Source organism: Bubalus bubalis, chromosome 6 (assembly GCF_019923935.1).
Source record: "Bubalus bubalis isolate 160015118507 breed Murrah chromosome 6, NDDB_SH_1, whole genome shotgun sequence".
Taxonomy (NCBI): Eukaryota; Metazoa; Chordata; class Mammalia; order Artiodactyla; family Bovidae; genus Bubalus; species Bubalus bubalis.
Genome location: NC_059162.1, coordinates 103,140,921 through 103,397,996, shown reverse-complemented (window position 1 = coordinate 103,397,996; position 257,076 = coordinate 103,140,921). Strand labels below are relative to the sequence as shown.

At 41.5% G+C, this 257,076-nt stretch overlaps 5 protein-coding genes and 1 long non-coding RNA gene across 19 annotated transcripts; 4 read left to right on the top strand and 2 right to left on the bottom strand.

Annotated features, from left to right (window-relative positions):
- Nucleotides 1-18,047: 18,047 nt before the first annotated feature.
- On the bottom strand, nt 18,048-52,415 carry ZMYND12 (zinc finger MYND-type containing 12). Of its 4 annotated transcripts, none has more exons than XM_025288955.3 (8): nt 51,948-52,415; nt 40,211-40,352; nt 38,592-38,763; nt 27,975-28,144; nt 24,921-25,043; nt 22,188-22,299; nt 20,516-20,661; nt 18,048-18,460 (listed from the first exon to the last, which is right to left on the bottom strand). In XM_025288955.3, the coding sequence occupies exons 1-8, from the start codon at nt 52,055-52,057 to the stop codon at nt 18,335-18,337; spliced, it is 1,101 nt and encodes a 366-aa protein (XP_025144740.1). In that variant the 5' UTR covers nt 52,058-52,415; the 3' UTR covers nt 18,048-18,334. The 4 variants fall into 4 exon arrangements, with proteins under 4 accessions (XP_025144740.1, XP_025144741.1, XP_025144743.2 ...); XM_025288956.3 differs by having other exon boundaries at nt 52,004-52,136; XM_025288957.3 differs by lacking the exon at nt 18,048-18,460 and having other exon boundaries at nt 20,524-20,803.
- Nucleotides 52,416-52,452: 37 nt separating this feature from the next.
- On the top strand, nt 52,453-56,358 carry PPCS (phosphopantothenoylcysteine synthetase). Of its 3 annotated transcripts, none has more exons than XM_025288961.3 (3): nt 52,453-52,583; nt 53,329-53,432; nt 55,408-56,358. In XM_025288961.3, the coding sequence occupies exons 2-3, from the start codon at nt 53,340-53,342 to the stop codon at nt 55,729-55,731; spliced, it is 417 nt and encodes a 138-aa protein (XP_025144746.1). In that variant the 5' UTR covers nt 52,453-52,583; nt 53,329-53,339; the 3' UTR covers nt 55,732-56,358. The 3 variants fall into 3 exon arrangements, with proteins under 3 accessions (XP_025144746.1, XP_006051015.1, XP_025144747.1); XM_006050953.4 differs by lacking the exon at nt 52,453-52,583 and adding an exon at nt 52,608-53,160; XM_025288962.3 differs by lacking the exons at nt 52,453-52,583; nt 53,329-53,432 and adding an exon at nt 53,459-53,650.
- A 138-nt stretch (nt 56,359-56,496) lies between these two features.
- On the top strand, nt 56,497-198,029 carry CCDC30 (coiled-coil domain containing 30). Of its 6 annotated transcripts, none has more exons than XM_044945156.2 (20): nt 56,497-59,132; nt 68,977-69,155; nt 72,520-72,640; nt 79,461-79,648; nt 82,430-82,525; nt 88,290-88,379; nt 89,675-89,828; nt 96,392-96,463; nt 100,742-100,857; nt 103,199-103,297; nt 153,298-153,477; nt 156,798-157,007; nt 158,883-159,037; nt 163,939-164,101; nt 173,642-173,754; nt 184,577-184,718; nt 189,258-189,394; nt 190,607-190,721; nt 197,009-197,076; nt 197,324-198,029. In XM_044945156.2, the coding sequence occupies exons 2-20, from the start codon at nt 69,096-69,098 to the stop codon at nt 197,496-197,498; spliced, it is 2,454 nt and encodes an 817-aa protein (XP_044801091.1). In that variant the 5' UTR covers nt 56,497-59,132; nt 68,977-69,095; the 3' UTR covers nt 197,499-198,029. The 6 variants fall into 6 exon arrangements, with proteins under 6 accessions (XP_044801091.1, XP_044801090.1, XP_044801092.1 ...); XM_044945155.2 differs by having other exon boundaries at nt 56,497-59,297; XM_044945157.2 differs by having other exon boundaries at nt 56,497-59,297; nt 103,199-103,273; nt 197,324-198,025.
- A 929-nt stretch (nt 198,030-198,958) lies between these two features.
- LOC123334148 lies at nt 198,959-200,707 on the bottom strand. The gene is made up of 2 exons (XR_006551953.2): nt 200,498-200,707; nt 198,959-199,245 (listed from the first exon to the last, which is right to left on the bottom strand). It is a non-coding gene; the product is annotated as an uncharacterized LOC123334148 (long non-coding RNA).
- Nucleotides 200,704-225,054, top strand: PPIH (peptidylprolyl isomerase H). 3 transcript variants are annotated; one of them, XM_006068325.4, is made up of 10 exons: nt 200,704-200,864; nt 201,200-201,264; nt 201,557-201,580; nt 201,853-201,897; nt 202,159-202,201; nt 205,447-205,539; nt 208,739-208,826; nt 209,317-209,357; nt 209,989-210,078; nt 224,884-225,054. In XM_006068325.4, exons 1-9 carry the CDS (start codon nt 200,799-200,801, stop codon nt 210,055-210,057), a joined length of 534 nt encoding a protein of 177 aa, XP_006068387.1. In that variant the 5' UTR covers nt 200,704-200,798; the 3' UTR covers nt 210,058-210,078; nt 224,884-225,054. The 3 variants fall into 3 exon arrangements, with proteins under 3 accessions (XP_006068387.1, XP_044801097.1, XP_006068386.1); XM_006068324.4 differs by lacking the exon at nt 224,884-225,054 and adding an exon at nt 219,232-219,428 and having other exon boundaries at nt 200,705-200,864; XM_044945162.2 differs by lacking the exons at nt 201,557-201,580; nt 224,884-225,054 and adding an exon at nt 219,232-219,428.
- A 748-nt stretch (nt 225,055-225,802) lies between these two features.
- On the top strand, nt 225,803-245,247 carry YBX1 (Y-box binding protein 1). 2 transcript variants are annotated; one of them, XM_025288959.3, is made up of 8 exons: nt 225,804-226,118; nt 226,807-226,870; nt 236,675-236,708; nt 239,429-239,518; nt 239,816-240,118; nt 240,234-240,316; nt 243,740-244,005; nt 244,858-245,247. In XM_025288959.3, exons 1-7 carry the CDS (start codon nt 225,953-225,955, stop codon nt 243,972-243,974), a joined length of 975 nt encoding a protein of 324 aa, XP_025144744.1. In that variant the 5' UTR covers nt 225,804-225,952; the 3' UTR covers nt 243,975-244,005; nt 244,858-245,247. The 2 variants fall into 2 exon arrangements, with proteins under 2 accessions (XP_025144745.1, XP_025144744.1); XM_025288960.3 differs by lacking the exon at nt 239,429-239,518 and having other exon boundaries at nt 225,803-226,118.
- The last annotated feature ends 11,829 nt before the right edge of the window (nt 245,248-257,076 follow it).

Genomic DNA, 257,076 nt, shown 5'->3' with positions numbered 1-257,076 from the left:
TAAAGGACAAAGACCAACAACATTAGGGAAGCTTACAGGTGGATGGCTCCAAGGAGGGTTCTAGAAATGTTCTGAGTAAGGCCAGCTTCCCTCGACTAACCACACATCTTCCCAAGGTGACTAGTTTGAAGGCAGCAACACCCATTTGGGTGTATGAATTCCTGAACTTCTTCTGTAATGTAAAATGTGTGTCAAGTCAAACTAGTCCATTTTCTTTCACAACACATTTAAATAGAAACTGGCTTTGAAAATAACTGTGGCTAAAATCAGATCTCACTAAGTAACAGTTGCACAACTGAAAACTGGAGATGTCGCCCTGCACAGTAGTAGTTTAAATACAGTCAAATAAGGTGCATGCCACTGAGCTGTGACTCCAGTCATGTGTCCGCACAGTTGAAAAATGATAATCCTTCACCTTTAGTATAGGTTAAGGCATGTACCTTATCTTTACCACTCAGGGTGGGTTTAGCAGAATGGTTCTAGGTCTGTTCTCGTTGGAATTGGCCAGATGCTTTCTATGTAAACCTTTGAACCAAGTGATGACCTTCTGGAAGCTGCATCCACCCCTTCCCACAGTTTAGTGTAAGCTCAGTCTCTCCATTTTAACTAAGGGGATGATAGTGGGCCCCATCCTGAGCAGAGCAGCTAGAGGATGCTTCCAGAGTTGTCAAGAGGGGCCTGTTTTCCAGCTGCCAGTGACATCTGTAGTCATTGGCATCATTGCTCGGAACCCAGCCCTGTCTAGAAGCAGAGAAAGCTGGGGCACAGCTGGGTCATAGCCTTGCTCCAGGATTTCCCACTCTGGCTGTGGGCCCTGTGAGCCTCAGCCAGATGGCTGGGTCGACCTCGTCACAGCTGCCCACAGGGCCTGCTGGAGGGAACATGGGGCACAGAGCCAACTCCTCATTCTGATTCTTCCCTTCAACAGCTGATAACCCTATACAATCAAGTTGACTCTGACCTCGATTTTTCCATTCTTCTGATAGGGGATATGCCTATTTTATTTACCTCTTGAGGGCGGTGTGCTTTGAGGTTGAAGTGAGTTAATTAATGAGACTGCATTATGTGGGTGGTGGTAGAGAGATGCCTATAGCAACTGGTTTTTAACAGTTTCCTATCACCCCTCCTCTGAGAGGAGTTAAGGAAAGAGACCATAAATTCTTGGCTTTAGCACACTAAACAGTGGTGGGGGGGCCTGAAAATGGATGCAGCTTCTCAGAGGTCTTATGACCTGAAAGGAGTAATGTATTCAGCCTTCTGGATGTATCGTATATAACCTGAAACTCTTGACTGCTATATCAACCAACAGTCTTCCTTATGTAACATAAATTGCGGTGTCTGTATGCAGTTTTCCCATTATCTGGTAGTAGCATCTTGAAACTGGTCAAAACTTGAATGCCAATAGCTCAGTCACTCAGAATATATATGATTCTGCACTTGGGAAAAATGTCTTCATGCTGTTTGTCTGATTGCTGAGGGGTATGGGTATCCCCCCTCGAAGGTGGATTTGGGGCTTTAGGTCTTGAGGGTCTGGTCAACAATGTAAGTGGATTATAAGCCACATCAGTGTCACAATTGCAGACTCAGTGCCCGCAACTCAAGGGGATCCATGACCGCTGGGGAAGGGATGAGGAAGAAAGAGAAGGAGAAAGGTCTGGAATAGTTTTGTGACATTTTGGTGGAAGTGGTAAGTTGGGATCATCTGAAATTCTAGTGGGAAAAGGAAGAAATGGCTCTTTGGTGAGTTTGAATGAAAGAATCATGAATATGCGTTGATTAGAGGTAGGGATCTAACCTACTTGTTAGATTAGAAACTATTCTGTGTAAAGAAAATGAGATACATGGATTCCCATCTACCTTGGCAGAAGTAGGAGAGACACATCCCTTTTTTAAGTCCTGATGAAGGCTGGTCTTGAGAACACTCTTAATGTAAATCAGAGGAAGATTGAAGCAGCTAGCTTCAATCACTCAGGTAAGAGCTGACCCTCCTGGAAGTGAATGACCAAGAAAGCCATGTGCAGGCGATCATAGAACCATGTCAGAGGGTGAGTTCAAAGTCAGCAAAATGGTCTAATACTTCTTATGCACCTGAAGGTGAGCAGGCTTCTATCTGCTGTTATTTTATGCTGATGTTTTGGAAAGAGCCCTAACAGCAGCCCTCTTGTCACTCTCCCTGCAGTTAGCGTTCCTAGACCTGCTGCTGTAGCCTAATATTAATAGAAAACCTGGGGCTGGTTATGGCTGCTTCTGAAACTCCAGCTCAGACTGTGGCTTAAAATGTTGTCACCCAGAAGACCACCCAGTTCAGGAATATGTTGTCTTAATCCTTTCTTAAAACTGTACTGCATTTTCTTTCCAAGTCTGTGGCTAGACTGCAGCCTGCCCTTCTGAAACACACAGCTGAGTTTGAAAACCTTGTCCCTTCAAGCGTTTCCACTTCCTTCTCCAGGTGCAGTTCCCACACTGACCGGTGGCATGGTCCCAAACGTTGTGCTGGCATCCCAACCTTGTTGGGAAGCCTTGCTCTGCCATTTCATATTCACTGGGGCTCGGAGGTGAAACTAAGGTCACCCACCGAGCCAGATTTGAGGCCACAGAAGAGCAGGACTTTGGAACCAGTTCAGTCTTATTCTATAGATGGAAATCCGAATCCTAGAAACCATGTTCACTTAGCTGGACAGCAGCAAGGCTGGGACCCAGGCAGTCTGGCATACTGCCAGGGGTGTCTCTGTTCTTCCATGGCACTCAATATTTGCTGCCATCCTGGATCCAACCTGTACCCATCCCCCTTCTGCTGAGCCTCTGCTCTGGATCAACATGGTGTGAAGGATTCAGCTCCTGGATGTGACTTTCAGGTAAGAGCTACAGAGGTGTATATGAGATTTCCAGGTGCATGCTGGCTTATCACCTGTGCTTTCGACCAGCCAAGAGCATATAGGGCCATCTTACCCCATCAGTGGTGGGATGTGAGAGAAGGCCCCTGCCAAGCTGACTGAAGGCTTCCTTGGCCCCAGTTTGATTCATGTTCCCTCACTGCAGAATGTCTTGGATTTCCAGAGGCCTTAGTGCCACCCCCCATGGATGCCAAGGGCATAAAGGCCCCAAGCTTCTCCCATCAGGCATACCTGAGGGGGAATCCTGATCGATAAACATGTTAGTTGCAACCAGCTGCAAAGTCAAAGGTTTCCTTGCACTCACAGGTCCACAGACATCCCCCTTACAGCCAGCCACTAGGAGAGATTCTTGCCTGCTGTAGCCCGTGTGTCAGCTGAGGACACCCTGCTCCTTGAGATCCAGAGAAGTCTGCTGACTGGGCCTTTGGAACTCCGTGATTTCTAAGGGACTTACATCTTGGGCAGTCACTGCTGACTCCAGACTTCTGCTTCCTCATTTTAAGTGGCACTGGTGTCTCATCTCTGCACTGCCTCAGCTGAGACGTGCTCAGTTCTCACCCCTACTTCCATGCACCCCAAAATTCAAATGAGTCAGCGTGGGCGTGGGTTCCTGTGTGTGTTTCGGTGATGTGGGAGGAAATGGGAGCCTTTACAGCAATGCAGACATGGAGCCCCCATTCATAAAACACTCATTTGATTCCTGCAGAAGAATCCACTCACCTTCCACCCCACATAATATCTGTCTCCTTTCTAGGTCGCTTCAGTCGTGTCCAACTCTTTGTGATGCTATGGACCATAGCCCATTAGGCTCCCCCATCCATGAGATTCTCCAGGCAAGAATACTGGAGTGGGTTGCCATTCCTTCTTCCAGGGAATCTTCCCAACCCAGGGATAGAACCCACATCTCTTACATCTTCTGCATTGGCAGGAAGGTTCTTTACAACTAGCGCCACCTGGGAAGCCCTTCTTGGGACAAACCAAATCCATTTATGTTCTCATGGATGGCAGCACAGTCATTCCTTTTTTTATTTGATTTTTTAAAATTTGATTCCTGCCAACACCCCAACCTTCAAGATTTCACTTTCAACCATGGGTGGCTTATTAGAGGCATCTTCCTGAACAAAGATCACTCCCTCCTCAAGAGGAACTCAAATGCTGTCCCTTAGGGTGATACACTGATCATTCCCACTACCCTAGCCAGGCATGGCAACCACCATAATCACCATTAGCTGTCAGGGTCATCATGCTTTATGGAAGCCAACACGGATGGATGTAAATGGTGCTGGTTTGAGTTACCCAGGTTCAAATCCTGGCTTGATAACTTATGGCTTATGTGACCTCAGGAAAGCCACTTAATCTTGCTTAACCTTCGCATCGTCACCTGTAAATGTGGTAGATAAACAGTCTTGAAGGTGAAGCTCTTAACCACAGATCTGGCTTTCAGCAGTTTTCCTCTTCTTGCTTCCTTCACTGTCAGCAATCACAAACAGCTCCCGCTTGTGATCATGGCTCAGTGCCAAGGGATAAAAGCTGGCAGACAGCAGCTTTACAGCTGGGAAAAGAGATGCAGGGGAGGGAGGGCACAGGGCTGGTGGCTGCTCAAGCGTGCTGTGGTTCAGGCTTAATGACTGAAAGGTCCCATCTATCCCTGAGATTCTGTGATGCTCTAGTGTGAGATATAGAGGGTGTATCTGGCTTAGAAAAATCCTAGAGGAAAGGCTGCCACAGACAATTGGGAGGCTGGAGAGCAGAGAAGCAGTGTGACCTTGGATGATTTAGCACCTGGCTTCTTTGGCCCTTCCTGTATACGGTTTACTGGCTTTGCATCAAATGGAAGGAGGAGATGCCAGGGATTTGAATTAAATCTGTCAAACAGAGGCTGAGGGGAGTCAGAAGGCTGGGGGAGGGGGGTGAGCTGTGTAGGGAACTCTGATAGTCCGACAGCACCATCTGGACTTGGCAGGGATGACAGCCTTGAGAGCAGATGGAACTAGCCAGTAAAGCAGCTAAAGTTCTTCTGCCCTAGGCCTGGCCCCCATCGGACCCCCAGGATTGCCTGTTTAGAAGGAACACTCGTTCTACTATCTGGAGAGAGCATGGTCTCTTAGTCTAGAACTAAGAAAGGTCTTCATGGTGGCAGGACCAGGCAGGTGGCTGATTTGTTTAGTTCCACCCAGGCGTCCCCAGAGTACCTGTGGTGTGCTGTACCAGATTGGACCAGCCCATGAGAGCGGATTGTTACCTTTTCAGGAATTTTGTGAGCTGGTTGTTAAAGGCAGCCATCATGCAAGCCTGCCAGGCTCCTCTGTCCATGGGATTCTTCAGGCAAGAATACTGGAGTGGGTTGCAATGCCCTTCTCCAGGGAATCTTCCCAACCCAGGGATCGAACCCAGGTCTCCCACATTGCTGGTGGATTCTTTACCAGCTAAACTACCAGGGAAGCCCAAATTAAATATATATTATACAAACCTACAATTAAAGTATATTTAAAACATAGGTAAAAAATAATCAAAACTCATCACTGCCTAATTATTTTACTACCTTTTACTATTGTCTGTGCTCCTGAGGTTATTGACATCTATTGTGTTTGTATAGTGGAAACGCCACAGAATGGTGTGCAGCTGAGCATCTATACCCAACTGCACTGTTCAGTGACATCACATTGGTAATCTGAAATCAACCACGGTGGGGATATCCGCCCGCACAGAGATGGGCAAACACAATATATCGTTTCCCCCCCTGGGGAGATAAAACTGGTGTTTTATCAGCATACCAGAGCCAGTGGGTAACCAAGAAAGAAACTGATATACTGAAGAATTGAAACATCTTGGTTCCAGGGAGGTAGCATGTGCGATGGATTCCTCAGCAGCCAGTGTCATAATGTGCAGAACTGACTTGCATAAAAACACTTGAAAACACAGCTTCTCTGCTTGTTCTATTTTTCTGTGTTTTTTCACACATGAGAAATCTGTTTGGTTTGCTCCTGAACTTAGGAGTTTTTGAGGCTCTGTCTCACCTGTGGGCTACACTTCAGCTAAGTTCCCCCCAGAAAAGTGAATGTCGTTTTTCTTGCCTAACTAGCAAATGGAAGATGTACCATAAAGAATATATCTCCAGATTTCCCTGGTGGTCCAGAGGTTAAGGATCCGCTTTCCAAGGCAGGGGATGGACGAGTTTTGATGCCTTGTCAGGGAGCTTAGATCCCACATGCCATGGAGCAACTAAGCCTATGCATCACCGCAACTGCTGAGCCGCGTGCTGCGACCAGACTCCATGTGCCACAATGAAAAATCCTGAACAATGCAATGAAGATCCTGCGGGCTGCAACTAAGACCCAATGCAGCCAAATAAATAAAAATAAATACATTAAAAAAAAAGAATATATCTTAACTAGTCACCCCATGAGCTTGTTTCCAAGTGGTTTGAACAGTAATAACAATGTTAACTTCTCCCACAGGGAAGAAATCATTTCTAAATGACTGTTTTGCCGGTTTTGGTTTTGATTAAAATTATTGCCATGGAACAGAATGCTTTGTTTGCCTTTGTCCCCAAATCTCTGTCCCTTTTGGTGGTTCTTTTTCAGTAAAAGTCACATGCTGAATCTACATTTTACTATTTTCATATCATAAAATGAGGAAAAGTCTTCATAGAGACTTTGTCCTATTCACTTGCACGCCAGCTGCATTCTGAAAAACCGTAATTTTCCTTTCAAACACAGAGTGCTGTCTGAATTGTAATGTTGCCAACTCTCAACTGTCAAGATGATGGAGGAAAATACTAATGCAGATGGTATGAGCTTGTCGTGAGCCTGCTCAGAATACTCTCCTGGACTGACTTTAGAATGAAGATGCAAATAACAAGTGAGAGCTGAAAGCCATTGGGAATGGCTGTGTGGTGCAGGAGGGGTCCCAGGGCACTGGAAGTATCTGGGTATCCGCCGCAAGAGCCTTTAGAACTTGTTTGCATGACATTTCCAAAGACTTCCTGGGAGAAACAGTGATCAGAGCTTCAGGAATTAACTCCAGGCAGCCCCAGGCCTGAGGACCTTGAACCAAGACTGTTCCCCAACTGGTGAGGGTCAGGGAGCCCCACCCCACACTGCCTAGGAAGAGAGGCACAGGGATAACGCTTCGCTGTTGCAGCCAGGCTGCTGCTCTGTTGCGCCACCCACATTGTCCTTCAACCAAACACTGGGGAATGTGACCCGAACTTCTTTTTTATTTTATATGAAATTCTTCAAACGACATAAAAGTAGAGAGGCTGGTTTAATGAATCCCTCTAGTTTTAAATTATCAAAATTTTCTATTTTTACTGTATCTACCTATTTCTTTCCTTAAGCATTTAAAAACAGTTCCCACGCACCATATCTTTTCTCCCCTGCATACTTCAGCAAGCATCTCATTTTTAAGACAGATTTCTGGCACTTCCCTGATGGTCCAGTGGTTAAGAATCTTCCTTGCGATGCAGGGGACACGGGATAGGGCCACTAAGCCCACTCACTGCACCTACCAAGCCCACGCACAGTTACTAGAGAGCCCATGCGCCGAGTCAACAAAAATTTCCTCAGGATGCAACGAAGATCTCATGTGCAGCAACTAAGACCCAACGCAGCCAAATGAATATATTTTTTTAAAGTCTATTCCACTATTCCACTGGCTATCTATTTTACATATGGTAACATATATGTTTCCATGCTACTCTCTCAATAGCCAGTTGGAATTTGCTACATGTCACAGGGAGCTCAAACCAGTGCTCTGTGACAACCTAGAGGGGTGGGATGGGGTGGAACCTGGGAGGGGGATTTAAGAGGGAGGGAACACAGGTATACCTATGGCTGATTCATGCTGATGTATGGCAGAAATCAGCACATATTGCAAAGCAATTATCCTCCAATTAAAAATAAATACATTTTTAAAAATGTCTATTCCACTTTTAAAAAAAAAAGAGAGATTCCCTTATGCCTATACCACATACAACAAAATTAACAGTAATTCCTTGATTCTGTCTAATACCCAGTGCATAGAAACTTCCCCCAGTTGTCTCAGAAGAACTGGATTTACTGCATTGTGGACCAGTGTACTCCATGGGGCCTGAGGTCCCCGGGAAGGGTGGCACCTGCTTTCCCACCATCCCTTCTGTGGCTCTGGCAGAAACCACGCTGAAAAGGCCCCAGCAGAGAGGTCTTTAGGCTGGCTGCAGACACCTGCCCCTGGTGTTTTAGCTTGGGATTTCCTCTCCCCGAGGAAAAGAACCAGCGGGACTTCCCCTCCTGGTGTCCGATGGTCCATGGTCATCCCCTGAGACTGTTCCCGCTTTGTGCTGCTGACACCCACCTGGCTGTCAGGCTGGTTCCCATTTCACTGCTTTCCCTGCAGCTGTGTTTTTCACTGCAGGAGTTTCCTCAATCAGGGAACAGGCTTCCCCCAAGGATTACCGCTCTTCCCCTGGCCTCAGATCTACAGTACTGTCAGTGAATCACGGTTCTTCAGAGCTCCCAAGAGGCCTTGGCTTCTTCATTTGTTAGAAATTTTGGCTGAATCCCTTCTAAGTCAGACAAGATTTGAGTAGCAGGACCTTGTGTCACATCTAAAGGCCTAAAGAGACAGCAACCGGATGCACTGCTTGCTCAGGGATGTTCTTTTGCTCTAAAGTGAGGGTCCTAAACTCTGAGATCTAATGCCTGATGGTCTGAGGTGGAGCTGATATAATAATGATAGAAATAAAGTGCACAATTAATGTAACGCACTTGAATCATCTCAAAGCCCACTCCACCCCCTCTTGTCTATGGAAAAATTGCTATCCGTGAAAATGGTCCCTAGTGCCAGAAAGGCTGGGGATCACAGCTCTAAAGAGCATCATTATGACAATGGGTGATATCGGAATTAAAGTCTGTATTTCATTCTTTGACAGTATTCTACTAATGATTAATTTCCCAATTTCAATGATTGTACTAATGAGAATATGTAAGAGAGTGTCCTGGTGTTTAGAAGATCCATATTAAATATTGAGGGATAAAGGAGCATCATGTCTGCAACTCACTTTCAAACAATTCAGAAAATAATGTGTATTTATGGAGAAAAATGATAAGGCAAATATGGTAAAATGTTAATGTCTGGGGAATCTGAGTGAAAGACATATGGGAATCCTTTGAATGAATACTCTGGATAAATCCGAAATTATGTCAGCCTCTTCTCCGTTGAACATTCTGTTTCAGGGCATTTCCTGAGGCTCTTGTCCTTCTTTCTCTTCTCTTCCCTAGGTTGTCTCCTTCATTTTCAGAGTATTAATTACCGTCTACATGATGCTCTTGATCTCTCAAACCCAGGCTTCTCTTCCTAATGTCAGATGGCATGTCCAGTTTCCTGCCTTTTCATAGCCCCTCAAATGTTTCATAAGTATCTTTAAACTCACCATGACCCAGTCTGAATTTACATTCTTCTCTCCCTCCCACAAACCTGCTCCTTTTCCAGGCCTCCTCAAGTGAGGGCACAATGCTGACCACATGTTCAGACCAGAGGAAAGGGAAACACCCCAGCAGTCATTTACGGCTGCTCTCCTGCCCAACATCCAGTGTTTGTTTCTTGTGTAAAATTTTACTTTCAAGGCCTGAATAGTCTTTGCTCGTTGAAAACTTTTCTTCCTTATTCTTGAAGATGTTCTAGGATTGTTTCTTGTTTGCAAGCAAGGGACAACATTTATAATATATAATCTAGGTTTTGTATCCTGATCTCAATAGTAAGATTGCTTACATGCTTTTCAAATCTGCTGTTTATTTAAATATTTATTAATTATTGAAACTGTCTGTATACACATATATATTAAATAAAATATTTATCTCCATCTCATCATCATCCATCTGATGAATATCAGGAAAGATGTACTTTTTCTAGCAAACAAAATGATGACATTGTCATTCAAGTAATGCTTCATTATCTTTTCTGAAGCACCTACTTTGCCAGATGTGTGTTTTGTGTGACCTCTTGTTCCTGAGATATATTATGCTTCATAGAGCAGTTGTGAATACAGAAACCTCACTTGCATGGCGTACATCTATAGTAGGACCTACTGGTGGCAGAGCACTGTGGTGTGCTAAAGTTGTGCAATGATAAAATATTGGTGAGTGGGTACTCAGAGCAACTACTCAATGTCAATCTTTGTTAAAGTTTCGTAGACAAAATGACATAATTTGTAACAGTGCATATGTACTTGCTAGTAGAGAACATTTATCCAGCCCTTTCAGAAATGATCCCTCAGCTCCACACCTGCAAATTCTATTGAAGAGGCTTAGGGAAGGTTACCTGGTGGCAAGATAAGAGATACTCTTATTTCCCAAGAACTCCTGGTTCTCTTAAACCTGTGTATACCTTTTTGGGTCAAGTAAATCACATTTTAGTTTCCCAAGTGGTGCAGTGGTAAAGAATCTGCCTGCTAATGCAGGAGATGCAGGAGACGTGGGTTCAATCCCTGGGTTGGGAACATCTTTTTGAGTAGGAACTGGGAACTCACTCCAGTATTCCTGCCTGGAGAATCCCATGGATAGAGGAACCTGGTGGGCTACAGTCTATGGGATCGCAAAGAATCGAACACAGCTGATCATTTATGCATGCACACAAATCACATTTCATAGAGAGCTTCAGAATTGAGACTATGTCCTGCATCACTGTATCATGTATGAAAGTGAAATACATTTTCATTAAAGAGTCAAAAAAGAGGGCAAAATAAAACACTTTTGAATCAGTGAAAGAAACAAAATTTAAGAGTTTTCCATCACCAAGCTCTTTATTATTTATAAAATAATAATAATAATTGTGATTTGTGGGTTCAAGATACACATGAAATAAATAAAAGTAGCGATACATAAGTTGGGGAAAGAAAATGCAGTTTAAAGGTTTTAAAGTTCTTGTATGGTTCAGGATGAAGATAAACAACCTGAATAACTTTAGACTTTGATAAGTTAGGGATAAACATTTGAATTTCTGGAGTAATCACTTAAAGAATAGAAACACAGTGTATAACCTGCAAACTAGCAGATGGAGATGGGGGAAGGTAGAAAATGGAATGAGAAAAAATACATCATCAGTCTAAAAGAAAGAAGAAGGAAAATAGAACATGCAATACAAATAGAAGACACAGAATAATAAATTTAAATCCAAAAACTTTAGCACAGAAATAAAATGTAAATTGACTAAATTATTGTTTTTAAAACTACAGATATAAAAATACCTAACCATACTATTTGTATGAGAGGTACATACAGAACGTAAGGTTACAGATTGCTTGAAAGTAAAAGGTTGTAAGAAGAAATAGTGTTAGTCAGGGTTTAGTTGGGAAAACGGTAGTTTCCTTAAGCATTTTGAGTAAAGAGACTAATTTTATGTAGGGAATTAGAATCTTACACGATCTTTGAAATGGTTGGATAATCAGGAAGCCAAGGTCAGAAAGGTTCTTTTATAGGAAATCTGCTTTCAGGAAAGCAACAGTGGGTGATTCTCAGGAAGATTAAGGGCTACTCCTTCTCATCTTGCTTCCAAATATTGTGCAAATTGCCCCTCATTGGCTGAATTTATTCTAGAATCATCAAAGGAAAGAGATAATGGGAACTGTAGTTCCATGCTTCCCCTCTGAAGCAGAGGTAAATGCTTAAGCAGAGGTAAATGATAACACCTAGTTGATAACAAGCTATCCAGCCCCAAAGGAAATAGGCATAGTTATGTCAGTATCTGGAGAAGGAAATGGCAACCCACTCCAGTGTTCTTGCCTGGAGAATCCCAGGGACGGGAAGCCTGGTGGGCTGCCGTCTATGGGGTCGCAGAGTCGGACACGACTGAAGCAACTTAGCAGCAGCAGCAGCATGTCAGTATCAGACTAAAGTATTCTGAAAGAGGCACTCCCCAGGTCAGTAGGTGCCCAATATGATACTGGAGATCAATGGAGAAATAACTCCGGAAAGAATGAAGAAACGGAGGCAAAGCAAAAACAACACCCAGTTGTGGATGTGACTGGTGATAGAAGCAAGGTCCAATGTTATAAAGAGCATTATTACATAGGAACCTGGAATGTTAGGGCCATGAATCTAGGCAAATTGAAAGTGGTCAAACAGGAGATGGCAAGAGTAAACGTCGACATTTTAGGAATCGGTGAACAAAATGGACTGGAATGAGTGAATTTAACTCAGATGACCATCATATCTACTACTGTGGGCAAGAATCCCTTAGAAGAAATGGAGTAGCCATCGCAGAAAACAAAAGAGTCTGAAATGCAGTACTTGGATGCAATCTCAAAAATGACAGAATGATCTCTGTTCGGTTCCAAGGCAAACCATTCAATATCATAGACTTGGTAATCCAAGTCTATGCCCCAACCAGTTATGCTGAAGAAGCCAAAGCTGAACGGTTCTATGAAGACCTTCAAGACCTTTTAGAACTAACACCCCAAAAAGATGTCCTTTTCATTATAGGGGACTGGAATGCAAAAGTAGGAAGTCAAGAAACACCTGGAGTAACAGGCACATTTGGCCTTGGAGTACAGAATGAAGCAGAGCAAAGGCTAATAGAGTTTTGCCAAGAGAATGCACTGGTCATAGCAAACATCCTCTTCCAACAACACAAGAGAAGACTCTACACATGGACATCACCAGATGGCCAACACCGAAATCATATTGATTATATTCTTTGCAGCCAAAGATGGAGAAGCTCCATACAGTCAGCAGAAACAAGACGGGGAGCTGACTGTGGCTCAGATCATGAACTCCTTATTGCCAAATTCAGATTTAAATTCAAGAAAGTGGGGAAAAACACTGGACCATTCAGGTATGACCTAAATCAAATCCCTTACCATTATACAGTGGAAATGAGAAATAGATTTAAGGGACTAGATCTGATAGACAGAGTGCCTTATGAACTATGGATGGAGGTTCATGACATTGTACAGGAGGCAGTGATCAAGACCATCCCCATGGAAAAGAAATGCAAAAAAGCAAAATGGCTGTCTGGGGAGGCCTTATAAATGGCTGTGAAAAGAAGAAAAGCGAAAAGCATAGGATAAAAGGAAAGATATACCCATTTGAATGCAGAGTTCCAAAGAAAAGCAAGGAGAGATAAGAAAGCCTTCCTCAGCGATCAATACAAAGAAATAGAGGAAAACAACAGAATGGGAAAGACTAGAGATCTCTTCAAAAAAATTAGAGATACAAAGGGAAAATTTCATGCAAACATGGGCTCGATAAAGGACAGAAATGGTATGGACCTAACAGAAGCAGAAGATATTAAGAAGAGGTGGCAAGAATACACAGAAGAACTGTACAAAAAAGAGCTTCACGACCAAGATAATCATGATGCTGTGATCACTCACCTAGAGCCAGACATCCTGGAATGTGAATGGAGAAATTTGGAGAACTCAGCAGTGGCCACAGGACTGGAAAATGTCAGTTTTCATTCCAATCCCAAAGAAAGGCAATGCCAAAGAATGCTCAAACTACTGCATAATTGCACTCACTTCAAATGCTAATAAAGTAATGCTCAAAATACTCCAAGCCAGGCTTCAGCAATATGTGAACTGTGAACTTCCAGATGTTCAATCTGGTTTTAGAAAAGGCAGAGGAACCAGAGATCAAATTGCCAACATTTCCTGGATCATCAAAAAAGCAAAAGAGTTCCAGAAAAACATCTATTTCCGCTTTATTGACTATGCCAAAGCTTTTGACTGTGTGGATCACAATAAATTGTGGAAAATTCTGAAAGAGATGGGAATACCAGACCACCTGAACTGCCTCTTGAGAAATCTGTATGCAGGTCAGGAAGCAACAGTTAGAACTGGACATGGAACAACAGACTGGTTCCAAATAGGAAAAGGAGTACATCAAGGCTGTATATTGTCACACTGCTTATTTAACTTATATGCAGAGTACATCATGAGAAATGCTGGGCTGGATGAAGTACAAGCTGGGATCAAGATTGCTAGGAGAAATATCAATAATCTCAGATATGTAGATGACATCACCTTTATGGCAGAAAGTGAAGAACTAAGCCTCTTGATGAAAGTGAAAGAGGAGAGTGAAAAGATTGGCTTAAAGCTCAGCATTCAGAACACTAAGATCATGGCATTGGTCCCATCACTTCATGGCAAATAGATGGGGAAACAATAGAAACAGTGGCTGACTTTATATTTTTGGGCTCCAGAATCACTGCAGATGGTGACTGCAGCCATGAAATTAAAAGACGCTTACTCCTTGGAAGGAAACTTATGACCAACCTAGACAGCATATTAAAAAACAGAGACATTACCTTGCCAACAAAGGTCTGGATAGTCATGGCTATGGTTTTCCCAGTAGTCGTGTATGGATGCGAGAGTTGGACTATAAAGAAAGCTGAGTGCTGAAGAATTGATGCTTTTGAACTGTGGTGTTGGAGAAGACTCTTGAGAGTTCCTTGGACTGCAAGGAGATCCAACCAGTCCATCCTAAAGGAGATCAGTCCTGAGTGTTCATTGGAAGGACTGATGTTGAAGTCAAAACTCCAATACTTTGGCCACCTGATGTGAAGAACGGACTCATTTGAAAAGACCCTGATGTTGGGAAAGATTGAAGGCAGGGGAAGGGGACGACAGAGGATGAGATGGTTGGATGGTATCACCGACTCAATGGACATGAGTTTGAGTAAACTCTGGGTGTTGGTGATGGACAGGGAGGCCTGGTGTGCTGCAGTCTATGGGTCGCAAGAGTTGGACACAACTGAGCAACTGAACTGAAAGTCAAAAACATTCCTGGAGATAAAGAGAATCACTTCAAAATACAAAAAATAAGGATTCAATTCACCAGGAAAATATTTGAATTTGTATTTGCCTAATAATCAAGTCCAAAAATATGTAATGCAAAAATTGATAGAACTGCAGGAAAATCATATTGGAGGGATTTTATATACCTCTCTGAGAAATAAATTAAAAATTCATCAATAAGATACAGAGTTTGAAAATGTGGGGAAAAAAATTGATTTAATGGACATATATAGGGCCCAATAACTCCATTCTTTACCAGCACACACAAAACAATTACAAATACATATTAACTATACCCTGGGCCATGAAAGACAGCTTCAAATAATTTCTTAAAGTCAAAATTGTACACAGACTATTTTATGATCTCAATAAAATTAAGCTGGAAAACAACAAAGAGGTAATTAAAGTCACCATCTTTTAGAAATTAAGAATCATACTTCTAAATGGCTCATGAGTCATAAAAAATTAAGATCTATTTAGAGCAAATGATAGTAAAAATACTTTTAATAATATGTGGGATCAATGAAAGCAGTATTTAGAGATAAAATTATAGCTTTAAATGCAAATCTTAGAAAAGCAAAAAGACTGAAAATAAATTACTAGACATGATGCAAAAAAGCAGAACATTATGGGCCATAACCAAAAGGAAAATCAGTCAAAGGAACAGTAAATTGAAGCAATAATTTTATTAATATACGCAGTGGAGAAGAATTCTTGAAGAAGAATTTAGGTGTGGAAAGAACAGAAAACAGGGAGGAGGGGAAAGAGGTCAGTGACTATCGTAAAGAAGAGAGCTCAAGTTTAACGAAAGGGATGTTGAAGGACTTCTTTAGAATAAGGACTTTCTAATATTTTCCTTTAAATTATCTGCTGAAGAGCTGTTCATCCTTCTCCTCACTCCCCCAAACTTCATTAAAGATCTCTTTGGAAGCGCTGGCTCATATTTGAGGTGAGAATCAAGAAGGAGTTGCATCCCTAAAGAGATGAAAAGAGCTACAAGACAAGATGTGGGAGGTGTGAAGGTAACTGAAGGTAAAAATGAAAGCAAGAGACAGGTAGAGAAGTAAGGCCTCTGGGACTTCGCAGTCTTTGAGAAGCCTAAGTACACCCCAAGGGGATTTTACAGATCCGAAGGGGCAAGGTAGCCAGCTGACTTATTTTTATTAATATTACATGTGTCTGGGTGAATTAATTTCAGTGAGGAATATAAAACTCTCTGATAGGTCCTTTTTTGAGGGGGGGATAGTTAAATTTTTACTGAAGTATCATTGATTTATAATATTGTGTTAATTTCAGACATACAGCAAAGTGATTCATTTACACAACCATATGTGAGGGAAAATGAGCCATTTCAGCTTGTGTTTATCACCTGGGGAGATGATACAATATACATTTAAAAATTAGGAAACAGAGTGTACGTAAGACTGATCTCTAGTAGATATATTTTTATGTCTAGAAAAAATATCCAAAATGTTAGCTATGGCATCTCTCTCTGAGGCGTTCTGAGTGGTTTCTATTTCTTCTTTATATATAACTGTCCGTCATAAGTATGAACACTCCGTAAGTATGTATTTTTTAAAAGTTATGTTGAGGTAACATTTTTTTTTTAATTGGAGGATAATTTCTTTACAACATCGTGTTGGATTGATTCTGCCATACAGCAACTCGAATCAGCCATAGGTACACATATGTCCCCTCTCTCTTAAGCCTCCCTCGCATCTCCCACCCCCATTGCACCCATCAGAGCACCTGTGACATCCAGCAAATCCCCACTATTTTACGTATGGTAATGTATATGTTTCCATGCTACTCTCTCAATTTGTCCCACCCTCTCCTTCCACCGCTGTGTCCATAAGTCTGTTCTCTGTATCTGCATCTCTATTGCTGCCCTACAAATAGGTTCATTGGTACCATTATTTTAGATTCCATAAATATGCATTAATACATGATATCTGTTTTTCTGACCTACTTCACTCTGTGTAACAAGCCCTAGGTTCTTTCACCTCATTAGGACAGACTCAAATGTGTTCTTTTCTTATGGCTGAGTAATATTCCATTGTATATATGTACCACAGCTTCTTTATTCACGCATCTTCAAGTGGACATCTAGGTTGCTTCCATGTCCTAACTATTGTAAATAGTGCAGCAGCGAACACTGGGGTACATGCATCTCTTTCAGTCATGGTTTTCTCAGAGTACATGACCAGTAGTGGGATTGTCGAGTCACATGGTAGTTCTATTCCTAATTTTTAAAGGAATCTCCATATTGTTCTCCATAGTGGCCATATTGGTCCTTCTTTTTCTAATTTATTTTATTTTTGGCTGCCCTGAGTCTTCATTGCTGCGCATGGGCTTTCTCTAATTGCAGCGAGTGGGGGCTACTCTCTGGCTGCAGTGCGCAGTCTTATTGAAGTGGCATCTCTTGTTGCGGAACGTAGTCTCTAAGGTGGACGGGCTCAGCGGTTGCAGCGCGAAAGCTCTAGAGTGCAGGCTCAGTAATTGTAACACACGGGCCTAGTTGCCCTGTAGCATGGGGAATCCTCCCAGACTAGAGATCAAGCCACTGTCCGCTGCATTGCAAGGTGGATTCCTAACCACTGGGCCACCAGGTAAGTCCTTTGACAGGTCCTTGATTTGCATGTCCTCTCCGTGGTTTAGATCTATCCAGAAAGCCAAGAGCTAATGGGCAGGCTGCTTGGTGAGTCTGGAGCAAAAATGTCTGTGCTAAATGACCGGAGTCCTCAATAGGACAAGCTGATACAGTCAGGGCCATACCTGGGCCATCTTAGAATGTAAGGATGAGGTTGAGCGTGTGGGGGCAGTGAGTGTGTGGAAGCTAGGATTTGAACCAGGCATGTCTGCTCCAGTGCCTGCACTCTGTCCCCGACATCACAGGAGACCTTCCAGAGTACTTCTTCCCTAGACAGTAGAGATGACTCGCATCCACTTCAAATAACTCTCTGAGGAAAGAGACACCAGCTTGAAAGGGTAATTTAACCCATCTATACTAGAGCTCCTTGAAAGGCCCCAGGGGCCTTTTCTGCCCAAGACCTACAATTTAGGCCTGCATTTTGTAATTTGCTTTCTATGTGTCACAAATTCTTTTTGTTCCTCCATTCCTCCTTTACTGCCTGCTTTTCCATTAAGTGGATCTTTTCTAATGTGCCATTTTAATTTCTTTGTTGATTTTAACTGTTTTTAGAGTAATTTTCTTAGTGATTGTTCTAGGAATCATAATGGGCATTTTAATCACAATCTACCTCAAATTAATGCTAACTTAATTACAGCAGAATCGAGGAACTTATCTCCAATATAGCTCTAATCCCTACCCCTTTCTTTGGCAAAGAGCTATGAAGCATGAATCACTGGGAGACCTCTGAGAAATAGGATAAACTATTTGCAGTTTAATTACGAATACCTTGTTAGTGAACTGACAGCACATTATTCAAAGTCGTACAAAGTCATAATAAACAAGAGTTTTACTGATCTCTGTGCCAAAGCTCTACATTTCCCCAACATATGCTGTGTAACAATAAAAACACAGCTACGAGTGCAGTCCCAGGGGAACGGGGTGGGTACTTCAGCAATTCATAGCGCCTCACTGCCCCTATGTAAGGCTGAAATACATGAGATGCTCAATCATCCCTGATGCAGAGCTCATGGGTCACTAAGTCATGGGTTGGGTTTCCTCAACTGAGATGAGATTTAGTAAGTCTTGAATGGTGTTTTGTTCCTGGACACTCAGCTTCTGTTTTTTGGCTAGATGGAGGGCTCTCAAGGCATATTCCTCTGCCTGAAAGAGAATTGCACAGACAAAAGGAAATTGTCACAGAAAAGCATTATATTGGAAGTCCCATCTCTGCTCAGCCCCAGAAACACGGGCAAGGATCCTTCAACTTCTCACACCACCCACTGAGCTCTTTGTGAAAACTTGTGAACATATGAACTAGGTCTTCATAGCTAGCCTCATGTGTGGGATGAGGGTGAGAGAGGTCAGGGAACAGGAAAACCTGGATGCTGAATTTCTGAGTTTATAGTGGACAAAGTCTCTCTTCTCCATTTCAGGGCTCTTTGAACCAACATTGAGAGGCATAGAGGTGAGAGGTGCCACCAGTAAATTGCCATCTGGGGAGTCCGGGTGGCCCAGAGTCTTGATTTGGACAGAAGTTTCACAGGACATCTTGAGACAGACTCTGGCTCATCTTTCCTTCCTTGCTACCTTCCCTTCTTTCCTCCCTCTCTGCCTTCCTTTCCCCTTTCCCTCCTTTCTTTCAATAAACATTTATTGAATGGCTACTGTGTTTCAGAGACTGTGACTATAGGCAGAAATTCCCAACCTTGTGAAATTTACTATATAGTAGGAGAGAGAGGCAATAAACAAGACAAATAAGTAGAAATATGATGGTATCTTAAATAGTGATTCATGCTAAGAGAAAAAAACTAACGCAGGCAGGAGGACAGAAAGCATTAGCGATGGCAATGCTGCTGCTGCTAAGTCGCTTCAGTCGTGTCCGATGGGGGGTTGTCATTTCAGACAGAGGACAGGGAAAGCCTTATTCAAGAGCAGATAGCTGATTCCAGACCTGAAGGAAGCAAGGTACCAATCTGAGTAGACAGGGGTGGCCCTTTCTTCTAAGAACCTCTTGCAGACCTAACATCCTTAAAATACCTTGGAGGAATGACTTCCTTGAGTAGAAAGGAATGGCTTCTTTGAGTAGAAAATGGGACCCTGAAATGCAGAGGTTTTGTCCACAGTAAACCTGGAAATGCAGTGAAAATGCTTCTCTGTGCCCTGACCCTTCTCACCTCCATCCCACACAGGGTGGCTGTCCCTCCTTCATGCTCCCGCAGCACCCCAGGCCTTGTTATCACACTGTTGTAACCCACTGATCCGGAACTCCTCCAGGCCCTGGTATACAGTAGGTGCTTAGTAGAAGTTTGCAGACAATTGGAAAGAATGAAGGAAGGAAGGGAGGAAGGGAACAGGGGAAGGACATCTTAACTTTTCCCATGTCACCTGCACAAAATTGCCTCCTCCAACCAACCCTCTCTCCTCTTTCCTCTTGCCTGCTTTGTTTTTCTTTGTAGAGCTTTTCTCTCTGAAACTATATTACACATTTATGTGTTTGTTTATTGTGACTTCCCCTCCTCCAGAAGAGCATAAGTTCCATGGAAATAGGCAACTTGGCTGGTGGTTCAGCACTGTACCCTCAGTCTCCAGAACCGTCCTTTGCAAATGGCAGAAGTTCAATAAATTGTTGAATGAGTGGATCCATCAATAAATCAAGAAACCTGAGATTTGCCACTTACTCTATAAGAAATTTGGCAAATAATGGACCCATTCTGTGCCTCAGTTCCTTACCTGTAAAGTGGGGATGATAAAAGACTTACTTTGTAAGGTTGATATGAGAATTACATGTGATACTTCATGTAAAGTACTTAGGCTAGTGACTGGCTTGTAATAAGCACTCAAAAATGACTACCTTTGGAATTGTTTCTGCCTGGATCCCTCCAGCAACAGGGAACTCACTATCACTGTGTAGTTAGAGTGACTGCTCCATTTCCCCAAGAACTCCCCAGAGCCCTTCTTCCCTGCAGGCCTCCCAGCACTGCCCAGCCTCAGTTTACCTCTGTGACCCTAGGGTGGTCCCCTTGAGGGAAGAAGGCAATCCTGTTTTCATTGTGCAGTTGGACTTAACGCAGGGGAAATGTCATGAGTGTCCGAACTTTTTTGGAGTAAGGGCTTACTCTGAGGACAAAAGCTAGTGCAGCTGGACAAAACAGCTGAATCCAACCAGAGGAATTTCTCCCTCTGTTTTAGACTTGCTGCTTTTCTAGGGGAACTTGCCTTTGAAGAATTCATCATCAGGAAGTAAAGCATGAACAGAATTTTGAGAACAAAGATCGTTTTTTGGGGGGCTTTGTTAGATGTAGATTCTCGAATGTTCAAGATTGAAGTCAGGATCTGAATAGCTTCTGCTTCCTGGGCTTCATCTGCAATGGAAAGAAAGGGAGAAAAGAGGAAACAGGCCCTGGGGCAGCTGTGTCTACCCTCAGGGATAAGCACCGAGCAGTTAGGGCACTCGGCCTTCAGGCAGTTCACCAGCTTTGTCCACGGTGCCATCATCAGAGTAAACTGAAAGAAAAAAAAAAAAGTTCATTCCTACAGGTCCCTGAGTTGCTTAGCTTGCTTTCTTTCAGAGTCCTAGATTTCTCAGGCCCCCAATACAGGGAATTTGTCCTGGTGTGATTCCTTGGGTTCAATTCAGTTTCCACTCTACAGCAAGAGGAGGGAGACAGGCTTCTGGCAGCCACAGAATCTTAATTCTTCTTCCCCAAATCCAAAGATGCTTAAGCAACAACCTTTCCGCTTTCCCCATGTGAGGCTAAGCTAAGAGAAAAAGACAGAAAAGACATACACTATAATGTTAAAGTTGACACTCTTTGGATAGCTATGATTTTCAAGTTTTATGCTTTAACATGAACCACTTTTATAATGAGAGAAAAGTCAATAAAGTTATGAATTTTTCGAAGCTTAGCTCAAAACTTCTCCTCCAAGAAGTCTTCCTTTTTCAAAACCATCCAACTGTCCTCATTTCTTCATTCTGGGACTCACCTTGTAATATAATTTGTACTTGTTGAAGTTATCTTTTCTTTCACATAGTTTCTGTCTCACTCACTACACTGTTTGTCTCTTTTGAGCAGAAACTAGATCCTGCATCAATTTTTATGATCTCAGAAGGAACGGTGCTGTACTCAGTCCTCAGCTCTTTGCTGAGCTGAGGATACAGAGATGACTCAGAATCCACCATGCCACTGAGAAGCTCACAGTCCAGTAAAGGAAGAGGATGAGGCTCCAGAACAAATGAGCAATTGGACTTCTGTGTGGACACTCATGTGTCCTGGGAGGATAACACATAAAAAAATGGATGCTGTGCAAAAACCTCAGGGGGTTCTAGCAGGGTTTTCTTTCCTTCCAAATCTGTCCCTCAGTAACCCCACTGGAAAGACTGTGTGTGATGCTGTGGTGCTGTGCTGTGCTAAGTCACTCCAGTTGTATCTTACTCTGTGTGACCCTATGGACTGTAGCCCACCAGGCTCCTCTGTCCATGGGATTCTCCAGGCAAGAATACTGGAGTGGGTTGCCATGCCTTCCTCCAGGGGATCTTCCTGACTCAGGAATCAAACCCACATCCCCTGAATTGGCAGGCAGGTCCTTTACCACTAATGCCACCTGGGAAGCCCATGGGTGCTGCTGCTGCTAAGTCGCTTCAGTCGTGTCCAACTCTGTACGACCCCATAGACGGCAGCCCACCGGGTAATGCTAGGGACCTGAATTTTTCACAACATTGGCCAAATCCCTTTGATTCCTCTGTCTCAGTTTGCCCATCTGCAAAATAGGGAGGATGGCACGGACGCGCCCCATGACAGGGACAGCTGCTCTCCCTCTGAGGGGCAAAGTCTATGGATCAGAAGAAATGAAGTCACTGCTCTGTTTCCCAGGAAGAATTGCCACTTACCCAAGCCAGTGTCAGTCTCAAATCGTTTGCCCAGTAGATCTATTTGTTGGATGCGAGCCTGTGAGAGGACTTCATAGTGATCGTTCAAATATTTGTTCCAGATCTCAGAGACCTGTTGGGAAAGGAGATGGTAATCAGACAAGCAGGCTGGACTTTAGCCATTGAACCAGCCATTTGAGAGGGCAGAACCTCTGGCCAGGCTTTCTGACCATCTACAGACTCCCCATTTCATTGTGCCTGGAGGCAGGGGGAGCCCTAGGAGCCCGAAGGTGCTTGCCCAAGGTAAGTGTGACAAATGCTGGGCTGCGAAGGGCACGTGGCAGGTTGATCTGGGGACAGCCCTGGTGGGGTCTAATTATAACCGCTGCCATGTATGTATGAATACCAAGAGGAGAAAGAGGATGGGATGAACTGGGAGATTAGGGTTGACATATATACACTACTATGGTGGTTCCCCTGAGCATGCACTCACACATGTTTAAAATAGATAACTAAAGAGAACCTACTATACAGCAGAGGCAACTCTACTCAGTGCTCTGTGGTGACCTAAATGGGAAGTGGCAGCTCTTCCTAGGAAGCAGAGCAGCGACTTCACCTCTTCTGATCCATAGACTTTGCCCCTCAGAGGGAGAGCAGCTGTCCCTGTCATGGGGCGCATCCATGCCATCTTCCCTATTTTGCAGATGTGCAAACTGAGACAAAGAAATCAAAGAGATTTGGCCAGTGTTGTGAAAAATTCAGGTCCCTAGCATCACCCATGAAGGCGATGGCATCCCACTCCAGTACTCTTGCCTGGAAAATCCCATGGACAGAGGAGTCTGGTAGGCTGCAGTCCATGGGGTCGCACAAAGTTGGACACGACTGAAGCGACTTAGCAGCAGCAGCATCGCCCATGGGCTTCCCAGGTGGCACTAATGGTAAAGAACCCGCCTGCCAATTCAGGAGACATGGTTTTGATTTCTGAGTCAGGAAGATCCCCTGGAGGATGGTGGTTTAGGTGGTGAAGAAATCCTCCTGCCAATGCAGGAGCTGGAGGAGACCCGGGTTCAATCCTTGGGTTGCGAAGATACCCTGGAGGAGGAAAGGGCAACCCACCCCAGTATTCTTGCTGGGATAATCCCATGGATAGAGAAGACTGGTGGGCTATAGTTCATGGCGTTGCAAAGAGTCGGACATGACTCAGCACCTGAGCACCCACTCACACATGTGTAAAATAGAAAACTAATGAGAACCTACTGCATAGCAGAAGGAACTCTACTCAATGCACTGTGGTGACCTAAATGGGCAGGAAATCCAAAAGAAGGGGATATATGTATACATATAGCTGATTCACTCTGCTGTACAGCAGAAACGAACATAATATTGTAAACCAACTATACTCCAATAAAAATTAATTTACAAAATAAGGTTTAAATATATTCTTTAAAAAAATGACTGCCATATGTTGAGCACATACAACTTCCTTTACATCCTCCCAACATCCCAACTGAAGTCTTATTCTTATTACTCCCAATTCATAGATAATTAAACTGAGGCTCAGAAAAGTTAAGATCACACTTGACTCTTGGTAAGAGCTGTTATGTGGCACAGCCAAGGTTTAAATTCAAGTCTGCCTGATTCCAGGGCTCTTTTTTTTCCAGCTACATCACAATGCCTCGTCCTCAGAAGTGGGTCTAAAATATGAATAAACAGTCACTGCATGAGAGCCTCGGAGAAGGCGATGGCACTCCACTCCAGTACTCTTGCCTGGAAAATCCCATGGGTGGAGGAGCCTGGTAGGCTGCAGTCCATGAGGTCGCGAAGAGTCGGACACGACTGAGCGACTTCACTTTCACTTTTCACTTTCACTTTTCACTTTCATGCATTGGAGAAGGAAATGGCAACCCACTCCAGTGTTCTTGCCTGGAGTATCCCAGGGACGGGGGAGCCTGGTGGGCTGCCGTCTATGGGGTCGCACAGAGTCGGACATGACTGAAGCGACTTAGCAGCAGCAGCATGAGAGCCTATACCACATGCAAAAACGGTTATTTGCTAAGTAAGGTGTATATGAATATAATCAACATTTTAATATATTGGAAACAGTTTAAAATCTTTCACAGGTAAAGATGGACATTTTAAAGTGCTTTCATGTTCTTTGATCCCTTCACAGGACCTCCCCACAATCAATTTTGCTTAAAAACCTAATCTCCTCTATCCCACACTTCAACATGACCACCTTAGCTTGCTGCTAGGGATATGACAGAGTATGTGTGTGTGTGTGTTAGTTGCTCAGTCGTGTTTGACTCTTTGCGACCCCACGGACTGTAGCCTGCCAGGCTTCTCTATCCATGGGATTCTCCAGGAATACTGGAGTGGATTGCCATTCCCTTCTCCAGAGGATCTTCCCGACCCAGGGATCAAGCCCTGGTCTCCTGCATTGCAGGCAGATTCTTTACCATTTGAGCTACAGGGAAATCCTATGACAGAGTATATGGCAGTCTGTTTGGAGGGGTTTGGTTCTTATTGACCCATAATTTGTTATTTGCTCACTGCTCGATGAATGCTAAGGACTAAACTATTCTGGTAGAGGAGAAACAAAGAAAGAGAAGTGGAATATATCATGTATTAAGCTATGTGACCTTGGGCCAGTCACTTCATTCTGTCTGTGTCTCGAATTTATCATGAATGGTCTGACACCAGGTTCAAGATATAAGGCCTAAGTATCAAGGCTCAGCTCCCGTATTCCCAACTCACCTTGGTGTACAATGTGTCTGCCAGGTCCAACTTTTTAAGGCCATTGAAGATATTAGCCAGGTGGAAGTAGCCACCGGAGGCCCTGATGTGCTCTGTTCCAAATGCACAACTGGCAAAATAAATCTATAGCAGAAGGAAGAAAGAGAGTGCTTGAGTTTTCTTTGTAAATCATATGTCTGATAAAGGACGTGTATCCAGAGTCTATAAAGAATTTTTACAACGCCTCATTTAAAAATGGGCAAAGGATCTGAACAGACATGTCACCAAAAAGATACACCGATGACTAATAAGTACGTGAAATAATGCTCAGTGTGATTAGTCACTGAGGAAATGCAAAATAAAATCCACGATGAGCTACATCTTTACACACACAATAACGGCTCTAATTAAAAAGACAGAAAAGAACATATACTGGCACAGATATGGCAAAAATGGAATCCTCTTGTCCATTGCTGGCGGGAATATAAAATGATGCGGCCTCTGTGGAGGACAGTTTGCCAGTCCTCAAAAAATTAAACAGAGTTTAATCACATGACCAGCAATTCTATTCTTAGGCATATATCCAAGAGAAACAAAAACATTCCCTGATAGCTCAGTTGGTAAAGAATTCTCCTGCAATGCAGGAGACCCCAGTTTGATTCCTGGGTCGAGAGATCCACTGGAGAAGGGATAGGCTACCCACTCCAGTATTCTTGGGCTTCCCTTGTGGCTCAGCTGGTAAAGAATCCATCTGCAATGTGGGAGACCTGGGCTTGATCCCTGGGTTGGGAAGATCCCCTGGAGCAGGGAAAGGCTACCCACTCCAGTATTTTGGCCTGGAGAATTCCAGGGACTGTATAGTCCATGGGGTTGCAAAGAGTCAGACACAATTGAGCGACTTTCACTTTCTTCACACAAAGACTTATATACAAATGCTCATAATCAGTATTATTTATAATAGGCAAAAGATGGAAACAATCCCAATGTCCATCAACTGGTGAAGGGTAATTGTGGTATATCTACAATGAGAGTCAACTATAGGATAAATGAAGTATTGATATATACACAATAACATGGGTGAAGCTCAAAATAATTATGCTAAGTGAAAGAAGTTAGATGCAAAAGATCACATATCATTGTTTATATTAAATGTGTATATTAAAAGGTAAATCTAGAGGGATAGGAAGGGGCATGAGAAATGGTTGCAAATGGACATGAGGGCTCTCTTTAGGGTGAACACTGGATTATGTTGATGGTTACACAACTTTGTAAGTTTACTAAGAAATCATTGAATTGTACACTTAATTGTATATACCATTGAATTTTATGGTATGTATCAATAATTTGGATTTTTTTTTTAAAACTTAGGCTGAGGAATCTGAGCTTGATCTAATGCTAGCTGTGTGGTCCAGCTCAAGACAGAATGTGCTTCTGCTTGATTTGTTGGAGGTTGTAGAGTATAGAGAGGAAACACAAATGAAGAAGTGCATGAGTCAAGCTCCTAGGTGGAAGTAGATGGTACCCTTACAAGTATTCCCTGAGGACGCTTTAATAAAAGGTTTACCTCCAGAGACGTGGAAGGGGTGAGGGACCAATGAGAGTTAGTCAAGCACTGGGGACTGTGCTATTGAGACTGTTACAGTAAGAGACTGGTACAGTCCAAACTCCTGAGAAAACCAGGGGAGAAACCAGGGCTACCAGGGCCAGAAAGAGAGCTGCAGATGAAGGCTACCTGACGGGAGTTGTGGCTATGAGGAGCACTTCCCTTGCCAGAAGTGCGCTGGTGCAGAAAGGCAGCAGAGAGTAAATACCTCACCCTCTGTCTCCTCAGAACCTCCTCTGCCATGCCTCTCACTCCCCAGACGCAACTGAGGCCAGAGAGCAGTGAAGTCCAGGTTCTACAGTCCATAAAGGTCAGCCTTCCAGGGCGGAGTAGAGCAAAGAATGGATCTGGGGTAAGGGGATATGGAGAATAACCAACATAGCAAGCTTTCCAGCAAATTTAGGGACATCGTGCAGTGGCAGGCAACCAGAGGGAAGGCTGCCCAATGGAGAGGCTCAAGAAAGACTCAGCCTTCATTGAGACTGCAGTCTCACCCCAACCTCATCCAGATTTCAGGCTCAGGAACTCCTCTCTGGTAATATTGTCCAGTGTGCTGTGCTGTGCTGTGCTAAGTTGCTTCAGTCATGTCCAACTCTTTGTGACCCTATGGACTGTAGTTCACCACACTCCTGTGTCTATGGGATTCTCCAGGCAAGAATACTAGAATGGCTTGCCATGCCCTCCTCCAGGGGATCTTCCTGACCCAGGGATTGAATTCGTGTCTCTTATGTCTCCTGCATTGGCAGGTGGGTTCTTTACCACTAGTGCCACCTGGGCAGTCCCAATATGGTCCAATATTGAAATCCTAATAGAAACCTTTGGAAGAACAGCTCAATCATCACCCTCATCATCCTGTCTAAACTGTACAGAGTTCTATAGTTTACAAATCACTTTCACACAACATCGGGTCATTTAAATGTAATTACCACACTCTGAAGAAAAGATGTTGATGTTACTTACAAAAATAATAGCCAAAGTATTGCACAAAGTACTGCAAAAATAATAGCCAAAAATAATAAGACAGCCAAATGCCCTGCTGTCTTAATCATCTCTGCAATTTCTTTGTGTTTGAACCCAATGAGGCAGAGACTAGTTTATGGTTTCTGTCTTACAGGTGATGAATGACGTGAAATAATTTATCCAAGTCTACGTGCCTGGTGAAAAGACAGCAGTAGAACGAGAAGGAAAGCCCATAAAGCATCTTAATCTGGATGCTTTTCTGCCTCCCTTTATCATCCTCAGGGCAACTGAGGGTTGGGAAGTGATGTGATGTGGGCAAGGATGTACAGACAAAAAGTGGAAAGTTCTGAACTCAGGTTGTTAGAATTGTGTTCTTGCTAATAGTCCACCAAACAAATAGTTCTAAACAGAAAGTTTCAGAGAAACGCTCAGTAAAAAGAAAACAGCAATAAACAACAACCAAACAGAGGTGTTCTCAGATACATTCAGGTGTCGGAATTTAGCTTGTTTACATCATTGGCCAGATGATAACGGGCTTCCTCATAGTTTTCCTTAGCCATGTAGAGAAGTCCCAGGTTCCGATGCAGTAAGGAGTGGATGGCATAACTACATTCGGTTGATTTGAGGACTGTCCACTGAGCTTGGGATAGATATTCCTCAGCCTGGACGACCCGGCCCAGACCTGCCCAAAAGAAATAAAGATTGTAATTCATATCCTGGCCAGAGAACACATGTTGAAAGATGAGTCATCACCCATTCACTCATTTACTCATTGACTTAAAATACTGATTGACACAAAAAAACCTGTACATGAATGTTTTTAGCAGCCGATTCATAATAGCCAAAATATAGAATTTAAATGTTCACCAACTGGTGCGTAAATATACAAAATATGGTCTTTCCATATTCGTGAGTGGTATATCATTCAGGCACAAAAAGAATGAAGTACTGATACATACTACAACACAGATGAACCTTGAAAATACTGTACTGAGTGAAAGAAGTCAGAGACAAAAAGCCACATATTTTACGATTCCATTAATGTGAAATTTCTAGAATAGGTAAATCCATAGAGACAGAAAGTGGATTAGTAATTGGCCAACTGTACTCCAATATTTTGGCCACCAGATGTGAAGAGCTGCCTCATTGGAAAAGACCCTAATGCTGGGAAAGATTGAAGGCAGGAGGAGAAGGGGACAACAGAGGATGATTGGATGGCATCACCCACTCAATGGATGTGAGTGTGAGAAAACTCCAGGAGATAGTGAAGGACAGGGAAGCCTGGCATGCTGCAGTCCATGGGGTCGCAGAGGGCAGGACATGACTGAGCAACTGAACAGCAAAAACAGGGACTGTAGGCATGGGGACTGAGGTGTGACTACCGATGGTATTGGGTTTCATTTTGGGGTAACAAAAATGTTCCCACATTAGATGTGATCATGGTTGCACAATCTTGTGAATATACTAAAGCTACAGAATGGTACTTTAGAAGGGTGAATTTTATGGTACATGGACTATATCTCAATTTTAAAATATATGTATATTCATATTCAGTACCTTCCATGTGCCTTGTGTGAAGTGATAGGAATTCAAGGATGAAATTTTACAGGGAATGAATGAGTGACATGGAAACAAGAATATTCATTGTTGTTGTTGTTCACTCGCTCAGTCGTGTCCAACTCTTTGTGACCCCATGGACTGCAGCATGCAAGGCTTCCCTGTCCTTTACCATCTTTCAGAGTTTGCTCAAACTCATGTCCAGTGAGTCAGTGATGCCATGCAACCATCTTCTCCTCTGTCGTCCCCTTCTCCTCCTGCCTTCAGTCTTTCCCAGCATCAGGGTCTTTTCTAATGAGTCAGCTCTTCACATCAGGTGGCCAAAGTTTTGGAGCTTCAGCTTCAGCATCAGTCCTTCCAATGAATATTCAGGACTGATTTCCTTTAGGATTGACTGGTTTGATCTCCTTGCAGTCCAAGGGACTCTCGAGAGTCTTCTCCAACACCACACACAGTTCAAAAGCAAAAATTCTTCAATGCTCAGCCTTCTTTATGGTCCAACTCTCACATTCATACATGACTACTGGAAAAACCATAGCTTTGACCAAGCAGACCTTTGTTGGCAAGGCAATGCCTCTGCTTTTTAATATGCTGTCTAGGTTGGTCACAGCTTTTCTTCCAAGGAGCAAGCATCTTCTAATTTCATGGCTGCAGTCACCATCTGAAGTGATTTTGAAGCCCAGGAAAGTAAAGTCTGCCACTGTTTCCATTGTTCCCCTATGTATTTGCCATGAAGAGATGGGACCAGATGCCATGATCTTAGTGTTTTAAATGTTGAGTTTTAAGCCAGCTTTTTCACTCTCTTCTTTCACCTTTATCAAGAGGCTCTTTAGTTCTTCACTTTCTGCCATAAGGGTGGTGTTATCTGCATATATGAGGTTATTTCTCCCAGCAATCTTGATTCTAGCTTGTGTTTCATCTAGCCTGGCATTTCACATGATGTACTCTGCTTGTAAGTTAAATAAGCAGGGTGCCATAATCTAGCCTTGACATACTATTTTCCCAATTTGGAATCAGTCCATTGTTCTATGACCAGTTCTATCTGTTGCTTCTTGACCTGCATACAGGTTTCTTAGGAGGCAGGTAAGGTGGTCTGGTATTCCCATCTGTTTTAAGAATTTTGCACAGTTCTTTCTGATCCACACAGTCAAATGCTTTAGCATAATGAAGCAGAAATAGATGTTTTTCTGGAATTGTCTTGGTTTTTCTATGATCCAGTGGGTGTTGGCAGTTTGATTTCTGGTTCTTCTGCCTTTTCTAAATCCAGCTTGAACTTCTGGAAGTTCTTGTTCACATACTGTTGAAGCCTGGCTTGGAGAATTTTGAGCATTACTTTGTTAGTTGTGAGATGAGTGAAATTTTGTGGTAGTTTGAACATTCTTTGGCACTGCCTTTCTTTGGGGTTAGAATGAAAACTGACCTTTTCCAGTCCTGTGGCCACTGATGAGTTTTCCAAATGTGCTGACATATTGAGTGCAGCACTTTAACAGCATCATCTTTTAGGATTTGAAATAGCTCAGCTGGAATTTCATCACCACTACTAGCTTTGCTCATAGTGTAAATAAGTACACTAGTATATTTGTAATATATACTAGTATATTCATAATATCTGTAGTATATTCCTAATATAGTATAAATGCAATCATAGTAACATTATAAGGTTTTCAAGTAGAACAAAATTGTTTAGTCACTAAGTTGTGTCTGACTCTTTTTTGACCCCATGGACTATAGCCCACCAGTGTCCTAGGTCCATGAAATTTCCCAGGCAAGAATACCGTAGTGGGTTGCCATTTCCTTCTCCAGAGGATCTTCCCAACCCAGGGATCAAACACGCATCTCTTGCATCCCCTGCATTGGCAGATGGATTCTTTACCACTGAGCCACCAGGGAAGTGTTTAATTCTACAGATAGGGTAGAGGGGGACAATGGAGTGGAGAGAGGCATGGTCAGTGCTTTGGACTGAATGTTTGTGTCTCCTCAAAATTCATATATTGGAGCTCTAATCCCCAGTGACATGGTAATTGGAAGTTGAGCCTCTGGGAGTTAATTTGATTATGAGGGTAGAGCCCTCATAAATGGGATTAGTGCCCTTACAAGAAGAGACATGAGAGAGATGATCTCGCTTTTGGCCTTGTGAGGATACACCAAGAGAAGGCAGCTGTCAGCAACTTAGGAATTGGATTCTTACCAGATGCCAGCTTTGTTGGCACCTTGATCTTGAGCTTGTAGCCTCTAGAACCGTGAGAAATAAATGTTTGTTTAAGCCACCCAGTCTATGGTATTTTTTATACCAACCAAGCTAAGATAGAAAAGTCTAAGCTAGGCTTGGAAGATGATTATGTTTTCCAGATAAAGAAAAGAGGGCATCCCAGGCAGAATGAACACATACGCAAAGCCTAGAGATATGAAGTAGTATACTGTGTTTAGAGAATTATACATTTTTCTGTGAAGCCAGAGCACAGAGTATAAGGAATCGAGTGGCAGGGAATGAGAGTAAAGAGGCAGGGCACAGATCATGGAGGGCTTAGTAAGTCATGCCAAGGAGCTTGCTGCATGTGGATAAAAATTAGAGAAATTTCAGAAAGGGAGAAAGAACTGGATTTAGATTTAGAAGAATCCTCTGGAACTATGTGGAGGAGAGACCAGAGGGGAAGAGGAAGAGTAAAACACTCATCCAAAGACTTTTGAAATAGTTCCAGCAAGTACTTGAAGCCAGAACTAAGGCAGTGAATAAGGATGGAGAAAATAAAAAAAAACATTTAGGAGCTAGAATGATTTTGGTGGTTAACCATGTCACATGGTTAAGTGAAAGTCACCTTTATTTCTGATAGTCAGATATTCTCAACACCTAAACCTTTTGATATATAACAGTTTACTGCCTACTTGCTTGCCTCCTAGGGAGATTGTGAGAACCGAACAGAAAACTACTCTGAGGGCATCTGCAGAGCAGGAGGCACGACCTCACATGGAATGAAGTATTCCATATGCTGAAAGCTGCAGGAGAAATGGTATCAGTAAAGGGTCGGAAGATGAGGACCCAGACCCCTCCAAAGTCAACCTTCTGTTCTTGGCACCTCTCCCCAGGCATACTTCATATGTAAGCACTGCTTTATTCTAGTCGTAACCATATGGCACTAAATTACTGGAGGAGAGGTGAGGAAGAAGCAGTCAACAAGAAGCAGCAAGTAATTTTGCCTGAGTGATGCTCACGCTGAAATTGGAAAACATTAGAATCAAGAAGCCTTGGCCCAGGATCCTGGCTCATGTTAATTAAATAGGCATGTCACATTTTCCAACTGGATTTTGTCTAGAAATTAAGAGCTTTAGACTGAGGCCTTCTCAAATTTAAAGAAGCAAATGACTCTTAGCTAAGATGTTTGTATACATAAGTACTCAGTCATTAAGTCATGTCTGACTCTTTGGGACCCCATGGACTATAGCTCGCCAGGCTCCTCTGTCCATGGGACTTTCCAGGCAAGAATACTGGAGTGGCTTGCCATTGCCTCCTCCAGGGGATCTTCTCAGCCCAGGGATCGAACCTGTGTCTCCTGCAGTGGCAGGCAGATTCTTCACTGAGCCACCTGGGAAATCTAGCTAAGATGTTTAAGCTCAGGAAAAAAATGGTAGAGAGTATTGATATCTATTGAAAATTAAAATTTTTCACGTCCACTTCTCATTTACGCAGATATTGCTGGAAAAGGAAGGCCCCTAGGCCAAGCTGAACCACATCTAAACAAGGATCAGTACCAAAGGAAAAAGGGTATGTGCGAGAAAAAAAAAAGGACAAGGCTGCAAATTCAGAGAGCAGGATATAATGAGGTGAGCAGATCAAGCTGTGACAAGCAGGTCGGAATTAAGACTGTGACCCATGAGTGGGTGAGCTCAGGCATGCCCTCCTCCATACAGCGCTTACCTAGAGAGGTGCAGGGATAGAGTGGAGGTAACAGAGACATCAGGAAGGGAGACTATCCTACAGGGCAATTTGCAGAGTATACGCAGTAGAGAGAGAAAGGACGGCCAGTTAAGGAAAAGTGGTACTTAACTGGGGGAGTTAAGGAGGAGACAGCAGGCTTATGTTGGGTTGTGGCAGATCCAAGAGATATTATAGTGGAAGATTTTGCAGGACTTGGTGCTGAAAGTAAAGAAGCCCGGAATAAAAGTCACGGATGATTCAAAGGTGTGGCTGGGAAGCGCCCAGGGGAAGAAAAAGGAATCAGCGTTTACTGAGGGCCTGCTTTACGCTATGCCTTCCACTGGCCTTCCACCAGGCGAGGCCACCTGCATCTGTGATTACATCCGCAAACAACCCTGCAAAAGAAATATCAGAGAAGGAAACTGCATGCCTTCAGTTAATCTAAGTTCATCAGATCTGTCCAGTGGCTACCAGTCTGCCAGATGCTCAGTGCATGCTGCAGTCCTGACCTTAAGGAGTTTACCGTCCAGTGAAATCATTACACAATAAAGAAACAAAAAGTGAAGCGCTAGGAAGGAAATGAACAGCTGCTGCTGCTGCTGCTAAGTCGCTTCAGTAGTGTACGGTTATCAAAAAAGGCAGGGAGAAACCTGCCTTTTGGATGATTATGGGAGACATCTCTGAGAAGGTGGTGTTTAAGCAGATGCCTGAAGGTTGAACGGAATCAGCCATGTAAGAGGGAGAAACAAGCATTCCAGGCAATGTGTAAGAGAGCCCTAAGGTAAGAAAAAGCTTATGACTGGGATCCCACAACTAGTGAGGAGATGAAATTTAAACCTAGGTTCTCCCAGTTCCAAAGTGCTGACTAGAGTGAGGGAAGATGAATAAAGTGGCTCCTCTTTGAAGTGTTACTGAAAATGTCATTTTCCAGTGGGTTAAAATTCCAAAGTTTTACTTAAAAAAAGAAAAGATGAATGCCTATAATTTTTCCACTCCAGTCTGGAGGAATCTCTAAGATGGGAGAGGAATGTAGGGGGGGTGGGGGGCACATGATTTATTTAGACTTCCAAAAAGGTTGGCAAGGTTATAAAGCAGTGATGGTGGGAGTTATAATGAAACCTTCCATCTAGACAGCACTTTCCTGCTTGCAAAGCACTTTCATGTTCATGACACACAAATTCATTTAATCCTCAAAACAGTCCTGCGAAGACAACTCAGGTTCAACAAATGCTTACATAGTTCCCATTTAGGTGTCAGGTCCTGTGAGAGGGTTTCTGAGTGCCTTCTCTACACTAAGTACTGTTCTGGATGTAAAGACACTATGATGAGTAAGAATATACACAGCCCCAGTTCTCCCTGAACTTATGGTCGATCGCAGGAGAGGGACTTGAATTAAATAAGCTCATCAACAATGTTGCTCTTGTTTAATTGCTAAGTCATGTCAGACTCTCTTGCAACCCCATACGCTGTAGCCCGCCAGGTTTCTCTGTCCATGGGATTTTCCAGGCAAGAAAAATGGGATGGGCCGCCATTTCCTTCTCCAGGGGATCTTTCCAACCCAGGGATCAACCTCGCATCTCCTGCATTGGCAGGCAGATTCTTTACCGCTGAGCCACCACGGAAGCCCCATCAACAAATGTATAATTATTATCAAGGTAAGTGCCCAGAAAAAAGAAAGATGTTTCTAACTGCATACACACACAAAAAAAGAATCGATTCAGTCTAGGAGCTTGGGAAAGGGTTCTAAACGGGAGTGGTGACTCAAGCTGATTCTGAAGGATGAATAGGAGTTAGTCAGGTGAGGGGGAGGGGAGGAGAAGTGGGGAGAGTAGCTAGAGAAGAACCTTCCAGAACAAGGAAGCATTGCAGTGCCAATGAGAGAAGGCCAACACAGCTGAAAGGGAGAGAGAAGATGAGAGGTGAGGTGAGAGAATTCATAAAGGCTGGACCAAGCATGGGCTCATAGGTTGCTTTAGGAACTTGGTCTTTATTTATTGGAGTGAGTCAGTCACGTTTTGTTTAGAGACCAGATTAGAGGGAGGCCAGGAAAGATTGCAGAGGTCAGTTGGCAGGGAGTAATTCAGATGAGAGATGATAGGATTTACGCTAGGGTGACTTTTCCAATACTCCATAGCTAGTCAGTATCAGAGATAAACAGAGCCTAGGCTGTATGTTCTTGTCCAGCAGTCTTCCACTACTTATGGAGGAGGGACAGGCCAGAATGGGGATGGACCAAAGCAGGGTAAAAAGGGTATTTTTGCAGCTAAGTGGCCTGGGATGAAGAGTCAGAGTGCAAACCAGTGAGGAGGGGGTCCATGCAGAAGAGGCATCCCAGAATAAGGAGTCAGAGCCCACAAAAGGAGAGGAGGGCATCTGAAGGGGATAGAATAGGATTAGAGATGGGAGGTTAACTCATACAGGGTAACAGATTAAATATATAGATACATCAGTGAAAATGGAAGCCAACATTCTCACCGTCAGAGAAGAGAACTACAAATATAAAATGGGAGAAAATGAGATTGAACCCTGTGGATTTAAATGTAGTCCTAGGGGCCCAAGATCATGTATAGAAACAGATGTAGAGAGAGAGAGATAAAGAGATTTAGAAATAATGTGTATATACATATACACATTCAGTTCAGTTCAGTCGCTCAATCGTGTCCAACTCTTTGCAACCGCATGAACCACAGCATGCCAGGCCTCCCTGTCTATCACCAGCTCCCGGAGTTTACCCAAACTCATATGCATCAAGTCAGTGATGCCATCCAGCCATCTCATCCTCTGTCATCCCCTTCTCCTCCTACCCCCAATCCCTCCCAGCATCAGGGTCTTTTCTAATGAGTCAACTCTTAGCATGAGGTGGTCAAATTACCGGAGTTTCAGCTTCAGCATCAGTCCTTCTAGTGAACACCCAGGACTGATCTCCTTTAGGATGGACTGGTTGGATCTCCTTGCAGTCCAGGGGACTTGCAAGAGTCCTCTCCAACACCACAGTTCAAAAGCATCAATTCATATACACATTATCATACATATATTTCCTAATACTGTCCACTGAGAAGCCTGGGAATAGCCATACCTCACTAGCAATGAGTATGTCTAGTGCACAATTCATGGCTTCTAAATTCCATTTTCCACTAAAAGAAATCAAGGCTCTTTGCAGATAGGTTCCAGAAAGCAGGAAAAGTGATCAAAGAACAATGGGGAGGGAATTCCCTGGCAGTTCAGTGCTAATGGGGGACTTCTCTGATGGCTCAGATAGTAAAGAATCTGCCGGCAATGCAGGAGACCCTGATTCAGTTCCTGGGTCAGGAAGATCCCCTGGAGAAAGGCATGGCAACCCACTCCAATACTCTTGCCTGAAAAACCCTATGGATAAAAGAGCCGGGTGAGCTACAGTCCATGGGTTGCAAAGAATCGGACACTGCTGAGCAACTAACACTTTCACTTTCACTTTGCAGGGCTATGGATTCCATGCTTTCTCTGCTGAGGGCACAGGTTCTATCTCTAGTCAGGGAACTAAGATCCTGCAAGCCTCACAGCCACACACACGCACACATACAACTTCCCAAAAAACAAACAAGAAAGAAAGAAAGAGAACAATGGGGATGTGTCAAGGAAACACAGAAGCCAGTGTGATGGGCTGCCACTTGCCAAATCAAGGACAGTTTGAACATCAAAAGATACTAATGGATTGTAACCCATTAAATACAATAGGAAAACTAAGGTCTATGGTGATATAAATAAATATATTCACTGAAAGTTTGTTGAGGAATGGGATATTTATATAGTTTCAAATACCTCTCTATAACTTATCGATTGCAAAGAGAGGAAAAAGTAACTTTACAGAGAAGAAGCCTGACAGATACCACCTTAATAAAGTAACTTGAACATCATCAATAATGGAACAAACTAAAAATACGTGCCAACTTCTAGGATGGGATGAGAAGAATACAGCATCATTTCTGTGATATTCTTGCCAAAGACATCACTGAGTCCAGTCATGAAGAAACATCAGAAAAACTCAAATTGAAGGACATTTTATAAAACAATTGGCCTTTAATCGTTAAAAGTGTCAACATGGTAAACATCAAGGAAAGCTTGAGAAACTATTCCAGCATGAAGGAGACTAAAGAGCCGAGGCAACAAAATGAGACTGTGATTCTGAGCTCTGTCGTTTTGCTATAAAAATGTGATTGAGACAATTGGAAAAAGCTGAATGGGGTCTGCTTAGTAGACAATCGTCGATAATGACTGTGCTGTGGTTATGAAGGAGACATCTTTGTAGGAAATGCACACTGAAGTAGTCAAGGCATAGGGCGTCAGGTAAGCAGCTTACTCTCAGATAGCTTAGGGGGAAAGTCCTTTATAGTATTTCCAACAGTTTTACTTTTTTAAAAGTTTAAAAAAAAAAAAATAATGGCTGCTGAGATATACAAAGCAGTAGTACAGTATTGAAGGCAAAAGGAGAAGAGGGCAGCAGAGGATAAAATGGTTAGATAGCATCACCAACTCAGTGGACATGAATCTGAGCAAACTCGGGGAGATAGTGGAGGACAGAGGAGCCCGGCATGCCACAGTCCATGAGGTCACAAAGAGTCGGAAATGAGACTTATTGACTGAACAACCAAACAGTACCTAAAATGCTGTAGACGCTCAAAAATGTTCATCCCCCTCGAAAATGCTAATTCCCCTCTTGTAGTAACCACCCTGGGTGCTGTCTGCTAAGTCTGTGCTCGCTGCTCTCAGAATCGCCTCTCCCGTCAGTAGGAGCAGGTTCCTAATTTTGTCTGAACTGTGTGACTCCAACACAAAGGTAGATACAGATGGATACCACACTCGAGCTGAGTCAACACGATTATTTTTTTCAGGAATTTAACACTGGAAATTATATGCTAATTAGTTTCTGTTACCCACCTTGAACCTGGAGGATGTGTAAATTCAATGTAAATTCAGCTACATATGATATTTTGAGGTAGCTGTCTTCTGCAGTAAGCAGAGGGTAGAAAAAGCTTGTCTGTAGAGATGGAAAATAAAGCAGAATGCAGAGAGAAACAGAGACAAGACCCAAGAGAGAGAAACAGCACTAGCCTTGGCTTCTTATAGCATTCAGAGTCTAGTATCTCACAAAGCCTCCCTTTCTTTAGGACACTCCAGCGTCCTAATAAATTTCCTCCTTTCGCTAAGGCCAGCTAGCATGGATTTGAGTCAGTTATAACCAAAAGTCCATGACATCTCCTTCCCCACCTTGTACCAAACTTTACAGCAATCCCATTCTTCCACAAAATGTGTCTTGGTGCCATTGCCAGAGCTGGACATTTTGGCCATTAATATGACCTAATATGGACTTACCTGGTGGCTCAGCAGTAAAGAATCTGCCTACAATGCAGGAGATTGCCTGCAATGCAGAAGATGTGGATTTGATCCCTGGGTTGGGAAGATCCTCTGGAAAAGGAAATGGCAACCAACTCCAGTATTCTTGCCTGGAAAATCCCATGGACACAGGAGACTACAATTCTGTAGTCTCTCTGTAGCCCACAGGTGGGCTACAGTTCATGGGGTCGCAAAAGTTGGGCAGGACTTAGTTACTAAACCACCACCATCATGACTCAATATAGCACTTCTTACTGGTTCCAGGGGGTCTCTAGTCAGCTTCACTTACCAAGGCTGGCTTCAGCCAACAGCAAGTAAGCAGGCACTAGCTCAACTGAACTCAGGCCGTGCACATTCATGCGAAAGCGAAGAGAGTGCAAAGCTGCCGGGACAGCATCTTCATGTTTTCCTTCAAAGATATATTTCTGGGCAACGGTGTAGCAGAGTTCAATCAAATGCTTCTGTGGAAGAAAAAATGAGGCTATCTGAGACATCTAAGGGTAAAAGGTAATGGTGGTTGTAGGTACCCCTGGAGATAAGGGCAACACCTAACAACCTGGTCAAGATGCCATAGTGAGCCTGCCCACATTGAGGTGGACTTGAGACCCAAAATAGGTGATTAGAAAGGAATACTCTGGACTGTGAGTTCCTGTGACGATCAAAGGTCCAGGGACAAGGATCTTTTCATCATAGGTCAGTACTTAGTATAAATGAGTGCTCAATATAAAATTATTAAATGAATATTATTATGTTCTTAATAAAATTTTAGTTTAGCAAAACTGTAATGTTTCAGGACAGTTAAAAACTTTCTGCCTTTCTGAGTTAATCTTGAGACAAACATATTTTTCCTTCTGGAATTATCCTGCTTAGCTAATATTAGAAATAACTGACTCGTCATCATTCTAAGGCCGCTCTCAAAGTGTCACTATACTAAAATCAATGAATCTTTTGAGATTTATGGCTTATAAAGCATTATTTTTTCAGAATAAATGAGGTGCTCTCAATGCCATAATAATAATTTTCTCAATCTCCTTTATTTATTAACTAGTATATTCATACATCATTTCTTGACCTTCTACTATGTGCCTAGGCTCTTATCACAATACTTAGCATGTTAGGGAGCTATGGCTGAATTTTGTAACCCCAAAATTCATAAGGTTTTTAAAGATTTTTTTTTTGATGTGGACCATTTTTATAGCCTTTATTGAATTTGTTACAATATTGCTTCTGTTTTACATTTTTTTTTTTTTTTGGCCATGAGGCATGCAGGAACTTAATTCCCTGACCAGGGATCAAACATGTACCTCCTGTATTGAGAGGCAAAGTCTTAACAAATGGACCACCAGAGAAGTCCCCAAAATTCATATGATGGAGCCAACCTCTAGTACCTCAGAATGGGACTGCATTTGGAGATAGGGCTTTTTAAAGAGGCAATCAAATTAAAATGAGGTAATGGGGTATCTCCTAATCCAATCTAGTGGTGGCTTTATTAGGGGAGGAAATTTGGACACGAGGGACGTGTGCACACAGAGGAAAGACCACAGGAGGACACAGCCAGAAGGCGGCCGTCTGCAAGCCAAGGGGAGAGGCCTCAGAAGAAATCAACCCTGCTGACAACCTACTGTCGATCTTGGCCTTCCAGCCTCCAGAACTGTGAGAAAATAAATTTCTGTTGTTCAAGCCCCCCATCTGTGGTACTTGGTAACGGCAGCAGCTCTAGGAAACTAATATTGCAGTGATTCAGCAAATTTGCGGAGAACTGACTGAATGGAATTGAGGGCATAAAGACGTAAAACCACACCTCTGCCTTCGGAGGTTGCAGTTCAGTGGCCTTGCACAGTCCGCCCTTTCGCTGGGGCCGCTGTGCTGCACCCCTGACTTAAACCTGCAGCGTCCCACAGGCCCTACCTGCCGCTGCTGCAGCTGCTGCAGGCCATGCTGCCGTTCTTCCTCCGAGTTGTAGAAGGGCATGGAGGTGCGCAGGGGAATCAGGAGCTGGCATATCTTCTCGTGGATGCTGCCCCAATCAGCTCTTTGATGAACCACACCACTGACAATGGAAACATGACTTCGTTATCTCTACCTAGGGCTTGACCGCAGATTCTCCTGGCCCTACTGCTGGCCGGGCCCTAGGGACTAGAAGAGTAAGCTCAACACAGACCAGGCAGGGAGCCCAAAGCCATTTCTGACACAACTTGCTCTTCCTTCACATGGTGACTGGGTGGTGTAAAGACCAGGGGTGTGTGGGAGGAGTGGTGGGAGGATATTTCTGCAGGCCCTTAGGTGGTGATGCTGTAGCTATTCCGCTTTTCTTCTTCATTAATAACAACAAAGACAACGTTAACACTGTATTGGTCTAAGGTCATTTTCAAAATATCTGAACACTGAAGCTGATGAATTAAAGGATCTTTTTCTTAGGGAAAGGAGCGAGCCTCTCATGAGGCTCTTGGAGACACTTTCCTTACAGCTGGGGCGTGGCTGGGAAGAGCACCATTTGCGTCTTCTGTGCTGGGGAGGGGGGGTGGTGGCATTCGCATGGAACACACTGTGAATCTCCTCCAATCCTAGTGGCGCAACAGGTGGTCTCACAAGTAACTGTTCAACTTTTTGCAAACAAACAAACAAAATTTATATTTTTAAAGGTAAGGAAGAATGGGTATGGAGAGTAAGTAGCTACTCTAGGCCTGTATTCCAAAGCCAGTATATTTTAGCTCTCCAGAGAACAGCCTTGTGGCAGTTTAGTTTACGGCTTTTCTGACTGTTTTATGTGCATATTTAATATTTTTTAAACACTTAATTGGACAGCACAAATATAGAACGTTTGCATCACTACAGAAACATTCTATTGGACAGGACTTCGACAGAGAGTCCACTCCCCTTCCTTTTATTTTTTTAAATGGCCACACCATGCAGCCTGCAGGATCTAAATTCCCCAACCAAGGAAAGCGCCACTGGGCCACCAGAGCCCAGGGAAGGGACAGGGAAAGTAACAAACCACTGGACCACTAGGAAATTCCCTCCCATTCCTTACACAATTTCCTCTATGAATGACTCCTGTTTCAGTGAAAAGGAAAAAGAGGAATGAGTTTTTCTTTCATTTTCCTGAGAATGAAGAAGAAAAAGAGAACAGTGAGCAGGCCTGAACATTCCTAGTTTTTATTGCAATTGTTCCTAATCTGTAATCTGTAACTGTTTGCTTTTCTGGCCCCTAACTCTGCAGGTGACTGCAGCTATGAAATCCATGAAATTAAGATGCTTGCTCCTTGGAAGAAAAGCAATGACAAATGTAGACAGCATGTTAAAAATAGACAGTCCTTGCCATCACTTTGCTGACAAAGGTCTTACATCGTCAAAGCTATGGTTTTTCCAGTAGTCACATGTACAGATGTGAGAGAGTTGTGTGAGGACCATAAAGAAAGCTAAGCACTGAAGAACTGATGTCGTTGAAGTATGGTGTTGGAGAAGACTCCTGAGAGTCCCTTGGGCTGCAAGGAGATCAAACCAGTCAATCCTAAAGGAAATTTACCCTGAATATTCATTGGAAGGACTGATGCTGAAGCTGAAGCTCCAATACTTTGGGCACCTGATGCAAAGAGTTGACTCATTAGAAATGACCCTGATGCTGGGAAAGACTGAGGGCAGGAGAAGAGGGTAACAGAGGATGAGATGATTCGATGGCATCACCAACTCAATAGCCTTGAGTGTGAGAAAACTCCGGGAGATAGTGAAGGACAGGGAAACCTGGCATGCCACAGTCCGTGGGGTCAGAGTCAGACATGACTGAGCAGCTGAACACCACCACCACCACCATATACAAAATAGACTCAAAATGGATGTAAGATCAGAAACCAAAAAGGTCCTAGAGGAAAACAGGCAGAATACTCTCTAACATAAATTGTAGCAATATTTTTCTTTGGATCTCTTTCCTAAAGCAAAGGAAATAAAAGCAAAAATAAACAAATGAGACCTAATGATACTTACAAGCTTTTGCACAGTAAAGGAAACCATTGACTAAATTAAAATACAACCTAATGAAGAGAAGAAAATATTTGCAAATTATGTGACCAATAGGGGATCCCAACCCAGGGATCGAACCCAGGTCTCCCGCATTGCACGCAGACACTTTACCATCTGAGCCACCAGGGAAGCCCAATAAGGGGTTAATATCCATCATATATAAATAACTTAAACAATTTAACATCAAAAAACAACCCAATTTAAAAATAGGCAGAAGGACTGAGTAAATATATTTCCAAAGAGGACATCAGTTCAGTTCATTTCAGTTCAGTCGCTCAGTCGTGTCCAACTCTTTGCGACCCCATGAATTGCAGCATGCCAGGCCTCCCTGTCCATTACCAACTCCCAGAGTTCACTCAAACTCATGTCCATCGAGTCGGTGATGTCATCCAGCCATCTCATCCTCTGTCATCCCCTTCTCCTCCTGCCCCCAATCCCTCCCAGCATCAGAGTCTTTTCCAATGAGTCAACTCTTCGCATCAGGTGGCCAAAGGACTGGAGTTTCAGCTTTAGCATCATTCCTTCCAAAGAACACCCAGGGCTGATCTCCTTCAGAATGGACTGGTTGGATCTCCTTGCAGTCCAAGGGACTCTCAAGAGTCTTCTCCAACACCACAGTTCAAAAGCATCAATTCCTCGGCGCTCAGGTTTCTTCACAGTCCAACTCTCACATCCATACATGACTACTGGAAAAACCATAGCCTTGACTAGACGGACCTTTGTTGGCAAAGTAATGTCTCTGCTTTTGAATATACTATCTAGGTTGGTCATAACTTTCCTTCCAAGGAGTAAGCATCTTTTAATTTCATGGCTGGAATCACCATCTGCAGTGATTTTGGAGCCCCCAAAAATAAAGTCTGACACTGTTTCCACTGTTTCCCCATCTATTTGCCATGAAGTGATGGGACCAGATGCCATGATCTTAGTTTTCTGAATGTTGAGCTTTAAGTCTAGTCAAAGCTATGGTTAAAGAGGACATGCAGATGGCCAATAGGCAGATGAAAAGATACTCAATATTGTTCATCATTCAGTTCAGTTCAGTCGCTCAGTCATGTCCAACTCTTTGCAACCCCATGGACTGTAGCACGCCAGGCCTCCCTGTCCATCACCAACTCCCGGACTTTACTCAAAATCATGTCCATTGAGTTGGTGATGCCATCCAACCACCTTACCCTCTGTCACCCCCTTCTCCTGCCTTCAATCTTTCCCAGCATCAGGGTCTTTTCCTAGGAGTCAGTTCTTCACATTAGGTAGCCAAAGTATCAGAGTTTCAGCTTCAGCATCAGTCCTTCCAATGAATATTCAGGACTGATTTCCTTTAGGATGGACTGGTTGGATCTCCTTGCAAGCCAAGGGACTCTCAAGAGTCTTCTCCAACACCACAGCTCAAAAGCATCACTTTTTCAGCACTCAGCTTTCTTTATAGTCCAACTCTTACATCCATACATGACTACTGGAAAAACCATAGCTTTGACTAGACAGACCTTAGTTAAATGTAAATCAAAACAGCAGTGAGATAGCACCTCACACCTGTTCTAATGGCTATCATCAAAAAAGAACACAAATAACTAATGTTGGCAAGTATGTGTAGAAAGGGAAACTTACACACTGTTAGTAGAAATGTAAATTGGTATAGCCACTGTGGAAAATGGTACGGAAAATTCAAAAAACTAAAAAGTAGAGTTACTATATTATCCAGCAATTCCACTGCTGGGTATATACCCAAGAACATTCATTTGAAAAGATACATGCATACACACACACACACACACACACACTTCCCAGGTGGTGATAGTGGTAAAGAACCTACTTGCTAATCAATGCAGGATACGTAAAGAGACATGGGTTTGATCCTTGGGTTGAGAAGAGCCCCTGGAGGAGGTCATGGTCACCCACTCCAGTATTCCTGCCTGGAGAATCCCATGGACAGGAGCCTAGCAGGTATACACAGACACAGACACAGACACACACAGACACACACACACACACACAGACACACACGCACACACTGGAATACTGCTTAGTTAAAAAGAATGATATTTTGCCAATTGTAGCAATATGGATGGATTTGGAAGGTATTATACTAAGTGAAATAAGTCAGAAAAAGACAAATACTGTAAAATGTCAATTATATGTGGAATCTAAAAAATACAAAACTAGTGAATATAACAAAAAGAAGCAGAGTCACAGATACAGAGAACAAACTAGTGGTTGCCGTTAGGGAGAGGGGAGGGGGAACAATACAGGAGTATGTAGTTAAGACGAACAAACTATTATGTATAAAATATGGTGCAAGGATATATTGTACAGCACAGGGAATATAGCCAATATTTTATAGAACTATAAATGGAGTATAACCTTTAACAATTGTGAAACACCGTATTATACACCTGGAACATACGTACTATTGTATATCAACTGTATTTTGATTAAAAAAAACTGAAAAAAAAAAAAGAAAATCTATCGACCATAGATGTATGTGGGCTTCCCAGGTGGCGCTAGTGGTAAAGAATCTGCCTCCCAATTCAGGAGACATAAGAGACCCAGGTTCTTTTCTAGGGTTGGGAAGATCCCCTGCAGGAGGGCATGGCAAGCCACTCCAGTATTCTTGCCTGGATAATTCTGTGGACAGAGGAGCCTGGTGGGCTACAATCCATAGGGTCACAAGGAGTTGGACATGACTGAAGTGACTTAACATGCATAGATGTATGTGCTTATTTCTGGACTCTCAATTATATTCCATCAATCTATATGTCTATCCTTATGCCAGTATCATACTGTATTTCTGTAGCTTTGCAGTAAATATTGAAATTTAGAAGTATGAGTTTTCCAACTTTGCTCTTTTTTGAGATTGTTTTAGCTATTTTAGGTCCCTTTCGTTTTCATATACATTTTAGGATCAGAGTGTCCATTAATGCAAAAATGATGGTTAGAAATTTTACAGGGATTGCATTGAATCTGTGGTGGTGGTGGTGGGGGTGGTGGTGGTTTAGTCACTAAGCTGTGTCTGATCTTGCAACGCCACAGACTGTAGCTCACCAGGCTCCTTTGTCCATGGGATTTCCCAGGCAAGAATGCTGGAGAGGGTTGCCAGGTCCTTCTCCAGGGGATAATTCCCACCCAGGGATGGAAGCTGGGTGTCCTGCATTGCAGGTGGATTCTTTATCGTCTGAGTCACCTGGGAAACTATTTCATATTAAGTCTTCCTGTCTGTGAAATATCTTTCCATTTATTTAGGTTTTGTTTAGTTTTATTCAACAATATTTTGTATTTTTCCAGTGTATGTCTTGTACTTCTATGATTAAATTTATTCCTTTATTTAAAGTGATATTGTAAGTGGAACCATTGTCTTAATGTCATTTTCAGATTGTGCCTTGCTAGTGTACAGAAATATAGCTGATTTTTGCACATTGATTTTATATCCTATAATCTTGCTTTTTTGTGTGAGGGGTTTCTCTATATAAAGATCATACTTTTACTCCTTTGTTTCCAAGCTGGATACTTTTTATTTCATTGTCTTCCCCAACTGCCCCAGCTAGAACCTCTAGTTCAATGTGGAAAAAAAGTAATGAAAGTGACATCTTGCCTCATTTCTGATTTTAGAGGGGAAAACTTACTGTCTTTGACTATTAAGTATGATGTTACTGTTGTGTTTCACTACGGTTCTTTTATGGATACTCTTTACCAAGTTACGAAAGTTCATTTCTATTCCCATTTTTTTAGTGAAAGTCACTCAGTCATGTCCAACTCTTTGCGACCCCATGGACTATACAGTCCATGGAATTTGCCAGGCCATAATACCAGAGTGGATAGCCTTTCCCCTCTCCAGGGGATCTTCCCAACCCAGGGATTAAACCCAGGTCTCCCACATTGCAGGCAAATTCTTCACCAGCTGAGCCACATGGGAAGCCCAAGAATACTGCAGTGGGTAGCCTATCCCGTCTCCAGCAGATCTTCCCAACCCAGGAATTTTGTTAAGTGTTTTTATCATAAAGGAATTGGATTTTGCCAAATGTTTTTTCTGTATCTATTGGGATGATTATGTGATTTTTGTCCTTTATTCGGTTAAGATGATGTTGTATATTGATTGATACTTTTATGTTGAACAAACTTTGAATTCCCAGGAGAAATTCTGCTTGGTCATGATATATAATTCTTTTTATATTCTGCTGGATTTGGTCTGCTAGTATTTTGGAAAGGATTTCTGTATTTGTATCATAAGAGGTATTGGTCTGTGGTTTTGATGTTTTTCTCTGGTTTTGGTGTTAGGATAACACTGGCCTCATAAAACTAGTTGGAAACTATTCCCTCCTCTTCTAATTTTTTCAGAAGGGTTTGTGAAGAATTGTTAACACTTCTTTAAATATTTGATAGAATTCACCAGTGAAATTGTTCTGGGCTTACTTTGTGAAAAGCTTTTCTTTTTAATTACTTAGCTAAATTTCTTTAATTATAGATCTACTCAGATATTCTATTTCTTCTTGAGTCAGTTTCAATAGTTTGTGTCTTATTAGGAATATATTTCATCTAGGTTTTCAAATTTGTTGGCATACAATTGTATGTAGTATTCTCTTATAACTCCTTTTATTTCTGCAAAGTTAGTAGCAACGTCTCCACTTTAATTTTCCGATTTTAGTAATTTGATTCTTCTTTTCTTGGTCAGTCTAGCTAAAGTTTTGTCAATTTCAACCATTTTAAACAACTTTTGGTTTTGTTAATTCTGTTTATTGTTTTCCTATTTTCTATTTCGCTCAGACGGTAAAGAGTCAGCCTACAGTGTGGGAGACCCAGGTTCGAACCCTGGGTTGGGAAGATCCCCTGGAGAAGGAAATAGCAACCCACTCCAGTATTCTTGCCTGGAAAATCCCATGGATGGAGGAGCCTGGCAGGCTACAATGCAAAGAGTTGGACACGACTGAGTGATTTCACTTCACTATTTTCTATTTCATTTATCTTTGCTGTAATCTGCACTATTTCCCTCCTTCTGCTAGTTTTGGGTTGATTTTGCTCTTCTTTCTCTTAGTTCTTAAAATGTAAGACTAGGTTATTGATTTGCGATCTTCCTTCTTTTTTAGAGTATTTGTTTACAGCTATGAATTTCCTTCTAGGTACTGCTTTTACTGCATCCCATCAGTTTTAGCATGTTGTGTTTTTGTTCTCATTTCATTTCAAAGCATTTTTTAATTTCTCATGTGGTTTCTTCTTTGACCCACTGGTTGTTTGAGTGTATTATTTCTATGTATTCAAATATTTCCCAAATTTCCTTCTGTTATTGACTAATTTCATTCCATTGTGGTTGAAGAACATATTTTGCATATTTTCAATCCTTATAAATTTACTGAGATTCTTGTATGTATTTGGTCTACCCTGGAGAATGTTCCACATGCATTTGAGAAGAATATATATTCTGTATTCTGTAAATGTCTGTTAGGTCTAGTTGGTTTATATTGTTGTTCAAGTCATATTTCTTTGCTGATGTTTTGTTTAGTTTTTCTATTCATTATTAAAAGGGGAGTTTTCCACTTCTATTGCCTATTATATACTTTTATTTAAAGGTGAGAAAGTTGGCTGTTTGATTCCATTTACACATACTCCAAAATAGGTAACAATAACTGAGGACAGGGATTAGCAAAGCTTTTCTTGGGGCTAGATAGTCAATTTTGGGCTTTGAGAGCCATGTGGTCTCTGTTGCAACTACTCAACTCATTGTTGCATAAAAGCAGTCACAGACAATAATTGCTGCGCTCAAACACTCTCTTGCCTTCCTTTCTTCTGGGACAAAGAAATGAATAAAGTATTTGCTTTATAAACTGTGACGGCTCTCATAGAAGTGACAAAAAGCATTTTAAAGGGTTTTTTGATAGAGAATTACTGTAAACAAATTAATAAAAGCACATAACAGTCAGAATAAAGAAATAGGTGAGTTCCACAGGGTATTTACTAAATAGGGGCTTAGTGAGTAATTGTGTGAGCAATGAAAATATTAACTTACTTAACGGCCTGAACTTTTGTTCCACTGAGCGCATTTGCATATCTTGCCTTTCTAAAGAAAGGGAGCATATTTTATATATTTATGAGCTCTCTGCTTATTCATCTGTATCATCCCTAACAGTTGTCACAGGGCCATGCATAAAGAAGGATTGGAAAAGTATGCATTCAAATCAGGGATCACAAGCAAATTGCTTGTGGGTTAGACGTGTTTTGTTTGGCCATTACCGTGTTTTTTAAACTGAAGTGGAAGACTGTTAGGCAGGGCCTGAATTCTCCAGTTCACCACAGATCCTACTATTGAATACCACTTGACTGTTATCTCTTCCTACACAGTGAGAGCATTTTTATTTGTGCCCCATTTGTTAAATGAAAGGAAAAATTATTGCAAATTACTCTTATCTCTACTCTACAACTTACTAACCTATACTACTAAAGCCTCTTTTACCTGTAATGTTGCTGTATACTTTATAAAATTGCCTTCTCTTAAAAACGCCTGTTTCCTGGGAACATTCTCACAGTCCAACACAGAATGATATGCATAAGATTACACAGAATGTAATAAATAAATGAATTTATAGGAAAAGAACATAAGAAAATTCACCAAAATGTGAAGCTATTAATTATCTGGATTGTGAGGTTATGAATTATTTTTCATGTTTATATTTTGTATTGTATTATATATTGTATTCAGTAATTTCAAGTTTTCTGCACTGAGCATGAATTACATCTGCAATCAAAAAATTCTTTTGCAAAAAAATTAACTTTCAGAAATTCAAGTTGACTTCCCTTCCTGATCTTTAAATTTGGAGTGAGGAAAAACAATTATCTATTGACTGCCAACTTGATCTCAGGCATGGCGCTAGATGCTTTACATTCAATCGTAAAAACCCTATAAGGGTGAACTAAAGGCCCTCATTTTTGAGATAGAGAATGACTATCACAGTTTTATTTTCTGGAAAAATCATGACCTCTCTAGGACACAAGGATATAGATATCTGGAGAAAAGTTAGGGGGAGAGGAGAAGACCTTAAAAATAATTAAAGGGAGTGAAAGCAGAGAAAGAAAATAATGGAGGATAAGGGCATAGGAAATAATAATTTATTCATGGATTCATCAAATATTTAGTTTCAACCATTTCAAGATACTTTGCTGGAGACCATAGGGTATACACAGATGGGTCTGAAACAGATCAAAGATAACATATGACAGTCCATCTACATATTAAACATAACACTCTTCTGCATTAATGGCACAGCATCCTGTATTAATGGAGCATGATAAAATTGAGCTAACAGGCTTGCCAACAACTAAAACAAGTCAGGGAAATAAGAGTCATCTGAAAGATTACAGAGTAACTACAAAGTGAGTTGAGAGGAAGGAGGAATTATTTCTGGGCTTGAGGGATGAAGAAGACAAGGGAAGAGGTGGATGCTTGTATCAGGCAAAGGAGTCTTCTCTCTCTCCAGAATGCCAGCCCTGCACTTAGAAGTGTTTACTCAGGACTTCCCTGGAGGTCCAGTGGTTAAGACTCCATGCTTCCAGTGCAGGGTACAAGGGTTCAAAGCCTGGTTGGGGAACTAAGATCCCATAAACCACACAGCAAAAACAAAAACATTAAACAAGTGAGACAAAAATATAAAAGTACTGAAAAAGTGAAGGAAAAATGTGAGAGAGAAAATGAGATAGAATTTAGTTTGGGTTTAGCAGAAATACCTCTTTGAAGAAATAACATTTCTGAGAAGAGAAAGATGAAAGAGAGTTAGGAAGAGCTGTGACTGTAGAGAAAAATTCCCAACAGAGGCAAAGAAACTGAGGGAGGAAAGGAGTTGGCAAATTGGAACTGAAAGAAAGCCTCTGTAACTGCATCCAGGAAAAGAAGGGTGAGTGTGGTGGGAAATGAAAGTAGAGAGGCAGCCAGGGCTTTGTAGTTTCTGCTACAAATTCTGAATTGTATTCTGTATGCAATAAAGAAACAACAGTGGAGACAGAGATGCCGCCCCTGCGCTCAGGGACCATACAGCTCAGTTAGGGGCACAGGCCACTAAACAAATGATTTAAATCTGTCATAAATGTGAGGATAGGGGACATGACGAGTGCTGTGGAAGCACTGAGGAGGGACACTGGATTCAGTCCAAGAGGTATGTGCGCTCTCCACCGGGACCACTGCAATTGATGAAGCTATGTAGCCTTTAGCATCTACTTTCCAGTCTAGCTTCACATTGACACCTGTCATCTTTCCGTAATGCAAATGAGAGCATGTGAAAACCATCCATGACCCCCCCGAGGATAAATTCCAAACTCCTTGGTCTCATATCACTGTTTGGCCCTAACTTTTATCTTCTTGGTATAAACTTCTACTACTACCTATCACAATGATTTTCAAACTTTTGAAAAATCAACCTATAGTAGGAAATACATTTCACTAGTACAAACACATATCCACATAAAACACTAAAACACAAGTCTGACGAAACAATTCAAGTAGGATTACTCTGATACTTTCTAGGTGTGTTTCCCCTTAAAACGCTGGTTGTGATTTATTCATGACCTGCTAATGGGGCCTGGACAGCAAGGTGACAGATGTGACTGGTCTCTCCACCACTACCTTCTCAACCCACCTCTGAGCAAAGTCTGTTCTCTCACTCTTTACCAAAGCAGTTCTGGATGCAAGAAGTGCCTTTCCTTTCCTTCTCCACTCCTCATTCACCTAGCAACTTCCTTCTGATCTTTCAAGACTTTGCCCAAATATTACTTCTTCAGAGGAGCCTTTGCAGATACCACCCCAGTCTTCATGCTTCCATCCTTAGAGGTCCCAGGGAATAGTCCTCCCGGAGTGACAGCACTTGTCATATAGGGTTATGTTATAACTTACTTTTTTAAACAGGTTAGCCTGCTCTGGACCAGGTTTCTGAACGTCAGCAACCTCACTGTCTTATCTCAGGCCCCAAATAGGGTCCGATATGAAGCAAAGGTCAGGGGATGTTATGCTGAAGTAAATGAAAACTAATATCATACCCTTCCATACCGTCGCGATCCTGGCTGTGCACCGACAAACTAGCTTTCTATCTGTTCTTCAAACACAGCAAGGTCATCCCTCCCTCGGAGCCTCACTGCGCCACTGTTCCCCGAGCGTTTCTCCGGCGGGCCGTTCCTACTCAATCATATTCAGGTCCATAGTCTACCCTCAGAGAGGCTGTCTGCCCAACCTCCCATCACACTTCCTTTGTCTTTAAGGCATTTTGTTGTTGTTATGGCCGACTCTTTTACGACCACATGGACTGTAGCTCGCCAGGCTCCTCTCTCCGTAGAATTTCCTAGGCAAGAATACTGGACTACTCTTTGGAATTATTTTGTTTGATCTGTTGGTTTATTTATCTAGCTTTCTCATGACAATATTACTTTTTTGGGAGACGTGGTCTCTCGACTTTCTCCCCAGACTTCAGCACCTAGAACAGTGCAAGGCGCACAGCAGGCGCTCCACAAAACATCTGGTGACGAACGAGCGAGTGGAAGAGGAAGCAAACGCAGACACTGAAGTCTTAGGGACCTGTCTTGAAGCCTCCTAGACTCTAGAACCTAGAGGGTTCCCTGAGAGGGAGAGGATTGAGGCGCCCAGGGGCCATGTTTCAGGGCCTACCAGTAATAAGTGACTGTGCAGGCCCCGCACACCCGCTCGGCCGGGGCTTCGCACACCTCACAGCAGAGCCGGCGCCCCTTGGGCACTGCCAGAGGGTAGATCACGTTCATGCCGCGGCAGACGGTGTTGTCAGTCTCTAGGACGGTTGCCCGGCGAAGACACACTGGACAGCGGCGTCACGTGACCGACACGGCGCAGCCTCATCCCCCGCATTTGGAGGGTAAGGGGAGGGACGTGTGGCTCAACTGACAACTTGGGAATGCGTTTGTAGGTTGTTTTTTTGTTTTAATGAAGGAGGAAAAAAAAAAAAAAAACAAGCTATCCCTCCACCTCTCCCCCTCCCGCACCGCTCTAAACCCAAAGGTTAAACAACCGGGCAATCATATTTTTAGCTGCGGTCCTAGTCTAGCAGGGTCTGTACGGTAGCCGATAAGGATCAAACACGGCCGGCCGGACCGTCACTCAGGCTAGGAAACTAAACAAGGGGGTGTGCCTCTCAGCCGAGAACTCAAGTGTCAGACTCGCAGGGTGCAGGGCGGAACCAGCACGTATTTCCAGATAAGCGGAAACCCTGCGCTGACGTCCAGCGCACCGTAGCCAACCGGCCAGTTACTATTGCGGCTGCGCGCGGGCCAGGTAAGGGGCCAGGGGGCGTGGCGCCGAAGGGCCTAGAGTTTGCGCAGACGCGGAGGCGCTCCGGGACTGATGGCGGCCGTGGACCTGGTTGCCGAGTTTCCCCAGCCCGCCGGTGCTGCGCGCTGGGCAGAGGTTATGGCTCGCTTCGCCGCCCGGTTGGGCGCGCAGGGCCGACGGGTGGTGTTGGTCACTTCCGGCGGCACCAAGGTTCCTCTGGAAGCCCGGCCTGTGCGCTTCTTGGACAACTTCAGCAGTGGGCGGCGCGGTGCTAGCTCGGCCGAAGCTTTCTTGGCCGCGGGCTACGGGGTCCTGTTCCTGTACCGCGCGCGCTCTGCCTTCCCCTTTGCCCACCGCTTCCCGCCCCAGACCTGGCTGTCTGTTCTGCGGCCCTCCAGCCAAGCGCCTTCGGGCTTGCTGAGCCTGGAGGCGGAGGAAAAAGCACTCCCGGGCTTCGCCGCAGCTCTGCGGAGCTACCAGGAAGCTGAGGCTGCCGGCACCTTTCTGGCCATAGAGTTCACCACTTTGGCAGACTATTTGCATTTGCTGCAGGCTGCAGCCCAGGCTCTCAACCCACTAGGTGCGTGCCTTTAGGAGTTCATCGGATGCCAGGAGGCAGAGTCTTTCCCCCTAGACACATAGCCCCTTACTATATACCCAGGGCTCTCACAACGGAGGACCCTGAGTTGAAACGGAGCTGACTCCATACCCTTTTCTGATTTATTACACTCTGTGCTTCTTTTTTCAGGTTCTTCTGCGATGTTTTACCTGGCTGCGGCCGTGTCAGATTTCTATGTTCCTGCCTCTGAAATGCCTGAACACAAGATCCAGTCATCTGGGGGCCCACTGCAGGTGATGGGCGCTTCTCTTCCAGAGATCTGATTCCCTATAACCAATCTTGGGTTAATTTCCTTTTGATCTGGAGATGGCCTTTCTGCATTCCGTATGTGCTAGGCACTAGGGATACAGAGATGAATAAGACACCGCCCTCCCTCAAGAACCTCACAATCTGTTGAGGTTGCTGGACACAGACATAATTACAGTACAGAGTGATAAATGCTCTAGTAGAGGTACGTACAAAGTGAAGTCAGAGCATGGGGTGAGTGAATCTTGGGGAAGGTCAAGGCTTTCTGGAGGAAATGGCTTGAACTGGGTTTTAAAAGATGAGCAGAAGGTGTACCAAACCAAGGGAAGATCATTCCAGATAGAGTACACAATTGGAGCTTAAAGACGGGCATTGTGTTGTGAACTGACATTGTCTGGTAAAGCTGGAGAGTGGTGAGGGTGGAGGGCAGACTGAAGGGACAGCTTCCTTCATAGAAAATTTTGTGTTCCTTGAGGAGCTTGAACTTAATTCTGTGGAGCCAAGAGAAACCTAAGAGAATGAGATAAAGTTTTTGTGAAGAACATTCTGGCATCATTGTGAAAGGTGAATTAGCGTGGTGGGGGCAGATTAGATGGTTATTGTTGCAGTTTAAGGAGAAGGTATGGGGAGGGTAGTGGTGTGGTGAAGATGCTGAAATCATCTGGCTTCTTGGAACCTGAGGGAACTCTAGTCTTTTATTGGGTAATACAAGTAGGATTTAAATAGGAGAAACTACCTGTGGAGCATTTGCTGATTCTGTGGGACAGTTCATTTTTTCATTTCTTCAGTAAATGTTTATTGAGTACCTACTATATGCCAGGCACTATTGTAGGAGATAAGGCAGTGAAAAGAAACATATTGTGCCCTGGCTTTGCTTATACTCTGCAGAGGAAACAGTCAGATGCATACTATATTGCTGCTAAGTCGCTTCAGTCATGTCCGACTCTGTGCAACCCCATAGACGGCAGCCCACCAGGCTCCCCCGTCCCTGGGATTCTCCAGGCAAGAACACTGGAGTGGGTTGCCATTTCCTTCTCCGATGCAGGAGAGTGAAAAGTCAAAGTGAAGTCGCTCAGTCGTGTCTGACTCTTAGCGACCCCATGGACTGCAGCCCACCAGGCTCCTCTGTCCATGGGATTTTCCAGGCAAGAGTACTGGAGTGGGGTGCCATTGCCTTCTCTGGCATAGTATATTAGGTAGTGATAAATTCTAAGGAGAAAAGTAAAATGGGGAATGGGTATGTGATCCCTGTCACTCTTGCTAACTCTTTGAGGGAAAATTCTGATTATTAGCTTAGTGATTTCACACTTTTTAAATTCTGGGAACCTTACTTTAGTAAGATAGAATTAGTTCTGTCTTGTACTTGAAAGTACACAAAACAACTCAGCATTCCCCTTAGAAGGGATTGAGAATGATATTATGGTGTTGATGAATAAAAATAAAATCAATTCTGTTTCCTCAGTGCTAAGATGTTACAAATGACAGTTTTTTAATAGAATCAAATAGCCAGTCCACCAGTGGAAGAAATATTTTAGGCTGAGAGATTTAAAAACTCAACCTTGAGCTTCTGCCAGAGTAACATTTGTATAAACAGATTATTTGTATTTGTTTATTTGAGGGTTTGGTTTAAAAAATATAAGGGAATGTTTGAGAAAATGTAATGCTATTTTTTCAGAGTTTTATTTATGGTAATGAGGGTTGCAAGGCAGGGCTAATTCATAAGATGTGCTTTGCCCCAGAATATGCATGAAGCTTTGAAATCAGGCATCCTTATGAACCCTACAAAGGGAGGACTTTTAAGTAAGCATTTAATACGCTTTAAAAAGTTTGGCAGTGAGAAATCCTACTTAAATTGACATGGCCAAACATCTGAGCCCCTGCTTCCTTAATTTCCTTTGAGATTGACCTGGCTGGTAGGTAGTAACCTTGTTTGCTTATTAAGATTCTCTTTTTCCAATACAGATAACAATGAAGATGGTGCCAAAAATGCTTTCTCCTTTGGTTAAAGACTGGGCTCCCAAAGCATTTATAATTTCCTTTAAGTTGGAGACTGATCCCTCCATCATAATTGATCGTGCACGGAATGCTTTAGAAGTTTATCGACATCAAGTGGTGGTGGCTAATATCCTTGATTCACGACGATCTTCTGTGGTTATTATAACCAAAGACTCAGAAACCAAGTTACTGTTATCAGAGGAAGAAGTAGAAAAAGGCATAGAGATAGAAGAGAAGATAGTGGATGATCTTCAGTCTCGACATACTGCTTTTATACATGACAAAAACTGAGGTAAAAAGCCTTTATTTATAGGATCAAAAATTGTTCAGTGGACCAGGGCTCTTATAGGTGGTGAGAAGTAGAATAAATCCTTTGCTTTCATAAAGACAGAAAATGAAGGGGAAAAGCAGTGAGTGGTGGGCAGACTAATGTTGCTCGGTGTCTGTCTTTTAAAGGCCTTTCAGTACTCTTTAAAAATGAAAGCAAAGGCAAATCTGTTATGACCGAACCACCTGACACACTCACCTGAATGTTGTCTTGATTTTGAGAACGACTCTAGCTGTTTCTCAGCTTAAAAAAAAAAGCTTATTGGGTATCATATTCCTCAAAATACACATGTGGGGCCTGAATATCCACCTTCTTCACATTATAAAAAGGATGGTGGATGCCTGAATGGCCATGCTTATTTTGTTGATACCTACTGTGTGGTAGGCCCTCAGGATTTTGTAGCTTCAAAGGTGAATTGTTGTTCAGTCGCTAAGTCGTGTCCAGCTCTGTGACCCCATGGACTACAGCACGCCAGGCTCCCCTGTTCTTCACTATCTTCCAGAGTTAGCTCAAAAAGATGAATAAACATGTCTAGTCCGGGAAATGGGTATATAAAAATTAGTACAATAAATAAAGTGCCCCAAAGTCAATACAATGATGTTGTTTTTTTTTTTGAAATTTGGTAAAAACGGGTGTAGGAGAGAAGGATACCTCCCCAAAGATTAGCTGTAGATGGATGATAATCCCCCAACATTTACTTCTTGCTGCTTGTCCTAGACTCACTTCATATTTGAGTTAAGAATTTACCTTTCAAATATTTTATAACTGCTATTGTGGGAAAGTTAAGCTGGAGGCCAGGCAGGACCCAGTTGGTGACCACTGCCCTGAAGGAGGTAAAGAGTATGGGTTTTGGAGTTGTCTTAACCAGATTTCACCCTTCTAGCTGTGCCACCTATTCACTTTGTAAACTTAGATACCTGACTAAATCTCAAGTTTCCTCATCTATAAAATGGTGATAATTTCTCTGCAAAGTAACACCATTTGTTGTGGGGATTAAATAAATGGTGAAGGTAAAGCATGAGTCTGGCACTTGACACATAATTTGCACAATAAATGGCAGTGTTACTGCTGGTGCCTTGCTTGATTCCTGAATCCTTGAGAAGTTTTCAAAGCTCTCACTGTCCTGGGCTTTGGGTTGGGAGTGCAAAATAAGTAGACCAGAGAAGTACCCTCAGTGATCCATAGGATGGTCCAGAATGCAGTGTGAAAAACTGTCATTAAGAACTAGGTATAAAAAAGTACTTGACATAAATGAGTTAAAATGCAGTTCATGGAGTGTGTTGGGAAGAGCAGTCCAGTGTATCTGTCTGATAATAGAAGTATAATAAACTTTGAGATTTGCACATAAATGCCAAGATATACCTAAATATGTCATCAAATCAGGAAATGTGACTTCATTAAATCAGGAAACAGGAAAAGTAACTGCAGCAATCAGGACTTCTCTGGAAGCAGCAATCCCATTGAACAAAAATTTTAAATTAATTTCTGATCCAAATAACAAAATCTAAAAAGCAACATACTGTAGCCAGTGGCTGCAGTACTAAAGGAGCATGAAGTAAAAGATTGACTTCTTCCCTTCTCTACATCTGTAGGTTCATGTAGATAATGGCTGTCATTATCTTTGAATGTATAATGAGTATAAAGGGAGCTAGAACTAATTGTAATGTTTGTTTTTACTAATATCATAATTATTACTCCCCTTGGGAACCATTTTCTATTGTGTTTTGTTAATGCTTAAAAACAATCTCCATTACCCTAAATGGAATTTAGAATGTTTTCCAATTCAGTTTCATTTGCATTCAGAGCATGTAAAAATTCCAAGAGGTGGTTTTTTTAGTCAGCAAATGGAAGTGTGTGAAGAAAGCAAGAAAACTAAGAAATGAGGGAGTTCCCTGGTGGTTCAGTGGTTACGATTTGGTGTTTTCACTGCCGTGGCCCAAGTTCGGGCACAGCCCCAAACAAAAAAAACAGAATAAAAAGGAACATAAGTCAATTAGAGCAAATAAGAACGATCCTGAGTCTAAATTGGAGGACTAAACGATGTATCCCTAAGGAGAAAAGGACGCTTGAACTGTTAGGAGTGGGTTGGGGGAGATGGTGGTGAGCATTTTAGATCAGAGGGATAAAAAAAACACTTGCAAGGGCTCTGGTACCAGAGGGAGAGTTTAGGAAGTGTAAGGGATAAGATCTGTCCAGATAATGCATGTAGAACTGGCAAAGCTTTGGAAACGAGCCTTTGAGAAACTAGAATAAGGTTAAGAAATGTTAAGCGTATCTTTGGGATACCAGAAAAGCATGGGCCCCAAAACACGAGTAAAATCGGGTTTAGGTAAACTAGAATCTTGCGATAAGAGCATTTAAATGAAGAGCATATAAACTGGTCCTTTATTAAATGTGTCTTTTAGATATTTTTATTTTGCCTTACATAGGTGGAGAATACGGTTCGCGAAAACCGAATTTTCAGTGCTTAGGACTTACAAAGTTGTAGTCAAGTTCGGCTTCGTCATTTTTACAATAATAAGCGGGTTCCAAAAGTGTTGTGATTTGTCTTAGGTGCCCCACCCAGGTAATGAGTGACAAGTCCTGACCTAAAATTCTGAACCCCTGACCTAGCTCCCCTCCACCCCCCGTCTTTTAAGAATGAAATTACTTCTAGAAAATTTAATCCAAGTTTGTTAGACTGGGGCTCTAGATAAAGTTTGGCAGGAAGCTGAGAACTATTAATGCCCTGTGACAGAACTTGAAGTTGCAAATAGGCGCCACGATGTTACCATGGTTACTGCAGAGCCGTTGGGAAGAGCCGTGCCTTCGTTACCGTGGGCCTAACCCAGAGGCCAGTGGTCTGCGCCATATCAATGGTCTCCGGCAGGAAGCGCAGCTCCTGAGCCAATGACGCGCGTCGTTTCTATGGTTGCCGCCGGAAGGACGGCTAGGCGTCTCCGCGGCGAGCGCGGTTGCTATGACGCCCGGGACTGAGCAGGCACCTGCAGCTCGCACCCTGGCGGCCCCCGAACCCTCGCCGCGCTTTCCAAGAGACAATTTCCGGCTTGGTTCCTGAGGTTCCCGCCGCAGCCCCAAGGAAGAAAGCAGCTACTCGCTCTTTTTCAGCATTCCAGGCCTTTCCTGGCAGGGCCCAAAACGACAGAAGAGCCTCACCTGGCTTGGCCTTTCTAGCCGCGGGCTGGAGGGATTCGGCCTGAGAATAGATTGGTCGGTTTCCCGGGACCCACCCGTCACAGGCCCTTAGAATTAGGCTGCTGCTTTTCTTTAAAGAGAGTTTAGAGCACTCAAGCTGTTTAAGTGGGCGTTCCTTTGCTCACTTTCCAGGCGAAGACTCAGCCCTACTCAGAGACTGCGCGTGAAGGTAGGGGCCATGACAAAGTCCACCGAGCTACGGCATCCTCTGAGTGTCGGCCTGTGAACAAAGAACTGCTGTTTCCTCCTTTTTGCCGTTTGTTCGCCATGCAGAACTTTAATTCCTGATGAAGCTCTGGAGGCCCTTTGTATCCTCAACATCAGACGTCATCAAGTCAGTTACCTTCTGCCTTTCGAGCTACAACCTCATCCACTTCTCTCATTACCCTGAGCGCCAGTTTTCTCATCCTGATCATTGTACCGCCATTCTCACCCTTTCTTGTCCACACTGCACATTCCTGAATGTTCATTCGTCTCCATCACCTCTGTTATCTCTACACCCCCTCCTTTTTTCCTGCTACAATGCTTTGGGTAACTAAGCATTTCACATTCTCCAGCCCTGGAATCATTTGGAAGATTTTCTTTGTGTCTCTGTACTACGGCAATCTTTCTGTCTTGAGTAAACTCGAGACGAAAACAGAAAAGCGTACATTGGTAAATACAAACAGTAAATGTCTACAAGTCTGGTGTGTTTTGAAAATGGAGAAGAAAAATATCCAAATGTACTTTTGGACTTATCTCAGTCTTATTTAGAGAAAGAAGATGTTTCTTGTTAAGTGTATACTGTTTTAGGCATTCATTTTAGTGACGCATTCACTATGTGAAAAGATCATTCAGAATGATCATCTAACAACTTCAAGTCCGTATGAACTCAACACCATGACAGGATAGAATTTTCAGGAAAGGAGATGCTTGAAACAATTCTTGTGCCTGCTCTTCATGATGGTGCTTAATCAGAAAACAATCCTTGTGATATAAGAAACAAAAACAGGAGGAATGATTGAAAATAAATATTTTTGGCAAGGGGGCATGCTTAAAAGCCCACAAAAGCTTGGAAGAGAGGCTGTAAAAGTAGAATATGATTTCTTTAGATCCAGGGCAATTGTAATTGAGCTTGGAAAACTTTAATTTGTCTTAAAGTATGTGTTTCTTATTGAGTTTTACTATTTTATATATATAAAGTTATTTTGAAGATATGCAAAGTGTACATTTTAAATGGGTATTTGTGGGGATAGAGTGCTTTAGATATTTTTATTTCCCAGACAGAGTTCATCAGTTATTTGTGATAGTCATGCTCAAAGCCAAGTCAAGTGTCCACATACTCAGAAATTCAGTTTTCTCTTCTATAATAGATTGGAGAAGAAAAATGAGTTCTGTGGCTTTTTAAAATTTTTCGTATTAATGAGAGCTGAATAAATTTTAACTCTTGGTAGTAAGGGTTGTTAGATGCTATATATTAAGGAGTTTTCCCCTTCCAGTATATATTTATTAAACAAACATCATTATGGCAATGTTAACATAAAATTCAAAAAAACTTTCCTCTTACCCCTAGCCTAGTGCTACTAAACCTTGGATGGGGCAGCAGGGGGAGGATTTTGCTGCCTAAGAAACATGGCAATGGATGGAGACATTTTTAGTTGTCACAACTGGTGATATGTAACTGGCATCTAGTTAGTAGAAGCCAGAGATTCTGCTCTCCATTCTTGTGTCCACAGAACAAGAAAGGATTTCTGTCTTCTGTCCACAAGAAAGAGTTAGCCAGCCCTGAATGGCTGGCTGAGTCTGACAGCAGTGCTAAGGTTGACGTATTGATAGTTCATTGTTCTGTTCTGTGTCAATCCTTGCTCATGTGCATATGTTTTTTACATAGTTACAGTGGACATTTGCTTCTTTATTTCACTTAATTTTGTATTTTAAGTGTTTAAACATTGCTATATTGTTCTTAACTTTTTAAAAAGTGTTTTTCTCCTTATTTTATTTGCAAATTGAAAAGAAAAAAACCTGTATAATGGATACTGTATTTAAGACATATTTGTATGTTTTAAATGATATTTGTGTAGGAGGAAGAAAGAAGGGCTATAGGATGAATAACCTAAGTGGATTTCTCAGTTTTCATGGCCATACTCTTTACTGTGTTCCCTTATGTCACTCAAAGACTCATCCTTTGTCACTCAGGCTCATCCTTTGTTCAGCGCCAGGAGATATGCGGTAGCGCGAGGTATGGTTCTGGACCCTGCCCTGTAGTTGGAGGCACCTACTGCAGCTCTGAGAACAAGTCGAAATGACTGCACGCACTCTTTTGTCCTCTTCCCATTTAAAATTCTTGGCCTCTGTCTCAGTTTGCTCTTACCACCTCATTCTTTACACCTAGAAGTTTTTAGAAGCTCCCAAAACGCCACAGGATGTGCTTCTTTCCAGACCGTGACTTTTTAAGATACTGAATGAGCATGTGTTCAGTATCTCCTTTTAAAGAATAGCATGCTTATATACTTTGTTATGCAGGCAAGTTTAGGCACGGTTTAGATGTCAGAGCATTTAGAATTCAAAGAATGAATGTATATTACCTCAAGATCTGCTTTTTTATAAGTTTCAAATTACTCAACCATTGGGGCTCAGTAAATCCATCGGGAACTTGTTAGTTCTGGGATGTCAGAGCAGAACAGGCAAAAGGACCCAGGATTCCAGACAGAGGGACCCAAATATTCAGAGTCATGGAATAAGCAGCATGATGGGGATCAGTCCATACACTGGCATGAAGGGCTGTCAAGGTGTGGCAGAAGATAAGAGAGAGACATGCAGGGCTCATGTTGTGAAGACCCCCGAGCCAAGCTGAGGATTCAAGACTCTTCCTGAAAGCAATGGGAATGTTAAGCAGCAAGTGATTTGCATTTACAAGGGTCAGTCTGAGAGCTTTATAGAGTACAGACTAGATGGGGGCCAGCCGGGCAGCAAGAAAATCAGTTAAGGACACTGTTACACTAAGTTGGGCAAATGATGAGGTGAGGCTAAACTAAGAGAAGATTGATTAGAAAATGATTGATGAGATGGAATCCACAAATGCAGGGACTGGTTGTGGGATGAATAAGGATAGGCCAAAGATGACTCCCAGATTTCTGACTTGGGAAACTATATTGATAGTGATTTTATTAACTGGGATACATACAGATGGAAGACCAAGTGTTAAGAAAGATGAGTAGATTTTTCAAACTGAGTTGTACACTAGAGAGTTGGATATGCATTTGGTCTTAACTAGTAGATTCATTTTGTATTGCCGCTTTGCCTACATCCTCTGCCCTGGAACTTGTACTTTTCTGCCAATCCTTGCTTAAAGGATAGGCTTGGTGGCTGTATTTTTATCCCTACTTCCCACCTGTCCTAGCCACAGCTGACTGAACAAGGAATATTGTGTAACTAACTTAAGCGAGAGGGGAGCAGTTCATGGGGTGAGCAAAAAATAATTGTCTCTCTTTCATAAATTTGAACTAAAAGGGATAGATAAAAGAAATGACTTAATCTGAAAAATTACATAGGTTTAGGACTCAGATAACTGTTTTTAGCTTTGCTGTTGAGAACACAGAGAAAGTCCATCCATGTGGAAAAGCAAGTAAATGGGAGCAGGTTCATAGGGAAACACAGGCGAAAGACCTTATGGGTCAGGATAGACTAGCAATGACTATCTAGTTCCATGTCCATTTTCCATGTAACTAGGTTAATGGCAACCCACTCCAGTATTCTTGCCTGGAGAATCCCATGGACAGAGGAGCCTGGAAGGCTACAGTCCAGGGGGTCGCAAGAGTCGGACACGACTTAGCGACTAAACCACCAACCAAACCAGGTTTCAGTTCAGTTCAGTTGCTCAGTCGTGTCTGACTCTTTGCCACCCCATAGACTGCAGCATGCCAGGCTTTCCTGTCCATCACCAGCTCCCAGAGCTTGCTCAAACTCACGTTCATTGAGTCGGTGATGCCATCCAACCATCTCATCCTTGGTCGTTCCCTTCTGCTGCCTTTAATCTTTCCCAGCCTTAGAGTCTTTTCCAATGAGTCAGTTCTTCACATCAGGTAGCCAAAGCATTGGAGCTTCAGCTTCAGCATCAGTCCTTCCAATGAATATTCAGGACTGATTTCCTTTAGGATTGACTGGTTTGATCTCCTTGTTTGTAGCATATGCCCTTGTATCTTATTCTTCCAACAACCCTCCTGAGTAGTTAGGATTGGTTAGCTGTAAAGGCCAGAAAACTCACAATAATAATGGCTTGAAAAATAAATGTCAAGAAGCAAGCACCCCAGAACTGATAGGGCAGCATTTTGAAATTGCCAAAGGTTCAGATTTCTTCTCTCATAATAGTATATCATCCGTGGCCTGTGGCTTCCACATCATGGTGTCCAGGATGGATGCTCAAGCTTCAAACTATCTTTGTCTGCACTCCAGCCAGTAGAAAGGAAGAGGATGAGGCCTTCCTTTTCCTTTAAGGACATTTCCTAAACTAGGTGGCACACAATTCCATTTACATCCTATTGGTCAGAACTTAGTCACATGGGTGTACCTAGCAGAAGGCAGGCATCCTTGTGACCAGTCCAAAAAAAAAATCTTATTTCTGCAGGAAAAAAGAATACACAATCATCAATCAATTAAAAATAAATAGATATTTTAAATATATGTATATATATAGAAGGAAAACTGGCAATTTCTGCTACATTTACTTATTTATATTTGTTCTAACTTCAGTTTTTTGTTTCTTGCCAATTTTTCTAGATAGACCTGGAGCTTAGCAGAGATGGATTATTGTTTAATTTTCCTAATAACCCAATGAGATTGGTATTACTATTATATCCATTCTCTTTGGGGGCAATCAAAGTTTAAAGAAGTTAGATGACTTGTGTTAGTCACACAATTAGAAAGTGATGGAGCCAGGATTTGAACCAAGTCATGTCAGACTCCCCTGCCCGAGCTGTTCATCACCATGATAGTAAGAAGGGCGGAGAGCCAAAGGCAGGGTCCTTAGGAATGGTGGCGTTTGACGTGTCTGTTGAAGAGCCCAGGAAGAACACAGGAAAGGAAAGGCCAGGGAGGTAAGAGTGAAAACAGGAAAAAGGGACATCACAGAACAGAAAGGAGTGGACAGATACCACTCCTAAAAAGGGCAGAGGCATTTTGAGGGTTGTTGCTGAATGAGAGTATGAGTACAGTAGTGAGAGCAGAAGCCAAATTCTGTGACTTGAGGAGGGTAAGATAGATTAGAAATAGGACAGTAACTCGAGATGGGGATATGGTAGGATCAAAGGAGAGTTATTTTGTATCTTTATTTTTACCATCAAAGACATCTTAACCTTAAGGACATGACATCAGTTGAGAGGGAGATAGTGAGCCAACAGAAAAGAAAAAAGAAGCAATCCGAGATGGGATCTGGAACATGGGTAAACACTGGAACTCTTCCTCTGAGAAGGGAAAGGGAGCAGGATCTCTAAAAATGGTGGTTAGTGTCTTGGTGGTCATAGAAGAAGCTGACAGTCTTATGATGGCCTTAGTTTTTACTAGTGCTGTGGGAGACATGGTCATCTGCCAACAGAGGGGAGAGGTGGAAGTTCTGAATATTTACTGAGTGAAATGGTAGCAGAAACTAGCCAAGTGCATGGGATGACCTGTGCAAGCAGAGAAGCTTGGCCCAGGCGGCAGACCATGGGTTTGTCGTGGCTCCAGTTTGCATACTTGTTCATTTTTCTCTCCCAGCACTCAGCAAACTAAAATAGGTAGAGACAAGACAAATGGTCAAACTTTCCCACCAGTTTGGATTTGCAGGGAAGATGGGACAGGGGGTTAGATAACTGGAAACATTGATGAGAGATTGATTGAGATGAACCACAGTAGGGTCCAGGCTCCGGAGAAGGCAATGGCAAGCCACTCCAGTACCCTTGCCTAGAAAATCTCATGGACGGAGGAGCAGTCCATGGGGTCGCAAAGAGTCGGACACAACTGAAGCGACTTAGCAGCAGCAGTAGGGTCCAGGCTTGAGGGGGAAATAAGTGAAGCCAGAGAGTATCTGGTAGTTTGAGACAGGATGTAATGCTCCAGGGACTGGAGGTTTCAACTGTCATTGTAGAATAGTTTAAGAGAGCAACAACTTCACACCCATTTCTATGGCTATTTTTTTATATATTTATGGCAGTTCCCCCAAAAGTTAATATACATAGATTTATCCAAAAATTTATCCAAAAATCTAATATACATAGATATATCCAAAAATTCCATTCCTAGGAAGATGCCCAAAAGTTAATATACATAGATTTATCCAAAAATTTATCCAAAAATCTAATATACATAGATATATCCAAAAATTCCATTCCTAGGAAGATGCCCAAAACGACTAGAGCAGGGACTTAGATACTTGATACACCAGTGTTTCACAGCAGTGTTATTCACAATAGTCAACAGGTGGAAACAACTCAAGTGCCCATCAACAGATGAGTGGATAACCAAAATACATACAGGGAAATGTTATTCAGCCTTAAAAAGGAAGGAAATTCTGATCCATGATACGAAGAGGGTGAAACCTGAAGACATGCTAAGTGAAATAAAGCCAGAAACAAAAGGACAAATGTGTGATTCCACTCATATGAGGTACCTGGAATAGGCACATTTATAGAGACAGAAATTAGAGAGTAGGAAATGGGGTCTCGTTGTTTAATGGATACAGAGCGTATGTTTGGGATAATGAAAATGTTCTGAAAATGGATAGCAGTGACGATTGCACAGCACTGTGAATGTTCTTAGTGCCACTGAGTTCTACACTTAAGTATGATTAAAATGGTAAATTTTAAGTTTCGTATATTTACTATACACACACAAAAGAGTGGAAGGTGGTAGAGTAGGACATTTGGAATTTAGGATTGTGGAATTTCAACAGTAGTTTAGGTTATGACAAGAGCTCAGTGGAAGCCAAGGGCTTAGATGACTAAGTAGAATGGAGCTTAAAGGTCTTTGGCTTTGGAAGGGTGTTCAGTCTAGGAGCTTGGATGAGTCATACATTTGGCTATTGACTTGCATCCTATACCTCCCTCCTGACCAGACACGCTTCCTTTTCCTATATCACTGCTTACCCTCCGATACCCCAAATTTCCCAGAAGCCAGGAATGCAAAGGTATCCCCATCCACTTCTCCTTTCAAGTTCCTCCAGCTTAAGACTGCCCCACTCTACCCCACAACATGGTAGGGTGACGGGGCGTGCGCTCTTCTCTGGGGGCAAGCAACTCACAGTGTAGGACATGTAAGAATTCAAACATTTGTTTTCTTATTATTCATAATCTCACCAATTTATCACAGTTATGTTTTAACATTTTGATGTATTTGCTTCCATTCTTATGTCTTGAATTTTACATAGTTGTAATAATACCTTTATGTTCTACTTTTTATTATAACAGAAGCATTTTTCTATATTGCCAAATGTATTTCTAGTGTCTTAGGTCCTCTAATACTCAGAACTAAAACCACAAGGAACTGAATAGTGCTCAGACGCCTTGTAGGGAGCAGGATATGAATGGGGACCAGATGATGGGAGAAGGGTGAGGAGGAGCACAAGAAGACTTTTAGCTATAAGTCATGGGGAAGATGTGTGGGGGCACTGAAATTCAGATCTGGATCCTTTTTTTTCTCTAATGTATCAGATGATAATTAACATTTTATATATCATCCACAAAAGCTGTTGATGTGAAAAGAATGAAACTCTGGAATCTGGAAGACTTATCAAGAAAAGATAAAAATAATCAAAATATAGTTTGGCTGTTAAAAAAGCAAAACTGATCATGATTATGTAGACTAACTTCAGTTCAATAACAATTATGCTTATCCCCATAATCTGGGTCACATTAACTTAGTTAAAAGTTATTAATATATTTGATTATACCAGCAAGTCTTATTCACAATTGTTTAGTCTCTTAGTCGTGTCCAACTTTTTGCAACCCCATAGACTGTAGCACACCAGGCTTCCCTGTCCTTCACCATGTCCTGGAGCTTGCTTAAACTCATGTCCATTGAGTTGGTGATGCCATCCAACCATCTCATCCTCTGTGGTCCCCTTCTTTCCTGCCTTCAGTCTTTCCCAGCATCAGGGTCTTTTCTAACCAGTCAGCTCTTCTCATCAGGTGGCCGAAGTATTGGAGCTACAGCTTCAGCATCAGTCCTTCCAGTGAATATTCAGGATTGATTTCCTTTAGGACTGACTGGTTTGATCTTCTTGTAGTCCAAGGACTCTCAAGAGTCTTCTCCAACACCACAGTTCAGAAGCATCAATTTTTTGACGCTCATTCTTTATGGTCCAACTCTCACATTCATACATGATTACTGGAAAAACTATAGCTTTGACTATATGGACCTTTGTTGGCAAAGTAGTGTCTCTTCTTTTCAATACGCTATCTAGGTTTGTCATAGTTTTTCTTCCAAGGAGCAAGTGTCTTTTAATTTCATAGCTGTTGTCACCGTCCACAGTGATTTTGGAGCCCATGAAAATAAAGTCTGTCACTGTTTCCATTGTTTCTCTGTCTATTTGCCATGAAGTGATGGGACCGGATGCCATGATCTTAGTTTTTTGAATGTTGAGTTTTAAGCTAGCTTTTTCTCCTCTTTCACCTTCATCAAGAGGCTCTTTAGTTCCTCTTTACTTTGTCTGCCATAAAGGTGGTATCATCTGCATATCTATTATTCGTATTTCTCCTGTCAATCTTGATTCTAGCTTACGCTTTATCCAGCCCAGCATTTCACATGATGTACTCTAATATAACTTAAATAAGCAGGGTAAGAATATACAGCCTTGATGTACTCCTTTCCCAATTTGGAACCTATCCATTGTTCCATGTCCAGTTCTAACTGTTGCTTCTTGACCTGCATACAGGTTTCTCAGAAGCAGGTAAGGTGATCTGGTATTCCCATCTCTTTAAGAATTTTCCACAGTTTGTTTTGATCCATACAGCCAAAGTCTTTAGCATAGTCAATGAAGCAGGAGTAGATGTTTACCTGGAATTCTCTTGCTTTTTCTATGATTCAGCGGATGTTGGGACTTTGATCTCTGTTTTTTCTGCCTTTTCTAAATCCAGCTTGAACATCTGGAAGTTCTTGGTTCACGTATTGTTGAAGCCTAGCTTGAAGAATTTTGAGCATTACTTTGCTAGCATGTGAGATGAGTACAGTTGTGCAGTAGTTTGAACATTGTTTGGCACTGCCTTTCTTTGGGTTTGGAATGAAAACTGACTTTTTCCAGTCCGTAGCCACTGCTGAGTTTTCCAAATTTGCTGGCATATTGAATGCAGCACTTTCACAGCATCATTTTTTAGGATTTGAGATAGCTCACCTGGAATTCCATCACCTCCTCGGCCTTTGTTCATAGTGATGCTTTAGTGATTCTCATAACACATATATCATTCCATCGATCAGCAGACATTTATCTCTTCCACACCATGTAGTGCAAGCTGTTATGTAGCATGACTACTTTCAAGTTAAAAAAATTAAAGACAGTATCAATGGCAGGCTTAGATCAAGTTTTAGAAGCAAGCTAAATGACTTAGAAGTCAACAGAAGTTATAAGACACTTTCTAGGAGCAAAATAATTCCTTGATAGTAGAGAATTAATGGCTTTCTAGCTCCCAGAGGCATCCTTTTATTTCTAAATACTTAATAGACAAAAACTACTTTGGGATTTATAACATTGCGAGGGGCCTTGGGGAGATTTTCAGATTATTAAATTACAAACTTCAGAACTGGGTGGGCAGAAAGCTTGTATTTTTTTAACACATGCTTTTCTTATTTTAGAGGATATAATAGAACTCTTCAAAGCTTTAATTTTTTGTACTTCAGCTATTTCATGTACGTGCACATTATAACTTGATAACATAACCGTTAATTAGTAGGGAAACTAAGCTATACTTTGTAAGGAATCTAACTCTAGGCATATAAACATAACAGATTTCTTGCATGCTCAGTTGTATGTTTGTACATACATACATATGCTTATGTCTTTTATCAAGGGAAAATTTCAGTTAGAAGATTTGCTTCACCATCCTGAGAAAGAAGGAATTGAACCGCTTGCCTTAACAAAAGAACAAGTCTTGTTTTGTCTGGTGCTTGTTACAGCAAAGACAGGCTGATGACTGCTTCCAGAAATCTAGAAGAGCTGTCAGTGAAGCACATGGAAGAAATTAAAGACGTAAGAACTAATATCATAATTTTGAGAGAGCCATGGTTTTGGGACGTCCCTGGTGGTTCAGTGATGAACACTCTGTTGCTCCACTGTAGGAGGCAAGGGTTCTGTCCCTGGTTGGGGAAGTTCCATGCAATGTGGCCAAAAAGGAAAAAAGAAACTGTGGTTTTGTTCATCATCCTTCCATTATGTTAACATATTAAGAAGTGATATTTGAACATCACTGTGTAGTTTGCAAAGCATTCATGTGTACACTTTTTTTTTTCATGAAATATATCAGCAATCTGTATTAGTTTCCAATGGAATACCTGTACAGGACATTGCCCAGAGAGGACTAGTTGAATATCCAAATAGGTCTGCTGAAGGTGGCTTTCATTATCTTAGGAAATTCATCCTTATCTCAATAACCAACCCTCTAGCTGACTCTCTGGCTAGTAGGCTTAGAGACCTGACTAGTCAGCCTAGAGGGAATGGATCTGCTTCTCAAAGGTGGCCTTGTATTGACCAAACTCACAGAAAAGTTTGTAGAAAAATCGAACCAGTTTTTTAAATAGAAGTAAGAAATATAACTACCAAAGGAACCAGACTCATATATTGTGTGGCTGATGCATTTTTCCTCTATAGACACACTACATAGGAAGCCAAATTTTAATCAAATGTTTACTTGCTGAACAAATGAAATGATTCTGATTTTTTAGAGCACCAGCTTAGATAACCATATTTCTACAATGAGACTATCCGCATCAGTTCAGTTCAGTTCAGTCACTCAGTTGTGTCCGACTCTTTGCGACCCCATGAATTGCAGCATGCCAGGCCTCCCTGTCCATCACCAACTCCCGCAGTTCACCCAAACTCATGTCTGTCGAGTCGGTGATGCCGTCCAGCCATCTCATCCTCTGTCGTCCCCTTCTCCTCCTGCCCCCAATCCCTCCAAGCATCAGAGTCTTTTCCAATGAGTCAACTCTTCGCATGAGGTGGCCAAAGTACTGGAGTTTCATCTTCAGTATCAGTCCTTCCAAAGAACACCCAGGACTGATCTCCTTTACAATGGACTGGTTGGATCTCCTTGCAGTCCAAGGGACTCTCAAGAGTCTTCTCCAACACCACAGTTCAAAAGCATCAATTCTTCGGTGCTCAGCTTTCTTCACAGCCCAACCCTCCCATTCATACATGACCACTGGAAAAACCATAGCCTTGACTAGACGGACCTTTGTTGGCAAAGTAACGTCTCTGCTTTTGAATATGCTATCTAGGTTGGTCATAACTTTCCTTCCAAGGGGTAAGCATCTTTTAATTTCATGGCTGGAATCACCATCTGCAGTGATTTTGGAGCCCCAAAAAATAAAGTCTGACACTATTTCCACTGTTTCCCCATCTATCATACCTGCCCTTATTTCTGGACCTGTTATATCCTAGAACCTCAGTACCAAGCCAGTAGAGGAGCATATAATGACACCTTTTGACACTTTAATCACTCTTTTTGATGTGTCCAGTACTGATAAACCTACATTCTTACATATAAGATACTTTATTTTTTTTACTCCAGATACTTACATTTCCTTTAATTAAGTTGTTTCCAACTTCTCAAAATATAAAGTAAAAACTCCAGTATAAGAACAAAATTGTATTTCTCTTCCTGGAAATACAAAGGTAATAAAAAATAAGTAAAACAACTATATTTAATGCTTTGCTGATCCAACATTTTCTTGCCTTGAAGGAATGGCTATTTACAGTGTATCTTTAAGTATTAAGTTCAATAGCAGTTAAACATCACTGTGATTTGATTAACAAGGGACATTTCATTGCTTGCCTAATGTTTGGCTTTATATCCCGTTTGCTACCTAGACAGACATCTTCTTTAGTTTTATAAAGTGCCATTTAGCTGTTTGATATTTCTTGAAAACCGCACAAAAGAAAGAAAGGGAAAAAGAAAAAACTTTACTAAAGCAAATGAGCCACCTCAAGAAGCATTTTTGACAAAGTCCTTGAGTGTACAACCAGCCTCTTCTGTTTGCCCAGTTAAGCTACTTTCTTTAAATGAGCTAATAAATTCTCTCAGGTCACTTGCAAATCACTCTGTTGTGTTCTGACAGCTCAGCTCAGCTAACCTGTTGATTTTTAAAGTTAACTCTTAGAGGGCAGTCTGATTCCCAAACTCTTAAAGAAGAGTGCCATTAGCATAGTAGACCATAAACTTTAACATTAGGCAGATGAGGGTGAAAAATTGCCTCTGGCACTGCCTCTGTTGTGTTACCTTGAGCAAGTTACTTTTTTGAGCGTAAAATTTCTCATCTGTAGTTTGGAGCTGATAATAGCTCCTTAAAAAGGATTTGTGAGGTTTATACACAATGTGTATCAAACATTTCACATATGTTCTTGGCACCCACCAAGTATTTGATAAGATTGTTATTACTAGAAATAGATAGTATTGTTCCTGCCATTTTAAAGAGAAGGAAACTGAATCTTAGCAGGAAGTGATAAAGTTGGGCTGCAGTTCTGTGTTCTTTCTACTGTACCACTCAGCTTTTTGTTCATATTCTGAGTAGTTGTCCCCAGAAGGCTTCAACACAATTCAGCAAAATGCAGTTACTTTGGTAGTCTGCTTCTCAGCAATTTGGCCTAGTAGGAGTGTGAAGTCTGGCTCCTGCCTTTCTGTCTTGCTTGACAATGCAACTCCCTCAGCCTCTCTCAGCCTCCTTGCTCACCTATAAAGGAGAAGATAACAGTGTCATAGGATTGTGGTAAAAACTCGGTATTTGATGTCTTTAACAGAGCACCTGGAGCATGTAGTTTGCTTTCAATCTGTTATTATTAGCCACACAGAAGTACCTTTTGTGAAGCTGCCCTTTTAATCAGAAACTATTTTTAAAGAATACCCAATGGTTTATTTTAATAAAGCTCCTATTAACATTTCATCATTTTTTAACCCAATTTTAATTTAAATTAATAGTTAATTAAAATAAGCAATTATTATGAATGAAAAAAATTTCAGACATCATAATCATGAGTTTTGCTTACGAGTATAAATAATTATTGTGTAGCTATTTCTCTGTTCCTGAGTATCATGACAGTATTTCCTAAACCATAGATAAGGAGACTTGATTTGAAACCTGAGTTGTTCATGGAAAAAAAATCAGAAATTGTGATTTTCCCAGAAATTTGTAGTGATGTGTCATCCTATCTGTGGGGAAACAGCGTCTGATAACGTGACAACAGGAAGTTTAGGGAGAGACATCAAATACTGAGGCCACGCTTAAGCAAAGTTGAGTTTTCTTTTATTTCTCAGATTATAAACATTGATAGTATGGTGATCTCTTAATGACTCTTTCACTTAATAGTCTGGTAAGAAAATGTATTATTTTCTTCTTAGGTGGAAAACTATGCAAACCATGTCTGTGACTTACCAGAGGAAAAAGAAGCATTTTCTCATAGTTATGAAAAGGAAAACAAACAGCCTAGACATGAGTTTAAAGAGCTCCAACTCAAACCAGGTAATTTTTCCTTTGTAAAAAATGTAAATTTTTTCTCTAATTCTAAAAAGTAGAGTTTGACAATTGTAGAAAATTTGGGAAATGTATAAAAACAGAAGGAAGGAAAAAAATTACTACATACCCTCCACCTCAAGAAAAGTATTTGTAATATTTTAGGTTGATTTTCTGCCTATCTTTTTAAGTTATGTATTCTGAAATATTCTGAAATGTGTGTGAGAGAGTGCAGAATGCTTATTTTCTTTAATGTCAGTTACAGCACTTACCGCACTAGCTCATCATTACCTGTGTCAGCTCTTCCGGGGCAGAGGTCACGTCCTAGTCTCCCTGGTTTCTGTGTTCTCAACGGCTCCAGCCTTGTAAAGTACCTAGCATGTTAAGGGCTCAGGAAATGTTTATTAAGTACTCCAAAGCTACAAAGGAAGATATAGACAGGACCCCTTTAAAATATTGTATTTTTTTTAACTCCATAAATTAGCTTTTATTATGATAGTCAGTGTTTATTTAAATTTCATTTCAGTTCAGTCACTAAGTCGTGTCCGATTCTTTGTGACCCCATGGACTGCAGCACGCCATGGGGTCATTTTACTCCAGTAAATATTTATATTTACCACACATTTATTATTTTCTTTGCTTAGCATTTTTCTTTCATTTCAGATATCCTATTTGGAATCATTTCCCATTTTTTCATTTTAGAACTTTATTTCACAAGGGTCTGTGATGGACAGTTTTCTGTATTTTAAATCTCAGGTGCAGAGTGAATTGAGCTAATCATAAGATGTAATTCATTTGTGCTTCACTCTAGTTTCAATTTTTCCCCCCTTTTTTGTTTTCCACTGGATAACTGAGTTTTCTTCTGCTGGCCCAAAAGCTTGCATTCTAGTTGTGTTCATATTCTGATTGCATTTTAGGAATTTTAAATTTTTCCTGGCATTTTTAGTTTTTCTCAGCTTCAAGGTCGTTAAGGGCTCTAATCTGCCTTGCTGTAAGAAGCAAAAGCTCCTCTGTGGCCTGTTACTAGCATAAATTAATTAGCTCATGAAGGATTGGGAAATAGGGGAGTAGTATCACTACAATGGGAGTGATATGTGGAAGTTCACGTATCATTTTCCCCAGCATATGAATGATTTGTATTCCCCAGCATATTAATGATTTGGGTTCACCAACAAGCCACGGAGTTTATACCTAAAGCCTATTCATCCCACTTTCCTCTTCTGGGCTCTTTGGCCACATATTTTGCCTTGAAAGTGCTTATTGCAAAGATATTCCTAATCCTTTGCATTTTGCCTTTATTTTACCCTGCAGGTTCAGCTCCTTCTTTATGTCATCTTTACAGCAAACCTGATTTTTAAAAAGAAAACAGAGTCCTGTATTTGCTCTGTATATGTGTATGTGTGCTCAGTCGTAGTCTGACTCTTTGCAATTCCACAGACTGCAGCTGCCAGGCTCCTCCATCCATGAAATTTTCCAGGCAAGAATACTAAAGTGGGAAGCCATTTCCTACTCTAGGGGATCTTCCCGACCCAGGGGTAGAACCCCATGACTCCTGCATTGGCAGGCGGATTCTTTACCACTAGTGCCACCTGGGAATTCCCTATACTTGCTGTGTGGTTCAGTTGTTCAGTCATGTCCAACTCTTTACTACCCCATGGACTGCAGCCCACCAGACTTCCCTGTCCTTCACTTTCTCCTGGAGTTTGCCCAGACTCATAGCCACTGAGTCAATGATGCCATCCAACCATTTCATCCTCTGTCACCCTCTTCTCCTCCTGCCCTCAATCTTTCCTAGCATCAGGGTCTTTTCCATTGAATTGACTCTTCACATCAAGTGGCTAAAGCACTGGAACTTCAGCTTCAGCATCAGTCCTTCCAATGAATATTCAGGATTGATTTCCTTTAGGATTAACTGGTTTGATCTCCTTGCTGTCCAAGGGACTCTCAAGAGTCTTCTCTGGAACCACAGTTCAAAAAAATCAGTTCTTTGGCTCTCAGCCTTGTTTATGGTCCAACTTTCACATCTGTACATGGCTACTGGAAAAACCATAGCTTTGGCTATGCCTTTGTTGACAAACTGATGTGTCTGCTTTTTAATATGCTGTCTAGATTTGTCATAGTTTTTCTTCCAAGGAGCAAGTGTCTTTTAATTTCATGGCTACAATCACCATCTGCAGTGATTTTGGAGCCCAGAAAAATAAAGTCTGCCACTGTTTCCGTTGTTTCCCCATCAATCTGCTATGAAGTGATGGGACCAGGTGCCATGATCTTAGTCTTCTGAATGTTGAGTTTTAAGCCAGCTTTTCCACTCTCCTCTTTCACCTTCATCAAGAGGCTCTTTAGTTCCTCTTCACTTTTGCCATTAGGGTGGTATCATCTGCATATGTGAGATTATTGATATTTCTCCTGACAATCTTGATTCCAGCTTGTGCTTCATCCAGCCCAGCATTTCACATTAGGTACTCTGCATATAAGTTAAATAAGCAGGGTGCCAATATACATCTTTGACGTGCTCTTTTCCCAATTTGGAACCAGTCCATTGTTCTATGTCCAATTCTAACTGTTGCTTCTTGACCTGCATACAGGTTTTTCAGAGACAGGTAAGGTGGTTTGGTATTCTCATCTGTTTAAGAATTTTCCACAGTTTGTTGTGATCCACACAGTCAGAGGCTTTAGCATAGTCAATGAAGCAGAAGTAGATGTTTTTCTGGAATTCTCTTGCTTTTTCTATGATCCAACAGATGTTGGCAATTTGGTTCCTCTGCCTTTCCTCAATCCAGATTGTATATCTGGAAGTTCTTGGTTCATGTACTGTTGAAGCCTAGCTTGAAGGATTTTGAGCATTACCTTGCTAGCATGTGAAATGAGTGCAATTGTGCGGTAGTTTGAACATTCTTTGACATTGCCTTTCTTTGGGATTGGAATGAAAACTGACCTTTTCCATTCCTATGGCCACTGCTGAGTTTTCCAAATTTGCTGGCATATTGAGTGCAGCACCCTAACAGCATCGTTTTTTAGGATTGGAAACAGCTCGTTTGGCGTTCTATCACCACCGCTGGCTTTGTTTGTAGTAGTGCTTCCTAAGGCCCCTTGACTTCAGATTCCAGAATGTCTGGCTCTAGGTGAATGATCACACCATCGTGGTTATTTGGGTCATTAAGACCTTTTTGTATAGTTCTTTTGTGTATTCTTGCCACCTCCTCTTAATATCTTCTGTTTCTGTTAGGTCCATACCATTTCTGTCCTTTATTGTGCCTATCTTTGCATGAAATGTTCCCTAGGTATCTCTAATTTTCTTGAAGAGGTCTCTTCCATTCTATTTTCCTCTATTTCTTTACATTGTTTACTTATATTTGCTATAGTATTCCCTTAATTTTTTTAGGAATTTGACACATCTCTTTAATGAACCAATATAATTAGGATTCTCAGTGTTTTTTATAGCATTAATTATGTAATGATAAAGGTTTTGAGTGCTCCAAGCCAACATTTTTCCATAAGCTACATTATTTTTAGTGAGAATTTTTGTGAAATACAGATCCACTTGTTTATTTTAGGAACACATATGTCAATCACATCAGAAATGCATCTGTAATTAAAGGATGTCTTTTGAAGGTGGAGCAAACATGATTTGATAATGGGTTTTTTGGAGCCCTATACCAAGGTCTTCCCTTGGGGTTTCCCTTGTAGCTCAGTTGGTAAAGAATCTGCCTGCAATGCAGGAGACCTGGGTTCGATCCCTGGGTTGGGAAGATCCCTTGGAGAAGGAAATGGCAACCCTCTCCAGTATTCTTGCCAGGAGAATCCCCATGAACAGAGAAGCCTGACAGGCAACTAAGCACAGCACAGCACATACCAAGGTCACAGATTTCATGTTAGGTGGGAGAAAAAGAGAGAAATTACTGGTGACCCCAAGCTCTTTGGCCTGAGCAGTTGCAATACTAGAGATCCTAACTACTCAGATGGGGTAGATGTGGGTGGTCCTATTTAGGGAAGACGGTAAAGAGTTTGCTCTTGGACATCTGCATTTGGATGTGAATATTAAACATCTGAGTGGAAAGGTCAAACAGGCAATTTTGTTTATGTCTGGAATGCATTGTGAACTAGAGATGTAAATTTGGGAGTCATCAGGTATAGCAAATACTTAAAGCCTTAGGATGGTAGGAGATACCCTAGGGAGTAAAAAGAAGTTTCAGAGCTGGGCCCTGGTGTGTTCCAGTGTTTAGAGGTTAGAAAGGTAAGAAGTCAGCAAAGGAGTCTGAGAAGGAATGGCATGAAAGCTAAGAGGAAACTAGCAGAGTGTGGTGCCCAAGGAGAGAAATGAGGAGGGTGTTTTCAGAAAAGGAAATGAGCAATTGGGCCAAATACCATTAATAGGATATATGGAATGAGGACAGGAGATTGACCATTGGATCTGGTCACATGGAGCTCATTGTGATTTTGAGGAGAGCTGTTTCTGTGGAGCAGTGGATACAAAAGCCAATGAGTGAATTCAGGAAAGAATGCTAGGAGAGGGAGGGGACATGGCTATGGTCGATCCTTTCTTGAAGTTGTGCAGCAAAGAGGAATGAAGAAATGGTGGAGGAGCTGGAGGGCGACATGAGTGTGAAGCAAAGTTTTTGTGGTTTTCATCTCCTTGTTTTTTTTTTTTTTAACTTTTTGTTTTTTAATTTTTTGGCCATGCTGTGTGCAGCATGCAGGATCTCCATCTCCCACCCAAGGATCGAACCCATGCCCCCTGCATGGAAGCATGGAGTCCTAACCACTGGACCATTAGGGAAGTCCCTATCACTGCTGTTTTTAATGGGAGATGTTATACCATGTCTCTAAGGTGAAAGCTCCATGAGACAGCAGAGATAAGAGTCAACCTCAGGAGCTTTTTTTTTGAGAGGAGAAGGAATGAGATCCAGTGCACAAGGGGAGGGGCTGGCCTTAGGAACAAGGGTGGCTTGTTTAATCTCACAAGAAGGAAGAGTACCAGAGAGCTAGCAGCTTTGGTAAGGGGAGCTCGTGGAAGTTCTTTTCGGAGTACTTCTCTTTTCTCAGTGAAATAAGAAGTCAGTTATTCAGCTGAGAGTGAGGATAGGAAGGAGGTATTAGAGATTTGATGAGAGAGAAAGATGAAATAATTGTCTAGGTCTCTAAAAAATGAGAGAGAAAGACAAGCAGGGGGATGCAGGAGGACTGCTGAGCAGCAGTAGGGGCCCAGTCGAGGTTGGTTGATAGTCGTTAGTCTGAAATGAAACCAATCAGCACTGTCTGTGCAGTTTTTTTCACCTACATTCAGCTTCTGGAGTGCACTGGTGAAGTACTGGCTTTGAACAGGTTGAAGTTTTGTCACCAAGTATAATGGAAGGAAAGGAAGCAAGAGAATTGTGAATGTTCTCAGGGGAGTGATTGTAATGATGGGTTGTAGAATCTAAAGCTGGGTAAGAAAGGAAATGAGAATAGGGATGGAATAAGGAATGCTGAAAAGTCTTTATATATAGTCAATGGATGCTAGTTTCCAGTATGGTCAAAAATTGTTGAAATTGAGCTGCTAGTACAAAGGGTTGGGAGGGATGATTGGAGAATAGGATGTTTGAAACTGAGGCTATGGAAACTACACAGGCTAATGTCAGGGTCTAGGGGATTACTACGGAGTAGGTGACTGAGATGGGATAGAGGACTAGATTTTTGGAAGTTAGCTGGTAAAGGAACTGAAAGGACAGGCTCCTGGAATATAATCATTTACCTGAAAATTGAAATCATCAAAAATTTTGGCAGGATTAGCTGAGTGAGTATGGACAAGTTTCTTAGTGCCTGAGCCCTCATCTCTTAAAAGTGATAATATGACTCCTACCTCACTGGATTAAATAAGATAAATTTATCTCAAATGCTTAGTATAATACCTGCCACGTTAGCAAACACTAACTGAAACAACAGTACACTTTAAAAGTTCAGTTCAGTTCAGTCGCTCAGTCGTGTCTGACTCTGCAACCCCATGAACCACAGCACGCCAGGCCTCCCTGTCCCTCACCAACTCCCTCAGTTCACCCAAAGCCATGTCCATTGAGTCAGTGATGCCATCCAACCATCTCATCCTCTGTTGTCCCCTTCTCCTCCTGCCCTTAATTTTTCCCAGCATCAGGGTCTTTTCCAATGATTCAGCTCTTTGTATCATGTGGCCAAAGTATTGGAGTTTCAGCTTCAACATCAGTCCTTCCAATGAACACACAGGACTGATCTCCTTTAGGATGATGCAAGGACAATTTTAAATTTACACAGGTAGTAAGAATATCTAGAATACCAACTTAGACAGCATTTTAAAAGGCAGAGACATTAGTAGTCATGTATGGATGTGAGAAAGCTATAAAGAAAGCTGAGTGCTGAAGAATTGATGCTTTTGAATTGTGGTAGAGTCCCTTGTACTGCAAGGAGATCCAACCAGTCAATCCTAAAGGAAATCAGTCCTGAATATTCATTGGAAGGACTGATGTTGAAGCTGAAACTCCAACACTTTGGCTACCTGATGCGAAGAACTGATTCACTGAAAAAGACCCTGATTCTGGGAAAGATTGAAGGCAAGAGGAGAAGGGGACAACAGAGGATGAGATGGTTGGATGTTATCACCGACTCAATGGACATGAGTTTGAGCAAGCTCTGGGAGTTGGTGATGGACAGGGAAGCCTGGCCTGCTGCAGTCCATGGGGTTGCAAAGAGTCTGAAACAACTGAGTGACTGAACTGAATTGAAAAATATCTACTGCTTTTGAGAACCTTTTCCCACTACTTTTTAGTTATTTGCCTGCATTTTTTGTAACAGTATTGTTTCTGTTATTTCTTTCTAATAGAAATGCAAACAAAGGAGGTTGAAATGTATCAAGAAGGCTTGTCTACAGTGGCTCTGAGCAGCCCCTGTGAACAGATCACACACTTAATCATGGAAAGAAGTATACTCTTGAGGAAATTGGAACTTGGGAACCCCAAGCCAGAACCACAAAGATGTCTGAGCCATAACCTTCAGAAAGACTTTCCCCAGGTATTCCAAAATTGACTACAGAATTGAATAAGAAGCAGGCCAGTTGAAAAAGTATGTGTTTATTTAACCTTTCATACATTAAAATATCAGGAAGCCAATTTTGATAGTACTTAAGAATATAGACTTTAGGTTTGAATGGACCTGCTCTGCCCCTTGTGAGCAGTATTTCCTTGAATAAATTACTTAATTTTTGTGAGCCTCCATGTCATAGTCTGTAAAATCTGGAAGCAACTCACCTACTCCACAAGATGATCATGAAAATGAAATGAAATTGCTTAATATATGTATAGCTCTAGAATGAAACCCGACATGTTAATTAGCATTATTATTGTTGAGAACCAACTGTGTGCCAGGCTTTATGTTAGTAAATGTAGGAACAAAGTCAAATTAAACATCATCTGGACTTGCAAGGAAAGAAAAATGAAATAAATAAATGAAGCTAATGAAGGAAAGAAATAAACTAGTGGTTATAATTCAGTGTGGAAAGTTCTTTAGTAAAGTGAGGCACAGAAGGCTAGGAGAACCTTCAGGAGAGGCTCAGTCAGGATGGATAGAAAAGGCTTCCAAAAGAGGTGGTATTGAGTAGCATTTTGAAAGCTGAGTAGGTGTGAGCTGGATAAAGAAGAAGGGAAAGGCATTTCTGGCAGAGGAGACAGTGTATAACACATACTGGTTCATGTGAGGCAATGCTGAGAAACGCACCCGGAGATATTTTCAGAAACCACTTCATGGTGAGACTCATATAGAGAGTTTGGACTCAGCACCCAGCAGTGTTCCTGGAGCATACTAGAGGCATAAAAATATTTCAAATTGACTAATAACTGACTGCTGTAAAAGGTCTGGAGAGTCACTAAATGATTTTAAGAGAAGAGTAACATGCCCGCACGCACAGCATGATCTGATTTGTGTTTTAGAAAAATCACTCTGGCCATCGTGGAGAGATGGATTGGAAAGGGGCCAGATTGGAAGCTGGGGTTTCAGGGGACGTTAAATAATAATTAATTAAAGAATGAGAACCAAAAACAAGACTCAAAGTGTAAATGGAGAAGGGAAGATGAACTAAGGAGTTATGAAGGAGATGGAATCTCTAAAACAAATTGGTGTTTTGAGGGTGAAGTCTTAGATTTTAAGGCTAAGATCATAGTTTACTTAGATCACTACTAAGTCATAGTTTTACAACTCATGGACAGGAAGAATTAAAACAGATACTATAAAGGATTTTGTTATTATAAAATGTAATTCGTAACATTTCTGTCACATTCCCATTTATATTTTGTTTAAGCTAATGTTGTCATTTGCCTGAGCATAAAGTAATCAGTAGAGTCACTTTTTTGTAGAAATTGACAAGCTGATTCTAAAATGGATAAGGAAGGCAAAGGAACTAGGATAGCCCAAACAACTTTGAAAAAGAAGAACAAGTTGGAAGATACACTCTTCCTGCTTTCAAGCTACCATAAAGCTGCAGTAATCAAGAATGTGTGGTATTGGTGTAAAGGTAGATATATAGATCAATGGAACAAAATAAAGACCCTCACCTGTATGGTAAATTGATTTTCAAAACAAATGGGAAGGTAATTTAATGGGGAAAAGATGTGCTTTTCCACAAATAGTGCTGGAACAGTTGGATAGGCATATGCAAAAAACAAACAGAAAAAACTCCCTCAACTCTATTGAGTTCCCTTCCCCACTGGTAAAGGAGGGAGTCCCTACCCTAAATACTATGAGATAGTCAAACACATGATACCCCGCTTTGGACAGAGATGTGGTTCATAGTTAATCACAAAGACTTACAGCCCAGGGGAGGACACTGCCTGTCAGGTCAGGCAGGGCCACAGGGGGTTGTATTCAGGAACGGAGTGAACTCACAGGACCCATGGGAGACAGACTTTGTGGTAACAATAGGAGAGGTGCCCCTTTGTTCCTGTGGGAGGATATGACTGGCTTGTTTAAAAAATTTCATGGGTTGGCAGTGAAATGACAGTCGTTAAATGGCTGAGGACCAGGTAGACTATAGCTGTTCGGGCTGATGGGGGAACTAACTGGGTAGGGAATCTTTCCTGTCAGATGGGGGTATATCTGGCAAAAGCAGGGGAGTTCATGGATAGGCTTTTTGTGCACTGTGAGGTACAAGGGTGTGAAGGTAACACATGACATTTAAGGCTTTATAATACCTTTATCCTATCCATATACAAAAATTAAAACGGTTCATAGATCACATAGGAGATAAAATCTACAGAAGAAAATTTTAGTGACCTTGGGTTTGGAAAGATTTTTATCAGACAGGAAGAGCACAGAGTATGAAATTGGATTTTATCAAAATTCAGAATGTCGCTCTTCAAAAGACAGAAATAAAAGAGGAAGGCACAGACTGGGAGATAATATTTTTTTTTTAATGTGTCCAACAAAATCTTTCTATCTAAATATATAAATAACTCTTATAACTCAATAATAATAACACATACAACCCAACTAAAAAATGGGCAAAAAATTTAAAAGCAACTGCACCAGAGAAGATATACAAATAGTAAATAAGCACATGAAATAATGCTTAAATTCATTTACTATTAGGAAAACACAAAAATCACAGTGACTCACCACTATCAATTTATCAATATCAACGAATGCCCAGAATTAAAGACTAACCATATCAAGTATTGTTGACAATGTGAAGCAACTGTAATCCTCATATTCTACTGATGGGAATATAAAATGATACTACCACTTTGAAAATTAACATTGCCTTAAAAAATTAAACATGCAACTGTTACATTCCACTTCCAGGAATACACCAAGAGAAATGAAAGCGTGTGGCCGTGTAAAGGCTACACATGTCACAGCAACCTTCATTGTATAACCAACTCAAATGCTCATCAGCAGGTAAATGTGTAGACCTATAGAATGGAATATTACTTTATAATAAAAAAGAAAAAATACAAAACAGATATATCTCAATTATCTGAGTGAACTAAGCCAGACCAAAAAGAGTACATAGTCTATGGTTCCATTTGTTTAAAGCAGTAGGAAATGCAAACTGGTATATAATAACAGAAACAGATCAGTGGTTGTCTGAGGACAGTGTTGGGAAAGAATAAAGTTAAGGAAGCATATGAAACTTTTGCCTGTGGTGGATATTTTCATTATCTTGATTGTGGTGTTGGTTTCATGAAATGTATACATGTAACAAAAAGTTGTACACTGTAAATATGTTCAGTTTGTTGTATATTGATTATACCTTTAAAAAACTTACAAAATTTTTTTTGCAAAGATCTTATTATGAACTGTAGCCTGTAAAAATGTCATTGCCTCCCTAGTTATATTTTACATACACTAATGTTGGAGAAGGAACTGGCAACCCACTCCAGTACTCTTGCGGGGAAAATCCCATGGATGGAGGAGCCTGGTAGGCTACAGTTCATGGGGTCACAAAGAGTTGGACACGACTGAGCAACTTCACTTTCAATGTTGAACTAACCTGTGCATAAAGTAGATGAGAGAATCATACCTACCAAAATGGGACCACATATGATGACTTGAAACCCCAAGAAGTTTTGCAAGGCCTGATCTACATATGAACTACATTTTATTTAACACTAGTTTTTATTTTTTTATTGGCTTTTTAACTTAATATAGGCACATAGTAAAAAACGATTCAAGCAGTATAAAATAGAATGAAAAATGAGTTATCTTCTCACCTCAAATCCTCAGTTCTATACTGCTAAGCAACCATTGCCAACAATTTTTTAATCTATCTTTCCAAAAAAATTTCCATTCTCTTAAAATTCAAATTATATTCCATTATGCCTATTGTTTTCAGTTTCTGTAATAGCATGTAGAGATTTTCCTTTGTCTTTTTGATAACGTATATCCTTTAAATGGCTTAAAGCTCAACATTCAGAAAACTAAGATCATGGCATCTGGTCCCATCACTTCATGGCAAATAGATGGGGAAACAGTGGAAACAGTGTCAGACTTTTTTTTTGGGGCTCCAAAATCACTGCAGATGGTGATTGCAGCCATGAAATTAAAAGTTGCTTACTCCTTGAAAGGAAAGTCATCACCAACCTAGATGGCATATTCAAAAGCAGAGACATTACTTTGCCAACAAAGGTCTGTCTAGTCAAGGCTATGGTTTTTCCAGTGGTCATGTATGGATGGGAGAGTTGGACTGTGAAGAAAGCTGAGCACCAAAGAATTGATGCTTTTGAACTGTGGTATTGGAGAAGACTCTTGAGAGTCCCATGGACTGCAAGGAGATCCAACCAGTCCATTCTGAAGGAGATCAGTCCTGGGTGTTCTTTGAAGGACTGATGCTGAAAATGAAACTCCAGTACTTTGGCCACCTCATGCGAAGAGTTGACTCATTGGAAAAGACCCTGATGCTGGAAGGGATTGGGGACAGGAGGAGAAGGGGACAACAAAGGATGAGATGGCTGGATGGGATCACTGACTTGCTGGACATGAGTTTGAGTGAACTCCGTGAGTTGGTGATGGATAGGGAGGCCTGGTACGCTGCAATTCATGGGGTCACAGAGTCGGACACGACTGAGTGACTGAACTGATCCTTTAAATGGATGTATCAGAATTTATTTAATCACTTTATTGTTGCATGGGGCAGAGGACAAAGAGATGACTTTTAATGCCAGGAATAATCAGAGTTTTTTTTTTAATATTTTACTGTGGAGTATGACAGAATATGTGCAGAAAAATGATAACACTTTAAAAATACAGTTTGACAAATAGTTACTGGATTAACACCTATGTAACCACTGGTCCTGTTAGGAATACAACATTGCCAACTGCCTCAGTTCAGTTCAGTTCAGTCGCTCAGTCGTGTCCGACTCTTGGCGACCCCATGAATCGCAGCATGCCAGGCCTCCCTGTCCATCACCAACTCCCGCAGTTCACCCAAACTCATGTCCATTGAGTCGGTGATGCCGTCCAACCACCTCATCCTCAATCGTCCCCTTCTCCTCCTGCCCCCAATCCCTCCCAGCATCAGGGTCTTTTCCAATGAGTCAGCTCTTTGCATCAGGTGGCCAAAGTATTGGAGTTTCATCTTTAGCATCAGTCCTTCCAAAGAACACCCAGGACTGATCTCCTTTAGGATGGACTGATTGGATCTCCTTGAAGTCCAAGGGACTCTCAAGAGTCTTCTCCAACACCACAGTTCAAAAGCATCAATTCTTCGGCGCTCGGCTTTCTTCACAGTCCAACTCTCCCATCCATACATGACCACTGGAAAAACCATAGCCTTGACTAGACGGACCTTTGTTAGCAAAGTAATATCTGCTTTTGAATATGCTATCTAGGTTGGTCATAACTTTCCTTCCAAGGAGTAAGTGTCTTTTAATTTCATGGCTGCAATCACCATCTGCAGTGATCTTGGAGCCCAAAAAAAGAAAGTCTGACACTGTTTCCACTGTTTCCCCATCTATTTGCCATGAAGTGATGGGACCAGATGCCATGATCTTTGTTTTCTGAATGTTGAGCTTTAAGCCAACTTTTTCACTCTCCTCTTTCACTTTCTTCAAGAGGCTTTTTAGTTCCTCTTCACTTTCTGCCATTGGAGAAGGTGATGGCACCCCACTCCAGTACTCTTGCCTGGAAAATCCCATGGACAGAGGAGCCTTGTAGGCTGCAGTCCATGGGGTCACACTGAGCGACTTCCCTTTCACTTTTCACTTTCATGCATTGGAGAAGGAAATGGCAACCCACTCCAGTGTTCTTGCCTGGAGAATCCCAGGGACGGGGGAGCCTGGTGGGCTGCTGTCTATGGGGTCACACAGAGTCGGACATGACTGATGTGACTTAGCAGCAGCAGCACTTTCTGCCATAAGGGTGGTGTCATCTGCATATCTGAACATCTGGAAGTTCACGGTTCACGTATTGCTGGCCAACTGCCTAGAACCTTTCTTATCTGATCACAACCTCTTTCTCTCCACAAAGATGTGCATCCCTAAATAATATATATAGTAGTATAGTTTTGTCTATTTTTGAACATGACATACAGGGAATCAACTTCGGGAAGTGCTTTTTTGTAAAACGTTATATTTGTATTATTTATTTTTAGTCAGCTTGTCACTACTATATATTATTCCATCATGTGAATATACAGCATGAGACTATCCATTCTATGCTAATTTGGGTTATTTCCAATTTATTATCTATTTTGAATGTATTTTAATTTTATCAGTTATGCTGCTGTAAATATTCTTCTGTGTGTGCATTCATTTGTATAGGGTATATAGCTAAGAGTAGATTTAGGAAATTATAGAGTATGTGGATCTTCTGCTTTACTGCTGCTACTGCTGCTAAGTCGCTTCAGTCATGTCCGACTCTGTGCGACCCCATAGACGGCAGCCCACCAGGCTCCGCCGTCCCTGGGATTCTCCAGGCAAAAACACTGGAGTGGGTTGCCATTGTCAAACTTTCTTCTTAAAGTAATGGTACCAGTTTATTCTGGCACTAGTATTGTATGAGAATGCCTTTGCTTCTCATCAACCCCTAATGTCTTCAGACTTTTAAATTTTTGCTAAACTACTGGGTGCATAATGGTATCCCATATTGGTTTTAATTAGCATTTCCCTGATTACAAATGAATTTAGTGTAATTATTTGTCACTTGAATTTCCTATTTTGTTAGTGTTTATTCAGGTCTCTTGTCCATTAAAAAATTGAGTTGTCTGTCTTGTTATTTACATGTATTATCTATGTTCTGGTTTCAAGTCTTTTTATTGATTGTGTATGTCACAAATACTTTTTCCCTACTCTGTGACTTGTCCTTTTAATATTCTTAAAAGTGTCTTTTAATGAACAGAAGTTCTTAAATTTAAGATTGTTCAATTTATCAATCATCTGTTTTATAGTTAGTGTTTTTCTGTCCTGTTTAAGAAATTCTTTCCTTCTGGGGTTTTGATTTTTGGTTGTATTGACTCTGTAAGTCTATTGGAGAGGAATTGGCTATCGTAAAATACTGATGTTATCTGTGATCATAGACTATCTCTCCATTTACTTTTTAATGTATATAAGTAAAGTTTTATCACTTTTTTCACAAAATCTTGCACATTTTTTGTTACATTTATTGCTAGTTACTTCATATTTTTGGATGCTGTTAGTAGTGAATGCTGTATGTTTTTTGAGAATTTAATTTTCTAATTATCTATTGCTAGTATTAAAAGTATAATTATTTTTATATATTGACTATATTTAGGCAATATTGCTGAAATTTCCCATTCGTTTTAATAATTTATTTGAAGATTTTGTACTTTTTCCCCCTTAAAGTCATATCTGAGAATAATGATGATACTTTTGTTTCTTCCTTTCCCATCTTTATTCCTTTAAATTTCTTTACTTACCTTACTATACTGACTTGGATCTTTAGTATTATCTTGAATAGCAGAGATACTTGTCTTGTTAATAATATCAGAGAGAAAGTATTCAGCTATTCACTAGTATGATGTTTGATTAAGAGTTGCTGTTTTTTCAAAAAGTTGTCTGATTTTTGCAAAAGAGAGAGGTTAGATTTGTATTATTCATATTTTCTTTTACAGTTCTACAATTCCATCACAGTATTTTTTTAAAATAAGTCAGGAATTTGAGGTATATTAGAAAAGAAAATAAGTTATGTGGACTGTAAATGTTTTAAATTTGTAAGATTCTATAAATAAACCTATATTCTGTAAAAAAAAAAAAAAAAGAGAGTTGCTGTTTTTTAAAGATAGACTTTATTGAGTTAAGAAAGTTCTCTTTTATTCCTGATTTGTTCAGAGCTTATATTAGGAATTAATGTTGAGTTTAGAAAATGTTGAGTTTTTTCTATAGCTATTGAAATGATGAAGTCATTTAGAACTTTTACCTGTTAATGTGAGAATTTCATTGATTAAATTTTATAATGTTAAACCTATCTTGTATTCCTGGGATAAATCCAACTCCTTCATGATATGTTATCCTTTCTAAATGGTATAGATTCAGTTTGATAAACTTTTCTTTAAATTTTTGCATCTATGTTTATGAGTGAGGTGGCCCTGTGATTTTTCTTTTTCTGTTACCTTTGTCAGGTTTTAATATCAAGATCCATCTAGGCAGTGTTAGCCAGCCTATTTTTTCATTATTGCTTCTATAATGAGACTTTTTAAATAATTTTTTCTATCACTCTCCCATGAAATCTTGATGGTACTGATATAAAGTAATTCTATATATGTACCATAGACGTCTGTACTTTGTACTTAAAAGGGTAAGATTTCCCCGCTTAGGAATCAGTTTGAACTCCCCTGGGGGCAGTATCTCATTGAGAATGCATGGTCTAGCCTCATAAAATTGACTGGATTGTGCTCCCTCTTTCTCTACTTGATTATATTTTTTTAAATTTAAATGACATTTTAAGACTTCCCTGGTGGTTCAGATGGTAAAGCATCTGCCTACAATGCAGGAGACCTGGGTTTGATCCCTGGGTCGGGAAGATCCTCTGGAGAAGGAAATGGCAACCCACTCCCGTACTCTTGCCTGGAAAATCCCATGGATGGAAGAGCCTGGTAGGCTACAGTCCGTGGGTCGCAAAGAGCTGGACATGACTGAGCAACTTCACCTTACCTCACCTTTTGTTCATGAAGCCAATTGATATAATATTCATTTACCTCACTTAGGAGAAACTTGAACAAACCCACCAGCCTCTGCAAAAGGAACATCAGAAACATCAAGAACCTGTGCATCAGTCTAAAAAAAGTCTGAATGAGGTAAGAAAAAATTTACAATCTTTTGCTTAATAATAATAGGTAATTACAAGTTAGCTTTTACCTTGGAAGTATTTTGTTTGAATACATTAAAATGTATAAATCCATGCTGTAAAAGATATCAGTTGTGCATAGGAGTATTATGAACACATCATAGAAATTTGGGAAGAAAAAATAAATTATTTAACACAATAGCTGATTTTTATTGAATGTATCAAAATTTAAGCAATCAATATGTGTTATGTCCTTTGAAAAATCCCCTTGGGACAGTACACACTTCTTTCCAAATATATTTGAAGCTTCTTTTTGTGGGGAGGTCCTTTAAAATGTGTTGCACATTATTTTAAATATAAGTAATTCTCTTTGTGGAAATTATTTTTGATCTAGGGAAATGTTATTAAGAGTTAAATCCAGTGAATAAAGTATATAGAGAGAATTTAACAATGGGAAGCAACCCAAGATAAATAAATGTGGATGAAACCATGGTATTATTTTCAATAGCAAAAATGGAAAACTACCAAAGTGTTGAAATGATTACATAAATTATGCTGCACTCACGGGAACATTATATAGCCTCTAAAAATTATCATTACAAAATCTATACAGCAATATAAAAAAATATTCCTTGTATAATGTTAAATGAAAAAGCCAGACAGAAATGTGTGCATAGATTGAGATTATGACTATGTAAAAAATATATGTAAATGAAAAATACTGCAAGGAACTATACCAGTAAGCTGAAAGTAGTTTTATTATGTAGATGGTATTAATATTTGGTTGTTTTATTACTTTTTAGGAAAATTTGTATAATGAAATTATATTCTTATATGAAATACATATCTTGGGGATCAAAAGCAAAATATAATTAAGATTGAATTTCTTACTTAGCTTTTACAATGCTTTAAAAATAGTTGTAGGAAAGGAGCTCTAAACATGAATTGAGCCCTAATTGTTCCAACTTTGAAATTAAATAAAATTTAATGTAAAGGCATTTTACAGGCTGTATTTAATTACCATATAAATGAGGAATATTTTCCCTCTTTTTTGCCAAAGATTATTTTTATGATTAAATTTCTAGTTTTTGAAATAATTATATAACCATAATCTCTTAAGTATTTTAGGTTTGAAGGTGAAATTGTATAAAAACAATAAAATATCACCAATTTTATATGGTTCAACCTAATTTAAAAAATGCACATAAATAATCTACTCTTCTTTATTGGCTCTCAAACACTTATAGGGCAATATCCTGAGTATATTTACTTTTCAGTGTACTACTAACAGCAGTTTTATTTCAGTCCCATAATGAAGATCCAGAAAAAGATAAAACACCACAAACCTGCAGAGAGAGAGATCTGGAGGAAGTAGCAAGGCAGTTAGAGATGGCCCACGAAGAGATCCGAAGGCTCGCTGATGAACTGCAAGGGAAGGAGAAGGTACAGCGCAAACTCGGTAAGCTGTGCTGACGGTGAACGTCTCTGACCATGTTTTAAATGTAAAGGTCCTGCTAAGGTAAAACACAAGTACAACTGAGAAAAAAATCTTCTAAGATAAACTCATAAAAGTCTGATATATAGTCTCATTTTCTACAGTGTCCAGAAGTTTTTGTCAAAGCATATCATAACTACCAAAAGGTGTACAACTCCAATACACCACCCAGTGCAAGAAATTTCCAGTGCTCCAGAAGCCCTGTCTCTTCTCCCTATGTCTACATACTCTCTCCTCCCGCAAAGTCATGACTAGTCCTAACTTTTAAGGCTATTTCTGAGTTTTAACTGCAGGGAGTATACATTCTTTAGCTTGTTTCTTTTGTTCAATATTATATTTGTGAGATTCATCCATATTGTTCCATGTAACAGTACTTTGTTCACTTTTGCTGTTTGTACTCTAGTGTTTCATTGAGTAAACATACTCCACTTATTTTATTTATCCCTTCTACTGTTGATAGACATTTATGTTGTTTCCAGTTGGTCTCTTATGAACAGTGCTGCTCTGAGTATTTTTGTCTTTATCTATACATTTCTGATTATGATATACCTCAGTAGAATTATTAGATCAGACGGTTAAGGATTTGTTCTGTGTTGGTAAATTACTGCCATGTTGTCTTCCAAATAGTTGTACTAATTTAAGCTCTGCTCAGTTGTGTATGAGTTGTTAGTTACTTCACATTCTTTGTCAGTGCTTGGTATTGTCAGTCTTATTAATTTTACCTTTTCTGGTGAGTTATGTAGTAGTATTTAACTGTGGCTTTACTTAACATTTCCCTGAGAGTTAACAATGTTGAAAATCCTTTCATATGATTGTTGTTGTTGCTTACTTAGGTATCAGTTCAGTTTGGTTCAATTGCTCAGTCATGTCCAATTCTTTGTGACCCCATGGACTGCAGCACGCCAGGCCTCCCTGTCCATCACCAACTCCCGGAGCCTACTCAAACTCATGTCCATTGTGTCGGTGATGCCATCCAACCGTCTCATCCTCTGTCATCCCCTTCTCCTCCCACCTTCAATCTTTCCCAGCATTACAGTCTTTTCCAATGAGTCAGATCTTTGCATCAGAGTATTGGAGTTTCAACCTCAGCATCAGTCCTTCCTATGAGTATTCAGGACTGATTTCCTTTAGGATTGACTGGTTGTATCTCCTTGCAGTCCAAGGAACTCTCAAGAGTCTTCTCCAATGCCACAGTTCAAAAACATCAGTTCTTTGGTGTTCAGCTTTCTTTATAGTCCAGCTCTCACATCCATACATGACTACTGGAAAAACCATAGCTTTGATTAGATGGACCTTTGTCGTCAAAGTAGTGTCTCTGCTTTTTAATACACTGTCTAGGTTTGTCACAGGTTTTCTTCCAAGGAGCAAGCGTCTTTTAATTTCATGGCTGCAGTCACCATCTGCAGTGATTTTGGAGCCCAAAAAAATAATGTCTGTTACTGTTTCTGTTGTTGCCCCAACTTCTTGCCATGAAGTGATGGGGCCACATACCATAATCTTTGTTTTTTGAATGTTGAGTTTTAAGCCAACTTTTTCACTCTCCTCTTTCATCTCCATCAAGAGGCTCTTTAGTTCCTCTTCACTTCCTTCCATGAGGGTGGTGTCATCTGCATATCTGAGGTTATTGATATTTCTCCCGGCAATATTAATTCCAGCTTGTGCTTCATCCAGCCAGGCATTTTACATTATGTCCTCTGCATATAAGTTAAATAAGCAGGGTGCCAATATACATCTTTGATGTACTCCTTTCCCATTTTGGAACCAGTCCATTGTTCCATATTCAGTTCTAACTGTTGCTTCTTGACCTGCATACAGGTTTCTCAGGGCAGGTAAGGTGGTTTGGTGTTCCCAGCTGTTTAAGAATTTTTCGCATTTTAATGTGATCCACACAGTCAAAGGTTTTAGCAGAGTCAATGAAGCAGAAGTAGATGTTTTCAGAAATTACCTTGCTTTTTCTGTGATCCAGCAGATGTTGGCAATTTGATCTCTGCTTTCTCTGCCTTTCCTCAATCCAGCTTGAACATCTGGAAGTTCTCAGTTCATGTACTATTTAAGCCTAGCTTGGAGAATTTTGAGCATTACTTTGCTAGGATGTGATATGAGTGCAATTGTGTGGTAGTTTGAACATTCTTTGGCATTGCCTTTCTTTGGGATTGGAATGAAAACTGACCTTTTCCAGTCCTGTGGCCACTGCTGTGTTTTCCAAATTTGCTGACATATTGAGTGCAGCACTTTCATAGCATCATCTTTCAGGATTTGAAATAGCTCTGCTGGAATTCCAACGCCTCCACTAGCTTTGTTTATAGTCATGCTTCCTAAGGCCCACTTGACTTGGCACTCCAGGATGTCTGGCTCTAGGTGAGTGATTACACCATAGTGGTTATCTGGGTCGTGAGGATCTTTTTTGTATAGTTCTCCTGTGTATTCTTGCCACCTCTTCTTAATATCTTCTGCTCTTGTTAGGTCCATAGCATTCTGTCCTTCATCGTGCCCATCTCTGCATGAAATGTTCCCTTGGTATCTCTAATTTCCTTGAAGAGGTCTGTAGTCTTTCCCATTCTATTGTTTTCCTGTATATCTTTGCATTGATCACTTAGGAAGGCTTTCTTATCTCTCCTTGCTATTGTTTGGAACTCTGCATTCAGATGGGTATATCTTTCCTTTTCTCTTTTGCCTTTCACTTCTCTTTTCTCAGCTATTTGTAAAGCATCCTCAGACAACCATCTTGCCTTTTGGCTTTGCTTTTTCCTGGGGATAGTTTTGATCACCACCTCCTATACAATGTTACAAACCTCTGTCCATAGTTCTTCCAGCCCTCTATCTATCAGATCTAATCCCTTGAATCTATTTATCTCTTCCACTGTTTAATCATAAGGGATTTGATTTATGTCATACCTGAATGGTCCAGTGGTTTTCCCTACTTTCTTCAATTTAAGTCTGAAATTTGCAATAAGGAGTTCATGATCTGAGCCACAGTCCCTGGCCTTGTTTTTGCTGACTGTATAGAGTTTCTCCATCTTTGGCTGCAGTGAATAGAATCAATCTGATTTCGGTATTGACCATCTGGTGATGTCCATGTGTAGTCTCTCTTATATTGTTGGAAGAGGGTGTTTGGTTTGCTATGACCAGTGCGTTCTCTTGACAAAACTGTTAGCCTTTGCCCTGCTTCATTCTGTACTCCAAGGCCAAACTTGCCTGTTTTACTCCAGGTATCTCTTGACTTCCTACTTTTGCATTCCAGTCCCCTATGATGAAAAGGACATCTTTTTTGGTGTTAATTCTAGAAGGTCTTGTAGGTATTCATAGAACCATTCAGCTTCTTTGGCATTTGTGGTTGGGGCATAGACTTGGATTACTGTGATACTGAGTGGTTTGCCTTGGAAATGAACAGAGATCATTCTGTCATTTTTGAGGTTGCACCCAAGTACTGCATTTTGGACTCTTTGGTTGACTATGAGGGCTACTCCATTTCTTCTAAGAGATTCTTGCCCGAAGTAGTAGATACTATGGTCATCTGAATTAAATTCACCCATTCCAGTCCATTTTAGTTCACTGATTCCTAAAATGTCGATGTTCACTCTTGCCATTTCCTGTTTGACCACTTCCAATTTACCTTGATTCATGGACCTAACATTCCAGGTTCCTATGCAATATTGCTCTTTACAGCATCAGACTTTTCTTCCATCACCAGTCACATCCACAGCTGGGTGTTGTTTTCGCTTTGGCTCTGTCTCTTCATTCTTTCTAGAGTTATTTCTCCACTCTTCTCCAGTAGCATATTGGTCACCTACTGACCTGGGGAGTTCATCTTTCAGTATTGTATCATTTTGCCTTTTCATACTGTTCATGGGGTTCTCAAGGCAAGAATACTGAAGTGGTTTGCCATTCCCTTCTCCAATGGACCACATTTTGTCAAAACTCTCCACCATGACCCGTCTGTCTTGGGTGGCCCTACATATAGCATGGCTCATAGTTTCATTGAATTAGACAAGGCTGTGATCCAAGTGATCAGTTTGGTTAGTTTTCTGTAACTGTGGCTTCCATTCTGTCCGCCCTCTGGTGGATAAGGATAAGAGGCTTGTGGAAGCTTCCTGAATGGAGTGACTGGCTGGAGGGGAATCTGGGTCTTGCTCTGATGGGCAGGGCTTTGCCTACACAAATATTAACTCAAAATGGACCACAGAGCTAAATGCAGGAGTTAAAACTATAAATGTTTAGAAGAAAACATAAGAGTGAATTTTTATGATCTGGGCATAGGCAATTATATGTTAGATATAACACCAAAAGCAAAAGTGATAAAATAAAGCCTAATAAATTGTACGTAATTGAAATTAAAATTTCTGTACTTCAAAAGATACCAACAGGAAAGTAAAAAGACAAACCGTGGACTGAGAGAAATGTTGCAAATCATGTGTTTGATGCAGAACTCATATCCAGACTATAGGAAGAATTCTTACTTATATATTCTTTTATGTTGGAGAAGGCAATGGCAACCCACTCCAATGTTCTTGCCTGGAGAATCCCAGGGACGGTAGAGCCTGGTGGGCTGCTGTCTGTAGGGTCGCACAGAGTCAGACACGACTGAAGCTACTTAGCAGCAGCAGCAGCAGCATTCTTTTATGTTATTATAAAAAGACAGTCCAACTTTAAAATGAACAGCTTGAGTAGACATATCTTTAGAGAAGGCATGTGAATGGCCAAAAGGCATATGAAGAGATGCTCAAAATCATTGATCACTAGGGAAGTGCAAATTAAATCTACAATGAGATCCCATTCCACACCCACTAGAATGGCTATAATAAAAAAGATAATGTCAAGTGTTGGCAAAGATGTGAAGAAGTTGGAACATTGTTGATGGGAATATAAAATGGTACAGACACTTTGGAAAACAATTTGGCATTTTCTCAAGGTGTTAAGTGTAAAAGTATCATGTGACCCAGGGGAAAGAAGATATGTATGTCCACTAAAAAGCTTGTATGAGAAATTAACACAACATTATAAGTCAACTATACTTCAATAAAATACATTTTAAAAAAAGTTGTATGTGAATGTTCGAAGCACGATTATTTACAGTACTAGCCAAAACATAGAAACAACTTAAATATCTATCATTGGTGAGTGGATAAACAAAATGTATATCCATCCTGTGCAGAAAATAGTTAAAATAGAAGACCTGACCCTGCTTTCCTTAGAAAGTCCTGTTTGTCAGGTTAGCCCTTGGCTAGCATCTGAGACGGAGAAGGCAATGGCACCCCACTCCAGGACTCTTGCCTAGAAAATCCCATGGACGGAGGAGCCTGGCTGTAGTCCATGGGGTCGCGAAGAGTTGGACATGACTGAGCGACTTCACTTTCACTTTTCACATTCATGCATTGGAGAAGGAAATGGCAACCCACTCCAGTGTTCTTGCTTGGAGAATCCCAGGGACGGGGGAGCCTGGTGGGCTGCCATCTGTGGGGTCGCATAGAGTCAGACACGACTGAAGCGACTTAGCAGCAGCAGCAGCAGCAGCAGCAGCAGCATCTGAGAACTTGGATTTGGAGAAGGTTCCCTCCCCCCCCAGTTTATAACAGTGGCTGACTGTGCCTGACCTGTTTGTACAATGTGGTTTATGCTAAAACCTGCTTTCCTTCTGAGAGTCTGGAATTCTGGTATGTTCTAGGCAGAAGGTGGTGTCTGTGTGAGTAGCCCCCAATAAAAACTTTGGCTGCTGAGTCTGTAATGAATTTTCTTGGCAGACTTTTCATGTGAATTGTCAAATTCATTGCTGGAGAAATTAAGCCCATCCTGTATAACTGCTGAGAGACGACTCTTGGAAGCTCGTGCCTGGTTTCCTCTGGCCTTTGCTTGATGTACCTTTTCTGTGTGATTGGGAATGATCTTTTGTAAGATTCATGTTGGTCTCTTACTTCTGGAAGATTCCTCAACTTGCCATTATAGGAGGCCTATCAGCTGTATCATTGGTGATGAGTAGGCCACAGGCGGCAAAGTGATAAAACCTAGGTTAGAGAATGCACATTCAGTAGACTCCAGTGCCCCATATACTTTCTCTATGCCATTCTGCAATCCTCATACAATTCTTGAATAGTACCAAAAGTTATTTCTTAAATTTTTCTATTTTGCTATTTCTAGGAACAGCTGGTGAAATTCTAAGTATTATTAATTTCAGGCATTAATTTTAAGAATTTATGTGTGTAATTCCTTTTTACTAAATTTGTAATACCATGCTTAAAAACTTTTAGCTATTCCTTTTCTTTACAGTGGTCCAAACTCTTTAGCATAGTATCTGGTTAGGGAAACAGGGAAAGATTACATGATCAGACAATATCAGGGATAGGAAGAAACCTAAGATGTAGTAGGAACGTTAAGAGGGGACTCTGGGAGAGCTTCCTGGAGGAGGTGAAATTTATGCAGAAACTCAGAGGACAGCCATCAGAAAGAAAGTATCCCAGAGGGTCACTTGAAATTTGATTATTATGCTAATCATTTGCTCCTTACGCAAATATATTGCTCTTTTTTTCTTTTAGCTTCTGCACTTGAGAAGGCTCAACTAGAAATTGAGAAATTGAAAGAAAATTTGATAAAGCTGAAAGAAAATGGTGAGTAATTTTAACAGATATTATAATATTTAATAATAAAACATTAACAGTAATATAATTTATGTTAAGTAATATTATTAAACAATATTTAATAAATAATTATATTACTGCTAATTCTATTATTACTATCTCTACCATCTTATTACACTTACTACCACTTGTTGCTTACTAACATATACTCTATGAGGCATTTTGCATGCATTATCTCTAATCCTAACATCAATGCCAAGTTGTAGTATTATTCTAACCATTTCATAGATAAAGAAACTGAGTCATGGCAAGGTTAAATGAATTATCCAGTAGCTACATTAAGTATTAGAGCTAAATGTCTGACTGCAAAACCTTTGGTTAACACAAACAATACGTGTTATACTGGGACCACTGAGGTTGCTGCTACTAAGTCGCTTCAGTCGGGTCCGACTCTGTGTGACCCCACAGACAGCAGCCCACCAGGATTCCCCGTCCCTGGGATTCTCCAGGCAAGAACACTGGAGTGGGTTGCCATTTCCTTCTCCAGTGCATGAATGTGAAAAGTGAAAGTGAAGTCGCTCAGTCGTGTCCGACTCTTAGTGACCCCATGGACTGCAGCCCACCAGGCTCCTCTGTCCATGGGATTTTCCAGGCAAGAGTACTGGAGTGGGGTGCCATTGCCTTCTCTGACCACTGAGGTTAAGACACTGTATAATGCATTTAACAACACCTCTATGGGGTCGCACAGAGTCGGACATGACTGAAGCAACTTAGCAGCAGCAGCACCCTAATTTGGCTATGTATAAATGACACTAGCTATAGTGAAATAGAATGAAATTTGAGTGTTATAATGATAGTAGCTACAAATATAATTTAAAATATGTCTACTGGTTTTAAAGTTATAAAACTAGGTTTATTTACCCTGTGATGTTATAATTTATAGTAAGTAACATGTATTTCGGAGAAGGCAATGGCACCCCACTCCAGTACTCTTGCCTGGAAAATCCCATGGATGGAGGAGCCTGGTGGGCTGCAGTCCATGGGGTCTCTAAGAGTCGGACACGACCGAGCGACTTCACTTTCACTTCTCACTTTCATGTATTGAAGGAAAAGGCAACGCACTCCAGTGTTCTTGCCTGGAAAATCCCAGGGACAGGGGAGCCTGGTGGGCTACCGTCTATGGGATCGCACAGAGTCGGACACGACTGAAGCGACTTAGAAGCAGCAGCAGCAGCAACATGTATTTGGTCTTCACCCTAATAAAGTTGTCTTTTGTCATGACATGAAGACTTTTGGAAAGTCCCTAGGTAACCAAAGGATAGGCTTCCCTGGTGGCTCAGTGGTAAAGAATCCACCTGCAGAAGATGTGGGTTCAGTCCCTAGGTCGGGAAGATCCCTTGGAGGAGGAAATGGCAACCCACTCCAGTATTCTTGCCTGGGAAACCCCACAGACAGAGGAGCCTGGTGGGCTACAGTCCATGTGGTCACAAAGAGTCAGACACAACTGAGTGACTGAACACACACACGCACACGCACATTAACAACGTTATTTCAGGTCAGGGTAGATAAGGGTTGGATGAGAATATCCGCTCTGAACCTAACTGTATAGGTTGATTTTTAAAATATAATTTTATTTATTTATTTATTATTGACTGTGCTGAGTCTGTGTTACCTCACGAGCTTTTCTGTAGTTATGGAGAGCAGGGGCTACTCTCTATTTGCAGTGTGTGGGCTTCTGATTGTAGTAGCTTCTCCTTGCAGAGCATGGGCTTCAGGGCACCTGGGCTTCAGTAGTTGCAGCTCCCAGGCACTAGAGCAGTGGCTCAGCAGTCGTGGTGCTCGGGCCTAGTTGCTCTGCGGCATGAGGGATTTTCCTGGATCAGAGATGGAATTCATATCTCTTGCATTGGCAGGCGTATTCTTTACCAGTGAGCCACCAGGGAAGCCCTAGCTTGATGTTTTGAAAAACAGAAAGCCTATATTCCATTTGTGATAAGCAGAACAGTACTAATTTTAGTGACTTATGTAAAACTGTATTTTTAAGATTTGTGAAAATTAAAAATACTGGTAATATATAGTATAGAGAAATAGACAATGCCATTGTGAAAATATAGCTTTGTACAATCTTTCTGAAGAATAATTTGGCAGGCTCTGTCAAATTTTTTAAATGTGCATGTCTTCTGATCCAGCTATGTCATTTCTTTCTAGGGATTTATTTTTGGGGAAATAATGTCATAAGGACTTAGAGATTGATGAACAAGGAAAATCCTTGTATAATTGTTTACAAGAATAAGCATTGGCAGCAAAGCTAAATCTTCATCAGTAGGGGGAAAGTGACATTGAAATGGCAATTTGGACAGTGGCTTACTATGCAGAACAAGATGAGGTACTGCATTAACAAATCATGGTATATTAATAAGATGGACTCAAAAGGAACAAATTATCAATAAAATACAGGTGAATCCCCCAAATACTGTATATATTGAGTGAAAGTAGCCTGAAACAAACATGTGTATTGTAAGATTTAATTTATATGAAAACCAAGAATGAGCAAAACTATTAATAGTCTCTGTGATAGAAAGTGACTATAGGGGTGGGTGGGAGTGGAGAACCGACTGAAAAGGATTTGAGGATATATTATGGTTTGATGAAAATGTTCTGTATCTTTTTGAAGGCAAGTTCACAAGTATATAAAATTTTCAAAATTCATTAAACTGAACACTTACGATATGTTTGCTATATTATATATAAATTATACCTCAATTAAAAAATAGTTCCAAATAAAAAATGGAAAATGACATTAGGTATACTATCCTGTAAAGATGTCCGTGATATATTCACAGGCAGTAAATTTGCAGACAGTGTTGTGTAGCACTGTTCAAAATTTTTTTAAACTGCATATGCAAAAGTTAGAACAAATCTTGCCTTCCGTATATGTATATGGATTGTGAATTTTTTTTTCCTTTTTGGTGTGTTTTCAGCATTTTTAAAGTTAAAAATTCACATGCTAAGGAGAAAAGGGGGATAGCAAGGGAAACAAAAAAATTAAGAAAAAAAAAATTAATACAAGTTAAAAACCAACAGGCAATGAAGAAGGAAGACAAAGGAAACTTTACAGCAGCAAAAGAAAAATAGGAGAAACATAAGTGAAAAAAAGAAACAGCTGCTGATCCAAGAAAATTACCAGCAACAAGTTTATACTGTTGAAACTGATGAGTGCTAGAAAGAGCAGATCTCAACATGAGGTGCTGAGGTGAGAGTGGCCTACAGGCAGAGGTGCTACAGGAGAAAGATGATTTGGGTGAATTAACCTGATTTCACTTGGCCAGTCTGTTCACTGCTCCTAGCTCAGTGCATCAGCTGTCTGTGCGGGTCCTACCGTTAACAAGTGCAAGAGAAGTACCAAGGAACACATGAGGGGTGTAAGAGAGACTTCCCAGGTGGTGCTTGTGGTAAAGAACCCACCTGCCAATGCAGGAGACGTGAAAGCTGCAGGTTCAATCCCTGGGCTGGGAAGATCCCCTGGAGGAGGGCATGGCAACCCACTTCAGTACTCTTGTCTGGAGAATCCCATGGACAGAGGAGCCTAGCGGGCTACAGTCCATAGGGTCACAAAGAGTTGGACATGACTGAAGCGACTGAGCATACACGCATGTAAGAGAGATGGGACCACAGGAGCCTAGGAAGATGATTTTCTTGGTCATTTGGGTTTTAGAAGGCAGGTTCAATTGTTTTAAAATTCCGGGTCCTAGAAGAACCTCTATTGCTGGAAACACTGCTCTGAAAAAGTCCAACTCACTAGACTGGCATGAGAATTGACAAAACATTCTGTTCTGTTTCATGAGTTGGTACAACATTCTAGGGCTGGACTTGAGAGTCTAGCAGCTCTTCTTTGCAGAGAATCACATGTGCAGAGACATGGTAGAACTGACAAGAACAGCAGGAAATAGCACTTCCTCAGTTTTTAGACTTAATGCCCCCAAATTAAAGTCAATCCATGGACTTCTTTGGTTGTCCAGTAGTCAAGAATCTACCTGCCCATACAGGGAACACAGGCTGGATCCCTGTCCAGGAGGATCGCACATGCCGTGGGGCATCTAAGCCCATGTGCCACAACTTCTGAGGCTGTGCTTCACAAGAGAAGCCACTGAGCTGAGAAGCCTGCGCACATCAGCAAAGAGTAGCACCCGCTCTCAGCAGCTAGAGAAATACCACGCACAGCATCGAAGACTAGTGCAGCCGAAAATAAATTAATTAATTGGAAAAAACTTCAGTCCAATTGAATCAATTGCATTTTCTTTGTTTTAGACTCAGTTGACCTACGGAAAGCAAAGGAACATAATCAGAGACTGGATGAGGAAATTCTGGCTCTAAGAAATCGGGTTCGATCACTTGACTCAGAAAAAAAAGTACTTGGAGAAGAGGTAAGTTGTTTAATTAAATTTGTTCCTAGAGTTAATTTAAATGTGTATAGACTAACAGCAGTTAGAGCAGCCTAAATGGATAATACATCATCCATTGGTCATTAGTGAAGTCTGATTCTGGTGGCTATAACATGGCAGGTAGATGCTATACCCTGACCTGGACATTTTGTATCAGTATTTCTGCTTCATACATTTTAACCACATATGCTGAACAGTAATGTTATTGCTATTTTGCTTCAATGGCATCTTTTCTTTTTAATAAGGATTTAGATAATAGTTTATACTTTTCACATTTACCAAAGTTTGAGTTTGTTAATACTAAACACTTAGTTGCATTATGTTTTTGAATCATTTTTAATATGCACTTCCAGGTTCTAGATACACTATGCTGCTGCTGCTGCTGCTAAGTCGCTTCAGTCGTGTCTGACTCTGTGCGACCCCATAGACGGCAGCCCACCAGGCTCCCCTGTCCCTGGGATTTTCCAGGCAAGAATACTGGAGTGGGTTGCCATTTCCCTCTCCAGTGCGTGAAAGTGAAAGGTGAAAGTGAAGTCGCTCAGTCGTGTCTGACTCCTAACAACCCCATGGACTGTAGCCTACCAGGCCCCTCCATCCATGGGATTTTCCGGGCAAGAGTACTGGAGTGTTATGTCACTTCAATTTCAGTTCTGTTCATTTCACAATCATCTCTCTGGTATCTAATACAATGCCTGGCACACACTCTAAGTGCTCAAGAAATTTTGTTGCAAGAATGAGTAGTTATTCATTAGGATGGCTATTATCAAAACAATAACAAATAACAAATGTTGTTGAGGATGTTGAGAAATTAGAACCCTTTGTATATTGTTGTTAAGAATGTAAAATGGTACAGACACACTCGAAAACGGTATGTACTCCCTTTAAAAAGTAAACATAGAGTTACCAACAGTTCTGCTTCTGGTTATATACCCAAAAGAATTGAAAGCAGGCACTTGAACAGAGATTTATTCACTCATATTCATAGCCAAAAAGTTAAAGCAACTCAAGTATCCATTGACAGATGAATGGATAAACAAAGTATGGTGTGTGTGTGTGTGTGTGTGTGTGTGTAATAGGGCCTTAAAAAGAAAAGATATTTTAACATATGTTACAGCATAGGTGAAACTTGAAGCCATTATACTGCTTAAACAAGTCACACAAAGACAAATAGTGCATAATTCCATTTATATGAGGTACCTAAAGTGGTCAAAAATCACAGAGATAGAAAGTAGAATAGTGGTTTCTAGGGGCTGTGGGAAAGGGCAGGATGAGGAGTTCTTGCTTAATGATTAGAGTTTCAGTTTTGCAAGATGAGAAGAATTCTGGAGATGGATGGTGGTGATGGTTACATAATAATGTGAATATGCTTAGTGGTTCTCAACTACATACTTAAAAATGGTTACAATGGTAAATTTTGTGTTATGTATATTTTATCATAATTTTAAAATGCAATCATAAGAATAAATAAACACTGTTCAAGTTGTCTAAATCTCTATAAATTTGTACATGTAATACTGATAAAATATATTCAATGTATTTTAAACATGTTTGTGTATGTTTTACATATGTATACATATATATTTGAATTTCCCTGGTGGCTCAGATGGTAAAGCATCTGCCTACAGTGCGGGAGACCTGGGTTCGATCCCTGGGTCAGGAAGATCCTCTGGAGAAGGAAATGGCAACCCACTCCAGTACTCTTGCCTGGAAAATCCCATGGACGGAGGAGCGTAGTAGACTACAGTCCATGGGGTCACAAAGAGTCGGACACGACTGAGCGACTTCACTTCACATATATATTTATATATGTTTGCTCAGTCATGTCCATCTCTTTCTCAACCCCATGGACTGTAGCCTATCAGGCTCCTCTGTCCATAGAATTCTCCAGGCAAGAATACTAGAGTGGGTAGCCATTCCCTTCTCCAGGGAATCTTCCCAACCCAGGGATTGAACCTGGGTCTCCTACATTACAGGCAGATTCTTTACCATCTGAGCTACCAGGGAAACCACCCCCCCCCAAAAAAAAAAATATATATATATATACACACACGCAAAGAGTTGGACATGACTGGGCGACTGAACAACAACACACATACATACATGTGAGATAAAGTTCAGGAAGGGTATATCCGAAACATTGTTACTTCTGGAAAGGGAAATGAAATTGTGGCACAAAGTTATGTGAAGGAAAAGATCACTTTTTAGTCTATATACCTATATGTTTAAATTTTTCGCACAAAGAATGTATTCATGTATAACCTATATATTTTGTAAATAAAGCAACCCCCTCCCACTTTGTATTTAAAATGCGTTTGTATTTCAGGTTGAACGACTTAAAAGACGAACATGTGAAGCTCAAGAGAATAAGCATCTTGGAAACCACTCTCCTGGAAAAACTGTGGGTACTGAACAGAAAGTAGAGGTAGTAAAGTTCTGTTATTTCTGACTTCTCATTTTGAAGTGAGCTGCATTTTACAGCTGGGCGCTGAGCACGTGCTACTCTTTTCTTGCCTGCCTTTTCCTATTGCCTTGCCAGAGTGTGGAGAAAGAAATTTGAGTATAGAGGATAGGATATGTTTCTATTCACTTCCTCCCCACAGGGAATGATTAATATGAAAAATATAATGGGTTTTGTTAAGGAAAAAAGAATCTTACAAAAATACAACCAATATGGGCATTTTTAATCGTCAAAATGAAGTTGCTTTATAGCATCAACCAGTGGTAGGGGAGTGGGTAGTGGGAACCACATGTCAGAGAGAACTAAAATATGGTTTAGGCTCTAGTGTGTACAGCTTCCAGTCTTTTCAGCACAGTCAGCCTCTGAAGTGGTGGGCAAAATGATCAAACACAAGGCAGATTGTAGCAAGAGCCGGTGTGTCATACAGAGGGTGGTTTCAGACTTTCAGCTCAAAGAGAGGTGGTTTTGCTGCAGCCTTTTCTCTTGTACACCTAAGATGAGTAATGTTGCTTGTTGCTGAGCGATCTCCTTCACTGGAACTTGTCTTTTTTACTGTAACTCCCTGGGCCCTACACCCCCCACCTCCTGGGTATCAAGGAAATTATAGCCACTGGATTTCTTGATGCCCTACCCAAGGAGCCAATGTTCTTCTTGTCTTCCAAAACTCTTTCCTAGGTAATAATGCATTTTGTAGGAAGGAAGGAAAGGAGAAAAGGTAGGAAGGAAAGAAGGTGGAGGAAGAAAAGAATAAAGGAAGGAGGGTGCTGGAGGGAGGAAAGAAAATGAGGAAGGTAGGGAAGAAGGAATTTCCAGGCAAGATTTCAGGATTCTTTACCAGAATTTCTCCCAGGCAACCCAGAATGGTGGCACTCTGATTTAAAGTTGACTTAATTAACTTCTTATTTATCCTTCTGTATGAATAAAGGTATACATATCTTCATTCATATAGAAGCATTTTGAATATTTATTCAGATTTCCTCCTTTCCTTCCTTTTCTTTTTTTCTTTCTGTTTTTACTAAAATGCCTCTGGAGATCCTTCCATATCATACAAAGAGATCTCCCTCATTGTTTAGAGCAGCTAGCATTCTGTTGTGTGGATGTACTATAATGTATTTAACCAGTCTCCTGTTGATGGGCACTCAAGTTATTTCTAGTCCTTTGCATATTTATACAGGTGTTTCTGTAGGATAGAGTCACAAAAATGGGATTATAATGTTGGAGAGTAGATGCATCAGTCATTTTGGTCAGTGTTGCCAGATACTGCTCAGTGGAAATTGCATCATTTTCCTTTTCCCTCAGCAGTGTATGAGAAAGATAGTTTCCCAGAGACTCACTAACTGAATATATTGTCATATATTTGCATTTAGTAAACATGCAAATGTTTATGAAATCTTTACCAAATGCAAATGAGAATGGGTATCTCAGTGTAGTTTTCGTTTCAGTCATCTAATGGTAGTGAGATTGAGCATTTTTCAAATGTTTAAAAGTTATTTGTTTCTTCTATAAAGTTAATTTCACTAAATATTTAATACAGTATAAAATACATATTTTAAGAGTTAAGTTCAATGAGCTTTGACAAAGGTATACATCTCTATAACCACAACCATTGCAATCAAGAAAATAACATATTCGTTAACCTAAAACCTTCCCTCACCTTTTGCTATCAGTTCCTCCCACTCCACCACTTTCTATGACCATACCATTTCTAGAATTTTAAATAAATAGAATCATCTAGTATATGCTCTTGTGTTTGGCTTCTTTCACTTATTAATATAATAATGCTTTTGAGATTTATCCATGTTGTTTCCTGTATCGGTAGTTCATTTTTAAACTGCTAAGTAATATTCCTGTATATATAGATATACTATGCATTGTTTATCTAGCCACTGGTTGTTTTCAGCTACTATGAAAAAGCTGCCACTAGTATTCACAAACCAGTCTGTTTTTTTTCCCTCTTAGATACCTAGCAGTGGAATTACTGAATCACAGAGCAAGTGCATGTTTAATTTTATAAGAAACTGTTAGATTGTCTTCCACTTTGTGATGAATAATGCTGGTATGAACATTCATGTACACATTTTTGTGTGAACAAGTTTTCATTTTTCTTCAGTATGTGCATAGGAATGGAAATGCTGCATCATATATTAATTCTATATTTAACTTTTTGTAGAACTCCCAGACTATTTTCCAAAGCAGTTGTACCATCTACCATTCCCATCAGCAGTGTATAAGTGCTCCAGTTTCTCCATGTCTTACCAACACTCGTTACATTTTGTCTCTTTTATTATAGCCATCTTAATGGGTATGAAGTGATGTCTCAGTATAGTTTTGATTTGCATTTCCTGATTGACTAATGATACTTAGTGTATTTTCTTATGCTTATTGGCCATTTCTTGAGCTCATCATTACCTTGCACAGGTCCACATTTCCATCTGGTACCATACTTCTTCAGCCCAAAGAACATTGTTTAACATTTCTTCTAGTGCAGATATAGTGATAAACTTTTCTGATTTTTTGTCTCCAAAAGTCTTTGTTTTACTTGTTTTTTTTCTATTTTTTTCTTTACTGTAGTAAAGTACATATAACAGAAAATTTACCTTGTTAATGATTTTTAAGTGTACAGTTCAGTGATATTAAGCACCTTCATATTGTTTTTCACCCTTCACCACCATCCACCTCTAGAACTTTCTTCATCTTGCAAAACTGAAACTCTATACCCATTAAACAATAACTCCTTTTTTGCTACAAGTTTGCACTTTCATCTCAGAGGATTTGTTAACAAAGGATTTGTTAACAAAGTAAGCCACTCGTCATATACAAATAAATAATACAGATATATGTTAGAGAATTATCTAGCTTACTTTCAACATACTAACATTAACAGAAAAGAGAAATAGAAAGAGCAGAGAATACATCAACAAAGTGGGTTTTGACCAACATCTAGACTTAAACAGCGCTGGGAAGTCCCCTGTCACAGCACATCTGGAGTCCCAGTTGGGAAAGGGTCCCAGGCAGCATGTTGGCTCCGTGGGTGAGACTTCAGAGATTGCAGTTCAGGGTTCCCACTTATAATCCCAGGACAGATGCAAACTGGTATCATCATCAATCTGTGACCAAATTGCAAGCCTGGTTTCCTGTTAATGCTGTTTGTTTTGTTTTGTAAAACTTGAAATGTTGCTAAGCCTGGGATGAGATGGTTGGATGGCTTCATTGACTCGATGGACATGAGTTTGAGTAGTCTCCAAGAGTTAGTGATGGACAGGGAAGCCTGGCGTGCTGCAGTCCATGGGGTCTCAAAGAGTTGGACATGACTGAGCGACTGAACTGAACTGAACTGAAGCCTGGGGCTTGGTTAGCCAGGCCCCCCTTCAGGGGTTCAACAATCTCAAGATTCTCCCCCATCTTACCTATGGTGCTGCAAGTCTTGCACTCACAGCGGGCAGTCATTCCCAGTCAGGGCAGTGTCCAGGCAGGTTAGAAGCAAGGTCAGAGGCCTTCTCTGCTTTGTCTCTGAAGCCTAAACAGGACTATTTATTTAATTTCCCTAACACTCCTCATTCTGCCCTTCCCTCCCAGCCTTGGCAACCACCATTCTACTTTCTTTCTCTATGGTTTTGACTACTCTGAGTACCTCATTTAAGTGGAATCATACAGTGTTTGTTTTTTTGTGACTTTCTTATTTCAGTTAGCATGAGGTCTTCACAGTTCATCAGTGTCACAGCATATATAATTTTAATATGATGTATTAATCTTTTAAATCATGTAAAAAACAAAAAGTGGCGTTTCAAGCCATTGTTACAATAATACTAGCTTTTATAATTGCGCATATATTTACCTCTACTGAGATCTTTATTTTTTCATATGGCTTTGAGTGACTGTCTAGTATCCTTTGATTTCACTCTATACGAGTCCTTGTAGGATTTCTCATAGGGTAGTGGTAGCAAAGTCTCTCAGCTTTTGTTGATCTGGGAATGTCTTCATTTCTTCCTCACTCTTGAAAAGACAGTTTTGCTGGATATGGGATTCTTAGTTGACAGGTTTTTTTCTTCCAACATTTTTAATGTATCAGCCCACTGCCTTCTGGTCACTAAAGCTTCTAATGAGAAATCTGCTGATAATCTCATTGAGGATCCATTGTATATGACGAGTCACTTCTGTCTTGCTGTGCTTTCACGATTATTTCTGTCTTTGTCTTTTGGTAGTTTGATTCTACTGTGTCTCAGTGTGGGTCTCTTTGAGTTTATCCTCTTGCAGCTCACTGAGCTTGTTGGATATCTATATTTAAGTCTTTAATCAAATCATCATTTTCTTTTGTTTTTAATGGTGACCCTGTTTGTGGCCCATTCCTTGTTCTGTCATTCATAAAGCAACCTGAAGGAGGCTGCTCTAGGAAGCAACACCAAGGTGAACTTAGAATTACAAGACTTGTCCTTCACAGGGGTGATACCTGTGAAGGATAAAAGGAAGGAGTAGACATGGGCAGGCAAAACCTTCAGGTCATAATATAGTTCTCACATCTGTTCAAGAAAAGAGAAAAAGAAGGAAAATCGGTTAAGAAGAACCTCAGACTATATTGCAGCCCTGAGAAGTCTAACCCAGGCCAACAGGGAGCTTTGGCACAGTAATAACCTGTAGAGGTTCCACACTGGCCAGAAATGGCCAGGCTTTATTATTCTCACTATGCTCAGTCATTCACTGGAGGCTGCCTGGAAAGAACATGGCATGTTCTTTCTTGAAGTGAGATATGATACCTTGTGGCCCTCTGTATCGTAGAATTCTTGACAATAGAGAAGACCCTTGTAGAATAATTGGTTAATCTACCTTCCTCTATGATAGATGTTGTCTATGACATTCTGGATAAATGAGAATCTATCCTATTTTTAAAGATGTTCCAAAAAGAAGATCATGCAGTTTTTCTCCCTAAAGTATTAGAAAATTTTTTCTGTCTAATCTCAATTGTCTAGGCTGTGATAGAAACCAGTTTTCTTTTCCTTGTCATTAAGGCTTGAAATATGTGTGGGTTCCTAAAATAATAAAGCTTTATATTGACTCTCAGTGATCCTCTCACCTACTTCATCCCATATAGAGCCAGCTGGAAAGGGGCACTGAGGAACACTGTAAGTAAATGCTTCTTCTCTATAAAGTAGAAGGTCTCTAAAATTAGAGAAGTTACTTAAGAAATTAAGTAGTCAATTATACTTAAATGATTTTTAAAGTCATTTCCTGAGGAAAGAGGATGTAACTATAAATAGGTTTTTGCTTTCAAAGTTCTCTCTTAATCTTTTATGAAGGAAAAAACCTCAAGCTTCCTTGATTATGTTTAGTAGCTGGATGGTGGTGATATCAATAAGTATTAAGTCAAGGGTCTTAGCAGGGGAAAGAAGTGAACTGAGTACTGTAATCAGTAGGTAGAGAATAGCGGCACTTTTCCTTGAGCTCATTTCCAGATTTTGACCTAGTGCCATGCTTTCCTTGTCATGGATCTTCAGCTTTCAGACAGGTCTTGGGAAAGTGAAAGTTACTCAGTCGTGTCTGACTCTTTGCAGCCCCATGAACTGTAGCCTGCCAGGCTCCTCTGTCTATGGAATTCTCCAGGCAAGAGTACTGGAGTGGCTAGCCTTTCCCTTCTCCAGGGGATCTTCTCAGCCTAGGGACTGAACTCAGGTCTCCCGCATGACAGGTGGATTCTTTACTGCCTGAGCCAGCAGGGAAGCCCAAGAATACTGGAGTGGGTAGCCTATCACTTCTCCAGGGGATCTTCCCAACCCAGGAATCAAACTGGGTTCTCTTGCATTGCAGGCAGATTCTTTACCAGCTGAGCTGCCAGGGAAGATGCCAGGTACTCAGTGTCTCATGCAATTATCCTGACCTATAGTTACTTTATTTTCTGTGTCCTACAAAAAAGTAAGTAAAAGGATAGAAACTAATATTTGAGTACCTATAATGTTTCAGTGACTTTACTGAGAGTTGGGGCAGGGGGGTTGACATAATTCGCTTAAGGTTAGCAGGCCTTTGGAGAGCTTAGGTATTGTTCACCTTGCTTTACAGATGAGGAAACCAAGATCACAGATGCACAAATGTAGAAGTCAGGATTTCAGATTTCAACTAACTACAAAGCTCTTTTTTTTGCCAGTATAATTTCCAAACTGTGTTTCAGAGATTCTTGCTGTTCATAGGTCCAAATCTCTAGATCTTCTACCTCTGCATCAGCCAGAGACGCCTCCATTTGTGGGCACTGTGCAGTTTCTCCATAAGAATTCTTCTGAAGATAAAAGGAAGAGAGAAGCCCTGTAACTTCAAAAGGACAAGTAATTTAGAAAACCACTCCCTTAAGTCAAACAGACTCCTCCATATATGACTGTGTTCTTTATCCATTTTTACATGCAGACAGATTTACCATTAAATAGGCTGTCTTAGTGCTACCAGTATGCATGTTCTAAAAGAAAATGCTTAGTTGCAGCATGTGAACTCTTACTTGTAGTATGTGGGATCTAGTTCCCTGACCAGGGACTAAACCTGGCCCCCTGCATTGGAAGCGTGAAGTCTTAGCCACTGGACCACCAGGGAAGTCCCAGAAGATGCTTAAAATGGAAGATATGCTAAGTATCTGGCAGGAATAAAAAGTAGTCATGATGTATTTATCATCGGTCACATGCGTGATCTTGTTTTACTAACATAACCTTATATAATCCTTATAACAGCCCTCCCCAACGTGAGTAGGTATGTTCTGTTTCATACTTGAGTAGAGGAACTTGATAACTTAAGAGGCACAACCAGGAATTGATCCATGTCTGTCTGGCCTTAGAGACCATTTTCTACATCATACCAACTCTCTTGAGTATTCATAGAGGGAGCGTATTATAATGCACGGAGTCTACAGCACACCCAGCGCTGAGCACGTCCCTGTCTGGAGGTGATGACCCGGCAGCATTTTATTCTCTGCAGCGCCTGCATCTGCTATTTCCTTTGACTGTGCCCATGAGAGAGGAGAGCGTGGCACAAGCACGTGCTGGGGGTGGAGGTGGGGGATAGCAGTCACTCTTGTCCATACGGTGCCTGGGAGGCACAATTTGGCTCAGAGTGTTAGATAGCCCCCACCCTTCAGATAGTAGAACACTGCAAGTGGAAGATTCTGAGCTGTTACGTGTTCTCCAGAGTTGTTGGCAGTTACCCCGTGCCAGTGAGGCGATCCCCTAGAAGTCTGTTCATTCACCTCTTTGCTTACTGTTGGCTGACAGGTGAGGTAGGCTCCCTTCAGTGGCCTAGAGATCACTATGTCCATTGCTTATTTCCCACAGTATTGTGACCCCTTTCCTGTGTTTTTCTGCTTTAAACTTTGATCATCAGTCTCATGAAATACATAAATCACCTAAATAAATGTATGGCTGTCTTTAGTATGCCACAAATTATGGTAAATTTCAAGTATATATCCTTTTGAAAATCTCTCTCTTGGAAATTATAGCATTTAAGTACATGGCATTCTTGTATAGAGAAAACACAAAAGAAATGGGCGGAGCGTTCATTTTTAAGAGTTGAAAACATTTTCTGCACTTGGCACTCGGTCGTCTCAGGTGGTATATGGGCAGGGCTAAGTAGACTCTTGAGTGTTGAATGCATCAGTATGTCATGTGTGGATGTGCAGAAATGTTAATCAGTGCATATGGCAGCTGATGAACAGGGAGAAACTGACCTGGGGATAAAATATTTTCTTCCCTGTATCCTTGTGCATTTCTGCTAGGAAGTCAACATGATTCTTTAGTAGGTCTTTTGTCCATACCGCTAGGTAGGAGGATACATAAAAGCTACACTTAGGTTTCAGAATCGTTTTTCCAGTAGCATTCCCCATTTTTCCCAACTCATCAATGTGAAATTTGTATTAATATTTCTATTTTATTGATATTTAACATGAGGAAGATAAATTATTGATAACCAACTTTACTGAATTAATGGATTTATTTTTTTTAATCTGTAGATTAAGTTAATACAGTCTTTGCAGTAAGTTATGAACCTGGGAATATAAGCAAACTCCAGAATATTTTCCCCCAAATTTGATTAGATAAAAATCAATTATTTCCTTTCTTCAGCCTAGCAAAGGAATATTTTTATCTCTGAATTAAAAAGTTCAAGTTGAAGTTTCTGTTGAAACCTAATTCTGAATAGCAGTAATAAGTAATATCAATGTTGGTGTCTCCTGTTTCTAAATTACATCTGCTGCTGCTGCTAAGTCGCTTCAGTCGTGTCTGACTCTGTGCCAACCCACCAGGCTCCCCCGTCCCTGGGATTCTCCAGGCAAGAACACTGGAGTGGGTTGCCATTTCCTTCTCCAATGCATGAGAGTGAAAAATAAAAGTGAAGTTGCTCAGTCATGTCCAACTCTTAGCGACCCCATGGACTGCAGCCCACCAGGCCCTTCCGTCCATGGGATTTTCCAGGCAAGAGTACTGGAGTGGGGTGCCATTGCCTTCTCCAGAAATTACATCTAAATACTCATAAACCTCCTTTGCATTTAATTTTATTACTAGGCCAATCAGCACTAACAAAGAATAATTAGGGAGTTTGAGAAGGTCACGTACACACTGCTAAACTCAAAATGGATGACCAGCAAGGACCTGTTGTATAGCACATGGAACTCTGCTCAATGTTATGTGACATCCTGGATGGGAGAAGGGTTAGGGAGAAAATGGATACACATATATGTATGGCTGAGTCCCTTCACTGTTCACTTGAAACTACCACAACATTGTTAATTGGCTATACCCCAATACAAAATAAGACATTTAAAGTTTGATGAAAAATAAAAGTTAAAAAAAATAAGGTAAATTATCAACTTGATTAATTCAGAATCATCAGGATTCTGTAGTATGTTTTTCTAATAGTGCTTGTTCCCTTTGGTTAAGTTGCCAAACAGAGCAAGGACTGAAATATATCTTAAAGCAACTCTCCAAAGGATCCAAGACCAGATAAAAGATGGAATTGCTGGTAGGGGAGGTTTCAAGGCTGTAGCTTCCAGAAGAGATTCTTAAGAAATGTAGCTTATCTTTTCAGCATTTTTTAAAAATAGCAAATATATGTTTGTATTTTAGCTGATGGTTTATTTGGATTAAGATTTCCCTCTTGGAGCCTGAATTATCAGATAGAAAGATGAGAAACCAGTATGAAAGGTCAAGAGACAGTGAAAGTACAAGATTTGAATGATATAAGAAATTAAAAGATCATTTTCAGTTACATTTTGTATTACAGATGAGGCAGACTGTATAAGGATGCTTAAGAATTACTGAAAATAGACAAAGTGTTAGTTGCTCAGTTGTGCCTGACTCTGCAATGCCATGGACTGCAGCCCTGGTGGACTCATCTGTCCATGGGATTTTCCAGGCAAGGATACTGGAGTGGTTTGCCATTTCCTTCTCCAGGAGATCTTCCCCACCCAGGGATCAAACCCTGGTCTCCTTCACTGCAGACAGATTCTTTACCAACTGAACTACGAGAGAAGTCCCCAAAATAGGCAAAAAGAATGGTAAATTTACATCCTATGATTGTGATCAGTGGTTATAGAAAACCTTCCAGGATTAGTCATTCAGGAAGGAGCCCTTTAAAACTGTATTTAGAATAAACTAGTATATTGAAATTGTAAGGATGACTCCTGCTCTTATGGCTATAATGTACGTAGGACAAGTATTAGTTCCATTTACAGCTGAGAAAAAGAGGCTTAGAGAGAAAAACCCATCTTATGAGCTATGGTACCATGATCTAGTTTTGCCAGGTTCGTCTCTCCCCATATGACTTTATAATTGAGTTAGGCAGAAAAGTATTATCAAAATTTATAAGATACATGACTATTGTATTGAATACATAGAATTAATTATCTAAAATACTTTTTGCAGATATTGAAAATGAGCCAAGAAAAAATTGAAATATTTGAAAGTGAGTTGTCAGAAGAGAGAGAAACAAAAAATCAGTTGACATCTAATCTTAATACAGAGCAGAGAGCTTTGGAAGTTGAAAGTGAGGTATTTTGCCATTTAGGATGTTATTTTCCTCTTTTTGCATTTGCAATTTAGGGATTTCATATTATTTATTTTTATTTTAAAATAAATTATAGCTATAGAATATTATTTATATTAGGAATAATAGGGTGACTGTTTCTCCAGGCTGAGTTCCAGCACTAGCCAAAGAGTCGTTTAAGTAGAAGGGATTTGATTATTATAATGATTGTAGAGTCCTAGACTTGTCTCTCCTTTTCACTGCTGGTAATACCATCTTGGAAAGGTCTATCAGGAGACATACCAGCCTATATTTGGAAGAGAGACCTGGAAGTGAGTTCATCAAGTCTAGATCATTAGTTCAGAGGATGGTGACAATCAGTTTGCAGGGTGGGTGAGAGCTAGCACAGGGCCCTAAATCTCATGCTGACGACCGATAGGAATTTTCCGTGGAATGAGGTGTGACACTGATAGCACCTGCCCTCTCGCTGTGATTTTGGGTGGCCACTCCCTACCTCTCTCCTCATCAACACTTTCCTCCCTTTCTGATCTCAAGCCTTTGGGAACAGTAACAAGTATTGCATGCTTTGTGCTAGGTTGCTTCAGTCGTGTCTGATTCTTTGCGACCCTGTGGACTGTAGCTTGCCAGGCTCCTCTGTCCATGGGATTTTCCAGCAAGAATACTGGAATGGATTGCCATGCCCTTCTCCAGGGGATCTTTCCAACCCAGGGATCGAACCTGTTTCTCTTATGTCTCCTGCATTGGCAGGCAGGTTCTTTACCACTAGCACCACCTGGGAAGCACCACAAAGTAAATTTTCTGTTATCTGCTCCCTTTATAGGGAGCTATACCACAGCCTGGCTCTCAGGCCCTGTCATCCACCAATCAAATGCTACATATTCTATGTCATCAATATAGAAACTTAATAAAAATCTAAATCTAACTAAAGTGTTTTCTCTCATGAATATGGAAAAAAATCAGAGGATTAGAGGAATCCCTAGTTAAGTCACTGAATACGCATTAAGTAAGACAGCATAATTTGTCGTGACGAGCGGTGTTTGAAATCAGTCAGTTTGAATCCCAGCTTTATCACTTCCTGGCTATGTGAATAACAAGATCATTTACATTCTCTGAGCCTCAGTTTCAATAACCCTACCTCATGGGGTTGTCATAAGGTTAAGGGTAAACAACATAGCACCTGACCTATAAAAAAGTAACTGTAAAAGAATACAGTTTAAAGCAGGTAATATAACTAATGCAGGAATTGCTGAAGAATTTATCTCTACACACCTTAAAGTGTATAAAGTGGGGATAAATAGAAGCCCAGTCTTTGAACCTATCAATGATAGATATTAAGAATGCTAATGGCATGTGACCCTTCATAGCCATGACTGGTCCAGGACTGCTTTCCGCTGCCTGGGCACCTAGTGCAGAGCTGGGGCCTTAGACTTGGCCTCCTAGAGGCCCTGTGGAGCCCAGTTCCCTGATGCCTGTGGAGAAGAGCTCTTTAACAAGACCAACAAACACCACTTCTTACATAGTCTGGCCCTGTTAGGGTTGTCCCCGTATAGAAACCCCTTCTGGGCTGGTTGCTGCTAGCTTCTATAACTACCTAATTCTGTACCAGCTTATACTGCCAAGCTCTGAGTAGAGACCCCAGTACCCAGACATAGGCCCCCAGTGAGAAGGAGCCTTGGGCTCTCTCTTGAGCTCGCTCGCCTTGGCTCTTGGAGCTTCCTCGTGTTAAATTTCTGGGTGGTTTTTGTTTTTGTTTTTTTAGCAGGAAGATTAAAAGAGAAAGACAAATTTAGAAAAAGGATGCTTAATTTTTGACTTAAGGGATCTTTTCTTTAACTATAATAGAGAAAGGAATTTCTCTGCCCAGGATAAATTAATATATTTAAAGCAAAAAAGTTGTCAGAATCATTTCAAAGATTCCTTTTTAGCAGTAGTATACATTTTCTATGGAAAGCTGTGTTTTCTTCTACTAAATATTGTCATTTCTTAAATCAGGAATTGCAAAAATCAAAGTCAGAACTTACATGCCTTTATCGTGAAATTCAAAGTCTTCCTTGTGCAGCAGAAGTCAGAGACCATTTTTTAATAGCATATGACCTGCTACAAAGAGAGAATTCTGAATTAGAAACAAAGGTGAGATTGAATTATTAAGTATTTAAATGTTCTATGTATGACATGTCTTTTATGAAGATGACATAAAAGGAAACTAATTTCAGTAAGAGATGACTTGGAAATCAGAGTTTCTTTTATTATTATAGAACAAATTGCCACATAGTGTGAATTATAAGTCAAGCTGTATTTCAGGGTAAATATTCAGACTTCAGCCAGGACTTTACTCTTTATTCAAAGGATTAACCTATGAATTTGTTAGTTTAAAGAAGCTTCCCAATGGCTTAGTTTTTAGAGCACATACTATACTAAGTAGTTGCTCAGTCGTGTCTGACTGTGATCCCATGGACTGTAGTCCACCAGGCTTCTCTGTCCGTGGAATTCTCCAGGCAAGAATACTAGAGTGGGTTGCCATGCCCTCCTCCAGGGGATCTTCTAAACCAGGGATTAAACCCAGGTCTCCTGCATTGCAGGCGAATTCTTTACTGTCTGAGTCACCAGGGAAGCCATAACATAATGTAAAAGGTGAACTTAAAAACAGAACTGTCGACTTTTGGATTGCAGCCATTCTGACTGGCATGAACTGGTACCTCATAGTGGTTTTGATTTGCATTTCTCTGATAATGAGTGATGTTGAGCATCTTTTCATGTGTTTGTTAGCCATCTGTATGTCTTCTTTGGAGAAATGTCTATTTAGTTCTTTGGCCCATTTTTTGATTGGGTCATTTATTTTTCTGGAGTTGAGCTGTAGGAGTTGCTTGTATGTTCTTGAGATTAGTTGTTTGTCAGTTGCTTCATTTGCTATTATTTTCTCCCATTCTGAAGGCTGTCTTTTCACCTTGCTTAGAGTTTCCTTTGTTGTGCAGAAGCTTTTAAGTTTAATTAGGTCCCATTTGTTTATTTTTGCTTTTATTTCCAATATTCTGGGAGGTGGGTCATAGAGGATCCTGCTGTGATGTATGTCGGAGAGTGTTTTGCCTATGTTCTCCTCTAGGAGTTTTATAGTTTCTGGTCTTACGTTTAGATCTTTAATCCACTTTGAGTTTATTTTTGTGTATGGTGTTAGAAAGTGTTCTAGTTTCATTCTTTTACAAGTGGTTGTCCAGTTTTCCCAGCACCACTTGTTAAAGAGATTGTCTTTAATCCTGTATATTCTTGCCTCCTTTGTCAAAGATAAGGTGTCCATATGTGCGTGGATTTATCTCTGGGCTTTCTATTTTGTTCCATTGATCTATATTTCTGTCTTTGTGCCAGTACCATACTGTCTTGATAACTGTGGCTTTGTAGTAGAGCCTGAAGTCAGGTAGGTTGATTCCTCCAGTTCCATTCTTCTTTCTCAAGATTGCTTTGGCTATTCGAGGTTTTTTTGTATTTCCATACAAATTGTGAAATTATTTGTTCTAGCTCTGTGAAGAATACCATTGGTAGCTTGATAGGGATTGCACTGAATCTATAGATTGCTTTGGGTAGTATACTCATTTTCACTATATTGATTCTTCCAATCCATGAACATAGTATATTTCTCCATCTATTAGTGTCCTCTTTGATTTCTTTTGCCAGTGTTTTATAGTTTTCTATATATAGGTCTTTAGTTTCTTTAGGTAGATATATTCCTAAGTATTTTATTCTTTCCATTGCAATGGTGAATGGAATTGTTTCCTTAATTTCTCTTTCTGTTTTCTCATTATTAGTGTATAGGAATGCAAGGGATTTCTGTGTGTTGATTTTATATCCTGCAACTTTACTATAATCATTGATTAGTTCTAGTAATTTTCTGGTGGAGTCTTTAGGATTTTCTATGTAGAGGATCATGTCATCTGCAAATAGTGAGAGTTTTACTTCTTCTTTTCCAATTTTTATTCCTTTTATTTCTTTTTCTGCTCTGATTGCTGTGACCAAAACTTCCAAAAGTCTACAAGCAATAAATGCTGGAGAGGGTGTGGAGTAAAGGGAACCTCTTACACTGTTGGTGGGAATGCAAACTAGTACAGCCACTATGGAGAACAGTGTGGAGATTCCTTAAAAAACTGGAAATAGAACTGCCTTATGATCCAGCAATCCCACTGCTGGGCATACACACTGAGGAAACCAGAAGGGAAAGAGACACGTGTGCCCCAATGTTCATCGCAGCACTGTTTATAATAGCCAGGACATGGAAGCAACCTAGATGTCCATCAGCAGACGAATGGATAAGAAAGCAGTGGTACATATACACAATGGAGTATTACTCAGCCATTAAAAAGAATACATTTGAATCAGTTCTAATGAGGTGGATGAAACTGGAGCCTATTATACAGAGTGAAATAAGCCAGAAAGAAAAACACCAATACAGTATACTAACACATATATGGAATTTAGAAAGATGGTAACAATAACCCTGTATACAAGACAGCAAAAGAGACACAGATGTATAGAACAGTCTTTTGGATTCTATGGAAGAGGGCAAGGGTGGGATGATTTGGGAGAATGGCAGTGAAACATGTATAATATCATATGTGAAATGAAAAAAAAAAAAACCACCAGCAGTTAAAAAAATAAATAAATTTAGATAATCTAAAAAAAAAAAAAAACTTAAAGCATCTTTTCCAATTATACTGAACTTAGAATTAGGAAAATGGTGTAATGTCCCAACTCTAGTAAATTCCCCACATATAAAAATGGCACTGCCAGATTAGGGTCAGTGCAACACTAAATGGAGAGGTTGCCAGCTGTGTAATTTCCAGAGTCCTACCTATTAGGTTGTCACCAACTCCTGGCTAAAAATTCCCACCCTCAGTTACTCTCTTATGTTGATTAAAATAGTAGGAAGGACTAAAGGCTTGAACACAATGGTTAAAATATGTTGACTTATATTTTAATGCAACATGTGAGGTAGATGACTAAATCAAGGGCTACTTTATCCTATCTGAAGTTGTTACTCTGAAGTCACAGAATAAGTTGCTGAGGAACTGGGACACAGATCAAATAATATGTGACCTAGGGAGAGAAAGGTCCAGCCAATAGGGTAATATGTTGGCACAGCCTACATCTCAGCTTTGTTTGTGGGACATTGTCAGCAAGATGCATTTTCATCACAGTATACAACTGAAGGATCTTGTTTCTCAAAATATCATCAGAAAACTTAACATAAAGAATGAAAGGAAGTGAGAAGAATATAATATAAAGCCAGAAATCCAGATCGCTATCCTGATAATGGGACTCTCTCTCCCTCTCTTTTAAAAAAAACTTTTTATTTTGAAATAATTTCAGATTTACAGAAAAGTTGCAAAATAGTATAAGGATGCTCCATAGTCTTTTACCTGTCCAAATTTTAACATGGTACCTATTTGGTTTTATCAATCTCTCTTGCTCTTGCTCTACACACATACATACACACTTTTTTCCTGAACCCTGGGAGTGAGTTGGATACCTAATACTCCTTTAACCCCAAATGTTTCCATGTGTTTGCTAAAAATAGTGACATCTTTTTGTCACAGTACAAGTCTCAAAATCAGGAAATTAATATAGTACTATAATCTACAGCTCTTATTAAAATTTCACCAATTGTCCCACTCTATAGCAAAAGACATTTTTTTCCCTAGTCCAAGGTCCAATCCAGGACCACACATTGTATTCAACTGTCATATCTCTAAAGCTCCTTGAATCTGCAACAATTCCTCATTCTTTGTTGTTCATAGTTTTGCTCTCTTTGAAGAGTACAAATCATTTGTTTTCAAGAATGTCTCTCAATTTGGGCTTTTCTCATGTTTCCTCACAATATAATTTAGATTACATAATTTTGGCAAGAATGCTGCAGAAGTGATGCTGTATCCTTCTCAGTGCATTGTATCAGAACAAAAAAGGGTATCCTTTTGTTCTATTTACTTTGGGTAAGGTACTATCTGTCGGATTTCTCCACTATAAATTTATTACAGCTCCCTTTGCAATTAATAACCACCTGTGGGGAGGCACTTTGAGACTATGGGTATTCTATTTCCCATCAAACTTATACTTATTAAAAGTTTCAGTTTTGAACCTTTGATTCTTTAATTATTTTCTAGTTTCTCTTTAGAACGTACAGTGCTTTAGACTTAAAGATAGTGTTGCTGCTGCTGCTGCTGCTAAGTTGCTTCAGTCATGTCCAACTCTGTGCGACCCCATAGATGGCAGCCCACCAGGCTCACCCGTCCCTGGGATTCTCTAGGCAAGAACACTGGAGTGGGTTGCCATTTCCTTCTCCGATGCATGAAAGTGAAAAGTGAAAGTGAAGTTGCTCAGTCGTGTCCAATTCTTAGGGACCCCATAGACGGCAGCCCACCAGGCTCCCCCATCCATGGGATTTTTCAGGCAAGAATACTGGAGTGGGTTGCCATTGCCTTCTCCGAGTCTTGCTAAGAGTGACTAAAAATTGTATTTTATGTATTTATTGAAGCCCTTGTTTTATAGGCTGTTGTTTTATTTGGGCCACAGCATTTTAGAGCCAGAAGAGGGTGTATTCATGTAGGCCAGCTTCCTCAGTTTACAGATAGGGACACCAGACTCGGAATAATGAACAAGTACCAAGTTGCCTGGTGTTTTTCAGCCTGATCTCTGTCCTCACTCCTCTAGAGCCTTAAGCAGAAAGTGGAACAATCAACTGAATGCTTTATGGTACTTCGACATGGCTGGTTATGAGATTGAGCTATGTCACCAGGATAAAGTTTCGGTAAGGAGGAGCCTGTGGAACAGAGTTACTCCTGTTCCACAGCATCTGTGCCATGAAGGGTCCTGTGGACTTAACTGTCTTCATGATAAAGAGCAAAGCTGACCACTTATAATATCCAATGACTTGGTCATTTGAGAATCCAGAATACCTAGAAAGTGCTTAGTGTCAAGGTCGCCTTCCACTTTAGAAACCATCAGCAATTCTTACTTTGCTAGAATGACAAGTCTAAATTCTGTTTGACTTTCTTTACTTCTTTTTTTTAATTTAAATTTATTTATTTTAGTTGGAGGCTAATTACTTTACAGTATTGTATTGGTTTTGCCATACATCAACATGAATCCACCACGGGCGTACACGTGCTCCCCATCCTGAACCACCCTCCCACCTCCCTCCCCGTACCATCCCTCTGGGTCATCCCAGTGCACCAGCCCCAAGCATCCTGTATCCTGCACCGAACCTGGACTGGTGATTCATTTCTTATATGATATTATACATGTTTCAATGCCATTTTCCCAAATCATCCCACCCTCTCCCTCTCCCACAGAGTCCAAAAGACTGTTCTATACATCTGTGTCTCTTTTGCTCTCTCACATACAGGGTTATTGTTACCGTCTTTCTAAGTTCCATATATATGCATTAGTATACTGTGTTGGTGTTTTTCTTTCTGGCTTACTTCACTCTGTATAATAGGCTCCAGTTTCATCCACCTCATTAGAACTGATTCAAATGTATTCTTTTTAATGGCTGAGTAATACTCCATTGTGTATATGTACCACTGCTTTCTTATCCATTCGTCTGCTGATGGACATCTAGGTTGCTTCCATGTCCTGTCTATTATAAACAGTGCTGCGATGAACATTGGGGTACACGTATCTCTTTCCCTTCTGGTTTCCTTGGTGGGTATGCCCAGCAGTGGGATTGCTGGATCATAAGGCAGTTCTATTTCTGGTTTTTTAAGGAATCTCCACACTGTTCTCCATAGTGGCTGTACTAGTTTGCATTCCCACCAACAGTGTAAGAGGGTTCCCTTTTCTCCACACCCTGTCCAGCATTTATTGCTTATAGACTTCTGGATCACAGCCACTCTGACTGGCGTGAAATGGTACCTCATTGTGGTTTTAATTTGCATTTCTCTGATAATGAGTGATGTTGAGCATCTTGTCATGCGTTTGTTAGCCATCTGTGTGTCTTCTTTGGAGAAATCTCTAATTAGTTCTTTTGATTGGGTGGTTTATTTTTCTGGAATTGAGCTGTAGGAGTTGCTTGTGTATTTTTGAGATTAGTTGTTTGTCAGTTGCTTCATTTGCTATTATTTTCTCCCATTCTGAAGGCTGTCTTTTCACCTTGCTTAGAGTTTCCTTTGTTGTGCAGAAGCTTTTCATTTTAACTAGGTCCCGTTTGTTTATTTTTGCTTTTATTTCCAATATTCTGGGAGGTGGGTTATAGAGGATCCTGCTGTGATTTATGTCGGAGAGTGTTTTGCCTATGTTCTCCTCCAGCAGTTTTATAGTTTCTGGTCTTACGTTTAGATCTTTAATGCATTTTGAGTTTATTTTTGTGTATGGTGTTAGAAAGTGTTCTAGTTTCATTCTTTTGCAAGTGGTTGACCAGTTTTCCCAGCACCACTTGTTAAAGAGATTGTCTTTTCTCCATTGTATATTCTTGCCTCCTTTGTCAAAGATAAGGTGTCCATAGGTGTGTGGACTTATCTGTGGGCTTTCTATTTTGTTCCATTGATCTATATTTCTGTCTTAGTGCCAGTACCATACTGTCTTGATGACTGTGGCTTTGTAGTAGAGCCTGAAGTCAGGCAGGTTGATTCCTCCAGTTCCATTCTTCTTTCTCAAGATTGCTTTGGCTATTCGAGGTTTTTTTGTATTTCCATACAAATTGTGAAATTATTTGTTCTAGCTCTGTGAAAAATACTATTGGTAGCTTGATAGGGATTGCATTGAATCTATAGATTGCTTTGGGTAGTATACTCATTTTCACTATATTGATTCTTCTGATCCATCAACATGGTATATTTCTCCATCTATTAGTGTCCTCTTTGATTTCTTTCACCAGTGTTTTATAGTTTTATATATATATTTACTTCTTAAGAAACTAACATTGATGATTTGTAATGTTTAAATTTTTACAATGACTATAAAAATCAGTGATTTAAATAGCATCTTGGAATTTGTCTTCCTGTTCACAAAAGTTACACAAGTTTGTTAAGAAAATTACTGTCTTTCAGGTCTCTTCATCATCTGATCCCTCCCATCAGTCTTGTCTTACTTCCTCAGCTCCTCATCTTGTAGCCTCTACTCCAGGAAGACCATCCTCCTCACTTGAGCAAAAATACTCCCTGCTCAGTTACACACTATGCCTTTGACCGTATTGATCATGCTTGAAATGGTCTCCTCTATTGCTGTCTTCTAAATGCTTGGTATAGTCTCTTCTTCACCTGTCTGTATCTTCCCACCTCCTAATTCCCAGTGTAAGACCAAATTTCTCCCCTGGAGAGGTTATAATCCGTATGAGATTATATATATAGCTTTATGGGATTATAACCCATATCACACACTGTGGTCTTTCTTCAGAAAATTGAAAAGGCCAAGAAGAGTAAAAAGATTCATTAAAGTAACTTAAATTGATCTTTAGATTGTGTTCTTAGAATCAAACATATTAATAATAACTATAAAAAACTTTGCATTTTCAGAGAGGCTCATAATGAGAGTCAGACAGGTTGTTGTCTCTCTTCATGCAATACTTGAATGGAGATTCATCTTCCATTCTTGGAACTATCCTCCATCCACCCTTTTTGCTGCCTTCTGGAGGCATTTTTTCATTTTATGTGAAATTATGCATTTGAGGAAAGGAATCTGTTTGTCAAAAAACAAAACAAAGCAACAAAACCTGACCAAATATTTTGCCAAACTACACAGCAGAGCAATGGCTCTCAAAGCATCCACTGGAATCAGAATTGTCTGGGAGACTTATTTGAAGTGCACGTTCCCATTTCCCAGCCCATACCACTAACCTGAATCTCAGGAGTGGGGTGTCGACTGTGAGACCGCATTTTTTTAACTCCTTAGGTGATGCCCTTATTAGCTAAAATCTGAGAATCACTACAATGGTCTGGGAATCCTTACATGTTCAAGTGTTTCCAAACAAGTAAAATCTGATTGGAAGACTTCTGTTCTCTGTCATATATAGCTAATATTATTTCTAATGTTTTCTTGCAACAGTATATTATTGCTTTTCAATAAACGAAGTACACTGTAAACTTGAGAACAGAAATATGTGATAATAATGCAAAAGCTCTAATAGGGTAACACATCTTTTTGCTTGTTAAAATAGCACAACCCTAAACAGCACTCTAGGAAGCTAATCCCAGAGACCCAAAATACCCTCTTTTCTAAAAACCGTGGACTTAATGCACTCCTATGCCTATGGTAAAAATGAGTTAGATTAGGTAACAACTGCAAAGTGTTAGATTGGAATAAGACTTCAATTTGGGTGCAGTTTATGTTATTTAAGCTAATAATCATTTAAGCATGTAATGAAATCAACATACTTTTTTACAGTCACATATAATAGTATACAAAATAGAATATTTGTCTTTTTACTTAACAGGTCTTGATGCTTTTACAAGAATTTGAGCAATTAAATCATTTTACTGTAGGGGAAAAAACTGCAGCTGCTAATTTAATTTCAAGTGAAAATACATGTAAAGATCTTGTGCCTAAACTACCAATTTTGGGAATAGAAATTCAAAGCCTGAAGGAAGAGAAAGAGGAACTCTGGTAAATGGAGAAAAATCTCATGTCACCTTAATTATTTGGGGGGTATAATTATATAATTTTTATATTCATTTTCAAATGATGTGCATGGAAAAATCAGTTCAAAAAAATTCCCAAAGCTTGGCTTTTGATATGTTATTACAATCTCAAACTTTTGTTCCTTCTTTTAAAAATAAATATATGCTTTTTTGGAAAATCTGGAAAGCATGGAAAAGTATAAGGAAATTATAGTAACCTATAATTTCCACTATGGAAAAATGTTAATGTCCTAATTTTTTCTTTCTTGTCTTTTTTCCCATACATATACATGTATATGGGGCTTCCCTGGTGGCTCAGACTATAAAGAATCTGCCTGCAATGCAGGAGACCCAGATTCAATCCCTGGGTTGGGAAGATCCCCAAGAGAAGGGAATGGCAACCCACCTGAGTATTCTTGCCTGGAGAATTCCATGGATAGAGGAGCCTGGTGGGCTACAGTCCATGGGATCGCTAAAAATCAGACATGACTGAGCAACTAACACTAAGACAAATATGTATGTATTTTTTACATATTAAGACCATACTTTTCAGAGAGGTTTGTTTTTTGCTATTTTTATTTAACATTATATCTGATAATTGTTTTGAGAATTTTTTTCTTTTTTTTTTCACTGTTGTTAATCTTGCCCTGTAACTCTTGTGTTTCTACTTTTCCAGCCAATATATCTTTTATTTTTGGTTGCGCAGTTCAGTTCAGTCACTCAGTCGTGTCCGACTCTTTGCGACCCCATGGACTGCAGCATGCCAGGCTTCCCTGTCCATCACCAGCTCCCAGAGCCTACTCAAACTCATTTCCATCGTGTTGGTGATGCCATCCAACCATCTCGTCCTCTGTCGTCCCCTTCTCCTCCTGCCTTCAATCTTTCCCAGCATCACATCTTTTCCAGTGAGTCAGTTCTTTGCATCAGGTGGCCAGAGTATCGGAGTTTCAGTTTCAGCATCAATTCTTCGAATGAGTATTCAGGACTGATTTCCTTTAGGATTGACTGATTTGAATCTCCTTGCAGTCCAAGGGACTCTCAAGAGTCTTCTCCAATGCCACAGTTCAAAAGCATCAATTCTTCGGTACTCAGCTTTCTTTATAGTTCAATTCTCACATCCATACATGACTATTGGAAAAGCCATAGCTTTGACTAGACCAGACCTTTATTGGTAAAATAACGTCTCTGCTTTTTTAATATACTGTCTAGGTTTGTCATAGCTTTTTTTCCAAGGAGCAAACGTCTTTTAATTTCATGTATGCAGTCACCATCTGCAGTGATTTTGGAGCCCAAAAATATAAAGTGTCTCACTGTTTCCATGTTTCCCCATGTATTTGCCATGAAGTGATGGGACCAGATGCCATGATCTTAGTCATCTGAATGTTGAGTTTTAAGCCAACTTTTTTACTCTCTTCTTTCACTTTCATCAAGAAGCTCTTTAGTTCTTCTTCACTTTCTGCCACATTAATCTGTTTCCCAACCAGGGATGGAACCCAGGTACCCTGCAGTGGAAGTACAGAGTCTTAACCACTGGACTGCTAGGGAAGTCCCATCAGAAGTATCTTGCACAGAAACTTTTGAGATTTAGACAAATGCATTACTATGTTTTGGCACAAATGCTATAGCTGAAATCAAATTTTGTCTAGACAAAAGCCTAGAATTAGATCATCAAAAGGAAAAATGGATGACATTTTAACTTATATATCATACTAAAGGATACTTTATCCGTGAGTTGAGAAAATATGGCCTATATATAGCCAAATATGTCTTTATTCTAAAATAGAAGGGACTGTTTTGCCAGTTTCAGGCCCCTGAATTTTATGTCCTCTTAAAAACTGGTTTTAAGTCTATAGTGAGCTCTAAGATTCAAAATCATGAGCCTTAGTTGCAGAAGCAGAATGAGATACTAGGGAGGTGTTGGAGAGCAGGTATCATAGTGGTCACAGGAGCAAAGAGCCAAGAAGCAAGATCACAATGTGTAGGTCTGTTGTAGGAGTAAGAAAAAGAAAGTCTAGTTTTGAGCACTAAAATAGTGTATTACAAGACTTTTGGGGGATATAGGCCTAGTAATTCTATTAGATGAATTGAGAGGAAAGACCAGTTAATCTAGATATTAGCCACAGATGCTGCTGCTGCTGCTAAGTCACTTCAGTCATGTCCAACTCTGTGCGACCCCATAAACAGCAACCCACCAGGCTCCTCTGTCCCTGGGATTCTCCAGGCAAGAACACTGGAGTGGGTTGCCATTTCCTTCTCCAGCCACAGATTAAGAGATAATTTAGAATAAATAAGTAACAATGGAGATGAAATGACCAATCTGAATGCTTTTCAGAGAATAATTTGATATCAGTAATCAAAGCTGACGAAAATCCACCCAGCTGATTTGGGATAATCGGCAGAGATACTTGCCATAGGGAACAAGGCTGTGGCCTTAATTCATTTGGAGGTGGAGAACCTTGCCATGGAAAAGACACTGGACTTCTCTTTAAACAACTTCTTACAGCCACTTGTTTACACAGCTAGGTCGAAACTGCTCGCCATTGCTGGGATGGTAAGAAGTCCACTTACCTGCCGTATGTTTTCTTCTCTCCTCTTCTCATAATGTTTCCCTGTTTTCTTGTCTTTTGTGCCTCACTTCACAGCCCCCATTTATCTCAGATCCTTACACAATCACATTCAACAATAAATTGCTTATCTATCATGTGCCAGGTACTGTAGGTAGATGCTGAGGCTACAAAGTAAGACAGACACGGATCCTATCGTTAGAGGAGTTATGGTGCATATTGCCTGATGGGGGAATATAAATCATTAAACAAGGAGGTCTTGGATGGGAGCACAAAGGAGGGGCTCTGGCCTAGTTAATGAAACAGAAAATATTCTTAAAGGGAACTGATAAATTGAGTCCTGAAGTACGAGTAATCAAGGGCAAAGCAAAAAGTTGGGGAAATAATTTCAGGGAAGATATGACATCTGCAAGAAAAAGCTTGGTTTGTTTGAGGAACTAAAAGTGACATCAGTGGTGCTGTAGCATGGAGTGTGTAGAAAGGAAATGAGGAAGGAGATGCTGAGAATGAAGAGAAAGCCAGGGGTCTCATCTTGAGGGAATATGAATGCCTACCCTAGGGAATTTGGACAATGGGAAACTCCTGCAGGATTAGTAACATAGCAGAGACATAGATAGATTTGTGCTTTAGAAAAATCACTCTCCCTGCTGTGTGGAAAGTAGATGGTTGGTACCAGAATGAAAGTAGCAAGACCAATTAGGAGGCTGTTACTGAAATGATGTTTGTGAGGATAGAGAAAAGTGGATGAAATTGAGAGAAGGCAGAATCAATGAAACTCGGGGATTAATGAGTATAGGAAGTAAGGAAGAAGGTATTCTAGGCAGAAGTTTGAGTATGAGAACAAGTTAAGGACAATTTCATTTTCTGGTTTGATGGAATCATTCACATAATTTTGAGAGAGAAGACAGAAGTTCAGCTTTTGAGACAATGACTTTCGAGTGTCTTTGGAACAACCATGTGTGGATTTGCAACAAATAGTTTGACTTATGGGTTTGGAGGCCTGGGCTGGAGATAAATGTGAGGATCATCAATAGGTAGATGGTAATACAAGTTATATGATGGCTATATTCCCATATGCTGCTTGATGAAAACACTCAAAGGCAGAAACCTAAGGAAAACCTCTCTATATGGACAAAAGGAGTACTTCCAACAGCTGAGACAAAACAGCTAGAGAAGTAGAAGAAAAGTCAAAAGCGTGTGTGTTACAGAAGCTAGATTAAAGAGTGTTTCAAGAAAGAAGTAGTCAGGAGTATCATATGCTACCAATGAGTCAAACAAAATAAGGGATAAAAAGTGACTGCTAAATTTAGCAACCTGAAGGTGACTGGAGACTTTAATAAGAGCAGTTCTGATGAAGGGCAGAAAACACATTGCTTCCTAGATAACATGCCATGGGATGGTGAATGGGAGTGAGTTGAGGAGGGCATATGAGATGAGCAAATGGTGACTGTAGATAACACTTTCCAAAAAGTCTGGTTTCAAAAAGAAGAGAATGTGGAACCGAGTTAAAAGGAAATTCATGTATGTTTGAATACTGGTGGGGAAAAGGGCAGGTTTAGGACTCAGAAAATGGCTGGCATCAGTCAGGAGATCAGCCTTGTCCACTGTAACAGGAGGAAGAAAGGGAGGATGAACAGAGATCCAAATGGTTTTTTTTTTGGCTGCTTTGGGTTTTGGTGCTGTGCGCAGCTTTGCCAGGCTTCTCTTGTTGCAGAGCACCGGCTCTTTAGTAGTTATGGCCCATGGGCTTAGTTGCCCCATGGCATCCCAGACCAGGGATCGAACCTGTGTCCCCTGCATTAGCAGACAGATACTTAACCACTGGACCATCAGGGAAGTCCCAAATGGGTTTATAACTTGAGAGGAAATCAAAGGACTTGTTCAGTGGTTTCTATGTGCTCTGAAGCAAGAAGCAAAGTTATCTGCTAAAAGTGAGAGATAAAGAGAAAGAGCAGCGTTTGCAAGAGAGTGAAAAAAGTTTGAAATAATCACTGTGGAAAATGGAAAAGAAAACTGACTGGGGAGAGCAGCTGGTATGGAGAGCCCAATCAAGGCCGGAGAGCCCACCTTTATGCTTATTAACATTTAATATAGACATGAGAAGATGGTTGAGTTTATCCAGGGTTGAGGTTTTGCCACATGAGTGGAGTGGAAGGACAATGGGGCAAGAGAATTGAATATTTTATTTAGACAGTGATTAAAATAAGGAACTCTGTAGACTCTGCGTTGAATAAAGAAGCAAAGTAAAGGGAGCTGGGCAAGTAATTTAAGGTGCTTATGATTGCATTGAGTACAAATTATGTAAAAAGGAGAAACTGGAATCCAGATGTCTAATTTTAGTATTTCAGAAGTAGAGCAGTTATTGATGACACAACCCATGGTGTCCTTATACAAGTAGTTGGCAAAGTGGGAGAGAGGAGACAGTCATTAGAGATAAGGAGACTGAGGAAGTGAGATGTCAAGACATTGGTGGGTGATCTCTATGGACCTTGGAATCTTCCAGGATGATGGCAGGACTTGGGGTGAAGAAGATGCCAGAAAGCCATGAACCCAAATCTTCAATTGAAGAGAAGTAGGAAGTGTCACGGCACGCCTAGCATGGTCCCATGTACATAGAAGCTGCTCAGTAAGCCAAATTGGTTGATTCTTATAGTATATCTCCTCCACTAGATTTTAAGCTCCATTGAAGGTAATGGACTGTGTCTTGTTTTTCTACTGTCCTACCAGGCTTCCCTTGTGGCTCAGCTGGTAAAGAATCCGCCCACAATGCAGGAGACCTGGGTTTAATCCCTGAGTTGGGAAGATCCCCTGGAAAAGGAAAAGGCTACCCACTCCCAGTATTCTGGCCTGGAGAAGTCCATGGACTGTATAGTCCATGGGGTCACAAAGAGTCAAGACATGACTGAATGACTTTTACTTTTCACTTTCATTAGGCTTTAGTTCATTTTAACTGTACCCTGTCCCTGTAGGTTATCAAAATTCTTTCACAGTTTACTTCATAAAATCCCAGCAATCTTATGAGTAAGGCAAGAAACTGAGACTCTGAGAGATTTTGCCGTACCAAACATTGCACAAATGGTAGGTGGAAGATTTAGGACTAGAACTCATGACTCATACTATTATAGTCTCGTTCTTCAATCTCTATTCTCGTTCAAGACTGCCATGTATCTGGGCTACTAGAAAAGGAACAGGATAAGGATGCTGCCTAGGCACCTCCTACCAGGTGAAGAGTGAAGCCGATTAAAAAATTATAGAATGGTGTAAAAGTAACAGGGGGTTGGTTGCAGTCAGAACTCAGTAAATAAATATTAAGAGCTGTGTTAGAGGGGAGGAGAAATTTGAGAGTCATGGTGGGTTTTCTAGTCCCTAGGCTGTAGGTGTACTGACTGCAGGGCATATTCAGTTCCATGTCATTTTTGACTGGTAGTCTACTTTTACCCATGCAACTTTTACATCATTATTATCATCATATAAAAATAATACAGTATACATAGTAGTATTTGGATAAAGTTTTTTTCTTGTTTGTTTGTTTTTTCATTTTGTTTTTTGGCCACATGGAATGTGGGATCTTGATCTTAGTTCCCCAACCAAGGATTGAGCCCCTGCTTACCTGCAGGGGAAGCACAGAGTCACCCACTGGGCCTCCAGGGAAGTTCCTGTATTACTCTTAAAAACCTGTTCAGTTTTCTTTTCGTTTCCAAGTCATATTTTCTCTTATACCTTTTAAAAAGATAAAGCCTTTTCTTTTTGGAGAGCATTTATTTTAATGAATCTTTGTCTTAATATATTAAGATTACTTTAAATTAAATTCCCATATTCTTGGGTATTGCAGTTCTCCTTAATTAATTCATATGAACACAGTTCATTTATCCAGACTATTAATAAAGATGTAAAATGGCATTATCCCAAGATTGTCCCAGGGAAAGAACTGCTCATCATTTCCTCCAAGTCAGAGAAGACTCACTGACTGCTGTGCTCTGAACAAGGGTTTACAGGCACATCTTATGGACCTACCTAAGAGGAGGACCATCTAAACTTTATGGAAATATGACGAAGGCAGCTTCTCTTCTCCTGTGACTGCATGGCCACAATGCAATTATAGAAGGAAACCATATTAGGTCTGGCTAAATTTACTCTTTATTATTCACTCCTCTAAATATGAGAAATCAAGCACCTTCATAAATAATAAATGGCCAGTTTATAGATAATTTTTCATTTTTTAAACTAAACTTTTGAGACAATTGTGTATCCACATGCAGTTGTAAAAAATAATAGCAATCCCCATTTATGCTTTACCAGTTTCCCCCAATGGTAACCTCTTGCAAAACTGTAGTACAGTATCATAATCTGGATATTGACATTGACACAGTCAAGATACAGAGCATTTCCATCACTCCAAGGATACCTCATGTTGTCCTTTTACAGCCACCCCCACTTCCCTCCTACTTCAGCCCTTCCTTAACTCCTGGCCCTGTTCTGTTCTAACTAGTCTATTCTCCATTTCTGTAAGTTTTTCTTTTCAAGGATGTTATATAAATGTAACTATATAATAAGTAGTATTTTAGGGTTGACTTTTTTCACTCAACATAATTCTCTAGAGATTCATCTAGGTTATTGCATATATCAATAGTTGGATACTTTTCATTGCTGAGTAGTATATCCTCGGTATGGCTATACCACAGAAATTTTTTTTAAGCTTTCATCCATTGAAGGACACCTGGGTTATTTCCAGTTCTGGCTATTATGAATAAAGCTGCTATAAATATTCAAGTTTTATGGGAACTAATTATTTTTTCCTCTGGGATAAATCCCCAGCAACGTAATTTTGGGTAACCAGGTACTCACATATTTAGTTTTAATTAGACTTTTTAAAATAAATTGCCAAGCTTTTTCCAGAATGACTGTATCATTTTACATTCCCACTAGGTGTGTATAAGTGACCCAGGTTCTCTGTATCCTCACTAGCATTTGGTGTTATCACTTTTAAATTTTAGCCATTCTAATAGGCGTGTAGTAATAACCCATTGTAGTTTTAATTTACATTTTCCTAATGTGTAACATCTTTTGTGTATATCTGTGTATCCTCTTTAGTGAAGTCTCCTTTGATATGTTTTGCCTATTTTCTAACTGGATTTGTTTTGTTAATGTTAAATTTTGAGAGTTCTTTTTAAATTCTAGATTCTAGTTTCTTTGTTGGTTATGTGACTTGCAAATATTTTTCCCAGTCTATGCCCTGTCTTTTCATCCTCTTAACAAGGTTTTCTCAGAGCAAAAAAAATTTTAATTTTGATGAGGTATCAAATTTCCCTTTTACAGATCATACTTTTGGTGTTAAATCTAAGAATTCTTTGCCTCACCTTAAATCTTGAATATTTTCTCCTATGTTTTATAGTTTGCATTTAAGCTCATGATCTATTTTGAATTAATTTCTGTATAAGGTATGAGACTTAGATGGGATTCTCTTTTTTTGCCTATATTCAATTGCTTTAGCATCATTTCTTGAAAATACTGTCTTCCATTGAATTGCTTTTACATCTTTGACAGAAGTGAGTTAGGCATGATTGCGAGCTTCTGTTTCTGGTTTCTCTAATTCTATTCCATTGATCTGTGTGTCTGTTCCTCCACTAATATCACACAATTTTGATTACTATAGCTATGTAACAAACTTTGAAATTGGATAGACTAATTATATTTATTCCTTTTCAAAATCCTCTAACTATCTAATTCCTTTGCCTTTTCATATAATGCTGGAATAATCTTACCTGTAACTGTAAAAAATCTTGCTGGAATTTTGATACAAATTGTTTTAAATCTGCATATCAATTTAGGGAGAACTGACGTCTTTCCTATGAAGAATCCTCCAATCCGTGGACACAGTATGTCCTACATTTATGTTTAGATTTAGATATATTCTTTTATTTTTTTTCATCAGTATATTATAGTTTTCATCAGAGAAGACTCATACATGTTTTGTGTATATATACCTAAGTATTTCACTTTTCTGACCAGTTGTAAATGGTACTTGAAATTTCAGTGTTTATGTGTTCATTTCTAATATACAGAAATAACAATTATTTATGTTGCATTCTGGGAGCTTGCTGAACTTGCTTATTTGTTCCAGGGTTTTTTTTTTTTGTTTTTTTTTTTTTAAAGACTCCTTGGAATTTCCTACATAGACAATTATGTTATCTGAAAATCATGACATTTCAGATTATTTCATCTTTTCTAATCTGTATGCCTTTTATTTCCTTTTTAGCCAATTTACATTAGCTAGGACTTTCAGCAATATGTTGAATAAAAGTAGTGAATATGAATATCTCTGTCTTGTTTCCAGTCTTATCAGGAAGGCATTTGGTTTTCACCATTAGTATAATGTTAGCTGTTGGATTTTGGTCAAATTAAAGAAGTTACTATTTCTGTTTCTTTAAGATTTTATCATAAATTGTTACATTTTATCAAATGCTTTTTCAGTGTCAACTGATATAGCTGATTTTCTATCTAGTCATTCTATCAGTTTTTGCAAAAGGATTGTTAAAATCTCCAACTGTAATTGTGATTTATTTCTCCTTTTAGTTATTCAGTTTTTACTTTTGTAGCTTTGTTGTTTGGTGCATACACATTTTAGGATTCCTATGTCTACTTTGTGGACTAACCCTTTTATCAGTAAATAATGTCCTTCTCTCTTTCTTTTAATTTTCTTATTTCTGAAATCCATTTTATCTGATGTTAATATAGATTCTCTTGTTTTCTTTTTATTAACATTTGCATGATATATCTTTTTCATCCTTTTGCCTTCAACCTGCTTTTATTACTATATTTGAGATGAGTTTTTGTAAACAGCATATAGTTAGGTCTTATTTTTTAATCCACTCTGCTAGTCTGTTTTAATTGGTGTGGTTAGGCTATTTACATGTAATATAATTACTGATCTATTAGAACTTAAGTTTGCTATTTTTTCATTTTTGGTTCTCTATTTGTTCTCTCTGTTGTTTGTATCGATTTTCTGTTTTCTGCCTTCCTATGAGTTATTTGAACACTTTTTAATAATTCCACTTTGATTTTTATAGTGTTCTTGAGTGTACTTCTTTTTATAGCTTTACATTGGTTGCTCTGGGTACTGTTTTACACAAACATACATACATACACACAGTTTGACCAATTTGAATGAAATGTAGAAACTTTACCTCCCTTTATGTCCCTTTCAGTTCAGTTCAGTTCAGTCACTCAGTCGTGTCCGACTCTTTGCGACTCCATGAATCGCAGCACACCAGGCCTCCCTGTCCATCACCAACTCCCGGAGTTCACTCAAACTCAGGTCCATCGAGTCAGTGATGCCATCCAGCCATCTCATCCTCTGTCATCCCCTTCTCCTCCTGCCCCCAATCCCTCCCAGCATCAGAGTCTTTTCCAGTGAGTCAACTCTTCGCATGAGGTGGCCAAAGTACTGGGGTTTCAGCTTTAGCATCATTCCTTCCAAAGAAATCCCAGGGCTGAGCTCCTTCAGAATGGACTGGTTGGATCTCCTTGCAGTCCAAGGGACTCTCAAGAGTCTTCTCCAACACCACAGTTCAAAAGCATCAATTCTTCTGCGCTCAGCTTTCTTCACACTCCAACTCTCACATCCATACATGACCACAGGAAAAACCATAGCCTTGACTAGACGGACCTTTGTTGGCAAAGTCATGTCTCTGCTTTTGAATATGCTATCTAGGTTGGTCATAACTTTCCTTCCAAGGAGTAAGTGTCTTTTAATTTCATGGCTCCAGTCACCATCTGCAGTGATTTTGGAGCCCAAAAAAATAAAGTCTGACACTGTTTCCACTGTTTCCCCATCTATTTCCCATGAAGTGATGGGACCAGATGCCATGATCTTAGTTTTCTGAATGTTGAGTTTTAAGCCAACTTTTTCACTCTCCTCTTCACCTTCATCAAGAGGCTTTTTAGTTCCTCTTCACTTTCTGCCATAAGGGTGGTGTCATCTGCATATCTGAGGTTATTGATATTTCTCCCGGCAATCTTGATTCCAGCTTGTGCTTCTTCCAGCCCAGCGTTTCTCATGATGTACTCTGCATATAAGTTAAATAAGCAGGATGACAATATACAGCCTTGATGTACTCCTTTTTCTATTTGGAACCAGTCTGTTGTTCCATGTCCAGTTCTAACTGTTGCTTCCTAACCTGCATATAGGTTTCTCAAGAGGCAGGTCAGGTGGTCTGGTATTCCCATCTCCTTCAGAATTTTCCACAGTTTATTGTGATCCACACAGTCAAAATACCTTCCCCTATTTATAACTGTCTTAAAATTTTTCTCTACACATATTTAGAACCACATCAGACAGTGCTATAACTTTTGTTTCGTCCATTATACAGAATTTAGGAAACTCAAATGTGGAAAAAGTGAAAGTGAAAGTTGCTCAGTCATGTCTGACTCTTTGTGACCTCATGGACTGTAGCCCACCAAGCTCCTCTGTCCACGGAATTCTCCAGGCAAGAATACTGGAGTGGGTTGCTATGCCCTTCTCCAGGGGATCTTCCCAATCCAGGAATCGAACCTGGGTCTCCTACACTGCAGGCAGATTCTTTAGCATCTGAGTCACCAGAGAAGCCTCTCAAAAGGAAAAGGAAAATGTATTTATCCAGATTTTTACTCTTTCTATACTTCCTTCCTTCCTGATGTTCCAGTGTACCTTCTTTAATCATTTCCTATGTATATAGAGAGTTTCCTTTAGTCATTCTTTTAGTACTTTTAGTACTTCTGCTAGTGGCAGATTCTTTTGATTTTTCTTCATCTGAGAACATCTTGATTTGCTCTTCATTCCTGAAGAATATTTTCAGTGGGTATAGAATTCTAGATCAGCACTTCTTTTCTCTTTCAGCATTTGAAAAATGTTATGCAAATTCCTTCTTGATCTCTCTGATTTCTAATTAGAAGCCTGCTGTCATTTGAATTGTCTTGCCCTATTGATAAAGTAGTGTTTCTCTCCTGTTCCTTTCAAGTTTTGATTGTCTTCGTTTTTCAGAAATTTGACTTTGATGCATTTTGGTATGGATTTCTTTAGGTTTATCTTGTTTGGAGCTCACTCAGCTTTTGAATCTGTATGCTTATGTCTGGGGAAGTTTGTAGCCATTTCTTTATGTACTTTTTCAGCCCTACCTATTCTCCTCTCTTTGCAAGATCCAATAACAAAAGCATTCGATCTTTTGATATAGTCTCACAGTTCCCAGAGGAACTTTTTTTTTCCTTCCCCCCACCCCCCACCAGTCTGTTTTCTATCTGTTTTTCAGATTGGGTAATTTGTATTGTTCTGTATTCAAGCTCACTGATTCTTTTCTGTGCCCCCTCCATTCTGCTATAGATTCTATCCAATGAGTTTTTAATTTTTGGTTATTGTATTTTTCAATTTTAAATTTCCATTGTTTTTTCCTATATCTTCTATTTCTTTTTTTTAAACATTTATCATTTCTTTATTATTATTATTATTTTCTTTACAATATTGTATTGGTTCTACCATACATCAACATGAATCTGCCACAGGGGTGCACGTGTTTCCCTGTTTCATCCACCTCATTAGAATTGATTCAAATGTATTCTTTTTAATGGCTGAGTAATACTCCATCGTGTATATGTACCACTGCTTTCTTATCCATTCATCTGCTGATGGACATCTAGGTTGCTTCCATGTCCTGGCTATTATAAACAGTGCTGCAGTGAACATTGGGGTACACTTATCTCTTTCAATTCTGGTTTCCTCGGTGTGTATGCCCAGCAGTGGGATTGCTGGATCATAAGGCAGTTCTATTTCCAGTTTTTTAAGGAATCTCCACACTGTTCTCCATAGTGGCTGTACTAGTTTGTATTCCCACCAACAGTGTAAGAGGGTTCCCTTTTCTCCACACCCTCTCCAGCATTTTTTGCTTGTAGACTTTTGGATAGCAGCCATTCTGACTGGCGTGAAATGGTACCTCATAGTGGTTTTGATTTGCATTTCTCTGATAACGAGTGATGTTGAGCATCTTTTCATGTGTTTGTTAGCCATCTGTGTGTCTTCTTTGGAGAAATCTCTATTTAGTTCTTTGGCCCATTTTTTGATTGGGTCATTTATTTTTCTGGAGTTGAGCTGTAGGAGTTGCTTGTATATTTTTGAGATTAGTTGTTTGTCAGTTGCTTCATTTGCTATTATTTTCTCCCATTCTGAAGGCTGTCTTTTCACCTTGCTTAGAGTTTCCTTTGTTGTGCAGAAGCTTTTAATTTTAGTTAGGTCCCGTTTGTTTATTTTTGCTTTTATTTCCAGTATTCTGGGAGGTGGATCATAGAGGATCCTGCTGTGATTTATGTTGGAGAGTGTTTTGCCTATGTTCTCCTCTAGGAGTTGTATAGTTTCTGGTCTTACATTTAATCTTTAATCCACTTTGAGTTTATTTTTGTGTATGGTGTTAGAAAGTGTTCTAGTTTCATTCTTTTGCAAGTGGTTGACCAGTTTTCCCAGCACCACTTGTTAAAGAGATTGTCTTTTCTCCATTGTATATTCTTGCCTCCTTTGTCAAAGATAAGGTGTGCATCGGTGCGTGGATTTATCTCTGGGCTTTCTATTTTGTTCCATTGATCTATATTTCTGTCTTTGTGCCAGTACCATACTGTCTTGATGACTGTGGCTTTGTAGTAGAGCCTGAAGTCAGGTAGGTTGATTCCTCCAGTTCCATTCTTCTTTCTCAAGATTGCTTTGGCTATTCAAGGTTTTTTGTATTTCCATACAAATTGTGAAATTATTTGTTCTAGCTCTGTGAAGAATACCATTGGTAGCTTGATAGGGATTGCATTGAATCTATAGATTGCTTTGGGTAGTATACTCATTTTCACTATATTGATTCTTCCAATCCATGAACATGGTATATTTCTCCATCTATTAGTGTCCTCTTTGATTTCTTTCACCAGTGTTTTATAATTTTCTATTTATAGGTCTTTAGTTTCTTTAGGTAGATATATTCCTAAGTATTTTATTCTTTTCATTGCAATGGTGAATGTAATTGTTTCCTGAATTTCTCTATTTTCTCATTATTAGTGTATAGGAATGCAAGGGATTTCTGTGTGTTGATTTTATATCCTGCAACTTTACTATATTCATTGATTAGCTCTAGTAATTTTCTGGTGGAGTCTTTAGGGTTTTCTATGTAGAGGATCATGTCATCTGCAAACATTGAGAGTTTTACTTCTTTTCCAATTTGCATTCCTTTTATTTCTTTTTCTGCTCTGATTGCTGTGGCCAAAACTTCCAAAACTATGTTGAACAGTAGTGGATGAGAGTGAGCAGCCTTGTCTTGTTCCTGACTTTAGGGGAAATGCTTTCAATTTTTCACCATTGAGGATAATGTTTGCTGTGGGTTTGTCACATATAGCTTTTATTATATTGAGGTATGTTCCTTCTATTCCTGCTTTCTGGAGAGTTTTTATCATAAATGGATGTTGAATTTTGTCAAAGTCTTTCTCTGCATCTATTGAGATAATCATACGGCTTTTATTTTTCAATTTGTTAATGTGGTGTATTACATTGATTTGTGGATACTGAAGAATCCTTGCATCCCTGGGAGAAAGCCCACTTGGTCATGGTGTATGATCTTTCTAATGTGTTGTTGGGTTCTGATTGCTAGAATTTTGTTACGGATTTTTGCATCTATGTTCATCAGTGATATTGGCCTGTAGTTTTCTTTTTTTGTGGCATCTTTGTCAGATGTTGGTATTAGGGTGATGGTGGCCTCATAGAATGAGTTTGGAAGTTTACCTTCCTCTGCAATTTTCTGGAAGAGTTTGAGTAGGATAGGTGATAGCTCTTCTCTAAATTTTTGGTAAAATTCAGCTGTGAAGCCATCTGGACCTGGGCTTTTGTTTGCTGGAAGATTTCTGATTACAGTTTCAATTTCCGTGCTTGTGATGGGTCTGTTAAGATTTTCTATTTCTTCCTGGTCCAGTTTTGGAAAGTTGTACTTTTCTAAGAATTTGTCCATTTCTTCCACGTTGTCCATTTTATTGGCATATAATTGCTGATAGTAGTCTCTTATGATCCTTTATATTTCTGTGTTGTCTGTTGTGATCTCTCCATTTTCATTTCTAATTTTATTGATTTGATTTTTCTCCCTTTGTTTCTTGATGAGTCTGGCTAATGGTTTGTCAATTTTATTTATCCTTTCAAATAACCAGCTTTTGGCTTTGTTGATTTTTGCTATGGTCTCTTTTGTTTCTTCTGCATTTATTTCTGCCCTAATTTTTTAAGATTTCTTTCCTTCTACTAACCTTAGGGTTCTTCATTTCTTCCTTTTCTAGTTGCTTTAGGTGTAGAGTTAGGTTATTTATTTGACTTTTTTCTTGTTTCTTGAGGTATGCCTGTATTGCTATGAACTTTCCCCTTAGGACTGCTTTTACAGTGTCACACAGGTTTGGGGTTGTTGTGTTTTCATTTTCATTCGTTTCTATGCATATTTTGATTTCTTTTTTGATTTCTTCTGTGATTTGTTGGTTATTCAGCAGCGTGTTGTTCATCCTCCATATGTTGGAATTTTTAAAAGTTTTTCTCCTGTAATTGAAATCTAATCTTACTGCATTGTGGTCAGAAAAGATCTTTGGAATGATTTCAATTTTTTTTAATTTTCCAAGGCTAGCTTTATGGCCCAGGATGTGATCTATCCTGGAGAAGGTTCCGTGTGCACTTGAGAAAAAGGTGAAATTCATTGTTTTGGGATGAAATGTCCTATAGATATCAATTAGGTCTAACTGGTCTATTGTATCATTTAAAGTTTGTGTTTCCTTGTTAATTTTCTGTTTAGTTGATCTATCCATAGGTGTGAGTGGGGTATTAAAATCTCCCACTATTATTGTGTTATTGTTAATTTCCCCTTTCATACTTGTTAGCATCTGTCTTATATATTGTGGTGCTCCTATGTTGGGTGCATATATATTTATAATTGTTATATCTTCTTCTTGGATTGATCCTTTGATCATTATATAGTGTCCTTCTTTGTCTCTTTTCACAGCCTTTGTTTTAAAGTCTATTTTATCTGATATGAGTATTGCTACTCCCCCTTTCTTTTGGTCTCTATTTGCATGGAATATTTTTTTCCAGCCCTTCACTTTCAGTCTGTATGTGTCCCCTGTTTTGAGGTGGGTCTCTTGTAGACAACATATATAGGGGTCTTGTTTTTGTATCCATTCAGCCAGTCTTTGTCTTTTGGTTGGGGCATTCAACCCATTTACATTTAAGGTAATTATTGATAAGTATGATCCCGTTGCCATTTACTTTATTGTTTTGGGTTTGAGTTTATACACCCTTTTTGTGTTTCCTGTCTAGAGAATATGATTTAGCATTTGTTAGAGAGCTGGTTTGGTGGTGCTGAATTCTCTCAGCTTTTGCTTGTCTGTGTAAAGCTTTTGATTTCTCTTTCATACTTGAATGAGATCCTTGCTGGGTACAGTAATCTGGGCTGTAGGTTATTTTCTTTCATCACTTTAAGTATGTCTTGCCATTCCCTCCTGGCCTGAAGAGTTTCTATTGAAAGATCAGCTGTTATCCTTATGGGAATCCCCTTGTGTGTTATTTGTTGTTTTTCCCTTGCTGCTTTTAATATTTGTTCTTTGTGTTTGATCTTTGTTAATTTGATTAATATGTGTCTTGGGGTGTTTCACCTTGGGTTTATCCTGTTTGGGACTCTCTGGGTTTCTTGGACTTGGGTGATTATTTCCTTCCCCATTTTAGGGAAGTTTTCAACTATTATCTCCTCAAGTATTCTCTCATGGTCTTTCTTTTTGTCTTCTTCTGGGACTCCTATGATTCAAATGTTGGGGCATTTAATATTGTCCTGGAGGCCTCTGAGATTGTCCTCATTTCTTTTAATTCGTTTTTCTTTTTTCTTCTCTGATTCATTTATTTCTACCATTCTATCCTCTAGTTCACTAATCCTATCTTCTGCCTCTGTTATTCTACTATTTGTTGCTTCCAGAGTGTTTTTGATCTCATTTATTGCTTTATTCATTATATATTGACTCTTTTTTATTTCTTCTAGGTCCTTGTTAAACCTTTCTTGCATCTTCTCAATCCTTGTCTCCAGGCTATTTATCTGTGATTCCATTTTGATTTCAAGATTTTGGATCATTTTCACTATCTTATTTGGAATTCTTTATCAGGTAGATTCCCTATCTCTTCCTCTTTTGTTTGGTTTGGTGGGCATTTATCCTGTTCCTTTACCTGCTGGGTATGCCTCTGTCTCTTCATCTTGTTTATATTGCTGTGTTTGGTGTGGCCTTTCTGTATTCTGGCAGTTTGTGGAGTTCTCTTTATTGTGGAGTTTCCTCACTGTGGGTTGGGTTGTACGGGTGGCTTGTCAAGGTTTCTTGGTTAGGGAAGCTTGTGTCAGTGTTCTGGTGGGTGGAGCTGGATTTCTTCTCTCTGGAGTGCAATGAAGTGTCCAGTAATGAGTTATGAGATGTCAGTGGGTTTGGAGTAACTTTGGGCAGCCTGTATATTGAAGCTCAGGGCTGTGTTCCTGTGTTGCTGGAGAATTTGCGTGGTATGTCTTGCTCTGGAACTTGTTGGTCCTTGGGTGGTGCTTGGTTTCAGTGTAGGTGTGGAGTCATTTGATGAGCTTCTGTCGATTAATGTTCCCTGGAGTCAGGAGTTCTCTGGTGTTCTCAGGATTTGTACTTAAGCCTCCTGCTTCTGGTTTTCAGTCTTATTTTTACGGTAGTCTCAAGACTTCTCCTTCTATACAGCATCGTTGATAAAACATCTAGGTTAAAGATAAAAAGTTTCTCTACAGTGAGGGACACCCAGAGAGGTTCACAGAGCTACATGGAGAAGAGAAGAGGGAGGAGGGATTTAGAAGTGACCCAAATGAGATGAGGAGGAATCAAAAGAGGAGAGAGCAAGTTAGCCAGTAATCACTTCCTTATGTGCATTCCACAGTCTGGACCGCTCAGAGATTTTCACGGATTTATACAGAAAAGAGAAGAGGGAGGAAGGAGACAGAGGTGGCCAGGAGAATAAAAAGGGGGAATCAAAAGGAGAGAGACAGATCCAGCTAGTAATCAGTTCCCTAAGTGTTCTCCACGGTCTGGAACACACAAAGAGATTCACAGAGTTGGGTAGAGAAGAGAAGGGGGAGGGAGGAGACAGAGGCGACCTGGTGGAGAAAAAGGAGAGTCCGAAGGGGGAGAGAGCAGTCAAGCCAGTAATCTCGCTCTCAAGTAAAAATGGGTACTGAAGATTGGGTTCTTAAAGGTACAAAATTGATAACAAATACCAAAAAGCAAAGATTAAAAATCTAGAGTAGAGGCTGGATTTTCAAAAATACAGTATTAAAGAAAAGAAGAAAAAAAGTCACAAAAATTATGTTTTATATATATATATATGAAGTTTGCTTTAAAAAAAATAGGGTCTTTTTTTTGCAAAGTAATAGTAGGTTATAAAAATGAAAATTAAAGGAGTAATAAAAGACTTAAAATTTTAAAAATTAAAAGAAAAAAAAAGAATGATCGTAAAAATAGTAAAAATACATCTAGGACTTTCTCTGGTGGTGTTGTGGGCAGTGTGGGGTCAGTTCATTTTCGGATAGTTCCTTGGTCGGGCTTATATTTCTCAAGGTCTATAGGCCCCTTCCTATGTAGTCGGTACTAACTACAGGGTTTTAATCTATTACATCTGTCACTTCCAAGGCACTTTCCTCTGTTTTAGCTTCTTCTGTTTGCTGGTCTCTTCAGTGTCTGATTTCCGCCCTGACACAAAGGGGCGGTGGTGGACACTTTTTTTAGGCTCACTTGTTCAGTCGCGCTGTGGGGAGGGAGGGACACTGCAAACAGATACCACTGGCCTGTGCTCGCAGTGCCTCAGCCACACTGGACCTGCCCCTGCTCACGGCATGTGTGCCCTCCCTGCCCACACTGCTCAGGCTCTAGGTTGCTCCACTGGGAACCGTCCGAGGCCAGCCCTGGGCTGCCTGCACCTCCCAGGTCTAAGCCACTCAGGTTCAGGCACTCGGGTAGTCCTCAGAGGTGCAGACTCAGTCAGGCCTGCATTTTGTGCCCTTCCCAGGTCCAAGCAGCTCAGGTGATGAGGTGTTTGGCCAGCGCCGCTGCGACTTATCGCCTCCCCTGTCCCTGCCGCTTGGTTTTCTGGGTGTACAACCGGCGCACCTTCGCAGGCAGATGTCCAGAACCCCAAGAAGTCTTAGTTAGCAGAGAAGCCTGCTTATAGTTTGGTAGATAATGTCTCTCTGGGGCTGCGATTGCCCCCTTCCAGCTCTGGCTGCCTGTCACCGGAGGGGGATGGTCTGCAGCCGGCTAGTTCTGTTCAGTCCGTTGTTCTGTGTGCAGGCCTGGCAGTGTCTTAGGTTAGGGCTTTGCGAGTGGTAGCTATCCCGCAGTTTGGTTTGCTAGCCCAAGTCAGTTCCCTCAGATTGCCCTCGGGGCATTCAGCTTTGGTCCTTACTCTAAGCAATGCAGCCCGTGCCTCCCTGCCCAGCCCCCAGCTTGCTAGTGGCGGGTACAGGCGTCTGCACTGCTTCTCTGCTGGGGGAGTTACCATTGGGCTCATAATATGTGGCTTTTAATTATTTATTTATTTTTCCTCCCTGTTATGTTGCTCTCTGTGCCTCCAAGGCTTGTCAGAGACTCGGCAGTGAGAGTGTTTCCTGGTGTTTGGAAACTTCAAACTTCTCTCTTTTTTAAGACTCCCTTCCCAGGACGGAGCTCCATCCCTACCTCTTTTTGTCTTTTTGTCTTTTATATTTTTTCCTACCTCCTTTCAAAGACAATGGGCTGCTTTTCTGGGTGCCTGATGTCCTCTGCCAGCATTCAGAAGTTGTTTTGTGGAATTTACTCAGTGTTTAAATGTTCTTTTGATGAATTTGTGGGGGAGAAAGTGGTCTCCCTGTCCTATTCCTCTGCCATCTTAGGACCGCCCCCTATATCTTCTCTTTCTTTACTGAGACTTTCTAGTTCTTTTCAGACTTTCTACCTTTTCATTTGTTTCAAATTTTCATAATTGCTCTTTGAATTATATTATGAAGTCTGATTTAAAATATTTTTCAATAATCCTGACTTCTTGGTTTATCATCTATTGTTGCCTTTTCTCATTCAAGTTGAGATTTCTGGTTCTTGGTATGATGAATAATTTCAGAATGAAATCTGAATATTTTGGGTATTAGGTTCTAAAACTCTACATCTTGTTTTATTTAACCTTCTATTTAGCTGGCTTCTTATGATGCCACTCTGGGGCAGGCGACATGGAGGAGTATATTGTCTCATTACTACCCCAGGTTACAGTAGAAGTCTAGGTTCCCCCCTCAGCCTCTGTGAACACCCAAGGAAAGAAGGACTCCTCATTACTGCTGGTAATGGTAGGAGTTACTGCTCCTCACTAGGCTCCACTTGTACTGTGCTGGCTGTGACGGGAGGGATGTCTTGTTAGTGCTCTCTACTTGGCCCCCATGACATCATGAGCAGGGCACTGGTGCAAGTCCTGACCCTCTACTAGGCCTCCTCTGAAACTACCCCAATAGAGAGAAAGGTACCTCCTTACTTCCGGGTAGGGGTGGAAGTCCATATTCCCCATGTCTAGTACTACCTGGAAGGGATGAAAACCCCTGCTTCCCATTGGCCTCTGACACTATCTATCCCCAGCAGAGGAGTTGAGGTACCTTCTTATACCTGGTGAAGGTGGAAATTTGGGCTCCCATCTTGACCTTTGCTGACATGAGTGAGGTAGAACCAGAGTTTTTTTTTTCTATGACATTTGGCTGGGGAAAAGTGGATAATGTCCAAAAGTTTTCTTTCTTCCTTGGTTGTCCATTTCCTGGCCCTCTGTACAGAGTAAAAAGCCTTTCATCTATGCTTCTAGGTGTTGTCTGGGTTGCCAGCTTCTTCAGCACTAAGTCTTGAATATACACGGCTACAATAAAACCCAGGAAACTCATAGACATGTCATTCTTCAAGTCCTGAGTTCCCTAGCTGATTTCACTTCTTCCTACTTTTCAGAGTCTTCTTATATTTGTTTTATATATGATGTCCAGAGTTTTTAGTTGTACTTGTTGGGAAAAATATGGAAAAGTATGTCTACTTTATCTTCCTGAATGCAGAAGTCAGTTTTTCCATTTTTTAAAAATATTAGGTATATGTGTGCATTTTCCCAGTCTTCAGCTTTCTTTGAGAGTAGGAAAAGGAAAAGAGTTTACGGGGGATGGAAGGAATCACTATTTTATCAGAAATTTATTTTTAAAACGTTCTACTCTTTATCTCATGTTTTTTATCATTTGAATATATTCAGTTCAGTTCAGTCGCTCAGTCGTGTCTGACTCTTTGTGACCTCATGAATTGCAGCACGCCAGGCCTCCCTGTCCATCACAAACTCCCGCAGTTCACCCAAACTCATGTCTGTCGAGTCGGTGATGCCATCCAGCCATCTCATCCTCTGTCGTCCCCTTCTCCTCCTGCCCCCAATCCCTCCCAGCATCAGAGTCTTTTCCAATGAGTCAACTCTTTGCATGAGGTGGCCAAAGTACTGGAGTTTCAGCTTTAGCATCATTCCTTCCAAAGAATACCCAGGACTGATCTCCTTCAGAATGGACTGGTTGGATCTCCTTGCAGTCCAAGGGACTCTCAAGAGTCTTCTCCAACACCACAGTTCAAAAGCATCAATTCTTTGGCGCTCAGCTTTCTTCACAGTCCAACTCTCACATCCATACATGACTATTGGAAAAACCATAGCCTTGACTAGATGGACCTTTGTTGACAAAGTAATGTCTCTGCTTTTTAATATGAATATATTACCTTTAAAAAAATTGCTGAGTTCAAAGTAAAACATTTAATTCTTTTTCATACAATATTAAAGAAATTGTAAAAGGGAAAAAAACTCAATAGATACAATTTTTCCTGTGTTCTTTCCAGTTTTTTTCTGTATATACCTTTCCCATATGTATGATGTTTACACACAATACATATATATTATTCATTGTTCCACAACTTTATTAAGTATTTAACATTGACGAATAGTCTACATACCACTTTGAAGTTGGTTTATCTTTAATAATCTTAGCCATTTCTGTGTCTCCACTTAGTCACTGTTTTAAGTACTGTGGTTATGAGCATTATTATATATTCAGCTTTTTTCTTCTTGCCAACTATTTTATACCAGTAAATTCACTGGTATGCTATTATTCAGTCAAAAGATCTGAACATTTTTATGGCTCTTGATGTATTGCCAAACTGCCGTCTTAGAGAATTTGAGCACCAACTATAACTTGTGAAGCATCTTGTGCTAGACCCCAAGGTACCGGAAACAAATTTAAGATTAATGGAATAAAAACAAAAGGGACTTGTTTGTGTTCACTTTTCATTCACGCTGTCTAACCGTGGAAGGTATGTTCCCTCCTTGGCTTCAATGGCTCACAGCCTTTTGGTTTTCCTCCCGCTACTCTGGCTTCTGAGCTTGCTCTTCAGGCCCCTTTCCTCTGCTTGTCCCTCACAAGGCTTTAGGCTTCTGACTAGATTGATCCTCTTCCTTTTACTTTCCCCCTTCTCCCTGGCTCATTAGTCCCAAGGTTTCTGCTCACATTCCTCTGTATCTGTATCTTCACCCCAGGCATCTCTCCAGTGTATACCTACATTCTGTCTTCTTGGGCTACCATCCACTTGCTCATTTGTTCCTGTCAGAAATCCAGGTGTCACTCATTGTTCCCTTTTCTCCCTCACCTGCCACACCCAATAAATGACTGATTTTTATCAATACTGTCTTCTGAATATCTCTCTAGGATCCATTCTGCCTTTTCATGCCCGCCATCCTATTCTAGTCACTGTTGGTTAGTAGGCAGATCACAACAATCTCTCACCTGACTTTTCTGACACACAGATTCCAAATAATCTTCCTAAGGCACACTGTCTCTTTTGCCTCTGGGCTTTTACCTATCTTATTTATGAAATCTTCCAACATCCCCCATCTTCAACATATACACACACAGGCAAGTATGCACACATCCCTACCTTTACATCTGCCTAGCTTGTGCTAACTCATCCATCAGGCCTCCAATTACTTATTACTAGTTTAATATAATCACTTGTTAACTTACCCTTATTTCTCACTAAATTGTACGCTCCTTAGGGACAGGATTTTGTCCTGTTGTAACCCTAATGCCTGCCAAAGTGCCTGATGCTTATTGAGTGATTAAAAAAAAATCTTTATAAGCTATATCTGCCCAATGCCATACTAAAAGTTGAAAAAGTGAAAAATTCACTAAACTGCTTATCTATCTACACCTGTAGACAAAAACCTGGAGAAGGCAACGGGACCCCACTCCAGTACTCTTGCCTGGAAAATCCCACGGACGGAGGAGCCTGGTAGGCTGCAGTCCATGGGGTTGCTAAGAGCCGGACACGACTGAGTGACTTCGCTTTCACTTTTCACTTTCATGCATTGGAGAAGGAAATGGCAACCCACTCCAGTGTTATTGCTTGGAGAATCCCAGGGACGGGGGAGCCTGGTGGGCTGCCATCTACGGGGTCGCACAGAGTCAGACACGACTGAAGCAACTTAGCAGCAGCAGCAGCAGTAGACAAAAACCTATGATGGGTCATTTCCCTGCATATGAGTAAAAAAACATATGACTGATTTGTTTTTAAAGTTTATTTTCAAGCATAAGACAACTGCTCTGCTGTAGAATTCAGGTCAAAAATCTTGCTTGCAGCACTTTCTTCACTGGTACATATTTTTCCTCCATATTCTGCTACTATAAGGAGCATTTTGATAGTTTTTTTTATTATTATATTTATGCTAAGTCCCGAACTAGGAGAAAATAAGCAGAAGGAAATTCCAGAGAAGGCAGTAAAGGAGGGCACTTTTCCAAGAGAGGGACGGAAGGAGGAGGACTCACAGCAGAACCAAGAAATGAGAGGTGAAGAACAGCAGTTGACCTTGCAGCCTGAGGAAGTTATGAGGCTCAGAGAAGAGCTGAGCCTTATGAATCAGAGCCTCCTTCAGTCTCAGAGCTCTGGGGATACCACAGAAGACAGTAGTTTCCAGGTAGGTATGATAAACATGAGGCCTGACTGGCTCCATTTCCTCTGATCAGCTGTGGATAGAGGTTTAATTTTTAATATCACTGTTAGCATATATCTGTTGAACAATATCATAACCATGCCCCGAATGTTAATAAATAGCACTCAAAATCTCAGCTGAGCCCATTCGTTGATGCATTTTATTATAAAGGGTTCTTGGGCTCAGGAATTCTCAGCAGGAAAGAATGCTGATTGATTGTCATTGTCGGCACTGGGCGGGTGGAATAGGGGACAGCAGGATTTGTGCCACATTTTGTGTTCCTGGTACCTAGCTTGATATACAAAATACATTGTTTTGGTGGGGAAAAGGCCACAGACTTGGAATTCTTTAAAATATGGCTATAGCTATTTAAAGAGGAGAGTGAAAAAGCTGGCTTAAAACTCAGCATTCAAAAAACTAAGATCATGGCATCTGGTCCCATTACTTCATGGCAAATAGATAGGGAAACAATGAAAACAGTTACAGACTATTTTCTCAGGCTCCAAATTCACTGTGGATGATGACTGCAGCCCTGAAATCAAAAGATGCTTGCTCCTTGGAAGAAAAGATATGACAAACCTAGACAGTGTGTTAAAAAAGCAGAGACATCACTTTGCCAGCAAAGGTCCATACAGTCCAAGCTTTGGTTTTTCCAGTAGTCATGTGTGGATGTGAGAGTTGGACCATAAAGAAGGCCGAGTGCCAAAGAATTGATGCTTTCAAACTGTGGTGCTAGAGAAGACTCTTGAGAGTCCCTTGAACAGCAAGGAGACAAAACCAGTCAATCCTAAAGGAAACCAACCCTGAATATTCATTGGAAAGACTGATTCTGAAGCTGAAGTTCTAATAATTGGCTGCCTGATGTGAAGAGCCAACTCATTGGAAAAGACCTTATGCTGGAAAAGATTGAGGGCAGGAGGAGAAGGGGGTGACAGGATGAGATGGTTTGATGGCATCACTGACTCCATGGACATGAATTTGAGCAGACTCTGGAGATAGTGAAGGACAGGGAAGCCTGGCGTGCTGCAGTCCATGGGGTTGCAAAGAGTCGGACATGACTGAGCAACTGAACAATAAACAATTGCTATTTATTAGCAGTCTGCTTGCAGGAGAAATAAAAGGAGTAACTATATCTCAATTCTTTTACCTCAGTTCTACTGATTCCCTCTTGTACAAATTAAGATTTCCCTACACACACCTTTGTAGGAATTATTTTGAGATCCACAGAGGGAGAATCTCAAAAGTAAACCAATTCATAAGTAAAGCAAATTCAAAAAACTGATAATATACATTTGAGGAGTGATTCAATATACATTTAGAAAACAAGAAGGAAAGAAAGTGAAAGTAAGAAAGTGAAGTCGCTCAGTCATGTCCGATTCTTTGCGACCCCATGGACTGTAGCCTGCCAGGCTTTTCCATCCATAGGATTTCCCAGGCAAGAATACTGGAGTGGGTTGCCATTTCCTTTTCCAGGAGATCTTCCTGGCCCAGGGATTGAACCCGGGTCTCCCGCATTGTAGGCAGACACTTTACTGTCTAAGCCACCAGGGAAGTCCAAGAAAACAAGGAAGAGTATTAATAAAAGAAGTCAAAAATATACTTGAAAAGAGCTTTGGCTATAGAGTGAAAAATAGTCAAGTCATAGTAAACAAGGAAAATGTATACCTGAAAAGGAGATTCAGATGCATTTGAATGAGAAGGAAGTCGCTGGATTTGTTCAGAAGACCAAAAGGAAGTATGACATCACATAGTCAAAAAGAGGTTGAATTTTCATACTCAGACAATCCTTTTATTGGGCAGTGGGCCAGTGTAGGAGGCTTGAGCAGAGGCTGAACACTGTGGTCATAAAGATAATTAAAGTTTACTTATGAGCTTAAAATGATCAGTGAACTTTTAGAATAATAAAATCTAGAGTATGAGAACTAACACCTTGGTTAATTTATTCATTTCAGTTCAGTTGTGTGTGACTCTTTGTGACCCCATGGACTGCAGCACACCAGGCTTCCCTGTCCATCACCAACTCCCAGAGCTTGCTCAAACTCATGTCCATTGAGTAAGTGAGGCCATCCAACCATCTCATCCTCTGTCGCCCCCTTCTCCTCCCACCTTCAGTATTTCCCAGCATCAGGGTCTTTTCCAAGGAGTCAGTTTTTCGCATCAAGTGACCAAAAAGTATTGGAGTTTCAGCTTCAGCATCAGTCCTTCCATTGAATATTCAGGACTGATTTTCTTTAGGATTGACTGGTTGGATCTCCTTGCAGTCCAAAGGACTCTCAAGAGTTCTCCAACACCACAGCTCAAAAGCATCAATCCTTCGGCACTCAGCCTTCTTTATGGCCCAGCTCTCACATCCATACATGACTACTGGAAAAGCCATAGTTTTAACTAGACGTGCCTTTGTTGGTAAAGTAATGTCTCTGCTTTTTAATATGTTGAATAGGTTTGTCATAGCTTTTCTTCCAAGGAGCAAGTGTCTTTTAATTTCATGGCTGCAGTCACCATCTGCAGTGATTTTGTGGCCCCCCAAAAATAAAGTCTGTCACTGTTTCCATTGTTTCCCCATCTATTTGCCATGAAGGTTAATTTATTAATTTTCTCTAATTTACCCTTTCCCATTACTTGAAGAATCTTTTCTCAATACTCGGTGGGTGTGTGTGTGAAAAAAACTATTAAATATATAAAAATTCTATGAGAAATCTGGGAAAATAGCCTTTTTGTGAATGAACAAATCTATATACCGTATAGCCACAGAAACAGTAATTTTCTTCCATAACAGTGAATCTGGATTATTAAAAGAAGTGTAAGTTATTCTTATTCATTTATTCAACCAGTATTAACTGAGTATCTGTGATGTGCCAGGCCCCATGTTAAGGAACATACAGCAGTAAACGAGGTAGATATGGGCCTCATGGGGAAAAAAATAACATATTTGTGTTTTAAAATTCACATTTCCCAAAACATTCACACACATAATATTTTATTTACTTCTTTAAGCAAGCGAGGAAGAAAATACATTTTTAAAAATTTATTTGTTTTTTATTATTTTTGTTTGCCTGCACTGATCTTCATTCATTGCAGCATGCAGCCTCTCTAGTTGCAATATGTGGAATCTTAGTTCCCTAACCAGGGATCGAACCCGGGCCCCCTGTATTGGGAGCATGGAGTCTTATCCACTGATACTGGTAAAGTCCCAGAAAATACATTTTAGTTGGATTTTTGTCTACAGTGCACTGTGCAGTGATAATTTCAGAACCTCTTTCTGTGTATATAGCTCTTTGATCATCTGATAGCTATAGATCATTCTGCTTTTTAGTCCCTGTGTGTGTCTGTGTGTGCGTGTAGTTTTTAGACTTCACTGATGTTGCAAGATTATGGTGCTGGTACTTTGCTACTTTCCATGTGTGCTGCATCTTATTAATCTCATAATGTGCAAATTTAGGTAGCTGTAAACACCTAAACTTTAAAGAATGCTTATAAATGGCAAATACATAGTAAAAAAAAATTGTGAGAGTTTCTATTATGAGTAAGTATGTGAGCTATATTGCTCATATGTCTTTTGTGACATCATTTGTGGCTGCTGATGACCTTTAGGGCTTAATTTCTGTTGTTCAACAGTATTCCAGGTGAGGTTGCAATAGCTGAGTTCTAGATATTGCTTTCCCACTATTCTTGAAACACATTTGAACCACTGTTAATTGTCTTAATTTTGTAGATTTAATATGTAGTTTCGCATTTTTCACTATGCCCTAGGCACTGTACTTAATACCCTGTGTATATTAAGCAATACAATGAGGCAGGAATATTATTGTTGCCACCTTATAGATGAAGAAACTAAGGCTTTAGAGAGGTTAAATAATTGGCCTAGTATGACACTTTGTGGTGAAACCTGGGTCTGTCTCTGTTACAGCCTGACCTTTTAACTATTTTGTCATCTGCTTCCTCTTGCTGACAGACTCATAGAAAGCACATAGTTCTCACGTCAAGCTAATTTTCTAAGGAAGGCTGGCAAGCTGACTCCCAAAAGCCTTCCCAAGGTGTCTGTCTTAGATTGAAAATGAAAGTGTTAGTCACTCAGTCATGTCTGACTCTTCGATCCCATGGACTGTAGCCTGTTAGGCTCCTCTGTCCATGGAATTTTTCAGGCAAGAATATTGAAGTGGAAAAAAAAAAAAAAATACTGGAGTGGTTAGCCATTCCCTTTTCCAGGGGATCTTCCTGAACCAAGGTTCAAACCCGGGTCTCCTGCATTGCAGACAGATTCTTTACCATCTGAGCCACCAAGGAAACCCCTCTCTTAGATTATTGTGGTAAATTTATCTGGAATTGACCCTTAGGCTTGCCCTCTCCAAAACTTTAATGTAATAGCTCCCCTAGAATAGATCTGAGTCATGGGGATACATTTACATAAAACCAAATCTTCTAGACTACTGGATAAAATTAGAATGTCCATCAGTTATTCTTCTGTAACAACAAATAAATATCAGTTGAACATGTTTAGATAACAGTGCATTTATCCATAGCAAGCTCACTAGGGATCTTAGGCACTTGCAGCTCTAACACAAACAAGTTGGATCCAGATGCCTTTTTGACTAACCCAAGACCGGAACTGAAAGGCTAACAGGACTTGCGGAATTCACTGCAGCAATTCTGTTATAGCAAGATAAACTAGAATAATGATGTGACCTTTTCAGAAAGTCTTGAACAGGAAGCAGACTGGACCAGAACTCAGGAAACAGATAGTATCTTATCTATTGAGCTGAATAAGGTTGACTTCTTTATCTACTCAGCACGCCTATATATGCCTACCTTTTAGAAAATCTAAATAATTCCTCCTTTGGTCACAAGTTTTATTGTGCCAGAGAGGCCTGGCAGGAGAGTGTGTTGTTGAAAAGTAACTGAAGGAGAATCATAAAGTAAAAGGAAAGCGATGAGGAAGTCTAGGAATTTAGTATCTCTTGCTAAGTGTCATCTTCCCCTTTACCAACAGACACTACACACATGCACACGTGTGCACATGCACACACACACAGCTTCCACACACACATTCACACTCCTTCATAAACTGATGGTTTGAACTCCCTGTATTTTTAAAATTTTTATTTATTTATTTATTTTTGACTGTGTTGGGTCTTCGTTGCTGTGAGGGCTTTTCTCTAGTTGTGGCAAGTAGGAGATACACTCTAGTTGTGGTGTGCGGGTTGCTCATTGCAGTGGCTTCTCTTGTTGAGGACCATGGGTTCTAGGGTGTGTGGGCTTCAGTAGGTGTGGCTCCTGGGCTCTAGAGCACAGGCTCCATAGCTGTGGTGCACAGGCTTAGTTGCTCCAGGCATGTGGGATCTTCTCAAATCAGAGGTCGAACCTGTGTCTCCTGCAGTGGCAGGCAGATTCTTTACTTCTGAGCCACCAGGGAAGCCCTGTACTCCCTGTTTAAAGCATGTTTTGCTCTAAAACTGTCCACATTTCTGTTCCCCTTCATTAATGTGAAAAATAATAAAGTTAATTTTCTATGCTTAATTGCTTTTGATCACGTAACTTCTTCAATATTTTCACTCTAGTATGAGTTAAATTATATGAACTTATACAACTGGCCATACATGTAAAAAGAGTAATTGGTTAGAGTGAAGCTAACTCCAAAAACATTTACGTGTGACTAATCACATTCTGACAGCTGGAACCCATGTTTTACCAACATTCTTTCAAATTGTCCATATTTCCCTGGTAAAACGTTTCTTTTAGTATCCATCATCTGGGGAAAACCGGAAATACTGGCAGCAAGAGGAGGTACAACAACTTCACCAGAATTTGCGCCGGCTCCAGACTCTATGCAGCTCCGCAGAAAAAGAGCTTCGATATGAGCGAGGAAAGAACTCGGACTTAAAGCAACATAATAGCTTACTTCAGGAAGAAAGCCTTAAGGTAATTCCAGTGGGGGTATCCTTCATTTAAGAGTCTCAACTGCTCACCTGACCCCAGGAATGAAGGACTCTAACTTCTGCAACTTGGTAATTCATGATTGAGTCCCCAGATGGGTAGACAGCATCAGTGATCTGGTAGCTGCATCCTTCAACTTCTCTTTACCAAGTAGGTGCACACTTCAGTTGTTTCTCTGCTGCTAAAAGGTCGTATGTGCTGTAAATATGAAAAACTTTGAAGTTTTTTGAAATTATTACCTAGGACATTTAGCACTTAATAATTTCGATGCCCTGAACCAAATCTCTAGTAGCACTTCCCTGGTTCTCTCTCTGGACGTATTTATTCCTAGTAGGTGCATTCATTTTTAAAAAGATTATTTTTATGTGGACCATTTAAAATGTCTTTATTGAATTTGTTACAGTATTGTTTCTATTTTATGTTTTGGTTTTTTGGCCCCAAGGCATGTAGGATCTTAGCTCCTCGACCAGAGATCGAACCTGTACTCCCCGCGTTGGAAGGCAAAGTCTTAACCACTGGACCTCCAGGGAAGTCCCTAGGTGCATTCATTATTATTGGTTGAATCAAATATCAACTGCCCCAAGGTACAAACCATGAGAAAGCAAAATTGTTCTTCTTGATGTGAGTGTATCAAAAAGTTAGAGGAACATCCCCCAAACTCGCTTATTTTACAATAATCTGTATAGAACTGCCACCCACAGATTCATCTAAATGTTATGAACTACAAAATGCTCAGACTGAACCACCATGTAAAATGGTATTTTCTTTTAATTATGGTTCAATTCTGTAAGCATATATTAGGGACCTAGTTTCTATTTATTTATTTATCTATTTATTTAAGATTCTGGAGTTCAACATTCAACAAATATTTATTGAGCATCAGTCTTAACACGAGGCAGGCCATCTCGTCAATACTGAGGATTTAATGATAGGCAAAATGGACACAGTTCTTATCCCCTGGTGCAGGGGTCAGCAAACTTTGGCCTATAGGTAAAATCCATAGGCAGGATTTGACTTGCCTTTATTTCTGTGAATAACGTTTTATTGGCACACAGCCATACCTGTTCTTTCACATATTACTGATGGCTGCCTTTGCACTACAACAGCGGATATGAGTAGTTCTGACAAGAGACCATGTGGCCCACAGAGGCTAAAACATTTACCGTCTGGTCCTTTATATGAAAAGCTTGCCACCCTGGTATGGCAGGATCAATGACCTTATTTAAAAAGTGACATAAAAATGGATTAAGAAAGGTCCCTACTTTTTAGGAGCTCACAGTCTAGTAGGGGAGATATAGAGGAAAACAAATAATCATTTATCTCAAACTTCTAGGAAAGCCCTTCTAGAGAAGTCCAGAATTCCAGGATTCTTTGGATACACTTCTTCCCTATCCTCTTCATTCACAGTTGTTTTTAATATTAAATATCATATTCTCTCAAGCCTTTGTAGTTTTAAATTAAATTTCAAACCTTTCTCACATTTCAAGACACCTTTTACCTTTCCCTTCAAACACCTCTCTTAGATCATTTTAATTGTCCACTCTGACTACATCTTTGTCAAGGTACAATGACCAGAACAACAGATCATAACATCTTAAATATGGTTGGCACTCTATAAATATCAGTATTTGTTGATTAATGAACAAGTCCTTCAGGGATGGGTAAATGATAACTTGATAAAAGCAGAAGGTATTTTTTGTTGTTTTGATTCTCGTTCATGGTAGGGTAAAATTTTGGCCATTTCATTGATGAGACTTTGGTCTTTGGGCTGATGCCTTAGGTCAGGCACCTAAGCAGAGTTATATGCAATAGCCAGCTACCTTATAGTGACAGCTTGTCCACTTTATCTATTATAAACCTCCCAGTCCTGAAGGGTCAGCATTTTATAGATGAGAAAATTGTTCAAGATGACAAAGCTGACAAATTGCGGAGTCAGAATTTAGTACCAGGCCTATTTCTGTCTTTCCCTCTCTTCAATTTGGGGCACTTTGAAAACTCAGCTTTGCAAACTTAGAACTTTTAAAAATCCACTCAGAGATGTTTGAACTCTGGGCCTCTGGCTAATATTAGGCATACTTGTAAGACTGGCTAAGGAACCAGAATGCACATGTGCTGCTTTTAAACCATTTTATTGTGAAATGTACCACTCAGAAGGCTTCCCCAGTGGCTCAGAAATAAAGAATCTGCCTGCAATGCAGGAGACATGGGTTCGATCCCTGGGTCAGGAAGAGCCCCTGGAGAAGGGAGTGGCAACCCACTCCAGTATTCTTGCCTGGAGAGTTCTATGGACAGAGGAGACTGGCGGGCTATAGTCCACGGGGTCGCAAAGAGTCGGACACGACTGAAGCAGCTGAGCACATGCACACATACCACTCAGAAAGTACGGTTCAGTTTATGTTTTTAAAAGAACACTGGCGGCAGTGCGGGTAACAGATGAGAAGGGACTAAACACGGAGGTGGTGCAAGCCGTGCTGTTGCTACGGTCCAGGCTGGAGATGATGATGAGCTAGCAGAGCTGGGGACACAAATGGCAAAAAGGGGCGCGAGATGCGCTGCAGGCTAGAGTGGAAGCACGTGCGGAATAGACTCACGATGGCGGAAGAGGGAGGCTCAAGGGTCACTCTCGGGTCAGTAGCCCGAACCCAAGTGTGGGTAGTGGCATCCTTTACTGAAGTCAGGAAGACTAAGAGAAGGACAGTTTTGGAGATATGGGCAGAATCCAGGTGTTCCACTTTGGCGTATATTGGCGTAAACGTGGTATTTTTAAATCATGAGAATGAATCTGGAGAGAGAATGCGTCACTTTGAAGGCAGGCCTAGAATAGCCCACTAATATTTAGAAGTTGAGTTCACTCGAATAGTCTAAGAAGAAACCAAGAAGCAACAGCAGTGGTGAATGAAAACCAGGAGAGGTGGGTATCACAGACTAGGAGAGGAGAACTTTCTGAGATGGAGGAAGGAACTGCTACTAATAGGTCAGTTGCCCAAGGGACTTAAATTCTGGCAGTGGGAAAGGCAGTACTGCCCCTGGCAAAAATAGCTTCATGAAGTAGTGGGATTGAAAGCCAGTAGACTGGGGTAGGAAAAAAAGGATGGAAACTATTTAGATCACACATGTACAGAAACTCTTAGGAAAATTCCTTTGTCAAGCTGCCAGCAGCTCCAGAGAGGTAACCAGCCACATGACACTGGTTATTTGTCAGCTCTTGGGAGAGACTACATTTCTTTGAAAGCTGCTTATTCTGGCTCACATCCACATTCATCCCATGCTTATTTTTGTCACTTGTCTTTATTACCCACCTCTAGATCAAAATTGAACTCAAGCAGACCCAGGAAAAGTTATTAGACAGCTCAAAGATGTGCTGTTCACTCACGGCTGACTGGAAGCACTGTCAGCAGAAAATCAGGGAACTGGAGCTGGAAGTACTTAAACAGGCTCAGAGCATTAAATCACAGAACAACCTGCAGGAAATGCTGGCTCAGGAGAAATCTAAAGTTGCTGATGCAGAGGACAAGGTAATTATCCTCACACTTAATAAATATCATGCCCTGGATACTACTACTGAAATTCTGTTTCCCTGAGGATTTTAAGAAATAGATAGAGTGCAAACGATAAAATTCTAGGGTTTTTTTTACTCTCCTAAGCTTTCCTCTTTTGATGTCACCTGTTCCTACGGTTCCAGTAAATCTGAGATTAAATGACTTTCATTATATACTTTCAAATTTTAAAGGACTTAGTCTCCTGTCACTTGGATTGTCTATTTATTTGATTTTTAGTTTGTAATTTTTGGAGGGATAGGTATTGTTAAGAAATGAACCCTTGTGAAATGTTGCCCCTGCATTTTAGCCTGTCGAACACCAGGTGGCAGTAGTATGTAACACGCGCACATTTTCTTCCTGGGTTTGTCTGAGAGTCAAATCTTATGTAAAAAATAAATCATTTCATCAAACCACATAAATGTAAAGCAAACATCAAAATTAGATGATAGCAATCTGTCTTAAACTCAAAAACTCAATGTTGAGCTAAAGAAGCCAGCACAAAAGAGTTCATACTATGTAATTTCATTTATATGAGGTTTAAGAATAGACAAAACTAAGCTATGGTGATGGAGAAGGCAATGGCACCCCACTCCAGTACTCTTGCCCGGGAAATCCCATGGATAGAGGAGCCTGGTAGGCTACAGTCCATGGGGTCGCGAAGAGTCAGACACGACTGAGCGACTTCACTTTCACTTTTCACTTTCATGCATTGGAGAAGGAAATGGCAACCCACTCCAGTGTTCTTGCCTGGAGAATCCCAGGGACGGGGGAGCCTGATGGGCTGCCGTCCATGGGGTCACACAGAGTCGGACACAACTGAAGCAACTTAGCAGCAGCAGCAGCATCAAGCTATGGTGATAGAATAGTGGATATCCTTATGAGGGGGACATGAGGGAATCGTCTATGGTGCTGGAAGTATTCTTTATCTTAGACTGGAAGTGGTGGTTATGTAAGTAAAACTTCACTGAGTATGTGCAAGTTGTGGGCATATTGTCATATGTATGTTATTACTCCATTAAAAAAGTAACTGGCAAAATTGATATAGATTAGTAAAATTTTAAAATTTAGACAATATAAATATTGGTACTGGATTTTGTGCAACAGGATCACATATTCTGACTGCAGTTGGAAGAGTAAACTAGTATAGACACTTCAGAAAGCAATTTGGCATTAGTATCTAGTTAAGTTAAAGATGTATATATACCATACAACCAACCCAACACTTCTACTACTAGGCATAAAAACTAGGGAAATTCTACTGCATTCTGCTGCACACGTGTATCAGGATGCAAGATGCATGCTCAGTCACTTCAGTCATGTCCGACTCTTTGCAATTCCATGGACTGTAGTAGCCCTCTTGGTTCTTCTGTCCATGGGATTTTCCAGGCAAAAATACTGGAGTGGGTTACCATTTCCTCCTCCAGGGGATCTTCCCCACCCAGGGATTGAACCCAAGTCTCCTGTGTCTCCTGAATTGCAGGCAGATTCTTTACCACTGAGTCACCTGGGAAGCCCCAGTATTTGTTTATATAAACATAAATCAATTTCTAGAAGGGTGGACAAGAAACTAATAACAGTGATTACCTGTTTGGTGGAGGAAAACTGGAAAGAAGGCAATATAAGAATGGAAAGGAGATTTTGTAGCTTAGTTTACCCACACACACTAAATTATGTGAACACATTGCATATTGCAACAATTAAGTAGTTTAATTTTAAAATTAAAATAAATCTTGTCACACTCTTCAGATGAGATTTTTATGTTAGTACTACTGTTTGCTATCTATATGGTATTTCCCTAATTGGAAAATAAGTCACACTTAAAGTTTTATTTGTAAACTCTTTTCATTTAAGATTTTGGATCTGCAGCAGAAATTAGAACATGCTCATAAAGTCAATCTGACAGACACTTTTATTTTGGAGAAGAAGCAATTAGAGGAAAGGATAAAAGAAGCAATAGAAAATGAAGCTAAAATAAAGCAACAATATCAGGAAGAACAACAGAAGAGGTAAGAGGAGCAAAGATGTCATTTTTCTGTGGGCTAACCACCCCTGAGTTTATGAGCAGTGTCAAGTTACCACTGCATTTCCTCTGTGTCCCCACTGAAGTAAACTCAGTTACAAAACTGCATATATGTGTGTGTGTGTGTGTGTGTGTGTGTGTATGTATGTACGTGCTAAGTGGCTTCAGTCATGTCCGACTCTTTGTGACCCTATGGACCGTAGCCTGCCAGGCTCCTCTGTCCATGGGATTCTCTAGGCAAGAATACTGGAGTGGGTTACCATGCCCTCCTCCAGAGCATCTTCCCAACCCAGGGATTGAACCAGTATCTCTTACATCTCCTGCTTTGGTAGGTGGGTTCTTTACCACTAGCACCATCTGGGAAGCCCCACATCTATACATGGTGATATATATATATGTGTGTGTATGTGTGTGTGTGTGTATATACACACACACACATATATATATATACACACATATACATATATATATATACATATACATATGTATGTATCACTATATTCTGATTGTTTATTTTCTTGCTTGCCTTTCATACTAGAGTGTGGAATTTTCAAGGGCAGGGATTATGTCTTGTTCTGGAACATGCTTGGTGCACCAGTAAATCTTGAATGAATGGATTGCCTATGAAATATGATCCCCTGGGATCTGCTTTTCTAATTCTTAACATGATTGGCACAAAAATGCAGACTAGAATGCGGTTGCTGTTTTGTATTTATCAGCTGATTTTCTTTAAAGAAGATCCAAGTACTTTATATGCATCTTAATCATTAACAAGCTGATAGTAGTTAACAGCTGTCATGTTTTTTTCTAGAAGAGTTTTGATTATTATTAGGATTCTTATTAAAATGATCTTATATACCCTAAACTTCAAGTCATGGGCATATTGTCATATGTATGTTACTACTCCATAAAAAATGTAGCTGGCAAAACTGATAAAGATTAGTAAAATTTTAAAATTTAGACAGTATAAATATTGGCACTTCGGTGGCACTCAGAACATGTGTCTTAAGAAAGTACTTAGTAGTTTTAACTACTGAAAGATATATAGCCATTCCCATAAATTGTTAAGCTCAGAAGCTTTACTTTCAGCTCTAATTGAAACCCCTAGTATAGGACTTCCCTGGAAGTACAATAGTTAAGACTCCATGTTTCCACTGCAGGGGTTGCAGGTTCGATCTCTGGTCTGGGAACCAAGATCCCACATGCTGCGCCTCAGCACAGTCAGAAAAGAAAAGAAACCCCTAGCGTAGAGCCCAACACTCAGTAGCTGCTTAGCAAATATGTTGATCCGAATGTTTGAGTATGTGAATAAATGAATGTTTGAGTGAATAGTGAATTCACTCAGGTCTCACTGCCGCTTCTACCAAGATGACACACTTCTCCTGTTTTACTACAGCTAGTTCCTGAATAAACTACAATAAGTATACCTTTTAAAGCACTGCTCACAAAGTTAGAGAAAGCCCTAGGGCAGACATACAATGAGGCAAAACAAAAATAATGAATGGCAAACAGACTTCTAAGGGACAAATAGTACTATGAGCTCCAGGTTCAAGAGAACCCAAGGAAGCTTGCCGCAAGGTGTGTGTGCTCACTCACTCAGTCATGTCTGATTCTTCGCAACCCTGGGAACTGTAGCCCGCCCAGCTCCTCTGCCCATAGAATTTTCCAAGCAAGAATACTGGAGTGGGTTGCCATTTCCTACTCCAGGGAATCTTCTTGACCCAGGGATTGAACCTTCCTCTCTTGGGCCTCCTGCACTGGTAGGTGGATTTTTTTTTACTGCTATGCCAACTGGGAAGCCATGTAAAACACATATAGTTTACAGTAATTTTAAAATTTCTCTTTGACACGTACTGCTTAAATAGAAATATGTTTAATATCCAAATATTGTGCTTTTCCATCTATTCTTCTGTTATGGATTTATGGTTTCATAATATTAAATGGTTGTATAGCATTTTGTTACACAGCTATATCATAATTTGTATAAAATATTTTTAAACTCTTTGCTGATATAAAATATTTTGTAATTAATATCCTGACACATGGGGCTTTCCTGGTGGCTCAACAGTAAAGGATCCTCCTGCCAATGCAGGTGGATGTGAGTTAGATCCCTGGGTCAGGAAGATCTCATGGAGAAATGGCAGCCCACTCCAGTCTTGCCTGGGAAATTCCTTTGACAGAGGAGTGGGCTACAGTCTGCGGGGTCACAAAGAGTCAGACACATCTCAGTGACTTAACCACCGCCACCACCATGCTGACACATAAGACTTTGCAACTATAACGAAGTATGAGAAGGGTTATACTAAAGGAGATTTAGTATGCTCAGGTAACACATAGCAGGGACACCTAATTTGGTCCAGGAAGCTCAAGAAAGCCTTCCTCAAAGAAAACTATGTAAGTTGAAAGTAAAGTACTTGTTATGGGAAAGCTAATTAGAAAATATCAGGTAAAGGAAGACCTGGAAGAGGAGGCTAGGGACAAGGTTGGAGTTGCAGGGGATTAATAAATGTGGAGGATGACTTGTTTTGGGAAGTGAAAAATTTTCATTTTGCCTGGAACAAAATGTTTGGGGGGTAGAGGAAGTGGCAAGAAAATGGAGCTAGAAAGGTAAGTTAGCTCACAAGTCATATTAAAGAATTTGGGGGAATTCCCTGGTGGTCCAGTGGTTAGAACTCCATGCTTTCACTGCCAAGGAACCCAGGTTCAATCCCTGGTTGGAGAACTCAGTTCAGTTCAGTTCAGTCGCTCAGTCGTGTCCGACTCTTTGCGATCCCATGAATCGCAGCACACCAGGCCTCCCTGTCCATCACAAACTCCCGGAGTTCACCCAAACTCATGTCCATCGAGTCGGCGATGCCATCCAGCCATCTCGTCCTCTGTCGTCCCCTTCTCCTCCTACCCTCAATCCCTCCCAGCATCAGAGTCTTTTCCAATGAGTCAACTCTTCGCATGAGGTGGCCAAAGTATTGGAGTTTCAGCTTCAGCATCATTCCTCCAAAGAAATCCCAGGGCTGATCTCCTTCAGAATGGACTGGTTGGATCTCCTTGCAGTCCAAGGGACTCTCAAGAGTCTTCTCCAACACCACAGTTCAAAAGCATCAATTCTTCGGCACTCAGCCTTCTTCACAGTCCAACTCTCACATCCATACATGACCACAGGAAAAACCATAGCCTTGACTAGATGGACCTTTGTTGGCAAAGTCATGTCTCTGCTTTTCAATATGCTATCTAGGTTGGTCATAACTTTCCTTCCAAGGAGTAAGCGTCTTTTAATTTCATGGCTGCAGTCACCATCTGCAGTGATTTTGGAGCCCAAAAAAATAAAGTCTGACACCGTTTCCACTGTTTCCCCATCTATTTCCCATGAAGTGATGGGACCAGATGCCATGATCTTTGTTTTCTGAATGTTGAGCTTTAAGCCAACTTTTTCACCCTCCACTTTCATCAAGAGGCTTTTGAGTTCCTCTTCACTTTCTGCCATAAGGGTGGTGTCATCTGCATATCTGAGGTTATTGATATTTCTCCCGGCAATCTTGATTCCAGCTTGTGTTTCTTCCAGTCCAGTGTTTCTCATGATGTACTCTGCATAGGAGTTAAATAAGCAGGGTGACAATATACAGCCTTGACGTACTCCTTTTCCTATTTGGAACCAGTCTGTTGTTCCATGTCCAGTTCTAACTGTTGCTTCCTGACCTGCATACAGGTTTCTCAAGAGGCAGATCAGGTGGTCTGGTATTCCCATCTCTTTCAGAATTTTCCACAGTTTCTTTTTTTTTTTATTCTTTTTTTCTTTTTTATTGGAGTATAGTTGATATATAATGTTGTGTTCAAGTATACAGCAAAGTGATTCAGTTATACATAAATATATATATTTCTTTTCAGATTCTTTTCAATAAAGGTTATTACAAGATATCTTGTGATCCACACAGTCAAAGGCTTTGGCATAGTCAATAAAGCAGAAATAGATGTTTTTCTGGAACTCTCTTGCTTTTTCCATGATCCAGCGGATGTTGGCAATTTGATCTCTGGTTCCTCTGCCTTTTCTAAAACCAGATTGAACATCAGGAAGTTCACGGTTCACGTATTGCTGAAGCCTGGCTTGGAGAATTTTGAGCATTACTTTACTAGCATGTGAGATGAGTGCACTTAGATCCCACAAGTCCAAAAAAGAATTTGGACTTTTTCTTAAGAGTAAAGGAGAACTTTACAGCAGTGTTAACACATGTGCATTAGTATCAAGTGTTTGTAACTGACAGCCCTTTATTAAAGCAAGGAGATGAAGGGATTCCAGTCATAAAACAGTGTGGACAAGCACAAGGACTATAGAATTCAGAATTAGAGGCTTACCTCCATCTTGCTGTAGCTGTGCAACCTGGAGCAAGTTAATTAAGCCTCTCAGTGCCACAGCTTCCTCTGTGGTGGTGTTGTTCAGTCACTAAGTTGTGTCCTACTCTTTGTGACCCCATGGACTGCAGCATACCAGGCCTCCCTGTCGTTCACTATCTTCTGGAGTTTGCCCAAGTTCATGTCCATTGAGTTGGTGATGCTATCCAGCCTTCTCATCCTATGCCGCCCTCTTCTCCTTTTTGCCTTCAGTCTCTCCTAGCATCAGGGTCTTTTCCAATGAGTTGGTTGTTGGCGAGTTCCCTTCCTCTGTGAAATAAGGACAATTATTTCTTATTAGGGTAGTTTTTGAAACAGAGAAAACTAAGAAAAGCTTCCATCACAAAGGAGATTGCTTTGATGTTGGCCCATTATGGACCGCTACTTTATCTCACTGAACAAAAACATTCCCCTGTGCCCAGTCTAACAATTTTAGGTCAAAGAGTTTCTTTTGCAAAGCTTTGCAATTCAAAATGTGATTTAATATACATTAATTGCCTTAAGGAAACTCCTAGACCAGAATATGAATGAGCTCCAGAAGCAAGTGAAAATCTTACAGGAAAAAGAGAGTCTATTGGAAATGACCAGTGTTCAGCAACAAATCAAACTTCAGCAACAAAAGGCCCAACTTGAAGAACTGGAAAATGAAAAAAGAAAATCTGATGAGGTAAGAAGACAAATAGGTATGCTTCTCAGTTTTCCTGTTCCCTTAGACCTAAGTAATAGTTAATAAGACCTAATAATTCTTGAATGCCTAGCACTGTACCCATTAAGTTTAGTTAGGATTCAGACAGGGAAGCAGAATCTACTTTAGCTATTTCAAGCAAGAAGGAATTTAACAAAAGGAATACATGCTTACGAAACTGTTGGAAGGGAGAGGTAGGGGTGAGTAGGTCAGCAAGAACTGTTGCTAGCTTTCAATAAATCCACATGTTCAGAAACCACAACCCTTGTAGGAGATTAGCAGGAACTCTCCCAAAGCCCTTTCAAAAGTTTCCCTCTTTCATCTACCTGATAGTGTTACCAGAAACTGGATTTGCCTCTTGGTGGGTGTCAAGCCAAGAGACACAGCCAAGTCAATAGATCAGGAGAAGAAAGGATTTATTTGCAGCAAGTGAAAACACCAGGGATCTTTCCCAAAGCAGTGTCTCCTCAAACAGCAAAATTGGGGAAGTTTTAAGCTAAGGATACCTGGGTATTTATGAAGGAGCTTGAGCAAAGGAGAATTCAGCATAGAATTGGGGCAAAGGTCCAGAGTCCAGGCTTTAGTTGATAGAAGTCATGAGGGTCAACATCATCCTTCTGTCCTCCACCTAAGCGGGGCCTTAGTTCCTGCCGAACTCAAAGACATGGATCAGACTGCTATGTATTTCCCTTGAGGAGGAACTAGCGCTAATTTTACCACTGAACTATTGTTTCTTGACTGCTTTTGCTGCACTTCTTCACTTCCCTTAAAATCATTAACTACTGAGACCTGTTCAGGGACAAGCATTGTGGCCAGGTTTAGATCACAAAATGGAGTAAGCCAAAACTGTCTTCTCTTATGTCAAGAAATGATGCCTGGTTCTTTCTCTGGAGACTCCCTGCCCTGCCGGCTTACAGTAGCACAAGAGAAGCATGGTGGCTCTTCTGTGCTCTCCCCCACGCTTTCCAGACTGTGTGCACGTGCCTCTGATTGGCAGAAACCAAACTGAAACCCTGCTGTCAAGGGAGTTTGGGAAATGTCATTTTCAGACTTCCAATCTTGCAGCACATGGGGAGAGCTTAGAAAAGTAAGGGTCCTGGTGAGCAATGTCACAGTCTACTTTGTATAAGCAGCTTCCATCCAAACCCTTTTACCCATATTCAACCTTATAAATGACAAGAATAGTATGCTTCCACTGAGTAGAATGCACTGTCACTCATGCAAATGAAGGTGAAACAGCACAACTCAGATTGGGGCTTGAACCCATTGTCTTAATTGAGATCACACACGTGTTCTCAGGACTTAATGAAACTCAGGTTCTTCTGTCTTGTCTCAGAAAGAATTCAGTGAGAGACAAAGTGATAGGTAAGAAGCGGATTTATTTAGAGAGATACACATTCCATAGGTAGACTGTGGTCCGACTCAAAAGGCCAGAGTGGCTCTGAAAGAAACACACTCCACAGGCAGAGTATGGACCATTTCAGAAGGCAAGAAGTCCAGAAATATGGCATAGTTAGTTTTTATGGACTGAGTAATTTCATTGTAGGGAACTGGAATGCAAAAGTAGGAAGTCAAGAAACACCTGGAGTAACAGGCAAATTTGGCCTTGGAATACGGAATGAAGCACGGCAAAGACTAATAGAGTTTTGCCAAGAAAATGCACTGGTCATAGCAAACACCCTCTTTCAACAACACAAGAAAAGACTCTGCACATGGACATCACCAGATGGTCAACACCGAAATCAGATTGATTATGTTCTTTGCAGCCAAAGATGGAGAAGCCTTATACAGTCAACAAAAACAAGACCAGGAGCTGACTGTGGCTCAGATCATGAACTCCTTATTGCCAAATTCAGACTTAAATTGAAGAAAGTAGGGAAAATCACTAGACCATTCAGGTATGACCTAAATCAAATCCCTTATGATTATACAGTGGAAGTGAGAAATCGATTTAAGGGCCTAGATCTGATAGACAGAGTGCCTGATGAGCTATGGAATGAGATTTGTGACATTGTACAGGAGACAGGGATCAAGACCATCCCCATGGAAAAGAAATGCAAAAAAGCAAAATGGCTGTCTGGGGAGGCCTTACAAATAGCTGTGAAAAGAAGAGAAGTGTAAAGCAAAGGAGAAAAGGAAAAATATAAGCATCTGAATGCAGAGTTCCAAAGAATGGCAAGAAGAGATAGGAAAGCCTTCCTCAGTGATCAATGCAAAGAAAGAGAGGAAAACAACAGAATGGGAAAGACTAGAGATCTCTTCAAGAAAATTAGAGATACCAAGGGAACATTTCATGCAAAGATGGGATAAAGATGTCGATAAAGGACAGAAATGGTATGGACCTAACAGAAGCAGAAGATATTAAGAAGAGGTGGCAAGAATACACAGAAGAACTGTACAAAAAAGATCTTCACGACCCAGATAATCACAATGGTGTGATCACTGACCTAGAGCCAGATATCCTGAAACGTGAAGTCCAGTGGGCCTTAAAAAGCATCACTACAAACAAAGCTAGTGGAGGTGATGGAAGTCCAGTTGAGCTATTTCAAATCCTGAAAGATGATGCTGTGAAAGTGCTGCACTCAATATGCCAGCAAATTTGGAAAACTCAGCAGTGGCCACAGGACTGGAAAAGGTCAGTTTTCATTCCAATCCCAAAGAAAGGCAATGCCAAAGAATGCTCAAACTACCGCACAATTGCACTCATCTCACATGCTAGTAAAGTAATGCTCAAAATTCTCCATGCCAGGCTTCAGCAATATGTGAACCATGAACTTCCTGATGTTCAAGCTGGTTTTAGAAAAGGCAGAGGAACCAGAGATCAAATTGCCAACATCTGCTGGATCATGGAAAAAGCAAGAGAGTTCCAGAAAAACATCTATTTCTGCTTTATTGGCTATGCCAAAGCCTTTGACTGTGTGGATCACAAGAAACTGTGGAAAATTCTGAAAGAGATGGGAATACCAGACCACCTGATCTGCCTCTTGAGAAACCTGTATGCAGGTCAGGAAGCAAGAGTTAGAACTGGACATGGAACAACAGACTGGTTCCAAATACGAAAAGGAGTACATCAAGGCTGTATATTGTCACCCTGCTTATTTAACTTCTATGCAGAGTACATCATGAGAAACACTGGACTGGAAGAAACACAAGCTGGAATCAAGATTGCCGGGAGAAATATCAATAACCTCAGATATGCAGATGACACCACCCTTATGGCAGAAAGTGAAGAGGAACTCAAAAGCCTCTTGATGAAAGTGAAAGTGGAGAGAGAAAAAGTTGGCTTAAAGCTCAACATTCAGAAAACAAAGATCATGGCATCTGGTCCCATCACTTCATGGGAAATAGATGGGGAAACAGTGAAAACAGTGTCAGACTTTACTTTTTTGGGCTCCAAAATCACTGCAGATAGTGATTGCAGCCATGAAATTAAAAGACGCTTACTCCTTGGAAGGAAAGTTATGACCAACCTAGGCAGCATATTCAAAAGCAGAGACATGACTTTGCCAACAAAGGTCCGTCTAGTCAAGGCTATGGTTTTTCCTGTGGTCGTGTATGCATGTGAGAGTTGGACTGTGAAGAAGGCTGAGTGCCGAAGAATTGATGCTTTTGAACTGTGGTGTTGGAGAAGACTCTTGAGAGTCCCTTGGACTGCAAGGAGATCCAACCAGTCCATTCTCAAGGAGATCAGCCCTGGGATTTCTTTGGAAGGACTGATGCTGAAGCTGAAACTCCAGTACTTTTGCCACCTCATGCGAAGAGTTGACTCATTGGAAAAGACTCTGATGCTGGGAGGGATTGGGGGCAGGAGGAGAAGGGGATGACAGAGGATGAGACGGCTGGATGGCATCACTGACTTGATGGACTTGAGTCTGAGTGAACTCCGGGAGTTTGTGATGGACAGGGAGGCCTGGCGTGCTGCGATTCATGGGGTCGCAAAGAGTTGGACAGGACTGAGTCACCGAACTGAACTGAATGATGGGAAGATGAGTCCAACCATTTTGGAGAAGGGGCAGAATTGGGCCATACCCACTGACCCCTTTTTGCCTTTTATGGTTGGCCTTGGAATGGTCTGGCACCTGTGGGTGTATCACTTACCTAATTACAGTGAGCATATAATGAGGCTCAAGGCCTAGTGGAAATTAAATCTTCTGCCATCTTTTTTTTTTTTATTTTTTTTTATTTTTAAACTTTACATAATTGTATTAGTTTTGCCAAATATCAAAATGAATCCGCCACAGGTATACATGTGTTCCCCATCCTGAACCCTCCTCCCTCCTCCCTCCCCATTCCATGCCTCTGGGTCGTCCCAGTGCACCAGGCCCAAGCATCTAGTATCGTGCATCGAACCTGGACTGGCAACTCGTTTCATACATGATATTATACATGTTTCAATGCCATTCTCCCAAATCTTCCCACCCTCTCCCTCTCTCACAGAGTCCATAAGACTGTTCTATACATCAGTGTCTCTTTTGCTGTCTCGTACACAGGGTTATTGTTACCATCTTTCTAAATTCCATATATATGCGTTAGTATACTGTATTGGTGTTTTTCTTTCTGGCTTACTTCACTCTGTATAATAGGCTCCAGTTTCATCCACCTCATTAGAACTGATTCAAATGTATTCTTTTTAATGGCTGAGTAATACTCCATTGTGTATATGTACCACTGCTTTCTTATCCATTCATCTGCTGATGGACATCTAGGTTGCTTCCATGTCCTGGCTATTATAAACAGTGCTGCGATGAACATTGAGGTACACGTGTCTCTTTCCCTTCTGGTTTCCTCAGTGTGTATGCCCAGCAGTGGGATTGCTGGATCATAAGGCAGTTCTATTTCCAGTTTTTTAAGGAATCTCCACACTGTTCTCCATAGTGGCTGTACTAGTTTGCATTCCCACCAACAGTGCAAGAGGGTTCCCTTTTCTCCACACCCTCTCCAGCATTTATTGCTTGTAGACTTTTGGATCGCAGCCATTCTGACTGGTGTGAAATGGTACCTCATAGTGGTTTTGATTTGCATTTCTCTGATAATGAGTGATGTTGAGCATCTTTTCATGTGTTTGTTAGCCATCTGTATGTCTTCTTTGGAGAAATGTCTATTTAGTTCTTTGGCCCATTTTTTGATTGGGTCATTTATTTTTCTGGAGTTGAGCTGTAGGAGTTGCTTGTATATTCTCGAGATTAGTTGTTTGTCAGTTGCTTCATTTGCTATTATCTTCTCCCATTCTGAAGGCTGTCTTTTCACCTTGCTAATAGTTTCCTTTGATGTGCAGAAGCTTTTAAGGTTAATTAGGCCCCATTTGTTTATTTTTGCTTTTATTTCCAATATTCTGGGAGGTGGGTCATAGAGGATCCTGCTGTGATATATGTCAGAGAGTGTTTTGCCTATGTTCTCCTCTAGGAGTTTTATAGTTTCTGGTCTTACGTTTAGATCTTTAATCCATTTTGAGTTGACCCTAATCATTTCAACCAGTGTTTGTCATATCTTCAACAGTTATGTCATTCTTTTAAAGGTTGTGCCCTGCTTCCTGTTTCCCTGATACACGTAACTTCTGAAAGTCCCAGCAGTATCTGTGGTCATTTTTGGATAATGTAATTGCTACTTCTTCACTCTCAATCCACATGGATATACTAACTTTAAAAACTTAATTACAAATTAACCAGCAATAATACAATAAATTAACTACCAATAAACGTGTTTTGGGATATAGGTTTGAAAAGCCATTCCTATTCCAGCTCTTAGTTTCTTTCCCATATTCTGGCTCCGAGAGAGACCACAGCATATTTCAATCACTGGTTGAAGGTTTAGACATCATCTTATAGGACAACACAGGACCTCAGAAGATGTTGTCACCTGGTCGGCATCATGCCTACATCTTCCATAGGTCTTTCCACTGTTTTGCAGTTTTGGGGGTTTTTTTCCCCGGATAGTAGGATATATGATGAGAGCAATGACTGAGACTTTGTTTCACTTCTCTTACCTTAAAATGATTTTCTTGTTCAGGAACTATGCCAAGTAGTAGTATATCACAACAGGAAATGAAGAATTTGGAAAGCCCACAGATGGTAGTCCTGGCAAAAGCACTGTGGACAGAGAAAGAAAATCCATGTCTAAAATGAGTGTCTCTTTCACTGAGGACAAATTGTTGTTCTCTCCATGGTGGAAGAGGTCCAGTATAATAAACTTACTATCCGGTGACTGTCGCCACCCCCCACCCCCCACAGTGGATGGTCCCATATCAATAGCTCAACACTGATCTTTGCTTTTGGCAAGTTGAGTAGATTAGCCTTAGTAACCCCTTGTCCACTTGTACATGAGCCCAAATGAGTGAGCACATAAAGGATAGAAAAAGAGGCTAAGTGACATCTACAGAATGTACTGTTTTTTTTCCACTTGATTATTGAGGGCCACCTCTTCTGTAGAAGCCCTCTGCTGTGGAAAAGCACATGAGGCACATATATGTTCACACTCTAGGCTTGTGCTGTCTAATATTGTGTCAACTAGCCACTGTGGCTATCTAAATTTAAATTAAAAATTTAGTTCCGGAGACATACTAGGCACGTTTCATGTGCTCAGTAGCTGCATGCAGCTAGTGACCACCCTGCTGGAGAGTGCAGGCACGGAACACTTCCACCGGTAGGACACATTTCATCAATCTTCCAATATTATTCTTTCCAAATCCCTGATCATCTGGCCAAACTATTAGAAACTTCCTGTGAGTTAGCATCGGTCCCTGCCTCTGGATGCCTCTCTTTCCAGGCAAAGTGAACACAGACTTTGCCCACTGAGATTTCCCTTCCCACTGGTCTGAAGGACCACCCCTCAGTTGGGGCTGTCATGCCGCAGCAGCCCTATTTCAACTGGTTGCCATATTTTGTACAGAATCATAAGTACATCAGGCCAAAATTACTCTTTCTCGGCTAACTGGTAATACATAACTCCCCTTGAGGCCATAGGTTTGGGTTGAGAGAGGTGGTGATACAATAGAAGTAAGTATCACTTGCTCATGCAGCTTGCTTAGTATTTTCCATAGCATTTCTGTTTGAGGACGGAGTACTACTGCCCATGCCCAACTCAATGCTCAGTGGATAATAGAACACCTCGTTTCAGGAAGGGCAGCTCAGGTTACTCGACCCTTTCTTTCTTGTGGCCAACCATGAGAGGTGATTAAGAGGAGAGATGACTCTCCTCCCAAATCCTAAGATTAAACTAAAGCTTTCCAGAGGCTCTGTGTTGTTTTCTCATCTGCCACAGAAACTTGGGGCAAATTTGGGTCTGCTGGATCATAAAGCCCAAATGGCAAAGCAGTTTGCACCACAGCCTGGCACAGCGTGGCTCTTTGTCTTGCTTTGGGCACCACTAAAACCTGACAGACTTGATGGTTGCTTGATAAATGGGCTGAAGGAACAAAGGTGGTATTAGTTGATTCTAGACTCAGAAGAGGCTTTCTAAGAACCTGGCCTCTTCTATCATCAATAGCCCTCATGCCTCAGGTTGGAAAGCCAGCAAGGAGAATCTGCTCTTCCATATTGTCTAGGCTGACTGCACACTCAAGAACTGGGAAATTCACAAACTGAGGAGCTTCACAAACCCACTAGACCCATTGTGAAACCTATATTGAGCCAATGAGTCTCTGCAAACACACTCTAAGACACTGTGTTTAAACTCCCATTTTCCACCTTACTTCCTCAAGTCCCCACTCTGAATTCTGAACCTCAGTTGCATTTTGGGTTCCATGGTGCTAGTGCTGACTGAGAACCACTGGACTGTATGTAGTTCCCCCCAAAGCTACATAATCCCCTTTCTCCAGTTCCCTGTCACCTGGGTAAAAGGCCACAGATCCCTTTGGGAAAGGCTTGGGAGAGGATCACATGCTCGTGCAGTGTCACACACCAGGTTCTTCCTGAAGAAAACCGGGCTAAAGGACCCTGGGTCTGAACTGGCTCAGGTCTGAGGACTGAGTAAGAGGCCATTACTCTCTGTTGTTGTCATTCAAATTGGACCTCTTAAAAATACAATGCAAGTAAAACTTTAATAGGCTGTTCATGTATTTTAGTTCTGTAATCACTGTGATCAGTTAAGTACAACCAGTGATTGCTACGAGTCTAGCCATTTGGTTTTGTCTCCGGCCCTATTGTCTCATAGCAGTACTAATGCCCACCTTGTATTGGGGATTAAGCTTGACTTTTGACACTCGGCAGTAGCATCACCCCCCATCATAAAATCAGGGCTCAATTCCAATGTTTGCATCTCTCACTGTCATCCTCACTGGAGAGTGTTATGGAGCATTTCAAGGAATCTGGTACTCACCAGTGTATTTGGCAAAGTCTTTGTGAAAGGAATGTCTTCTGAGTCATGTGAGGATCATGATGAGTTGGGTGAGCAGGTTACCTATGGTAAATCTACTCCAAACTTCCTATCTACTTAAGACTCTGGATTCTTTCCTCTTAGTATGGCGTTTGAATATCATTTAACCCTGGTCACTGTAGAGTCCAACTTTCAGTCCACCAGCCAAGCAAACTATTAAAGTCACTTTAGATTTTTAAATTAACACATTAAACCTTGAATCTCTGTAAGTGTATCCATCAGGTCAGTAAATTCAGCCTATTCAACATTATATTCCTTTCTCCCTAGTATATATAAACACCCTTGGAATACAGTCCTATGTATATTCCTCAGGTTTCTGCCAATTTAACATCATAAAATCTTTCTACTCTTTCAGTATGTCAGTCCTCCTAGGTCAGTGACTATACTCAACTCCTTTTCCCCAGGATGTGCTGGGACCTGACTCTCATTGTGGGATTCGAGGCAAAAACAAGCAGTGGTGGTGGCATAGGGGTGGCTCTTAAGAACAGCGGGTATCATTGCACAGGTAAATGCCCCAGGTGGAGTCAGTAAAGTCCTGGAGACAAGGGTGCTTAATCTCCTGAGACAGTAGGACTGCTTATGCTGATAAGAGGGGCTCAGGAGGGTTTTGAGGCCCAGGGTGCTTAAGGTTATTGGGATCCTGTCAGATGTTCTTGTTCCCAGTTCTCAGATTTCCATGTTTTCCAAATAAAACTCTATTTTTCATATAAGAGATCTAGCAAGGCTATGAAGTCAACTTGTGCTTGCAGTTCTGCAACCTACTTGATGAAATTTGGATTTGGATTTTGGATATATTGACCTGCTGCCTACATGAAGGAAGTGCACTGGGTTTCTGAATATGCCTTGTTCCAGTAATCAAACCCTGCATTGGCCATTTTCTCCTCTAGGGCTCATTAACTTGGTCAGATGTAGCTAACCACCCCACACATCTTAGGGTTGTCAGACTTTTTATATAGGCTTACACAACTGCAGGAATCACAAGTCAGGAAAAGGAGCTACGAGCTTTCAGAAATTCTGGAGGCGCAAAAATCACAGGAAGCTGCTATGGTTTCTGTAAGCCTTTTTTAGCAGAAAGGCTTTGCCCATTTACATTCTCTCAAACATCACACCTTTCTTCACCAGTGTATTCTCATTTTTTAAAATGTTTTTCAGCATCTCAAGAGCAACCAGGAATTGTCAAACAAGCTGTCTGTGTTGCAGCAGGAGAAGAAAGCTCTATGTGAAGAAAATGAGCACCTTTTGAAGCAGTTTGATCTCCATGTGAGGTAAACAAAAATAAGTTCCCCTTAGAAGAAGACTGTGTAGAGTAAAGCTCATTCTTAGAGAGCCAGCTCCTGAGATCAGCAGGGGATGCTCACCGAGGTGACTTTCCAAGAACACCACACCATTGTCCTTCCTTCCCAGAAGCTGTACCTACCGGGCTTTTTCTAGGGTGGAATGGGGCCTTATTTCTTCTCAAGAACCGGAGGGGGAAGGCAATTGCTATTTCTTGAGCTCTAGTGGTATCTAACATCTTGCTCTTTCCCAAATACATCCCTCTGACTTGCCTTCAGGCTTTTCCCCTTCACACGCTGTCCTCAGTCTGAACCATGCTCTTCCATTTCAACTCTTCCTTCTCAGACAAGCCTTCCTTGACACCTTCAGCCTGGGCTGGATGAGGTGCTCACTCTTTGTGTCCCTATAGCCTTTTGTACGTGACTATCTGTGATTCTTGAAGAACTCACCATGTTGTTCTGAAATAATGTGATTCACACCTATCTTCCTCACTAGACTATAGGTTTTAAAGGACATGGGCCACAGTCTTATGCATCTTTTTACCCACAGTCCCTGGTATATAGAAGGTGCTCAATAAAAATTTGTGTTCCCAGGCTTCCTGCTCTTTCTTCCATTCCCTGGTCATCATCCCACCAGATTCCTCCCACTCTCCTCCTCTCTCAAGTCTAGCATGGTAGTTCAGAGTATGGACTCTGGACCATATTGCCTGGGTACAATTCCTGGTTCTACTAGGAACTAGTTGTGTGACCTTGGACAAGTTACTAACCTCTCTGTGCCTGAGATATCTCATCTTTAAAATGAGCAAAATAGCCATTACTTTCACATAAAGTTGTTGGGAGAATTAAATGATGAATAAATAAATGTAATAGAACAGTGTCTAGCACAAAGCTGATATTCAATTCAGTTCAGTCACTCAGTTGTGTCTGACTCTTTGCAACCCCATGAACCGCAGCACACCAGGCCTCCCTGTCCATCACCAACTCCCAGAGTCCACCCAAACCCATGTCCATTGAGTCAATGATGCCATCCAACCATCTCATCCTCTGTCGACCCCTTCTCCTTCTGCCCTCAATCTTTCCCAGCATCAGAGTCTTTTCCAATGAGTCAACTCTTCGCATGAGGTGGCCGAAGTATTGGAGTTTCAGCTTTAGCATCAGTCCTTCCAAAGAAATCCCAGGGGTGATCTCCTTTAGAATGGAATGGTTGGATCTCCTTGCAGGCCAAGGGACTCTCAAGAGTCTTCTCCAACACCACAGTTCAAAAGCATCAATTCTTCGGTGCTCAGCCTTCTTCACAGTCCAACTCTCACATCCATACATGACCACAGGAAAAACCATAGCCTTGACTAGATGGAACTTTGTTGGCAAACTAATGTCTCTGCTTTTTAATATGCTATCGAGGTTGGTCATAACTTTCCTTCCAAGGAGTAAGCATCTTTTAATTTCATGGCTGCAATCACCATCTCAGTGATTTTGGAGCCCCAAAAAATAAAGTCTGACACTGTTTCCACTGTTTCCCCATCTATCTGCCATGAAGTGATGGGACCAGATGCCATGATCTTAGTTTTCTGAATGTTGAGCTTTAAGCCAACTTTTTACTCTCCTCTTTCACTTTCATCAAGAGGCTGTTTAGTTCTTCTTCACTTTCTGCCATAAGGTTGGTGTCATCTGCATATCTGAGGTTATTGATGCTTCTCCCAGCAATCTTGATTCCAGCTTGTGCTTCTTCCAGCCCAGCGTTTCTCATGATGTACGCTGCATAGAAGTTAAATAAGCAGGGTGATAATATATAGCCTTGACGTACTCCTTTTCCTATTTGGAATCAGTCTGTTGTTCCATGTCCAGTTCTAACTGTTGCTTCCTGACCTGCATACAGGTTTCTCAAGAGGCAGGTCAGGTGGTCTGGTATTCCCATCTCTTTCAGAATTTTCCACAGTTTCTTGTGATCCACACAGTCAAAGGCTTTGGCATAGTCAATAAAGCAGAAATAGATGTTTTTCTGGAACTCTCTTGCTTTTTCCATGATCTAGCGGATGTTGGCAATTTGATCTCTGGTTCCTCTTCCTTTTCTAAAACCAGCTTGAACATCTGGAAGTTGATGGTTCATGTACTGCTGTTATTATATCTACTTATTTTTAGTTTTCTTCTATGACCCACTTCTCTGCTTCTAGCTCTGCACCCCTCATTCTATTGTTTCTTTAGGTTGAAGTTTCTTATTCTCTTATGTTTTCACTTCCTATGTTGATGGTAGTAATAATGATTTGAAAACCACTTTCTGCTGTATAGTGGAAAAATCTTCAGTCATTCATATTGAGTATCTTGCTTTATCATATCACTGAGAAATATAGAAACATGGAAAGGAATGTGTGTGGCTCAGCTCATATTAAAATAACAAATCTAAGACTAGAACTCAGCCCTCTGCTAACCTGCACAGCGCTCTTCCCACTTAGTATCTGCCGTTAGAGGGAGGGGAGGGCATCCACAGAGCCCATGGTGTCTCACAGCAGTGGGTCCAGAAAGGCCAGGCAGGAGCTCAAGGTCTCCCTCTGTCAGGACCAAGATGCACCTTCCTGTCTTGGATCAGGAACCACCAGCATGTGCACTGACCACCTCAGAGCCAGGGATCCCAAAATGGATTCTCAGTGGAGATGTTTTACATTCTGCTGATCATGTAAGCACATTCCTGCTCTTTAACCAGCCTCGGAAGCATAGCCTGCTCGGGGTCTCAGTCTGATCTGGTATAAATCATTAATCTCACTGTTATCAATAAACAATGCTGATAGTTGGTGCAAACTGCCATGAAACTCCAGACCTGTGGTTGCAAAGCAACACTGTTTTAATTGGTATATTTCATTCCTGGACCACTGGTCAGTGCCAAGCAAGAACTTTCACACAACAGTTCAGGCCTGCTGGATTCAACCCTCTAACATAGCCCTGATTTAGTTAAGAATTACCCACTGGTCCTGCAATTGATATTTTTATGCAAAATAACTTAAAACCACTTTTGTACTTATATTTTTCATTTTAAAAAATTATTTTTACAAATTTCTAGGTGTAGAATTACTAATCCAAAAGCTGGAGCTATGGATCTCAAAATGTATTATCAAACATTCAGAAGCATCCTACCAAAATTTTCTGCCATTATTGTGTGAGAGTAGAAATTTCACTACATCTGAATTTGTATTGGGTGCTACTTTTATGGGGGGAGGGCTCTGATGAAATTTTTCCCAATGCTCTTTCTTTTAACTGAGGTATAATTTACATATACACAGATTTTTAAATGTACAATTTGATGACTTTTGACAAATGTATATGCCCACTAAGCACAACCCCAATCAAGATACAGAAGATTTCCTTTATCCCTGACAGTCTGTTCCTTTTTTACCGTCAGTCTATATCTCCTGTTCCCTCACCTCCTCCCAGGAATCTACTCTTCTGATTTCTGTCTCTACTAGAATGGAATTATACTACATGTAATCTTTTGTGCCCGACTTCTTTTGCTCAGCTTATTCCATTAATTTTTATTTTGGAATAATTCCATTCAATTGTTTTTAATGATCAGTTATAGTCATAAATTACTTGTTATTTTATTTTGAATTTCTTTGATGGCTAGTGAGTCTGAATAGTTTTCCATATTATTAGTCCATAGTCTTTAGAACAGTGAATCCTAACCCTAGCTGCACATATGTGGGCCCCAACATAGATTAATTAAATCAGAATCTGTGAGGATAGAGCTTAGGGATCAATATTTTTCTAAAATCATCCCCATGTGATTCTGATGGGCACCTAGGGAAACTACAGCTTTAAGAAAGAAAATGGAAGGAATTGTCAAAACTCTAGGTTCACTTTTTTTTTCATTCCCCTGATCCTACTCCTGACCTTTATAAACAATGCTTAATTTTTTTCCCCATATTTTCCCAGCTACTCTTCCAGAGGAACAAATTCCTTGCCATTTTGAAATAAAAATGAAGGAAAGACCATCTGGTTTTACTTAAACATAAGCCAAAGTTGTCCTGAAATTTTAGAACATGAGTATTGTGCTGTCTTATCATGCATGCAGTTAACCAAGCCAACCATAAACTTAGAAAATCCACATGTTCTTTGGCAAGTTGGCCAGCAGGACTTCTGACCAAACTGGTAGGTGTGCCAAATAGTCAGCTAGCTATTTGGGAAGGTTCTAAGCTCTCATCAGCCTCACTGCATCCATGTACTTTTCATACCATGTAGTACTTCATGGGAAATAGATGGGGAAACAGTGGAAACAGTGTCAGACTTTATTTTTCTGGGCTCCAAAATCACTGCAGATGGTGACTGCAGCCATGAAATTAAAAGACGCTTACTCCTTGGAAGGAAAGTTATGACCAAACTAGATAGCATATTCAAAAGCAGAGACATTACTTTGCCAACAAAGGTCCATCTAGTCAAGGCTATGGTTTTTCCTGTGGTCATGTATGGATGTGAGAGTTGGACTGTGAAGAAGGCTGAGCACCGAAGAATTGATGCTTTTGAACAGTGGTGTTGGAGAAGACTCTTGAGAGTCCCTCGGACTGCAAGGAGATCCAACCAGTCCATTCTGAAGGAGATCAGTCCTGGGTGTTCTTTGGAAGGACTGATGCTAAAGCTGAAACTCCAATACTTTGGCCACCTCATGTGAAGAGTTGACTCATTGGAAAAGACTCTGATGCTGGGAGGGATTGGGGGCAGGAGGAGAAGGGGACGACAGAGGATGAGATGGCTGAATGGCATCATCGACTCGATGGACATGAATTTGGGTGAACTGCGGGAGTTGGTGATGGACAGGGAGGCCTGGCATGCTGCAATTCATGGCGTCACAAAGAGTCGGACACGACTGAGCAACTGAACTGACTGACTGAACTGAGTACTACTGGAAGAAGCCTGAATATCTAGCAATAGGAGCTAGTTAGGTCAAGTATTGCACATTCACTTGATGGAATATTATACAGCTGTAAAAGATGGTGGCCATGAACATTAGAAGCAATATGAGAAAATGCTTGTGATACAATAAATGAAAAGAGCATAAAATAATTTTAACAGGGTTTAAACAGAAGATACTTATGAAAAGAGTGGAAGGAAATACAACAATATCATAAAATAGATCATATGGGAGTTGGGTTTTTTCCCAAATTTTTCTATAATTTATCATTTAAAAAATAAATAAAATTTTTTATTTTTATTAAAATTTTTAGGCCGAGGCGCCGCGCCCGTTGGCGGAGACAGCTGCGCGTCGAGGCCCGAGTGGCCCGGCCCAGCCCGCGGCGGCTCCGCATTAGTCAGTCATGGGGCGGCCGCCCAGAGCCGCCGCAGGGGCGGCGGGGCTCCGGGCTCGGGGCTCGCGGATCCCGCTGAGCCGGCCGCGGATAGCGAGCCTGCCGCGAAGGCGACGGAGGCGGACGCGGGGCGGCGGCGGGGGAAGCGGGAGCCGCCTGGGATGTTCAGTCATGAAACGGGTCCGCACGGAGCAGATCAGATGGCCGTGTCCTGCTACCTCAAACGCCGGCAGTACGGGGATGCGGGCGGCCCGCTGAAGCAAGGCCTGCGGCTGTCGCAGAGCACTGAGGAGATGGCTGCCAGCCTCACAGTCCAATCGGAATCTGGTTGTGCCAACATAGTGTCCGCAGCCCCTTGCCAGGCAGAGCCCCAGCAATATGAAGTACAGTGCGGACGGCTGCGGAATTTTCTCACTGATTCTGACTCCCAGCACAGCCATGAAGTGATGCCTCTCCTCTACCCTCTCTTTGTCTACCTCCATCTCACCCTGATCCAGAACAGTCCGAAGAGCACAGTGGAAAGCTTTTACAGCCGCTTCCATGGAATGTTTCTGCAGAACGCCAGCCGGAAGGATGTTATCGAGCAGCTCCAGACCACTCAGACCGTCCAGGACATCCTGTCTAACTTCCGGCTGCGAGCCTTCCTGGACAACAAATACGTGGTTCGTCTGCAGGAAGACAGCTATAACTACCTTCTCCGCTACCTCCAGAGTGACAGCAACACCGCGCTGTGCAGGATCCTCGCCTGGCACATCCATCTGGACGTGCAGCCCGCCAAGAGGATGGACTACCAGCTCTACGCCAGTGGTGGCTTCTCCCGCGGCGAGGGCGGCGGCCTGGAGCCCACCGACATGCCAGCGCCCATCCTGCAGAATAAGGCCGCGCTGGAGCTCCTGCAGGAGAGCATCAAGCGTGTCAAGGACGGCCCCCACTCCCTCACCACCATCTACTTCTACGCCTTCTACAACACGGAGCAGCTGCTGAACACTGCAGAGGTCTCCCCGAACAGCAAGCTGCTCGCAGCAGGCTTTGACAACTCCTGTATAAAACTGTGGAGTCTGAGTTCCAAGAAGTTAAAGTCTGAACCCCATCAAGTAGATGTGTCCCGCATCCACTTGGCTTGTGATTTCCTAGAGGAGGAGGATGACAACGCAGGCACAGAGATGAAGGTCCTGCGGGGACACTGGGGGCCAGTGTACAGCACCAGGTTCCTCGCGGACAGCTCGGGGCTGCTTTCCTGCTCTGAAGACATGTCCATCAGGTACTGGGACCTGGGCACCTTCACCAACACCGTGCTGTACCAGGGCCACGCCTACCCCGTGTGGGACCTGGACATCAGCCCGCACAGCCTGTACTTCGCCAGCGGGTCCCATGACCGCACGGCCCGGCTGTGGTCATTTGATCGGACGTACCCGCTGCGAATCTACGCCGGGCACCTGGCAGACGTGGACTGCGTTAAGTTCCACCCCAATTCAAACTACTTAGCCACGGGCTCAACCGACAAGACGGTGCGGCTGTGGAGCACTCAGCAGGGGAACTCAGTGAGGCTCTTCACGGGCCACCGCGGCCCTGTGCTCTCCCTGGCTTTTTCCCCCAACAGTAAGTACCTGGCATCAGCAGGTGAGGACCAGCGGCTGAAGCTGTGGGACTTGGCATCCGGGACCCTCTACAAAGAGCTGCGGGGCCACACGGACAACATCACCAGCCTCACCTTCAGCTCAGACAGCAGCCTGATCGCGTCAGCGTCCATGGACAACTCTGTGCGTGTCTGGGACATCAGAAGCGCACACTGTAGCACACCCGCCGACGGCTCATCCAGCGAGCTCCTGGGCGTCTACACCGGCCAGATAAGCAAAGTGCTGAGCGTGCAGTTCATGGCCTGCAACCTCCTGCTGGTGACTGGAATCACACAAGAAAATCGGGAACATTGATTTGGATCTTTGATATGACAGACTGGGGCGTGCGAAGGGCTCCAGACGGTTTTACTCCTGGCACTGGCTGTGATACTTGGAATTTTGAGGTTCAGGGAATTCAGAGAACTTGGTTGCACTTGTATTGGGAACTTGTATTGGGAGAAAGGGAAAATTCCTAGGTGACAGTTGGATCACTCCAGCTGACATGTTCTGGAAGTGGGTGGGCAGATTTGACTGAGAAAGTCTTGGGCTTTTGCAGCAAGGGTGGGAAAGAAAGATTCTTTTTGTGGCTGCACTTCTGTTAACAATTCTCTCCCCCAAAAGAACGGATTGTGGTAAAGAAATGAAAGTAATTAGAAGTGAAAAGTCAAAAGAAAGAATTAAAAAATGTTGAATTTCCAAATGATTCCGAGGTGTGGCTTTTCCAGCATCTTTTCCTCCTGAGATCATCCCTCCCGCCTGCTTTGCAATAGCAGTTTAAAGAACAGTCTGTGAAACAAATCTTAAGTACGAACACACGCATCGAAAACTATGCTCTGAGGATGAAGCGACTTCTAATTTGTGGGAAAAGGATTAAATATTTCTGTTTTCTGAAAAGAGTTATTTTGTATTTTGTTTTCTATTAAAATGTGTTTAGTTTCCCCAATAAAATAAAATAAAATAAAAATTTTAACAGTCCCAATGGCAGAATAAGAGAGACAACAGCTGTCTGGCACGGAAGCTGCAGATGTGAGTTTTAATAGCCCACGGCAGAATGTGTGAAAGAAATTCTAGAAATCCATGTTGCATTTCAAATGATGTCAAAACATCAGAGGAACTGTGAACAGCTGGGAAACTCAGAGACCAACAGGTGTACCATTAGTGTTTAAACCTCTGAAGCTATGGACTAGGGGATGCTGAAACCCAGTGATAGCTTTTGACAAACTCGTCCCAGAATAAGGGAAAATGAGAATATTTGTGAGATGAAAATATCTTCCTGTGAAGAACCTGAGTCAATCCACAAGAATATATACTTCCTTTTATATAGTAGGTGCTACAAGGGCCGCAGAACTGAACAAGCCTAAAGCAGTTTTATAAACCTCAGTATCTAGAGTAACTCTTGAGTTGCTGTAGCAGAGACATTGAATAAGAATGTCTTTAGAAACGGAGGGGTTTCTCTTTTACCTAAAAGTGCAGGGAGCTCAATGTTTCCAAAGTCTAGACTCCTTTCTTGTTGTCGCTCCAGCATCTTTAGCACTTATCCTCACAGTCCAAGGCAGTTCATTATTATATTCACATTTTATCCAACAAGAAGGGAGAAAGAAGGGAAAGCAAGGGCATTCTGGTTTCCTTTAAGGCGCATTACTTCCACTCCAGCTACTGGCTGGAACTTACTCACATGGCCTCATCTAGCTGCCTCATCTAACTACAAAAAAACTACATTTTCTTGTAGCTCATGTTTGAGCAACCAAGTGCCAAGCTAAAACCAGAGGGTTTATAATGATAGAAGGAGAAGGTGTACTGGGGATCATCCCCACAGTCAGTCACTGCCACCTAAACTGACAAGCTGGTGACAAGAGCCAGTGTGCATGTCTCTGACCTCCAGGAATGCAAACTTCTCTGCTTGGTATCTGGCCAACAGCTGAATTAATCTTCTAAGGGGAAAATATGCAAAATGATTCTTTTATTTACAATCAACAGTTAGGGAGAGAGGGGCACTATTTTGGAAAATGGAAGATTTTGCAAAACACACTTGCTGCTGCTACTGCTAAGTCGCTTCAGTCGTGTCCGACTCTGTGCGACCCCATAGACAGCAGCCCACCAGGCTCCCCCGTCCCTGGGATTCTCCAGGCAAGAACACTGGAATGGGTTGCCATTTCCTAACTTAACCAGAGCAGAAGACTCTCTTGGAGTCGCTAGACTAAATTACCATCTAAATAAGTCTCCTTTGCTCTTCCCCTGCCATCCGGCTCCTAATTCTAAAAAAAAGTGTTAGTCGCTCAGTTGTGTCTGACTCTTTGCAATCCCATGGACTGTAGCCCGCCAGGCTCCTCTTTCCATGGAATTCCCCAAGCAAGAATAATGGAGTGGGTAGCCATTCCCTTCTCCAGGGGATCTTCCCAACCCAGGGATCGAACCTGGGTCTCCAACATTGCAAGCAGATTTTTTTTTTTTTTACCATCTGAGCCACCAGGGAAGCCCTTATAATAGGTTATTAAGATGTAATTCACATACTGTACAATTCACTCATTGAAAGTGTACAATTCAGAGGCTTTTGTAATCCATCACTGCAATCGATTTTAGAACATTTAATTACCTAAAGAAATCCTTTAGGTATACCCTCCATTCCTGGTTTCCCTCCTTACTCCCAGCCCCAGGCAACCACTAATGTACTTTCTTTCGCTCTATATTTGTCCCTTCTGGACATTTCATATGAATGAAATTGTATAATATGTGGTCCTTTGTGACTGGCTTCATTCACCTAGCATAGTGCCTTCAAAGTTCGTTCATGTTGTAGCATGTATTTGTACTTCATTTCTTTTTATAGCTATATAATGTTCCATTATACAGATACTCCATATTGTGTTTATTTATTCATCAGTTAATGGAAATTTAGGTTGTTTTCACCTGTTGACTGTTACGAATAGTGCTACTATGAACATTCATGTACAAGTGTTTGTGTGGGTGTACGTTTTCATTTCTCTTAGGTATATACCTAGGAATGGAATTGCTAGGTCATATGATTCTCTATGTTTAACCATTTGAGAAACTGCTAGACTTTTTCCATTTGACAGTCCAACCAGCAGTATATGAGTATTCCAATTTCTCCACATCCCTGACAATACTTTAAAAAATATATGTATGTATTTATTTATTTGGCTGTACCAGGTCTTGGTTGCATCATGTGGGATCTTTGATCTTTGTTGCAGTATGCAAACTCTCAGTTGTGGTATGTGGGATCTAGTCCCCTGACCAGGGACCCAACCTGGAGCCCCTACATAGCAGAGTCTTAGCCACTGGACCACCAGGGAAGTCCTGCCAGAACTTCATTACCTTTTATTTTTTATTTTAGCCATTCTCCTGTGTGAAGAGGTATCTCATTATTTTTATTTGCATTTTCTTTATACTAATAATGTTGAACATCTTTTTATGTATTTATTGGTGGTAAGTTAAATTTATGTCAGAATCAGAATAAAAGTCTTGAGAAGAGATCTAGGTAGAATTGGCATTTAGAAGTCTAAACTCAAGACAAGAGAAACCCAGTTACCTGGAAAATCGACAAGACAGAGTGGGTTCTATCACTGCTCAAGGGTATAGCCCAGAACCAGAAAATTTTAAAGTAATGACTAGCTCAGTAGAGTAGGATTCAAAATTTTTAGATGTCAGGGATCAGAAGTCAAGGGGTTACCTGTGTTGGGGATGACTGAATCTGGTGTCATGGGGGAGGTTCTACTTGGTCCATTTCCCCCACTTGGGTGAGAAGTCCTATGGATGTGAGGCAGGACAAGTCTTCATCTCTGGGACCCACCCTGACAAAGCAAGAAGAGGAACCCCAAGAAAGGTGCTAATCGAGGAGGCAAAGTAAATTTTCACTGTGTTCAGGTGCACCTATATTTAAATTTACTTTTGTAGAAACTATAATCAGAAACATCAGTACTACAAAGTCAAGCTGCATATAATCAAGGATCGTTTAGTTGATGAAGTACAACTCCGAGATGAGAAAATCAAACAACTTGAAAATGAGGTTGGAGCCCTGCGGCAGCAAATAGAAAAGGTGAGGGGGAAGGTGGAGCACTCACTGGTCCTGCTGGTGTTGGGCATCTGGAGGAAGCCCACTTGATTGTTAATGTCTTTGTAGCTTCTTCATAGCCCAGGTTTCCATTTCTTTTCTTTGCACCCTTTTTCAGTTTGAGTAATTGTTTAAGCCCTGCCCAAAAGTATGTAAGACTCATAGTGATGCTAGGTCAAACTGGGCACTGAAAATACTCTGCACTGCTGCTTAGGGCTAGCATCTTGCCTTCAAATGAAAGTGCCTTTTCTTTATATATATATATATATAATTAAAATTTTTAATTTATTTTTAATGGGAGGATAATTGCTTTTACAATATTGTGTTGGTTTCTGCCATACATCAACATGAATCAGTCATAGGTGTATATATATGCTCCCTCCCTCTTGAACCTCCTCCCACCTCGCACTTGATCCCACCCCTCTAGGTTGTCACACAGCACTGGTTTGAGTTCCCTGCATCATCCAGCAAATTCCCACTGGCTATCTGTTTTAAATATGGTATTGTATATGTTAATCACCCTTTAGCTGAGACTTCGAAACCAGCCTCCACAACTCATTCCTGCTTTATGCAGCCCTCATTTTGCCTCAACATTTCTGTCCATTTTAAATGGCAATGAAAACAGGTGACCCCTATTCTTCTATCTGAGTAGCACCTTCAGGCTGCTTTCTAAATCTCTCTGGTTTCTTTGTCTTGTCGCCCCTGTGACTTTTTGGTGTTGGCAGAAAGTAAATGGAATGGATGAACGGGACCCAATGCAGAATGGCCTTGAGAGCAATAAACTACATCAATTCAAAAGGGAGAGCAACTGATTTGGCCAGAAATGTTTCCCTTCTAGAGATCCCCAACCCATTTCAGAATTTTGAAAACATTGTCCTCAGTCCTAAATTACTCCTTTCTACACCCACCAAATTTTTATCATATCACCACTATGTGCCAAGGATACCAAAACAATTGATGTAAAGTAAGTCATTCCATGGGCTATTATAGGACTCCACAAGAAGAATCCCTCGATGACTGCAATAAAACATGTGAGGATTATAAGAGATGGGTCACCAATGTTGTGTTTTTAATTTTTTTTTTAATCCTCCTGTTACTTGAGAATGGAAAACAAGTTAGATTTTGCAGTACCCTCCTATTTTGGCACTAACTCACCAAACTTTTGAAGACTCAGATCCAGGTTAGGAAGTCAATGCAGAAAGTATAACAGAAGAAAGTAGCAGCTCTTATTCACGGGCCCACTAGAAATACCACCATCCTATTCTGCACTACCCATTCTTCCTGGTGGTGCCTGCCTTCCACTTCCAAGCTTACATGGCAAAACTAGCCTCCTGCTTTCAGCAGGCATGTTTCCTGACTGTACTGTGTTGAAGAGTATACCCCCCAAATTCATGGCCACCCGGAACCCAAGAATGTGACCTAATTTGGAAGTTTGCAGGTATAAATAGTCAAGATGAGGTCATACTAGATTAGCATGAACCCTAAATCCAATATGACTAGTATCGTTGTATGAACACAGGGGAGAAAGGCCATGTGATGATGAGGCACAGATTGGAGCAATGAAGCCACAAACCAAGGAGCCCCAAGGACTGGTAGCATTCATCAGTGAGGAGGGAGACATGGGACAGACTCTTCCCTCGGTGCCCCCAGAACTAACCCTGTCAACAACTTGATTTTAGACTTGTAGGAATTAAAACAACAAATTCCTGTTGTTTTAAGCTGCCCAGTTTGTGGTAATCTGTTACAGCAGCCCTGGAGGACCAGAACATCTACCCAAAGAGTCACAGGTCTCCATGAAATTTACTGGAGGCTGCAAGTAACCAGAGGCGAGGAAATAGTGGTTGGGGTTAGCCTTGGACAGGCTTGGATGCAAAGGCTAGCCCTGCTACTTAATAGTTCTGTGCCCTTCCCCGAGGCCCTTTGCATCATTTTCTTATGAAAATGTGAATCCCTACTTCAAAAGGCTTCTGTGAGGATTAAAAGACAAAGTGCCTAAAGTGGGACCTCCTGGCACATACAAATCTTCATAGATGTTACTTTCTTCTCAGTGTAAAATCTCTTGGTGGTGGTGGCTTAGTCGCTAAGTCAGGTCCAACTTTTGTGACCCCATGGACTATAGCCCATCAGCCCTCTGTCCATGGAATTTTTTCCAGGAAAGAATACTGGAGTGGGTTGCCATTCCCTTCTCCAGGGGATCTTCCCGGCCCAGGAATCAAACCCCAGACTCCTGCATTACAGGCAGATTCTTTACTGACTGAGGTATGATAAAATCTCTTAGAAGCATGTTAATCAGTAGATGTACCACAGAGGTGCAAACCTAGAGCTCTTGACTTTACTTATTTTAGGGCCTGTGAACCAGAGCCCCAAGCATACAAATCCTGGACTCACTTTCTAAGCACAAAATCTCCAGAAAATAATGCCACTTGGGGGGAGGGGTGCTTTGTTCCTTCAGCCTTCTCTTATTCAGTGAGCCAGTTGAGAGCTCTGACTGTGTGACCACCCAAACCAGGTTTCCACAAATATTTTATCCTATTATTACAGCAGGTGTCCTGATTCCAAAAAAATACAGTATTTCCGATGGACAGGGTGTCAGTAGCCAGTCCCACTCAATTTCCTTTCTAATCCAATTATAACTGTAGAGGTTATTATTTGTCGGGTGGCTGCTTCTACTCTCAATCCTTACCATGCTGCTGCTGCTGCTAAGTCACTTCAGTCGTGTCTGACTCTGTGCAACCCCATAGACGGCAGCCCACCAGGCTCCCCTGTCCCTGGGATTCTCCAGGCAAGAACACTGGAGTGGGTTGCCATTTCCTTCTCCAATGCATGAAAGTGAAAGTGAAGTCGCTCAGTCGTGTCCAACCCTTAGCGACCCCGTGGACTGCAGCCCACCAGGCTCCTCCGTCCATGGGATTTTCCAGGCAAGAGTACTGGAGTGGAGTACCATTGCCTTCTCCGAATCCTTACCATAAATGTATTTAAATAGTAACAGGTGAGACTGTTGTTAGACACGGAAAGGTCCTGGATGAAGGACTTTAAAATATGGAAGAGCTTCAAAACATGCTGTAATCTCCTTCCTTACAATTCCTTAATAATAGACTACCAGATGGACAGCCTTCCTTCTTCCCTCCCTCCTTTCTTTCCTCTCTCTCTCTTCTTCCTTCCCTTCTATTTTGAATTATAATTGACATAATATTATGTTTACAGCATTATTACATTATTTAGTTATACAGCACAATGATTCAATATTTGTATATATGCCCATCACAATAAGTCTAATTAACAGCCATCACCACCCATAGTTACAAATGTTTTTTCTTGCGATGAGAACTTTTAAGATCTCCTGTCTTAGCAACTTTGTCATATGCAATACAGTATTACTAGCTATAGTCACACGCTGTACATTACATCCTTATAACTTATTAATAACTGGAAATTTATACCTTTGACTACCTTCACGCATTTTGCCCACCCCTCTCCGCCTCTTGTTGTTCAGTTGCCACCCCATGGACTTCACTTCTGGCAGCCAACAATCCAATCTGTTCTCTGTATCTATGAGTCTGGTTTTTTGTTGTTGTTTGAGTTTTTTTAGATACCACATATGTGGACAGTCTTTTCTGAATGATCTATATTATTAATAGTACCTTATTAAAAGAAAGAAAGTTGCCCCTCCTAACAATGTGCTTCATCTGCCAGAAGTCCTTACTCTCCTCCCACTCCCATTCATGCTCATCCCACGAAGGAAGGTGGGAACAAACACAAATAGGAGAAGGAACTCACCTATTACCACTAACAGGTCCTTGGTGAAGGGAGAAAAGCAGTTTTACACTTGTGAGCTTCTGAACTCCTCACCAACTGTGATATTTACTAATATCTGCTGACTCAATGTAAGGGTGTTAGTGTTTTTTCACAAAATGTAATCCTGTACTGTTTTAGCTATAACTTCACTGGCTATTGCTTTCAGGGAAGATGCTGGTAGAAAATGAAACATGTCAAGCTAGAAATCATTTCAGCATCATCACTGCAAGAGTACTTGCAATACCTGGCTGACATGCCAAGCAACTGAAACCCTGACGCTGGTTTTCAAGTGAGGTGGCTAGATTCCCGTCTTCCTTCACCTTAAAAAGACTGTAACTACAAAGCAGATGGAAATGTGTTATATGGAAATCTTTCTCAATATGGAGCTTCAGAGAATTTTGTTGTATTTGTTAGTGACTTGATACCTATAGAATTAGAATACAGATGAGAGCATTGGGACCTTATTGGAAGTTGAGTGTTCAGACATTAAAAAATATTAACCCAAAAGAATGAATAAATGTCAAAACAAATACGTAGCATAAAATAACCAAGATAAATAGGGGAATGATCTAACTGACAATGTCAGCAAACAGGTAAAGACAGACTAAGAAGACAGGAGAAAAAGATGTTTGCAAGATAATTTGCTGTTGAGTTTAGACACAGGCTGATGCTCTTAAATGTGTAATTCTTTCTCCTGCTGGGGTAATTATGAGGACTTATTATCCCTAGGAGAAGGCATTCCAGGACCAGATCACCACCCAAAATGATATCCTGCTCCTAGAAAAAAGGAAACTTCTGGAGAAGGTCACAGAACAAGACTTATTGATTGACAGCAACAAATGGAGACTATTTTCTGTCCAAAACAGGTAGGTCCCTGCCCCAGTGGCCTGTGAGCTCCACAAAGAGGATATTTCTCCCTCCACAAAGAGATCATTCCAGAGGTGGTCCTTTGAGTTTGCAGACTTGTCCCATAACTGTTTCTCTGCCATTTGGCTATTTTTAGCAGTTCATACAAGTGGCAGAAGTTTTGAAATTAAAGAGAAAAGTATCATGGAGAAGGTGAGCTGGGCATTCAGATAGGCTCTTTCATGGCAGGATTGCCTCCCAAGGACCCAGCTGTGTTCATCCTGGTCCATCCCGTTGTATGTGTGTTGACACTCATGTTTATGTTTTGGCATCTATGGGATCAAGGTAGACTGAGAGAGAATAAGGCTGGCATCTCAGCTCTATGACTTTCTGGTTTTATCTTTTTACATAAGTTACTTTCCCCATTCTGAGCCTCAGTCTCCTTACCTGCAAAATAGGCTTCATAACAGGATCTATTTCATGGTCATGGGCTCATTGTGAGGATTAAAGGAGCTAATACATGAAAAGTTTTAAGTGTTTACTGTGTAGATGGGCTTCCCAGGTGGCACTAGTGGTAAAGAACTTACCTGCCAATGCAGGAGACATAAGAGATGCTGGTTCGATCCCTGGGTTGGGAAGATCCCCTGAAGCAGGGCAAAACAACCCACTCCACTATTCTTGTCTGGAGAGTCCCATGGACAGAGAAGCCTGGAGGGCCATGGTCCATAGGATTGCAAAGAGTTGCACATGACTGAAGCGACTTAGCATGCAGGTGCTGTATAGATAGTTCGCGGTGCCTACATATGTGGTAAGTACCTGGTAAAATGGCTGCTGCTGCTGCTTTTGTTTTTACTTCTACTACTACTACTGAAACAAAAACGTGGGCTGACTGAGATCAGAACCAGATGCAGGCTGTGTGGCTACAACGTTAGGAGGCATGCAGAGTCCCACCCCTAAATGGGATCACATCATTTCTTAGGTTTCTCAAGGGCTGGAACTGTGCCTTTCGTATTCTTGCATAGAGTGTGTCTCTATTCTCTATTTAATGACTGTGTATAAGCCAGATGCTTACTCATTTTCACTTGCTTTTGGAATAGGGTGGGAATTATTCTGGCAAAGTTGGTTATAAAATCTGGCAGTGGACGAAGACCCAGAGCTAGTGGGAAGTGGAAGAGAGTTTTTTGGGTGATCCAGAAATGTTAAGTTACACCTCTGATCTATGCCATTTTTAGAGTACTTTTCCTGGATGAAGAAAATAAGCAGCTACAGAAAAATAGTCTCCAGCTCACACAGGAGGTTTATTTCCTAGAGCATATCATAAAGAGCATCCAGATGCACAGACGGGAGGTAAGGCTGCTGTCTTCTCTCTTCGCTTCACCTTCTGCATGAAGCTGTAGTCTGAAATTGGCCTTGGTGGACTCTGGCAGAGGCTCACTGGCTGCACCGGGGAGCAGACCCTGAGACAGCTCTTGGCCAACTTGCTCTTCGTTGGGTCAGTTTTTGTTCGACAGGCTCCTCCGATGTGATCCCAAAACACTTCGTGCGTGCCTCAGCTTCTTCCTGAACACACTGCACTGTCATCGCCTTTTCCCTTCTGTCATCATCTCAGCAGTGACATCCTGGAGCACAGGGGCTACATCTCATATGTCATTGTATCTATGAACAGGTGCTCCATAGGTATTTGAGAATGAGAGTATGTTAAATGCCCTCACACAGATGCCTCCTTCTCAGCTACCCTGTTTGCCTTGTATTATTCTATCCCCATTTTGAGAGATGAGCCCATCTGAGGCTCAGAAAGGTAAAGTGAACCTAGTCTGGTCTGGCAAGGAGTCAAGTCTAAGGAGAACATCTTAGTCAGAGAAATGCAATTATGTTACAAAAGTCTTGGCAGGCAAGTAGCCAAGTCCAGAGAGATGCAGCAAATGGTCTACATTCAGATGAGATCCAGGGTCTGGCTGCTGAGCGAGTCAGCCAGAGGGACTTCAGTAAGCAGAGCTGTATTCTGAATCCAGGATGGAGCCTGCTTGCTTTCTTCCCTGGCTTATATCATCTGCTAGACCTTTCTTCCCTTATGATTATACAGTGGAAGTGAGAAATCGATTTAAGGGCCTAGATCTGATAGATAGAGTGCCTGATGAACTATGGAATGAGGTTCGTGACATTGTACAGGAGACAGGGATCAAGACCATCCCCATGGAAAAGAAATGCAAAAAAGCAAAATGGCTGTCTGGGGAGGCCTTACAAATAGCTATGAAAAGAAGAGAAGCAAAAAGCAAAGGAGAAAAGGAAAGATATAAGCATCTGAATGCAGAGTTTCAAAGAATAGCAAGAAGAGATAAGAAAGCCTTCCTCAGCGATCAATGCAAAGAAATAGAGGAAAACAACAGAATGGGAAAAGACTAGAGATCTCTTCAAGAACATTAGAGATTCCAAGGGGACATTTCATGCAAAGATGGGCTCGATAAAGGACAAAAGTGGTATGGACCTAACAGAAGCAGAAGATATTAAGAAGAGATGGCAAGAACTGCACACAAAAAAATCTTCATGACCCAGATAATCACGATGGTGTGATCACTGACCTAGAGCCAGACATCCTGGAATGGGAAGTCAAGTGGGCCTTAGAAAGCATCACGACGAACAAAGCTAGTGGAAGTGATGGAATTCCAGTTGAGCTATTTCAAATCCTGAAAGATGATGCTGTGAAAGTCCTACACTCAATATGCCAACAAATTTGGAAAATGCAGCAGTGGCCACAGGACTGGAAAAGGTCAGTTTTCATTCCAATCCCAAAGAAAGGCAATGCCAAAGAATGCTCAAACTACCGCACAATTGCACTCATCTCACACGCTAGTAAAGTAATGCTCAAAATTCTCCAAGCCAGGCTTCAGCAATATGTGAACCGTGAACTTCCTGATGTTCAAGCTGGTTTTAGAAAAGGCAGAGGAACCAGAGATCAAATTGCCAACATCCGCTGGATCATGGAGAAAGCAAGAGAGTTCCAGAAAAACATCTATTTCTGCATTATTGACTATGCCAAAGCCTTTGACTGTGTGGATCACAATAAACTGTGGAAAATTCTTAAAGAGATGGGAATCCTAGACCACCTGACCTGCCTCTTGAGAAATCTGTATGCAGGTCAGGAAGCAACAGTTAGAACTGGACATGGAACAACAGACTGGTTCCACATAGGAAAAGGAGTCCGTCAAGGCTGTATATTATCACCCTGCTTATTTAACTTACATGCAGAGTACATCATGAGAAACACTGGACTGGAAGAAACACAAGCTGGAATCAAGATTGCCGGGAGAAATATCAATAACCTCAGATATGCAGATGACACCACCCTTATGGCAGAAAGTGAAGAGGAACTCAAAAGCCTCTTGATGAAAGTGAAAGTGGAGAGAGAAAAAGTTGGCTTAAAGCTCAACATTCAGAAAACAAAGATCATGGCATCCGGTCCCATCACTTCATGGGAAATAGATGGGGAAACAGTGTAAACAGTGTCAGACTTTATTTTTTGGGGCTCCAAAATCACTGCAGATGGTGATTGCAGCCATGAAATTAAAAGACGCTTACTCCTTGGAAGGAAAGTTATGTCCAACCTAGATAGCATATTCAAAAGCAGAGACATTACTTTGCCAACAAAGGTCCGTCTAGTCAAGGCTTTGGTTTTTCCGGTGGTCATGTATGGATGTGAGAGTTGGACTGTGAAGAAGGCTGAGCACCGAAGAATTGATGCTTTTGAACTGTGGTGTTGGAGAAGACTCTTGAGAGTCCCTTCGACTGCAAGGAAATCCAACCAGTCCATTCTGAAGGAGATCAGCCCTGGGATTTCTTTGGAGGGAATGATGCTGAAGCTGAAACTCCAGTACTTTTGCCACCTCATGTGAAGAATTGACTCGTTGGAAAAGACTCTGATGCTGGGAGGGATTGGGGGCAGGAGGAGAAGGGGACGACAGAGGATGAGATGGCTGGATGGCATCACCGACTTAATGGACATGAGTCTGAGTGAACTCCAGGAGTTGGTGATGGACAGGGAGGCCTGGCGTGCTGCGATTCATGGGATCGCAAAGAGTTGGACACAACTGAGCGACTGAACTGAACTGAACTGAGGCCTTTCTTCCCAGGATACTTCACAATAGATCCTGCTTATTGGATTAGGGGCCATGGACAGACATGTCTCATCTCCCCTTTCCCATCTTCCCAGCCTTTGTCTTGTAAGTCTTGTAGTTCTTAGTCTGTAGCCAAAGAGGTCTTTAGAAAATACATGTAGTCTGAGCAGATGACTCAACACTGTGCAAGAACTTCCTGCAGTCTTCAGGGTAAAACTCCCAGTTTCTGACATGGTCTTATATACTCTGTGACCACATCTCTGGTCTGTTTTGGTCTATATTTTTCTAAGAAAGAATATTCAGTTCTTCAAGTCATGGCGGACTTCCCTGGTGGTGCAGTGGATAAAATCTGCCTGCCAGTGCAGGGGACCCAGGTTCGATCCCTGGTCCAGGAAGATTCCATATGCCTTGGAGCAACTTAAGCCCATGCACCACAACTAAGCCTCTGCTCTAGAGGCCAAAAGCTGCAACTACTGAAGCCTAGAGCCTGTTCTCCGCAACAAGAGAAGCCACTGCAGTGAGAAGCCCATTCACTACAATGAAAAGTAGCCCTCGCTTGCCACAACTAGAGAGAGCCCACACAAAAACCAATGAAGACCCAGTGCAGCCAAAAGTAAACAAATAAATAAAAATTTAAAAGGTCATGGAGTTCAAAACAGGTAACCTTTTTTATGTTATAAAGGGATAGAAAATGTTTACCAGAGAGAGTATTAAGTAAAAGCTAACATAGGTAAATATAATGGAATGATTACATCAGCTAATATGAGGTTATCCATGTAGAAAAGTAGATATAAAAAGCAGGCTAGCAGTTATATGTAACTTTTTTCTGTATTTTCCAAGTCTCCTATTAATGTGTTTTCATAATTTAAAAAAAGAAAATAAAAGCAGGCTAGCAGTGAAAAGCACTAACATAGAAAGTCTGGCATTTATTATTTTAAAAATCATTTTATTTATTGAGGTAACATTGGTTTCTTCCTTCATATCTCAGTTGGTGATGAATCTGTCTGTAATGCAGGATATCTAGGTTCAATTCCTCAGTCAGGAAGATCTGGAGAAGGAAATGGCAACCCACTACAGTATTCTTGCCTGGAGATCCCATGCACAGAGGAGCCTGGTAGACTACAGTCCATGGGGTCGCAAGAGTTGGACACGACTTGGCAACTAAACTTAACTGCCCTAACATTGGTTTCTAACATTATATAGGTTTCATGTATATAACAATTATACCTTGACTTCTGTATACACTACAGCATGCTCACCACCACAAATTTATAGTTTCTATTCATCACCATACAGTAGAAGACTTCCGCCCATTTCACTCTCACCCACTTTCCCCTCTGGTGACCACTGCTCTGTTCTCTGTATCTATCTGTGTATTTTTGTTTGCTTACTATTCCACATATGAGTTAAATGAATTAAGGTAGGTTTAGTCACCAAGCCGTGTTGTACTCTTGAGACCCCATGGACTGTAGCCTGCCAGGCTTCTCTGTCCATGGGATTCTCCAGGCAAGAATACTGAAGTGGGTGGCCATTTCCTTCTCTAGGGGATTTTCCTGACCCAGGAGTTGAACCCAGGTCTCCTGCATTGCAGGCAGATTCTTTAACAACTGAGCTGCGAGGGAAGAAACCAAATGAGTTAAATCATATGGTATTTGTCTTTCTCTCTTATTTCACTTAGCATAACACCTTGTTGTCCACCCACGTTGTTACAAATGGCAAGATTTCATCTTTATATATTTATAGTCTTCTTTATCCACCATTCATGCATTGAAGGGCACTTAGGGTGTTTCCATATCTTGACTGTTGTAAATAATGCCATAGCTTTTCTTTCTTAAAAAACTTAAAAAAAAAAACTTTATTAATATGTATATAGGCTACCCTGGGTCTTCAGTACTGTGCAAGGGCTTTCTCTAGTTGCAGTGAGCGGGGGCTACTCTGTCGTCTGATGCACAGACTTCTTATTGCAGTGGCTTCTCTTGTGGAAGAGCAGGGGCTCCGGAGGTGGGCTTCAGTAGTTGTGGCACATAAGCTCAGTAGCTGTGGTGCCCAGGCTTAGTTGCCCCACAGCATATAGAGTCTTCCCTGATCAGGGACTGAATCTGTGTCCTCTGCATTAGCAGCAGATTCTTAACCACTGGACCACCAGGGAAGTCCACATATACTTTTCAAATTACTGTTGTCATATTCTTCAGAGAAATACCCAGAAGTGGGACTGGAACATGTGGTAGCTCTTAATTTTTTCAGGACTGTCCATACTGTTTTTCACGGTGGCTGTACCAATTTACAATCCCACCAACGGTGTATGAGGGTTTGCTTTTCTCTACATCCTTGCCAGCACTTGATATTTCTTGCCTTTTTGATAACAGCCATTTTAACAGGCATGAGGTAGTATCTCATTGTGGGTTTGATTTGCATTTCCCTAGTAATTAAGTGTTGTTCAACATCTTTTCATGTGCCTGTTGGCTATCTGTATGTCTTCCTGGACAAAAATGTTTATTTAGCTTTTCTGCCCATTTTTTAAATCCAGTTGTTTGGTTTTTTGCTGTTAAAAGTATGAGATGTATAACTGTCAAATATTCCATAAATATTAGGGATTTTATCCCCCCAATTTTGATGATATAAATGACATAAAACATTTAAGTTTAAAGTATACAATATAATGATTTATTATATGTATTTATTACAAAATGATCACCACCATAAGATTAGTTAACATCCATCATCTCATATAGGTACAATTTTTTTTCCCTCATGACGAGAACTTTTACGTTCTACTCTCTTAGCAACTTTCAATATATACAATGCAGTACAGTAGGCATCATGTCTTACATTACATCCCAAGAACTTATTTCTCTTACAAGAGGAAGTTCATACCACTGATCACATTGACCTAATTCCCCCATCCCTGACAACCACAAATCTGGTCTCTTATTTCAAGACGGTTGTTTTTTTTTTAAACTCCAAGCATATGTAAAATCATACAGAATTTGTCTTTCTGACTTATTTTACTCAGCATGATGACCTCAAGGTCTATTCATGTTGTCACAAATGGCAGGATTTCCTTATTAAAAATTTTTCATTTTGCTGAATAGTATTATATTGTACACATATTCTTTATCCATGCATCCATCATGGACACCTAAGTTGTCCATATTTTGGCTGTTGTAACTAAAGCTCCTCTCAATATGGAAGACAGGTGTCTCTTTGGGACAGTGATTTCACTTGTGCCAGGTACATACCCAGAAGTGAGACAGCTGGCTCGTATGGTAGTTCTCTTTTTAATTTTTTTAGGAACCTCCATACTGTCTTCCACAGTGGCTGTACCAATTTACATTCCCACCAACAGTCCAGAAGTGTTCCCTTTTTCCCATATTTTCTCCAGCATTTGTTATCTCTTGTCTTTTTGGTGATAGCTAGTCTAATGGGTATGAGGGGATTACACTTTTAACCAAAAATATGTATAAAAAATACATATCACCAATGGTCTATGATTATAATTTAATACTCATCCTTTCTTTTAAGGAAACAACAATTTGTGACATCCCTGAATCTGAAGTATTGAATAAAATCATGTGTTTATCAGACTCCAGGTTAGTAAAATCAAGACCATCATTTGCATGCCTGAGTGTCACGGCTGCCTAGCTAGTTCTAGTTGCTGGCCTGAGAAAGCATAGTATTTAGAGGTAATTTACTCTATATTTAGTATCTAAATCTTCTTGTAACTCCTTCTCCCCTTGCTACCACTTCACCTTCACACTTGACAGAATCCTGACTTAAACCAGACTTCAGGCAGAAAAGAGTCCATTTTATGTGGTCCTCACATAAGGCCCTTCTTAGTTTTTCAGGAACAGGTTTGGCAGAGTCAGCTGGAAGTCTTCAAGTGACTGAACAGAGGTTAGAAGAAACTGGCAAACCCCTCAAGTCCCTCGAGTCCCTTTCATGTTCACAGAATTCTAAAGCTGGATACATAAATGTGGCTTCCCCAAAAGAAACACATCTCATTCAAGAATAAGACGAAGTCAGATCTAGAAAATCATCCGTGTCTAAAATAGACTGATTGAAGCTGCTAAACTGAAGCCTGGGCGTGAAGGCGCGACATGACGTGGAGAAGAGTTCGGGCAGATCCTCACTGGACGTCAACCAGGAATCTTCAAAACTGTTGACAAATTCATTAAACCTGTTCTAAAATGGATTTCTCACGTTTTTTTGGTATCCTCAAATGCCTTGTATTGATCAATGTCATGACATAAATTCACTGGTTTAATAAGGCTGTTGTTCAGCAGAGCACATACATGGCTAATTCAGCATTCTATCTATTTTTATTATCTTGGGTATTATTTTTTAATTTAAAAGCAAATGTAATCGCCTTAAAGCAAATATTTGAGAAAGAAAAAAAACCTATAAGGCCCACATTTTTAACACAACTACTTTCATTTATCCTTTTCTGGTTCTTATTCAAATGTATATATTTTAAATGATTATACTGTATATTCATTTTCATAGTCTGATTTTAAATTTAATATATCATAAAACATTTCCCCATATTTCAACAGTCTTCATAATTATTCTTTTAGTAACCATATGATATCCTATCATGTCCTACAAACTCTCCTGTTGTTTGACATTTGTTTCTACTTTTTTACTATTTAAGATTATTGCTGTGATGCAAGTCTTTGTAAATGTGGCTCTTTTCTTCTCTTGAGTTATCCAGAAAACACATTTACAAGATGGGCATGATTGGGTTAAAGGATATAAATGATATATAGTTTTGATACATCACTTGTTAAACTGTTTTAAAAAAGATTGCGTCAACATATTCTTTCTATTAGTTTAACTCAAGCCTCAATTTCTTGATCCATAAAATGGGAGCAATAGTGGTTCCTATCCTATAGAGTTGTGAGGACCAAACAAAATGAACCATGTATGTAGCACTTAGTCACAGCTTAATAAATACTTAGACATCATTATTTATTTTCAATAGCAGTTTCGGTGTACTAGTTTTTCTGTAACCTCATCAACATAGGATATTATCAATATAAAAAATTATTCTAAATAGTTGGTATAAAACTATACTGAAGGATGATTTCTGCTGCTCCTTCTCCTCCTCCCCTTTTCCCTCCATTTCCTCCTCCTCTTTCTTCTATACCTTCATGAGGGAGACCAAATCGAGAGGGAAAGTAAACAAAAGTTATTTTAAAAGACCTGTTAAGTTGAGACACACTGAATTTTTATATGTAACCCTTGCTTCCTCAGACCAAAAGGGTGGTCACAGGATACAGGAAATAATAGCTGTGATATTAAATCCAAGCTTTACCCAATTCATTCAATTCATTGAATCTATTTATTGAATCCCTACTATGTGCTATTCAATAGTGGGCACACCTGTGAAGACAGATGAGGAAAGTCTCACTTTTTGTTGGCAAACCCAAGTCCCTGTGCCTGCACAACAGTGAGAACAAACAAATAGAAAAATTGGGGGGACAAAGTTTTATTGCATGGGCCATGCAAGAACAGGTGGTTCCTGCTGGAAAGACCCAAACTTTCCATTAGTTTTCAGAGAATAGTTTTTAAAGGCATCATTTGGGGGTGATGACTGTAGGGCGTATGACTTTCTTCTGATTGGCTGGTGGTGAGGTAACAGGGTGATGTTCCAGGAATCTCAATCATCAACCTTCTAGTTCCCACCAGTCTGGCTTCTTAGAAGGTAGTTACCATCCTCCACCTGGGTGAGGGCTTTAGTTCCTGCAGCACTCAAAGATCTGTATCAGATTATTACATATATCCCATGAGGAGGGACTAAGGCTCTGTTTCATCATTGAAATACAATTTTTTTTTTACATTTAATTGTAGTTGATTAACAATGTTGTTAGTTTCAGATGTACAACAAAGTGAACTAAATTTTATTTATTTATCGCTGTGCAGCAGACAGGATCTTAGTTCCCTGACCGGAGAGCAAACCCATGTGTGTGCTGGAAGCATAGTCTTAACCACTGGCCCACCAGGGAAGTCCCTGAACTACAATTCTGTGACTGCTTTTCCTTTGTTTTTGCATTCCCTCATGTCCCTCATTAGGAACTGTTTGGATCTGCTCTTTGCAACAAGATCCAGGAGGCTCAAGTCTTTCTACAAACAAGGAATCAGGTACATAAGAAAGGGTTTTATACACAGTAGTGTCCATCAAGGGCCTGCTGTCTCAATCCCTTTTTCTTTGGTACTCAACAACCTTGAGGGAAACAGGTGGACAAGAAAGGGAACGTTTTAGATAGGTTATTCATAAGCTTTGCAAAGGAACCCGGTTTTTAGGAAGGACCCAGCTTCATTTTCATGGAGTTAAACAAGTGGGAAGCAGCTGGTGAGTCGGGGAAACCATATAATTTCGGATGGTGAATGGCATATAGAAAATCAGTTATCTATCCAAAAGAGTGGCAGAGGGCTACTTTAGATTGGGTGCAATGTTCCTGACTGATGACCTGAGCTGAGACTTGACCTAAAAGACCACTCCCCACCCTCATGAAGATTTAGAAGAATATTAAAGTCAGTTAACAGGCCCTAAATGGAATCCGAGTCTCCGTGACCTAGAACAGGCTAGAATCCCAGGTAGGTGGCCAGATAATGTAATGTAGGTCTTATATGTAAGGAACTGGATTTTATTCTAAATAAGGGAAGCCGGGAGTGATTTATAAGCAGATTCATTTAAAAGCTCTAGCTGTTCTGCAGTAAGCGACTTGGAGATGATGAAAGGGGAAGCTTGTGGGAGAACTGGAATTAAAAGACTAGTGCCTGACTTTAAGAAAGTGCTGAATATACTGAACAAGCCTTATACGCCAGGCTGTTCTAAGCGCTGAGGATAAACACGGTTTTTGCTTCCGGGCCTCCAGACTACTGAAAGGGGGTAAGAAGCCGCACATATGACGGTTCAGACGGTCTTGGTTGCGTAGGCTGATAAAGATCCTGAAGACTGCCTAGTCCAAGCCCCGTAGCCTGAGCGAGAATAATCTGTACTGCACTTACTGTATCCAAGTAAATGAGAGGCCTCTCGGCCTCGAGCAAAAAAACGCCGAAGATGTCCTCCGGACTCAGCGCTCAAGGAGACTAAGGTGAGGTAACAACTTGCGAGTTGTCAAAACGGAAGGAAGCCCCGGCCACCCACGCAGCGCCCAGTTTGGCGTCAAAGGCGGAGAGCTTCCGGGGGCGGGGCCGGCCGCCCCCGGCTCTTCCTGCGCCTGCACCGGAAATAAACGCCTCCCGGCCGAGCAGGGACATAGGATCGCCGGAACGCCGCGCTCCCGACTTCTGCTTCCGGGTCAGAGGCATGGCGGTGGCAAATTCAAGCCCTGTCAATCCGGTGGTATTCTTTGATGTCAGCATTGGCGGCCAGGTGAGGTCTTGGCAGCCAGCCAGCCCGATGCCAAATGGAACGTGCACGCGGTATGGCAGGCAGATCACCTCCTCAGGTGTAGCAAACTCGGGAAGCCAAAAAGTGAAATCGAACCAGCACTTACCGACCTGCGGGGCGGGGGTGAGGGAGTAGGAAAAGGAGGAGTCTTGCGCATCCTAGCGTCCCGCTGGTGGAGGGACCGGGTGGAACGGAAGAGTAGGCTATGGAGGCGGAGGTGGGAGAGACCAAGCGGCATGGGGGCCTGAGGGTTCCCTGTTCGGTGAGGCCTTCACGGGCTTGGACTGGGCTTTCTGAACGTCTCTCGCCGGTTGCAGGAAGTTGGTCGTATGAAGATTGAGCTCTTTGCAGACGTTGTGCCTAAGACGGCGGAGAATTTTAGGTAAGAAGATGTTCTTTGCTGGATAAACCAAACGAGAAGCTGGGCCTGTCTGTGGAATCTTCTGCCTACGTCTATCCGTTCATTCACCGTCCTTGAGATCTGACTTCTCTGGGTATCGCTCTGAATAGTCTTGACCGTCCCCTTTTCAGTTTATGTTAATCTGTATGCCTGGACGTCTGACCAGCCGGTTGGTGGGCTGACTAGCGCCGACGTCTCCCCTTCCCGCCGAGGTTAGGGGCGCTCAGAGTTGTGATGCCATGGCGACTGAATCGTTCACTCTTTTCCTTTTCAGGCAGTTCTGCACAGGAGAATTCAGGTCAGTCTCTGACGTGGTTACTTCTCTGCTTGCTCCTGAGGGCTGTCCTGAGGCTGCAGTGAGGGTATTGGGGAATCACTGACAGGCCTTGAATAATTGCTGGTGACAGTAATAGAAGGTATTACTATGGGTCTGTCGTCAGTTCATTTGCCTTCTTCGTCTCTCTTCCCCCGACCATCTCTAAAAGAGTGTCTCTGGATCGACTGTATGGTAAACTTGAAAGGCCTATGTTTACCTGTTACCATTTCAAGTCTCTTTCTTTTTGCTTATAGAAAAGATGGGGTTCCGATAGGATACAAGGGGAGCACCTTCCACAGGTAAGGCCTTTGGCAAGCCATCCTGGGGGACTTTTAAAATTACTATTAGTATGGTTTAGAATTACTTCCTTGGGGGATTAGTCTCTTCAGAGGAAAACAAAACCATAGCATAATTCTTAGTTCTTGAGAAGGGATGTTTTTGTGAACTCAACCATTGATTTAAGGACTTACTAAAACCAAAGTGATAAACATTGTATTTTGAAATTAATGTTATTCCAAACCACAGAATCTTCTCCCAGGATCCTTTGTTCTCTGTTTCAGGGTCATAAAAGATTTCATGATTCAGGGTGGAGATTTTGTTAATGTAAGTATTGTTCCTTTCCTATTAAGGACCTATAAGTTTTGTTTTTGTTGTTGTTGTTATTGAAGCTGCTCCTCAGGGACCTGAGAACAGTAGCCAGGTTTGCTGGGGGAGGAGGTGGGATTGGGAATATCCTGTGATGGCTGCTACTCATTGCATCACTAGATGATATATCAGCACTTTGATTAAGTCAGTTCAGTTCAGTCTAGTCGCTCAATCGTGTCCTACTCTTTGCGACCCCATGAATCACAGCACACCAGGCCTCCCTGTCCATCACCAACTCCCGGAGTTCAATCAGACTCACGTCCATCAAGTCAGTGATGCCCTCCGGCCATCTCATCCTCTGTCGTCCCCTTCTCCTCCTACCCTCAATCCCTCCCAGCATCAGAGTCTTTTCCAGCGAGTCAACTCTTCACATGAGGTGGCCAAAGTACTGGAGTTTCAGCTTTAGCATCATTCCTTCCAAAGAAATCCCAGGGCTGATCTCCTTCAGAATGGACTGGTTGGATCTCCTTGCAGTCCAAGGGACTCTCAAGAGTCTTCTCCAACACCACAGTTCAAAAGCATCAATTCTTCGGTGCTCAGCCTTCTTCACAGTCCAACTCTCACATCCATACATGACCACTGGAGAAACCATAGCCTTGACACTAGACGATCCTTTGTTGGCAAAGTAATGTCTCTGCTTTTGAATATGCTATTTAGGTTGGTCATAACTTTCCTTCCAAAGAAATTAAAAGATCGCAACCAGAAAAAAAAAACATTATTTTTTAAATTTTAAAACACATTATTAAAACAAACAAACAAGCAAATATTCTTAGTCCAGCTTTAGAAGGTCTCAAATTCCGCGTCTTTTAATTTCATGGTTGCAATTGCCAGATGGGTATGTCCTTATTATTTCACCACAGTTCTCACCACTGGCTTCCCTTCTTTATGTCACGTACTCCTATAGGCATTTAAGTTTGCAACCCCTGGCCACAACTGATTGGAGTAGGGCTTGGGGTGAACATATCCTTTTTTATTGGCGGGTAAGAAGGGCTAAGATGCTATTCTCTGTGTTCTTTTCTTTTCTTCCCAAAGGTTTCTATACTGCTATATTGTCTTAGCAGGGATAGGACCAACTTCTTATGGGTCATTGCCAGGACATGTGATCACTTACTAATTGCTCTAGAGTTAGCAGTTAGTCAGCCAGAAGGCTGTCAGAGAGAAGAAATTACTCAGAGCCACCCTTAGGGCAGAAAAAAATAGAATGAGTAAGAGGTAGAAGCGGAATTTGAGACCGTCTAAAGTTGGACTAAGAATATTTGCTTGTTTGTTTGTTTTAATAATGTGTTTTAAAATTTTAAAAATAATTTTTTTTTTTCTGGTTGCGAAACAAAAGTACAAAAATGAAAATAAATCGTCTCAAGGAATATACTCTTGGCAATTGCCCATCTTATTGTTGTGAAGATTTGTGTGTCAAATATAACTTTTAACAGATTTAAACTTTTAAAAATTTGTGCTCAGTCATTGTGTTTTCCCTTGTCACTATCTTCTTCCAAAACATCCTTGCTAATAACTCCTTACTGTTCCCTTAGGAAAAGACAGTGAATTTATTTGATCAGTCCACTGTCATTGAAGATTTAAGTTGCTTTCTGTTTTTTGTCCTGCAAATTAATTTGGTCATTTTCCCTACTCTGGCTTCTGGAGCACAGTAGGTAGTGTGATTATAGTGAATGATGTATTAACTGATCTTTTCTCTAGGTTTTTTTTTTTTTGAAATTGGAAAGGAATGTGTTTTCTCTTCCTTCTATATGTATGTGTGTATTTATGTGTAGTTAAAGAAATCCCATGGACAGAGGAGCTGGCAGGCTACATCCATAAGGTCACAAGAGTCAGACGTGACTTCATGACGAAACAACAATAACGACAAAGATACAATAGCTCACATTTACACAGAGCTATGTGGATTGCAAAAAGTTTTTCTCATAGACGCTATTATTGCATCTTTTTGGCAATGTTGTAAGGAGTAGGTGATATCATTTTCACTTGATAGTTGAGGAAACTGGGGCTCAAAGATAAGTGACTTCCCCAGCTCATAAATGATAGATCTGGAACTCAAAGCCCATCTTTCCACTATACAGAGCTTGGTTGTACCAATAACTTTTAATCAAACAGTTTGAGAGGTTTTTCCCTTCCCTGACTTATATTAATCCCCTTTAGTGGTCTTTGTTCCAGTAAGAGCCCCTTGATTCTGCACTCAGTCAGCGTTTTCACATCCCATCATGTACCCAATATTCTTTTGGTTTACTAACTGGCTGAAAGAGTTTGGTCTTTGGTAGTCTCTCAATATTAACTTTAAACCCCTGGGGTTCTGTTTAAGGTACTACAGCAAAGCCTTGGTCAGGTTGCTTTATTATCCTGACTGAAGTTCACTCACCTCAAAAATGGGGAGGATGATAATGCATGTTCCATGGAGTTGTTGGAAGAGCAGAGGGATAACACAAATAGGGCTAGTTTAAGCAGAAATTGGGGATTTATGACAAGGTGTTTCGTGGAAGCCAAAGAAGGAAATAGGTCTAGGAACTAGAGAGTCACAGAACCAAGCAGTCCTTCCTTCTGTCTCTTGAGCTTTCTACACATGTGTATTGCAGTGTCTTTTTCTTCTCCAGCCCACCTTGCCGAAGATAGTCACCTGCAGCTTTGGGTTTGCACGGCACAGATTCAGTCTCCAGAGAGCAGATATTCTGTTTCCTGCTTCCCATAGAAGGAACTCTGATTGGCCCTGCATTCTCCCCTCAAATTCCCCTCACCTCGACTTTAGCCAGAAGGATGGTATCTTGTCATACAGACTAGACTTCAAAGAGCCCACCCACCTGCATAGTTGAGAGGAGAGGGGAAGTAGTCAGTTAAATGGATTCTCATACACGACTGCAGGCAAGAGAGTCTTTGGAAAGGGCACTGATTACATATGTAATCACTGTTTCCTATCCTCTGCTTTGCTTGTGTCTTAACCCACCTTTCTAGAGGCCCAGCTGTGTGACCTTTTTTTTTCCCCTCAGTGAGGTGCCCTAGCCAAGTTGTGGGCTGCACGTGCCTTGGATGGGGCTTGTTTTGATTACAGGAGAGGGTTAAAGAGGTGTGGCTCCCAAAGTGACCTGCAGGAGTAAGAAGACTTTAAAGCAGCGAGGCTTCGGGTACAGCAGCTGCTTCCTGTGAGCTCTGAGAGCCGACACTCGCAAGTCACTAACACTTCCCTTCTCTCTGCTCAGGGAGATGGTACCGGAGTTGCCAGTATCTACCGGGGGCCATTCGCAGATGAAAATTTTAAGCTTAGACACTCAGCTCCAGGCCTTCTTTCCATGGTAAGTGAGGACCAGTCAATGTTTGGGGCTAGGTTGACAGCCAGCTGAATTCTGGGTCCCTCTGAGGCCCAGCACAGTCTCTTGGGATAGAAGGAAATGCTTTCCTTCCCTTGCTTGACCCAGGACTCAGCTCTGCCCTGCCCACCTCTTTCCTCAGTCTGGTTTGATTTTTTTGGCCTGGACCCACTAGCCGGCCAGGGAACCAAACGCAAACTCTGCTGTCTGTTTTCTTACTTTGTGTGAGCCAGGACGTGTGGCTGGGCACCCAGCCTTGCTGCTTAGAATGCAGCCAGCTGAGCTGTCAAGACCCAGTGCTCACACACCCGTCACGCCACTCGCCCCTGACTCTCCCTCACACTGCCTGCTGGCCAGTCCCCCTGTTCAGGTCACACACCACTCCGTCTCCCCACTCCCAGGACCCTGTCTGCCCATTTACAACCCCACTCAAACATTTTGCTCCTCTCTCCGTCCCCCTGCCCACCTCCTTTGGCCCCCCAGCTACACCTCCCTGCTTATTCCCCCTTCACTTCTCCTTACTTACCCCTCACCCCTCATTTGCCCTTACCCCTCTCACCCTGCTTCCTTCTCACTGTCCAACCCTCTCCCTCTCTCTTGTCATCACCTATTTCCCTCTGTCAGTTTCCCAACCCTAACTTCCCCAGACCAACTGTTTACAAGCACATTCTCTGTCTGCTTCCCCATTCTTCCACTCATCCACTCAGGCATCCGTCAAGTAAAAATTGTTGACATCCACTGTTTTAGGCCTCGTGGTAAGGCCTGAGGATACAGATCTGATCCCTGCCCTCTAAGGGGGAAGCACACATGCTGAATGATGAGTCCAGTGTATAATTCATGCCATCAGGGTACTAAGGGGAGGTCACCTCAGTGTATGTAAGGGTACTATGAGGGTCCCAAAGAATGAGAGTAATTGCTGCAAAGATCCAGAGAAGTTCTCTACCAGATAAAACAGCCTAGACAGAAGATGTGTGACCCTGAAATAGTAGGGTGGCATGGGCAAGGGCCAGAAAGTGAGGCAGGTGATGAGAACATAGGTTGTGGATGGGACAGGGAATGAACTAGTAGAGACCACTGGAGAGGCAGGTGGGTCTAGCTCCTGAAAGGCTCTAAATGCCAGAATAAGGATGAGGTTATGTGGACTTGATTTCATGGAATGTGGAAAGCCATACACTTTTTTGAGCAGGACTGGTCGACTTTGTGTTTTAAAACGAAGATTCTGGCTGCAGTGTTTGAGTGGCAGATAGGAATGAAGAGGCTGGGGCAGAGAAGCCAGTTAGGAGGCTGCCATGACACTCGGGTGAGCCTGGCGTAACAGACAGCATACAAACCTCCTTTTAGAAAAGTCAGGCTGGGCAAGCACGGTACCGTGCCGAAGGGGCTTAGGTGGGCTTGGGTTGTCTTCATGAGGATTGGAACCCCTCTAGGTGTGTGCCGCTCTTTTAGCATCTGGGGAGGGGTCAGAAAAAAGCGGAAGGAAACTTTGCTTCTGCTGCCTTCAGGCTGACACTGGTTAAGCTGTGTTGTCACCCATCCTGTAGCACAGCTGTTTTAATTGTAGCACAATTGCTTCCATTCTCCACTAAATCATGATGAGTTCCTCAAGAGCAGAGACTGAGTCGCATTGATCTCCTAGCCTGACTACCTGATACAGAAAGGTGCTGAGCAGATACTGATGAATGACTGAAAGATACTCAGAATAAAGGCTAATGTTGAGCATATTCTCAGCAACAACTTTGTTTGCATTAATTCATTTTAATCCTCAGCATCCCTTTGAGATAGTGCAAATGAGGAAACAGAGGCATAGAGAGGTTATGCAGCTAAACTAGACCACAGCCAGTAGTGGGGCTGGGATTCAAGATAGATCATCTGGCTCCAGAGCTTGTTCTCTGAACCAGTAAGCTATTCTGCCTGAAGACTGGCTAAATGATTGACGAAAAACACATGTCGTATGACTGTTTTCCTACCTGCCTACTAATAAATGTTTATACATTGAGCAGCAAGGTAGATAGATAGGAAAAACAAGAGGGAGGGAGGGAGGAAGAGAAGAGAAGAAGGAAGGAAGAAATGGGACCACTGAGGAGTCTGCCCTCATTCCAGAGTTAGGTCTGTTCTCACTGGCTCAGGCAGTCCTTGCTAATGTGAGATGTTCCTGCATACGTGAACAAAAACCAAAAATAGTCTCTCATCTCACATGGGGAATTTCTAAAATATGAAGTGAAATCCCTTCTAGACAAAGTCTTTAATGTATTTCATACACATTTTCATTCCTTCAGTGTTAAACACAGACTCAACTAATTTAAATCCATTAAACATCCAGTGAAGGCTAGTGACCTGATGATGTCCAGTGTTGTTTCCATAGTATTACTTTTATGAGACCTGTGCCTTTAATAGTACTGGTGCTTTCAGTTTTCCATTTTCTACTCATTTTTTTCCAAAACAAGGGAAGTATGCAGTGAAATATTCACGTAGTTCCACAGGCACCTGGTAAGCCAGTGCTGCTGAAACATGACATGGGTTTGCTGATTGCTTTGTGTTGTCATTATATAATGCATTGTGAAGTGTAATGATACAAAAACAATTTCAAAAGAGGAAAAGGGAAGGGATATGGCTGGAGAATTTCAGATCCTCAATTTTAAAAACTAATTTTTCCTATAAAATTCAGCAATAAAGGATTTGGGATGTAGCTGTAAAAAGCACGTTGTTAATTAAATGGAATCTTTTTTCTAGCATAGCACTAGCATGGCAACTTCTTGCACCTTAAATTTTTTTATTACCATTATTTCAGGACAGTACAGAGCCATTCAGACAAAACAGTTTATGGCACAAATGACGGGCTTTTTGTGAACTGGTAGCTAATTCATGAAGTGTGATCCAGTTATTGCCAGTACTAGCCTAAATACAGCAAATCAGATTCCATTAGCAATTTTTTCCATTATAAAATTCACACTGTAGGAGACATGTGTAGTTATTGAAGGGTCTAGCTCTTTGAGGGCAGAAATTGTGTATTCTGTTCCTCTCTGTGTCCTTGGGTCCTAGGTCAGACCCAGGCTCACAGTCAATGCTCAGTCAGATTTGCTGAGAGAGCACGGAGGAGTCAGGGCTATAGTCTCTTTTAGGGAGTTTGGCCTTTCAGCTAACATGGCCAGGAAAACTCACGGTGTGTCTGTTTGGTTTCCATCAGGCAAACAGTGGTCCCAGCACAAATGGCTGCCAGTTTTTCATCACCTGCTCTAAGTGTGATTGGCTAGATGGGAAGCACGTGGTGTTTGGTGAGTCCTGTTCCTGTCCTAGTCCAGGTCCCCTCACCCAGTGTGGAGCTTCTAAAGGAGCTGGTCCCCCAACTCTTGTGCTCAACGGGTGTAACTGCCCTAGGTAGTAGTTAGGAAGGTGGAAGCTGTGGTGGGTGGGGAGGATATGTGGTTAGAGGGGATGACGAAAGGGCCATATGATGTAGTGAGTAGCCACCTGGGCAATGTGTCTGTGTAGGTATGGCTGTGTCTGCGGGGGATGGCAGCATTAAGAAATACCACACGGGCAGCATGGTGCAGTGGGGCTTTGCAATTGTTTCGACCTAGATATCAGCCCTAACTCTGCTCCTTACTACCTGTGACCTTGGGAAACATTTCATTTCCACTGAATATTAATTTTGTAATGTTAGTCTGAGGTTCAAATAAGATAATGGCTGAGAGTGAGCCTTGCAGGGCTGGAAAATACTATGCATATGAGAGTACCCAAGTCCAGCTCATACTCTTCCCACAGGAAAAATCATTGATGGACTTTTGGTGATGAGAAAGATTGAGGTGAGTCCTGTGGTGCTGATCTCCTCTGTGTCAGCCATTCTGGCCTCGTACTACCTGACTAGTATTGAGGAGCGGGAGAACTTGTTCGGCCAGGCTTCACCGGGAGGAGAGACCGTGTGCCTCCCAAGGGTTCTGGGCCCTAAGTTAGCCTCTCTTGTGCGAACTGAGCTTTGGCCTCTGCTGACTCTTTCACCTACTTGATGCAATCCTCCTCGGCATTGTATTCAAGGTTGTTCATGACTGAGTCCTTGCTTCCCTCTCTATGACTTCTTTTTTTTTTTTTTCCATGACTTCTTTTGCCCCTTCTGCTGCTGCCACTTCCGTGTTCTAGTCACATCAGGCTACTAGCCCGCCCTTAAATATGCATACACATCCTGCCTCTTGCTCCTTCCTGCCCCAGTCTTTGCTCATGCTGTGTCTTATAACTTATTACATTTTTATATGTCATGAGTTTGATGGGTGGGGTTTGTTTTTTTTTCGAGATTATACATTTTCTCTTTGATCTGTATTATATTCCTGTCAGATCAGCCTGTGAGCCGTCAGTCCTTAGCACAGGGGCTGGCAGGCATCGGTAAGTGTGTGGTGAGGGGTGTCAAGAGTGGAGGAATCACCACTGTGCTTTCTCTCCTAGAATGTTCCCACAGGCCCTAACAATAAACCCAAGCTGCCTGTGGTGATCTCACAGTGTGGGGAGATGTAGTCCAGAGGGAGACTGAATCAGGTAAGTGTGTCTTTCCTGATCAGGAGTCAGGATCCCAGAGAGGGCAGCACGGTCTGGTGGAAAGAACTTTAGACCTGAAGATGCGGGATTGAGCACATTTTCTCTCTGTGTGACCTGAGAGAAGTCAATTCCCTTCCCTGAGCCTGTTTTTCTCATCTGTCCGATGGTGATAATGCCTGTCTCCCAGGGTCACTGTAAGGCTCAAAAGAGAAAGGTTGAGTGGGACACTTCATTTTTCTAACACATTGTAGTTTACAAACTGTCAACCTGAAAACCATCAGGCACTTGCTGACAGCACTGTTAGACACTCATTTCATTCAGTAGTCCCACTTACAGACCTGGCTGCAGTCCTGGGTGATTGGGAGCAGCCTGGGCAGCCAGAAGACTCTCTTGTCAAGCTTCTCATCAGAACTGATGCTGCAGTCCCAGGTCCTGACTTTGTGTTTGCCAGACTCAGAGATGAATGTGACACATTTCTCAGCCCACAAAGACTCACTTCCTACCTAGGCCTGCTACTCACCGCCCACTCTGTGCTGGATTTTGGACATGGAGAGTGGGAGAAAAAGTGAACGATGCCTCCACCTTTTAGGAGCTTATGGGGAATAAAAACACATTCTCAGAAGTGATCACTAGTAATATGAGTGATGTTGTTAAGTGTTAGTATGAGTTCAAGAAAGAAATTGAGCATGTCCAGCTAGGTAAAGGATGGTAGTGCTTTGCCTTTCTTTCCTTTTTTTTTTCTTTAAATTTTCAAACCTGCAGGATAATTGGAAGAATAGTACATTGAAACCTCTATACTTTTCGCCTAAATTTGCCAATATTGAACATCCTTTTTGTAGCATTTTGCTTTGGCTTTTGTCTCTTTGTCTTCTTCCCTTGCCTCCCATTCCCATTCCCACTGTTCCTCTCCCACTCCTCTTCTTTCCTTTCTTTCCCTTACTTCATTTCTTTCCCTTCTGGAAGTTGGAGGACTTCTTGACACCTTACCCCTAAATACTTCAGCAAGTGACTCCTAAAAATAAGAACATTGTGCATAACCAATAATATTGTCTGATATACAAGTTCAAACTTCCCCAGTTATCCACAAAGTAACTTTTCTAGCTCTTAAAGAAATCCAGTCAGGTTCACATATTTCATTTGGTTATTTATTTTTAGTTAGGAAAGCAACATAATTCACCTGAAAATTTTCACACAGAACAGCTAAAGCCCCCCTCTCCTTGACAGTTTGCCCCCCACCCCCATCTGCATCCCCATCTCACTGCTCTCAGAGGTAACTGCTGTATCAGTCTGATGTATGTCCATGGGGCCTTTTCTTTGCCAATCTAATTTGGGGAGGTTTTGTTTTTTCCTAAATGGCATCATACTATTGAGTTGGCCAAAAAGTTTGTTCAGGTATGTCCATAAGATGTTACAGAAAAACCATACGAACTTTTGGGCCAACCCAATATTTGTTCATCGTTTTATTTCCATTTGACATATGTCTGGAAGACTTTTCCTATACCATTCATATAAAACTATGTAGTACTTAAAACTGATATGCTCTGTATTTGTAGCATATATCTCAATAATTACAAATTTTATAATTATACAATTTGACTTGAATCAAGTGTACATTTCTGCACCTTAGTTCTTATTTTTTATGTTGTGGCCATTTTGTCCTGAATATATGTTAAAAAAAAAATTGGCAGTGGGTTGCTTATCTTAACTTTGGTGATATCCTTTGTTAAAGAGAAGTTCTTAATTTTGATGAGATCAGAATTTTTAATCTTTTCCCTTGTGTTTTGTTTTAATCTAGTTTAAGAAGGTCCTTACTACCTCAGTCATAATGCCTAATGTTTTTGTAGTTTTTCTTACAAAAGTATCTAGAATTTATTTTTCTGGATTCTGCCATTTTTTTCAAATGGAGATCTAGTCAAATACCAGAGCATCTTAGCGACTATGCATACCTCCGTCTGTGACTTACTTTGTGTTCACAACATCTGGCACTTAAAGGCATTCAGTTAACATTTATTACATGAGTTAATAGAGAAGGAGAATGTCAGGCATTTTAGGCATGGATCTGGTGTGAGCAAATGCCAGGGCAGGAATGCACAAGTGCGTGCTGAAAGCTCATGTGGGTCCTTGTCCAGCAAATGCTCCCTTCTCAGGCCCAGTTGACACGCTGAACTGTCTTTTCTGCCACTACTGGGGGCCCCAGGCTCAACCTACTATCCCCACGCCCTCACTGCGGTTCATCCCCCCTCCCCCTCTTTTCTGGGCTGAACTAAAGTTGAACTCATTGGTCCTTTTCCTTCTAAAGACTGACCACTGATCACCACTGGAGGACAGAAGATCATTAAAAACAGTAAAGTTTAGAACTCCTTTTATGTTTGCGGCCTTTTCTCTACATTTTTCTGAGTCCCTTACAAAAAGTTACTGGAAATCTGTTAGGAGTTTGTCTTCTCAAGGTGGCAATCATCAACCCTCCTCTCCTCACCTGCTATGAGCGAACGTCATGTAAACCTTTGCCTCTATGAAAGCCCTTCTTTTCAGCCTACAACCCCAAGCAGAACAAATCCCAGGGGTGCCCTTTGATGCTCCAGAGGTCCTCTACAGCCATACTGTCCAGGAGGCATTCCTTTCTGCAATGGTGGAAATGTTTTGCATCTGTGCTGTCCATTATGGTAGCTTCCAGCTACATGTGACCGTTGAGCACTGAAAATGTGGCTGCTGTGACTGAGGGACTCAATTTTTATCTTTATTTAACTTTAATTAAATTTAAAGAGCCACATGTGATACCTTCAGCTTACTCTTCTAACCTTGACTTGCTCAAAATTAAATCTTTCTTAGCTTATATTTAGAGACAATAGAGTAAAAGCAATTCTATCACTTAGTGAATATTTCTGGTGCTCAAATTCTGAGCTAAGAACCTTACTTTAATTATCTCATCTAACTTTACCAAGTTGAAAACTCGTAGGTTTCAAGGTGTAGGGAATCTAAGTGGTAGTCTGACCTTAAGGCATTGCACAGATGGGGTCCTCACTTTGGGTTTCTGAGTAATGGATTTGGGAGAAAGTGAGGAAAAGAGGTGAGTAATTCCCCCAGGAGTATAGTATCCTTCCATCCTGTTTCTCCCCAGCTGTAAAGTTACAAATATCTCTTAATTTCTAAAGGAGTATTTCAGATCCCTCAGGTAGTGTCTGGGTGGAATAATGTTTCACTGCCAGTATAGATGATGTTTTTAAGTCCTCCTACCCCACTCCAGTACTCTTGCCTGGAAAATCCCATGGACGGAGGAGCCTGGTAGGCTGCAGTCCATGGGGTCGCTAAGAGTTGGACACGACTGAGCTACTTCACTTTTCACTTTCATGCGTTGGGAGAAGGAAATGGCAACCCACTCCAATGTTCTTGCCTGGAGAATCCCAGGGACAGGGGAGCCTGGTGGGCTGCCGTCTATGGGGTCATACAGAGTCGGACATGACTGAAGTGACTTAGCAGCAGCAGCAGACAGTATTTCTCAAACTTCAGTACACATATGAGTCACCGGGAGGTCTTATTACCATGCTGGTTCTGACTCAGTCAGTCTGGATGGGACCTGAGGTTTTGCATTTCTGACCAGGTCTTAGTTGATGCTGACACTGATCTGGAGTAGCAAGGCCACAGGGAAATGACAGCCTGTCTTTTAATTGAGAACTCACCATGTTCCAATCAGAAAAGACACAGAAGGAGATAATCTTTTGATGGCATCAGTCCAGCAGGAATCTACTGCATTCAAATCAAGAATTCACTTATCAGGCATTTGAGGCCTTGTGCCCAGGCACTGGAAACAGAGGAATGTAGGAAGGAGACAGAAGACAAGTGAAGTCACTCAATCAGCTGTACCTCCTATGAAGTTCTTCCTTTCACAACTTCTTTTGTGCTTTATCTTAGATCCTGACCTTGGTTGTAGTGAAAATGAAGTTTTCTATTAATATACAACTCTAGATGCAGAAACCTCAGAGAAGGCAATGGCCCCCCACTCCAGTACTCTTGCCTGGAAAATCCCATGGACGGAGGAGCCTGGTAGGCTGCAGTCCATGGGGTCGCTACGAGTTGGACACGACTGAGCGACTTCACTTTCACTTTTCACTTTCATGCATTGGAGAAGGAAATGGCAACCCACTCCAGTGTTCTTGCCTGGAGAATCCCAGGGACAGGGGAGCCTGGTGGGCTGCCGTCTATGGGGTTGCACAGAGTCGGACACGACTGAAGCGACTTAGCAGCAGCAGTAGCAGCAGATGCAGAAACCTAGGTTTTATCTCAGTGGGTCCTTTGAAAGCTTTTTATTATGAATTTGTTTGAAAGTAAAAGTTGCTCAGTCATGTCCAGGTCTTTGCGACCCCATGGACTAAACAGTCCTTGGAATTCTCCAGGCCAGAATACTGGAGTGGGTAGCCTTTCCCTTCTCTAGGGGATCTTCCCAACCCAGGGATCAAACCCAGGTCTACCTCATTGTGGGCGGATTCTTTACCAGCTGAGCCACAAGAGAAGCCCAAGAATACTGGAGTGGGCAGCCTATCCCCTCTCCAGCGGATCTTCCTGACCCAGGAATAGAACTGGGGTCTCCTGCATTGCAGGTGGATTCATTACCAACTGAGCTATCAGAGAAGCCTGAGTCTTCTCTTCAGGGGAATTTGGGGAACAATGAATTTAAAGAAAGATCTCTACTGCTTGACAGCACCGGATCTGGGGATCACAGAGAGACTAGCAGGGCTGTCAGAGCACACAGCCACTCTTTTCCAGGAGACTCTCAGGCTTTCAAAACAGGATTTTCCTGCTGTAGAGTGCCCTGGGTTCTTGGCTACTTACAGCCACCTGGTGGAGGTGTGGGGGCGATGGAACCTCTGTTTTGAAAGCCCGAGAGTCTCGGGAAAGAGTGGTTGTGCTCTGCTGGTCTCTCTGTGATCCCCAGATCTGATGCTGTCAAGCAGTAGAGATCTTTCTTTAAATTCATGGTTCCCCAAATTCCCCTGAAGGTAAGAATCACATAGGAGCATTTGTTAAGACTACCAATTCCCAGTCACCCTCCCCTACCCCTCAAAAGTTTGAGTGAATTTGAGGTAGGATCCAGGATGCTGTTTGTTACAAGCATCTCAGAGGCTTCTTACCAGAGAAATGTGGGTAACCCTGCTTTAGGTGGTGCTGGATGAATGTTTTTTAATATTTGTCGCTTAGGAGAAAATATAATTAGCATAGCACATAATTTTACAGCTATCATAGCTTACAATGAGGTGTTATTCAAGTTCAGATAGTAGGTTAAAAATTAATTGCACCTGTGGATGGTGGCTATCCTAAGAGATATGAAGCTGCTGTTGTAATGACTGAGTTTAAGTCCTCCTAGGCAGTATTTCTCAAACTTAAGTGCACATCCCAACCTGGGATTTCCTGTAGATGTGATACATTCCTGTAGAGGAAGATGCTGAAAGACACCTTGGTTAGACACCTTGGCTAACTCTTCATTCATTTCACAACTAAGAACTAATTAATTAAGATAGGCTCCATGCTGCAGATGAGGCTACAAACTTGGAAAGCCCAGTTCTTGCCTTCAAGGAACTCAGTCTCTTAGGGAAACTGAAAATTACAGTACAATAAAGCACCGGACTGGAGATTTTAAGATGAAGGAAAATGAATGCTCATGTCTGCCTGGAGTGTTTAGGAAGACTGCAGGAGAGATGTTTCAGCTGAGTACAAGAATGGAGCTTGTCAGGTAGCTAAAATGGGAGAGCATTCCAGGCACAGGGAATAGCATGAGCAAAGGTACAAACCGCAGGAAACAGCAGGAAGTGTTAGGGAGACTGCAAGTAATTCAGTACAGCCAAAGCAAGGTGTGAAAAGCAAATAGAGGCGAGGCTAGAGGAGGCCAGGACAGATGTGAGATCCAGGGCAGGCTGATGTATTCATACGTTAACTCCACGGTGGGGCTGAGCTTTAGGCAGTATGTACAACTCCCTCCAGCCCCCTCCCACCCCAGGGTGAGAGTCCACCATGCTTCTGAGATACCAAACGGTGGCCTGGCTGTCCAAAAAGAACCAGGCCAGCGGGACCCACTCAAGGTTTTTGAGCAGAACAACACCCTTACTGACTTTCTTTATTCAGAAGTGTGGAGGACAGGCTGGAGGCCAGTGAGATGCCCCTGCAGCAGTCTGGCCAGAGAGGTTCCATGGAAATATGGGTCTAGGGAGCAGGGCAACAGATATCTGCATATCTGCTGGGTGTGTATACTGTTCCCTGCCCTGAAAGTCAGAAGCCCTGCCAACTATAAAGGGCAGGGAGGAGAGAATGGCTCTATTCCAGTCCCTCCAGTACAAAGGCAAAGCTCCCTGCCCTGAAACCCAGTATACAGAGTGATATATCATGTCCATGGAATACTATATAGCCTTAAAAAGAAAGAAATAGCTCTGTATGTGTTGGCAGATTTTTAAGATACATTAAAGGACAAAGTCAAGATATAGTACATTATATAAACATGATGCTATTTAGAATTACTCTCTCAGAAATTACTGGAGTGATGGATTGCTGACTGGTAGTAATGGTTACCTCTGCAGAGTAGAGATAGCTGAAGACTTTTTTTTCAGTTTATGTATATGCTTGAATTTTCTACATTGGGCATGTATTTTATAATATTATAAAATTCAGATACACAGAAATACATACTTTGTATCTGCAGTTTTAACTACTCCTAGTTCCTCCAGTCCTTCCCAGTAGCGTGTGGCTAACATCAGTTTGTGAATCATTCCCTGGTTCCCTCCTGGGTGTACCCACAGTACTTGGTTCACCTCTCTATTCCCACATTTAACACAGTGTATCATGAATGTGTTGGTCTGGTTTTCTCTAGACTCAGAATTCCTTGAAGCAGGGACCATGCCTCCTCACAAAGTGCCTGGTCAGGGATTAGAGCTTAGGTTCCAGTTCATTTCAGTTCAGTCGCTCAGTCGTGTCCGACTCTTTGCGACCCCATGAATCGCAGCACGCCAGGCCTCCCTGTCCATCACCAACTCCCAGAGTTCACTCAGACTCACGTCCATCAAGTCAGTGATGCCATCCAGCCATCTCATCCTCTGTCATCCCCTTCTCCTCCTGCCCCCAATCCCTCCCAGCATCAGAGTCTTTTCCAGTGAGTCAACTCTTCGCATGAGGTGGCCAAAGTACTGGAGTTACAGCTTTAGCATCATTCCTTCCAAAGAAATCCCAGGGCTGATCTCCTTCAGAATGGACTGGTGGGATCTCCTTGCAGTCAAGGGACTCTCAAGAGTCTTCTCCAACACCACAGTTCAAAAGCATCAATTCTTCGGCACTCAGCCTTCTTCACAGTCCAACTCTCACATCCATACATGACCACAGGAAAAACCATAGCCTTGACTAGACAGACCTTTGTTGGCAAAGTGATGTCTCTGCTTTTGAATATGCTATCTAGGTTGGTCATAACTTTCCTTCCAAGGAGTAAGCGTCTTTTAATTTCATGCCTGCAGTCACCATCTGCAGTGATTTTGGAGCCCCAAAAAATAAAGTCTGACACCGTTTCCACTGTTTCCCCATCTATTTCCCATGAAGTGATGGGACCGGATGCCATGATCTTCGTCTTCTGAATGTTGAGCTTTAAGCCAACTTTTTCACTCTCCACTTTCACTTTCACCAAGAGGCTTTTGAGTTCCTCTTCACTTTCTGCCATAAGGGTGGTGTCATCTGCATATCTGAGGTTATTGATATTTCTCCCGGCAATCTTGATTCCAGCTTGTGTTTCTTCCAGTCCAGTGTTTCTCATGATGTACTCTGCATAGAAGTTAAATAAACAGGGTGACAATATACAGCCTTGATGAACTCCTTTTCCTATTTGGAACCAGTCTGTTGTTCCATGTCCAGTTCTAACTGTTGCTTCCTGACCTGCATACAGGTTTCTCAAGAGGCAGGTCAGGTGGTCTGGGATTCCCATCTCTTTCAGAATTTTCCACAGTTTCTTGTGATCCACACAGTCAAAGGCTTTGGCATAGTCAATAAAGCAGAAATAGATGTTTCTCTGGAACTCTCTTGCTTTTTCCATGATCCAGCAGATGTTGGCAATTTGATCTCTGGTTCCTCTGCCTTTTCTAAAACCAGCTTGAACATCAGGAAGTTCACGGTTCACATATTGCTGAAGCCTGGCTTGGAGAATTTTGAGCATTACTTTACTAGCATGTGAGATGAGTGCAATTGTGCGGTCGTTTGAGCATTCTTTGGCATTGCCCTTCTTTGGGATTGGAATGAAAATGACCTTTTCTAGGCCTGTGGCCACTGCTGAGTTTTCCAAATTTGCTGGCATATTGAGTGCAGCACTTGCACAGCATCATCTTTCAGGATTTGGAATAGCTCAACTGGAATTCCATCACCTCCACTAGCTTTGTTTGTAGTGATGCTTTCCAAGACCCACTTGACTTCACATTCCAGGATGTCTGGCTCTAGGTCAGTGAGGTCCCAGAGCACCATGCAACTTGTAAAGTGCATTCATACGTTTTTGTACATTCTCCTTGAGGACCCGGGAGTAGACTTCTGTCTGAGCCTGTGGTATGATGCCAGGACCCACTGTGCTCTGGAGGAGGGGGAATGTTAGCAGTGTTTGGGGGGAGGGTTACACTCAGTGGTAACTGAGTGTACTCACCCCATTCTTTTAGTACAGCCAACTCCAAGGCCATAAACAGAGGGTGTGGACTTTCGTTTCTCTATAGCCCTGAGCCCAAAACCTTCAAGGAATAGGGATTGCTTTGTTCTAGCGCTCCAGAGAGCCATCAAGGTCTGGCAGAAAGCACACAGACTTTGGAGCCAAGTAGACCAGGAAGCCCCATCATTGTCAGGCCATTAAACCCCTGGGAACCCCAGTTTTCCCCTTTGCTTAATTATAATATATACTGCACAGAATTGTGAGGGGTAAATAATAAATGAGATAGTGTATTGGCTGTAAATATTATTAATAGCTTCTTCCTTGGTTCTTACGTAATATCCCTGTCCACTCTGCTGTAGGGCACCAAAGGTCTGGCCTGTGGCAAGAAGCAGAGTGGTTCTGCTCTTTGGGGAAAGGAGGGTTTGGGGTGCAGAGGAGAGCTGCGAGTGTTTTCTCTCGTGGCCGATCCCCTCTGAGCTGCTTCTCTCTTCCATCCCTCGCAGACCCTCTGCCACTGCAGACCTTCCCTTGCTCGATGTGGTACTCTTGAGTAAGATAACCTGGACTGGCCCCTGTGTTGGCTTCCGTGCTGGCTGCTGCCCCATTTGATCAAGAAAGAGACCTTGAAAGCATCACAGATTCAAAACCCCGAATTTTGTGTTTAGTTTTCAACTGTAAATAAAGTTGTTTGGTTTTTTTTTTTCTTTGTATGTTGTGTTCTTCTTAAATGGTTGTAATGATACCCTACCTCCTCATGCCTTAGCTCCAGCTAGGAAAACTGGCTTTCCCCAGAGACCAGCACTGACCAGAGGCAGGCTTTTGCTATGCAGAGTGGATGCCTCAGATTTATAAGCAGTTGTAGCAGCCCCCTCTTAGGTTAAAGCTAATCAAACAAGACAAAGCTCCAGGGCCTTCTAGCACTATTTCTTCCAAAGGTGTTTCCAGTAGGTTCCATTTGGTTAGTTCTAGAGCCTGTAGGTGAAAGGTCACTAGCTTGAGATATTTGGGGATGGATGACCATTTGGTAGAATGTGGCTTAATCATGATGAAATTTAGTTAAAAATCTTGGTTTGAATCTGAAGTCATTTTTTAAACAGCTGAGGTCTTTGAGACCTTCCCCTCTCAGAACCTTGGTTTCCTCATCTGCAAAATGGGGATAATATTACTATTTTGTAGTATTGTTGAAAGGGTCAAACAAGAGAATGAATAGAAGAGTAACTTGTAAACAGTAGCAAGCGTTGGAAAATATTTGTTTTGAAAGGAAATAGCCCAACATAAAAAGATCCCGTTGAGTATCATGTTCAAGAGATGAAGGGAACTCCCTGGTATTCCTTTCATGAGGCAATGTGTGTGTTATCCCATTCCTACGTTCTCTTGGCTCATGGCAGGGATGACTCATAACTGCTAGCAGCAGGCTACTGTAGCTAGCAGAGTAGCAGAGAGCTAAATTCTCTGACAACAGAACCAGCTTAAAAGTGCCATTTCACTGTATGGGGGGTCAAGGAAGATGGAGAAATGATCAAGGGCCTCTGTTGTGTGGATATTTGCAGCTCTGTCTGGCCAAGTAAACAGGATTCAGGGGACACAGGAAAGAAGGGGCTGTGGAGGAGAAATCTTGAAGTAACTAAATGGAGTAGAATTATAGACAGGAGGGAGGATGAGCAGCTGGGATCCTGAGTTGACATCCCCAATGGGACATCGAATTAAATTACACTTGGCACCTATATTCTATGCCAGTGTCTGTCTTGGGCACTGGAGCTGTGAAAATGAATAAGATGTGACCCGTGCTTGTGACAGGGACTAGGCAGTTTGGAATCAGTGCAGTGTTAGAATCTGAACCCTTATGAAGGCAGGAAATGTGGTCTTGTCTTTTTTTACTGCTGTCTCCAGCACTAGAAGAGGTAAGCACCCAGTAGCCAGTAAGTGCTCAATAAATAATTGTCATGAATGGTAGTGGTATGTTTAAGGTGCTATGGAAGCAGAGCGCAGAGATCAGAGGTGAAAGGAAGAGGCAACATTTCAGGTAAGTACTGGCAAAAAGCAAAGGGGAAAATGAAAGATATAAACATCTGAATGCAGAGTTCCAAAGAATAGCAAGAAGAGATAAGAAAGCCTTCTTCAGCGATCAATGCAAAGAAATAGAGGAAAACAACAGAATGGGAAGAAAGACTAGAGATCTCTTCAAGAAAATCAGAGATACCAAAGGAACATTTCATGCAAAGATGGGCTCGATAAAGGACAGAAATGGTATGGACCTAACAGAAGCAGAAGATATTAAAAAGAGATGGCAAGAATACACAGAAGAACTGTACAAAAAAGATCTTCACGACCCACATAATCACAATGGTGTGATCGCTCACTTACAGCCAGACATTCTGGAATGTGAAGTCAAGTGGGCCTTGGAAAGCATCACTACAAACAAAGCTAGTGGAGGTGATGGAATTCCAGTTGAGCTATTCCAAATCCTGAAAGATGATGCTGTGCAAGTGCTGCACTCAATATGCCAGCAAATTTGGAAAACTCAGCAGTGGCCACAGGCCTAGAAAAGGTCATTTTCATTCCAATCCCAAAGAAGGGCAATGCCAAAGAATGCTCAAACGACCGCACAATTGCACTCATCTCACATGCTAGTAAAGTAATGCTCAAAATTCTCCAAGCCAGGCTTCAGCAATATGTGAACCGTGAACTTCCTGATGTTCAAGCTGGTTTGAGAAAAGGCAGAGGAACCAGAGATCAAATTGCCAACATCTGCTGGATCATGGAAAAAGCAAGAGAGTTCCAGAGAAACATCTATTTCTGCTTTATTGACTATGCCAAAGCCTTTGACTGTGTGGATCACAAGAAACTGTGGAAAATTCTGAAAGAGATGGGAATCCCAGACCACCTGACCTGCCTCTTGAGAAACCTGTATGCAGGTCAGGAAGCAACAGTTAGAACTGGACATGGAACAACAGACTGGTTCCAAATAGGAAAAGGAGTTCATCAAGGCTGTATATTGTCACCCTGTTTATTTAACTTCTATGCAGAGTACATCATGAGAAACACTGGACTGGAAGAAACACAAGCTGGAATCAAGATTGCCGGGAGAAATATCAATAACCTCAGATATGCAGATGACACCACCCTTATGGCAGAAAGTGAAGAGGAACTCAAAAGCCTCTTGGTGAAAGTGAAAGTGGAGAGTGAAAAAGTTGGCTTAAAGCTCAACATTCAGAAGACGAAGATCATGGCACCCGGTCCCATCACTTCATGGGAAATAGATGGGGAAACAGTGGAAACGGTGTCAGACTTTATTTTTTTGGGCTCCAAAATCACTGCAGATGGTGACTGCAGGCATGAAATTAAAAGACGCTTACTCCTTGGAAGGAAAGTTATGACCAACCTAGATAGCATATTCAAAAGCAGAGACATCACTTTGCCAACAAAGGTCTGTCTAGTCAAGGCTATGGTTTTTCCTGTGGTCATGTATGGATGTGAGAGTTGGACTGTGAAGAAGGCTGAGTGCCAAAGAATTGATGCTTTTGAACTGTGGTGTTGGAGAAGACTCTTGAGAGTCCCTTGACTGCAAGGAGATCCCACCAGTCCATTCTGAAGGAGATCAGCCCTGGGATTTCTTTGGAGGGAATGATGCTAAAGCTGTAACTCCAGTACTTTGGCCACCTCATGCGAAGAGTTGACTCACTGGAAAAGACTCTGATGCTGGGAGGGATTGGGGGCAGGAGGAGAAGGGGATGACAGAGGATGAGATGGCTGGATGGCATCACTGACTTGATGGACGTGAGTCTGAGTGAACTCTGGGAGTTGGTGATGGACAGGGAGGCCTGGCGTGCTGTGATTCATGGGGTCGCAAAGAGTCGGACATGACTGAGTGATCTGATCTGATTTGCAGATTGGTTGGAATTAGCCTGGAGATAATGGTGGGGAGGGCCTTCTAGGAAAAGGGAACTATGTTCTTGGGCCAGAGTCTATAAGAGATGGGGACCCAGTGAAAGTTTTGCAGAGGAGAGTCTTGGAATGAACCCACTGGCTTTTCACATCACTTAAAGGTACACACCAGAGCTGTGGTCACCTGGGCTCTCAGGGTGACAGGGGCACTCTGGTGTGGAGAGCTCCCACCTTGAAACAGGAGATGAATTTTGACATGAACTTTCTCCTCAGTGCTTCAGTACCATCTGCAGTGGTAGATGTAGCTAAAAGGAAAACTAGTTTCGTATTTCTTAAATCGTTCATCTATCTTCATGTGCATTGAGCATGAAGAGAGAGCTTAGTAAAGTAATTGGATGAGTAAGTAATGATACTTCTAAGGAACACTTTAAAGACAAATGTTACAGAATTTATGTTTCTGCTTGAGAAGCCATCCCTTCAAAGCAGTGACATAGGGAAGGTCCCTCACTTATTCTCAGAGGTGCTGCTGCTATTATTCTAAGTGTCTTTATAACAACATTTGCAAAAAACTCTCAAGCCTATAGGGCACACTTTTAAATGTCCTCGGTGTTGGCAGAATTGCCTTTGAGGAAACATTTTCTTTTTAACAGTTAAAAGTCACCTGGAGCTGAAACAGATGAATAGCAGCTCTGGGGCCGCAAACCTTTTCTCTTGGATTACTGGCGCTGCTGCCTAGATAACCTCTGCTGCCAGTACCTCCTTCTCTGATCCATTTTCTACATCACACCTTATTTAATACATTAAGATACCATGTGTCAGGGACTATGCCAGATGCCTCAGGAACTGGTAGTCCTATAGGGAAGAAGATGTAAGGAGTGCAGTACAGTGTGTGAGGAGAGGAAGGGTCTCCTAATCTAGTAACACCTGAGGCAAGATGCAGAGGATGAAGAATTAAGCAGACAAAGGAGAAAGGAAGAACAGAGGGAATAGAATGCAGTAATTCTAAGGAAGCAGTTGTAAAAAGGTCACCTGGAAGGTTGGACAGGGGATGTGAAAGAAGAGTGGAAGCTAAGGCTAGAGGTCATGCAAGGTCCTGCCAACCACATTAAGGAATCCGGACAATTACTGAAAGATTTTAAGTAAGACAGTGTCATGATCAGATGGCGGTTTCAAACACGATGTTGGCATGGGGACTATTAGAGTAAGAAAAAACGATACTGCGGTGCTCTAAGCCAGAGTTTGGCAGGCCAGGTATTTTCTATTTTTCAGTGGTTCATGAGCTAAGGATGATTTTTAAATGTTTAAATAGTTGGGGGAAAAGGGTTTCAACAGTTTGGAAAATCTAAATATTTTGTGACGAAAAATTGCATGAGATTCAAATTTCCATAAGTTACTTTTTGGGGAGAACACAGATGCACTTGTTTACTGATTGCCTATGGTTACTTTCAGGCTCTATAAAGTTGAGTGGTGGAGACGGAATCATCTGACCCCTAGAGAAAAAGTGTGCTTACGCCTGCTCTGGGGTTTCCCAGGTAGCTCAGTAGTAAAGAACCTGCCTGCCAATGCAGGAGACATGAGTTCCATCCCTGGGTTGGAAAGATCTCTTGGAGAAGGAAATGGCAACCCACTCCAGTATTGTTGCCTGGGAGATCCCACAGAGCAATATGGTGGGCTGCAATCCATAGAGGTTACAGAGAGTCGGACACGACTTAGCAACTAAACAATTACCTCTGCAATGAGCACTAGATGATGATGGCCTACATTAGAGTAGCAGCAGTAGGAATAAAGACTGGACTGGCATTTAGAGATTTTCTATGACTGACTCAGGGAGGCGTTTAGGAGGTGGAATTGACAGCCTAAATGATACGATGGGGTAAGGACTACCACACTAGCCTCCTAGGCGGCTTCCCTACTTCCAAGGTAACAACCCATTCTCTGCTCCCTAGCAATACAAAAAAAAAAAAAAAAAATTCCAGTCCCTATTTCAACTCTAAAATTACCCTTCTCACTATTGCCCTTAAGTTTCAGATAAAATGTTCCTAATTTAATCCTGCCTTCCTGTATAACCCAGCGTCTTCATTCTGGTCCTGTATAACTACTTTACTTCCATTTTCCCCAGACCCCATCTCTTCCCTCTATGCCTTTGCATAAACCTCCATGTGCTTGAAGTCGGCTACCTTCTTCCCAGGGCCACTCCCAAAACGCTTTGTGCATTAGCAGCGCTGGGGTGTTTGGTATGTCGCATTTTGAATTTGTGCCTTCATCCCTAGGCTGAGTTTAAGAAGGGTGCAACTGGCGAACTTGTCCATCCCCAGGAGATAGCAGACGCCTAATAAAGAACGAAGGTGAAGGGCTTCATCTACATTATATGGCAGCCTCAATTATGGCTGTTGTAAGAATAAAATGCCTAGCTTGCTCAATAAACGTGAGTTGAAATTAAATCTTTTTTGTGGCCAATACAAAAAGACGTGAATACTTAACAAGACAGTCCTCCTGTGCTTAGAAGGCAGGTCCCCATGGAGTACACCCCCGCCCTCCGCCCTCAATATTTTTAACAGGGGCTTCCTAATAGCTAGCGTGATCCCCTCCGCAGTGACTGGTTCGCCGTAAACCGACGCTCTTTGAATCCAGTCGTTTAAGTATGTTCCAGAAACTCTCGGCTCTGCCGCGAGTACACGGCCATTGTAGAAAAGACGGCTTTATCTGCAGTAATGGTCTGAGGTCACAGGGACCATATTTGGAGCAGGGCGGGAGGGAGGCCTTCTCCACATGCAGCTACGGTGTCGTCGGGCCCCGTTCCAAGCCCCCAGGTCAGGCCGGGTAATCCCGGCGCAGGCATCTGGCCGTACCTTTCCTTCGGCCAGGACACAACCCTGGACTTGGAGCCGGCCCACCCCGGCTGCAGCCTCGTGAAAGTCACGTCCCCTCTTGCCCGTCCTCTCGGGTTCTCTATGGTTCTCGTGGTGCCTCTACTCTAATTCTAGTTCCGGTCTCTATGGCGGCAGCAGAGGCAGGAACGGTTGTAGGTCGGCCGAATTAGCAGCCTAAAGGCCAATGAGAGTGGAGGAGTGAAAGAGTATTAGCCAATAGAAACTAGGAGTTGTGGTCAGGTGGTGAGATTGACAACACTACTGACCAATGAACGGTGCTTAGGGCGGGTCGCTCTCAGGGCTTATCCCGCCCGTCCCGCCATTCTCGCTAGTTCGATCGGTAGCGGGAGCGGAGAGCGGACCCCAGAGAGCCCTGAGCAGCCCCACCGCCGCCGCCGGCCTAGTTACCATCACACCCCGGGAGGAGCCGCAGCTGCCGCAGCCGGCCCCAGTCACCATCACCGCAACTATGAGCAGCGAGGCCGAGACCCAGCAGCCGCCCGCCGCCCCCCCCGCCGCCCCCGCCCTCAGCGCTGCCGACAGCAAGCCCGGCACGACGGGCAGCGGCGCAGGGAGCGGCGGCCCGGGCGGCCTCACATCGGCGGCGCCTGCCGGCGGGGACAAGAAGGTCATCGGTGAGGACCGGACGTGGACGGGGGTGGGGCAAGGAGGGAAGTCTGGCGGCGGAACCGTTACCCGAAGCGGGGCGAGTCGGCGGGCGCGCGGCCGGCGGGGACCGACTCGGCGGCGCGCGGTCGCCCCTCCCCCAGGCCCCCCCACTCGCGCCCTCGCGGACGCTTGTCCGCCCGGTCCGCGTGCCCGGCAAGCGCGCGCGCGCGCCGCCTCCCGCGCCCCCTGCGGACCCCGCGCGGCCGCGCGCCCCTCCCCCTGTGCGGCCGCGCGCCGCCGACCGCGTGTGCGGCGGGGTCCCTCCCCTCCGTGCCCGCCAGCCGCGTGCGCCCGGGCCCGCACGCCGTTGTTCCGTCCCCCACCCGCTCCCTTCCGCGTGTACCCTGAGGGCGCGGCGCGCCGCCTACGCAGGCCGGAGTGGGCCGGGCGGCTTCCCCCTTCTCACGTGCTCGCCGCCGCCCGCGGTCCCAGCGCACACCCAGCTCGGGCCCGCGCCCCGGGCCTGACCCAGGGCCTCTGCTGCGGTGGGTTCACCCACGTGGACCGCGCGGATGGCCGGCGGGCCCTGGGGAAAAAGGCTGTCAGGTGGCCATGGGTCGCTGCCAGGGAATGCGTGAGCCACCGGATGCTGAAGCGTGGCGGTTTTGAAAAAGGACGTCTAGTAATTGTGGGTTTTTTTCCTCTCTCCTTCAGCAACGAAGGTTTTGGGAACAGTAAAATGGTTCAATGTAAGAAACGGATATGGTTTCATCAACAGGTGAGGTGACCGCCGCTGAAGCCCTGTCCTGCCTCTTGCATTGCTCTCCTCCATCTGTAGGCTTTAGGAACTTGGGGTTGTTGCCGCTTGTGTAGGTTGCCACCCCTGGTGTAGTGGTAGTGGGGTTTTGTTTTCCTTGGTGAACGAAAGGATTAGGAGACCCAGAGATTGTCTTTGTTTTGTAGCTAAATGTTGATCTCTAGCTAACTTGAAAGATACAAAGCGATTTAAAAGGCAGGCGGAGTGAGTGAGCCATCTCTTAACAGTTAGGGCGAACTGAGAAAGCTAAGATCTGGTGTGATTCTGTTAGGCTTAGACCCCTCGCATTTTTATCCGTCATTCTTTTCTGTTACTGAAATTGGTATTAGAAAATGTGAGCCGCTGTTTATTATGTAGGTCATTTGCAACTTGTTAATCTTTGGAGGTAACATGATTTGACAATGCAAGTATGTCATTTTGACTAAGGTCTTATTGCCTTATTCCTCCGACTTCCTTGTCTCCCCCCCCCCCCTCCCCCCCCATCGTACCTGTTAAAGCTTTGGTTGTAGCTTACGGTGACCTTAGTCCACGATTACATTATTCTTTGTATTTGAAGGCAGAGCTGCAAAGTGCATCTTTAGGATTAATCCTTGGAGTTGTTTGTAGCAGTAGGATGGTGACTGCAGTTCACTCAGTGCTCTTCGTGGTCCCTGTCAGCCGGGCATCTTTTCCAAGATGGCTGCCCAGGCTGGCAGTGCGGTTACAGGGTGTAGAGCACTGTGCATGCTAACAGCAGTGTTGGCCTTACAGGTATGATGCAGTCATCTTAGCATTTTCTTACACCCCTATTACACTGGATGTTTGAAAGAACTTCAAGAGTAAGAAGTAATACCAAATGTTTCTGAAATGGACACTACTGAGGGAAACCAAGTGGGCAAGATCAAGCCTAGACACACAATTGGCTGGCAAAAACCCATTAGTTACTTAAACGCTCAGAGAGCAAAAGAGATGGTTAGCATTTGACGGTCTGTTTTCCACGTTTGCAGCTGAGGGGAAACATTTTATTTCTTCCAAAATCTTTAGGAATTTTCCATCTGTTCTTACACTGCCTTGGGACAGGCCAAGGCCACATTTTCTCATCAGCTTTTTGATAATGGGTTACTAGTGAGGAAGGCAGGGACTGCTTTGATGCCAGTGTTTGACCACTTTTTAGGTGATCTCTGAATTTGTTAGTATTTCAGTCTTACTCTGATTCTCCTTTCTGGCCTCACCCTTAAACCAGTGGTTTTTGAATTTGTGTGCTTACCTTGAAAGGGTAAAAGTGCACATTCCTGAGTTCTTTCTTCTCAGCTTTAGATTCATTGGGTCTGGAGTACATTTTTTAAGGAGAATTCCAGGTGATTATAGCTTGTGAACCTCAGTTTGAGAAACACTGCTTTTGACCTTTGACCCAGTGTGGTGATAGGCTATCACAGGTGTGCCTATTAGGAGTGATCTATAATTTGCAGCCTTTTAAGTAATTTGTGTGTTTTAAAGATTGTAGCATATATGTGCCTTCTGTTCTGCTGCATTTGTTAAATGGATCTAGATTATATTTGTAAGTAAACAATTGATAATCCAAGATAAAAGCAGTTCTTCGGGTTCTAAGTTTTTTCTGTGAGATACCATTCCTTTATCCGTCTAACTTGTAATCAACTCTTTGATCATCAGATAGGGCAAGTTAAATGTAAGTTGGCTTTTAATGATCCTTTGTTTGGATTGTCTTAACCACAGATTGTCAAACTAACTGGTTCAAATAAATGTGCTTCACATTTCTAAACTGGTCGTCTCAATGATTCAGAGACTTTTGAACAAGGCACTATAAAACCTAACAGAAGTTAAGTCCAGGAGAGGTGTACCTTGCATAAGGGAAAATGTATAGCAAGTGGTTCAGGGCTGTAGGCACCTGGCTTTCCTGAGAGAGAGAGAGAGTGTGTGTGTGAGATGGGTGCTGTTTTTGAGGATACAGTGTATGGGATGATTGGTATAGCTCTAATTTTAATCTTGGGATTCTATGAACTATGTATTTTAGGTTCTTAAGTGTTTGCAATTTGTTAAAAATACATTTTAATGTAAAAGTCCCCTTTAAAGGAATGTATTTTCATGATAAACTTTTTTCAGTCTGTTCTTATTTTTTTAAGGATTGTATTGTATGAAAGGTGCCAGATAAATAAGACTGTTAATTTTAACACAGCAAATTTTTTGGCTTTGTTTTCTTAGGCTATGTAGTCTAGGAATTCATTGTTATTCCTTTGTGTTCTGTGACTACGAAAGATAATTGGATTATGTGACTAGAGGGGTTTATTAACCTCCAGAATTATTTTTTATTTTATAATGAAAAACTTCACTCAAGACTATTTGAGATAGCATTAGAAGGGTGGCATGGGGTCAGTGTTTTCAGGGTTTGATTACTCTGATTTTGAATCGAGAAACTGTTTCCTCTTTTGCTTCCAGGTGATGAGGATTAATCCATGCTCACCAAATTTAAGAAAGATTGACATGGATCAGTAACAACTTATTTTCCAGTTGGACATGCATCTTTTAGTGACCAGAATAGAAATATTTTTCTGTTATCCAGAGTAGTTAAAATGCTAAATTAATTGTAAGGGGTGGCCAAGAAATTTGGAGCAAAGAGAATCAAATACAGAAGAGATCACAAACTGGTAATGTGCCTAATCTGTGAGTTTTTAAAGAGCAACTATTTTAGTTTGGGGGCCTTTAGTTCCAAGTAAATGAAAATCAGCTGCCTTGAGTGTTACCACCTGTAATTGGGGTATGCATTCTCTTTACCACATCTTTCAGGCTTAGTTTTCTCCTGTTGTTGACTTCTTTCCTGCCTGGCCTCTGTTAATGCATTTGTGTTTATTACTTATTACCCAAGGTCTAGGAAAGGCTCAGCTGTCCCTCCCTAGAAAAATACTATATCGTGGCTCTCAGGTTTGGTCTCCCTTTAGGGGCCCTCCCTATTGGGGATTTCATGTGTATATAACTGATTCTTCATTACAGTGGTGGTAAGAGTAGCTAATGTTTATCAAATATTTATGCCAGGAACTATAATAAATGCTTAAAGTCAACTAATGGATTTAATCCTTGACATTTCAGGTATAGGTACTCTTCCATGGCACAGAAAAGTTGAGTAAACTTGCTCCAAAAAGTGTGGTTAGTAAGTAGCAGAGCTGGGATTTGAATTTATTTTCTCACATTGGAGTTTGTGTGCCCTAACTGCTGTTATGCTGTCTGCCCAGCCTTCAGTTTGTTTGTTTGCATATGGTTACAGATTGGGGTGGAGGTGGTATTCTTGGCCATTTGAAAGGCTCTTAAATTGACGCCTAGCCGGTCACTAGGGCTCCTGTATGCTGCTCGTTCCCCATAGGAAAGCTTTCTGCTTCTCACTGCCTGTTCCATGTAGTTAGGGATTGCCATAATATAGTTCTAGTTTAGTGTGCAGATTGTCTACCTAATATTGGGAGGCAGTTAAGGAATTACAGGAGAGTACTAGGCTTTATCTTTAAATTCATTCTGTTTTTATATGATCTTTGAATCAGGAACCAGTTTTGCCTTTTAAATGTTGTTTAAAAGAGAGGAAAATATACAGCAAGTCTGTGACCCTACAAAGCCTGTTTTAAATATTTACTTGGCTGCACTGGGTCTTACTTTTCATGTGGAAATCTAGTTCCTTGACCACGAATTGAACCCAGGCCCCCTTGCATTGGGAATGTTGAGTCTCGGCCACTGGACCACCAGGGAATTCCCACAAAGCCTGTTAATTTTAAAAGTTTGTAGACCTGTAGAAAGATGATTGCCAAGCCTCTTAGGCTATTAAAGTCAAACTGATCATAGCTTGATCACATGGGAAGAGCCAAATCATAGGTAGTCTGGAACATAAATGAGTAAATGCTGTGGCACTAGAGAAAACTTGAAGATGTGATGGTGTGCTACGCGACTGAGTGATTTCACTTTCACTTTAACTTCAAGGGGGCTGGAGGCGTTAAAAGCCATTTGAGTGGTCCCCCAAGTCTGATGTGTCATTGGCAGTCTTTTCAAAAACAGACTGGAGTTCCTAAGACAGTGGCTTGTATGCAGAGCGCTCTAGGATTGATTCATGTGCTGGTTGTTAGGCACTGATTGTGAGTTGGCCAGAAGTCATTTCACCAAGTTGTTGAGAGTTGAAGCTTTTGTTTTTTTAGCTATAGGATTATAAATTAATTTATGCTCTTGGGCATATTAAATTATTAATGGCTTGGTGTGGTGGCCTTCAGATAATGACATAAGAGCATTTATTGACATATGGAATGTCTCCTTTCGGGCAATACTGTGGATTGGCACCTAGTAAAAAGAATGTTTCCTAAAATTTGAAGTTGGCTACATGCTTTTTTACCTTCATTGCACTACATTAGGGACTTTGAAGAGCCTTTCATTTTCTTTAGATCCCTGCAGGACTTCCTTTTTCTTTGGCATTCTCTTAACTCAAAATGGCATCCCCTTTTCTTCAGTCTCTTGCTATCTGTGTGATTTCTTTCTCCTTGATGTCACTACTGTGTTATATGCTGAATAAGAACAAAATTATATCAGTAGTTTTAGATAGGTGAGAAAGCTGTGTTTTCATTTAAAAAATTTTTTCAGTAGTGAATAATGTTTTGTGAACACGAAGAAGTAGAGTAGAAGAATACAATACACATTCTCCTTGACTGCTGGAGAATGGAAGGACCAGTGTGTGATACATGGAATGACGCTGTTGAAATACTGTAAATCTGTGCTGTCCAGTACAGTAGTAGATACACACGTCTGTTGGGCATTTGAGGAACTGATTGTAAAATACTTCAATAGTTAATGTTGACCATAATATTGAAATGATCCAATTCATTTTACTTGTCTTTGCTTTTTTTTTTTTAAGGCCGCTAGGAAACAAACTTAGATATTTGACTTCACAAATAAGGCAACTTGCCCAAGATTATGTAGTTAATAATGGGAATAGCCAGGATTCCAACCTTGGCTCCAATGATTTTGGTAAGGAGCTCTTAACCTTTGTGTTCTGTATCCCATTTTGCCACTCTCTCCTCCTCCTTTGATTGATAGGCCTTAGGTTCAGTTCAGTTCCTCAGTCGTGTCCGACTCTTTGCGACCCCGTGAATCGCAGCACGCCAGGCGTCCCTGTCCATCACCAACTCCCAGAGTTCACTCAAATTCATATCCATTGAGTCGGTGATGCCATCCAGCCATCTCATCCTTTGTCGTCCCCTCCTGCCCCCACTCCCTCCCAGCATCAGGGTCTTTTCCAATGAGTCATCTCTTCGCATGAGGTGGCCAAAGTATTGGAGTTTCAGCTTTAGCATCAGCCCTTCCAATGAAGGACTGACACCCAGGACTGATCTCCTTCAGAATGGACTGCTTGGATCTCCTTGCAGTCCAAGGGACTCTCAAGAGTCTTCTCCAACACCACAGTTCAAAAGCATCAATTCTTTGGCGTTCAACTTTCTTCACAGTCCAACTCTCACATCCATTCATGGCTGCAATCACCATCTGCAGTGATTTTGGAGCCCAGAAAAATAAAGTCTGACACTGTTTCCACTGTTTCCCCATCTATTTCCCATGAAGTGATAGGACCAGATGCCATGATCTTCATTTTCTGAATGTTGAGCTTTAAGCCAACTTTTTCACTCTTTCACTTTTATCAGGAGGCTTTTTAGTTCCTCTTCACTTTCTGCCATAGTGGTGTCATCTGCATATTTGAGGTTATTGATATTTCTCCCGGCAATCTTGATTCCAGCTTGTACTTCCTCCAGTCCAGCGTTTCTCATGATGTACTCTGCATACAAGTTAAATAAGCAGGGTGACAATATACATCCTTGACGAATTCCTTTTCCTATTTGGAACCAGTCTGTTGTTCCATGTCCAGTTCTAACTGTTGCTTCCTGACCTGCATACAGGTTTCTCAAGAGGCAGGTCAGGTGGTCTGGGATTCCCATCTCTTTCAGAATTTTCCACAGTTTCTTGTGATCCACACAGTCAAATAGATGTTTTTCTGGAACTCTCTTGCTTTTTCCATGATCCAGCGGATGTTGGCAATTTGATCTCTGGTTCCTCTGCCTTTTCTCAAACCAGCTTGAACATCAGGAAGTTCACGGTTCACATATTGCTGAAGCCTGGCTTGGAGAATTTTGAGCATTACTTTACTGGTGTGTGAGATGAGTGCAATTGTGCGGTAGTTTGAGCATTCTTTGGCATTGCCTTTCTTTGGGATTGGAATGAAAACTGACCTTTTCCAGTCCTGTGACCACTGCTGAGTTTTCCAAATTTGCTGGCATATTGAGTGCAGCACTTTCACAGCATCATCTTTTCAGGATTTGAAATAGCTCCACTGGAATTCCATCACCTCCACTAGCTTTGTTTGTAGTGATGCTTTCTAAGGCCCACTTGACTTCACATTCCAGGATGTCTAGCTGTAGGTGAGTGATCACACCATCGTGATTATGTGGGTCGTGAAGATCTTTTTTGTATAGTTGTTCTGTGTATTCTTGCCACCTCTTCTTGATATCTTCTGCTTCTGTTAACATACTGTAGTATGGAACTGTGTTTGGTAATTCAGCTGCCGTATTAGACTGAGTGGTGGCAGCCTTCTAGATAGAAATTCTTAAGAGTAGACCATGTCTTATTTTTATTTCTGGTGCTTAGCACAGTGCCCAGTTAGCTAGCACAAGTAAATACCCAACGTTATTAAAGAACTGAATGAGGCCTTTGGGTTTGCTATTCTTTCATTGTCAGTCCTGTGGCTATGGTAGATCAGAGGAAGACCTAATAAGGTGGAATAATATGAAAGAAAAGACTTTGGAAAAAAGTTAAAAGTGGCAGTAATTGGGAATCAACAGACCCACACAGAACAGAACTGGTTTTATGTGGCTTGTGAGCAAAGAATGGTGTTTGCATTTTCCATGTGTTGAGGGTGGTGAGGGGGCAATATGTAGCAGAACCCTGGTCCAGTTACACAGAATATAACTGTATTGCAGGTGAGGATGTGTAGGGATACTCCAACCGGCTTGTTATTTATTACTGTCCTCTCCCCAAATTAGAGAAACCGTATCCTGTAATCTGCTTCTAAAGCAGAAATAGGTAGATTTCCAAACAGGTCCTTTTTGCGTTCTCAGCATGATAAAGACCAGGGCCTGTAGAGTCAGATTCTACCACTGTAAGCAGATGACCACATACTTCATTTTCCTAATTTGTAGAATGGGTGGTAAATATAAATAAAAGCACCCACCTTGGTATTGTGAGGATTGGTATGGTAAAACGCTTGGCAAAATATCTGAAACTTAAACCCTCACAGTATAAGCTGTTACATATCTAAGCTTTTCCCCTGTATAACAAGTTGCAAAACTAGATCAGCTGACTAGATAAGTATTTGGTGAATTTTTTAAAATTCCTTTTACAACCCTAAAGTAAAATTCATAGACAGCTGCTTTTCTTTTTATTGTGGTGTGTATTTTCAGTCTGTAAATACCTATTTGCAGGTACATTAGAAAAAAGGATATGTTGGCTACCCAGATACATGGGCAGCAGCGTTGATAGTAATGAAAAATCCCTCTCTTCAAAATTGCCCCCTTTTTTTTTTTTTAAAGGAAATTTTAATGCATGTTAAAAGCATAAAGTACTTTTTTTCCCCCAAAACTCTAGTAATAAATTTACTTACATAGAAGTCCAGTACCAAATATCCTTTACCTTAGTCATCTAGCAAGTCTTAGATCCTTTACTCCCATTAATGAAAGTAACGTCCCCCTGTCTTGGGAACAACCTTAGAGCTTGAAATTCAGTCATGTTGCATTTGAAAACTAGCGGTGGCTGTGGAATTGTGTGATGTATGTGGACCTGTTTGACAGATGGATAATCCAACTGGCTGTTAATTCCTACGTGTTCCTAATACTCAATGGGGCTTCCCTGATGACTCAGTGGTAAAGAATCTACCTGCTGTTGCAGAAGACTCTGGTTTGATCCCTGGATTGGGAAGATCCCCTGGAGAAGGAAATAACAACCCACTCCAGTTCTCTTGCTTTGGAAATCCCATGGATAGAGGAGCCTGGCAGGCTACAGTCCATGGGGTTGCAGAGTCAGGCACGACTTAGTGACTAAACAATACTCAACTAGTTTATGAGGTCAATTTTCACTCACCCTGCCTTGGGTGGGGGGGGTGTGTGTGTGTTTGAAGATTTTAAATTAATCCTGTTTCTGTGAATGTTCTCGTGTTATGATAATCCCATGCTATATGGATTCTTTGGTGCATATACACTAGAATATTGAGTCCTTTCTCAACTCTGACCTACTGACAACAGGGTGGGTGAGTCAGTAAAGGTCTAGAAATGTTGCTCCTCCAGTGGTTCTGGTTACTAATATTATCATCACATTAATTCCCAATCTCTAGAAAGTCAAATCATTCACCACTGCCCCCCTCACTTGTAACATCCATTCATTCACAGTTTTTCCCCTATTAAGTTTAAGAACGGTATCTCACATCTACTCCCTCACCCACACAGCCACAAAAGCTGGGTCATATTCTCCAGGTCTTTGAACTCAACTTGAATTTGCTAGTTGTTGGTTTTACTCATGTCCATGACTTCTCCACTGGGAACATCTTTCTCATTTTCTTTAATACTCAGGGCAAATGTTGCTTGCTTTAACACTTGTGAAGCCCTGAAGCAATATTTCAACCATGTTTGCTTAACAACAGACTAAAGATTGGTGTGGGTTTCGCAGGTAGTTCTGTGGTAAAGAATCTGCCTGCAGTGCCGGAGACCTAGGTTCAATCCCTGGATGGGGAAGATCCCCTGGAGAAGGACATGGCAACCCACTCCAGGATTCTTGCCTGGGAAATCCCATGGACAGAGGAGCCTGGTGGGCTACAGTCCGTGGGGGTCACAAAAGAGACAACTAAACAACAACAAAGATTGGTGTAAATATGATGTCTTACAGTGAAGTAAAAGAGGGTTGTGTGCTAGTGAAAAGTTGCGTTCATCTTCATTTCCTTGGTTTTCTGGCACAAACAATGCTTGCCTTGTGAATGATGTCGGTATTGGTAGTGTTCATATTTGTACACTGTACATATTTGTTCACTGTAATCAGTATTTTTACCAGCACTTTCTGTTCATGGCAAAGTTGACCAGAAAATACATGGTCCCCATGTACCCCAGGCCTTCAGATTGTATCCATGACCACCTCTGCTGTACTGTACCAAGAGATACATTTGTTTAAATTGTTAAATCTACATTTGACACCAGTATTTATTGCTCAAAGTCCATAGTTTATATTTAGGGCTCACTCCTGGTATTGTACATTCTATTGAGAATTCGGAATAGTAAAGATGAAGTAGGAAGGAAGCTAGTAATTGATGAGAGTATGTTCATGATCTCTTCTACTTTACTTAAGTTAGTAACCATGCTCTTAGAGGTACGAATGGCTTGTGCTGGAATACTTTTAGTGTTTAGTAGAATGAGAAGTGACAATATATGTTGCTAGTCACTTCTGTCCTCTTAATGGCTTTGTAGGTCACACTTTTTGTCTTTTTCCTTTTTTAATGCTTCTGAGGTAGGTGGTAAGACAGTTGTTAGTAAAACCATTGTGATTTACTGGTTGTGTTTTTGTTTTGATTCTTAATTTCCTTCCTAATGGCTGGTTGGCAGCCAGGAAAGTCTCTAGAAAGGGGAGGGGAAGGCTCAAAGGATCGAGCGCATTCTTAATCTTCGGCAACATGCAATGTAGTGTTCAATTTTCTAACTCGTTCTACTTGGTTCTGTCTTGCAGGAATGACACCAAGGAAGATGTATTTGTACACCAGGTGAGTGCTCCTGTGGCTGTTTATACTTCTGGCTCAAAACTTGTGAGAAGAAAAGGGTGTATGTCTTCTAAATTATTGTTGCTTGTAAAAAAGATTTATTAAGTCCACTTACCAAACAATTTAGTTCCCACAGGAAGAGGGGTAGTACAGCTTAAAAATGTGTACATTAAAACATTGTGTTGGCAGTTCACTTAATTAAAATAGGCCTTTCATGTTGGTATTTTGTTTTGTTAATAACTGTAGCTTTTTAAAATGTCGAATTTACTTGATTCCTTACACTAAATTTTCAAACCTAGTTTCAGACAAATGGAAAACCTCCATTAATCCAAATTCGAACTATACTGTTGCTGTCCATAACACACTCAAATGGTGTTAGAATTACCTCTGACAGATGACAGTAATGATGGGGGAAATAGGCCAAAGCTGCAAAATACATTGATTTTGAGACAAATGTTGAAAAACTGGACATTGTGGCATAGATCCTTCTGTTTGTTCTAAAGTACTTTGAATGGGTAAGATAGTTTTTATGTTTGGAGAATTTTTACCAGCTTGGAAAATTTAGAAATCCTTGCTAGTTTAAGGTTAAGTGAAAGGGTGGAATGGCAAGGTTGGTAATTACTTATTAAATAGTTTTTAGATTAGCCTCAGTGTTTGAGAGGAAAAGACTGACAGGATAGGTGCTACATGCCAGACTTTCCTCCACAAGTACTATTTAAGGCAAGTATTTGGGAAAACTTTAAACATTAAGAAGTTTATTGTTTAAGTAAGCCGCTGCCAAATGAACAATAATACTTCGACCTTAAGTATATCATAGGCTTCATTGGACTTAATTTTCTTCATAGGAATGCAATGGGTAGGAAAAATGTTTAGGAATGCATTCTTCTATGAATTCTGCCGGGGGCAGGGGGTGGATTTGTTTTATTTTGTTTTTTTACTAAGACTATTGAAATATTATTGACTTGTATTGAAAATCACTCTTTAAGAACTTTTTAGCCACTGTACTGTGATGTAGACATCAAAAGACAAAGTCAGTCTCCACACTCGTGCCTTTATTCAGGCAGGTGTGAGCTTGGCTGGCAGCATACTTCCTTGGAAAGGCTGCCTTAAGTTGGTGTTGTGTAGCTCTCTGCATTGACCTATAGACCACTCAATGACAATTGAGGGGGAAACCAGATCAGTTTCTAGGTACATCCAAAAGCCTGTTCAGTAATCCCAGGGTCAAACATTAAGTATGGAAACATTTAAATTCTAAACAAATACAGGACTGCTCAGGCAAAATATTGTATTAAAACAAATGTTTGTTTTATAAAATTGAATACCAATACTTAATGTGTTTCTTACTTCCTTCTGCATATTCGAAGGAATTTGCAGACTTGGGTACAAGAGACAGACAGCAAGGCTTGCCAGTCTTGCTGCCTTTGGGCAACAGTGAAGGGTCTGGGAATGTGAGGAGAGAATTGATACTGACCAAAATAAGAGCTTGGGATTTTAATTAACCCATATTTCTGCTATCCCCTATGACTGCAGATAATTGAGAGTTACATGAAAGGTATGAAAACTTTGTGACAGTTTAGATGACAGATGAGATCAATTATTTGGCTGAACACATGTCACCCACTTGTACCAACCCACAAGTTGTCACCGATATGCTTTCCTCTTTATTTTGGAGGTGGTTTCAACATTTAGTTGTTTCTTAGGACTTTGGCTGCTCAGGTCTTGGTGGTGTTACAAGGAGACTGCAGTTCTGGGCAACTTGAGCTTAATTGGCTTCAGATTTATTGGTTGTCCTGCCTCCTCTGGAGTGGAAATGCATGGGTGATCCCGTAATGGATACCGCTGTGATATAGTAGAATGAACATGGGATTTGGAGTCCCGAGACCTGGATTTAGAAAAGTCCATACTCTGCCACTTACTTTGTGACCTTGGGCAAGTCCCCTGACTTTTAAAGCCTGTTTTATTACCTTAAAAGAGGAATGAATAATGATGCCTCACATCTTCATAATGCGATTGAGTGGGTAATGCATGAAAGTACTTTATGGAAGTATTACATATGTGATATGTTATTCTTCCCCTTTAGTTTTGTTATACAAGTCTGGAGAATGAGTAACAATGAGAGATACAATGTATTCTGGGGAGGTAATAACCAACAGAATATTAAAAAGTGTCATAGTTAATTCATGGGAATTGCATTTCCATTGAAGTATTCCCACAATCAGGTTGGAAGGGATTTTGGCTGACATTTGTAACAGAGTTTGATCTGGTAACACAGGGACAAAGTTGGTTTGGTCAACTTTGAAGCATCCAAAACTAAACTCGCCTGTCATCTAAACTGGCCCTGTGTGGGGCTAGCTTCTACTATTAAGTGCAGTCTTTGGGGATAGGTGGATATCCTCATTTTGTTCAAAGCTACATATAATGCTTTTGCAAAAAGCATTTTAAAATACATGTTTATAGTTGTGTTTGTCTTGCGTGTTAAATTACTTGTTTTAGTTTGGAAAATAGTGATAAAATGCTGGGGCCTTGTAAGATTGGAGTATTTTGGTTGAGGTTGGGGGTTAGCACTGGTCCTTGTTTTCCTAAATTTATTGATGGTTTGGTCTTACTTAAAGCTAATTTTACGTGTATATCCAAGTTAAAATAATATTGACTCTGGTACATTTTAAATGAAAAAGCACATTATTCTCCCCTGTTAATCTATTTTTGGAATGTGATATTACTAGACTGCCATAAAGAAGAATAACCCCAGGAAGTACCTTCGCAGTGTAGGAGATGGAGAGACTGTGGAGTTTGATGTTGTTGAAGGAGAAAAGGTGAGGATGCTTTTTGTGTAAAGGTTTGACTTGAGTATGGAAATATTTTGGAGATCTCATCCATTAGGATGGTGGCTCTAAGGTGGATGGATGGGTCAGGTGACCACTTGAACACACGTGCACCAACCCTAACGTGCTGGCTGCAGATAGAGGGCTACCTCTTCAGAACAGTGAGGAACTAGTGTTTAATCATTTCAGTGCACCCCTGGCCACAGAGACCCTTTGTATTTTTTGTGTAAGTTTTGTTGCGTGTACTTAATTCCGTTGTCACTATCACTATATGATGGCTTTTTGTAGGGTGCGGAGGCAGCAAATGTTACAGGCCCTGGTGGAGTTCCAGTGCAAGGCAGTAAATACGCAGCAGACCGTAACCATTATAGACGCTATCCACGTCGCAGGGGTCCTCCACGCAATTACCAGCAGAACTACCAGAATAGTGAGAGTGGGGAAAAGAATGAGGGATCGGAGAGCGCTCCCGAAGGCCAGGCCCAACAGCGCCGGCCCTACCGCAGGCGGAGGTTCCCACCTTACTACATGCGGAGACCCTACGGGCGTCGACCACAGTACTCCAACCCTCCTGTGCAGGGAGAAGTGATGGAGGTAAACGTGCTTTTATTTACTTTTAACTGCTGCTGTCTTGAGACTTTTGTCTGCTTGGGTTTTTACACTAATGTGAATGGAGTAAAATTTGGCTTGGTTTCTGTTCCCTTTTCAGGGTGCTGACAACCAGGGTGCAGGAGAGCAAGGTAGACCAGTGAGACAGAATATGTATCGGGGCTACAGACCACGATTCCGCAGGTACAGTTTGCATTTAAGATTGTTTCAAGCATGTATTATGACTCAGCAGCAGCATGCTTCTTCTGCAGGCTTTTTCAGTCATTTGTCTGTTAACGCTTCACATTTTCTTTCATCAGATGCCTAAGAGGTGAACCTGAAGTCAGTTATCTTTGAGAATGTGTTCTTTGCATCTTTGCTGGCACTGATTAAAAACAGCTTTATAGATGTGGTCTACTTTTTGCAGTTGGTTTTGTTGTTGTTTTACTCTAATGAGGGTATGGAATTTCCCATTTCTGTCCTTTAACAGGTAAGAGAATAGTAGTTTAAACTGCATTGTATTATAACTTTAAGACCTGATTCATTGGGAGGGAGAAAAGTAAAGGTAAGCATACCTTTTTAACAGAAGGTGTTTAATTATTAGAGGAATTAGGGTAGAGCTTCACGGGCCAGACAGGTTTAATGCATATATGTAGTAAAAGGTCTTTAGATATTGAGTCTCCAGATGTGATCCCTAAAACTAACAGGTAGCATACTATTCTAAACCTAGACACAGATACCTTGTTCAAATACTGCAAACAATCACGATATCAGCTCTTAAATAGTGATAAATGTTTATCTGTGATAGTGATAAACGGTCTAAAATAGGCTTTCATGCTCTGTCCCTTTAAATCCCAAGGGCAATATACTTGGTCTACTTTTTGTTACGTTGTAGAACTTTTCCAATTTTCTACCTAGTTTCCTTGGTGTGTTTTAAAACAGCACATGAATTTTTGTTGAGTGCTTCAGTTTTACTTCGTGGTCTCGTTTGAATATATTATAATCTATCGATGAATGCAGGGCTTTCCAAACTATTTAGTCAGGAATTTTTTGTTTGAGTAGTAAATGACACATGCTACTTATAATCCAGGGGGTGAAATGATTGATGCAGATCCAAGAGCAAATTGTGAGAAATCTGAGATCAGTATAGCAGGAGTTTTGCTGAAAGGAGGACAGATGGGGTGGCAGTAAAGGGAAAGGAGTCATTAAGAAAGGATTTTTTTTTTTTTTTTTTAAGAAATAAGAGCTTATTTGTAGGCTAAAAAATGCAATTTTTAAAAAAAGGATACTTGTCAGGGAATTATCTGCTGCAGCTGTCTTCAGTTAGGATTGGGTTTGGTCCATGTAATGGGATATCTTTTGCTGGGAACCGTGAATGTTGCATGTTTAAAAAGCCAGAGTTTTGGGGTACCAGTGTGTTGGTGAAGTCAAAAGGAAAGGGGTGAGAGGTTTGGGACAAATATGTGAAATTATCTGTAGAAGAGAAGTAGGGGAAATCAAGTAACAGTGATCACAAATTTAAAGTGGGTCCACCAAACATGCTTATGTTTTTGCAGCCATTTTGAGCAGCAGCCTCAGATTAAGCAGTTAGATTTGTTCAGCATTTGTCTACTCAAAGATACTGGGTTTGGGTTTGATGATAATCTTTAGTGGTAGACGTTATACTTGGAGAGAAAGGAGAGAAGAGGATTAAGGAAGCGTTAAGGTCGCAGAGAGTCAGACTGAACTGAAGAGACAGAATGATTGATAGGATTGTTGGATTATAGGTCCTAGTGGACATAAGAGTGGGAGAACAAGACTCCTGGAATACACCAGGAAAATAAGTAAAGGGTGACTAGAGAGTGGAATGCTTGAAACTGAGAGAACCTAAGTAGCAAACAAGAATTGCATGGGAGGTAAAGTGGCCACCTCATGCGAAGAGTTGACTCGTTGGAAAAGACTCTGATGCTGGGAGGGATAGGGGACAGGAGGAGAAGGGGACGCCAGAGGATGAGATGGCTGGATGGCATCACTGACTCGATGGACGTGAGTCTGAGTGAACTCCGGGAGTTGGTGATGGACAGGGAGGGCTGGCGTGCTGCAATTCATGGGGTCACAAAGAGTCGGACACGACTGAGCGACTAAACTGAACTGAAAGAATCTAAAAGCCGATGTTATATGGAACTGTCATGATAATTACAATAGGAAAAGGGTAGTAAAATGGAACATGACATTAAGATTTGAAAGGTGGGGTTTTAGAATTCAAAAGGCTACAGGGGAGGGCCAGGGCAGTTTTGCCAGACTGGTCAGGAGTTCCCCAAAATGTGGGAAAACTGTTTCAGGAGAAGAGGTGTGGTGGGGGCTGCGGGGGGTGGGGGAAGTTGGGAGGGGAAGGTGGAAGATTGGAGGGGTTAGAGGTGAAAAATGGAATCTTAAATAGTTAGAGCTGGGATGACCTACACGTGTGTAAAAGGTATGCTGATAATCTTGGTGATTAAAGTGTGTGACTCTGGTTTTTAGTGTATTCACAAAGTTATCATGTCTCCCCTCCAAAAGAAAAGGGCTTGTATTCATTAACAGTCATTCTCCGTTCCCCTGTACCCCAGCCCCTGGCTACTGCTTTCCTTATCTCTGTATTTGCCTAGTTTGGACATTTTTGTGTCTAGCTTTGACCTCGTGTATTTTAGTCATTCATGCCTTTATCATTAGTACTTGATTTCTTTTTATGACCAAATCAGGTTCAGTTGTATGGATATTACATTTGTTTTTCGTTAACTTGGTTGATGGGCATTTGGGTTATTTTCACATCTTGTTTTGAATGTTAAAATAATGCATAATGGATATTGTTTTGGATACAGATCTAGAAGTAGAACTGCTAGGTCATTTAGTCTCCAAACTGCTTTCCAAAGCTGCTGCACCATTTTATAGTCACACCAGCCAGCAATGCATTGGGGGTTTCTCCATCCCCTCCCCAATATGATTGTTTTCAGTCTTGGGATTATGGCTCTCCTGGTGTGTATGAAGTGGTTTTGATTTGCCTTTCCCAAACTAATGGTTGCTGTGTACTTTGATTTATATGAAGATAATACCTTTTCTCTGGTTTTGATTTCTGCTTTTTTTTTTTTTTAAACAAATATTCATCTATAAAGGTTAGCACTTGTTGCCAAACCTGGTTACTTTAATACCCGTGTTTTTAAATAGCATCAGGGTGTTGATGGTGTTGTACAGCTTTAGTCCTTCCATGGCTAACTTTGGAATAGCTTATACTGTGCGTATTTTGAGTAATATAAGTGTGTTGTTGTTCAATCACTAAGTCGTGTCCAAGTCTTTGTGGCCTTATGGACTGCAGCACTCCAGGCTCCCCAACCTTCACTTAATTATCTATGAATATATTGGGTATATATATGGATATATTGGGTAATATGAGACTATTAAAAGCAGTTTTAAATGGTCATCTTAGTGTACACTTCCAAATCCTTTTACCAAGTCGTCATATTCAATTTGTGCAGTAAAAACCAAGTTTATTCTTTCAGTTTTGATAAACTGCCTGCACACCACTTGATAACAGAAAGGGCAGATGTGTTGACCCGTGACTTGATGAAAGAAGGCAGGTTTTATCATTGCAAGCTTCCACAATGTTCATTCCAGGGGCCCTCCTCGCCAAAGACAGCCCAGAGAGGACGGCAATGAAGAAGATAAGGAAAACCAAGGAGATGAGACCCAAGGTCAGCAGCCACCTCAACGTCGGTACCGCCGCAACTTCAATTACCGACGCAGACGCCCAGAAAACCCTAAACCACAAGATGGCAAAGAGACAAAAGCAGCCGATCCACCAGCTGAGAATTCGTCCGCTCCCGAGGCTGAGCAGGGCGGGGCTGAGTAAATGCCGGCTTACCATCTCTACCATCATCCGGGTAAGTGAGCCTCGATGGCCTTCTGGCCTCTGGGCAGTCATGAGTGTTGTCCATTAATGAAAGAGAGGAAAACCCAGTTCATCAGGTACGGTGTCTTCTACCCAAACTAATCTTAAGATGACTCGAATGTCATTTTGTTAATGAACTGTACGTCAGAGCCATACTCTGGCCTAGCTTTACATTGTATCTTTTGTATTAGGGCCTTTTCTTGGATGATTTTACTAGTAAGCTGGAGAAGGAAATGGCAACCCCCTCCAGTATTCTTGCCTGGAAAATTCTGTGGACAGAGGAGCTTGGTGGGCTGTAGTCCATGGGTGTCATTAAGAGTCGGACGTGACTGAGCGCACACACAAACAGCAGTGAGCTGAGGAAAGTCTTGCTAACCTTACCCTAACAAGTAATTACACTGTGATATTCTTCATTTTCAAAAATCAGTGGGGTAGCTACTTGGATTAAAAACGTAGGTGATGATGACCAGTATGGTCTGTTTGAGGAACCTGGTGGCTTTGGCATTACATCATCAATTCTGAAATTAAGAGGATTCCCTTTTTACTTGATTCTAGGAGACCTGTATTGTCTCTGTTTGACTCTAGAATTATCATTTTCAGCCAATGAGACTTTTTCCACCTATTTTGAGTGTCAAAAGGTCGTTCAGAACCTACGAGTAAACCATTCTTATTATATAGCAGTGCCCACTCCTGTTATGAACTGCTGTGTAAAGGTAAACCAGTATGAGATGTGTTAATACCTTCCCTACCTAGCTAATTTGACCTGGAGCAATTTGATATACTAAAAGATTGCAGTGAACTATAGAAGGTAATTAAAAAACTTTTTTTTCTTTCTCTCTTACAGTTTAGTCATCCAACAAGAAGAAATGAATATGAAATTCCAGCAATAAGAAATGAACAAAAGATTGGAGCTGAAGACCTTAAGTGCTTGCTTTTTGCCTGTTGACCAGATAACTAGAACTATCTGCATTATCTATGCAGCATGGGGTTTTTATTATTTTTACCTAAAGACGTCTCTTTTTGGTAATGACAAACGTGTTTTTTAAAAAAAAAAAAAAAGGCCTGTTTTTTCTCAATACACCTTTAAAGGTTTTTAAATTGTTTCATATCTGGTCAAGTTGAGATTTTTAAGAACCTCATTTTTAATTTGTAATAAAAGTTTACAGCTTGATTTTTTCAAAAAAAAAGTCAACAAACTGCAAGCACCTGTTAATAAAGGTCTTAAATAATTGTCTTTGTTGTATATTTCTGCCTTGCTTCATTTTAGTTTATAAGGACTTAGCTGGTTATTTGCTTGAATCTCTGCAGATAGGTGATACTTCATGGTATTTACTCAAGGAAATGTTCTTAAAATGTGTAATCATTTGTTGAGTAGCATACCTGTACTGAAAATTAGAATTTGATACGGTAATCTGGCCATTTTCCTTTCAGTTCAGTTCAGTCGCTCAGTCGTGTCCGACTCTTTGCGACCCCATGAATTGCAGCACACCAGGCCTCCCTGTCCATCACCAACTCCCGGAGTTCACTCAGACTCACATCCATCAAGTTGGTGATGCCATCCAGCCATCTCATCCTCTGTCGTCCCTTTCTCCTCCTGCCCCCAACCCCTCCCAGCATCAGAGTCTTTTCCAATGAGTCAAGTCTTAGCATGAGGTGGCCAAAGTACTGGCGTTTCAGCTTTCACATCATTGCTTCAGAAGAGTGAGTTCCTTTTACTGGGAGGCAGTGGTAAAGAGAGGGCATGTTCTAGTGGAGACTAACAGGACTGAGTTATTTCAGCCTGCAGATTGAAGGACACCCACCTTAGTTAGCAGATGTCTGCCACAGAGACTGCTGTACTCAGTAAACACAGCTCAGCTCCTTTACTTGGGTACTAGAGATGGTAACCACAAATGATGGAATGCTTGTGGGAGGGCTGCTTAAAGAATATAGAGGTCAGTGACATTCATTTTGTCGTCAGCACCCTTGTAACGTTAGCATGTTGTATATTTTATAGTGTCTTACTACTTTCCTTTATGGAATAATGACTGCTATCTAGAGACATTCTGGATCGTTCTGGCCAGTTTTCGAGACCTTGGGAATATACAGTTGGCTAGAGGCATATCTGGGAGTCATGCAGTGCTGTGTGCCTGTTCAGAATGGGCTTGGCATTCACAGAACTGAGAGTTGCATTGCAGTGGTAGTTTTAGTTCAGGGGACCGGTGAATAAAGTGGGAAAAAATAGGCAAGTAGCTGGGCTAGTATCAGTTAACACCTTGAAATGCCTTTTCTGAAATTGGGACCAACTCTTTGGATGGTATGGACAATTGAGCACTGCTCGTGGTATGTAAAATCTGTTTTTTAACAGTTGCATGCATTAGGATATATGTTGTGGGAAACGATTTCAACATTGCTTATATAATCCAATAATGTAAGAATGTGATTTTGAAAACCATGGCAAGGAAGAAAGCTTTTTGTGATGTAGTCTTGCTGCCAGTGTTGCAAACAGAACACTGTTTTTCTCGGGTATTTTTCTCATGTCACCCAGCACATCGTGCTGAATTCACTATGTACGAGGACCAGAGAGCCTGGAGGGGCGGCGGCAGCAGCGCTGTGCCGCAGATTTCCTCTGACAGCTCTACCCTGCTGCCTACCCTTGAGTCTGGTTTTCCCACTGTAACAGTTTGAATACCTCATATTCCTGAAGACCTGCGTGGCTGGAGCACAGAAGGTGGTAAGGAAGTGAGTGCCAACTCAGTCAAATCAAGTTTGTTGTCTGTTTTGTTCCTCTAAAATTAATTTAGGGTGCTTTTGGTTTTTGTTGAAGCTTGTACTGGGTGGCCTAGGCAGTCAGGTAATACTTAAGGAATGGGTGCTAGTGGTGACAAACCAGAAGAGCTTGTAGTCAAGAATGGATCATTAGTAAAGAGCTGAAATTTATTTCGTATAATAAATACAGTAGTATCAAGGAAACGTGTGTAGAACTAAGTAACATTTTCGAAAATCTTAAAGCAAAATGAAGATTTACATGTTCATGGATATTGAGGATGATGTTAATCCATCTATTCAAATTCAGTTTTTTTTTTAATGACATTTTTGGGTTTTAGAAAAGATGAGAGATTGGAGGTTAGAGGAGAGAGAAAGATGTAAAATAGTTGTCTTGGAGAAGAGGAAAATAAGTATACCAAGGAAGTAGAACTGCCAGCAGGTGGAGGGTTGGGTTTCACCCGAGCTTGGCCAGCTGAATCCAACAGACGGCAGAAGAGTAAAGGTACAGAAAGCAAATGCAGAGGGCTTCCCTGGTGGCTCAGTGGTAAAGAATCTGCCTGCCAGTGCAGGAAGTGGGTTCGTTCCCTGGTTTGGGAGGATCCCACTTGCTGCAGGGCAACTACAGCTATGAAGCTGACATGCTGCAATGACTGACGCCTGAACGCTCTAGAGCCTGTGCTCTGTAACAGGATAAGCCACCGCAGTGAGACGCCCATGCACGCACAACTAGAGAAAAGCCAACACAGCAACAAAGACCCAGCACAGCCAAGTAAGTTTTTTTTTAAGTGAGTGCAAAGTTAAAGCTGATGCTATTGCCCTCAGCATCCACTTCCCCCATCCCCAGGTCTAGGAGGTGTATCCGTATTAGTGAAAGCCGATGAGAGCACACAGCTTGCTTTGGTGACTGGAATGAGTCTGAGTTGACACGGTTCCAAAGCGATCTGGTGGAGTAAAAGTACTAGTTCAAGGAAGCTGGAAGAACGAGATGCTGGCCTTAAACCAGCAAGCGTGGAGACCTGGGGCACTGGTGGTGACAGTTCGGGCTGTGATCGTGTGTGGAAGATCGTACCGGAAGTAAAGGGTCAAAAATAGACCATGGTGTTCACAAGGATCCTGAGTGTTGAAATTCCCTCAGGTGTTGATAGAAGTAGGTGTGGTGAAGGCCCTGAGGGAGTGCTGCTGGAGAGTGAGCTGAGCTTGAAGGCATGGGCTTCGAGGAAGTTTGAATTTAAAAGTGGCAACGGTGTAATCGAATTAGCCCACCATCAGGCACCACAGTTCTCTGGGTTTAGAAAAAGAAAGCCACTACTAAAAGCTCAAAGAGAGTGTCCTCAGCACAAGTCTACTGAGAGGTAGGCTAAGAACATTCAGAAAAGCAGCTGGTGACTAAATCCACAGGGCGGGGCACAGCGGGGGTTTGAGAAACAATACTGAGTCAGGAGAGGAGAGCTGATAGAAATTTAAGGTAGTGGCACTGAATGGGAATTGAGCATCTGGCAGAGGTAAACAGGCAAGTATAGTTCATGACAGGCTCATTACTGAGGTTCTATATGGCACCAAGGCTGGTAAGGCTGCTTTTTGGCTGGGGAAGGAGCATTTGTTAGGAATTCCACCTCTCCCTGCTCTGAATGGCGCCTCAGATATTAGAGAGCCTGCTTAGATCCCTTCAGTCTGGCTGCCTGTCTTTAAAAGCTATAAATGATAAAAAGTCAACTTGTATAAATACCTATCCAAGTGATGTTTAGCACCTCTTACTGGCTTGGGGCAGCCAGCTATACAGCCCTTCTGTCTGGGCTGAGAAGCTGGTGATGTGTTTGTATATTATCTTTTTGGCTGGCTGTAGCTTGTGGGATCTCAGTTCCCTGAGCAGGGATCAGGCTTGAGCCCTCAGCAGTGAAAATGTGGAGTCCTAACCACTGGACTGCCAAGGAATCCAACGAATGATTTTTAAATAGGATAGTTATCATTTTAAGTTACTCTGGGACAGAAAAAGGGGACATTGTTGTAGAAGCCCAGATGAGATGAGACCATAGATAAGGCAGTAGGAAAAGGTCAATATTTGAGATGTTCTCAGAAATGGGGTTGCCAGTTTGAGGGGACTAGCTGAATGTGGAATGAGGAAGGGAATAATCTGGCGTGATTGTAGAATGGTGATGAAGATAGAGCTACTGCTAGAACAGGCTGCACAAACGGGAGGGTCTCTTTGCTTGCAATGTCTGGGGCATCCATAGGGAGGGTGTGGGAAGCAGATGTGAAGCTAAGGGGTGGGCTGTTGACTGCCCCATCAGGTGGCTGTTGAAAGCTGTGATTGTGGAGAATAGAGTGGAGGCCCAAAGATATGAGGAATCCAGGAAGGGGAGCATCACAGAATCATGGAGAACCAAGAAGTGGTTCAGTGGGCATCAAAGCCAAACAGTCTAAGAAGGGGGAGGCTGAAAAGCGTCCCTTGGGCTCAGCGGCAAGGAGACGAAGGGTGAGAGCAGGCTTGTGGAAGGGTGAGGGTGTCCCCAGACTGAGCAGGTGAGTGGTGATAAGGGCTGCTGCACGCTCAACCTTCCGTATCTCAGTAACAGTCCATCCTTACAGGTTCCAGCCAAAATCCTCAAGTCTCTCCTGACTTCTCACTTAGAACACTCCACATCCAACAAGTCTGCAAATCCTGTTGGTTCTGCCTTTGATATAGCCAGCATCAGACCACTTCTCACCACCTCTGTCCACATGGGTCCAGGCCTCTTGTCTCTCACTTGGATTGTTGTTATCTGCTAGATGAGCTCTCTGCTACCAAATTCCTGCCCCACCTGTCTCCAGCCAGTCCTCTTAAAAACTGTGTCAGACTCTGGGTCACTTCTCTGCTCAAAACCGTTGAGAAGCTCCCAGTCTCACTTTTGAACAAAAGTCAACACAGTGGGCCCCACTCCCACTTGTACTGCCTTCCCCCTGGTTTACACCGGCCTCACAGTTCTCTTCCTTGAATGTGCCAGCATATTCCAACTCAAGATTTTGACTTGACTTCTTAACAGGAAGACTCTTTCCTCCAGGAACTAAACGGCTTTCTCCCTCTGTTATTTCAGGGAAAGATTAGGAAGGCTTTCCCTGACCACTCTGTTTAAAATAGCAGCCCGTCTGTGCCCACATCTGACCTCCCCGCCCTGCTTGACTTTTCTCCATAGTGCATATCATTATAGGCTAATCAATAGTGCATATTCTCTTCGCCAGGAAGTAAAGGGCAGAGATTCTTGTTTGTGTTTTGTGTTTGCTTTTTCCCTGATACATCCAAAGATCTACAAGGGTACAGAGTAAAAAGCTCAGTACTGTCATTACGTTGGGAAGAAGTGGGATGACGGAAATGAGGGCTGCCGCTGGAAGGGCAAGATAAGCTAGTAATGTTAGACTGTATAATTTATGTGTTAGCCAAATAGATGTTCTTGAGAGTGACAGGGATTTGATTGCCAATTACACCGGGATGAAAAGACTGCCCGGGAGTTCTGGTCACTCCAGAGATAGCAAATTTGAAGGAAGGGTTTTTTTTAGGATGAGGAAACTATGTGGGGTTGGGGGAGAAGAGACCAAACAAGAAGAGCTTTGTGATTCTGTGGTGCAACCAAATGCCTCATTTACCCTGTGCATAAAATTCAGTTTTCATAGATCATTTTGAGATACCAGGATGGAAAGGTGATTTGCAGTCAGAAAACCTGACTTCCAATGAACTTGAGTCCTGAGTCCTGCCAATGAAAGTAGAGGTAAATAGTATCTACTTCCCAAGTTTCTTGCGAAGATGAACTAAGAAGAATACCTTATGTTTTGTTGTTCAGCTGCTAGTGAAGTGAGGTCACTCAGTTGTGTCCAACTCTGCGATCCGATGGACTGTAACCTACCAGACTTCTCTGTCCATGGGATTTTCCAGGGAAGAATGCTGGAGTGGGTTGCTGTTTCCTTCTCCAGGAGATCTTTCCCACCCAGGGATTGAACCCAGGTTTCCCACATTGTAGGCAGATGCTTTATCATCTGAGCCACCAGGGAAGTCCTGTTCAGCTGCAAAGTCATGCCCTATTCTTTGCAACCCCATGGGCTTCAGCATGCCGGGCTTCTCTATCCTCCACTACCTCCCAGGGTTTGGTCAAATTCATGTCCATTTAGTCAGTGATGCTATCTAACCATCTCATCTTGTCCACCCCCTTCTCTTTTTGCCTTCAGTCTTTGCCAGCATCAGGATCTTTTTCAGTGAGTTGGCTTTTGTCACCAGGTGGCCAAAGTATTGGAGCATCAGTTATTGCTCAGTAAATGTAGGCTGTTATTATAATAATTTTAAGTATCAACTTAGGAACTCTGAACACTGTAAACTGAAATTGTGGTGGCCCGAGTATGACTTGCAAATCTCTTAACTACAGTCAGTATAACTGACCCAAGATGCTTTGCTCTGAAATCTGCCACCATGTTTGCCTTGAGGCTGTGCTTTCTAAGTGCTCCCAAGCCAATCAATGAGTAAGCTCAGCAGAGTTTCTAACACAGTCCTGTTCCTGAAAGCTGTTGAACTCCTCTGACAGCTAACTGACTTAGACCCCATGGTAGTCTATGATTCTTCAACCCAGTATTCCTTCACTTAGGCTTGATGACTCCCTCAGCCCCCTGCCCATGTTTTAAAGGTGTTTCCATAGTAAACGTCTTGCATTTTAATACTGTTGTGGGGAGGGTGGGGGTCTACTGCTTGGAGAACCCAGACTAATACAAGCATCACAGAAAAGTAAGGAGGTGAGAAAGGATTCTGGGAGGATGACAGAGTATGAAGCACCAGGAATCTGTCCCCGTTATCTCAAGAAGTACACTGGTAGAATTGGTCTGATGTAACTGTTTTGAAGGCTTGCAACATCCAGGGAAGACATATGGTAAACTGAGATTAATTGGGGACTTTGGCTCTTCATTCAGCAGAGACTACCCAGCTCAGCCCTAAGGCATGCAGTTGTTCCTGGAGCACCTTGCACATACCTTGCAGCAGCCAAAGGGAGCAATAAAGACCCTGTCCCCTAAATACTGGGATTGTTCTGATTGTAGACAATCAGCTGTTTCTGATCAAGGAGATGCAAACACAAAGATAGCAGTTATTGTTGCACCTGCCCTCATTGTTGCAAGCCTCTCCCCTGCAGCTGAAGGGACTTTCAGGGAATATAAAAAGCTGGTGCCTCCCCCCTCTTCATTTTAGTCTAAAGGACAATCAAAAGCACCCACATACGAGGGTTGGGGGGAGATAGTCACTTCACATGCCAAAATGGTGCGGGTGGTGGGGGGAGACAGCTCAGAAATGACCTGAAGATACTTTGAATTTATACCTTAAGCTGATCCTTGGTATAGATACAACCTAGAGTAAAAGAAAATAAAAATACAGCAAACCCTGGAGAAGAGAGAAATGTGATTTCCAGGGTTATTATTAGTTTCAATGTCAAGTTTTTAATGACAATAACAAATCATAAGGCATACGAAGAGGAAAATATGGCTCAATCAAAGGAAAGAAAACCAACAGAAACTATCCCTGAGAAAGACCTGGTAACAGACCTACTAGACAGCTTTTAGAACAAATGTTTGAAGATACAGGACTAAAGATGAAAAAACAGCGTATAAATAGAAGCGATGCTAGTGATAAAGAACCTGCCTGCCAATGCAGGAGACTTAAGAGACATAGGTTCAACCTCTGGGTCAGGAAGATCCCCTGTAGAAGGAAATGGCAACCGACTACAGTTTTATTGCTTGGAGAATCCCATGGAGAAAGGAGCCTGACTATATTCTCTAGTTGACCTCCACAGTCCCATACTCAGTTCAGTCGCTCAGTAGTGTCCGACTCTTTGCAACCCCATGAATCGCAGCACGCCAGGCCTCCCTGTCCATCACCAACTCCCGGAGTTCACTCAGACTCATGTCCATCGAGTCGGTGATGCCATCCAGCCATCTCATCCTCTGTCGTCCCCTTTTCTTGCCCCCAATCCCTCCCAGCATCAGAGTCTTTTCCAATGAGTCAACTTTTTCACATGAGGTGGCCAAAGTACTGGAGTTTCAGTTTCAGCATCATTCCTTCCAAAGAAATCCCAGGGCTGATCTCTTTCAGAATGGACTGATTGGATCTCCTTGCAGTCCAAGGGACTCTCAAGAGTCTTCTCCAACACCACAGTTCAAAAGCATCAATTCTTCGGCACTCAGCTTTCTTCACAGTCCAATTCTCACATCCATACATGACCACTGGAAAAACCATAGCCTTGACTAGACAGACTTGGCAAAGTAATGTCTCTGCTTTTGAATATGTTATCTAGGTTGGTCATAACTTTCCTTCCAAGGAGTAAGCGTCTTTTAATTTCATGGCTGCAGTCACCATCTGCAGTGATTTTGGAGCCCAAAAAAATAAAGTCTGACACTGTTTCCACTGTTTCCCCCGCTATTTCCCATGAAGTGATGGGACCAGATGCCATGATCTTCGTTTTCTGAATGTTGAACTTTAAGCCAACTTTTTCACTCTCCACTTTCACTTTCATCAAGAGGCTTTTTAGTTCCTCTTCACTTTCTGCCATAAGGGTGGTGTCATCTGCATATCTGAGGTTATTGATATTTCTCCCGGCAATCTTGATTCCAGGAGACTATCATTTTACTTGTTGCTGGCAACTGAAATAAAGCAAAATTTCCACCAAAAAAAAAAAAAACCACTAGGCAAGACATTTTTTTTAATTTTAATATTTAATTAATTTAATATTTTTTTAAATTTTTTAAGCTTTAAGAAATTAAACTACAAACTACTAGGCTAGGTCCAGGAGAGGATGAAAGCGTAGAAAAGTAAGTGATTTTCAGGGCTTCCTTTCCCCTGGATATGTTTGAAAATCTAGACGAGACAACAGAGCCTGGGTGCTTATCTGGAAGCTTAAGTTTGCTGGCCTGGAAGAGGCAGCTGTAACTGCTAGAGGGCCCACTGAGCATGTGAACCCTTGTGTATTACCCCATGCTTTGAGTTGAGGACTTTGAATGGTTACCATGGTAGTAAATTAACCAACCCTCACATAGACTGCCACCTGACTTGGAGTCATATGGGGGCCCAGAGATCTCAAGCCCTAGGCTTCAATAAAGGTAATCCTGAATTGCTGGTTCCACTCCCCCCCTACCCCAGGCACCCAGCTAAAGCAAGTGAAATATTTGTGGAAAATAATATAATCCTAGGCTTTGAATTATTTCTATAAATGTTTTACAAACGCCAAATCAAGCATACATTCAAAGATGATTAAGTCTACAGGGGACAAGTCATCACGAACAAGGACGAGCAGACGGTGGAAAAAGCCCCACAGGCATCCCAGACGCCAAAAATACTAGACACAGAACGTAAAGCGACTGTGTTTACTGCTTCATGAGATAAAAGACTCTCGAAAATTTTAGGACGTGTTATGGGCTGAATTGGGACTCTCTCCAACCCAAATTCATATATTTAAATCCTAACTCCCAGTACTTTTCCCAATGTGACTCTAGAACATGGAAAAAAGTGAAAGTGAAGTCGCTCAGTCGTGTCCAACTCTTTGCGACCCCGTGGACTGAAGCCTACCCGGCTTCTCAGTCCATGGGATTCTCCAGGCAAGAATACTGGAGTGGGTTACCATTTCCTTCTCCAGGGGATCTTCCCGACCCACGGATCAAACCCAGGTCTTCTGCATGGGAGGCAGACGCTTTAACCTCTGAGCCACCAGGGAAGCTCCCTATTTCAACATAGAGTCTTTAAAGAGATGAGGTTAAATGAGATCATGGACTGTGAGGCTTAATCCAATATACCTGGTGTCCTTATAAGAAGAGATTAAGACACAGGCACAAGGAAGGACCAGAAGAGGACAGGCTTCTACCATGTAAAGACGGACTGTTCAGAGAGAAACTAACTCTGCCTACACCTACACCTTAAACTTTCAGCCTGCAAGAATGTGGGGAAATAAATTTCTGTTGTCTAAGCCACCCAACATACATTATTCTGTTATAGCAACCCTGGCAAACTAATAAAGGAGGGAACCAGAAACTATAAATTGACAGCAGATTTTTAAAAATTAACCAGATGGAAATCTGAGACTATAAAAACACAATACACCAAAGAAATCAAAACACAATTCAGAGGCTAGTTAAATGCTGAAGATAAAAAGGGAATTCTCTGGCGGTCTGATGATTAGGACTCCACGCTTTCACTGTTGAGGGCCTGGGTTCAGTCCTGGTCAGAGAGTGAAAATCCCACAAGCCATGCAGTGCAGTCAAAAAATAAATATTAGAGATAGTTGAAGGAAATCATTTCTAATGAAATACAGAGAATAAACAATGTGGAAAACAGAGGAGAAAAGCTAAGAGAGAATATAGTAAGAAAATCAACCAGTCTGTAATTGTAGCCACGAAGAAAGAAAAAAAAGGAAAAAATTGAAGAGAGAATGACTAAGACTCAATCAGAAATGACTGGGGTGGGGAGAGGGGCACCAAAAGAGTCAAGAATCCAAAAGAAGTTAAACAAAAAGAAATCCACATCTAAACACATCAAAAATGATAGCACAATTTTTTTTTTTTAATGGCAAAAGAATATATTAGGGAGCCAGGGAGAAAAAAAGATTACTTTCAGAGAAGTGACATTTAAGCTGATATTTCTCAACAGAAACAATGGATACCAGAAAATAGTAAAATGATAGTCTCAGAGTAGAAAAATATCTTCAGTGACCTGAAAGAAAATAATTGCCAACCTAGGATTCCATACACAGTAGGATATGAAGGTGAAAAAAAAAAAGACATTTAGAGATAATAATGAAGAACACTCACAAGCAGCAGATGGGCATTAACAAGCAGAACATAATGATCCTATTTGAAATACTAGGAGATACAAAGGAATGAAAAGCAAAGTAAGAAGTAAGTCCTAAACCAAGGTTGCCTACCTCTGAGCTGGGGTAGAAGCAAAAACTGCCTGACACTACAGAGAAATAGGAAACTTGTTATTAAGATCTGAATTGATACAAAACAGAAATCTGCTTCCTGACGGGAGGGCAGGAAGCTCCCACCCAGGACCCACTGTCATCACAAGGCAGGGCTCAGGTGCTCAGGGGCACAGGGCCCATCTATGACTAAGGCTGGAACAGAACCGAGAAACCCTCTGCCACCAACATGAGCCTTGTGTCATAAGGCGAGCAATGGCAAGCTGTTTCTGGGGAGGGAACAAGAGCATGGAGAGAGATTTCCTTTGGTGCCAGCATGCAGAAAGTGTTGAATGCCAAGGCTCAGTAACACTAAGAAAAACTCTGGATTCCAGGTCTCAAACTAAGCACAAGGTATCAGCAGAAGTGAAGAATTGCTTAGACGTGCTCATCAAGTGATGACGCAGTGGAGGAAAACGTCTTGATCTTAAAGATACGTCCGTAGAAATTATACAAACCAAAACATGGGGAAAACAGACCACTGAAGACCTGGGACACAATATCCAGCATGTGACTGAAGCAGCTGCTGAAGATAGGAAAAATGTAGCAGAAGAAACATTTGAAAAAATAATGGCTGCAAATTTTCCAAAGTCAATGAAAGTTAATACATCACAGATCCAGGAAGCTCAGAAAACATGAAGCAAAATGAACACAAAGGAAAAAATACATCTAGGCACATCATAGTCAGATTTAAGAAAACCAAAGATGGAGAAAATCTGACAAACAGCCAGAGAGAAACAAAGGAACTACAATATGAACTACAGCAGACTTTTGATTTAAAAACTATGTAAGCTAGAAAACACTAGCAAACACTAGCACGACATCTACAAAGTGCTGAAAAAGGATGAAGGAGTCAACCTAGAATTCTATACTCAGCAAAAACATCTTTCAAAAATGAAGGTGAAAGATTCTGTTTTCATCATAGGTGGGTTCAAAGTTCTCTATCTTGGGAGTCACCTATGTTTGTCTTGTTTCATTACTGGTGGTATTAACTCATCACTTGATTAAGATATGTCCACTGTGCTTATCATTGCAAAATTAAGTGTTTTGTACTTCTTAGTTAATAAGTTACATATATTGCCATTTTACTGTAAAGCTTTTCCCCCACTTACTTAATTATTCATATTTCTAGGAACTAGTGGATTCTTATTTTTATTCACAGAGTTAAAATCCATTACTGTCACTATGTATTTTGATGATCAAATTGTTCCAGAAAAAATCTGGCTCCTGAATCCTTTAGACACATCTCCATCATTCCTTGAGCACATTCTTACTTTCTGGAACAAGATGCTCCAAGCTTATTTTGTACTTTCCTTGAATCTCCCTGGGGTTCTGCATGGTATTCAGAAATCAAGATATGAGCTTGC

What these genes read in the sequence shown, in the direction of transcription:
- ZMYND12 (XM_025288955.3), bottom strand. Translation starts at nt 52,057, where the DNA reads ATGAACGTGATCTACCCTCTGGCAGTGCCCAAGGGGCGCCGGCTCTGC. An exon ending in GTTGGCTGAAGCCAGCCTTG is followed by an intron (nt 28,145 to 38,591) that starts GTAAGTGAAGCT and finishes TCTTTTGGGCAG; the next exon opens with GTCTGGGCCGGGTCGTCCAG. An exon ending in GTTATCATCTGGCCAATGAT is followed by an intron (nt 25,044 to 27,974) that starts GTAAACAAGCTA and finishes CTTCTGCTATAG; the next exon opens with ATTTATTTTGCCAGTTGTGC.
- PPCS (XM_006050953.4), top strand. Translation starts at nt 52,653, where the DNA reads ATGGCGGCCGTGGACCTGGTTGCCGAGTTTCCCCAGCCCGCCGGTGCT. An exon ending in CCAGGCTCTCAACCCACTAG is followed by an intron (nt 53,161 to 53,328) that starts GTGCGTGCCTTT and finishes TTCTTTTTTCAG; the next exon opens with GTTCTTCTGCGATGTTTTAC. An exon ending in CATCTGGGGGCCCACTGCAG is followed by an intron (nt 53,433 to 55,407) that starts GTGATGGGCGCT and finishes TTTCCAATACAG; the next exon opens with ATAACAATGAAGATGGTGCC.
- CCDC30 (XM_044945156.2), top strand. Translation starts at nt 69,096, where the DNA reads ATGACTGCTTCCAGAAATCTAGAAGAGCTGTCAGTGAAGCACATGGAA. An exon ending in TTCAGGAAGAAAGCCTTAAG is followed by an intron (nt 153,478 to 156,797) that starts GTAATTCCAGTG and finishes ACCCACCTCTAG; the next exon opens with ATCAAAATTGAACTCAAGCA. An exon ending in TCCAGATGCACAGACGGGAG is followed by an intron (nt 190,722 to 197,008) that starts GTAAGGCTGCTG and finishes CTTTCTTTTAAG; the next exon opens with GAAACAACAATTTGTGACAT.
- PPIH (XM_006068325.4), top strand. Translation starts at nt 200,799, where the DNA reads ATGGCGGTGGCAAATTCAAGCCCTGTCAATCCGGTGGTATTCTTTGAT. An exon ending in ATGTCAGCATTGGCGGCCAG is followed by an intron (nt 200,865 to 201,199) that starts GTGAGGTCTTGG and finishes CGCCGGTTGCAG; the next exon opens with GAAGTTGGTCGTATGAAGAT. An exon ending in CTCCAGGCCTTCTTTCCATG is followed by an intron (nt 205,540 to 208,738) that starts GTAAGTGAGGAC and finishes GGTTTCCATCAG; the next exon opens with GCAAACAGTGGTCCCAGCAC.
- YBX1 (XM_025288959.3), top strand. Translation starts at nt 225,953, where the DNA reads ATGAGCAGCGAGGCCGAGACCCAGCAGCCGCCCGCCGCCCCCCCCGCC. An exon ending in CGGGGACAAGAAGGTCATCG is followed by an intron (nt 226,119 to 226,806) that starts GTGAGGACCGGA and finishes TCTCTCCTTCAG; the next exon opens with CAACGAAGGTTTTGGGAACA. An exon ending in GGATATGGTTTCATCAACAG is followed by an intron (nt 226,871 to 236,674) that starts GTGAGGTGACCG and finishes TCTGTCTTGCAG; the next exon opens with GAATGACACCAAGGAAGATG.